Source organism: Canis lupus, chromosome 7 (assembly GCF_011100685.1).
Source record: "Canis lupus familiaris isolate Mischka breed German Shepherd chromosome 7, alternate assembly UU_Cfam_GSD_1.0, whole genome shotgun sequence".
NCBI classification, from domain to species: domain Eukaryota; kingdom Metazoa; phylum Chordata; class Mammalia; order Carnivora; family Canidae; genus Canis; species Canis lupus.
In genome coordinates this window covers 65,040,162-65,253,884 of record NC_049228.1, presented here as the reverse complement: position 1 = coordinate 65,253,884, position 213,723 = coordinate 65,040,162, and the positions used below count along the sequence as shown (strand labels likewise).

The following is a 213,723-nucleotide window of genomic DNA, read 5'->3' as shown; positions in this document are numbered from 1 at the left end:
TTGCATTTGTATCTTTGGGGTAAATCCCCAACAGTGCAATTGCTGGGTCGTAGGGCAGGTATATTTTTAACTGTTTGAGGAACCTCCACACAGTTTTCCAGAGTGGCTGCACCAGTTCACATTCCCACCAACAGTGTATGAGGGTTCCCTTTTCTCCGCATCCTCTCCAACATTTGTGGTTTCCTGCCTTGTTAATTTTCCCCATTCTCACTGGTGTGAGGTGGTATCTCATTGTGGTTTTGATTTGTATTTCCCTGATGGCAAGTGATGCAGAGCATTTTCTCATATGCATGTTGGCTATGTCTATGTCTTCCTCTGTGAGATTTCTGTTCATGTCTTTTGCCCATTTCATGATTGGATTGTTTGTTTCTTTGGTGTTGAGTTTAATAAGTTCTTTATAGATCTTGGAAACTAGCCCTTTATCTGATATGTCATTTGCAAATATCTTCTCCCATTCTGTAGGTTGTCTTTGAGTTTTGTTGACTGTATCCTTTGCTGTGCAAAAGCTTCTTATCTTGATGAAGTCCCAATAGTTCATTTTTGCTTTTGTTTCTTTTGCCTTCGTGGATGTATCTTGCAAGAAGTTACTATGGCCGAGTTCAAAAAGGGTGTTGCCTGTGTTCTTCTCTAGGATTTTGATGGAATCTTGTCTCACATTTAGATCTTTCATCCATTTTGAGTTCATCTTTGTGTATGGTGAAAGAGAGTGGTCTAGTTTCATTCTTCTGCATGTGGATGTCCAATTTTCCCAGCACCATTTATTGAAGAGACTGTCTTTCTTCCAATGGATAGTCTTTCCTCCTTTATCGAATATTAGTTGCCCATAAAGTTCAGGGTCCACTTCTGGATTCTCTATTCTGTTCCATTGATCTATGTGTCTGTTTTTGTGCCAGTACCACACTGTCTTGATGACCACCATCATTTTTCAAAAGTGAATTTAACTCCATAAATTTTATTTCATAGATATTAATTGACCACTACTTATTTACTCACAGTGAATTTAGCAGAGACTAGAGGTAGACATTAAACAGGCTTCCTAGGTCCAGATGAGAACTGAAAGACCAAATCAGTACTTCTAGAATAGTCTAGAACACTCACAAGAGGATTTTCCAAAAAGTGCACAACGTGGTTTCATATTTCAGGACTTGAAAGAGAAGTCAGTTTGGTCATCTACAGATGCAACACACAAAAGGCTGATAGCTGGGAATCCCTGGTGGCTCAGCAGTTTAGCGCCTGCCTTTGGCCCAGAGCCTGATCCTGGAGACCCAGGATCGAGTCCCACATCGGGCTCCCTGCATGGAGCCTGCTTCTCCCTCTGCCTGTGTCTCTGCCTCTCTCTCTCTCTCTCTCCCTCCCTGTGTCTCTCATAAATAAATAAAATCTTAAAAAAAAAACCCTGATTGCTCAGCTGGTGAGTATTTCAGGTACACAGATCTGCTCGGCAGTACTACCCGTCCTCCCAACTTATTTCCTAGACACCCCATTTTTTTCCAGACAAGAGGAAGAAGCCAGGCAAACCTGACACAGCTGCTGAATTATCCAAAGATGTTCCCTGGCACACCCCTTCTTCATTCTCTGCCTAGAAAACTCATGAAAGCCTCCTTAAACCGAACAGTACAGTGGGGAGTCTTGGTGAGACTTGCCCCCTAAAATACCAAAACATTACCTACTTAGTAATGTCCTAACATCAAGGGGAAGCCACATGGAAACATTAGAAATAGAATTATCGCTGAGTGAAGTAAGTCAGTCGGTGAAGGACAAACATTATATGTTCTCATTCATTTGGGGAATATAAATAATAGTGAAAGGGAATATAAGGGAAGGGAGAAGAAATGTGTGGGAAATATCAGAAAGGGAGACAGAACGTAAAGACTGCTAACTCTGGGAAACGAACTAGGGGTGGTGGAAGGGGAGGAGGGCGGGGGGTGGGAGTGAATGGGTGACGGGCACTGGGGGTTATTCTGTATGTTAGTAAATTGAACACCAATAAAAAATAAATTAAAAAAAAAAGAAATAGAATTATCTGTGAAATGAGCTGTATAAACTGAGATGTATATCGTGGCTCTATTTATCCTCTGACAATGTAAACATTGCATATTTTTTACCCATTAGAAACTGAAATAAAAAAAACCATAGCCTTCATCTCTCAAAGAGATAAACCACTGCTATGTGGGTTTTGTCCCCTTCCTCTGATTGTTTAATCATTCGATTCCTCTGACTTTGTCTCAGCTGAGTGGAAAGAGCCTTGATGTAACTTCAGGGGCTCCAGAAATCACCCCATTTACCTATGACCCTAAGCTGAAATGCTCCTCATCACAGAGCTATTTCCTCACGTTAAAGCGTTCTACAGAACTCCAGACCTCTCCTGTTAAAATGTGAGCATGTGGGACCCCTGGGTGGCTCAGCGGTTGAGTGTCTGCCTTTGGCTCTGGGGTTGATCCCGGGGTCCTGGGATCGAGACCCACATCAGACTTCCTGCATGGAGCCTGCTTCTCCCTCTGCCTGTGTCTCTGCCTCTCTCTGTGTGTTTCTCATTAATAAATAAAGTCTTTTAAAAAAATAAAATGTGAACATGCCTACCTGCCACACTGAACAGTGTAAGGGTCATCCTCACCTGGGCAGTGACTCATTTCTCAGGTAATCAATTGCCATGTTGTTAAAGAAGGACAGGGTCTTGGAGAAGGATTTTCTAAAAAGTGAAATGTCCGAGAAAGGAGGGAAGAGTCCAAGACACCACATACTCCCCACGGAGTGGACAGACCAGGCATTGCTCTAAATTTCAACAACTTTTTCATATTCTGCACGGGGATGGTTGTCTTGAGGGAAAGCACTTGTACAGTGGAGTTGCAAGCTGAACTAGCAACTCTGCATGAAGTGGCATTTCAGAAGGACCAAGAGAAATGGTTCTTCAGACTCGACTATTTCACAGTCTCTCTAAAATGAAGTAAGCCTGTGTCCTCAGGGAAAACAACTGCTGGTATGTGTTGCCAATGGTAAAACATGAACTTTCAAGTCAAAATTAGAATCTTGGGAAACTTGTATCTGCTACTTAAAGACTTCTTGATAGACTGGTGATGTGGCATTAATGAATGTGATTTTTCGCCATATACTGAAATGGGTCAACATCGAGATCTGCATACCTCGTGGGACCAATATTCTGATTGAACAATGATTTGTTACAATCAGGTATGGGGAAAAGATTCAAATCGCAAGATAGACCTATGGATTTTAATGCAAATTTTCATTGATATGGTTTCATATGCTACATTGCAAACGACTTTTAAGAAACTACCACTGGGGGGGCACCTTGGGTGGCGGTTAAGCAGCTGCCTTCAGCTCAGGTCATGATCCCAGGACCCTGGAATGGAGCCCAGTGTCAGGCTCCCTGCTCAGAGGGGAGCCTACTTCTCTCTTTCTCTCCCTCTGCGGCTCCCCCTGCTTGTGTGTTCTCCCTCCCTCTTTCCCTGTCAAATAAATAAAATCTCAAAAAAAAAATTATCACTTGTTCAATAGGTTTGTTGGGGTATTAAAGACTAATACCCACAACTATCTGAAAAATCTGTATAAAGACTGTGATTCCTGACTGTGATTTTCTTTCTATATCTCAACCAAAACAACAAATCACAAACCAAATGCAGAAGCAAACATGATAATCCAACTATTTTCTATTAAGCCAGACATTAAACAGATTCGAAATATCTCTTTTAAGTTTATTGTTTGGTGATAATACATAGTTATTTTTCATAAATATTTTCTATTTTGGGGTGCCTGGGTATCTCAGTTGGTTAAGCATCTCTTTATTTTGGCTTGAAATCAAGATGCCAAAAAGTTTGGCAATTGCCAGTATGGTGGAGAGAGAATGCGCTTGGGGTCAAATCAGCCCAGGTGCCAGTACTGACTTATAGTCACTAGCTATGTGACTATAAGCAACTGGCTGGTCCTCAGTTTTTTTATATATATAAGACAGCAAAATTAATTCTTCCTTGTAGGCTTGTTAAGATCATGAAACAAAGCAAAGGAATACCCCTATGGTCTGGCACATGGTAAGAACTAAAAAAAAATTAAGAAAATTTAGTCTCTTTCCTTTTTTTTTTTTTTTTAAAGATTTGTTTATTCATGAGAGACAGAGAGAGAGACAGAGACATAGGTAGAGGGAGAAGCAGGGTCTCTGCAGTGAGTCCAATGTGGGACTTGATCCCAGGGCCCTGGGAACATGACCTGAACCAAAGGTAGATCCTCAATCACTGAGCCACCCAGGTGCCCCTAGTCTCTTTCCTATAAACAGACTTTATTTCCAAGATATGAAACCTCTATTAGATCAAAAATCATAATCTTTTTAATCTTTTAATCATAATCTTTTTAATCCAGGCATCCCTGGATGGCTCAGTCGGTTAAGCATTTGTCTTTGGTGTGGGTCATGATCTTAGAGTCCTGGGATCGAAACCTGCATCCCAGCTCAGAGGGGAGCCTGCTTCTCCCTCTTCCTCTGCTCCCCCACCCCACCCTGTTCATGTTCTCTCTCTCCTGCTTTCTCTCAAATAAATAAAATCTTAAAAAAAAAAAATCGTCTTTTTAATGTTCCATGGATCATCTGTTAGATAATTTCAAGAACTCTAAGAAGGAAATCTCTTTGGAAGAGATTTTAGGAGCCAGAGAGCAGTTGAGGGCTATAAGTCTCAGGGTCATATTCTCTCCTGGTCAATTCATCAGCATGCAGAGTACCTAAAGTCCAGTGTCAGGCTCCCTGCTCAGTGGGGAGCCTACTTCTCTATCTCTCTCCCTCTGCCGCTCCCTCTGCTTGTGTGCTCTCCCTCCTTCTTTCCCTCTCTCTCTCTCTCTGTCAAATAAATAAATAAAATCTTGAAAAAAAAAAAAAAGAATGAAATTACCACTTGTTCAATAGGTTTGTTGGGGCATTGAAGACTAATATCCAGAACTATAATTAGTATGGGGAGGTAGGAGTGAGGACTGTAAAGAAAAAAAGTGTTTTAGGGGGAAAATATGTAAATACATCTGAGCAGTGTAGTGAAAAACACAATCTAAGCAATGTGAAGTTCTGAGAAAGACATGTGGCATCCCATAATAGAACTGAAAGTTGGGGCGGGGGCGGGGGGGCACCTGGCTGGCTCAGTCAGTAGAGCAGGTGACTCTTGATCTTGGGATTGTGAGTCCAAGCTCCATGTTAGGTGTAGAAATTACTTAAAAATAAAATCTGAAAAAAAAGAAAAATAATAATATAAATAAATACATACATACATAAAAGAACTGAGAGTTTGGCCTGGAGTTTTCCCCGACTTAAAGCATTTGAAGGAAAGTGTTGTGCTTGTGATTCACGTTTTTTTTTTTTTTGTTTTTTTTTTGTTTGTTTGTTTGTTTTTTTGTGATTCGTGTTTTTTAATGAAAGAATTATAGATTCACATGCAGGTGTGAGAAATAATACAGAAAGAGCTCCTGGATCCTTCACCCAGTTTCCCCCAATGGTAGGATCTTGCAAAACTGTAGCACAATATCACCACCAGGATATAACTTTGATACCACGCCTCTCTTACTCAGATTTCTCCAGTCTTATCTGTATCCATTTCTGTGTGTGCATTTAATTCTAGACAATTTTATCACGTTTGGGTGTCCACCGCAGTCACCATAACAGCCAACAATCTGTCTTCCATTTCTAAAGTTTTGTCACCTCACAAATGTTAGATAAATGGAAGCGTACAGTATGTAACCTTTGGGATTACCTTTTTTCACTCAGTGTAATTTATCCAAATTGTTGCCCGTCTCAGTACTTCCTTTTTATTGCTACTGGTATAGTATGGATCTACCACAGTTTGTTTAAACTGTTGTAAGACATCTGGGCTGTTCCCAGTTTGGGGGCTATTACAAACAAAGCCGCTGTGAGCATTCGTGTAGTGGTTTTTGTGTGAACACACATTTTCATTTCTCTGGGAAATTGCCCAAGTGTCATTACTGGATCATATGGTAATAGCAGATTTCGTATTTGGAGAAACTGCCAAACCATCTTCCAGAGCGGCTGTACCATTTTACATTTTTCGAAGCCATGTATGAGGGATCAGTTTCTCCACATCCTTGTTGGCACTTAGTATTAGCGACTATTGTAATAACAGTCACTATTTTTTATTTTCACCACTCTGATATGTAGTGATATCTCATTGAGGTTTTCATCTGCATTCCTCTGAAGGCTAATGATGCTGAACATCCTTTCACGTGGTTATTTCCATCTGTATATCCTCTTCAGTGAAATGTCTCTCCATACATTTCGCCCATTTCTAACTGGATTTTTTTAGCTGTCGAAAATGGTTTACATTGAAATGGAAATCTGCTTATTTTTGCCAAGAGGAAGTCCATCTTGCAAAATTTATTTAAATGGAAGTCAGCTTTACCTCATAGCAATTTCAGAGGTGCTAAGGCTGTTTATGGCTACCTGGTGAGTACCAGGGTTTTTTTAAAAAGATTTTATTTATCTATTCACGAGAGACAAGGAGAGAGAGGCAGAGACATAGGCAGAGGGAGAAGCTGGCTCCCTGTGGGGGACTGGATCCCAGGACTCTGGGATCAGGAACTGAGCCAAACGCAGATTCTCAACCACTGAGCCACCCAGGTGCCCCTGAGTACCAGTTTTTAAGATAGGATCAGAAAAAAATAAATTGCGTGCACTCCCTGGATACTTAGGATTTTACTCCCTTCTGGAGCTAATGCTTCACACACACACACACACACACACACACACACACACACACACACACACACTTTCCACAGGTCTGCTTGTTCATATCCATTTTTTCAGCAAACGGGTATCAAGCCTATATGAACCGCTTCAGGTGAAGGCATAGACTGAAGTGGCTTGTCTCAATCCAGAGCATCTATCAGCCCCTGTTCCATGGTGAGGACCTTGAGAATCAATCACCTGGGCACAGTTAGAGGGTGAGTCAGACATGACCACTAGATTTTCTCACTTCCAGAGAGTCACTCACTCTAGCAGCAGGGGCTAGCACTCTGGGGCTAGCAGGTGTGCCCCAGAGTCCAAAAAGGGGAAAACAAATGCCTCCAAACTGGGCGTCTGGGGGGGCGGGTAGGAATCAGAGAGCAGCCGCTGGGGAAGGCCGAGGACTGTCCAGCCTTCGTCAGCAATCGTAAGCTTTCAATGTTCTGCGCCAACCTACCTCATCAAAGCTCTCAACATATCAGCCCAGGCCAGCACTCTACAACTCGCTAAGCTGTTCCAAGCCTGACAAAAGATTTTAAAAATATATCCGAAAGTGCTCATTCCAAGCTTTGATTCCACTGTCTGCACATCCTTTGATGTCACATAAAAACTTTCGTCCCGTTGCCCTTGCCCTTCTGAACACAGTTCTGTTTGCTCAGAGAAACCTAAGATGTCTGTTTTCTCCTTCAAAAAGAAGAAAGAAAGAAAGAAAGAAAGAAAGAAAGAAAGAAAGAAAGAAAGAAAGAAAGAAAGAAAGAAAGAAAGAAAGAAAGAAAGAAAGAAAACTTTTCCCATTTCATTTTATATTTTCAGTTCCTTTTAGTCTATAAGCTGACATTGGAGCACACTAATTGGTTATGTTATTTTTAAATGAATTTTTAATGGCAAATAATTTGTTCCATCTGGAAAGAGGCTGATGGTATTTTCAGCAACCAGGCACAAATCAAGATGGATTATTTCCAGCATTTAAAAAAAAAAAAAAAGTTTATTTAGATCCACATCATCCTGGTCGTTCAGTGTCAGTGGCATTTCCTGATCCTAAAGAGGGCTGAGCCCTTGGCTGCTTCTGTCATCCCTGAGGCCACCTGCCTCTCACAGTATTAAAGACTTTTGCTCACCACACTCTTGCCCTTCCATGGTTTCTGTCAGCCAGTTTCAGGTGGTTGCTGGGGACTCCTGTGGTTCACACTGTGGTGGTAGTTCACACTGAGCTCAACCCAACCATCAGCAAAGGCATTAGGTGGTGTTTTGCATCAGCCACTGAACTTGGCTTCTCCGGGTGCTGTTCCCATAGTACACAACCTCTCCTGTAAGAGGAGGGAACAGAAAGAGCCATCAAGCATTTAGAGAAAGCAAAGGATAAGATAATCCTGGGGTCCTGTTTTGATCCATCCAGCTCTCTCATTTGCTGTCTGGGAGCTCCAGAACTAAAGGCATTCATAAAAGAAAGGAAAGAACAGCTATTTATACACATTCATAGCAGCATTTTTCACAATAGCCAAAAGGGAAACAACTCAAAGGTCCATGGACAGATGAATGGATAAACAAAACGTGATCTATATGTACAATGAATTATCATTCATCCAGAAAAAGGAAGGAAATTCAGACACATGTTACAACCATGGGTGAAGACATCATGCTAAGTGAAATAAGCCAGACACAAAAGAATAAATGTTATTATATGTTTCTTCTTACCTAGGGTACCTAGAGCAGTCAAATTGACAGCAACCGAAAGTAGAACAAAGGTTGCCAGGGGCTGGGAAAGTGGGAAATAGAAAATTGTTTAATGGGTATAGATTTTCACTTTGGGATGATGGAAAGTACGGGAGACAACAATGTGAATGGATTTTATGCCAGTAAACTATACACTTAAAAAATGATTAAAATGGTAAGTTTTGTATGCTTTACCACAATAAAAAAAAGGGGGGAGGGAGGAAAAATGTTTGTGTTCCTCACTGCCCCCAAGTCCTTTCTTAAAGAAAGGCAATGGTTAGCAACCAAACTAGACAGTGGAGTGCTGGTAAGTGTTTATCAACTGGCTTCCCAACAACAAAATATCTGTATGCAAATATGTGTGCAGAAGTTTATTATAAATTTTATTGATATGAAGGATGTCAGTGATTTACAAATGATAAAATATACAAGCTCTTGGAGATCAATTATTTCTCAATAAAACTGAAAAAATATATACAAACTTTTCATTTTAAATTCTTCATAGGCAACTAATTTTCACAAAATGATTTCGTTAACTTTTGCTCAACTCTTGTATCCACAGCCAACAGTGGTTGCAACGGATGAACAAATATAGTTCTGACATGAATATTGGTTGATGTTTAATTTAATAAGACAAAAATGAGACAATAAAGACAGGTGAGAATATCACATCAATGATGAAAGCAATTTTTTTTTAATGAATTGGATGATAGTTTTTGTACTGTGTTGTTTTTTTTTTTAATTTTTAATTTTATTTATTTATGATAGTCACACAGAGAGAGAGAGAGAGAGAGGGAGAGAGAGAGAGGCAGAGACACAGGCAGAGGGAGAAGCAGGCTCCATGCAGCGGGAGCCCGACGTGGGATTTGATCCCAGCTCTCCAGGATCACGCCCCGGGCCAAAGGCAGGCGCCAAACCGCTGCGCCACCCAGGGATCCCAGTACTGTGTTGTTTTTAAGTAGGTTCCATATCCACATGGGGTTTGAACCCAGAGATCAAGAGTTGCATGCTCTATCAACGAAGCCAGCCAGGCATCTCTTCCCTCTCTTCTTGACCTAGCATAACAGGGACTTATGCTTACAAGGGAAATTAGACAATCAGAAAAGAAGGAGAAAATCTACAGGATGTATCTTAGGTGGGAATCTTGGGGTTGCTGCCCATTAAATGGGATTTTTTTTTTAATATTTTTTAAAGATTTTATTTATTTATTCATAGACAGAGAGGGGCAGAGACACAGGCAGAGGGAGAAGCAGGCTCCACACAGGGAGCCCAATGTGGGACTCGATCCCAGGTCTCCAGGATCACACCCCAGGCTGCAGGCGACGCCAAACCGCTGCGCCACCGGGGCTGCCCTTAAATGGGATTTCACTAGTGAGAAAATCATATCACAGAAGGTGGGAAACCTAATAAGCCCAATGATAAAATGAGGCAATAAAAATAGTGCAAATTTCTATTTATTTTTTAAAGATTTTATTTATATTTATAAATATTTTAAATATTTATTCATAAATATGTATTTATTTATTCATTTATTTATTCACAATCACCTTTGGTTATTGTGAATTTACTTATTCAATATTTATTCATATTTATTTAAATATTTCATTTATTTATTCTGTGTCTGTGAGAGACAGAGAGAGAGAGGCACAGACACAGGCAGAGGAAGCAGCAGGTTCCACGCAGGAAGCCCGATGTGGGACTTGATCCCAGGACTCCAGGAACATGCCCTGGGCTGAAGGTGGCGCTAAACCACTGAGCCACCCAGGCGTCCCTATTTATTTATTTTTTAGGTAAACTCTACACCCAACGTGGGGCTGGTACTCAAAACCCTGAGATCAAGAGTCACGTGTTCTACTGACTGAGCCAGCCAGGTGCCCCAGAAAGTATTTAAAAAACAAAACAAAAACAGAAAACTCAGTGACATCTGGTCATCAAATATTATGTAATTCATGGGCCCTTTTAAAGAGGAAAAAAATGTTGCAGACTTAGGTTAAAAGAAAAATAATTCTCATGGACCCTCAATATTGCCTTAAATGATTATTATGTTTTTTAAAGAGTATGAACATAAACTAGGCATAAAGTCCATATGCTTATAACCTTCATATAATTGTAAAAATAAATAAAAAATAATACAAACAAAACCATCCATAATACTTTAATAAACAACATTAATTTGATTAATTTAATGTGATGAATGACATTCTTTTTTTTCTTTTTTTTTCTTTTTTTTTGATGAATGATATTCTTAAAAACAAGTTGCCACTGTTGGGGGTTAATTGGCCTGTTGGAAAAAAAATAATCAGTGAATAAATCTTTTTTTTTTCAGTGAATAAATCTTGACCTAATCAGTGCCAATAGCAGGCAAATTGTGGCACCCCTGATCCTTCCAGCACCCCCAGCTCTTCCCTGCTATATAAATGTCAGGGGTGGAGAGTCCTAGCTCTCCTATAAGGAAGTTTCTTCTCTCTTATGTTTTCTCACATTTGTCACTATTAATAAACAAACAAAAGAAGAAAAAGCAGGGAGATCACATTCACCACTTAGCTCATAAATGTATTTGGAATTTAATTTTACAGTATGAAAGGTTGCCTGGGGAAAAATTTTTCACTTGCTTCATTTTCCTATAACTGATTGTATATTGCTTGAGACCCCACTCCTGTCCAGCAATGAGAAATACCTTACCAATACAGTCCCTCCAAGGGGACAATAGTCTCTGGTGGTCTTCCTGGCAAGTAATCCCTCTCTCATTGCCATTCCCCAGCAAGCAGGTGGCACCATCCAGCATCACCGTAAACAGAATCTGCCCTGGGACTGTGTCTGTAGTAGAGGATGGTGCTAACAACAACTCGCACCCCACTTTCTCTTTTCTACTGGAACTATGATGTGCTTTCCTGCAGGCCCCGGGCTGCCCTGGCACCCTGCACTCCCCCCACCACCACCCCCCTACCGGGGTAGCCCCATCTTGCCCTCAGGTCTTTCCTGCCAGCAGAGCTTTGTGCTCGCACCCAGGTCCCTGACTCCCTACCCCCACTGAACCAGAGCCACTTTCTTAGCTCCAGTCTGAGGGCTTTGTCCTCTGCTGCCTGGGTGGAATCTGGAAAGGCAGGAGGTGGGAGGAGGTGTCATAGTCAATGCCCGACAGAGACTGGGCATGGGCATGACTTTGTGTTAAGTATTAGCACTACAGCAAATTCCAGCAAATTCTGTGGACTTTCAAGGGGAGCAGATTTTGCCCACCGTCCCCCCACCCCAAGATATGCCTCTTTGGCATAATTATCTTAAGCTGATTCTTCTGGTTTTTAAAGATTTACTTATTTATTTGCAAGTGGGCAAGGGGCAGAAAGAGGGAAAGGGAGTCTTTTTTTTTTTTTTTTTTTTTAATTTATTATTTATGATAGTCACAGAGAGAGAGAGAGGCAGAGACACAGGCAGAGGGAGAAGCAGGCTCCATGCACCGGGAGCCCGACGTGGGATTCGATCCCGGGTCTCCAGGATCGTGCCCTGGGCCAAAGGCAGGCGCCAAACCGCTGCGCCACCCAGGGATCCCGGGAAAGGGAGTCTTAAACAGAGCCCGAGGCTGGGCTCGATCTCAACCACACTGAAATCACGACCTGAGCTGAAATCCAGAGTTGATCACTTAACCGACTGCACCACTCAGGCGCCCCTTAGGCTGATTTTTTTTTTTTTTTTTTTTTTTTTTAAGAAACTGCAAACACAGGGTAAGCTATGAAAACTGAGAAATGACCCTTTTGTAGGAAACATTTACAAGAGAAATCTCCATTTGTAAGGGTGTCTCCAACAGGACCCTGGAAGAGGAGGATATCTAAATCTCTAGAACTCTGTTATCAATGGAGAATGCAAGGACTTCAATCTACAGGACTTTACCTCTGCTTCTCCTGGTCCCCTCCCATAACGCACTCTCCACCCCCCAACATCTTTAGTTTTAAGCATATTCGCTTTGGCCCTTTTGGGGGGTTCTGTTTTCTTGGGCCTCTCCCTTTCTATACAGGAGGTATATCTGTTATTAAACTGTCGTTTGTTTTTCTCCAGTTACTCTCTCATGTCACTTTAATTATTAGACCAGCCAAAGTGCCTGGAAGGGAAGAAGTAAAACTTGTCCACCCCTACGTCCCCCATGACAAACCAGCACTGGGAGTACTCCCTGAGCACCAACCATAAATGTTTCCTTGGTGGCAGATGCAGCTCCGGGGAAACTTTCATCTACGGCCACTACTAATCACAATCGAAGCTAATCGAACAAGAATCAACACAGAATGGGTAAGATCAACCATCTGCAGAAGCAAAGCACTTCAGTCGTCAACAGGAGCCAACAGCTCTGCCAAATATAATCAGGAGACAGAGCACCTCTGAAGCCAATCAAGAGACCAGAGGTTCTCTATTGCGTGGGCCACTGCATCCTTACGCCTGGAGTCTTTTTTATTTTATTTTATTTTTAAAGATTTTATTTATTTATTCATGAGAGACACACAGAAAGAGGCAGAGACACAGGCAGAGGGAGAAGCAGGCTCCCTGCAGAAACCCCAATTCGGGACTCGATCCCAGGACCCAGGATCACTCCTGAGCCTCTGGGGATCACGCCCTGAGCCGAAGGTAGATGCTCAACTGTTGAGCCACCCAGGCATCCCAGGAATCTTTTTTAAAGGTGCTTGGATGGTTCAGTCAGTTAAGCATCCAATTCTTGATCTCAGCTCAAGTCTCGATCTCAGTTTCGTGAGTTCAAGCCCTGCTTTGGGCTCCACGTTGGACATGGTGCCTACTTTTAAAAGACTTCAAAAATTAACCTATTTTGGGATGCCTGTGTGGCTCAGTCGGTTGGGCGTCTGCCTCCGGCTCAGGTTAGAGATTCCAGGGTCCTGGGATTGAGCCCTATGTCAGGCTCCCTGCTCAGTAAGAAGTCTGCTTCTCCCTCTGTCCCTCCCCTCCACTTGTGCTCACTCTCTCAAATAAATAAATCTTTAAAATAAAATAAAAATTAACCTTTAAAAAAAATTAACCTATTTTATCACATTGTGACTGATGACCTGATAGAAAGCTGGTGTGCTCTGTATGCTAGAATCTAGGAGAGAGAGCCAAAGAGTAAATATTTATCAGTGTTCATCCTGTGCTGGAAATACTATATGTTTGACATGTCACTGGATAAAATAAAACCCAACATTTGCAGGACACTTGCTATAAATGCCTAGCCACAGGTAAGGAAGCTTAAAATCCACTCTCAGTTAATCCTGACAAACACATAATGAGGTAGGTTTATTCATCAGGCTTTTGTGAGTTTGATTACTGTGAATCAGTCTCCTTTGGGACTGATTTGCTCTGAGGGATCAAATGATACCCAATATCTGAATTTGCAAAGCTAAAAGTTTGGAACATAGTGACCCCGCCAACATTTAACTACCCCGAGGGTGCCAGGCTGAAACAGATGGCTGGACTGTCTTCAATCATCTTGATTACAAAAGAGATCATCTGTTCCAGCCCTTGGTTGACCCAGGCAGCTTATCAAAGTCATGTTTTTATTGCAAGATGCTAGATTCCAAATATGCAAAACCCAGATTGGAACAGAGACGTGACATGGAGTTCAAATGGGCCAGTCCCTGCAGAAACTGGAACTGTTTTCATCATACATGCTTTACTTCAAGGACTCATAAATAGAAACAAGAATGCCTTTCACTAAAGACAGGTGACGTGTCTAGAATGGCTTTTAGGGAACAAGAGTAGGCACAGAGCGGGAATGCATTGTCAAGGATTCTAAGTGCCAAAAAAATTTAAAAAAAAAAAAAAAAAAAAAAGGATTCTAACTGCCAGGAAAGGAGTGGAACCTCTGCTCCCAAAAAGCCATCTTTTTTTTAAAGATAGATTTATTTATTTAAATATTTGACAGAGAGAGAGAGAGCACAAGCAGGGAGCTGCAAGCAGAGGGGGAAGAAGAAGCAGGCTCCCCACTGAGCTGGGAGCCTGATGATCTGGGGCTTGATCCCAGGACCCTGGTTTCATGATGGAAGCCAAAGACATATGCTTAACCATCTGAGCCACCCAGGTGCCCCCCCAAAAGAAGCCATCTTGATAAAAGATTGAAAACTTGAATTGGGCAGCCTGGGTGGCTCAGCAGTTTGGCGCCGCCTTCAGACTGGGGTGTGATCCTGGAGACCCGGGATCGAGTCCCACATCGGGCTCCCTGCATGGAGCCTGCTTCTCCCTCTGCCTGTGTCTCTGCCTCTCTCTCTCTCTCTGTTTCTCATGAATCAATAAATAAAATATTTAAAAAAAAGAATACTTGAATCATCAACATTATAATCTGACTGCAACATGTAAATATCTAAAAGAGGGAATTATAATTATTCTGACACAGCCTAATGTCAGTCTGAGCTGCTGACTCTAAGACAAGTGATTGCCCTGTGGCGTGGGGAACACCCATCCACTGCCCTCACATAATCTAAACCAGCAGGGCTGGGGAGGACTGGCATGCTGTTATTGCACCAGGATGAGAGTGGCTAAGTGTGCCTGGTTTGGTAATTAGACCCTTTACTACAGCTCTCAAAAGTAAAGCCAGATCCAGCAACTTTTTTTTTTCCCCAGCAACTTTCTTTGATAACAAAATATTCCTGCCTTCTTCCAGACATGGAAATATACAAAAGTATAAAATATGCATGTGTACGTTTATAAAATATGTATAAAGTAATGTATTGAAAATCAGAGAAAACTTATATATATCTATGATCTGAAAGACAGTGAGACAGCCTCAAATACGTACATACAGATGAATAAATGGGGATCTATGTTGCATCAATGTGGACGCCATGGAGATGTGGGCAGAAAGGGAAAGGAGGGGCGCCTAGGTGGCTCAGTCAGTTGAGCATCCAACCCTTGGTTTTGGCTCGAGTCAATGATCTCGGGGCTGTGGGACCGAGCCCTGCATGAGGCTCTGCATGCAGTGCAGAGTCTGTTTGAAATTCTCTTCCTCTTCCCCCACCCTCTTTAAAATAAATAAATAAATAAATAAATAAATAAATAAATAAATAAATAAACTTTAAAAAAAAAGAAAAAGGAAATAATTTGTAAATATTAAATATATATTTATATTTTATTTATACCCATTTTTTTAAAACACTGCTTTTACATATTATATATAATATACTCCTCTTATATATTATATATAATATATTCGTATTTTATTTATACATATATATTTTTCAATATTCCTTTTTCTTCCTATCCATGTCTCCTTAAAGTCCATGATGGTGCAGTATCTTGGGTCCCCATTCATTCATGCCTCCTGCTTTCTCCTATTCTTCCATAATCAGATAAGGGAGATAAGATTTCCAACAATGAGCATAGTATTTGCAGTATTTTAGTTTAAGGATGTGGGGAGTAGTACAAAAAGGCAGCTATTTCCAACAGGACACAACAGTTCCAATGAGTCCAACCATCTCTTTCTTCTTCTTTTTTAATTAAAACAAAAAATATTTTTTTTAAGTAAACTCTATCCCCAATGTGGGGCTTGAACTCATGACTTGGACATCAGGAATTGCATGCTCTACAGAGGAAGCCAGCCAGGCGCCCCTTCAACTGTGTCTTTCAATCAAACCAAGCGTGATCTGTCCATACCCCAGTGAAATCAGAACATCTAATCCTCACAGGTCTCCATGGCTGTGTGGACAGAAAACATTGACCAGTCTGACCAAAAGCTAGAGCCAGGATAAATCTCAGAATTTTCCTATTGCAATTTTTTAAAGAGACAGTTTCAGAACAGTGGCAACGATAAATTGAATGAAAGTTTGGGTGAGCCTGTGGACCAGTGAAAATAATGCTTTTTAAAAGATTTTATTTATGTATTCACGAGAGACAGAGAGAGAGAGAGAGGGAGAGACAGAGGCAGAGGGAGACACAGTCTCCCCACAAGGAGCCCAATGAAGGACTCGATCCCAGGCTCCGGGGATCACAACCTGAGCCAAAGGCAGACGCTCATCCACTGAACCACCCAGGTGCCCCCAGTAAAAATAATTTACAGGCTGGAAATGTTTTTTACAATTTGACAATTTTCTTTTTTTTACTGATTAGTAAAGTAATATAGCCCATTATAGAAAATATAGCAAAGCATAAAGAGACAGAAAAGACTCCAATAGCCCTTCTCCCACCGTGGCTGTGAACAACTGTTTGAACCTAAGAGGTGGAACTAAATGAATCTTTCATGATCAACAAATGTCCTCAAGTATTCTGGTGTCTGCCCCTCATTCTAAGAGTTTCTTAACCACACTCTCAAAGTCAATGACACTTCTTAGGCCAGCCTTAGCCTTGGACAGAGTGGGGAACCCCTCTAAAGTGAATGTTCAGGGCCCTCAAGGAGGCTTCTGCCCAGAAATACTCTGTTCCAATCTGCTCCCCAGAACCAGAACTCAGGGAACAGCACCTGTTATTTCATGGTGAAAGTTGGTTAAAAGTAAATACCCATTGCCTTAAACTCATTCATGCTAAAATGTAAATAAGAACTGTTTGATGTTTCTACAAGGCATCTGTGTTAGGAGCAGGGTGCCAGGAAAGACTGCCTTTCAGGAAGGAGCCCTATTTCTTGGTGACTCTTTTAAAGCCTAAGCGGGGCCCTATCATAACTTGAAGCATGGCTGTTCTTTGAGCAAAAGCCACAGAACTGGTGCTTGTTCTACACTGAAATGGCGCTATGGCACCTCTGTCAACTGGGAGAGAGGCTCTTGCGCACAAAGTCAAAACACAGACATCCTTTCACGTCTACCTTCCCCCCCCCTTTTTTTTTAAAGATTTTATTTATTTATTCATGAGAGACAGAGAGAGAGGCAGAGACACAGGCAGAGGGAGAAGCAGGCTCCCCACCAGGAGTCTGATGCAGGACTCGATCCCGGGACCCGAGGATCACGCCCTGGGCCAAAGGCAGGCACTAAACCACTGAGCCACCCAGGGATCCCCACCTTCTTCCCTTTTGAAAATAGCCTCTTACTCTCACATCTCCTAACTGTTAAAATTAATTTAAAATAGCAGTGAGACTATCAGGCCAAGTTGTCCAGTTTCACATGAGAATTTTTCATCAATCCCCAGGACACAATCTTCCACGGTTTGCGTCCATGTCTGAATTAGACATGGTTCTGAGGTCATTGAACCCCAAATGGGTTAAATCCCTTGAATTGGCTTGTAGAAAGAGTTATCCTGTGTATTTATTAAATAAAATTATCTAGTGTCTTTCAGATTCTTTTACAATGAACTAATTCCCTTGCTTCCTGGGAATTCTTTGATATTCCCAAAGCTTCTGGCACATCTTACATGAGACTCTTCTAGGTTCTTCTTCCTTAGAAACAGGAAGTTGACAAAAAGTCCCAAACATTTATTTTAGTTCCCAAAATTGGGATGGATGTGGAGCGAGTTCCAAAAATAGGAATAGCCGTTCAACATTGAATTTTGCCTTTACCAAAATAGATTTAAATTTAGTCTGAAATTTATCCAAGACTCACCTGACTAGGTTTAGAGGCATCTTTACACTCACAAATATTCTCAGCTCTGAAAATATTATCCCCGGAAAATTGCTTTATTTCCATTCTTTGACAGTATAAATGATTATAATAACAACAAACATCACTGATGATGACAGCATGTTTTCATTGAACTATTCTATTCTCTTTCATAACAGGAAGTGCTTGCTATATTATCATCTATGGGTCGTTACACCTTGTTGCCTCTTTGCTTTTAATAATTTGTTGAGACGAGGGATGCCTGGGTGGCTCAGGGCATGATGCTGGGATCTGGATCAAATCCCACATCAGGCTCCTTGGGGAGCATGCTTCTCCCTCTGCCTCTGCCTCTCTCTGTGTCTCTCATTAATAAATAAAATCTTTAAAAACTTTTTAATAAATAAATAACAAAATAATTTGTTGAGGCGAAATTGTTATAAAATTAAAGTGTTTTCAGGGTCTAGGTGGCTCAGTCCATTTCTGCCTTTGGCTCAGGTGATGATCCCAGGAGCCTGAGATCTAGCCCTGAGGAGGTGCTCTGTTCACCTGGGAATCTGCTTCTTCCTCTCTTTCTGCCCCTCCTCCCTGCTCATGCTTGCTCTCTCTCTCTCTCTCTCTCTCGTTCTCAAATAAATAAAATCTTTAAAAAAAAAATTAAAGTGTTTTCAAGGGAACTGTTTCAAAGTGAACAGTTCAGAGGCATTTATTGTAACATTCACAATGTTGTGCAACCACCATCTCCATCCAGTTCCAAAACATTTCCAGCATTCCAAAGTAAAACCCTGGGCACGTGAAGCAATTTCTCCCCATTTGCCCCGCCTCCCCCCAACCTCCCAGCCCCTGGCAACCACCCAGCTGTGTTCTATTGCTCTGGATTTATCTATTCTGGATCTTTCATATAAATAAAACCATACAATATGCAGTCTTTTGTCTGGCAAAAGACTTAGGGTCATGGCAAGAAGTTCATCCACAATGTCAGTACTTCATTCCTTTTTATGGCTAAATAATTTCCTATTGTACATACATATAATAATTTGTTGATCCATTGATGGGTATTTGGTCAGTCCTACCTTTCACCTGTTATGAATAGTCCTGCTATGAACATGTTTGTACATGTGCCTGTTTAAGTTCCTGCTTCAATTATTTTGGGTATGTATCTAAAAGTAAAACCGCTAAGTCATATGCTAATTCTGTTTAACTTTTTGAAGAACTGCCAACTGCCTTCCCCAGTGGCTATACCATTTTATGTTCCTACTAGCAATGTATGAAGGTTCCAATTTTTCAACATCCTTCCCAACGCTTTTTAAGATAGATTTATTTATTTATTTATTTATTTATTTATTTATTTATTTATTTATTTATTTATTCATTCATTCATTCATTCATTCATTCATTCATGAGAGACACAGAGAGAGGCAGAGACACAGGCAGAGGGAGAAGCAGGCTCCATGCAGGGAGCCTGACATAGGACTGGATCCCGGGTGTCCAGAACCATATCCTGGGTTGAAGGTGGCACTAAACCACTGAGCCACCCAGGCTGCCCCGCCTTTTTTTTTTTTTTTTTTTTTTAATAATTGTTACATAGAGTACCTGGCTGGCTCCTTTTTAAAAAATTATTGTTATATGGGGTCAGTGGAGCATACGACCTCTGGCCTTGGGGTTTTGGGTTTGAGCCCCACGTTGGGTGTGGAGAGCACTTAAAAATAAAATATTTTTTAAAATAATTAAGAACAGGGATCCCTGGGTGGCGCAGCGGTTTGGCGCCTGCCTTTGGCCCAGGGCGCGATCCTGGAGACCCGGGATCGAATCCCACGTCGGGCTCCCGGTGCGTGGAGCCTGCTTCTCCCTCTGCCTATGTCTCTGCCTCTCTCTATTTCTCGCTCTGTGACTATGATAAATAAATAAAAAATTTAAAAAAATAAATAAATAAATAAAATAAAATAATTAAGAACAACATTTTTGGGATGCCTGGATGGCTCAGCGGGTTGAGCGTCTGCCTTCGGCTTGTGTCCTGATCCCGGGATCCTGGATCGAGTCCCATATCAGGTTCCTTGCGGGGAGCCTGCTTCCGTCTCTGCCTCTCTCTCTCTCTCTCTGTGTGTCTCTCATGAATAAATAAAATATTTTAAAAATAAATAGATAAAATAAAAATAATAAAATAAAATTATTGTTATAGCCATCCTAGTGTCATCGCCTGTTTTTTCTAAATAAAGTTTTATTGGAACATAGCCATGTCCATTCATTTACACGTCTATGGTACTTTTGATACAATGGCAGAGAGTGTATGACCCATAAACCTAAAATATTTACCATGTGGCCCTTGAGAAAAAGTTTTCTATACTCTGGTTTGGACGATTAGCCCTTCTTTTTAATTTGTCATTTCATTTGACAGCTCCCTCAAATAAGACCAACTAGTATTACGACCTTGGATAAGTTAACTTATTTTTAGTCTTACATTTCCTTATCTGTAAAAGATACAGTAGGAAAAAAAGATACAGTAGGCCTACTTGATTTCTAAGTTCTCTTTTGGAACTTTATAATAATCTGAAAAACTATGGTACTTCCATGATGGGCAATTAATTTGCAGTTTATATTTTTTGTAGTCTGCAACTTGCTCGGCTTTCTTCTGGCTTAAATTAATGGTTTCCTCCATAATTCTCTTTGATCTTTTCATCATGCAAGCATAGGACAGTAGCCAGTTCCCAGCTCAGGCTGTTCCTTCTCTGTACCAAGATGCAATGATTTGGTGGGATTGTCCAGGAAGGTAAGGACAAGCAAGCAAGTGAAAATTCCTGGCTCCTCTAGCAAGGAGAAAAGAAACCCTATCAAAACCAAATGGGGGGGGATCCCTGGGTGGCACAGCAGTTTGGCGCCTGCCTTTGGCCCAGGGCGCGATCCTGGAGACCCGGGATCGAATCCCACGTCGGGCTCCCAGTGCATGGAGCCTGCTTCTCCCTCTGCCTATGTCTCTGCCTCTCTCTCTCTCTCTCTCTCTGTGACTATCATAAATAAATAAAAATTAAAAAAAAAAAAAAACCAAATGGGGGACTCCTGGGCGGCTCAGCAGTTTAGCTCCTGCCTTCAGCTTAGGTTGTGATTTCAGGATCCAGGCTCGAGTCCCACACCGGACTCCCTGCGAGGAGCCTGCTTTTCCCTCTGCCTGTGTCTCTGCCTCCTTCTCTGTGTCTCTCATGAATAAATAAATAAATCTTAAAAAAAAACAAAAACAAAAACAAATGGCATCAGGGGCACCTGGTGGCTCAGTTGGTTAAGCATCTGCCTTCGGCTCAGGTCATGATCTGGGGTCCTGGGACTGAGTCCTGCATCAGGCTCCCTGCTTAGCAGGAAGTCTGCTTCTTCCTCTCCCTCTGCTCCTCCCCCCCCTCTCGTTCTCTCTCTTTCTCAAATAAGTAAACAAAATCTTAAAAAAAAAAAAAAAAGTCTTCATTAATGGTTTCTAAAATACACAGCTGTGCCCAGTTTAAGAGAAAGGGAAGGAGGATAAAGGGAAGGAGGGATCCCTGGGTGGTGCAGTGGTTTAGCGCCTGCCTTTGGCCCAGGGCACGATCCTGGAGACCCAGGATCGAATCCCATGTCGGGCTCCTGCTGCATGGAGCCTGCTTCTCCCTCTGCCTATGTCTCTGCCTCTCTCTCTCTCTGTGACTATCATAAATAAATAAAAATTAAAAAAAAAAAGAGAAGGAGTGAGGGAGAGAGAAAGAACAGACCATTTCATGGTATGTTGCTAAAGGAATGCTTGATGGGATGAGCACTGGGTGTTATTCTGTATGTTGGCAAATTGAACACCAATAAAAAATAAATTTATTATTAGAAAAAGGAATGCTGACATTAGACACCTCATATTAATAACCTATTTACCCCCTTAGAAGGCTGTAAGGAGGAGTGAGATACTTAGCAGGCATCTCAATATGCCAAGAGTTGGGTGTGGATGAGACCCCAGGGAACACTGTAGCCCCGCCCCTCACTTTCAAAATGAAGAAACAGAAGTCAAGTTCCTGGCCCACATTCACTGAGGGACTTGGCTGCAAACCATGGATAAGCCCAGGTGCCCTGACTCCAATCCAGAGAAAGGAGGTACCAGTGTGGACAGAAGAGCGGATGCTTTGTAACTCATCGGATGACATGTATATGGTGGCCAGGAAGTAAGGGGGATGTTCTGCTGGTGTGACCATTCTGACACCAGAATAAGTGTTGCCTGCAGTGGTCAGGAAGGACATACCTGGTCCACGGAGAGCTGTAAAACATACCTGGGCATTTCTTACCCTTGGGTCTCTAAGATGGTTTACATGAAGCCACACCAAGAATTGAGCCCTGTGTTACGGTTTACTCATCAACAAGCTGGAGTGTAATGGGTAAACAGACTATACACACTCCAGAGAGGGCTCAGAAGGTGGGTGTCCAACCTTGCACACACAGAACCAGGTGTTCTTAGCCAAGTACAGTGGGTGTCCCCAGCTTGGCCAGGTGTGACTCAGTTGAACCAACTTCTGTCATCAGCAAGTCCTGCCCAAATGTCCCCTGTGATCCCACCAGCGGCAGCACTGAACTAACTGCTACTTGATATGAAGCTCTTGTTATTATTGTGGAACATCCTCTAGTTCTGAAATTGCTCCAAGTTCATTTTCTCGGGACGCCTGGGAGGCTCAGCGGTTGAGCGTCTGCCTTCGGCTCAGGGCGTGATCCTGCGTGGGGATCCCCACAGGGAGCCCGCTTCTCCCTCTGCCTAGGTCTCTGCCTCTCTCTCTGTGTGTCTTTCATGAATAAATAAGATCTTTCTTAAAAAAGTTCATTTTCTCCCCAGCTCTACTGAGGCATGATTGACAAAAATTTTATCAATTTAGGTTGTATAACATGATCTTTTTTAACGCGTACCATGAATGTGTGGATTGATATATGTGTCCATTGTGAAAGGGTTACCACAATGAAGTTAAGGAACACATCCACACCTCAATTAGCTAACTTTTTTTTTTTCAAACTTCATTTTTAAAATCCAGGGCCACCTGATCCCTATTCAGGTGCCCTGACTCTCTTGCTGGTCCCCCTCCTTCCTCTCCACACTTTTGCACCGTCTCCTCTGCTGGAAGGCACAGGTTCTATATTTCGGCCAACTTCTACAAATCTCCCAGGACTCAAGTCCCATACCACCTCCTCCAGGAAGTCTTCCCTGACCCCATCGCTTTCCCATCTCACATTTACCACAGCATGGATCATACCCTAACATGCTTTCCCGTTTACTTGTCCTCCGTCACAGCGAGTCTGTCTCTGGAGGCCAGACACTGGCTCTTCCACCGCTGCCTCCCTCACATTTAGTTCCCTAGCGACTTGCAGCAGGCACTCCAGGATGGAAGGGATGAAGGAATCAGTGATCACGGGGTACCCGCCTCTCCCTGTGAGCACCTCTCCCTGTGAGCACCCCCCTGATGAGGCTCTGGGAGGGGGCTTCCCTCATGGGTGCTTTTCAGAAGAGGGCAGACTTTTGTCCCCATGACCCTGCTGGGGTGTGAGCCAAAGCTGTCCTCATCTGGCTTTTGTTCAACGGTCACCACCTACGCAGTCCCTCGGCTAGAAACCAGGGCGTGATTCTTGGCTTGAGTTTTCATACTTGCCTCAATAACTTCTCTTCAATTCTCCCACTGTCACCTGCTGCAGAGGGCATGTACCCCCCAGAGATGAGCTGGGGAGCCAGCCTCCTGACTGCGCCTCTTCCATAGCGCCTGAACCTAACTCCGGAGCCAGCGCAGCCACATGGCTCCCCTCCTTAAAGTCTCCCTGGCTCCCCGCCCCAGCGATCTGCAGGCTCCCCCCCACCACCACCACCGAGCCTCCGTTCTCCCCAGGTGCCCACTGATGCCACCTGCCCACTGGAAGTCTCACACTCTCTCCTGACTCTGGGCCTGTATCTGGTTGTCTCAATTTCCCCCCTCCTTGAACCCCTTGGACTCTTCCCCAGCTCAAAAATCGCCTTCTCCGTGAGCTTTCCCAGTCCCCCCACACACTGAGCAGCCCCCTCCCCCTACCGCCAGTCTGGCCCCTCTGGGAGCACCTCCACCTACCAGACTACCTTCTCCCCAGTTACCTGTCCCCAAGGGCTGTCCCTGCTTTACTCACCTCTGCAGCCCTGACAGCAAACACCCTGATGAGCAAGAAAGTTGCCTTTAAATGGGTGTCCAGGCCAACTGGGCCTTGGGGTCCTCCTTAGGCAGGCGGTCCAGGGAGCAGAGGGCAGGACTCCAGCCCGAGGGAGGCGCCCCGGGCTCGCGCTCCTGGTTGGAAGCCAAATACAAACATAGGCAACACCTGCCTTCTACCACCTGAGAGTCAGCTATGGCTCTGCTAATTTTGCATGCAAAACAGCCGCATATCATGCCCGCCCAGACCAGACCAGACCAGGCATTGGTCCTGTTAGCAGAAAAGGGACAGGGCTGAGTGGGGAAGTCTGGGTGACAGCAGCAGCTGGGCAGCAGAGGAGGCCAGTGGCTGGTGATGAAGGGGTCCCAGGCAGCGCTTGGTGGGACTGCTACACTCCTGGCCCCGCTCGGCTGCTATCACCGAGCAGGAGTTCCATCTCATTCTGGCAGGACACATTCGTCTCCCCTTCCCAGCCAGCACCTTCTGGGAAGCATTACGGGTTTCAGGGAAGGCCAGGCCTGGGAGATGCGGAGACCTGGGCCCGGGTCCCAGCTCAGCCACTGCTAGCTGTGTGTTCTCAAGCAAGTTACTTAACCTCTCTGGTCTTCACACTCCTGAAAAAATTAGGAATTAAAAAAAAAAACTTATTTCACAGGATTATTTACTCCTAGAGAAAATATTTTTTGAGTCATTTGTATCATCTCTTATCTAGTCAATGGGAATATATAAGTCTTTAAACATTAGTTCCTTTTCTTTCTTCTATTGATTCCCTAGTCTAAGCCCAGAATCCTTAGAGAAATCCCCTTCATTCCTTCTCTCCTCCAGGGCATGTTATATTTCCCCCAAGGAAAGATCATCTGATAATAATAAAAGATCATCTGATTAGTATTATATATATATTTCTATATTATATATATTAAATATACACTTCTATATTATATATAGAAAACTAAAAAGTGCTCTTATATTATCGCTATTCTGTAATGTTTATAATAAATATAAATATAATAGTAACGCCTAATACTTGTGAGGTATTTCCTATGTGCTAGGCACTATTTGAAGTACTTACATATATTTACTAATTTAGTGCTCTTAACACAAAGAGGTGGAGATTTTACAGGTAAGGGAAAGGAGGCCCAGAGAGCTCAGTAAGGAATTTGTCAAGGTCACGCAGCCAGTAAGTAATGAAGCTGGGATTTGAACCTGAGCAGCCCAGTTCCAGCCCATATGCTAGAGACCATACAGTTTAGCCCCTCTGGACGATAACTGCGTCTGCCTAGCTGTCTCTCTCCCCAACCCCTTCTTTTCTCTTCTCTCTTCTTCTCAGCTGAAGAAACTAAAGGGCAGGCACTTAGGGCAGGGTTAGGCGACATGCTCAACGTTACGCGACTACTATGGCATTTGTCCTGAGCCCCCTCCCTGTGCCCTTCCTATGACATTGGGCAACCCTAGACAATCACTATGAAAGCAAATGGCTGAAATTAGTTACTATATTGAGTAAATCATTTATACGACTTTATAATCATTTGAATGTATCAGATCTGATGGTTAAGAAAAATATATTTCCATTAGATACCACAATGTTTTTGTTTAACACCAATCTGAAATGCATTCTTTGTTTTTGCTAGTGTTTCAATTTCCGCCCCCAGAAATATTTGTGCTGTTGTCTTAGTTTCAATTAGCTTTTGCTGTTTTCCTTGGACTGGGTTGTTTTGATGGGATGGGGGCGGAGTATTTCTAGTCATCTTCGAAGCTCTGCATCCCCAAAACCACAGGAGCCACAGCTCAGAGATGACATCGACTTCAGTCAAAACAAGCCCAGGGTGCTCCGTGAGCTCAGCAGCACTGTGTCTCAGTGGCAGGGTGACCCTAAAGCTGAAGACACCCAGGGGCATCCTGAACACCAGGAACAAACCTTCCCCTGAATCTTCATGAACTTTGCTCTTGAATCGACTGGGGTCCCCACAATCCAGAACCTAAGTCTCCGGACCAATGCTTTCTTGTGTCAAAGGGGTTCATGACCCAGCAGATGAGAGTAAGTGGGTGGCATGGAGAAACTGGGGCTTAAGTTTACAGAGGGCAGGGCAGCTGGTGAGACATGGTGGGAAGAAAACTGCAGATAGAAGAATTTCCCAGCTCACCTGTACAAGTCAATGCATTCTGAGTTTTGATTTCCTCATCTGTGAAATGGGAATAATAATACTTGTCTTGCTTCTTCCCCAGGGACCAAATGAGGAAATTAAGTAAATGGGATCAGTTTGAAAACTATGAAGCGCTCTGGAAATGTGATCAGCTATATTATTGCTCTTCTGTAAGGTTTATAATAAAGGAAGTAGCATTTCCCCAGAATAGCATATATAAGAGTGATTTCCACTAAAATGCACTAGAAAAAAAAATGACACAGCTCATTATGAGAAATATCTATTGCATTTTTAAACCTAGGAAAAGAGGGACAGCTTTGCAAACATAATAACAACACAACAAAACACAACAAGGTAGTGCTGGATGGGGACTTACCCATGGGCACCAGCCCTAAGTGTTCCAGACACCTGGAGGATGGTAAGGCCAGTGACATGCGCGCCATGAAAGAGGCAGCTCCTCTATGCGCACAAGGCTGGACCAGACAGAGTCACTGGGGCTCCTGCCCCAGGGTAAGGGTAACCCAATGTCAAGGCAATGTTAGAGCACACTATGGATATGTTGAAGCCCCAACCCCAAAGTGGCCATATTTGGAAATAAGGTCTTTGAGAGGTAATTAACATTAAATGAGGGCATAAGGATGAAGTCCTAATCCACTAGGACTGGTGGCTTTGTAAAAAGAAGAGCTGTCCCTCTCCTTCCCCCCATTCCCTCTCCCTCAGACAAAAGGCCACATGAGGACAAATCAGCCAAGAGCAAACAAGGAAGAGAGCTGTCACCAGAAACCTAACCCTGCTGGAACTCTGATCTGTACTGCTGGCCTCCAAAACTGGAAGAAAATAAATTTCACCCAGTCTATGATGTTCTATTATGGCAGCCCCAGTAGACGAAGGCAGTGACAATGTCTTCGTTTTGTTTTAAAACTAAAAAGAAAATCAGGTTTTCTTTAAAATACTCTGAAATTGGGGATCCCTGGGTGGCTCAGCGGTTTAGCACCTGCTTTTGGCCCAGGGCGCGATCCTGGAGACCTGGGATCGAGTCCCACGTCAGGCTCCCTGCATGAAGCCTGCTTCTCCCTCCGCCTGTGTCTCTGCCTCTCTCTCTCTCTCTCTCTCTCTCTCTCTCTCTCTCTCTCTGTCTATCATGAATAAATAAATAAAATATTTTTTAAATGGGATCCCTGGGTGGCGCAGCGGTTTGGCGCCTGCCTTTGGCCCAGGGCGTGATCCTGGACACCCGGGATCGAGTCCCACATCAGGCTCCCGGTGCATGGAGCCTGCTTCTCCCTCTGCCTGTGTCTCTGCCTCCCCCTCTCTCTGTGTGTGACTATCATAAATAAATAAAAATTAAAAAAAAATACTCTGAAATTTCTACCCATATGTCAATAAAAATGAGAAAAACACAATTCCAGTGGAAAAGTCTTACTGGGTACACTTTTGTCTCAAGGTGATCGCTTAGAGAAAAAGTGAGATTTCACAGTAGCCTGCCCGCCCTTTCTCCTCAGAATCAGTCTGCTCTCTCTCTTTTTTTAAAAAATATATTTATTCAGAGAGAGAGGCAGAGACACAGGCAGAGGGAAAAACAGGCTCCATGCAGGGAGCCTGACATGGGACTCGATCCTGGGTCTCCAGAATCACACCCCGGGCTGCAGGCAGCACTAAACCACTGCACCACCAGGGCCACCCAGTCTGTTCTTTTAAAAGTTCACAAAATCAGGGGCACCTGGCAGGCTCAGTTGGAGGAGCGTGGGGCTCTTGATCTCGGGGTCAGGAGTTTGATCCTCATGTTGAGGGTAGACTTAAATAAAAATTTCTTAAAAATTCAGAACATTAGGGGGCACCTGGGTGGCTCAGTGGTTAAGCATCTGCGTTTGGCTCAGGAAGTGATTCCGGGATCCGGGATCAAGTCCCCACATTGGGCTTCCTGCATGGAGCCTGCTCCTCCCTCTTTTCTATGTCTCTGCCTCTCTCTCTCTTTGTGTCTCTCATGAATAAATAAACAAAATCTTTAAAGAAAAACATTAAAAAGTTCACAAAATCAAAGTAAATAAATAAATAAATAAATAAATAAATAAATAAATAAAAATAAAAAGTTCACAAAATCAGAGGATACCAGAGTCGCAGAGGATCTTAAGTGTTACTGGTCTAGTCGTGCAGCAAAGCTTTAATTTTCATTCCTACAGTGAACACACTGAAAACTCACATTTTGGATTTTGACCACCTGCCATCATATCCTGGCTCTCTCGCTTCTTGGCTGTGGGACTGAGAAACTTGAAAAATCTCCAAATCCCAGTCTTCTCATCTGTAAAAGGGGAATCATAACAGCATCCAGCTCAGGCCTGTTGTAAAGAAGAAATGAAATAATGTACCCCAGGGGAGCGTCTGGCACCCAGTGAGGGACCAGTTAATGTTAATTTATTACTATCAATCTTAGAAAAGTCAGACCCAGGATACAAAATCCTCTGCGATGAAGCTAAAGCTACAGACCTCCCATTGGAGAGTCAACCCCAGGGCCTCCCCGCCCGCCAATTAGCTATCTATGGCTCACTAAAGCCAATTAACTGAGTTTCTGCGGAAGGGGAGGAAAAGCATTAGAAGTGAATGAATAGAACTAATTTAATGAAATCCAATTCAGGAAATCCTTTCGCCCAAGACAAGTGAAGCCATTGTCTCCATGACACAGAAACGTATTATTTGTGCAAATGGGCCCGCTGCTCCACACAATGAGCACCCCTGCTGGAGTAGTGTGCAAAGGGATGTCAACAGAGAGGCTTGCAGGGTGCAGGCCACTTCCCAACTTGGAGAATGGCTGGCCCTGGAGGATGCAGAGGATGCACCCTAGGCTACGGGGCATGAATATGGCCCAGCTTCCTGGAGCACCAATTTTATGGAGCAAAATGCAAACATTTGCATGAATTTTAAGACAATGTCTTGGGACGCCTGGGTGGCTCAGCAGTTGAGTGCCTGCCTTTGGCTTGGGGTCTGGGGATCAAGTCCCACGTCGGGCTCCCTGCATGGAGCCTGCTTCTCCCTCTGCCTGTGTCTCTGCCTCTGTATCTCTCATGAATAAATAAATAAATTAAAAAAAAAAAAAAGACAAAGTCTAATACCAGAAAGAAGAACTTTCTGGCATGTCATATTCTGTTTCTGGCTGAGCGTCCAGTCCCGCAGTTGCCTGTGAACTAGGCTTCAGTTCAGGGAGCTCTGGGGCAGGGGGAAGAGCCCAGGACCTGGAGGCCAGTGCTTTCTGGACTATCCCAGCAGCCTCCCAGCTGCTTCCTTCTTTCCCACAGAGCGATCTTTGTCAAACTGGACAGGCTCAGCCCCTCCTCCCTGAGGAAACATCTTCCACACCTCCCTCTGGCCTGTGCAATGAAGTCCATGTTTCTTTAACTTGTCACAAGGCCCCACAGCCTCACTCCCCACGGCCTTTCAAACACCTGGCTCCCTCCACACCTCAGCCCCCAGGTCTCCAGCAGGCTTTCCCTGTCCTTCCTGGGCTCCCCTGCAGGCCTGCAAAACCCTGCTGTGGGAGAGTTTGTTAGCAACCCCCTCCCTCCACCCCCTCCTCCGTACCCCCCACTCGTCCCCTACCTCCCCTACCTCTGTCTCCCTCCTGACCCCCCACCCCTGGTGCCCAGAACGCAGAGCGAGGTTTACCACCCTGAATACGGTCAGCACCCAACTCCCAGGATTCAGGGGCAACTCAAATTCCTATTTAACTGGCCAGTCCGTAGGTAGGCGCTATGACTAGGATTCTGTTCTCATTCGCTTTTCCAGTTTGCAGAGAAAGTTTCTTGATGAGGTTTGAATTGCTCTTTTGAAGTGAAATCTCAGCAGATTTCATTTCCAAACAATTAAAACAGGAAGTGAAATTCTAAAGTGCACTCCACTGTGACAAAAGTCACATTACGAAACCCAGATGTCCTTGTCTGGTAAGTGGCTCCAGTGGCAGGGGTGGCATGACTTCCCCGACTGCCCGCAGCTGAGATTCCCTTGAAATTCAACCCAAAGAAGTTCTCAACGCGTTTATTTCACTCGAGACCAGCAAGACGTCTGAGGGTCTTGGATGCCAAAGGAAGCCCCTGCAGCCGAGTCGGATGGCGGGAAGAAGGGGCTGCAGCGAGCCAGGCCCGTGGAAAAAAAACAAAGTTTGGGGGAGGAAGTTTGGTGTCCCCGGGCAAGTTCTGACTTCACTAAAGCAGCTGAGCTAAGCTCTGCCCGCGTGTTCCAGAAAGAGGGACAAGAGAGAAGCCTGCCTGCCCGCACAGCAAGGCGGAGAGAGCTGACACCCTGGGCGCTGTCCCGCTCCTGCAGCAGCCTGGCCACCGGCTGGCCCCGCGCTTTAGCGCCGCCTCGGGCCCAGGCCGTGATCCTGGGGCCCAGGGGTCGAGTCCCGCCTCGGCTCCCCCGCATGAAGCCTGCTTCTCCCTCTGCCTGTGTCTCTGCCCCTCTCTCTCTGTGTCTCTCATTAATAGATAAATAAAACCTTTAAATAAATAAACAACAAACCAACCGCTGCCCACTCTTATCCCAAAGAATCTGGCAAAACCTGACTTGCTGTCAGGACAGCACCAGTTCTCAAATGCTTCTGGTTTTGTCTGATCCTATTCATTTCTTTATTTTGTTGTTGTTTTGCTCTTCCCACAACCGGAAGTGAACAATCATCAACAAACAAATGAACTACAGAAAAAGAAATCAACAGCCACACCGGGGGGTGCGGGGCACAGGCGCCTGTCCCAAATGTTGGGGTTTTTTGCTTTTTTGCTTTTTGTCATCCATCTATTCATCTGACAGTTACTAAGCTTTATTGTATGGAAAGTCACTCACTAACACAATGGTATTTTTTTTTTTAAGATTTTATTTATTTACTCATGAGAGACACACAGAGAGAGGCAGAGACACAGGCAGAGGGAGAAGCAGGCTTCCAGTGGGGAGCCCGATGCAGGGCTTGATCCTGGGACCCTGGGATCAGGGCCTCAGCTGTAGGCAGACGCTCAACCCCTGAGCCACTCAGGTGTCCCAACAGTAATGGTTCTTTTTTTTTTTTTTTAAGATTTATTTATTTATTTATGATAGACAGAGAGAGAGAGAGAGAGGGGCAGAGACACAGGAGGAGGGAGAAGCAGGCTCCATGCAGGGAGCACGATGCAGGACTCGATCCTGGGACTCCAGGATCGCGCCCTGGGCCAAAGGCAGGCGCTAAACCACCGAGCCACCCAGGGATCCCCAACAGTAATGGTTCTTATGCTGTAGTGCTTACATTCACCCCAAGACTTACTAAAATGCAGACACGGGACCAGAATCCCCCGGTTTCTGCTTGTGTAGAGATGGGTTGGGGCACTGCAATTTGCATTTCTTAAAAATTCCCATGTGTTGCAAATATTACCAGCACTAGGAGCACAATGTGAGAAGCCCTGCCTGAATATATCCACATTCAAATCCCTAGAAGGCCCAGAACTTAGGCGATGGTTCAATAATTACTCATTAAACTAAATTGGAGCTACTTTGAAACATTCCTGGACTCTCTGAGATAACAGGTCGGCTTGTGCAAATATTTACACGCGTTTTCGGCTGAGACAGACGCAACCCTGCAAAGAACAACTTAATAGAGCACAGTGCTCTCATTGTGTGTCAAGTATTCAGTTGAGAACAGGGTAATTCGCAGCTGATTTAGTGGTGAGTCGACACAGGTGTGGACATCCTGGGAATTATTGAGAAAAATAGGAAAACTACTTTCTCATTTTTACCACCTGTGCCTGCAGGCTCGTCCTCCTTTACTCTTTTTCATCCTTCCTCTCCACCTTGCCCTTTCCCTACTCTCCCTCTTCCCCACCCTCCCCCCTTTCCTCCATCTCCACAGGGCTATCAGTGAATATTTGTACAAATACTTCGAGTTCTTTGGAAGAGAGAAACTGTATTGTTGCCAAATGAAATAAACAATTCCTCTGTTCTTTAAGAAGGTAGATAGGGCAATAGTATAAAAAAACAAACACCCCAGCCCCCCAAATTGTCTTCCTTCTAACATCTTATGTATCAAACTTCAGGGTAAACAGAAAGGCTCACTTTTTTTATGACTTTGAAGTCTATAGTCAAAGGTGATTTGTAGAGTGGGTTTACCAGTTGGCTATTTTATATAATACTTTTATACTTCTAATGGTGGCTCGTTTTCTATAAATAGTGTCATATCAAATATCTTCTTGTGTTCTTGAGTTCTCTCACTATTTTCAAGTTTTTTTATTGCTACTCACCAAGTGGCAAACCTGGAGAAGTGTAAATTACATAGGCTTATAATTTAGCTTTTGTTCCCTCTTGGTTATCTTGCAAAGAGAGAAAGTAACTTTATAATTCTTACAATTTGAAAAATATTCATCAGCCATTAACTTATTTGTATTTCAGATTACCATTCCAGGTAAAAAGTAAGTGAGCATTTTAAGTGCAATGTGTCTCTTATACTTCAATCTGGTTCTTTTTTTAGTGTTTTGGTAACTTTTTTTTTTGAAGATTGTATGTATTTTAGAGAAAAAATGTGCAAGGGTGGGGAGAGGAGCAGAAGGGAAGAGAAAGAGAATCTCCAGCACACTCCATGGTGAGCATGGAGCCCTACTCAGGGTTTGATCTCATGGCCAAAACCAAGAGCTGGATGCTTAACTGACTGAACTACCCAGGTGCCCCCTTTTTTAAAGCTTTCTTTTCATTAATCTTTAAAAGATGCACCATATATATGTACCCAGTGGGGGAAGCTACAAAGGCACCTAATGAAATGTCTGGTAGCAGATCTTTTTAATATACCTCTGTATCGGAATCACAAATAGCACATTTAACTACAGGAGCTCTAAAGTTTAACCTTAGCTTTAACCTTGTATATAAGGAAAGGTTGACAATATAAACTGAAGCTGTCCTCTCATTAAGCTGCACAAATAATCTAGAGGGTGGCCATCAACCACTCAGAGGCTTAATGGAAAAGAAACAGACCTCCTCTGCTTCCCAATACACAGCATCCAAACCAAAATCAGAATGGTTCATATGAGAGCCAGAGAATATTATTAGCTCTACGGTCCCTACACACTTTCATAATGGTGAATGGGAGATCCTAGAAAAGTGTACAATCTCCCAAAGGTCTTTCTTGTTTTTAAGGATAAAAGATAGGAAGAGATGACAGATGGATAGATGATAGATAGCACCTATCATTTATTGAGCACTTATTGCATGATAGCTGCTGGGCCAATTGCTGAATCTTTTTTTTTTCAATTGTGGTGTAATTCACATGCCATAAAATTGACCCTCTTAAAATTGTACAATTCAGTACGGTTTAGTATATTCACAAGGTTATGTGACTATCACCACTATCTAATTCCAGAACGTTTCCATCACCTCCACAAGATAAAACTATTATAAAATTAATTTTCTATGTAACAAGATAAAGACAATTTTGACCTCTTAGTGGTGGTATAAGAATTCCTTACAGGAAGAACCTTGCTTTTGCTGAGGAGATGTTTTAATAAGGTCAAGTTGCAGAGCAAGCGGAATGTGACTGCATGACAGAGGAAGAACTCACTGTGGCCTCCTGAGAGCAAGGGGCCGAGGGCAGGGAGAAAGGACCATGCTGGAGCAGAGGTTCTATTCAGTTCACTGATATAGCTCCCAAATGTCTGGAACAGTGCCTGGCACATAGCATATGCTCATTACGTGTATGCTGTCTGGTTTCCTTCTACATGTATTAGATTTCAGGCTCTAGTTATATCCATATCTATTAGAGCATGTTTTATTTTATTTTTAAGATTTTATTTTGTTATTATTTTTAAAGATTTTATTTATTTATTCATGAAAGACACATTGAGAGAGAGAGGCAGAGACACAAGCAGAAGGAGAAGCAGGATCCCTGCGGGGAGCCCGACTTGGGACTCGATCCCAGGACCCCGGGATCACACCCTGAGCCAAAGACAGGTGCTCAACCACTGAGCCACCCAGGGATCCCGAGGACAGGTGCTTCTAACAACGAGTGTACAAGCTCTCTTAGGGCCTAAGAGGCAAAGCAGGCCCTAGGGGGTATGTCATTTCTGAGACAAGTAAGCAGAAAAGGGGAAAGGGACTTTGATTTGGCTTGGGTACTTATACCAAGTATAATCCAGGTACATAGATAAAAAAAACTATTACCTACTTAAGACATACAAAAATTTAGAGGAAAATACAGGCGACACTGTATATCCAGTCTCTTAGCTTAAGAAATAAAGCAACTTTAGCCTTCCCAGATCCCACACTTATCTTACTCTAGAAGTTACCACCGAGACACATTTTTTAAATCATTTCTATGTGTGTTTTAAGATTTTCTATGGATGATAGCATGTATATGCATTGTTCTGCAACTTGTTTTTTTACCCAATATTGTATTTGGGGAACTTATCCATGTTGACGAATGTAGCTCTGATTCCTTTATCTTAGTGGCTAAATAGCACTCCTTTGTATAAATATATCACAATTTTAAAAATTCTCCTGTTGATGACCATTTCAGTGGTTTCCAATATTTTGCTATTATACGCCATGCTGTTAAAATAATCTCTTCTCTCTTTCCTTGTGCATATATAGAAAAAAATCCTAGGAAATAAATTACTTGACTTGAGGGTATATACACTTTAATTTTTTTTTTTTAAGTAAGCTCCACACCCAGCATGGAGCCCAATATGGAGTTTGAACTCATGACCCTCAGATCAAGACCTGAGCTGAGACCAAGAGTTGGATGCTTAACCAACTGAACCACCCAGGCACTCCTACACATCTTTAATTTTGCTAGTGATAACTCAGTTGCTTCAGTGGTTATATCAATTTATTTGTTTATTTATAAAAAGTTTTTAAGATTTTATTTATTTACTCATGAGAGACACAGAGAGAGAGAGAGAGAGAGGCAGAGACACAGGCAGAGGGAGAAGCAGGCTCCCTGCAGGGAGCCCGATGTGGGACTCAATCCCGGGACCCCAGGATCACACCCTGAGCCAAAGGCAGACACTCAACCTCTGAGCCACCTAGGTGTCCCAATTTATTTATTTATAAAATTTATTTATTGATTTAAGCAATCTCTGTGTGCAATGTAGGCTAAAACTCATGACCATGATATCAAGAGTCACATGTGATATCAAGGCTGACAACTGAGCCAACCAAGCACCCTAGTTGTACCAATTCCACTTTCATGGTAGTTTGTTCCCAGAGCTCCATATGGTCCCTAACCTTTGTAATTATCAGCCTGCTTTTTTTTTTCCAATTTAGCAAATGTGAAGTGTCATCTCCCTGTGGTTTTAATTTACATTTCTCTGATTACTGGTGAGGTTGAGTATCTCTGCATATATTGGTCATTGTCCTTTTAAAAAATCTTTTAAAGATTCAGGATCACACCGTGAGCCAAAGTCAGATGCTCAACCACTGAACCACCCAGGCATTCCTAAATGGTATTTTTTAGATGTTTATTACTGGCATATAATAATGCAATTGGATTTTTGATATATTGATATTATGTCCAGCAACCCACATATGTTCTTAAAGTTAGAACTTTAACGTGTGATCTTCCTGCCAATTCTTAGTGCTTCTTGGACACAAGGGACTCGTTTCAGTTTTCAAACCTTCCTGTGGATGATTTTTCAAGTCAGTACTTTGCAGAGTGTCAGGCATATTGCAGACACATTCAATAAGTATTTGTTCAATAAATAATGGTCAAAAGAAGATATTTGCATTTGAAGAATTATGCATTTCTCTATGATCTGCAAGTTCTGTATTCAGCTATGTAAGCATTAAGAATATGATATATGCATCCCCTCTCTTCCAATTTTATATAGGTAAGATCTGCTTGAAATAAATATTGAGGGCAGCCCCGGTGGCTCAGCGGTTTAGCACTGCCTTCCGCCCAGGGCGTGATCCTGGAGACCTGGGATCGAGTCCCACGTCGGGCTCCCTGCATGGAGCCTGCTTCTCCCTCTGCCTGTGTGTGTGTGTGTGTGTGTGTGTCTCTCTCTCCCTGTGTCTCTCATGAATAAATGAATAAAATCTTAAAGAAAGAAAGAAAGAAAGAAAGAAAGAAAGAAAGAAAGAAAGAAAGAAAGAAAGAAAGAAAGAAAGAAAGAAAAACATTGAGGGATGCCTGGATGGCTCAGCAGCTGAGCATCTGCCTTCGGCCCAGGGCGTGATCCAGGAGTCCTGGATCAAGTCCCACATCGGGCTCCCTCCCTGTGCCTGTGTCTCTGCTTCTCTCTCTCTCTCTCTCTCTCTGTGTCTCTCATGAAATAAAATCTTAAAATAAGAATAAATAAATAAAATCTTTAAAAAAAAAAAAAAAAAAGAAAAATATTGAGAGCAACCCTGGAAAGAAGAGAAGAATGGAATACCACAAGTTGATATCTAGGGGGAGGTGAGGAGAGAGCACTGTTGCTAGGCAACCGACTTCATTCCAGGCAGTTCTACCAGCAGCATCTCCTTTCCCTCCCTCCTCTTCGTCATCTCCTCCTCTTCTCAGGTTATAGACTGAGATCTACTTTCCCTCTTGGAGAAGGCATGTTGGCACTAAGTTCAGGTTGTGATATAGTGTTCATTCTGTGATTATAGACCTGGATTGTTCAGACCTAAAAGGAACCTTAGAGACACAGTGGCCCTGTCTCTGAAACCAATTATCCCCTGATGAGGAACTCATAACAGAATGTGGAATCAGATGGGAACTTCAGGGTAGGAATTATGGGTTCTGCTTTGGTATTTGAAGTGATTGTGGAATATCCAACATGCATACCGAGAGTGGCAGCAGCTGAACTGTTTGAAGAAACCTACATTTACAGGTCATCAATTCTGTGTGAGTGGAGGTTGATGTCAAGACAGCAGACAAATCACTGCAGAGGGTTTGTAGTGTGAGAAGAGAAGAGGCTGGGCATGGAGCTCCGAATATACCACCTCTTAGAGGAAGGAGGGCATGGCCAGAGGAAGAGATGCCCGTCAAGGACGCCTACGGGAATGAGCTGGAGCAGTAGGAGATGAAGGAGGGCAAGTTTTTGAGAGGAAGTGGGAAAGGGGCAAATGCCAAGGAGAAGTCAAGGACTATCAGAGAATGGACTTAGTGCAAGACGACCACAGGTAAACATGATTGGTGGATGAGTTCTTTGCTTGTGCCCCTTGTCCTTGGAATGATGAGGCCCTGATCTGGCTGGTTTGGTCAAGCCACTTAGCCTCTATGGGTCTCTGTTTGCTCATCTATCAATCTGGACATGCTAACAACCTCCTTCAGGACTGTTCTAAGGATTACTAAAAAGATTCTCAGTGGGATCCCTGGGTGGCGCAGCGGTTTAGCGCCTGCCTTTGGCCCAGGGCGCCATCCTGGAGACCTGGGATCGAATCCCACGTCGGGCTCCCGGTGCATGGAGCCTGCTTCTCCCTCTGCCTGTGTCTCTGCCTCTCTCTCTCTCCCTCTGTGTGACTATCATAAATAAATAAAAATTAAAAAAAAAAAAAAGATGCTCAGTGTGTTGGTGATATCTCTACCCTTCACTCTTATCTTTGTCTTCTCTCACCCAAATCTCACCCTTGGAGCCCATCTGACAGCCTCATATCTCCCAGATCATCTGAGTTTCTCTCTGCAAATTCCTTTCTGCTAATTCCTAAGTGTTTTCTGAAAACCTTATTCTGATTCAAGCATTGCATGGTAGGAGAGGGCTGCACGGCTTCCCTCATCCTGTACTCCCCAACCCTCCTGCAGAAGCACAACCCCACCCCATTCAGACCTCAGCCATCCCTTCTGAGCAACTTGTATTCTCTGGAAGTTGAGGGAACAAATGAGGCAAATGTCTCCTTGAAGATACACTGTCCTTTGAGTGATTCTAAACAAAGATATTATATAAATAAATAAATAAATAAATAAATAAATAAATAAATAAACAGATATTCAATTGACCCTTCTGTTTTCTCCACTGAAAGGATGTATGGTTGCTAGGAAACCAACAATAGGTGTTAACCACACCTGGCAAGAAAATGCTCCGAACCTGAAGAGGAATTATATTCAGAAGAAATATTAGCTGCTGTTTAATGATCATATTTCAGAAATTTAATTTCACGAATACTTATCGAACTTGTATATGCAAGGAACTTGCAAAGCACGGATCTGATCACACCATTCCTCAACTCAAAGCCTTCCATGCCCTTCTATTCACAAAAGGAAGTCAAAACTGCTTGACCTACAAAGCCAGCCTTGCCTTACCACACTCCCTACTCCAGCCTCACCTGGCCACTGCTCACGCTCTTTCCATTCTACCTTATGGGTTTTCCTGAAATCCCATCCTGCTCTTGTCTCCACAATGACTTATCATTGCTTTGAAGATACTATTAAGTCCAAACAGAATGAATTGCTTGTTCCCGTTCACTGATGATTTCAGTGCATGCATTCATTCAAGATTTTCTCTACTATATACTCCGAACCTACTAAGTACTTATTTGCCTTCATTCTTTATAAGACACAGTTGGTTACTGTTCTATTCTTGGCTCTATCATAAGGATTTCCAATTGATGACAAAACTATAGCAACTGGTAATTCTTTGATTTCACAAATTATGGTCCTGACTTAATAAATACAGAGTTGAGAATTTTAAAATTTAAAAAGCAGCTAGTAATTATCCCAGAGTGGTTTTTAAAAAATTAAATACACCCTGTTACCCAATCATGTTTAGTACAGCCATGGGAAATGTCCTCCTATATCAAGGCTTTATTTGGGTTTCATTAAATTTGGATGTCCCCAGAATGTATCTCCTTAAGAGAACAGATATTGTGTGGGTTTTTGGTTTTTTTAAAGATTTATTTATTCATGAGAGACACAGAGACACAGGAAGAGGGAGAAGCAGGCTCCATGCAGGAAGCCCCATGTGGGATTTGATCCCCAGACTCCGGGATCATGCCCTGCGCCAAAGGCAGATTCTCAACCTGCTGAGCCACCCAGGCATCTCTGAGAACAGGTATTGTTTGATGCTCCCTAGCTCATTCCTAAGGAAAGAAACGGCTTCCCCTCATGATACATAAACAATTCACTAGTTATTAGCCATCAAACCAGGATTATTAAGATAGCCAACTTTTGTTTTTCTTTGACACATGCTGAAAATTCTCTCTAAATCTCTTGGCACAAATGAGCCCCATTTCATGCAGCTCTACATTTCACTGGCTGCCACTGTGACAAAATATCTGATGGTACAGTGGGTCTTTGAATGTCTTTACTTTGCCTCCCTTAGTATGTTCCCTTGAGGTGGGGTGCATTTCCCAGCATGATCCTAAATTACAACCAGTTGTATTGCCAGAGTCTAGTGTGAAAAGCAGAAACCAATTTGAGTATTTTGGAGGGAACTTAATAGAAGGAATCCAATATGTAAGTGATGAAAGAGTAGATAAGCCAAACAGAATAGCAACAGCTGGAAGCTGCTAAAGCTGAGAGGGCAGAAAGGGTTCATGGAGCCCAGGACTTGGCATCACCTGGAAGAAGCCTATACCAAAGAGGAGAAAAAGCCATAACCAGAGACAGCCCAAGGTAGACACCAAGGGAAGAAAACACCATGGCTTCTCCCTTTCTCCCAACTCCAATCTTCCAGGAGTTTCCGTTGGTTAAACGGAAGCTACATTAAACCAGAGGGCATGAAACCTGAGAAATGTTGTTCCCTGAAATAGCAGACTTATCTAGAGGCAGGAAAAGAGCAGGGGAGAGGCAGGGAAGGGATCTGACTGCAAACAGGAACACAATCCATGTCTTGAGCCCCAAGGATGCAGCTCTGCTGCACCAAATGTTTTTTCTGATTACGTTAAAAAATCCTTTTTCTAAGGGAGAAATTAATACCTCTGCATTATAATCATGTCCCATATTTACACTTTAAGTGGTTTTCAAGGAGTTTATCTCCAATTAATAAATGTCTTTCTTTTCAATATTTAATATCCAAATACCTGCTCATAAAAATGCATCTTACTCCTATTTTTGCCAGACTTAGTCCCTAGAGGTTTTCTTGGTATGGTTCTATGTTTAGCAGAACTTTCAAGTAGCACGTTGAGAGCTTTAGGCAAATTTAAATAATCTCCTTTAAATTAGAAGGAAACTCTTAATGCACTGCAGGATCCCTTTATCGAGGCTGAGCTCCAGTCATCTGAAAGTCATTTGCCCCAAACATTCAGCATGTACTCCTGCGAAATTCTGTACATGCTGGGAAGGTCAGAACCATGTAGTGCAAGTAGGAATCTGCTAAAAAGCACCTAGAATAAGGGGAAGCAACATAGAAAGATCATATTTCTATTCACAATTAAATAGGAGTATTAAAATCATATACTTACTTTTGGAAACTATAGTCTTCAGAAACTCTTGCCTACATTTAAGGCACAATATATAACCCCTTTACTATCATCATCCATCTTTTTTATTATAAAAATTATAAATGTTCATTATAGCATATTTGAAAAAAGAGGGAAAGTATAATAGTTAAAATTTTTGAAAACTAATAACTTCAACATTGAAAGTTAACCTCTATTCTCATTTGAATGAATGTTGTGTGCGTGGGTGTGTATAAAAAAAACCTGTGGACATACTGTACAAGCAGTTACGTATCCTGATTGTCATCCTTTACCATTTTATTCTGAGGATTTCCTCATACTGTAATTTTTCTCATCGAAAAATTATTTTAATTGGTTCATAATATTCCATTGTATGACTGTACTATAATTTATTAAGGTATTTCCCTTTTGGTAGACATTTAGGAACCACGCTGCCACTTATGTCTTGACAAGCCAACATGAAAAGACGTGGGTTTAGTTTATAAAAAGGAAGTACATCATCTTGAAAGAAGCTGGCATTTCCTCTTCTCAGGCTCTGATTATCCCTCTTAGCTTTGGTTCACATTAACTGCTTCCAAAGGCTTCTCTTTCTGTTATTTTGAAGAATAGGGGTGAGAAAAGAGGCCACCATCCAAGGAACTCAGACCCAAGGGATGGCTGTGGATAATTATCTGAGTGATAATTGTGAGGAAGATAAGCCTTGTTCTTGTTTATAAATTGCAGGTCACTGCTGACATACTTTCGAGTTTATTTATTTATTTTCAGATATATGTGTATTTATATAAAATTTAAATGTTTACATGTAACTTCATGAACTAGTGATATAAACATGGACAAAAATATAGACATAAAATTATTTTTTTAAATTTTATTTATTTATTCATGAGAGACACAGAAAGAAAGAGAGAGAGAGAGAGAGAGAGGGAGGCAGAGACCCAGGGAGAGGGAGAAGCAGGCTCCATGCAGGGAGCCCGATGTAGGACTTGATCCCAGGTCTCCAGGATCATACCCTGGGCTGAGGGAGGCGCTAAACCACTGAGCCACCTAGGCTGCCCTAGACATAAAATTAAAAAATATTTTACAAACAGAAAACCATTGTGCACGGTTCTACAGACATATAGGCATAAATATAAACAAAAATGTAGACTTAGAAACAAGAGCCTAGCCAGGCATATAGATATGGCTTTTTGTTATTGGCCCATCCTCCTTTTTCTCTTCCCTGCTAGTATTTTACCTTTATTAGGAGAACAGGTGAAGTGAAACTGCTCAAATATGACTTAACTGCTGAGATACTTCAGGAAGGTATAATTATGTGCTGCAGATATGCTGCAAAATCCCGCAAGGCAGTACGTAAATCTTCCTGAACCCCTTGTCAAGTGGCTTGCTTTCTGTAGAGATGAGAGTGATACAGAGCTGGGCGAGGTGCCTTTAAACATTCTGCATTTCTTCTCCTTGTGTGCATGCAGGCCAGAGGAACTGCTCACTCAAATGCTCTGCCTTTGCTAACATGACACACAACCAGATTTCTTGCCCAGATGAATAAATGTTGGCCTTTTCACTTGGGCAAACTTTTTAAAACAAATTTATTTTTTACTTTTTTTAAAGACTTTTATTTATTCATGACAGACAGAGAGGCAGAGACACAGACAGAGGGAGACACAGGCTCCCCACGGGAAGCCCGAGGCGGACTCCATCCCTGGATCAGGGATCATGCTCTGAGACATGTGCGTGGGTGTGCATAAAAAACCTGTGAACATACTGTACAAGCAGTTACGTATCCTGACTGCCAACCTTTACCATTTGGAGGATTTCCTCATACTGCAATTTTTCTCATTAAAAAATTATTTTAATTGGTTCATAATATTCCATTGTATGACTGTACTATAATTTGCTATAACTTTCTCTGGCATTTGTAATTCATCACTCACTTCTAAGCATCGAAATATATATATACTCGTATTTGTCCATCGCTTTTATCCATCGCAAAACACCCTGAGACGAAGGCAGATGCTCAACCCCTGAGCCACTCAGGCATCCCTAAAAAAATTTTTTTTCCTAAAATTTTTTTTTAAAACAGAGAATATATGCTTGGGCAGCATGAATATGCGTCTTCTCCTTGGTGTCAGCTTTGTGCTCTGCATTACTTTTCCAGGGCAGTGCTAGAGGTATCCACACTTGCCACTGTCTCCTGCACTGATGGTATGTGTTGGGAGGTAGCTAGCTGGATGAAAGTGTGTCTCAGACTGCAGACCCAATGACGTCATTCCCATCAGTCCTCTAGTCAACTAACTAATCTTCATATATTAAATGAACCTCAGTTTGAACTCAAGACCAGGTCCCTGGAAGAAACACTACGAGGCAAATAATTTTAGCTAAATTGCTGATCCTCTGGGGGCACCTGGATGGTGCAATAGGTTGATCATCCGACTCTTGGTTTCATCTGGGGTGGGGATCTCAGGGTCCTAAGATCAAGCCCCCTGTCCCGCTCCAAGTTCATCGTGGCGTCTGCTTGAGATTCTCTTTCTCCCTCTCCCTCTGCCCCTCCTGCTTGTGCCCTCTCTGTCTCTCTCTAAAATAAATAAATCTAAATCAATCAATCAATCAATCAATCAATCTGATCAGATGGAATTTCCCATCTTGGGAATTCCTAAGACATTCAACCCAGAGATGCCTGAGAGTTGATTGAGGTGTGTGTGTATGTGCAAGAGTGAGACGGAATGGAATGGGAAATGTGTGTTGAAAAGAATCTTGTCATTTGAAGGGTTATATGACAATATTCTCACAGGTAAAGAGCATGCATATCTAAGTGCAAATTAAAAGCGATGGACAAATAAGAGTATATATATATTTCGATGCTTAGAAATCCCCATTGAGTGATGAATTACAAAGGCCAGAGAAAATTTTGGCAAAGTGCCTGATTTGATTTATTTGGGATGTCCATTGGGTTTTTTTGTTCCTTTTGTATTGTTCTAGCAAACATTAATGATTTGGAGTGGGATTGGTCCCGAGTAGTCTTTACAGCACTAAAAAAGAGGAGTAAGTGAGATGATGCATAAGAATTCAGCTCAATGACTGATACACTGAAAATACTCCACAGATGTCAAATGCCATTAGTATCCTCAACAGTATCTTCATTTGAATAGGACCTCATAGCTTACAAAGACCTTTCACATTCATTTACACTTTCAGTTGCGACAACAACAAAGGGAAATAGGCAAGGATGAGGATCCTTTTTATCTGCAGGTACTTCTACACTGTAGTTCATGATGATGACTTGCTTGCTTGCTCATGGCATTTAAATAGTCACTCAGACCTGAATTATTATAGACTTTGATTTTTGGCAAAAGCAGATAGGCTGAGTGGACAAGGGTGGCAAAGTACTCTTTATTCTAGCAGACCTAGGCTCCAGACTCCTTGCTAATGAACTGTTTGATTTTAGGCAAGTTACTTAAATCACTCAGGGTTTGGCCAATGCCAATAATAATGATAATAATAATCCCTCTGTGCCCTCTGCCCTAGGGTTAACGTTAAAGCACAAAGGAAGATAAAGCAGTCAAAATTATGTCTTTTTAGGAGTGGAACATAGGAAAGTGTTTGGACAAGACTATTCTAAATAATAGTGCACTTGCAAATTAAATATAACAATTTAAGCATTCTTACAGGGTGTTTGATATGAACATTTAACATCCCCTTTCTTCTGCTGGATCTGCTTGCAGTCCGGGTATACAGTAATCCTTCAAAGTGTTCCTAACATAGACTTACTCTCTTTTTAGAACTCAACTAGAGGCAAGTACCTCTGGGGGAAAAAAAAACCCCAAGAGGATAGCCATGATTCAGGACAGACTGGCTGAAAAGTTGCATCCAGGTCAAGGTCATGGCTCCCCATATAAGCTGAAGAGCCAGGGGCCTCAGTGTCAATGGTTTGGTACTTATGATTGCTCCAGATTAAGGTTCATCAATTTGTTTTCAAAGAGCTGCCCCCGAAGTCAGCAAGGCTAATCCGTTCTAAGCACTAAGCAATCAAATAGCCAGCAAACACATCCCACAGGGGTATGAAGGAAGAAAGCCGGACGCACTGTCCTAATCATTTAAGAACCAGTCATAACAGAACTAATCATCCCAATGTTCTGTTGAACATTGGCACTCAACCGTGAATGGACTCAGCTTATATTCCCCTCATTTTCTTTCTTTTCTTTTCTTTCTTTCTTTCTTTCTTTCTTTCTTTCTTTCTTTCTTTCTTTCTTTCTTTTTTTTTTTTTTTATTCTGTTTATTCATGAGAGACACAGAAAGAGAGGCAGAGACACAGGCAGAAGGAGAAGCAGCTCCATGCAGGGAGCCTGACGTGGGACTCGATCCCAGGACTCCAGGATCAGGCCCTGGGCTGAAAGCGGGCGCTAAACCGCTGAGCCACCCACGAGCCCCTATTCCTGTCATTTTCAAAATATTTTATAAACACAACTGAAAAGCAATCTTTTTGGTTCCATTAAATGCTAGGATGAGGACTGTAACTTGAGGACTTCAGAAGGACACACCTTTTCCAAATTAGCAGGACAAGCAAGGAACAAAATAAGAGGGTTGGTTAAATCATGGGCTCAGGGTTCCCAGCCTGGCAGAGAGCTTTCCAGGGAATGCAAAGAGAGGCAGAAATAGAAGCAATATTTGGATGGGGTTAAACTGTATTTTTCTTTCCCCAAGAGAAGATGTGGCTATCAACTGCCTACTACAGTTCACCAAACTAGCACGTGTATGATACAAACAGCTGCTAAAACCAGAGCATGTGACAAATTCTTAACTTGGCTTGGCATTCTTGTCTCAGAAAATAGAGGAAGCAAGGAAGGTAAACCCGGGGTAAACCCCGGGTTTATGTTTGGTGAGGCAGAAGTAATGTGTGGGTGATATAGAAGGGTGGATGGGGTCCTGGAGAATAAAGCATATGTTTCACCTTACCCTTGTTGACTCAAAACACCCACAAAATATGTCAAAAAATTTATCAAAAAGATACATACAATGAATGAGGTCTGTGATTTGCTTCAAAATCATCCAATGGCAGCAGGGAATAGGTGGAGAATGGGAGGTGAGGGTATAGAAATTACTGGAATGTCTATAAGCTGGTCATTGTTGATATGAAGTGTTAGATCCATGGGGGTTCATTATGCTACTCTCTCTATTTGTGTATGTTTGACATTTCCCATAATAATAAGTAAAACAAAACAAAATAACATATGACTCATTCCAAGGCTAAAAAAAAAAAAAAAACTTTAAAAGGAAGAATGACTTTAAAATATGACAAACTTTCAGAAAAGAAACAGCTTATTGATAGAGGCACAAACAATCCCATTTAGGGAGAAAATGTGTGTTTTTGGAGTGTGGGGTGAGAAGGCAGCATCTAAAGCAGTGTGACTCAAGTAGGAGCCATTTGGAAATTTGTGGGGACATTTTTACTTATTGTAATCCCTGGCAAGGCTGGCTCTCAGTGCTAGAAGGCCAGGAATGCTAAAACTTTCATCCGAGGAGCCCACAACTGTTTCCTCAATGCCAGTAGTGCCCCCACCGAACAGCACTGATGGAGGAGACCAAGGACCAAAGTGATCATTGAGATGCTCTTCTTATTAATCTGATCTTAAAATCAGACTGTGGTCCATAAAATCATGGTCCATGAATGGGAAGGATAAATAGTAAAGGTGGAATGAGAAAGGCCCACATGGAATTGTAAAAAGTGAGTCAAGAAAGCCAAAGACCGAGTGGTCAGCAGTATCTTTAGGTACAACAAGAATATAACATTTACAGGTTTCAGAAAGAGGGGATAATTTCCTCTAATCTAGAAAAGGTAGCACAACCATAGTTAAAAGAGAATTGGAGAGCAAAATAATAAGAGGATGAAAGCCCCACCAGGAATTTCTACCCATATCCCAACAAGGCTGTATCAGAGTCACCCTGGAAGACTCAACACTCACCTCAGCCTCTGGAAGTAATCCTGTCCTTAGTTTCTGCTTTGTTTTTTAAGATTTAATTTATTTATTCATGAGAGACACACAGAGAGAGAGGCAGAGACACAGGCAGAGGGAGAAGCAGGCTCCATGCAGGGAGCCCGACGTGGGACTCAATCCCATGACTCCAGGATCACGCTCTGGGTGGAAGGCAGACGCTCAACCGCTGAGCCACCCAGGCGTCCCTAATCCTGTCCTTATTAAGGAAAAATCTAATAAACTACGGGCCAATGGCTCCATCGGGGGTTGAGCAGACCTGACCTCTGGAAATAGTATGCCTGGTCTAGCCATGCACACTGTTGATCTGGCCCTAGTTTCAAGGAGCTCTTAGAGCTCACAACACACTGAAACATCAATTCCAAATGTCCAAAGACACCAGAAGATCGAGTCCTAAATGAGTTGCACAGACAGTTAATGGCATAAGTCAAAGAAAGGAACAACAGTGGCTCAAGTTGGTAATGGAGAAAAGGGATATAACCCTAATATTAAAAGAGGAGCAGGTTTTGAAGAACCATAGGGAAAAAAAAAAAGAGGACGCATTTGTGGAAAGTAGAGAACTGGGGAGAGGAAAGACAACGAACAAAGGCCTCATGCTTTGACCATGTCTTAGTTTAGGACTTCATGTCTACGAACTTTCCTAGCTGGCATGTGACCTTCCTGTCTCTCTCAGCCCTTGGTATTTCTGAGCTCTCCACTTCCACAGCACACCTGCCTCTGACTCATCGCTGTTCAGGCCCTCAGGTTTCTGTGTACGCTGGCCTCACATCTCTCACATCTCTTGGCCAAATGCCCTGATATCTCGACCTCCTACAAGGCGGTGTCACTGGCCACCCTTGGACAAACAGCCCAGACATGTTCCCAAGAAAGGGAATGAGCAGTGTTTCACTATGAAGCAAATTCATAATCTTCGGGTGCTCTCATGTATCATGAGAAAATTTGTCTAAAAATGTTCTCTTTTTCTCTCTAGGGATAGATTCCTTTTGATTTAATTCACATTTTTAATTCCTAAAAATTGGTACCAAACCTGACAAAGAGAAATTCACTTAGACGCATCATGAATGATAGACTGGAATGTTTTCAAATAATATTTGGTAAAATTTCTGATAACTGAATTGGTAGCAGGATGATTATCCGGAATCAGCTTAAAAAGCTTTGATCTGGGACGGCTGGGGGGCTCAGTGGTTGAGCGTCTCCCTTTGGCTCAGGTGATCCCGAGGTTCTGGGATCGAGTCCCACAACAGGCTCTCTGCATGGAGTCTGCTTCTCCCTCTGCCTACTTCTCTGCCTCTCTCTGTGTCTCTCATGAATAAATAAATAAAATTAAAAACAAAAAGCTTTGATCCATCGGCTCCACCCAGAGTTGATACATCTATATGAGCTGTGATACAAACTATGCCCAAAATACCTGCTTTGTAATCCATGTGTATGTTGGGGTGTAGTAATCATGATAACCTAAAATAAATCATCATGATCCTTCTCAACGTGATTTTTAAAAACTGGGTATCATACATCTTTAATACCTTAATTAAATTTCTGACATCCACAGTCTTGTAATTAAGGGAAGATTTTTTTTCTTCTAAAAATTAGAAATCATACTTCCTGATAAAATGCCCAAGTACTAATAAAAATGCATTAAATTTTTAAAATACAGTTCTCTTGGAGGCATATGAGGTAAGGGCCAGCAGAACACTGTTTTTCTTTATTTACTGGCTCTGCCAACACCATGTTTGGGTTCTTGGGTTGGTGCTTATCTGAAATCATGTTGACACAGGCATGAATGTTCTGAATTTTTGAAGTGTGTGTGTATGTGTGTGTGTGTGGCTGTTGTTGCTTGCTGGAGCACATTTCTCTTAATGAGGAGCTTTTGAGAAGCTGTAAAAATTTCACAACATATAGACATTTGATAACAACAGCATGTACTCCTTGGGAAAAACAACTGGAGCTTCAAAGCAGTTGATACTGTTCACGTCCTACTGTTTAGTATAAAACACTTGGGAAGGAGGGGATAGTAGAGAGTTTCAATGAAGACAGTTTTGTAGACGGTTTCTAGGAAGATCACAGCTTAGACACATCTTTAGTGTATTGGCAATTGAGTTTTTAATTAATTAATTAATTTATTTATTTTTAAAGAGTTTGTTCCTTTATTCATGAGAGACACAGAGAGAGAGGCAGAGACATAGGCAGCGGGAGAAGCAGGCTCCCTGTAGGGAGCTTGATGTGGGACTTGACCCCAGAACCCCAGCATCATAACCTCAACCTAAAGCCACCCAGGTGCCCTGGCAATTGAGTTTTTAGAAAGATTGTACTTAGCTCTCTATTTCGAACTTTCAGACTTAGTCTGTTCCACATTTTAATAGATTCAAAAATACTAATATCAACATAAACTGATGAAAGGATTTCTTCTGAACTAGAAAGTTCAGAAACTAGAAAGAATACTTTTCTTTCCCATAGAGTCTGAATAGGACATGAGATCATGACTCTAGCACAGCGTATTGTATATAAAGGGTTTTTGAAGTCATCGCTCACATGTCTGTTGATGGATCATTAGCAAAAAGCAGATCAAAGAAAATATTAACATAAACTATGAAGTTCAGACTTCTTCAAACCCCAAACACATGGAGTCTGATTCATTGAAAGCAAGGATGCTTCTTTCTAAATTCTTATTCTGGTCTCTTAAAATTCTTCAACTATGTTTAGAGAATATGTCATCGGCTCATCTTTGCATAGCAAACACACTTAGGTTCTAAGAAACAAATTGTAAATATGATGTTAATTTTATATAACATAAAATATGTGAAGAATGTTGAATGTTATGCACATACCATTGATTTATGGCCTCCATCTCTGCTGGACTCATCTCCTCTGTTGGTTGCAGAAAGCAGGTCAACAAGCCAGGACAGATGTGCAGCCTCCCTGGGCCAGGCTGAGAAAACATTCCTTGAGTGTGTTGTCTCCAGCCCAGCTGTTTGTCCAGCGGTACTGACAGAGCCAGCAGGTCACTTCTGGATCCCGGCCTGCTGAGTCCTTCCTGCTGTTGATGGGCCAGGCACAGCACTGTGAGTTATGGCTCTGCAATTCTAGGTATCAGTTAGCTTTCGTTTATCTTAACAAAACAAAACAAAACATCCCCCAAAACTCAAATAAACAAATGGCTTCATTGAACAGGCTACTTAAAACCATTTTTTAAATCAGCTTGTCCAACAGTGAAAGAACAGAAACAGCCAAAAGTTTATTAAATGCCCCTCCTTTGTTCCATCCTCACCCCTAGTGCTAATTTTTTCAGTGTTCTGGAATTCTCTGTCCTTAAAAAAGAACACTGGTAATGAGTTTTCACTCATGCTCCTTTTGACACCAAGTGAGGATGCTTTTTTCTCCACATCAACCAATTCTGCAGCTCTCTGGACACCTGTGGATGTCACACAACTTAGTTCTGTTCTGATGCTACTCGGAATTGGTACAGACTCCACAGGTTTAAGGGTTCAGTCCCACAAGACTGTTCCCACTTCAGATGCCAGCCACAAATCCCAATTTGTCGCTGGTACTTCCGACCAACTGGCTTTAAATTCAGTGTTCTCACAACCCCCCTCCCTTAGTTTTGATAATTAACCAGAAAGGTTCGCAGAACTCAGAAAAACACTTTACTTGACTATTTCTGGTTTATTATAAAAGATTCAACTCAGGAACAGCCAAATGAAAGGAATGCACAGGGCAAGGTAGAGGGGAAGGCCCTGGACCTCCCATGCGCTCTCCAGGCACGCCAGTCTCCTGGCACCACAGTGTGTTTACCAGCCCAGCCGCTCTCCAAACCCACTGTCAAGGGGTTTTAGGGAGATTTCATTGCACAGGCATGATGGATTAAGCCATTGGCCACTGGTGTTTTTTTTTTTTTTTTTTAAGATTTTATTTATTCATGAGAGACACAGAGAGGCAGAGACACAGGCAGAGACACAGGCAGAGAGAGAAGCAGGCTCCATGCAGAGAGCCCGATGTGGGATTCGATCCCAGGACTCTAGGATCACGCCCTGGACCAAAAGCAGGCGCTCAACTGCTGAGCCACCCAGGTGTCTCCCACCTTCTGGATCCCGGCCTGCTGAGTCCTTCCTGCTGTTGATGGGCCGGGATCCAGATGGTTGAACTCAATCTCTAACCCTTCTCCCTCCATGGAGGTCCAACTCTTTAATCATGGCTTGGTCTTTCTGGAGATAAGCCCCCACCATGAAGCTATCTCAGGGGCAGCCATGAGAAGCCTAATTAGAACAAAAGAGCCTCCTATTACCCAGGATATTCCAAGGGAATTAGGAGCTCTGTGTCAAGAACTGGTGACAAAGACCAAATACATATCTTTATTGTAATCACACAGGTTTGCTACTTCTATTGATTCAGAATACAGGAGAACAAACCCCATTACTCCCATCTTTTTGCTTCAGTGCCACCAATCCCACCTGGGAAGCTTGCCAGCAGATGCTAGCCTTCACAGCCATGAGAGATGGTTTTGGTTTAGGGAGCATTGCTTTCTAGAAGCCTCCTTCAACTTACCTTCCATTCTGGCTCTTGTGAGTCAATTGTCTGTTGATTGGTCACTGTGCTAAAAACAGATCAAAGATGGATACTAAAAATAAGTTAGGAGGTTCAGGCTTATTCAAGCCCCTGGCACACAGAGTTTTACTCATTTAAAGTGACTCTTGGTCCACAGATGAAGACAGCTTTTCTCCTTATCCTTGCTATTTGCCTTGGTCATGAGCTTCCCTGGGGGTTTGGGTAGGAACCTGTGAGGACCTTCGACCATGGGAAAGTGGAGTTCTGACTCTGCTGGGCCCAGCAAAATCGGGGAGACCTAGCCAAGAGGGAGCAAGGGGGGAAGACTCCCATCCCCTCCAACTGTTTCTACAGGAACCCTGAAGTCTCCTTGCTGCTCTGTCCCTCCTCCACTCCACATTCCCTAAGGTGTCTCACAGATTCTCATCTAAAAGTGGCTGTTTTTCCAATTTCATTTAAGAGTAACTTCCCAAATGTGTGGGAAATATCAGAAAGGGAGACAGAACATAAAGACTCCTAACTCTGGGAAACGAACTAGGGGTGGTGGAAGGGGAGGAGGGCGGGGTGTGGGGGTGAATGGGTGACGGGCACTGAGGGGGGCACTTGACGGGATGACCACTGGGTGTTATTCTGTATGTTGGTAAATTGAACACCAATAAAAAATAAATTTATTATACAAAAAAAATAAGAGTAACTTCCCCAGGGCTCCTGGGGGGCTCAGTCAGTTAAGCATCTGCCTTTGGCTCAGTTCATGATCCTGGAGTCTGGAATGGAGCCCCACATCAGGCTCCCTGCCCAGAGGAGAGCCTGCTTCTCCCTCTCCCTCTGCTGCCCCCCCTCCCCATTCATTCTCTCTCTCTCTCTCTCTGTCAAATAAATAAATAAAGTCTTTAAAAAAAAAAAAAAAGAGTAGGGTCACCTGGTGGCTCAGTGGTTGAGTATCTGACTTCGGCTCAGGGCGTGATCCCAGGGTCCTGGGATAGAGTCCTGCATTAGGCTCCCCACAGGGAGCCTGCTTCTCCCTCTGCCTATGTCTCTGCTTCTCACTCTGTGTCTCTCATGAATAAATACATAGAATCTTTAAAAAAAAAAAAAAAAGAGTAGCTTCCTGATATATAACCATGTATTCACAAGTACATTTTGGGATACTCTTTTCTCAGAGGCTCTGAAATATTTCCAGGTGTATAACAACTTGAGTTTTAAGCTTAGGTTGTTGGTCACCTCCTAAAAGCATCAGTGAGAAGTGGCAAGAGGAACCAGAAGCTACAGCCCGGGAACAGATGAGGGCTTTGAACCTCAGCAAGGCTGGGAAACACTCCAAGAGCAGATGTCACAGTTCTTCCCCCCCCCAGACCTCCTAAATAAAAAGCACCATGAGAAATCCAGGAACCTCGTAGCCAGGGCCCCCGCCTTACACAGCTCCAGGGGGAGCCATTCAGAGGCAAATAGAGTGAATGACCCTCCCTTCCCCCCTGGGCTGTGCAGAACCGGCCTCTGAGAATGAGAATGGTGACATTCTCTGGAGACACACACCACAGGGAGCTTCCTGGGAGAAGGGCTGTTTCCTGTCCTGGGCCTGGAAGCCCAACCACCACCCTGAGAGGATGTGGCCCTTGGTACATAGGACGGAATTCTGTTCTTCATCCACCCAGAGTCCTCTCGGAAGGCCTCCCCTCCTACTTTGGGAATAGCTCAAACTTTGGGATGAGGGATTTTGAAGCCTGGTTCCGCTACTTGAGAGTGCTGTGGCTTTGGGGAAGTTAGTTAACTTATTCTCCAGGGTCTCATCTGTCAAGGGAGTTAACTGTGTCTAATACTCTGTTATCACACCCAAGAAGGACAGTTTTCCCTCTCCTGGTAGATTCTGGTCCTTTGTTGTGGGGTTTGGGTAGGGGAGGAAAATGAGAAGGGCCAGGGTAAGCTGATTTGACTTATACAGGAAGAACAGAGAGCAGATATAGGAAGAAGGAAAAATCCTTTGGGAAAGAAGGAGCAAAAGAGGAGAGAGAAATGCCAGAGTCGGCTGAGCTGGGGGAAATCTGGGGGGTGTGAAGAGGAAAAAGAGGACAGAGATTCAGGGGAAGCCGAGGACAGGCAGGACATTTGAGGCATGTTTAGAGAGAGAGAGAGAGACATGGGAGGCTTTGTAGGATTATTAAACTGTCCTTTAGGGACGCCTGGGTGGCTCAGTGGTTGAGCATTGGCTGGGGGCATGATCCCAGAGTCCTGGGATCAAGTTCCTCATTGGGCTCCCCACAGGGAGCCTGCTTCTCCCTCTGCCTACATCTCTGCCTCTCTCTCTCTGTGTCTCTCATGAATAAATAAATAAAACCTTTTAAAAACAAATAAATAAAAATAAAATGCAGCAGGTCAAGGGCTCAAACACACCATGATGGCCCTGGTCCCTAGCAGGCGTGGCTGCAGGGCAGGGAAGCCACCCATTGGATATGTCCCTGAATGTATTGTTCTCTGTGGTGGTTCCAAGTTTCAAGCCTGAACAAGGGTGATAGAGAATTACAGCCTTCTTTGACTTCATGATCAGGGGTCACGGGTCCCATGAGGTACGATACGAAGACGACCACTCTGGGCATCCCTGAGATGGGTCATAAACTTTCTAGACATCCACGCAGAGCTCATTTATGTTATTCAAAGCTTCCTGTATCCAAAAGAAATCTCATAAAAAGTCAACTAAATCACTCATACATTTTAAGACATTTCCTATACTTTTGACACTGGTCAAAATCATACTAAAATGCAAAAAAAAAAACCAAAAAAAAAAAAACAACCAACTTCAAAGTCAAAGGAAATGTCTTTGCTTATATTTATTTATTTTTTTAATTAATTAATTAATTAATTTATGATAGTTACAGAGAGAGAGAGAGGCAGAGACACAGGCAGAGGAAGAAGCAGGCTCCACGCACCGGGAGCCCGATGTGGGACTCGATCCTGGGTCTCCAGGATCGCGCCCTGGGCCAAAGGCAGGCGCCAAACCACTGCGCCACCCAGGGATCCCGTCTTTGCTTATATTTATGGCCAGGTGGGTATTCTCCATTGTGAACTGACAGGCTTTAATATCTGATGCAAGCATCTGAACACCCATATATTTTAAAACTTTTCCTTTTTCTTTGTTTTTGGTCCTGTAATATTCACTGGTTTAAGTGGTCCCCAAAGTGCCATGGGATAGTTTTATATCGGAATTATATTTGGAAATAGAGTCGGAGGAATTCATAAAGCCTGAACCATAGGCTTATGTTACTTTTTAGTTTTAGAGACAATTCCCATCAGATTTCTTTGTCTGATTTTTGTGTATCCTCATAAAGCCAGGAGCTAAATAAAGAAAAAAATAAGTAAACTTTGTTTCCTTCTTGTGCTCCAACCCTCACACCCATCTCATTTTTACTCTGTTGCAGGATGCTGTAATTCCCTAAACCTCCAGCCCCTTGTGCAGTGCACAGAACAAACTGTATTGTCCCCTTCTTTCTGCCGAGACAAAACAAAGCAAATAAAGTGAATCCCTTGCCCATGAAACAAATGCTCCTGACAGGGTTGACATTTAGATGTCGAAGCCCCCCCACTCACAGATCTCTCTGCATGATGCAGACCCAAGGGCAGAGAACCTGAAGTACATTCGCCAGCCCGAGGGCACACAAAGCACCTATTCCCACAGTCTTAAAAGATTTACTGCAGGACGAGTTAGAAGTACAAACATTCACCCAAATTCCTCCCACCCCCACTCTATCCTCAGGAGAGAACAGGCCTTGTAAATGTGTGCCTATGGGGCCCCGAGATGTTTTCAAGGGAAACGGCTAGAACTTGCATTCCCATCTATATTTCAGGGGCAACTTCCACACCACTTACAAGAAATAATTTTTTTTTTTTGCCCTGAATGGAAAAAAATGTTCATGCAGAAAGTTTAAAAATGCAAAAAAAAAAAAAAAAAAAAAAAAGAGATCTGATAAAGGAAAATCACAGAATTCTAAAATTTTTGGTGGTAAATCCTTCTAGGATGCTTTTATGCATGTTTATATTTATGGAATATATATATGATGGGGAAAAAGTGACTCCACGTTTGCTAGATAAATTGATTTTTTTGAATTAACTATATGTCATGGAAATGTTCCCACTTTATTCGATATTATTTCGTATGAGCATTTGAAATGGCGATTTGAAATGGTTGCATTAAAGGGGCACTATGATTTATTTAACCAATTTAAATTAATCCCCATTGCTGGACATTAATCCCAATTTTCTGTAATTAAAATCAATACTTCTGAGGTATCTTTGTATAAACTTCAGTAATATGTTATTTGGCCTAAGTTAGGGGATGTGGAAATGCCAGGTCACAGAGCATGCCCATTTTAGGGATTTTTGACAACTTTAAATGTCAATTTTCAGTGTTCCTAGTCTTGCTAATATTGCAAATTATTTTAATAAAAATACTTTGCCAATGTGATAAAAGAAAACAATGGTTTCACTGTGTTTTTACTATGAATTTATATGATTGCTAATGAGATTGAAGGGCTTTCTTCACTGTTCATTAACCATTTATATTTTTCTTTGCTTTTCTTTTCTTTTTTTTTAAGATTTTATTTATTTATTCATGAGCCTGATGCTGGACTCCTCCAAGGTCCCTGGGACCATGACCTGAGCTGAATGAAGGCAGACTCTCAACCACTGAGCCATCTTGGTACCCTATTTTTCTTTTTGTTTTGACTATATCCTTTCTTTAGTTTTTTTGCAAATACTTGTCTTTTTCTTACAGATACAGAAGACCTCCTCACACGTTCAGGATAGTAATCCCCCGCCCCTTTTTTTTTTTTCTTGATAGTAACTCTTTTGACAGAACATGAGAGACTCCTAACTCTGGGAAACAAACAAGGGGTAGTGGAAGGGGAGGTGGGCGGGGGGATGGGGTGACTGGGTGACGGGCACTGAGGGGGGCACTTGACGGGATGAGCACTGGGTGTTATGCTATATGTTGGCAAATCGAACTCCAATAAAATAATATACAAAAAGAAGGATGGTAACCCTTTGTTAATATATTGGCAAGTTTTTCCAGGCTTGCCATTTGCCTTAATTATATTTATGATTTTTTTTAATGTACAGAAGTGTTTTATTTTTATGTTTTATGCAGTAGAAACTATTAATCTTTATGTTTTCTAGCTTAGCCTGTATAGGCTTACAAAGTCTTCTCTGTAAGTCCCACAGACTTTTGTCAATAAATCATAGCCATGTACTATACTGTCTTGTCAAAGCTCTTCTATTTTTGTGCAAGGTCAATAGAGACTCAAGGCCAGGAAGAGCTCTTATGCTTACTTTCTGCTTACATGTCCTGTGCTTAGTCGATTACAATTCATTCACTAAAAACATATTTTAAGGGATGCCTGGGTGGCTCAGTGATTGAGCATCTGCCTTTGGCTCAGGGCGTGATCCCAAGGTCCTGGAATCGAGTCCCACATCCGGCTCCCTGCATGGAGCCTGCCCCTCTGCTTCTCTCTGTTTCTCATGAATAAATAAATTCTTTAAAAATATATATATTTTAATTGACCACCTCCTGTATTCCAGGATTATCAAATGTAGATGACATAGACACCTGTACACAACTACTTCTTTGTGAATTTTACCAGCATGGACTGAGTAATTTGCGTGAGAACATGCAGCGACAAGGGCGGGAAGGGAAGTGGATGAATTTTTTTAAAGTCCCTGCCCCCTGGAAATTTAAAGTTTAATGCACCCTTGAGGTTTTAAAGAAACGAGATTTAGAAGGCATGTGAATAACTGCAATACAAGGGAGAAAATATAAGTAGCTTGGGAGATGGGTAAAACTTCTCAGCACTCCCACACTGGGGATCATGGAGGGCCTGTAGAGAAAGTTGCCTCTGAAGTAAGCTTTCCAGATGGGAGTTAAGGAGAGAGCACTTTCTTCCTCCTGCCCTCATGGACAAGGAAGCAGGCACAGTTGACCCAACCTCTCCCTGTAGTGCTATAAAAAAAGGTTACCAGTGAAATATGTTTGTATCAACCCACAATGCCCAGAGGAGGAGCTCAGAGAAAAGAGTTAGCACTTCTTGGTACTGCCTTTGGCATTTACAATTGTTTGTGGTATTGTGGGGGGTGTAGATAATTTTCTTTGTTACATAGTTAAATCTTCTCATTTTGTGTTTTCCAAAGATGGCTGCACTAATATATATCCCACCTCACATGCTCTTCTTAGAATGTGACTGTAACAGGTTTCATTGAGAGATGGAGTCTATGTTCCCTCCCACTGAGCCTGGGTGGGCTTCCCTAATTGCTCAACCAGTAGAATGTGTCAGAAGTGCTGCTGCATGATATCCAAGGCTAGGTCCTAAAAAGCACTCCTAGCTGGCTCTCCTCTCTCTTGAGACGCTTGCTCTCTAAACCCAGCCCAACGTTGTGAGGAAGTCCAGGCCACACGAAGGCCACACAGGTCTCATCAACAACCCCTGCCAGGTTCCTGGTCAACAGCAAGACCAGTGAACAGGAGGAGTTGAGGCTCATGATGTGATTTACATCTTGGAACAAGTCTCCTGAAGATTTGGGGTGGGGGTGAGGGGGGTCGGGGGGTGGGCAACAGATCAGGCAGGGAGGCGGGGAGAAAGATGGCAGGCTATAGCCATAACCCAGCACAGAGATGATGTGGTTAGGGTATAGCAGTGGGGTAGTGAGAAGTAGTCCTATCTGGGAAATGCTGTGAAGGTAGAGTTGATGAGATTTGCTGATGGATTGATGGGAGTTGGGAGACAAAGAGAGGAGTCAGTGATAATGCCTGGATTGTTAGCCTGAGCAGTTGAGTATTGGGTAAGTGATGGTGTCATTTATTCAGATGAGAACAGCTGAGGGAAGAGCAGCTTTTCAAGGCAGGATAGTCAATAATTTGATCCTGGGTGTGTTCTAGGAAGAGCCTGTTAGACATCCAAATGGAAAAGCTGACTAAACAGTGGGAATTGTGAGTCTAGGGCTCAGAGTAGTTTAAGCTGGAGATACAAATGTGGGAATCATGGCATACAGATGGCATTCTAGATATTATTGCTGTGTAAGAAATGACCCCAAAACTTGGCTGTTTTAAAATGGGGTCAGGACAGGTTCTTGCATTGACCATTGGCTGGGCCCAGAACCAGGCCTCTCTAAGGGGCACTACCTGGGGGCTCAACTGAGCTCAACTCCTCAGTCCCACAAAGACGATCAGTCAGTACCTCCAGGCTCTCAAGTGCTCAGTCTTCCATAACACAAGGCAGGGGGGATGGTGGTGGCCATAGATGCCTCCTATAGAGAGGGGGTGGCCCCAACCCAGAAAAACCTTCCTTTTAGATTTATTTTATTTTATTTGACAGAGAGCACAAGCAGGGGAAGCAGCAGGCAGAGGGAGAAACAGGCTCTCGGCTGAGCAGGGAGCCCAACTCTGGACTTGATCCCAGGAACTGGGATCATGACCTGAGCTGAGGCAGACAACCGACTGAGCCACCCAAGTGCCCCTAGAAAACGATTTTTGCCCCTTATTCCTTTTTTTTTTTTTTAGATTTTATTTATTTATTCATGAGAGACACACAGAGAGAGAAAGGCAGAGACACCGGCAGAGGGAGAAGCAGACTCCATGCAGGGAGCCCGACAGGGACTCGATCCCAGGTCTCCAGGATCAGGCTCTGGGCCGAAGGCCGTGCTAAACTGCTGGGCCACCCGGGCTGCCCTGCCCCTTATTCAAGAGCTATAGGAGCCTCCATTCTACTCAACTTAAAAGAAAACTTAACATCCAAACAGTAGCATCTCGATTTAAACTTAACCGGACTTCAGTTTCCTTTAAAGGTACTTGGTGAATGTTGTCTTACATCCTGGAGCATTTCCTAAACTAGGAGAATCCAAAGGTAACGATGTTCTCACCTCCAGGAAACGAAACTGCCAGAAGTTCCCTAAATGGCAGGTCCCGGAGAACAGCGCAAAATAGTTAAGTCCCTCTTCACAGAGACCCCACTAGAATAGTTAAACAGTCCGTGTGTTAGAGCTGGAAGGTCCAGGATTGTGTAGCTGCCTCGCTGAAACGGGTTCTAGGCTCTCCGGAGTCCTAAAGAATGAGGCTGTTCCTGTTGCTCCTGCTCATGCAAATGATGCCCCTATTACACCCAGCAGCGCTTAACTACTAAGCTCAAAACAACCACATAGCAATTGGGCCCACTCTAGGGGGTGGAGTAGGTCCCCTCGCTGTTTTGTGGTTTTATGCAATTCGTATGTTGTGTACAAGAAGACTTGACCTGGGGCAGGCAGCAAGAAATGTGTAATTAGAAACACTTCCCAAGGAAATTACGGTGACAAGTGGAGGCTTGAGGATTTGCGCGGGAGCCCGGAGCCGCAGATCCTCATTATAGGTACTTGGGAGGCGCAGCTGCTCTGCTGAAAACCGTGTCTAATTGCTGAGCGGCTGGATGCTGGACGCGGGCGGGGAGGCCAGCCCAGGGCCGGAGCCGGGGCCAGGAGGGGTGGCTATGGCAACACAACGCTCCGTTTTTAAACTTTTCATTGTATAGAAAGGAATTGCTTACGTTTTTCTTTTTCTCCCTTTCTCCCTACCAATTTCAGAGTTTGCACCGGCGGTGAATCCCCTCTAGGTCTAACGTTTCCTGGTAGCTAATGACTTTCTGGGTTAAATGCTTTTGGCTTTACCTCCAACCAGTCATTAATTAGGGCTCCAGGAAGCAGTTTCCAATCAAATTATTGTTTAACCAAAATAAAAGAAAATGGACTTTTACTGCTGTCAACAACAATTATCAACCCTCCCTCTGAGTCGAAATGGGGATGGCAAAGTTTTCAAATTTCAGAAGTGTCCCTCTGGGGCTTTCTCTAAATACGTCGAAGTTGCTCTGAGTGCCCTTGAGACCATTCGCTGTGGGCTGGAAAGATGCTGACCCAGTGGCAGGAAGACTCCAGAAGTTTACACGTTCACCTCCCTGGGTCCCCTGTCATTCTTTGTCAGTGTCCTAACTTTGCTGTTAAGCCAAACGCCCTAAATGCTACCATGGGGGGGCCTGAGGGGGAAAAGACTGCTCCCCTGAGCAGTGGATATGCAAAACCCACAGACGATAATAACCCCAACTCCCTGAGTCCCCACAATGTGCCTGGCAGGTGCTCCGCCGCATGGTTTACGCACACGGTCTCCAGGGAGCTCCATCGGCCCCGTGGGGAGAATTCAATCATTATTCCTGTTTCACAGTTGGGGAAACTGAGATTCAGAGAGGCTAGCTTGGCCAAGATGTACCACATCCTGGTGAGCGGCAGAGCCAGAACTCGATCCCCAGTCTCCCCATCAGAGCCTTCACTTTTTTTTTCTCTAAATGTTATTGTCTACATTTCCTCTGATTTGTTACCTATGTCTTATTTGTGGTAAAATACAGATAACAGAAAATTTACCACCTTCGCCGTTTTGAAGTGTGCCCTTCTGTGGCATTAGGCACCTTTGCACTGGTATGAGGTCATCACCACCATCCATCTGCAGATTTCCATCTTGCAGAACCAAAACTCCGTTCCCCTTGAAATACAGCTCGCCATCCCCTCTTCCTTCACATCAGCCCCCGGCAGCCACCATTCCAATTTCTGTCTCTCTGAATTAGGCTACTCTAGGTCATGGGCTTATACAGTATTTATCCTTTTCGGGCTGGCTTATTTCACCTAGCATACTGTCCTCAAGTTTCACCTACAGGTGTCAGAAGTCCCTTCCTGTCTAAGGCTGAATACATTCCAGTGTGTGTATACAGCACAGGTGTTTGCCATTCACCCCCAGGTGGACACTCAGGTTGCCTCCACCTTTTGGCTGTTGTGAATAATGCTGTTGTGTTTAACTCTTAACCACTAAGATACATTGAGACTTGGAGCGACTCTTAAAGGGGGGCACACAATCCTTGGGTTGCCTAACATCCCAAACTGCCTATCGGCCTGGTAGCATGTGGCCCATCAGCTCATCCAGAAGGCACCACCTTGAGGGAGAAAGGTGCCTGAGGCCAAAACCACTTGCAGTTTGGCTACCTGGAGCTCCACAGCTCCTACTGGCTTCTTCCACCTGGTGGCTCCCAGTGGGGTCAGGGGTGAGCAGTGGTTCCCTTTCCCTACCATAGGGGCTTTGTGGAAGTGTGAGGGGCATTCCGGATCGTTCTATGGCCTGGTTTGGGGGCACTACTGATATCTAATGTGTAAGGCCAGAGACACACATTAGGCTCCCTGCCATGTGTGAGGCAGTAGCCCACAACAAAGAACTGTTCTGCATCCTGAATCACTTGCAAATGTCCCATTAAAATGTATCTTGTAAGTGAAAACCTCATTATAATTATCTGAGCCTGAAACCTAATTATGTTTTACAAATGAACACGCAGTAATTTTGCATGGTTTTTATATGATTTTCCAGGAATGCAACTATTGAGTCAATTGAGAGAGACTGCCTTTTATACTTGTAACTTTACCTAGAGTTGTTCACTATTTTGGAAAATTCACTGCGACACGATTCCCGGTATTTTGGTTGCAAAAAAGTATATACAACTTTATCAGTTACATTCATTTGAGTTTTTTCTTTCAAGTTTCTATTTAAATTCCAGTTAGTTAACATCCATGGTAAAATTGGTTTCAGGTATAGAATTCAGTGATTTATCAGTTACATACAACACCTAGTGCCCATCACAGTAAGTGCCCTCCATAATGCCCATCACCCATCTAACCCATCCCCTACCCCCCTCCCCTCCAGCACCCCTCAGTTTGTTCTCTATAGTCAAAACTCTCTAATGGCTGGGATGCCTGGATGGCTCAGCGGTTGAGCACCTGCCTTTGGCTCAGGTCGTGATCCTGGATTCTTGGGTTCGAGTCCTACATCGGGCTCCCTGCATGGAGTCTGATTCTCTCTCTGCCTGTGTCTCTGCCTCTCTCTCTCTTTGTGTCTCCCATGAATAAATAAATGAGATCTTTTTTTTTTTAATTTTTATTTATTTATGATAGTCACAGAGAGAGAAAGAGAGAGAGGCAGAGACATAGGCAGAGGGAGAAGCAGGCTCCATGCACCGGAAGCCCGATGTGGGATTCGATCCCAGGTCTCCAGGATCACGCCCTGGGCCAAAGGCAGGCGCCAAACCGCTGCGCCACCCAGGGATCCCCAAATAAATGAGATCTTTAAAAAAAAAGTCTCTTATGGCTTACGTCCTGATCAGTTACATTTGAATTGGCACATTCAGGAGAGTCTACCTTCAGGAGTAAGTGCCCAATTCATTTTTTAGGTCTTTCCAGTGTAGTCCTGCCCGAGTATTTACATACTGAAATATACACTGTATTACTAAAAATTTCAAGTTTTAAAAAAAAATTCTAGTCTTTTACTTCTTCATTATACACTCAAGGCCATTATACCACTTTTATTTTTAAACATATGTGTTAGTTGATTATATTTGACTATAACTCCTCATCCAAAATTCTTGAGGCCAGACGTGTTTCAGGATTCAGAATTTTTCAGATTTTAAAAAAGTAGTGTGGTGCACACACGGTATATTATATAACCCCTCAGTGGGGTCTGAAACAGCATCCTATAATCAAGCACACTAATATTTCTACAGTAAAACATAAATAGACAGCGTGGGATGAGTAAAGTCTATATGTAGCTTTGGAGGTGTTCAGGGCAGATTTTGCTGAAAAAAACAAAAACAAAAACAAAAAACTTTGAGGAGGCCTGGGTGGCTCAGCGGTTGAGCATCTGCCTTCAGCTCAGGGCTTGATCCCGGGGTCCTAAGACCGAGTCCCACATCGGACTCCCCAAGAGGAGCCTGCTTCTCTCTCTGCCTGTGTCTCTGCCTCTCTCTTTCCATGTCTCTCATGAATAAATAAATAAATTTTTTTTTTAAATTTCAAAAACTTTGGATTTTCAGCTTTTGGGATTCTGGATTAGGGATAACAACTTCAATTACATGTGGCTCTCACTTGGCCAAATGAAGAGGAATGAAAAGCCTTTGGCACTGAACCATGGCTCCACCCACCACCTGATGTCAGTTTCCCCCAGGGGGAAACTCCTTCCTTCCTTCCCAAAGCCTCTTCTAGGTTCAAGTGAATGCCAACCTAGAACCTTCTTTCCTGTCTGTCAGCTCCTGGATCTTTATCAAATAACTTTGTCAGGTAAGGCATCACAGGTGGTGCTGCTGGGATGTCTGCCCTGAATCCATCACTGCTCCCAGCCCGGCAAGTGGGAGCCCTGTGTACTTCCCAGCCGGCCTCCTTGCCTTCCACTCTCATCCCAAAGGTAAGCTGTTCTCTCTGTCTGAAATGCCTGCTTTATCCCCCTTTCCTCTGGGTGAGGGATTCCTTCTTTAAGTCCCAGGTTCAATGTCACCTATTTAGGTGATTTCCCCAAAGCCTCCAAACAGCTAATGGCATCTCTCAGGCAAGATCTCATAACTCTTGGTATGTTCATTCATTACAAAACATATATATATATATTTTTTAAAACATTTTATTTATTTATTCATAGAAACACACACACACAGAGAGGCAGAGACACAGGCAGAGGGAGAAGCAGGCTCCATGCAGGGAGCCTGACGTGGGACTCGATCCCGGGTCTCCGGGATCACACCCTGGGCTGGAGGTGGCGGTAAACCCACTGAGCCACCAGGGCTGCCCAAAACATATATTTTTGAGTGTCTACTATGTGTCAGGCACTGGACTAGGCTCAAAAATGTGGGCCCTGTATAACCTTGGATTTCACCGGATTGTGTCTCCCAAGGCCTCGCCTCACAGCATAAGACACTCATCAGCCTTCTTTTCTTGGCAATGGAACAGGGGTTCCCTCCAGGGCACCCCTCCCAGGAACAGTTCCGTTCCCACAGAGACAGGAACTCGCATTTGTAGGGCAGTTACTTAATGTGCCAAACACTGCAAAGTTCTCTTCTCTTTAGAAAGGGGACACTTTTCTGGTGTGCCCAGAAGACGGAGTCCCAGAATAAATGTGTCATCTTTCCAGAATGTTAATTTCACTCAAAGATTTGAGAGGGAAAGTTAATCGTGTAAGGTAAGTACTTTAAGACATTTTTTACATGACATCAATTGTTGGAGATATTGTGGAGCAGAGTGCTAAATTAACACATTTTTCTTAATTTAATTTATTAGTGGAAGAGGTAATAATATATGCATGAGACAAAATTTGAAAAACATGAAAAAGAGTTTAGAATGAAACTGTAGCCCTCTGTTCTCCAGCCACCTGGCTTTACTCCCAGGAGGCAACTAGTATTCCCAGGTTCCTGGGAATCCTCCAGGAGATTATCTATAGGTAATACAAGTAAGTGCTTATGTACATGGTTGTCGTTTTGTTTTGTGTAGTACAAATGATAACATAAAACACACACTACTCTGCAACTTGCTCTTTTTAGATAACACTACATCTTGGAGGCCTTTTCATAGCATGTTCATAAAGAATTATGTCATTATTTTAACAGCTGCACAGTATCTCACTGTATGGATGTGCCAGAGTTTCTTAACCAGTTTGATGATGGCTATTTCTAGTAGTTTCCTTGTATAAACAATACCTCAACAAATATGACCCGGAATATTCTTCATCTGTACATATGTTAGCATATCTACAGAAGACTTCCTAAACGTGGATCACAAGGTATGTGGTAGGGTCCAGCTGCCCCCAGAAGAGCTTTTCCAATCTCTACTATATCAGAGTCTCTCTTTCCTCATCCCTTAGCCAATACACAACAGACAATAATGTGTTCTCAAACTTTCTGGCCTTGGCCAGTCTGATGTGTAAAAACTTGTATCTCACTAGAGTTTTTATTTGCTTTTCTTAAATTATGTAGAAACTTGAGTATTTTTTTTTAAGATTTTATTTATTTATTCATGAGAGTTACAGAGAAAGAAAGAGAGAGAGGCAGAGATACAGGCAGAGGGAGAAGCAGGCTCCATGCAGGGAGCCCGACGTGGGACTCGATCCCAGGACCCCAGGACCACGCCCTGGGCTGAAGTCAGGCACTAAACTGCTGAGCTGCCCAGGGATCCCTCTCTCTTTTTTAATATTTGTGATCCATTGGTATTTCTTATTCTAGGAATATTTTTTCATATCATTTGCCTATTTTTCAATTAGATTGTATACTTTTTTGTCAGTATTTAGGAATTTTTTAAAAGATTTTATTCATTTATTCATGAGAGACAGAGAGAGAGACAGAGAGAGAGAGAGAGGCAGAGACACAGGCTCCCCACAAGGAGCCGGATGTGGGACTCAATCCTGTCCCAGGATCATGCCCTGAGCTGAAGGCAGCCGCTCAACTGCTGAGCCACCCAGGCGTCCCAGGAATTTCTTTCAATATTTAGGAAAGGTACCTTTTGTGATTTGAATTACAAATATTTCCCTTCAGTATGTTTGTCTTTTGATTTAGTTTGGCCCTTCCCTAAGGCCCTCCCGCCCATATAGTTACTTGTAATTTTTTTTTTTTTTTTTGGTAGCTGGATTTACCTTTGCTTTTATAGTTTCTGAGTTTTTTCTACCCTCATTCTTTTTTTTTTTTAAGATTATTTATTTATTTATTTATTTATTTATTTATTTATTTATTTATTCATTCATAGAGACACAGAGAGAGAAAGAGAGGCAGAGACACAGGCAGAGGGAGAAGCAGGCTCCATGCGGAGAGCCAGGATCACACCCTAGGCTGCAGGCGGCGCTAAACCGCTGCGCCACTGGGGCTGCCCCGTCTACCCTCATTCTTAGAGAGGCTTCTCTCCTACCTGAGATGATTAAAAAAATATTTGCTCATTAATTCATGCCTCCAACGATGTACTGAGGTCTGACTGTGCCAAGCACTGCTTTAGGTGCTGGAGTTGCCCTGCTGAACCAAGCAAACTGTGAATGTGTGTTCTGAGTTCCTAATACTTTTCTTAAGTACTTTCATGGTTTCTTTTTTTTCTTTTTTTTTGCAGTTAAATCTTTCTTCTGTTGGGAACTGAATCTGGTATAAACTGTGAGGGTTCTTTTCTTTTTTATAGATTTTATTTATTTATTCATGAGAGACACAGAGAGAGGCAGAGAGGGAGAAGCCGACTCCCTGTGGGGAGCTTGATATGGGACTCAATCCCAGGACCCTGGGATCATGACCTAAGCCAAAGGCAGTTGCTCAACCACTGAGCCACCAGGTGCCCTGGATCTTTTTTTTTTCCTTCCCAGCTAGCAACCCAGTTGTCCCACCATCACTGACTAAACAATTTAATTTTCTTTACTGATTTGAGATGTCAGTTTTATCACATGCTAAATTCCCATAGTTCGTATATTTTTAAGTTAAAAAGAGGACGTCAAAGAAATGTCCTGCTTTGGAGCACCTGCTTCTCTCTTGCCCATGGAGGGAGGCAGAAGAACCTAATCTGTAGAGGGAAATGAGCGGGAATCAGGCACTGGAGGTTACCGAGCAGGAGAGGGTAAGTCCCCAGGCATTCATGTCCAAGCTTCTCTGTGTGTCTGGCTGGGCTTTAGCTCCTACCCTATTTCCTTGAGACTTTCCTATATCTTTAGAACAAATTCTCCTTAAGCTGTGTTGATAGGGTTTCTGTCATCTGCAATCAAAGGGATCCTAGGAAATGGCTGAACTAGGCCTGATCCTGGAAAGGTTTGTTTCCCAAGTGTTCACTTGGGTGTATCACAAATAGGAGCCAGAAAGCTATTTCAGCTTTGAATTATGCCTCAAAGGGCAAATAGAGTGCGTGATCTTGGCTGGCCTAGGGGCTCCAGTGGTGAGTGTTGCCAGCCATGCACCCTGTGAGCCCATCTGTAACCACATGACTGTGCCCATACCAACTCAATGCCTACTTCCCTTTCAGTGGGATAAAGACAAAAAAAAAAAAAAAAACCTTGTGATTTAGAAAAATAAGATCTTAGGGCACCTGGGTAGCTCAGTCAGTTAAGCATCTGCCTTTGGCTCAGGTCATGGTCCCAGGGTCCTGGGATTGAGTCTCCTGTTGGGCTTCCTGCTTAGTGGGGAGTCTGCTTCTCCCTCCCTCTCTGCCCCTCCCCACCGCTTGTACTCTCTCTCTCTCAAATAAATAAATAATCTTTTTAAAAAAATAGAAAGAAAAATAAGACCTTAGCCTTTCCATGAGGCCACTGTGTGATGGTGTAGGACAAGGACTCATGCCAAAATTTAGCCTGCATTTTCCCCTCTCACGTGTTCTCTTCTCCCTAGAGTACTCTTGGTTCTTTCAGGAATTACAGCTGCACCCCATCCCCCTGCTGTTGGAAATCTGGAAGCCAGTTTCTCCTTAATGTCTCTTGCACTTGACCCTACTTTTCCATTGTCTCTGCCAATCCCAAGTCTTACTGCCTGTTGTAATAGTCCTACATTATTGCCCCCGTGCCTTTGCATGACCCAAAATGTTCCTTCTCACATGTACACTAGAGTCCAAGTTCAAATATCACCTTCTCTGTGGGGCTTCCTTGACCTCTAGGATTTGGCTGTTCCCTGCTGACGCAGACCTCCACCCTGAGATATTAGAGAAGGAACTATGCAGGGATCAGCTGTGTGACCAGAGGCACGTCACCATGCTTAACTTTTCTGAGCCTGTGTCTTTATCCATCAGGCAGGATAAACAGCAGGGCTGTGCTGAGAATTCAATAAACTAGCATGTAGAAATGACTATTTCAGGACTTGCACGTAAAAGGGAACCCACTCTTGTTCCTTTTGCTCTATCTCCCCAATTTTCTCAGCAGGTTGTTAACTCTTTAAGGCCTGGGACTTTGCCTCACTTTGAGTGCCTAGCAGAAAGCATGGCATAGAGCAGCTCAATAAACATATAAATGGAAGAATGAATAAATATCCCTCTTCACTCCTTTAGACTCTCTGTTCAACCCCAAATGCACATTTGCCAAATTAATGCTCTGTCCATTTGGCTCTTGACAGGTTACTTCTTGTTTAAAAATCATCTATGGGGGCGTCTGGGTGGCTCAGTCAGTTAAGCGTCTGTTTTTGGGTCAGGTCTTGATCCTGGTCCTGGGATGGAGCCCAGCAACAGGCTCTCTGCCGGGGTGGGGGTCGTGGGGGTGGGAGGTGCTTGCTTCTCCCTCTCCTTCTTCCTATTGCTTCCCCTGCTTGTGCTCTGTCTCTGTCAAATAAATAAATAAATTTTTAAGAAAATCATCTATGGCTCTCTACTACCTATAGGCTCAAATTCCTTATTTTATCTTATTTATTTATTTTTAAGATTTTATTTTTAGAACACCTGGGTGGCTCAGTGATTGAACATCTGCCTTCAGCTCAGGGTGTGATCCCGGGATCCGGGATTGAGTCCCACATTGGGCTCCTTGCACAGAGCCTACTTCTCCCTCTGCCTGTGTCTCTGCTTCTCTCTGTGTGTGTCTTTCATGAATGAATAAATAAAATCTTAAAGAAAGAAGATTTTATTTTTAAGTAATCTCTATACCCAACTTGGGGCTGAGACTCACAACTCTGAAATCAAGAGTCACATGCTCTGCTCACTGAACCAGCCAGGCGCCCCTCAAATTCCTTATTTTAGATTCAAGGGTTTCATGATGTGGCCCCTATATTCTGTTTTTCAATTTTATATCCCACTATTCACTGCTACAATTCTTTCAATGTAACCGTTCTGGCCAGTGTACTCATTCCCAGTCACATCCAAAAAGTCCTTTCCTTTCTTATCCTTCATTCATTCTCAACCCCCTTACCAAAAGGCATTTCCTTCATCTGCATCCTACTCAACAACAGCAGAGAAAGCTAGATGCCACTTAATATCCATAAAGAAACAGAAAAAAGTCCCCAATAATTCCACCATTTCTTTGGGCACATTTTATTCCAGAATTTATTTCCATGCATTTAAAAATATTTTTAAAAATTGTTAATTGAGAGGCACAGTTCCTATAATGACCACACGCTTATTTATACTTAGATAAACAAAACAAGCAAATAAAAATCACCATAATCCTGCTGGCCAGTGATTTAACTCTGGTCACAATGTAGCCTTTAGATACATATTAGTATTTAAAACAATAATTCCATTCATTGTTTACAAAGTTGAGATACTGTGATCTCTCTAGTTTCTATTCTGCTTTATTTGGTTAGCATTATTTAAAAAAAAAAAAAAAACATTGTTCATGTCATTAAGAAAGCTCAGTAAAGATAATCTTTTCAAAAATAGAGGCACAGTATCCCATTGTTTGAGTAAACCATAATTTACTTAGTGTTTCCAATGTTCACATTTAGGGCTACTTTTTTCAAGTTTCCTTTATGTAAAATAATGCTGCAATGAATATTTTTGTGCATAAATCTTTGACCTTGTTTCTCAATAGCTTCTGAGGATTATTACATTAACTACATTACTGGGAGCCTGGCTGGCTTAGTTGGAAGAGCATGCAATTCTTCATCTCAGGGTCCTGAGATCAAGCCCCACATTGGGTGTGGAGCCTACCTAAAAGAAAAAAAAACAAAAAAAACAAAAAGCAACAACACATTTCTGGAGTGCTTACCACGTACCAAGCATTTACTGTACTGTTAGTGCACTGAATCCTCATAACAATGCTAAAAAGTAGATATTATTCCCATTTCACATATGACAACACTGAAGTACAAATCAGTTACATGCTCTATATACTCAAAGCATAATAGTGGGGGCAAAATATAACCTAGCCAGTATGACCCCAAAGCTCATGCTCTCTATCATGAACCTTTTTTTTTTTTTTTAAGATTTTATTTATTTATTCGTGATAGACATAGGAGAGAGAGGCAGAGACACAGGCAGAGGGAGAAGCAGGCTCCACACAGGGAGCCCGACGCGGGAATCGATCCTGGGACTCCAGGATCACGCCCTGGGCCAAAGGCAGGCACTAAACCACTGAGCCACCCAGGGATCCCCTATCATGAACTTTTTAAAGCTCTTCATACATATTGCTACCGGACTTTTCAGAAAGGTTGTTCCAATCAACACCACCAGCAGTATGAGTGTCTATTACTCTTAATCATCTGTCTTTCTTCCTTCCTTGCTTCCGTGCTCTTTCCTTCTTTCTTTTTCTTTTTGAAAGATTTTATTAATTTATTTGAGAGAAAGAGAGAGTACACGCAGAGGGGAGGACCAGAGGAGAAAGAAGGAGAAGGAGATAATCTCCAGCAGACACCCTGCTGAGTGCAGAGCCCAGACAACAACCGACTTGGGTCTTTATCCCAGGACTTTGAGATCCTGACCTGAGCCAAAACCAAGAGTTAGATGCTAAATGGACTAAGCCACCCAGGTGCACCATTAATCGTCCTTCTTTCGAGGGATTGCCAGGCATTAGCATTTCACCTTCTGTGAGTCCTCTCTTCATGTCATTTGCGCACTTACCAGTCAAGGTTACCATGGATCACCAATCGGCCCAGCTGAACTTCCCAGTGGCAGGCAAAGTGGTGCTGTTTCTCCCAGAATCTGGGCACATCCAACCCAGTCTGATGTGACAATGACCTAAGGAAATGCAAACACTATAAAATAATGCTGTTATGGGGGTTTGGGGGGGACAGAGAGCCCTGTAGGCCTGCCTGTTTATTCAGAGTTTAGAGGAGCCTTCATCCGAGGCCTGTGCTCCCAGGCCGTATGTCTGTTGCATGTTTAGCAGCTGTGATTACAGGAGAAGTGCTTTCTTCTCTGTTCATGAGCTAGCTGTGCATGCATACCAGTATAATTTTTTTCAAAATGGTTTAATTTCAAAGAAAATGAAATGAAGAGTTTGCTATGATTTAAGTATAAAGGTACTACAACAAAGATAATACATTGATTTTTTTTTTCTTTAAAATACTAATACCATAAGAACTGCTCAGTTGGATGAGGGGTGGCATTATGGGCATGAACAATGCCCTGCTGGAAGACTGAGGACATCTTATGGAAGCATCTGAAATGTATTTACCTAACACAGTCTGATGCCAGATTTCTATCATGTCCTCTGCCCACTTGCTCAATAGCATGCCTCTCTGGGGTTCCGTGTAGAAAGACACACACAGCCACCACTCACAATCATCCACTATGTGCTAGACACTTGGGAAATGTTTTACACATGCCCTGGCTCTAACCCGCACATGTAAGGTAGGTAGGACTTGCTTTTGCCTTGAGATGGAGAAGCTGAGGCCCAGGGGTCATGGGGTTAGAGAGAGAGTTGGGATCTACAAATTCAAGCCTGTGTCCTTTGGCTGTGGCCTCCTCCTGTTATGTTTGTGGGATCGGCCACTTCACCCTAGATGGCTCTCTCTTCTCCTTAGCTTCATTTCTGATGGATTCCTGATGGATTCCTGATGGATCAGAGGAATTTGAAGAGTAAAGACATTTGCACTATTGTCTTTGGATATCTACCCTAAAAACATTGTGGATATGAGGAAGGGTTTTACTGAAACACATCTCTCCAGATTCATGAGATACCTAAATCCATCCTTGGCTTGAACTATTGCCCTTAATAAATTAGTAACACAGGCTTATGTGACTATTCATACAGTCTAAGGACGTGCCCCATCACCTATGTTTCTCAGCTTCTCATATAAGTTATAAAAGCCTGGAGGCCCTACATCATCCGAGGCAGGGACTGTAGTAAAATACCATTCTCCCTCTGTCCTCCGCATAGTGTGAGGGGTCTGGAGGCAAAATGCTCCTATGTGGGCCTAGGTGTGGACAGTGGCAGGGTCTGCAGGTACCAACCACGGAGGGAAGGGCAGGACTTCATGCACGACAAGGAGACTTGGAGGATCGCACTATGGCAGGAAGTCGCAGGAATGCATCTTCCCTGGGCATCTCCTGTGTAGGAAGAGGAGGGTGTCTTAAGTGGCTGGTGGTAGGGGCAAAGGCTGAAATAACCTCTGTTTTAGGAGGTATGCTGGGGTTTAGCTGAACCCCATGCCTACACTCTTTCTTTCAAATACTGATGCATTTTCGGTGACAATATGGACGTAGCTTTCTTTGCCATTAGTTTGAGGGCTCCAGGACAGGATCACACTCCGTTCTCCTTGGTATTCACAGAGCCTAACACAGAACCTAGCATGGGATTGGCATTTAGTAAATACTGAGATGAGGACCATGAGTAAGTCACCTTTTATGATCTGCTATATGTGACTCTATGTACTCACTGACTTCAATTCTTCTTTAAATATCTGAGCTTCTAGTCAAGTCGAATTTAGATGTTGCATTTGGTCTCAGATGTCCTGGAGAAATTAAGGAAGGAAATTAAAGTATCTGTGCCAAATTGTAAAGGGAAAACAGTGACACCCCTCGTAACTCACTGCCTGTCTCCCTGACCAAGAGAAGCGAGAGAAACCATCAAAAATCCCCATGGGAAAGGTAATTGCAGGGAGAAGAGCCGGGGTGTTGAGGGCCATGTCTTGGGCATTCTCCACTTTTACTCTTGGCAACGGAACTTTCATTTGACGAAGGGAAGCAGCAGTTTCCCACAGGCACTCTGCCTGTATTTTAGACCTACTAGCCTGGTGTGAGTTCTCGCCGTGCGCAGCAGCCTGGGCTTTTACGGAACATGCAGTAATAGAATCTGATCCAAACTGAAGGTGGCATCTGAAGTTTCTCGTGGTCTTGCCTCTCTGGCAGGACTAGTGAAAACAACAAAAACGTGGAACCTAAGATACTCTGGTCTTTGTTGTGTGTACCTTTTTTTATTTTGCGTTTTTCTAATAATAGCTGCCTACTTAAGATCCTCTGCTAGTTACATAATTTATATGATCACGAACCCCCACAACTCTGCAAGGTAAAATATTATGAAACCTACCTTTACAGATGGAGCAATCCATGCAAAAGGTTTATAATCTTCCCAAGCTGGGGCCCCCAAAGATCACAAGTCTGAAAGAACCTGAGCTGGCAGCAGAGCCCCTTGTTTCCACAGTGTCAGATGGCTTTTGTTCTGAGCGCCATCCACAGTCATCTCTAAGCTAATCTTCAGACCTCTTGTTCTGCAGAATTATTTTTTTTAAAGGGTCAGTGATTATTTGTAGGTTCTTTTTCTAATTGACTCCCATCCATGTCAATCAAAACCGTTGATGCATGCAGAAAAAGTTTTCAGAATGGGTACTGAAAAGGGGCAATATGAAACAGGGTGGGGGTGGGGGGATCCAAAACACAAAAAACCTTGGCAGATCAAGAATTACATTTCAAGTTCCAGTCCTTTTTGCTTGAAATCCAGGGAGGAATTTGCATGCAGAACTTCCTCTCTCTGAGGTGTCCTTTCCCTTTGCTCCTTAGCATCCAGGTCAGTTGAAATTCTGGCTCTTGGGCAGCCCCGGTGGCCCAGCGGTTTAGCGCCCCCTTCAGACCGGGGCGTGATCCTGGGGACCCAGGATCGAGTCCCACATGGGTCTCCCTGCATGGAGCCTGCTTCTCCCTCTGCCTGTGTCTGTCTCTCTTTCTGTGTCTCCCATGAATAAATAAAATCTTAAAAAAAAAAATTATGGCTCTTACCTCAGGCCTCCCCCGCAGGACCTCACTTCAAATAAAAGGGTCCTGCCTCATATTTTGATAACCTTCACAGTATTAGTGGGATTGCTCATTTGAGCACTTAATCAGAGTCTGCCTCCCATTTTTATTTAAATGTGCCCTGAGCTTTGGCTTTGTTTTCCACTATTTTTGCTCTAGGGGGCACAAGGGCAAAGGACTGCGCTTTTTTTTTTTTTTTCCTAGAGCGGTGGTGCTATGTTTCACTGTTCCTCAATAATATTTAATTAGTGATTAAGTAGTTGAAAAATAAGTGAATTTGGAATAAACCCGGGAGTAGGCAGATTGTGCTGGTAGAAATAATAACTGACTTTGTTAGAAAAGATTTTATTTATTTATTTATTTAAGGGGGTGTGGAGAGAGAGAGAGCTCAAGCACATGTATAGCAGGGATGAGGGGCAGAGGGAGAGGGAGATGCACACTCCCCACTAAGCAGGGAGTGGGACTCTGGGGTCCACCCCAGGACCCTGAGATCAAGACCTGAACCGAAGGCAGATGCTTAACCGACTGAATCATCCAAGTGCCCCAACAATTTACATTTTTAAAAGTACTTTAAGGTTTACAAATACGTCTGAATCGGTCTCATTTGTACCTCGGGATAACCTGCAAAGGGAACTGGCTTGGAGAAGTTGCTCTTGAAACTCAGATCCTCTTCCTCCAAAGTTTGTACTGCTTCCATGACAGTTGACTTTGAAGTTCAAATATAAGATTAAATCTGGAGATGGACCTCCCCATAAAACATCCTCACCAGCAGAGGGCGCAGGACCACGTATGGGTCTTTGGATATGACAGGTTTGTGTACTGGCTCAGCTATGAGCTAGATGTCATTGGGCAAATTATTTAATTTTACTGAGCCTCATCCGTAAAACATTGAGAATAACACACCACCGCCCCTCCTTGCAGGGTGCAAAGGGTTGGACGTGGAAATATTCTGTGGCTGGCACACAGTAGGTAAACAATAAACCGTATCTCTCATGATCCCTATATAAGAGAATCGATCACAGGAACAGTGTGGAGGTTAAATAAGATATTGATTCTTATTTGATGCTTTAATAAATATTTGAGATTAGTTTGCATGTTTGACACTTAAAATAGGCAAAGAGTTATATGAGATGGAGAAAGAAATGAAGATGGAAGAAAAAAATGACATTGCTGGCAGGAGTGTGAAGAAGCAAATTGGAACCACCTTTGGATGGGAAGCCTTGAAAACATGATGCTCCATTTGCCCCAGCATCTATTTAACCTAAGAAAATATTAGTGGATGGCAGCAAGATTTAGAAAAAGGAAGTCATCACCACTTTCTTTATAACAGCAAAAATGGAAACAACCTAAATATTTATTATAGGGTACAGGTTTAATAATTATAATCTCTCCATCGAACTGAACATCATGCAGTCATTAAAATGATTCTATAAAAGAAAATTCTAAATGAAAAGATGATCACAACATAACAAGCAAAAATCACAAGACGCGAACAGGATGCTTTGACTTGTTTAAAAATACAGGAGAAGTAAAAAGTTGAAGTTATCTCCACAGCAGATGAGATTGTTAGTGATGGGCAGCCTGGGTGGCTCAGCGGCTTAGCGCCGCCTTCAGCCCAGGGCCTGATCCTGGAGTCCCAGGATTGAGTCCCACAATGGGCTACCTGCATGGAGCCTGCTTCTCCCTCTGCCCCCCTCTCTCTCTCCTCTTTCTCGGTCTCTCATGAATCAAATAAATGAAATCTTTAAAAAAAAAAAAGATTGTTAGTGATGCTTTTTTATTAAAGCTCCTCTTTACCTACCTTATTCTCAAAATGTTGTACAATTAACATTTATCATTTTTGTAATAAAAAACGGGTATTTAACATGAACAGAGTTGGTGTCTTTCATTTAATACTGCCTGCCAGCACAGCCAGGCCAGTGGTCACACAAATTAAATTAATTGTAAGAAAGCCACTTGGAAGTTTCAAGGTAGTTAAACAAAACAACTAAACTCCTAATGAAATTTCACAGAGCTGGTCACCGAGTTTTGACTTAGCTGCTATATAAGGCTGCTATAAATAGATTCCCATTCTCCACTTTTTCAAAAAGGCCTAAAAATGGCATGAAATGCCTAAAAATGCCTAAAAATAAAGAGCCACACGCTATGTTTGTCCTAAGCAAATGTAACCTGAAACTCACCCATATCTCATATACTCCAGGTTGGCTGCACATCTCTGGACAGGGTGTATTTGCTCTACATTACTCAATTTACTTTCCTGAACTTGAAGTGGAGTGGAATTTCAATGTAGTGTTACCCATTAGTTCCAGGGCTAAATTTAAACCTTTAATTAAATTAATCCCTTGATCTTAAACACATTGCTTCTCCCTCTGAAAAGTGTAGAGAGGTGTCTTAGATGTCGCACAGCTTAATAAAGTGCATTTGGTAAGTCATCTCAAACACATAGGGAAACAGGTACTCGTTTTCAGATCGCTCCCGGTGCCCCCCCACCCCCATCCCGCCCCAACATACTCCTCTGCCAACACAGGCATTTGTTGGGGGTTGGGGCCGAGGTCCAGCATTCTCTGCCTCCTCCCAGTCTGCTGCTCTGGAACATCACCGAATCCTTGGGCAGGTACACATCTTAAGATATGGTAGGTGACAAAGGGATGTTTATTTTAAAAAATGACAGAAAGTAGCGGTCCATATCTTCCCCAGTTTATATGGGATAAAAAGAGATCAAAATCCACTAAATATGCAGGGTGACAGGGGGAAAAGGGTGTGAGGCCATCATAGCTTATCTCGGTCTTCACAGTAAAAATTGATGTTGGCCTTTGCTAAGAGATGAAAAGTGACAGCACCATCGAGTGGGGATGTGTAAATCAGCCCGCCCATACGGGAGATGTTCAGATGCGCCTGGGCTCTTATGCACCGAGGTGTGTGTGTGTGTGTGTGTGTGTGTGTGTGTGTGTGCGCGCATTGATCCCCGGGGCTGTACCCTCGGCCCCTCGGCCTGGGAATGAACGAGACACAACCGTAATAGTTCAGCGACCGCTTGGAGGTGGGGCTGTCCACGTAAAGGGCTGTGGATCCCCGCGCCTAACTATTAATAAGGACCTACTTCTCAGCGCCCAGGGGCAGCGCGGGGTCCAGTTAACAAGCTCGTGGGCCAAATCCCAGCGTCCCTCCAAGCACCCACCCTGCGCACCCACAGCTCTCCCGGACCGCATGCTCAAGCCCCGACCCCGGGCTCCGCTCGCACCACCAGCGCCCCCAATTCCCAGGGCGGGCGCGGCGGCAGAACGTGCTCGCCTCCCTCCGCCGGCCCCCGCGCGCCCCTGGAGCCACGCGCTCCCCCGCGCCGCCGCCGGACCCCCGGCCCCGCCACGCGTTCGGCTTTCCCTTCCTCCTCCTCCCGCCGCCTGCCTCCGCGGCCGCCGCCTGCGGCTTTGTTTTCCTCCCAGGTTCCATTCCCCACACGTGATACCGTGTTATTGCAAGGAGCGCTTCGGAGCGCGAGCGCAGGGCGCGCGCACCTATAAATACGGGCTCCCGGGCCGCGCCGCCAGAGCCCGCGAGGCGGCCGCGGAGGCGGGGAGGGCTCGCACCGGGTGGCCGGCCGGCGGCGAGCTAGCGCGCGACTCAGCCGGGAGCCGGCGGCCGGGAGCCGGGGGCCGGGAGCCGGGAGCCGGGACCCAGCCGCGCGCGTGGCCCGGGGCGGCCGCGTCCCCCGCCGCAGCACCGAGGGCCCAGCATGGCCCGCCCGCGGGGGGGCCGGGCCGCCGCGCACGCCGCCCGCGCCCCGCGCCCTGCCCAGCCCGGGTCACCGGCGCTCGCGCTCGCCGCTTAGCACTCGGGCGCCGCTCGCTTCTCCGGGCATCGCGGAAATATCGCCGCAGACGGACACAATGGCGGCGACTGCCGCCACCACGGCCGCCACCGCCGGCACGGCCGCCTGCAGCAGCGCCAGCAGCAGGGGCAGCAGCAGCAGCGCGGGCACCGACGCCGCGGGCACCAGCGGATTGCAGCCGCCGCCGCCGCAGCCCCAGCCCCAGCCGCAGCCCCAGCCCCAGCCCGCGGCTGCCGCGCCGGCCCCGCCGCCGCCCGAGCCCCCCAGGAAGCCGCGCATGGACCCGCGGCGCCGCCAGGCTGCCCTCTCCTTCCTCACCAACATCTCGCTGGACGGCCGGCCGCCGCTGCAGGACGAGGAGTGGGGCGGCGGCGAGGACAGCGGCGCGGCCAAGCCCGGCGCCGGCAGCGCCTGCGGCGCGAGGACTCGGCTCAGCCTGCTCGCCGCCGCCGAGCGGGGCGGCTGCAACGCGCTCACGGCGGCGGGCACGGCGGCGGGCACGGCGGCGGCGGCGGCGGCGGGATGGGGCCCCTGCCCCCCGCAGTCCGCGCCGCTGCCCGCCCTGGCCCCCGGCGGCCACGCTGCGGGGCTCGCGCCCGGGGCGCCCCGGGGCTTCCTGAGCCCCCTGGGCGCGGGCCGGGCGTCGGGGGAGCAGCCCCAGCCGCCCCGGCCGGCGCCTCCCGCCTCCTGCGCCCCGCCGCAGCTGCCCGACGCGCCCGGGAACGCCGGGCAGGAGGAGTTGGAGGAGGACGATGCCTTTTGCAGCGTGCAGGTGCCGGCGGCCGCCTTCCTGGGCTCCGGGACCCCCGGCAGCGGCAGCGGCAGCCGGGGTCGCCTCAACTCGTTCACTCAGGGAATCCTGCCCATCGCCTTCGCCAGGCCGACTTCGCAGAACTACTGCGCCCTGGAGCAGCCGGCCCAGGGGGCCAGCGCCAGCGCCTTGGAGCAGCTGCAGAGGTCCCGGTGAGTTGCAGGACGCGACGCGCACCCCCCCCCCCCCCGCGGCCCTCCGGCGGGCCCTCGGCGGCGGGACACGGGCCGCCCCCGCCTTCCCCGCGCCCTGCGGGATCCGGGGGCTTCGGGCCGGGACCCCGAACCGGGAGGGCGCGCGAAAGAGGCCGAGTCCGCAGGGCGTGTGCGGTCGCAGGTGTGTGCGCGAGTCCCCCTCGCGGGGCGGCGGCGTCACGCTCGGGCTGGAAGGTGCGGGAGTCGGTTCCAAAGCCGCACCCGGACCTCCCATTTGCAAGAGAGAGATCCCGAACTTCCAGAAACCCGGTCGGGATCCGGAGGCGCGCCCTCCCCGCGCCAGGCAAGACTTGGCGGGGCGCAGAGCCCGGCGGAGGGTCCGGCTGGTGGCGGCGCGGCGCGGCGCGTAGGAGCCCGAACTCCTGGAAGACACGCGGTGAACCCCTCCAGAGGGGAGTTCCTGCCTGCGCTCAGAGTTGTCCCGTGTCCCAGGAAAACGTGGGACTTTTCCTCTTGCTTTCCTGAGAACTAGAAAAGCCTTACATTTCCTAGCACCGGGCGGGCCTTCCGAGTTTGGGGACTGGGAATAATTGGGCTTGAAGGTGTTTTTTTTTTTTTTTTTTTTTTTCCCCCATCCAAGATGAATTTGCTAGAGCTCGTTTAAAGCTCGTATTTGCCAGTTTAAGTCATCTGCAGGTTTTAGGCATCTCAGCAAAACTATGAACATTTGCTTATTTTGAAGGAAATAGCTGGAGTTTGTCAACACATGTTCAGAGGACAGTTGGGAATTAGGTCTGTGTAAGGAGCGGGACCGAGTTGGGAAAAGAAGCGAGTGGGGAGCAGTGGAGAAATGCAGGCCTGTTTCCTGGGAGGGAGTATCCTCTCGTTAGTTAATAAGGCCTCCTGTGAAGTCACTTCTAGCCTGGGCTCCACCTTGGCTCAGTTATTTTAACCTCTGGGGGCCTTAATTTCCCCTTCTAAAATGGAAACATTTTGCAGGCTTGGAGGGAGGAGAACATTTTCTGTTACAGCCTCTCTCCTGTACTGCTCTCCCCAAAAGCTCAGGCTTTTTCTGGCCTAAGTAAGAAGGTGGCCTATTGGAAAACTTAACTTCCTCCCCCAACGGACAAATGGGGAAAAACAAGACAGGCTCATCCAGAAATTTGCTCTTGAGTTTCCTTCTTCCACACGGTGAAATCTTGACCCTGCCTGGTGTGTAGCCTCACGGTGTGATTGCTCATGGTTGCAGGGAGGCGCGTGGAATGGAGAGGCAGCGTGGTGATTGCATGGATGAATTAGCGATGCTGGCCACAGGTGACAGTCTGGCCCTGGCATTTCTTGTCAGAGCACGCATCTCCCCGCTAGTGGGCAAGTGCACAAGAGGGGAATCCCTTCTGGGTGATTGGTGCACACTCAGCAGCTTCTGGGCAGTTTGCTGTTACCGCTTGATACCACACACTGGTTCATAATGACTCTGTAGTTCGAGCGTAAGCCCAGCCGGGCCAGGGGGTCATGACAAGAATTGTACTAAACATACATGTTATTCTAAGCCAGTATGCAAGGCTGGCCTGTGTCTCATGGTTAGACAGATGTGTTCCTGCACTAGAAGCAGCTGGAGATCAGATTACCTCACACTTTGTCTCCAAGAATCTCATTTCTGGGGGATATGGAAGATTTTGTGTTGCTTTTTTTTTTTTCAAGATTATATTTTTAAGTAATCTCTACACCCAACATGGGGCTGGAATTTAGAACCCTGAAGTGGAGAGTTGCATGGTCCACCAGCTGAGCCAGCCAGGCGCCCCAGTGTTAGTATTTCTGATCAAAATAATAGCCAGAATTCAATCTCCAGTCTCATAAATATGAACTCCTTGGATGTTGTAGTGATCTCCTCACCCTCCCAGCACACACATTACGATGAGTCAGTCAGTATAAGGTGCTTCCTGACAGTCACATTCGTCCTACTACTTAGGAATTATCCGTATCTGGCAACTTGATAAGAGGCTTCTTTTTTTTTTTTTTTTTTTTTTTTATTACAGCTGTCAACAGAAACAGCATGAAATTTAATGTACAGAGAGGTGGTAAATGGGTAAAACAGGGATTTAAGAAAGGCCTTGAAGAGCCTTGCTTGGCCACAGCTGTTGGAGTGGTCATGAACTTAATCTTCTAGGATGCTTTGTTTCCTACACCATGCTGCTTTTGAGACTTTTGTCAGAAGCGTGCTGCTTTTATGATCACTACAGCCTACTTCCACCTGCCTAGGCTGTGTGATATAGGGTACAAACTCCTTGAATAGGGCCCAGGGCCAATTTACAAGAAAGCCATTGGCTTTTCCTGGTGGTCCTCCTTCAAGAAACCCTGCTAGGGTGGTTCCATATACTACTTCATGGGTGTTCTCTTGGGATGTCCTTTTTAAATCAAATTAAACCTTCCTTGGATGTGTCTCTTACTATTTAAGGAATTCCGTAGAACCTTGCTGCTCAAAAGCGTGGGCTCTGGAACTTGAGCTTCACCAGAGTTCTTAGAAATGCAAACTTCTCAGGCCCCACTCCAGATTACTTGAGTGCAAATCTGCATTTTCACAAGATCCCCAGATGATTCATATACAAATGAAAGTTTGGAAAGCATTGCCATAGTTAACCTGAAATCTGCCTTTTAGAATGAACTTGAGATGTCCTCTATTGGGTGTGTTATGATTATATAAAAATCAGAATTTCTCAGTCTAAAATCGTGAAACACTTTGTGTTCTTTCTGCCTGGACACTTGTAAAAACCAATCATTGCTTGTACTTGCAGACTTTAAAATATGACAGAGGAAAATTTCTGTGCCTAGGCCTGGGGACTATTTCTGTGCTTAGGGCTGGAAATTTGACATACATGTCATTGACTCTGCACAGCCACCCTATGTGTAGATTGTGCCACAGACCCAGTGTTGGCCGAGAGAGGAACCCGAATCTTTGACATCCAAGTCTGGATGGTGATACCTTCCATGTGGAAGGCCCTAGAACAGTTTTGGAGCTGTTGACTGTAAATGTTTGGAATACAGCAGGTCAGTCATTCTAGTGTGATTCTCTATTCTTTAGCCATCCCTCCCCACCCCCCACATATTTAATCTTTGTTTGGGCCCCTACCTTTTGCTCCTGTCTCCGTTGGACCGTCTGGGGAACTGTGTCCTGCGGGCCTGGGCATCTTCCAGCCTGGTGGACAGGGCTCCAACCCTGGGAAGCCAACATGCTGGGGTTTGCTCTCTGGCTAGGTGTCAGAGGTGGGAAGCCAAAAAGATGCCTTCTAGCTTGACATCCCGTTGTGTTCTCTGTTTGGGTGGTGCCAGCTGCATGGGGAAGGTGTTAATAGGTGAAAGGGAGTGTAAATTTATAAGGTGTGTTTTAAGGCTTCCTTTCACTTTAGAAATTTCATCTCTGGCAGCAGTCCTGGGTTGCTCCACCTCCTTGATCTTCTGAATGGCAGACAGCCTCCCAGAAGCACAGAGTCGAGCCTAGGTGAGCCAGCGGTGTGCCACCGGGCCTGACAGAGGACCCTGCACAGTGATCTGGGAATTAATTTAGAAAAACATGAGGGTTTTGCTTCTTCCAGCACCTGTGTTAGCATCGTGCCTTATGGGTGGAGAGTTAGCTCTTACGTGGGAAAGAGGGTGCGTGGTACAAAAGAACTCCCAAGTCTTGGGTTCAAATTCTGAAGTTACTGCGTGATCCTGGGCAAGTAATCAACCTTTCTGGGTCTGATTCCTCTAGAAAGCCTTGGCCTGGTCTTGGGCCCTTTCATGTGTGAATTGGGCTTACATAATTGCTGAGGGCTGACTCCGTGTGGGCGTGTCCCAAATGCTTGATATCCAGGCTTCTCAAATGTAAATATTTTTAGAATCATCTGGGACCTTGAAAAAAAAAATAGGGAAGATTCTGATCCTGCAGGTCTGGGAGAGCCTCAGTTCTGTATTTCTGACAGCTTCGTGGGATGCAAATGAGCACAGATTTTGAAAAGGAAGGCTTTACTGGGTACTGTGATTGTCCCGGTTGGTTGTAAGAGCAAGGAAACCAGGTGTCAGAAATATTAAGTAACATACTCAAGGTCACTCAGACCAGTTGGGGCAGAGCTCAGGCTGCTTTGGATCTTCTAACCGCCCCTCCCTCTCCTTTGCCCCATTGGGGTGAAGGTCCATGTGCTGTAACTGTAGTCCTTGTCTTCACTGAAAAGAAAAACACATGTGGGCTCACCAGGGGATGGACGTTTCCCCTCAACTTTGTCACCTCCCTGCTTTGTGACATGAGGCACATCACCACTCCATGTTCCTGTTGTAAGCCACCTGACCTGTCTGGATTTTAGAAATCCGTACAGGACTTTGGTCTCCTCCGGCAATAAGCAAACCCAGGTTATTAAGCCATCTTTCCAGCAACATGAACTGTAGAGGCCAGAGCTGCAGTCCCAGGCAGGCCAGGCCCTGGTCTGGACGCTTACCCAAGACTCTGCGGAGGCTGTGCCCTGTCGGGGTCTGAGGTCAGTGGCCCGAGGTTCACCCGCTGCCCTCCCTCGTGCACTCACAAAGCCTGTAATGTTGTGGGTGAACTCAGAAGGGGAAATAAATCGGAAGCCTGCTCACCGCTGGCAAATACCCAGAAAGGGCAGCTAGTTCAAGTGTGACCTTTTGCCCTTTGGAAGGGGGCTGGGCAGCGGCAGCATGGCTCTGTCTCATGTCCCTACAGCTGTCCTGGGGAGCTCCGCCTGCATGGACTTTTTCCCATAGGAAGGAGAGCTGTTAGGTGGGGAGAGGGGCCCAGGGCAGGTCGCCTCTAAAGCACCCTGGGAAGGAATGGTGGGTGAGGCCAGGTGAGGTGACCTGTTGAGCATCAGGAATGCCAGTCCGCCCTTGGCAGCTCTGGATTCTGGGTCAGCCCTGGCTGTGCCCAGTAACCCTGGATGGGGTCACTTTACACCTTTAGCCTCAGTTTCCTCATGGACTTAGAGGGCTGGGTTAGATGAGCTGCCGCCCTTCCTGGCCTGGGGCTCTGAGTGGTTCAGCCCTGGGCCTGCCACCGCCGAGGCCGGGGTATAGGTATGTGTTTAGCTCGGGATGTGTAGGTAACCTAACCTTAGAATCGGCTGCAGAAGTGGCATCCACTTTGTCCCACGTGGGCGCCAGTTGGCGGGACGTGTGCTGACGAATGAGGGAATGAGTGGATTCCCCCCAGTGTAAGGGAGAGCTTTACAAACCCCTTCAGCTATACTCCCTCTGGCAGTGAAGGTGTCATAACTGGACTGGTCACTTGAAGAGGCCAGCCAAGCTGGAAGCCACTGCCTCATGAGTTGGTCAGTCTGCAACTGACACCACCCCATTGAGAAAGAGATCTGTACTAATGTCCTCTCTTGCTCAGGGGGGGTCATCAGGTTTGCAAAGCACTTTGTAGACCTTGATTCCAGCCTAACGACATGAAGGGGCAGGAATCCATGGTCACAGAGTGGGCAAAGGGTGACTTTGCAGGTGCTCTTGTCAGGTATGTAGTAGAGGAAAATTCTAGGTTGGATACTTACTGCCTTGTGTCATTTATTCAACAAACATTGAACAGCTCTCACTTATGAGCTGCCAGTGTGCTAATCATGGGAGATAGAGACCTGAAAGGTGGTCCCTGTCTGTTGGGAGACGTAAATAACCTAAGTGGGCCAATGAGCACTTGGTGAGAGCTGAACTTGTTATTCACTAAACGCCCTCTCCCCTGGGACCTGGCTCTGGGCCTTGACACAGTATTTTTATTTACCAAACATGTCCCAGGTGTTCTCCTAAGCGCTTGATGAGGATTAAGCAGGTTGGTGTGTATAACCATCCGCCAGCACTCCTGCCTCACCTCCATTGTGAGGCGGAGGGTCCCTGGAGCCCGGACACGCGGGCCAGGGGGCCAGGTTCAGAGGCAGGCGGCCTGGCCCCGGGGTCTGTGCCTTCACTGTGGCTTGACGCAGACTCATGAGCGCTTGTTCACCTGGGCTCAGCCAAACTGGGCAGGAGGTGTGTGTGCAGAGGGCACTGCTAGCGCCCTGTGGCTTCCTCACTTAGGTTTTTGGCTTTCTGGCCTTTTGGGGGGCTTCTGTGGGTGAGGGCCCAGAGGATGGGCCCGGGTGGACACAGATTCCTGAGACCCCAGCAGCCCAGTCCGGCCCAGAGCTTGCCCTGCCTCCCAAACTCTTCTCAGCCACATCTGGATTTCTCTCACTTCTGTTGCTGTTTTGATGTATCTGCTGCTTTACCAGATGCCTTACGTTGTTTACAGCGTGGAGGGAATAGGAGTGAGCCTGGCACTCCGGCACTGTTTGTGGCCCCAGGGCCCTGATGTGTCCTTTGTGACCATGACCACCAGGCTCCCACCTGCGAGATGGGAATAATACTACCTCCGTCTCGGTGTGTTTCCTTTGTTTGGACCCTCTGTATCTTCTCCCTCTGTATCTCTTTCCCCTAACTCAGGGGTCCCCTGACTGTGGCCCAGGGGCTGTTTATAAATAACATCTTCTGGGAAGCAGCCACACCCATTCATTTTTGTATTGTCTTTGGCTGCCCTGTTGCTACCAGGCAGCACTGAGTCCTTGTGGCAGAGACCACATGGTCCACAAGCCTAAACCATTTATTCTCTGGCTCCTTACAGAAGAAGTGTGCGGACCCCTGGCCCTCGCCCAGCACTCTGGACCTCGGAGGTGTGCATTGGTCCCTTGGCCCCTCCCTGGCCGCCCTCACTGCCCTTGCCTTCTGGAGGCTCCTGGCTTCTGTTTGGACTCACCCACTCCTCGTCCCTAGGCTGCTAGAGGGAACTTTCTGAAACCCATGTCTGACCCTGTCAGGTTTAAATTCCTTGTATTTCATGTGTGGCCACCTTCTGGCAGCCACCACAACCCCCCTGAACCAACCCCACCCCCATGCTGCCTGTCATGTCCATGCTGTGCTGGCTTTCCTCAGGACACCCCAGGCTCTGACTCTTCTCCATGGGAAGAGTCCCCACTCTCCACCCCACCCCCCCAGAGGCCCCTTCATTTCTGACCCATCACCCTGCAGAGCCCTCATGTTTGGCACCAAGGGCATTGTCTCAGAATTGACTTTCTGTCTTCCCTGTGGGTCTGTACCTGCTTGGCTGAACCCCTTTCTGGGTGTTGGTGCCTGGGGGGCGGGGCGGGGGGGGGGGCTTGTTGGTGATGACCTGGAGCTGGCTCTCAGCAAGGTGGAGGAGCTCCCTCTATAGAGCAACCACAGAACCAAACAAAACCCACATTCCCTGATTGTTGGTAAGGCAATTTGATCCCAAGACACTGACAGACCCTCTTAAAATTCTATGGGGCACTTTTTTTTTTTAATAATAAATTTATTTTTTATTGGTGTTCAGTTTGCCAACATACAGAATAACACCCAGTGCTCATCCTGTCAAGTGCCTCTATAGGGCACTTTTATCCTCAAAGCCTCCCCCTTTCCCCAGCAATCCTGGTGACTCCTCCCCCCAACAGCTTTTTTAGGTCTTTTTATTTTAATAGCAGTGGTCACCCCCAACCCTTTATTTGGTAAAACCGCCTCCCCCACCCCCTCCTTTCTCAGTTCTGCAATAAGTAACCTCAGCACGTGAATGTTGTGGGCGTGAGTCAGGTGATGTAAGCTGTACCCCCATCCCACCCACCCCACCCCTGCCCCGGGGGAGGGGAGGGAACAGGCATGGAGTTCTCAGTGCCTTTCAAAATCCTGTGCACTTCGCAGGCATCATTTTGTTTCATTTATGTAGCTATCCTGTGGAATAGGGATGCTGTGTCTTAGAGCTATGGAGGCTGAGGTTTGGAGAGGGTAAAGGAAACTTGCCCAAGGCCTAATTGGGGTCTAGAGTTGGGACTTCGACTCTGGTTTCTCTGGCTCCTAAGCGGGTTTCTGCTATAGACCCAGTGTGTGATAGCTGGCTCCTATACCGTGGTAGGACAACCAACTGGGGGATCTGAGCTGGTCAATACCCTGAATCAGTCCTGCTGGGATTATTTCCACCCTGGGAATCCATCAACTTTACAAGTCAGGGATTTCCCCCACCCCCAAGCTGGTTTACTAGCACGTGTATCAAGGCCACACCACCACACCACACATCGTTTCGTTCCATTCTCCCCCTGGGGGCTGTGCAGAATGTCACCAGCAGAGAAAGTGTTGAAAACCAGAGGTTTTTTTGTTTTTTGTTTTTTTGTTTTTTTTTTTTTAAATAAGAATCTGTTCCTTCATACGATTTTGTGAATTTCCCCAAAGGCCACCCCCCCACCTACTTTCCACCTCAAACACTGGACCCCCCTCAAGTTTCAGCCTACTTGCAATTTAAAAACCAAGCCTTATCACAGACACAGTGGAGCTCAAACAGACCATTTAGCATTACGTGTAGGAGTCACAAAAGTATCAGGCATTCTTCCCTTTTACAAACTTTGTGATGCTGTATTTTTGTTTTTGTTTGGTTTTTAAAAGCTTCCAAGAACACATAACTAATCAGTTTCCTGGGGTTTTTTTCCCCCCTTTTTGTTTGTACTAGCATTTTGGATAATTGCATACTAGTTTATATTTAACAGGGTTATCATTAATGTGGTTTGGAGTTTATTGCTGCACATTTAGTTACAAAGGCAAAAGCTTGTAAAGCAGCACATGCAAATACTGGAAGTTTAGGACTTGGACTATTATGATATGTGTATGTGTGAAAGGGCCTGGTCTTATGCTTGATGATTAAGATCTTATTTATTTATTCATGAGAGACACACAGAGGCAGGGACACTCCCTGTGGGGAGCCTGATGCGAGATTTGATCCCAGGACCCCAGGATCACGACCTGATGCTCAACCACTCAGCCACCTTGATATAAGGCCAGGGTGTACTATCATGGAATTGAACCTAAGTTCAACCTAAGATTGAACTTAGGTTCAATTCCATGATAGATGACAAACCAGGAAGAAAATAGTAAAATATCGAGAATGCCAAAGATGCATAGCACATTGGCTTTTATTTTAAAGCACTTTACTCATTAACCCGGTGATTTATAAAACCAATGTTTATTACCTGGTGTCTCCTTTGATTGTCTTAGGAAGGGGGTAGGGAAGGTCAGGAACTGGAGGTCAGGCAAAGTCTCTAGTTTTGCTTAAGGACAAACGGCATGCCAGAGGACAAATGGTTGGTCTGATGTTGAAAGTAAGTATTACATTTAATGAGTTGAATAAGGTTTGCTTTTGGAGGGAGAATAAATAATGAAGAAGGAAGATTACTGATGTCCAAGGTCATGTGGGGGTAATTGGGGGACTCGATTTTATCCATCACAAAACAAAACCTCTGATGATATAAGTTCTGTTTGCTTGTTCAGGGCTCTACAGTTTACAGAATGTTTTCATATATAATATTTTCATCCAGTTTAAAAAGGCAATGTGGTAGCCGCTTTTATAAAATAGGAAGTCAAGCCTATTAAGAACGAAGAGGTCCATGGTCATGAACTGTGTGTGTGGCAGAGCTGGAATTTTGTGTTCAGTGTGCTGAAGTACAAAGAAATATTGTGCCATAGTTTTGGCTAGCCAGTGCCTCTCAGCAGGCGGGGGTGCTGATTTTCACGTGATAACCTCTGGGGCAGGCCCAAGAAGCCTGGTTGTGGAATATTTCCCCAGTAACAACCTCTTGCTCCAACTCCTAGTTTGGTGGTATTCCTGCTTCCTTGCCCCTTGCTGCTGGGCCTCCTCCTAGCTCACTGGGTGAACGGAGTCCAGACTGGAAAGACCAGCTTTGGAGTTGGACGGCTCTGCAACGTACAATACTTTGAGGCACCTCATTTCACCCCTCTGAACCTCAACATCCTCATCTGTAGAATGGAGATAATGCCTTTGAGATATTGCAAGCACTAAACTAAGAATGCAACATGAAGCACCTCACAGAGGTTTGGCTCTTGGTAGTCGATCAGTGAAAATAAGAGCTGGTAATTCCACTCAGAATTGCCCTGTGCCTTTTCTGGTCTGTTGAGAAGTAGTTGAGCCACTTGACAGGGTCTGCTAAGATCATCTGGAACACAGTTGTTTGCCTTGGTGGAGCTCATGCTATGGTACACTGAACAGATAATTTGCGGCGTTGTTTTAATTTCATAAATAGTAGTAAAGTAAAATCAGAGCGATGAAGGAAAACAATACCCTTTCCATTAGGGCCTGCATTTTGCCTCTGTTTACACTGGAGTCTTGACAGTTTCCATTGCCAAAATGTCTCAGGGACAGGGAAGCAAGGAGGGCTGAATTCACATATTCAGTGTTGTACCCTTGGAGCAGCAAAGTGGCGAGGTTAAGGGCGACAGCTGATCTGGCCTGCACGCAGGAAGATGCTGCCCGGGACACACACGGGACTGCTACCTCCAAAGACAATTCTAGAAGATGCACCTTTGCTTGCTCCCTTTGCAGAAGCCATAGCCTCATTCTGTGGTCTGTGTGTTGCCTGCCCAGCCTCCTTTTCTAAGCAGGATATCCTCTTGAGTGTGAGGGACCTTGGGGCACCCCTGGGGCCCATGTGGTCATGACCATGGAGTCAGTTGGGTGCTTCTCTGGTGGTTTGGCCTCCTCCCCTTCCCCTCACTGTTCATAGGTCCCTTTGCATGTGGCCTCAGCTCCTTTCTTTGAATAGAGTTAGAGTTGAGCCTTTGTCTATGGCTCCCAGTGTGGCTTGGCATTGGGTTGGCAGCAACCCACACCCGTCTTTGTGCTAGGTTGTTCGCACGCCTCTGTGTGGACAATCAAGTGGGTTCACTGTTCATAGATCAGTGGGGCCAGTGCCTGCCTTCTAGGAGAGAACTATAGCCCAAGGCAGCTGGGCTCCCGGGTAGCAAGAGAGGTCAGAGTCCGGCAGCTGTTCCTACAGGGGGAGCAGAGGACCCTGAAGCTGGGGCTGCAGGCAGTGTGATGGCACAGCTCACTAGTACTTAGTTGTGGACATGAGCTTTATTTCAGAGGAAGGAGGGAGGCTTTTGAATAGGGGCAGTGTGAGCAGAGCTGGATTTTTGACAGCCGGAGGCAGGTCAGGAGGAGGAGGATGGATACAGAAGTACCTTATGTTTTTAGCCCTTTTTAGAAAATGTTATTTATTTGACAGAGCACAATTAGGGGGAGCAACAGGCCGAGGGAGAGGGAGAAGCAGGCGTCCTGCTGAGCAGGGAGGCCGATGTGGGGCTTGATCTCAGGACCCTGAGATTATGACCTGAGGTGAAGGCAGATGCTTAACCTACTGAGCCACCTAGCTGCCCCGTCTTTAACCCTTTTGGCATCCTAGTTGTCACTTCAGAAAGACCTAAGGTGTGTGTGTCCCAAAATTTTCGTCTTTAGGGAGTTCATCTGCTTTTTACACTTGCAGAATTTTAGGAAGAGTATCAGGAGGTTCATGGAAGCTTGAAAATTTCTCCCTAAGGGAGGGGGGTGAGATCAGTGATGAAACTGTTGGAGGGGTCCCAGAGGACAGTGGGGGCCTCTGACCATCACAGATACGTGATGCTAGCCTGTCATCGTGACATGGATGGAGGGCATGCCCCTCAGTGGCAGCATTACCGGTAATCTCTGAGGTCCCTTGGGTCACCTGCCTCTGCAACCTTTGAAATGTGTACTGGGTTGAATAATGTCCCCAGCATTCATGTCCACCTGGAGCCTCAGAATGTTGACCTTGTTTGGAAGTAGGGTCTTTTCGGCTGTAATTGGTTAAAGGCCTACTGGAGTAGGGGAGGCCTCGAAGCGGGGGGCTGGTGTCTTCATAAGAAGGCAAACATGAACACAAGAGACAGAGAGGAGAACACCAGGGAGGATGGAGACAGAGACTGAGCAAGGCATCTATATGCCAAACAACTGCCAGCAAGCACTAGAAGTGGGAAGGAGCAAGGAAGGACTCTTCTCAAGAGCCTTCAGGGGTAACCAGCCCTGCCGATACCCGGATTTTGGATATCTAGTCTCCTGAACTGTGAGGAAATCAATTTCTGTTTTTCGAAGCTGCCCAGCTTGTGTTACTTTGTGATGGCAACCCTGGGAAACACCAGAATGGCGGTGTCTCAGAGTCAGACTTGGATCCGGTTCTCTGCATGTGTGGACCAGCCTTCCTCTTCCTGGCCAGTGGGAAAGGACAAAAGTCCCAGTGCACAGCCCGAAGGCATGTCTCTATGTGGCTGGGGCACTGTGGAATTTGGGGAGGAAAACCTAAACTCTGTGGTGAACAGTTCTAGTTTTTTTTTTTTTGTTTTTTGTTTTTTTTTTTAAAGATTTATTCATTCATGAGAGACACAGAGAGGCAGGCTCCATGCAGGGAGCCCGATGCGGGACCCGATCCTAGGACTCCAGCATCATGCCCTGGGCTGAAGGCAGACGCCCAACTGCTGAGCGATCCAAGTGTCCCAACGGTTCTAGTTTTGATCAGTTCTTTTGTCATAGCGGCGGACCAGTCGTTCTCAGAATGTGGTCCCTGGGCATCACCTAGGATCTCATTCGAAGCGCAGCTTCCCAGGCCACACCCCAGCCATCCTGAATCGGACATTCTGGAGCTGAGGACCAGCCGTTGCTGTGGAGAAAGCCTCTTGTGTCTCGAGCTTTATTGTACCTCCTGGAAGGTGTAAACAGTGTCTGGTGTAATGGGACCTCTTTTTATTTTGCTTCAACACAGTTATCCTAGTGTGAATCAGTGGAAGTTCTCTCCTGGTGCCAGACTCTGTTGAGAGCCCAGGTAATTCGGGTTTGAAGCTCCACACAAACTGCTTTAGCCTCTGCCCCACCCCCCCATCTGTCTGGTGAATTCTACACCTGGCTCTTTCGCATTAGTTTTCCCTGCCTCCTCTGGCATCTCATTTTGGAGGTCTTAGCATTTTTATTTATTCATGAGAGACAGACACACAGAGGCAGAGACACTGGCAGAGGGAGAAGCAGGCTCCATGCAGGGAGCCTGACGTGAGACTTGATTCCAGATCCCGGGATCATGCCCTGAGCCGAAGGCAGACCCTCAACCACTGAGCCACTCAGGCGTCCCCATCAAGCAATTCTGAAGAATGCTATGGAGGGAGTTGTTGTGAGTCTGTCTGCATCTCTTAAATCTAGTGGCCGGGAAAGGTTTTTCTAAGATAACAAAGCAGTTAGCCAGTCAAGATGGGACATAGGGGTTTCAGGCATCGAGAACCATGTGTCCTGGGGCCCATAGATGGAAACATGATTGATGTGTTTAAGGGATAAGGCGGCCAGGGTAGTTGGACCATGGTGGATGTGGGGCCAAGGGAGCTCAGGCCCCAGAGTTGGGCAGGGATTGTAATCCGCCAAACCTTGTAGAACATGGTGGGGAGTTCCCACTGCCCCCCCCTTTTTTTTTTTTTTTTTTTTTTTCATGAGAGGGAGAGAGGGGCAGAGGGAGAAGCAGGCTTCGTGCAGGGAGCCCAATGTGGGACTTGATCCCGAGTCTCCAGGATCAGGCCCTGGGCTGAAGGCGGCGCTAAACTGCTGCGCCACCCGGGCTGCCCAGTTACCACTGTCTTACAGCTGCAGTTGAAAGCTGTTGGAGAACCAGATAGGGGAGTGGTGCTCTCTGGCTTCTATTTCAAGGGCCCACTGACACCTGTGTGGCAAATGGATTGAAGGAGGTCAGGCTTGGATGTGGGGAGACATTTGGGAGCCTCTTGCCTTCAGGTGAGTATCCTGCCAAGAGACACGGTGGCCTGGCCGAGGGTGGAGATGGCAGGGGTAACGGACTCCAGATGGAATAGAATGGACAGAACTTGCAGGTGACTTGCTGGTCCCTGGTGTCATAGAGCTTACGTCCAGTTGGAGAGAGATGTGGATAATCTCCCAGCAAGTGTAAGACGGCCGCCGTGGTTGCATGTTAAAGCAGGGAGGTCCCTGGTCCTGTCACAGCCTGCCATCAGTGCCACGGTGTGTCTGACCCAGCTGTGGTGGGGAAGGCTGGCTTGTGGGCGTGCCTGCTGAGCTAAGGTCTGGAGGGTGAGCAGACATTGGGGCCGGTGAGCAGTTGGCGGGGCGTGGAGGACTGCGCAGGCCCCAAGACCAGCCTGGGAGCCCCAGAGGAAGCCGACCAAGGGCCAGTCTAGAGCACAGAGAGTAAGAAGGGCGAGTGAACTCAGGGCCGCGCTGGGGATGTTGATTGTCACCGTGACACTGGTCGGGAAGCCATCAGAGGGTTTCCATCAGGGTGGAATCATTTCCAAAACCTTGGTTTGGAAATGATTATGCCGCTGCAGTGTGGAGGAGGATGAGATGAGGGGAGCCTCAGGTGGGAAGGAGGAAACCAGGGTCCACCGCTGGGTTTGATCGAGGAAGGAAAGGAAGTGGTGGCCACTTTCGTGAGGGTGGTGGTGATGGGGCGGGGTGGAGAGGTGGGCGGGTTCCACAGGGGTTTAGGACTTGGAGGTGGTTTGGCTGTGGAGGGTGGGAGAGAGGGGGGCATCCAGGGCCACGCCCAGGCTTCTAGTGGCATCCCTTCCGTCTCTGGGACGGGGTAGGGCACAGACACGACCCAGTGCTGTGAGATTAAAGGGAAAACCTGTAGACCTGAAGAGGACCTTCTTTCTTCTTCTTTTTTTTTTTTTTTTTTTTAAGATTTTATTTATTCGTGAGAGACACACAGAGTGAGAGAGAGAGGCAGAGACACAGGCAGAGGGGGAGAGAGAGAGAGGAGGGAGGGAGGGAGGGAGGGGCAGAGACACAGGTAGAGGGAGAAGCAGGCTCCATGCAGGGAGCCCGACATGGGACTCGATCCCGGGTCTCCAGGATCACACTGCGCGGGCTGCAGGCGGCACTAAACCGCTGAGCCACCGGGGCTGCCCAGCCTTCTTTCTTCTTACTGTCTCTGTGCTACCCTCTCCCTCACCACCCCAGCTATGCTTTTACTCTCCAGAGTTTGAAGTGACCTATCTGTAGGATCATAAATAACTCTTTGAGTGAAGATGCATACATTTCCTTGTTCTTCTGACATGGAGAAGGATAGTCTGCTTAGGCAGAGATGATCTCAGGTTTAATGCTCATTCCCAAGTTTTTTGACCTAAAAATTCTAATCCTCTTTTAAGGTAAATGATGAACATATCAACTTAAAAAAATACCCTAAAGCAGATTGTATTCATTTAATTTCAGTTAAAGACTTGAGTTAAAAAATTTTTTTTGAGATTATATTTATTCATTAGAGATACAGAGAGGTAGGGACGTAGGCAGAGAGAGAAGCAGGCTCTCTGTGGGGAAGCCCTAGGTGGGACTTGATCCCAGGACCCCGGGGTCAAGACTTGAGCCAAAGGTAGATGCTCAACCCCTGAGCCCTTCAGGCGTCCCTAATTGCTTTTTATTAGAGAAGAAAATATCCTTGGGTGAGATAAGATTTTCCAAACAATTCCTAGTTCAGCTTGTGCCTATTGCAGTTTGTTACCAGGTGCTGAAATCCAGATGATCTGAACGTGGGGGATGGGGATAAAGATACATTCTTCAGGACTAAAAGAGCCACCACTTGAGAATCTGCATGATGGCTGGCTGCAGGGATTCAGTGTCGGGGTGACTTCGTACTTGCTCCGTGATTCAGTGTAAGGCCAGGATGCTGTGTTAATATTTCAGCACAATTGTGTCTCTTTCTTGTTTTATTGGTGGTTTTTCATCATAATGGCATGTTTACTGAACACTGACATTCTGAGCTGAACATTGACATATGGAAAGCACTTCACATCCCAGATCTGCCGTTTCCTGGGTGTGACCTTGGGCAGATTCTGTAATCCCTGTGGAACCCAGTTCTTATCTGTAAAGATGAGGAAATAGTATTTAATAATCAGACACCTCACGGTATGACTGCCAAGATTAAATCCAGTGATTTCTGTAGAGCACTTAGCACAGCGCCTGGCATGTAGTTAGTTCTCAGTAAATATCCAATGTGATTATTGTATCCCATATACTCTGCTGGTGCTCTGCATATCTTGTAGGGGCTGACATCACCCTGTAAATGAGGGAACTGAACTCTAGGGAGCTTGCTTTTCCCGCCAAGTCACGTAGAGCTCGGCAGAGCAGGGATCCTGTCTAACCTATGAGTCCATACTCCTGCCACTGTGCATTATTGGCTGTGACACGTGCATACTTTTATCCAAACACGTTTTGTGACCTTCCTGACCAAAATGGGTTCTGTTTGAGAATTCAGGTGGTGTTTCTTGACGCTCATACTGCTCGACACTTTCACTGTCTAAGAATATATGCTGATGTTTGAGTCATTTACCGATTCAGCCCATGTTTGACTATGGATGTGTCAGTAGGGAGCAACTATGAGTAGATAGTGACGAAACCAGATTGTTTTAATTCAGCCCTGTTTGCATCGAATGCAAGTGAATAACTGAGGCCAGGCAGATTGGAAAAGATGGAAATGATATATTTCAATCCAGTCTCCCAATCTAGATACACCCTCTCTGCAAGCTGCATTTCACAGAGCTGGAAAGAATTTAGCCTGTAGAGCTTATTAAGAGGTGTGACATTCGTTATGTGTGACTCTAGTTCTTTCGGAGCCAGGAAAATAAAAGTCAAGATTGGAATATTAAGGAAATGGATAAGATACGTGCAGACTGGTGAAATCTGGGCAAAAAAAAAAAAAAATATTTACACGGGAGTTCAGCTTTGATTTTATATTGTCACAAATTGTTACCAGATGCCTGCATTTCAGACAGACTCCCGAGCTGATCTGAGAGTGTGAGTTGGAAAACAAATCGCTTTGCCATTTGGAATGCTGATTGATATTTTAGAAGTTTCTTTTTGTTTTCAAAGGGAAAATAATGCATATTCCAGGCCTAGCAAACAGAACTTTTATAAATGGCAATTAACAGAAGATGCCCAAGGGAGGAAGTCTCCAGTTTCTTTTTATAACCCTGGCAAAAGTAATTGAGGTGACATTTTATTAACATTGGCATCTCCCACTTGCGCTGGGAGCTAGCTCAGCCTTGTATAACCATGTCTAGAGCTAGTAGTTTCATTTCCATTCCCTTCAACCTCAGGTCAGAGTTGAAGCACAAGAGAACTTCTGTCTGGGGCAGCTAGCCTCATGTGGTCCCCATGTGGCAGGACCCCAGGCTCGTGGGGTGGCCTGTACATTTTCCCCTATGTGTTTTTTTTTTTTTTTTTTTTAAATAGCTTTTAGTTTTGGGTCTTAGGTTTGGACTCAACAGTGTTCCCTTATCCTACAGCCCGTTTTTCCTGCTGGCATTTGAATGACTCATAAGATGAATTTTGAATGGCCTGACACCTCTCCCGTGTTCCCTGAATGCTTTCTAAAAGGTTCTGCTGTGTAAGAATATATGCTGATTTTCTCATTTTGAGTTGTTGGAGAGTTGCCGGGATGACTGAGAGAGCCGAGTCTGAATTCTGGCTACACACCTTGGATGCTGTCAGACTCTGGTGAGAATCACTCTCTGAGGCTCAGTCTGGAAAAGGGAATATCAGATCCGGGTAGTTAGAGGACTATAGGGGTGGAGTAGAGTGAGGTCACTCCATGGCTTCCAGATGAGCCTTGGTATTTCCTATAGGGGCCAAGCTGTAGACTTTGAGATGGACAAGAAGGGACCTTGAAGAGGCCCAGAGGGGTGAGGCTGCCATGCAGTCCTGAGCATCATGTATGTTGGAACAAAAGGATGGCACCCCGTGCCCTTGCACCCTGGGGCTAATGTTGGTCAAGGACTTCTGAGCTATGGACAGAGACCTAGAGTGTGCCTAGACTGGGTGAGCCAAGTACTTTGACATTTCTTCAGAGTTCAGCCTCCCATCTTTGTCTTCCTATGTTAATGCCTCTACTCTAAGGGAATGAATTTTTAATGTAACATTTTTGGCTTATACATTGACCCTTGAACAACATGGGGTTTAAGGGTGTGGATTCCCCACATAGTCAAAATCTATGTATACTTTGACTCCCTAGAATCTTTTTTTTTTTTTTTTTTTAAAGATTTTATTTATTCATTCATGAGAGACACAGAGAGGGAGGCAGAGACACAGAGGGAGAAGCAGGCTCCCTTCAGGAAGCCCGATGTGGGACTCGATCCTGGGACTCTGGGATCACGTCCTGAGCCAAAGGCAGACGCTCAACCCCTGAGCCACCCAGGCATCTTGACTTCCTAAAATCTTAACTAATAATAGTCCTCCATTGACTGGAAGCCTTACTGATAACATAAATAGTCAACTACCACGTATTTTGTATGTTATATGTATTATATACCAAATTTTTTTTTTACTTTTTTTATATACCAAATTTTTAAAATAAAGTAAGCAAGAGGAAAGAAAATGTTATTAGGAAAATCATAAGAGAAAATAAGTTTATAGCACAGTAATGTAAAAAAAAAAATCATGTATAAACAGACACCCCCCTCCCCCCATTCAAACCTGTGTTGTTCAGGGGTCATGTGTATAGTCACTCCCATTACCCACAGTAGTTGCGTTGGGTCAAGTCATCAAGTCTCCCGTGAGCTCTGAGTTGGCTGCAGACACAGTGCTGGACCATCGCTCTGAGGGGACGGACAGAGTTGGGCTCCCGTGAGCCTCTGGTCATCAGTCAGTTGATACATAACCTTGTTTTATTTGTGTTTCTGTTGGAAGATACTCATTGACATTGAACTCACAACCAACAATAACTCAGGCCTGAACAAAGCTTCTCTCATACGCGTCTCTCCCGTGGGTACATTGCAGCCTACTTGCACTTAACACCGAAGAGCACTTCAGTTCTTTGCCTGAGGGGCATTTTAAACAGCCAAATCAACAAAAATGCAAAAAATGTGGCACCAAAAGTACATTGAGAAAGACCCTTGTGTACAGTAGGAGAGCAGACAGGAAGGCAGAGCCTCGCCCTGTCACCTCAGCTGTTTAGAATTTTCCCTGCTCTGCATGTGCACAGGGCTGTGAGTGACTGCAGAAGCATTGGAAGTATTGATTTGGGGGGTTACAAATACATCTTATTCTAGCAAGTAAGTGAATTCATGGCTACGGAATCTGCCAATAAGGACAATCAACTAGTCTTTTTTTTTTTTTTTTTTTACAGGTGTTTATTAAGTGCGTGCTGTGTGCTGGAGGCTCCCCAAGACTGGGATGTCTTGGAAGGCTGTGTTTTCTGTTTTACAGAGGCCTGCCCCGTGTGTTCTCATATTTATTCCTGATAACCCCCTTGATAGGAGAAGGGCTGGCTTTACTATCTTCCCTTTATTGACCAGAAAGCCAGAACCAGAGAGCTGACCTGACTCTGGGTCACAGCATCCCCACTAAATCTGAGTTTCTGGCTCTGAACCCTATTTTCTTTCCACTGTGCTGTGCAGGGAGATATAAGTACAAGATAGGATGAGTGCTTCAGAGTTTGAATGCTGACATTTTTTAAAAAGTATTTGAGACAGCATGAGCAGGGGTGGGGGTAGAGGGAGACAGAGAAGCAGGCTCCTGCTGAGCAGGGAGCCCAGTGCAGGACTTGATCCCGAGATCCTAGGATCATGACCTGAGCCAAAGGCAGATGCTTAACTGACTAAGCCACCCTGACGCACCTGCTGACATCATATTTTAATACTGTTTAAAAAATTCTCTTTCTAATAATTTCTCTATGATCTCATTAGATAAAGGTGGCAGACAGGATGCCTGGGTGGCTCAGAGGTTGAGCGTTGGCCTTTGGCTCGGGTCATGATCCCGGGGTCTTGGGATTGAGTCCCGTATCAGGCCCCCCACAGGGAGCCTGCTTCTCCTTCTGCCTGTGTCTCTGCCTCTCCAATGAATAAATAAATGAATCTTTAAAAAAAAAAAAAAAAAGGTGACAGCATAAATTCTGAGGCCAGACTCTGTTTGAATCCTGGCTTTGCTACTTACTCCCTGACTTTGAGTGACTTAGAGTACTTTATAAGTAAAGGAAAACCTTTCTGACTCTTGGTTTCCTCATTTGTAAAATAAAGATAGTATTAACACCTGCTGTGTGGGGTTAAGGTGAGAATTATGGGAATTAATTCATATTTAGTGCTTAGATCTGGGCCTGGCATATTGTAAGCCGCTGTGTGTTAGCCATGATTATTATTTAGCGTGATGGGTACTCAGGAAATCCGTGTGGAGTCAGTCAACGATGACTCTAAAAATTAGGCAAATGGTAACGTATGGTTGCAATTGCACGGCCCAGAGCCAGGAGGAAATTTTGCAATTTTCCAGTCCTTTTGATCCATTTGGGTAACATAGTTCAGACCTGGAAAATCTGTTTTAGAGCTTTATTTATCCAGTGTTTGTCAGCAGATTAAACGGACTTTTGTCAAGTCTATGTCATTTTTGGTGAGTGGACAGCTAATCAGATGAACAAATATTAGTGGGCACCTGCTGGGTGCCAGGCAACCTGCTGGGTTTAATCGTCCCTGCCTGTGAATATTCAAGCAATAGAAGACAAGAATATAAGATGTCATATGGTTAAGGCATATAAAGAGCACATTTCCATGTTACCCTAAAATCTCCATCTTTATAGCTACCAAAGTGTATTTAATTTTTTTTTTTTAAGATTTTATTTATTCATGAGAGACACAGAGAGAGGCAGAAACACAGGCAGACGGAGAAGCAGGCTCCCCACAAGGAGCCGGATGTGGAACTCAATCCCGGACCCCAGGATCATGCTTGAGTCAAAGGCAGATGCTCAACCTCTGAGCCACCCAGGCATCCCACCAAAGTGTATTTAAAACTGCCAGTTTCTCTTTGCTTCCTTCTGCTACTCAGCATCTGGTAGAGACCTTAGCAAAAAGTAGTTGTGTGCCCCATACAGATGGCGATACCACATCATGTGGAGGGTCCCCAAATGGAAGCCATCCCTGGACCCTTCAGACCTATACCTTTCTAAACAGACATCAGGCAGCCAACCCATTTCCTTGTTTTAGTACCTTTTGTGCCACCAGCAGAAGGTAACTGCAAAGGACGCAGCATCATTTCCACATCTGTGCAATTACAATATGGTAGTCATTTGGAAAATTGATTATTTTTCTTTTTCTCTGGAAGGCCCAATTTGGGGCATTCAGATTACTTTCTGCATTTCTCTGTCCCCCCTCCATGGACCCAGGTCTCACAAAATTAAATCTTTTCCGAGAGATGCTTTAGTCAGGAGCAAGGGCATAGGGCAGTAGACACTGAGAGCAACACAGTAGATTCCTGTTTGCTCTCTGGAAATAGGGTTTGGAAGTTTGCATCCCTGGAGGGTGGTGGTGGGGCCTTTCTGATTTTCCTTACCAAAAAATTGCAGACCCTGAAGTCCTATTTGTCCTACTATCTAATAGTAAATGTAAACTTTGCTTTGCCTAAACTGCTTGCATTCATGATAGAAGCTCATAACATAGAGTTCTCTTGTTTGAAAATTCCTATTAAAAGGGTACCTTTCCTATAAGCAAGTGTTTTGTGACATGTTTTAAGTAGACCTTTTACCCTAGTATAGTTTCTTCTACTGTATACTTTTTTTTTAATCAGCGAACAAATGATTCTTTCTTCGGAGTCTGTGTTTACTCAGCCTGAGGCGACGGTGTGAGATAACACTGCTAAATAGATTCTAGTCAGATGATCCTGGCTGTGCGAGTTTATAAAAGACATCTGTTTAAGTTCAAAAATAAATAATTAAAACACATGCACAGACAAAAGGTTGTTGCTCCTAGCAAGATTAAAATAAGTCTGCTGTGTTACAGAGGTTCTTTATATTTTTCTCGAAAGAACTTGATTTTCTTCATTTCATTGAAAGAGCTGGGTAAAGAAAATGATAAAGGTTTAACTTTTTGTTTAAACTCATTGTCAAGTTAAAATATCTTCAAGTGGCAGTAGGATACTTTCGTGTCTCTGGAGAATTGGAGGGTAATTCTTAGCTATGGCCCTTTTGAAATGACCTAAATAAGAGAAGATTCTCCCAAGCAAGGACTTTCAAAAAGATGTGTTGATTTTTAAATAGGTATTTTGGTGATGGATTACTAGAGCCTTTAATTGAGACATGGGAAAAGACTCAGGCAAAGGCCTCTCCTAGTTTTCTTTTGCCAGCCCTCTGCCCGGGGTGCGGGGCCAGGTACATGGTGTGTGGTGCAGGGGATGCCACGCTGCTGTGTGCTGCCCTGGGCTGCTGCGGTGGTCACCCCGTCTGTCCAGCTGGCCCTTCGTGGAGGACCTCCACCCATCTGTTGTTCTACAGTCAGCAGAGGGCCCAGTGTTGGGGGGAGGTGGTCCCAGGTGTTCCCCCCAGATGGTTCCGAACATGCTTTGCAGGGACCGTATGTCCTGTCTGGTCTTCATCCTGACATCCTTGTCAGTAAAGGCCTCTTCTTCTAATTTTTTTTTTTTAAGATTTTATTTTTAGGGGCGCCTGGGTGGCTCAGTTGGTAAAGTGTCTGCCTATGCTCGGGTCATGATCTCCAAGGGTCCGGGGATCGAGGGCTCCTTGCCCAGAGGAGAGTCTGCTTCTCTCTCACTCCCTCTGCCCCTCCCCCTGCTTATTTTCTCTGTTTCTCTCAAATAAATAAATAAAAACCTTTAAAAAAAAAAAAGATTTTAAAGTGATCTCTACACCAACTGGAACTTACAACCCTGAGATCAAGAGTCGCATGCTCTACCGACTGAGCTAGCCAGCCAGCCCGGTGAAGGGCCCCCCCACCCCTTTTTTTAAAGATTGATTTATTTATTTATTCATGATACACACAGAGAGAAAGAGGCAGAGACACAGGAGGAGGGAGAAGCAGGCTCCATGTCCGGAGCCTGACGTGGGACTCGATCCCGGGACTCCAGGATCGCGCCCTGGGCCAAAGGTAGCCACTAAACCGCTGAGCCTTGGATCCCAAGGGCCCCCTTCTTAACACCAACTGGCCTGGGGACTGTGATAAAAATTTTGCTTTGAAAAATGGGAAAAAAAAAACCAATCCTCACTTTATCTGTTATGTTTTGCCTACATACTTTCTGATAAAACACTTTACTGATGCTTTTTGGGAATCTTCTGTGTCAGAAAAGTTGTATCTAAATGATATAAATAAAAACACCTGTGATCCCATTACTGCTAACACTTTGGTCTTACTCCTGGGGTAGGGTTCCAACTTTCTTCCATTCTCCATCCCCTGTTCCTCAGGCCTGAGCTCTGGTGACAGGGATTAGAGCAGGCATAGCATGTGGACACAGACTCTGCTCTCAGAGTTTGAGGATGTGTGCGTGTGCCACACTTTTGTTAAGTGGTAGCATGCTTTACATGTTGAATTGCCTTTTTCCTTTTCACTTAAAGCAAAAATGAACCACATTTGTATCAAGAAGACTCAAAAGAAATAGTTGTGATAAATCCTTTGCGAGCCAATTTTTATTACTTAGATAATCACTTCTAATGATCGCTGGGTATGTTACGTTCTTTTTAAGCAGGATGCTGTTAGATAGCCAGCTGCTTAAAGTCCTGTTGTCCTTCCAGAAACTTAGGTGGCATAAGGGAGGCATGTACTTGACGTTTGTTTTCCTTAGGCTCATTCTTCCCACAAGTGTCTATGGAGTAAACATATTTGCTGGGGGCTGGGCATAGAACATTGAACAAATTGTCATTGGTTCTCACCCTCAGGGAACTTAGAGTTCTAGACAGGATGCAGACAATTAGAGAAGTAAATAAGTACAAATTTGGGTAAAGATGTGATAAGTGCCCTGGAAAAAGAGAATGTGGGCTGTGGAAGAGATTAATGGAGGAGGGAGAGCAGCTTCCACTGGGTGGAGTCAAGGAAGGCTTCTTGAAGGAGGTGTCTTCAGCAGTTGGAATAGAAGCCTCAGGTATACAGGGAATGTGTGGGAAAGAGTTGAGGACAACAGCAGGAACGATGACCTGTTCCAAGGCCACGTGGCTGAGAAGATCCCATTTGGGGGAAGAAATGAAAGATGGCCATTGTGCCTGAGAATTATAGGGTCAACGGGGAGAGATAGGCAAGACTTTTTGTGCCTTGTGGCACTTCCTGAAGGGTTTGTAGTTTCCCTTAGTGCACTCAGTGGGTTTGAAGCCCAGAACAACAAGATCCAGCTAGTTCACGCTGGCTACCCAGGAGATGAGATGAGCCCTGATGACGAGGGTTCAAAGCTAAGTTCAGAAGTGTACTGGGCAGTACTTAACGGCTGCTGAATGTGGATGTGTTGGGGACGGGAGTCAGAGATGAGTCCTGGCTTTGTGACTTGGCTTCCTGCTACCACAGACTGAGCAGGGGCAGCCCAAGGAGAACTGGTCTAATAGGGGAGGAGGAGGACGCTGATATTGGTGCTGCCCTGGAGAATGCCGCGTGGAGGCTTAAGGAAGGCAGATGGGCACACGCGGGCCTGGAACTCCAGAGTGAGGCAGGTTGGTGAAACAGATTTCTGCATCATCAGCATGCAGATGGTGTTCAAGGCCAAGGCAGAGAGGGTGGACTTGCCTGGGGAGGAGGTGCAGAGAGATGACAGAGTGATTATTTAGCTCATCTAAGATCCCAGGGCTGAGAAATTGTAGAGCTGGCAATTGAACCCAGGCGGTCAGGTTATTGAGTCTGGGGTTCTTATCTGGTATGCCATGCTGCCCTCAGGGCTCTGCAGCACCCCTCCCCAGGGAGGTCTTTTGCTGCACTTCTTTGGAGGGGCCAGGGCTATAATAAGGAAGTGGAATCGGTTGAGAAACTTCTGTAGTCTGGAATACCACTTTCCCTGGAAGTATCTAATGGCTCTTTTAGTTTGGATATGAATATGAATTTGGTTATGAATGGCCAATTTCACCTTGCAAGTTAGGGCGAGACTGTCTCCCTTTTGTTGTTGGCTAGCCCCTCTAGCCCCAGGATCATCATCACCAGCCTACCACAAGTGTGCCGCCTGACCTCCCAGGGTCCCCACATCAGCCAGCAGTGCAGGCCAGTGCATGGGCCACTGGTGGGCTCTGTGTTTTTCCAGGGTATTTTTTTAAGCATCTATACCTGAGTGGCGGGTTGCAGAAGCAGGAATGAGCTTGTTTTTTGTTTGTTTTTTTTTTTCCCCATGTTGGGTTTAACTACAGGCCCAGCCTCTGCTGAAAGACAGGTATGATGTTGGGAAAAGATGGGTTTCTCTGCATCAGAAATTGCTCCCTCCATCCGTAAATCAAACTTAACAGAGTGTACCATCATGCTTAAGCCTCACATAACATAGCATTCACCATCTTAGCCATTTGCAAGCGTACAAGCCAGTGATAGTACACACATTGTTTTGTGATTAGTCACTAGAATTTTCATCTTGTGAGACTCTAACTCTGTACCCATTAAATAACTTTGCCTTGTCCCTTCTCCCCAGCACTAGAAAATAAACCACTATTCTGCTTTCCGTCTCTGAATTTGTCTATTCTAGGTGTCCCGTATAAGTGGAATAATACAGTATTTGGTGGGTTTTTTTTTCTTTGATTTTTTAAGTGAGAATGAGAGCAGGTGGAGGTGCAGAGGGAGAGGGAAAGAGAGAATCTCACATCCCAGTGCAGAGCCTGACTCGAGGCTTCATCTCAGGATCGTGAGATCATGTCCTGAGCCGATATCAATGAGTTGGATGCTTTAAAAAAAAAAAAAAGAGTTGGATGCTTAACTGAGCCACCCAGGAGCCCCTAGTAGTTGCCCTTTTATAACTGGTTTATTTCACTCAGCATCAAGTCCATGTTGTATATGTGTTAGAATCTCCTTCCTTTTTAGGACTGATTAATATTTCATTGTGTATATCCATATTTTGCTTATCCATTCATCCATTGATGGACATTCAGGTTGTTTTTACTTTTCCACTATTGTGAATATGGCTATGAATGTGGGCATAATAAATCACACTAAAGATTTTACTCCCCCCCCCCCCCCCCCACACACACACACCCATCTAGAAGCAGGCTCTCAGGTGATTTACAAAGGAGAGGGGAAGGTTGGTTTGAAGGCAATGATTTCTTATCAGACTTGATGCTTGAAAGTTCACATTTTAAGGGAAATGACTGATTTCCTGTCTACTGGAAAGAAGCAATTCTAGGGATTTTTTTTTGTTCATATGTGTGCAAGCAGTTGGTGAAGAAATTAATCATGATGGGCTCTTTTATCAACCTTTTGTTTTATTTCTTGCCCTCCCGCCCTATTTTTTTTTCAGTAATGATGCCAGTTGATACTTTAATACTACCCAGAATACCATAACAGTAAAAATTTAAATCTCTGTATATAATATGAATACATCTTTTTCCAAAACTATTTTTTTTCTGATAAGAAAGAGGAATAGCTGTGTGAGACGTTTAGAAGAAACAAATTCAAATTACCCCTAAAACTATCACCCAGAAATGACCGAGATGATGAGATGACGTTATTGTTTTGGTGTAGGACATGCACGCCTATGGACAGGTTATTATCTGTCAATTGTTTGTTACAGTGTATGGTAAATGTTCTCTCTTTTTAAATACTAGAGTCCAAATTGCACATACTGTTCTGTAAGTTTACTTTTTTCACTAAGATGTTGTGAACACACATACACACCCCGCCCCCCTCCCCTTGTCTTTAAATCATATCCTGCATGTGACTGTTGCTGCCTGGGTAGCACTCTGTTCTCAGAAATGGACTGAGTTCTCTCCCTGGTGCCACCTCTGGAGCCAGGTGTCCCCCAGGTTCTGTGTCAGGCCTGATTTCTCTGCTGAAGATCTTAATGGCGGAGGAAGGGTGGCATTTCCCTCAATTTACAGTAGGAAAACAAGGAGAAGTTAGCTCTGAATGACCTAACCAGAACTGGGGGGAAGCTACAAATAGAAACCAGAGCGCTCATTCACTGCCTGGTGCTCCAGTAACTCTATAAAACTAATCTCAAGATCGCTATCTGCGGAAATTATTTTCCCTAATCTCCTGGGAGTATGCTTTTAATATTTATGTTTGCTTAATGGTAATTTCAATTCCACGTCTAATTTTTTTTTTCTTCACTTAAAAAAACCCGAAAACTTTCCAGGCTTCTTTGGGAGACTTGGGGATGTTTCCTCTCACATGGCTGGGAACCTGTGTGTGCCTGGGACCGGCCTCCCTCCACCCCCACTGAGAATTCTCAGGCCAGCAGCAGGCCAATTTTTTCAAAAGCTCTTTGGAAATTTGGGGTCTGTTTTATTTACCAGATGCCTCCGTTTTTGCGATTTTATTAGCTCTCTCAAATACTAGCCCTTAAAAGGGCTAGCAAGGTGCCATCCTTAGGGAAATCATATTGGTTAGATTCCATCGGTTGTCATTTGTATAGTGCTAATTTGGTGCTAATTGTTTTTGGGGGGGGGGGGTTTGAGGTGCTGATTATTTTGTTCATTTAATGGGTGTTTATTGTGCACCTAATGTGAGTTAGTCCTGGACATTAGGGACCTCTGAATTACTTAAGAGAGCCAGACCAGGAAATCCACCAGAACAGTGCAGGGCTGCAGTGACAGCAGTGCTTGGGATGCCATGGGAGCAAGCAGGGGCTGTGCAGAGAGGGGCTAGAGGGAGGAAGGAAGGGGCCATTCCAAGCCACAGTGCCCTTGCAGCCTAAGGTATGCCCTGGCTGGGGGCCTCTGCCTCCTTGGAGGGAAGGGGGTGGAAGGATACTGGGGCCTGTAAGGGCTTGTGCCCTTCCGTCCTTTCCCCTGCTTAGAAGCAACAGGCAGTTTCTCATAAAACACCATAGGGCAGCTCTCTGGGTGACCCCCATGGCTGTGTGCTCAGGACAGACCTTGGCAGCTCTGGGAACTCCTTCTGCTTCTTCATACCTGAGACTCCTCAGGATCACCCAGAGGCAACCCCTGAAGCATCTAATGGAACTGATACTAGTTTGCCTTTTAGGAGTAAAAACAAAACAGAGGTGGAACTCAAACAGGTATTTGCCTACTCGTGTTTATTGCAGCATTATTCATGAGAGCCAAAAAGTGGATGCAGTCTACATATCCATCAACAGATGACTGTCTCAACCAAATAGTGGTATATTTTATATTCAGCCTTAGGGATGCCTGGGTGGCTCAGTGGTTGAGCATCTGCCTTTGGCTCAGGTTGTGGTCCTGGGATCGAGTCCCACATCAGGCTCCCCGCAGGGAGCTGGCTTCTCCCTCTGCTTGTGTCTTTGCCTCTCTCTCTGTGTCTCTCGTGAATAAATAAAATCTTAAAAAAAAAAAATTTGACACACATACAACACGGATGAACTTTGGGGACATTGTGCTTAGTGAACAGGCCAGGCATAGAAGTACAAATGTTGAATGATTCCAGTTACGTGAAGTACCTAAAGTAACCAAAATCACAGAGACAATAATAGGGTGGTGGTTGCCTGCGGGGAGGAGTAGTAGGAAGTTAACGTTTCATAAAAGCATAGAGTTTCAGCGTGGGATGAAACATTGGAGATGGATAGTGCTAATGGTGGCGCAACAATTTGAATGTACTGAATGCCACCAAATTGTGCCTTTAAAAATGACTAAAATGGCCATTTTATGTTACGCATATTTTATCGCAATAAAAAAAGTGTTAATGGCAGAAAAAAGCAAGGCATAAGGACGCCTGGGTGGTGCATCAGTTGAGCGGTTGACTCTTGGTTTTGACGGGGGTCTTGATCTTAGGGTCATGGATCGAGCCCGGTGTTGGGCTCCAGGCTCAGCGTGACACGGAGTCTGCTTGAGATTCTCTCTCCTTCTGCCCCTCCCCCTGCTCGCCCACTCTCTCAAATAAATCTGAAAGGAAAGAAAGGCATAGAGCAAAGCTGAGCTCTGGGCTAGGGCTGAGTGTTGAGCCTGCAGGAAGAGTGCCTGGCCCCTCTGCTTCCTTCCTCAGGAGGAGCTCCCCCTCCACATTGCCTCCCGTGATGAGGACAAAGACAAGGCCCTCCATGCAGCAGAAGAGCAGTCAGATGTTTGCACATGTCCATCCGTGCTGGAGGGTTCCCCCCATGGGTACCCAGGTTGCAGGGTCTCCACTAGGCTCTGGTCACCTAAAGACCTGGTCTGGTGGCTAAATACATTAAGCCTGTAATTAATGTTGGACCTTTTACAAAAAAGCGTCCTAGTCTTGTTAGGAAAAAGTTATTCTGTTAATGGAGTCTTAGAGGTCCGAGAGCAAAGCTTGCTGTGGCCCAGTCCAAGGTTCCAATTTTTTTTTTTGTAATGTACAACATTTAATTTTAAAATGTTGATACTACGATATATAAAAATAACTATTATAAATGCACATAGTGTATTCTATAGCTGCCAGGTTTACTTTTTTTTTTTTTTTTAAGGAAACTAAGTTACACTGTGGTTAAGACTTGTTATCTTCACCCTTGAAAAAGCCCACATTCTATCATAATGATGTATGGTCAGACTTAACAGCTCCAATTGTTAAACACTTGGATCAAGTCATAACCAGTTTTATTGCAAAAGAACTCTGCACATTGATCAGTTCTAGTATGTGAATCTCTACCCATCAAGTCATTAACATCCAGAAACACGCATCATGAGAAGCAAGAAGTATCCCCCGTTCTTCTGCATATTAACAACTTGTTACCCCTGAGCGACTGATCACATCACTGAGGCCTGTGACAGTCACTTTTTGCATTCATCCTGAGGGAAAGATGGGATGATTTCAGTACAAAGGCAACACATTCTAAGCAATTGCTTACCAAAAAAGTCACAAATTAAATCAAAATATTTCATAGAATTTACTACAAAACACCAAAAAAAAAGTGCCTTCACTTAAGTTCTCCCTCCCTGTATCCAGCGAGCCAACTGGATATCTTTGGGCATGAAGGGGACTCTTATAGTGTATGGCACCCACGTTAGTCTCTTCAGATGAGCCTATCAGGTGCGCTTCCCTGGCCTCCTAAAGCATACCACTCAAAACCTAGAGTAGGTTTTGAAATCCTGGACAGTCTCCCTCATCAACCTATAGAAAGGGAGCTTCCAGGTGGATTTCTGGTAACCACAGACCTTGTGAAGCTCAAGGGTCCTGGGCCTGTGGCCTTGATTTTTTTCACCCCACCAGCAGAGGGGGCGCTTCTCCCGGGGGCTTTGGTGGCCAGCTATTTGCAGGGTACCATTCCAACCATGGGTTTACAGGCTGTCTGCTTGGCTTGGAACATTTTTTTTTTTTAAAGATTTAATTTATGAAAGAGAGTGGAAGGAGGAGCAGAGGGAAAGAGACAAGCAGATTCTGCACTAAGCGTGGAGGCTGATGCGGGGCTTAATCCCTTGATGCTGAGATCATGACCTGAGCAGAAACCAAGAGTTGGATGCTCGGCTGGCTGGGCCACCTAGGTGGCCCAGGACCATTTTCTTTTACCCCAATGTCTGAGATGGCTTCTCTATACTGAGCTGCTCTTGCTGCCCAGTGAAGAGCTGCAGTCACCAAGCAAAGACAAGACCTCCAACAAACAGCCTAACTCCTCTGTGCTCCAAAGCTAATTTTTTAAAAGCCCATCATACCTCCCCAGTTGGGTAAAACTTTCTTTGGTAAAATAGCTCTCATTGGAAAATAAACTTTGAAGTTGTTTGAAGCTTCCTTTCAAAGGTAGCAGAAACAGAAAGAACTTCATTTCATTTGAAACAAACTTGGAGAACTCTTCAGAATTTGAAAGGACTGTGGGACAGATGTGTTGCTTGCATAAATAGTGAGGGGGGTTGAAGTGGTTGGTGCAGAGGCTCTCCAGAGACTCCTTGGAAATCCCAGTTGGGTTTCCCTTAATTGGAGCCAGCCGCTGGTGGGGTCACAGGTGGCCTCAGGGTAGTGTGGCTCCTTCCTGGGCGTGGGGGTGGCCCTGAGTGGGTCAGCTAGCCCTGTGGGAAGGAGGGATCTCTGGGCAGCCCTCTGTCCTTCCCAGTTCTCCTCTGGAAGACAGCCCCATTCCTTCTTCTGTAAGAGACACTTGTTGTGAGCTGTCATTCTGGAAAAGACGAGACAAAAGAATGCATCTTCCTTTTCAAAGTGCCACCTCAGACTGTCATATAGACACTGCCCGGTTCTTTCTCTACCACCTCCTGGCTCTGTGACCTTGGGCAGGTTACAGAACATGTCAGGACCTCGGTTTCTCTATCTGTGAAATGAAAGAGTAGCACCCACCTTACAGGGATATTGTGAGAAGTAAACACAAAGATGTCTATAAAGCTTTTAGCAGAGTTCTTAGTATGTAATGTTCACAAAATGAAATATAAATGTGTGGCCAGGACCTGCCGGGTTTTTGATCTGGTATGACGTCCCTCCTGAGAGCCTTAGTGCAGTTGGAAGGAATGTCTGAGCATACACAGAATGACTGTCCCCTTTCTCCCACACCTTTGCCCTGGGCCTCTGGAGGGTTGGGTGGCAAGGATACTTCTGACCTTTATGTTCAGTGTTTGTGGCTTCCAAGACCACACACCCACGGCTCCTCAGGCAGCATGTTGGTGGGCTTTGCATCCCCTTATGCCCTCATGCTTTTTTATTAGTCTAAAACCAGAAGCCAGACTGCTGGGGTTTTTTATGAAGCTGAGAAAATGGGCACTTGATGATTATGAGGCATTAAATCTTGGAGCCACTTTAATAGGCACAGGCCAGCCTCAGAGTGAGTCTCATTTGTCCTGATGCTTGACAAGCTTCAGTTTCGAAGAACACACATGTCAGAATCCAGGAAAAGAATGTCTCAGAAGGGGGGGTGGGGGATGTATGTCTCAGACTGAGCAGGGAACAAGGACAAATTGGAGGGGCGTTTCAAGTTGGAAAGGTTAAAATCTTTTTTTTTTCCCCATAAATGTCAGCTGCAAAGAAGGCAAGAGTTTACTCCAGATGAGCAGATAGTGTTGTGAATGATTGGAGTCTCGTGGGCTTTGGTAGCACGTGACTTATGCAGCTGGGCGGTGCATGGTTCCCTCCCCTGGATCAGTGATCTCCTGGGTCCCTCCCAGCGCTGACACCCAGGAAGCCTTCCCTGGTTTGCTTCTCCTTGGCGCCACCTGGCCAGAGCTGGAATCCTCCCTCCTCCTTGCTGCCATTAACACCTTGAACACACCTGTTGGTGCACCCTCTACTTTTACCATTCTCTCTTAATGGGTCTGCCCACCGATTTTTCCTTTTTTTTTTTTCTTTAAGATTTTACCTATTTTTTTTTAAAGCTTTTATGTATTCATGAGACACACATGGGGGGGTGGGGGCGTGGGGGGGGGGCAGAGACACAGGCAGAGGGAGAAGCAGGTTCCATGCAGGAGGGTGCCTGATGTGGGACCTGATCCCAGGATTCCAGGATCATACCCTGAGCCGAAGGCAGATGCTCAACTGCTGAATCACCCAGGGGTCCCAAGATTTTATTTATTTCAGAGATTGAGTGAGTGTATGCATGAGCGAGGGGAGGGGCAGAGGGAGAAGCGGACTCCCTACTGAACAAGGAGCACCCCCCCCTTGGCTCCATCCCAGGGCCCTGGGATCGTGATCTGAGCTGAAGGCAGACACTTAACTGACTGAACTACCCAGGCACCCCGAACCAGATTATTCTTGAAGGCAAACACCATGCTCTTTTCATCCTCGATTGCCTAGCACCTTGTCATGGGTGCATAATGAGGGATGCATGATTGGTTGAATGCACATAGTTTATAATTCTGGTGAGCTTTGTCCCAGGTGGTGAGGGGAAGTTTTCTGTGCATTGAACCTTCCCGTCATATATCCTCCTCTTTTCAGCCCTGCATACCTTTGTTTATGCTTCTATTTCATGGTAAAGCTTTACAACGACTTTGTTTTGTTGCTATTTAACTTTTGACAGATCAAAGTGTTATCATTTTTCCTTGCGATTTTTAGGAATCTACTCAGTTTTCAGAGAGGTCTCTGACTTCTGTCCTAGTGTTACTTTGGTCATCCCTCAGTTTCTCCCTAGATAGTTGCCATACCATGGAATCCCAGCTGCCTGGGACTGATCCCCATCAGGCACCCAACCACCACGTGTGCCTTCACTGAAGTTCTGGTTCCCCGTGATTGCATTGGCCTTGTGTCTATGCCAAGCAGGCACAGCTCAGAGCTCACCTGCATCCCAAGCTCTGTCACGTGAGAATCTTTTTTTTTTTAAACCTTTTAAATCTTTTTTTTTTTTTAAAGGTAGCTCTTTATTTTTTTAAAAAATATTTTATTTATTTATTCATGAGAGACAAACAGAGAGAGAGGCAGTGACATAGGCAGAGGGAGAAGCAGGCTCCATGCAGGGAGCCCAATGCAGGGCTTGATCCTGGGACTCCGGGATTACGACCAGAGTCAAAGGCAGACACTCAACCGCTGAGCCACCCAGGTGTCCCTAGCCCATGAGAACCTGACTAAAGTCTGGAAGTTTTTTTTTTTTTTTTTTTGTTATTGTTCCCAAGACTTTATTTATGTATCAGAGAAAGAGAGAGAACATGCACAGCAGAGGGAGGAGGAGAGAGAAAATCTTAAGCGGGCTCCATGCCCAACAGAGCCGGATGTGGGGCTCCTCTCACTATCCTGAGTTCATGACCTGAGCTGAAATCAAGAGTCGGACTCTTAACTGACTGTGCCACCCTGGTGCCCCCAAATCTTGGAAGTTTTATTAGAGTTGTGTTTGCCCTGTCTCCATACTAGGTCTTGAGCCACCCAGAAGGAGGGCCACATCTTAGTGTTTCTTTGCTCTTCTTTGTATCCCTGATGCCTAGGACCATGAGTACTTGTGTGCATTTGGTGGTGACAATAATATGACAATGCCATCTTGCTTAGGGTCACATAATAGTGACAGTTGAATCTGGAACCTTGCCTGTTACTCCTGCCACCCTGTTAGCACTATCCTTTGCTTGGTAGCAGTGGTTTTAGTCTTTTCTTGGGATCACATAGACTCTTTCAGGAAAGAAGTGGATGTATACACATATACATGCTTTACATCTGGTTTTAAAACTGCATAGAACCCCTGTGCTGGGAAGTCAGGCACCCCAGTTTAAGGATCCTGTACTAAAGAATGACACCATTGAACATCCTAAGGGAAGGGGCACCTGGAGTGCTCAGTCGGTTAAGCGCCTGGCTTTGGCTCAGGTCATGATCTCAGGGTCCTTGGATCAAACCCCACATTGGGCTCTGTGCTCAGGAGGGAGTCTGCTTTTCTCTCCCTCTGCTCCTCCCCCTGCTCTTGTTCTCCTTTCATATAAAAATAAATCCTTAGGGAAATAAAAAGGCGGCTGATTGCATTTATTTAGCCCATTGCTTTCCGAAAACACTGGTTGAAAACCATGTATTCCCCACCCCCCCAGGTTGTTAAGAATATATTATTTTCCACAATAACCATGTGGTATCCTACGGAAGCCCTGGCATAAAGAGGCCATTCAGACCTTTGGGATAGGCTTTTGCAAAGAATCTAATAAACAGTTGAATCCACATTACATCTAAGTGAATATTCATGTGGTTTTAGGCAGAGCTCTTATGCCGCAAATTTGCTTTGGAAACCTTTCCTGAACAGCCTGGTAATTAGAACTGTGGTTGCTAATTATGTATACGGTGAGGCAGATGCGCTAATAGTATATTTTCAAAGGGCTCGAAAGAGCTGTTAAAAAATTAAACTCCCTCCCCAGACGCTGACAGGAGCACAGAAGCACCTCAGAGGGGGGATGGTCTTCCGCCTTGCTTCTTGGATGCCTGAAGGTGCTCTGGATTGTCTCCTAGAAAACAGGATCAGCCTTTAATAAAAAGGGAGTCCTTTGCCAGGGCAGCTTACACTAGAGGCTAGGGAAATGAGGAGTTATGGAAATTGAAGTCTCAGAGCTCCAAACAAACAACACTTTGATGTGTGCATCAAGGAGGTTGCCTGTTTGCCCTGCAGGGAGAATAGGGGGGGGCTGCGGGGGGGGGCGGAGAGCTGGAGGGGGGCAGCAGGTGTTGGGTGATGTAGTGCTTGAGGCTGGGTGAAGGTGATGAGCCGGTTTCGCTTGGCCTTTCCGGGGTTTGCCCCATTCACCTTCGCTTCGTACCTGCTGCTCTGGGCTGGAAACAAACCCCAAAAGACCAGTTCAACCCACCTTCTAAAGGAAAAGAAGTCGCTCTGCAGTGAGGCAGCCTTGCCCTCCTGATGTCTGGCTCGGGCCTGGGCGGTTGCCCAAGCTCTCAGTCTCTATAGTGCTGGTCGAGGAAAATTGAACCAGATTTCTAGTTTGAAAAATTGTGTGATCTAGAGCTCTGAGGATCTCAGCGGGAGCTTTAGCAGTTCCACAAACACTTGACTTATTTTTCACTATGTGTTTTTCCTCAATTTTTCTCTCTCTATAGCATATATAGTTTAGCATTTATATATCATATGTAAGTATTTTAACAGCTTGATTGAGATATGATTCTCACCACCATCCATTTAAAGTGTACTATTCAATGGGTTTAGTATATTCACAAAGTTGGGCAACCATCACCACTGTGTAATTTTAGGACATTTTCGTCACCCAGAAAAGAAGCCCTGTGGCCATTAGCAGCCATTCCCTATTCTCTCCACTTCTCACGCCCAGCACTGGACAACCACTAATGCACTGTCTCTATAGATTTGCCTGTTCTGGGCGGTTCCTATCATTGGAATCCCATAATATGTGGTCTTTTGTGACTGGCTTCTTTCACCGAGCGTCATGTTTTCAAGGTTCATCTATAATATAGTTGGATATAAATATTTTTAAAACTGCAGTTAAGATATAAGCCCATTAGTATTCTATAGCAAACCCTATCACATGGGTGACCATGTATGCATTAATTAATTTGTGCTGCCAGAGTAAGTTGGTTTTGTGCAATCAAGCTTCACCTGCCACATCTACTTAATTGAACTGGGTCCTGAGATATTTAAAACCAATTACCATAGGCACCTCCTTATCTGTATCAATTGAAATTGTACTGTACAACCAAGATCAAAAGAAACAAATTAGATGCTGAGATTGATCTTAGACTAGAAATGTCATCCATAATTCCTGGTTTTGTATTGTCTGTCCATCAAAATGGCTTCACTGCTGTGGTTGAGTTATAAGTAGACATCTAATTTGTAAAATTTATGATTAATCTGTTTTGCATTTTGGGATATGATATAAAATTGGTTTGAAAAAAACATTTTGCTGCTCAGAATAATCAGAAATCTGACCATCTCCATAGTGTTACTTTGGTTTGGGACCTTGTTCTCAGTATGGCTTTGGCTCCTATTGGCTTGCCTGAGGGTCTCTCGGAAGCAGGTAATATCCATCCTTGCCCTCTATGGGCTTATGGTAGCTGCAGACAGTCATCTGTGCTGCTGTACTTTAGGATTTTTTGAGCACTTACTATGACAAGATAATGTCGGTATTGAAGGGGTTTCAAAGAAGGGAAGACTTACCTGGTCAGGGTACTTGCAGTCTGGCTGGAGATACAGAGTACAAAATAAGAATAAAACCAATCATTCTACAAGCATCTAGATATGAATATTTCCTAATACAGTAGATACCAAACGTAGGACTTCAGAAATAGTCAGGGACAGCTTCACAGAGCAAGTGGCTCCACACGGTGCCTTAGGAGGAGAGGGTAGGATTTGGATGGCTGAAGAGCAGGTGAAGCAGATTCTGAGTTCTCTTTTGAACTAAGATGTGATCACCCTTGGGGGCATTCCTTGCCCCATAGACCCTGTATGAAGCCAGTGATTCGGAAGTCCTCGTCCTCCATTCAGCTTCAGTAAAGGGACTTAACTGTGGGGCAGGAGAAACAAGGCATTTTGAAAAGGTCTTCTGGAAAAGAATGAGATCACCTGGGTCCCTCCTTAGGAGAAAGGATGCTGTTGCTTGAAGCCAGATGGACAAGGAAGCATCAATCTTTGTTTCCATAAGCTGCTATTGAGCGTGGGCTGAGGTTAATCTGAAAAACTAGAAAATAAAGATTGATGGAACCCCGTCAATCCTGAATTTGCTATAAATAATTGCCTGCTGTTTCTGAGCTGTCAAAATCCATTTCTGCTAAAGGCCCTTTAGAACAGAGAAAGGTCAAGCTGAGAACCAAGGGAGAAACTCAGGGGAGCGATTATGCTGGAAGGGCAGCCTCCCAGAGGCCCCTCTAAATACTGATGTGGAAGTAACCAGCCTGCCTGACTCCCTGCTGGTCCTAATTAAATTAGCTCCCGTTGACCTCTCACCTTTCCAGGACTGGGGATCCAGGGAGAGGAGCACACCTCCTGTCAGAGTTGGGCTTTTTGCTGGGGCTGGTGCACCTCGGCCTTTGGGTGGCAAACCCCATAGAGCTGGGCATAGAGAGCCCTCATCTTGCTTTTGAACTGAAAGTAAGTGTGTATGTGGCAAAGGCCTTGCAAAGCACCAGTAAGTCCTCCTAGTAATGGGGAAGGGAAGTGCGGTCATCCACGCTCAGGCCCTTGTCAGGATGGGGTAGTTAAGAGAAGGCCCCGTTGTGAGGACAGAGAAGAGGGTCCAGGATGAAACACGCTTCCTGAAAGGCTTGAGATCAATGGAAACCACGCATCCATCAGGTACAACTCAGTGCTCGTCAGCCTTCACCAGGCTCAGGAACTGGGTGCAGTCAGCCTCTTTATAAGGAAGCATTCCAGCCTACTGCGCCTGTACCCTCATTCCCCGACAGAAGCCCCTCAGGTGTTCTGCACCCCTTTTGTTCTTCTGCTGTCAGACCAACAGGACACGCTGCAGGAAGGTGCACACACGCACCTCCTCCTGGAACCAACCCTGTCCGTTTTATTGGAGGCCTGACTCCTTTTAGACTCTTCCCTGACTTTGCTTCAGAGGATTCCTCTGTGTCTGAGACCTGCCTGGTGTTCCATCCTGTTCAGCTCTGGTAAGGCAGGTGTAGGAGAAATCCACCCCGCGTTTTACCTTTTGAACCTCCCACGCTAGCCTGGTTGCTCCTTCTCCTTGCCTCTTCCCAATTAAATTGTGTTTCTCCTCTGAGCTCACTCATGCCCTCCTCCCCTGCCTCCCACACACTCTGTACCTGGTCGGTCCTGGCCTTAAACTCTGGGTCCAGGTCTGAGATTCCCAGTTGCCCTCCCCCACCTGGCTCAGGGAATCCTGAGCAGAGAACACCTGGATTTGATTGCTTGAATTCTGATGCCCATCCAGAACATACATGAGCTGGCTCCATACTTCTTGCACTGGTTCTGTTAGATTGACCGAGCTCTTTTGTCTCCAGGGTGAAGCCAACCCTTTTATTTTTGAGTTGTTTTCCATTGTTCATGTCTCTTTCCCATTCTCGCTCTGTCCTGGCTTGGTACCCACTCCCACCCACCCCCAGCCCCCTGGTTGGTATCTGGCATGTTTTGTAGCAAGGATGACATCATTTATCTCTTAGCTACACAGAACCAACCTTTCTGGATCCTGATTTTTTTTTTTTTTAAACCATTATACCTGCTTTCGTTTTTGCTTTTCTGTATATTTGGTCAACTTGGTTCTCAGCTCCAGGGCAAGGCCCTTCCCTCCAAGGTGAGGCTGAGCAGGTCTTGGGATGCAGCACTGTCCCCCAGCCTGTGGCGCTGGCTGGCCCCTTTACTTCCTGATACCCTGTGGATGTCCCAGGACCTGAGCAAGGGCCTTTGCAGTGGCCAAGTGTGCTGTGTGACACTGCTGTCTTCTGGCCATTCCATCTAGTCCCTTTGTCAGAGGAGTTTGAACTTGTTTCCACAGGGAATCCTTGTGGCTCTTCATGCTGGGGAATGATATGATGGAAAAGGTATTTTGTAAGATTAGCGGGGTGGTGGTAGGCAGGATGGCTCCAGGCACCTGAGGGGTGAATATCTGGTCGGTTACTAAATCCTGCCAACAAGTCCATTTCTGAACAGCCTAAATACCGAGATGACCTCACACCTTAGTTTTCCAGGATTTGGTGAGTCTGATGAGAACTTTGAAACGAAAGTACACTCAGGCAAGCCAAGTGCCTTTGTATTCTCTGTAAACATTTAAAGTTGCATTCTTGACCTGCATATAAAATTGTAGGAACAGAGGCATCTCGGTGGCTCATCTGTTAACCGTCCATCTTTGACTCTGGTCATGATCCTGAGGTCCTGGGATCAAGCCCCACATGGGGGTCCTTGCTCAGCTGGGAGCTGCTGCTTCTGCCTGCTGTGTGTGTGCGCATGCGCTCTCTCTCTCTCTCTCTCAAATAAATAAAATCTTTTAAAAAAATGTAGAAACATCTTATTTGAACAAGCTGATTGGCAACTCTTAGTGTATTGATTTTTATTTTTTATTTTTTTTAAGGTTTTATTTAATCGAGAGAGAGAGACAGAGACAGAAGCAGAGACACAGGCAGAGGGAGAAGCAGGCTCCATGCAGGGAGCCTGACGTGGGACTCGATCCCGGGTCTCCAGGATCACACCCTGGGCTGTAGGCGGCGCTAAACCGCTGAGCCACCTGGGCTGCCCTGATTTTTAAATTTTATTTCTGCCTGACCCATCAGTTAAACTTTTTAAAAAAATTTATTTAAATTCAATGTGCCAACATATAGTACAACACCCAGTGCTCATCCCATCAAGTGTCCTCCTTAGTGCCCATCACCCAGTCACCTCATCCCCCCACCCACCTCCCCTTCCGCAACCCTTTGTTTCCTAGAGTTAGAAGTCTCTTATGGTTTGTCTCCCTCTAATTTTTCCCACTTAGTTCCCCTCCTTTCCCTTATAATCCCTTTCACTATTTCTCATATTCCACATGTGAGTGAAACCATGTGATGATTGTCCTTCTCCGATTAACTTACTTCACCACGGATAATACCCTCCAGTTCCATCCACATCGAAGCAAATGGTGGGTGTTCGTTAGAAACGTTAAAACATAGCCACTTTCACAATCCGTTTCCATCCCTCCTTTTTTTCAAAATTTAAAAAAGATTTTTATTTGAGAGAACGAGCAAGTATGAGCTGGAGGGTGGGGCAGAGGGGGAGAGAGAATCTCAAGCTGAGTCTGCACTGAGCATGGAGCCCAATACAGGGCTCAATCTCAAGGCCCGGAGATCATGACCTGAGCAGAAATCCAGTCAACTGACTGAGCTACCCAGGTGACTCCCTCCTTTTCTTAAAGATGTTCTCTCCTCCTCCTCCTCCTCCTCCTCCTCTTCCTCCTCCAGATTTTATTTATTTATTTGACAGCACAAGCAGGGGGAGGGAGGGGGAGACGGAGAAGCAGGCTCCCCACTGATCAGGGAGTCCAATCTGGGATTCCATCCCAGGACCTTGGGATTATAACCTGAGCCGAAGGCAGATGCTTAACCAACAGAGCCACCCAGGCACCTCTATTTTCCTTCTTTTACAAGGAAGATTTCCATGACCCGCTGGGGGGTTTGAATTGTTTCCATCTGCGAACTGGGTATGGAGCTGGCTTTAGACATATAAGCTGCTCTGGGTAGTGGAAGTTTTTCCTTGCACAGGCAAGCCAGCTGTGTGTCCTTTGCTCAGAGGCCTAGCAAGGGCTGACTGGTCCTGTAGGGAGGGCATTGACTGATTGCCCCAGCCTCGTGGCCTTGCCCAGCTGGTCTGCCACTGCAGTGTTAGATGCCACGGCTCTCCTCTGGGATTTCTTCCGCAGTCTGACAGGCAGCCGCTGCCAGGTGAGCAAGTAAGGACTGTGCTCCGATGCAGCATCACCTTTGCTGCTAGACAAAGGTTTAGATCCGTGCAAAGAAGAATTAAGCATGAATTCTTTTTTTTTTTTTTTTTTAAGATTTTATTTATTTATTCATGAGAGAGAGCGAGGCAGAGAGAGAAGCAGGCCTGAGGCAGGAAGCCCGATGTGGGACCCAATCCCAGGTCTCCAGGATCACGCCCTGGGCTGAAGGCAGACACTTAACCGCTGAACCACCCGAGCATCCCTTAAGCACGGATTCTAATACACACATCTTCATGCTGAAGCTAAGGTTGATTTTGCTTTAAGACTGACTGCCTATGTATGTAGCTTCTGTTGAGAGGTGACAGCTGACTTCTTTCTTTGTCTGTGATCACCTGTGCTTTGGTGCAAAAACCGTCGTTGTCTTCACTGGGCACAGTCTAATTTGACTTCTGCTAAAGGAGCATCTGGAATCTTGGCTTTAACTTTTGCCAAATCATGAACAAAGTTATCAAAACTTAGTTGCTGCATCTGTAGAGTAAGCTTATGATGCTGTGGTGCCAATGACTCGGAGCTATGTTGGAGAAATGAAGGAAGTAAAAATGCACATTAGATGTGCACTTGGCCTTCAGAGAACCTGGGATTTGAAAACTGGCATTTTCACAAAAGGCATATCAATAAAGGTATACTTCTTGTATATATGGAGGTTCTTCTCTTTAGGGTTCCTTTAACTAGTAGACTTCTGGGATGCCTGGTTGGCTTGGTGGTTGAGCATCTGCCTTTGGCTCAGATTGTGATCCCAGGGCCCTAGGATGGAGTCCTGTATCAGGCTCCCTGCAAGGAACCTGCTTCTCCCTCTACCTACGTCTCTGCCTCTCTCTCCTTGTGTGTCTCATTAATAAATAAATAAAAATAAAAAAAATAGGTTCCCATAGTAAATAAGTTTACCAATTATAGATTTCTACTCTGCTTTCCAGGAACACCTTTTGTGCATGAGTTGAATGCTGTTTTTAGAACAAAAGAATAGGTCTGTGATGTGGAAATGCAAGAGATGCAGGCTGGGACCTCAGGACATTTCACAAAGAGATTTTCTACTAAAAAGGCCAGCCCTGCTAGTTTCTAGGTTAGTGGCCTCCGTGTCTTTTCTTGGAAGCTGTGAACTCTTAAGTCAGAAAAGGACTCTTAAGAGATGAGGCTCCTCCCTTATTCTCTTGGCTGAAGTGGGACTTCTTTGTGGCCAGCCCTGTCTCCTTGCCCACAGCTCCATAGCACCAGCGTTACCTGGGGAAGGGAGTCAGCACCCTGATCATCCTCAGAGTTTTCTGAGACCCCAGCAAGGTCTCGGACCACTGCTCCCACACTTGCAGGTTGACGTTGTGAACCTGCAGGCATTGGACCCAGGCCTCATGGTGAGGTTGGTGCCCTACTCCTCTTGGTGGTCCCCCTCCTCCCCGCTCTGCTGACCTTCTTCCTCACTCGCTGGTTCACAGCCAGAGAACAGGGTACCTGGGAGAGAATCCTGGATTCTCTGTTGGGCCCATTCTAAATACCCTGCTGAGGTGCTGTGAGTGTCTCCAGTGGTGGAGACAGGTTGCAGCTTTATCCCAAGGTAGGGTGCTGTTCCCAATGCCCCTTGCTTTTATAAAGTCAGCTCTTTTTTCTTTTCAGTCTCAATCACAGACAAATATATATATATATATTTACATTCATAAGTAGATATGGAACTAGGAAAGGGTCTGAGAGGACAAATACCAAACTCTTAAAGGGTGCCCCTGGCCACTGGGTTTGTAGGTCATTTCTCAGTTTCTGCTGCGTATGTGTCCTGATTTGAAATTCTTTTATGGTGAGATTTATTACTTTAATAGTCACAAAAGCAGTAAAGATTGCACTTGAAAAAATGAATGTGTAATAAACTCAGAAGAAAGCCATTTTTTAAAAAGATTTTATTTATTTGACAGCGCGTGCAAGCATACAAGCACAGGGAAGCGGCAGGCAGAGGCAGAGGGGGAGAAGCAGGCTCCCTGAACAGCAGGGAACCCAAAGTGGGGCTCTATCCCAGGACCTGGGGATCATGACCTGAGCTGAAGGCAGACAGACACTTGACTGACTGAGCCACACAGGCACCCTAGAGGAAACTCATTTTAAACATCATGTCTTATACCTGTGACTACTCAGCTGTCCCTCCCTTTTCGCCCTCCCTCTACTCCTTGCTGTAGTGTGGCACTGGGGAGCTTTCTGAGGATGATTTTGGGGCTTCTAGTGGACCAGACTGGGAACTCGTATACTGAATAGAGAGAGCCCACTCACTGATAATTGTGTATAGAAAAGCACTGAGTGAAAGGTCAGGTGCTTCCTGGGAAAAGTCCACGAGAACCCACCTGCCTGATGATGGAGTTCATCATTTTATTCAGCCAGACTTAATTGTACACCTGCTGTTTGCTAAAACATGCTCTATTCTTAGGCCACACAAGTGAGGAAGGCATGGAACCTCACTTGAGCCAGCCCACTGTCTAGCGTGGTTTACTTTTATTTGGGGAAGAGAGATGGTTCAGTGGGTGAAAGACAGATACAAAAGCGAATAAACTGCAAGTATGTGTATGTCTTATGACTATATTAATGGGCTATTTTTGTGGTTGTATTTTTCTTTTTTTGGGTCATAATAACTGAGCAGATTTAAGCCATGACCTCAGCTCATCCATCACTGGTGTAACTGAGGAATCCGTGATGCCCTCACACCCTCTGCACCTGTGAGGACATAACTGTGCCCTCCAGTAGCCTGGCTTGTAGGGGGCTTCGTACATGGGGAGAGCTGGAGCCACAGAGGAAATTGCCTTTTTGTGAGGATAGTGATGGCTGGCTCAGATGGTCCAGGTTCTTCCTTGCTGAAAGCTTGTGTTTTGCTCTGAGACTTTTTTTTAAAGATTTTATTTATTCATGAGAGACACACAGAGAGAGGTAGAGACCTAGGCAGAGGGAGAAGCAGGCTCCATGCAGGGAGCCCGATGTGGGACTTGATCCCAGGACCCAGGATCAAGACCTGAGCCAAAGGCAGACGCTTAACCATTGAACCACTCAGGTGCCCCCGCAGAGATTTTTAACGGGCCCCAGGGGTTCCATTGGGCAGCCAAGGGAGAGAGTGTTGATCCAGCCTTACTTTCTTGTTTGACACTGAGGCTAAGGCCAGGGGCCGCTTTTCTCAGCGCTTGCTGGTCCTGTCAGTGTCACATGCTGTCCCCAGTAGTACCCACCGCCTAACATTGGCTTTCAAGTCAAGCTGCTGCTTTAGGTCACCCCTTAAGGGGACTGGCCTTGGCCAGCTGGCCCAACTGGACCCAGGATGATGCCACCTGGCCTCACTGATCAGTAGGGGCAGCAGTGAGCTTAGAGTCCAGCTCTGGCAGTTACACCCCTGTCCACACCAGCGCTCTCTCTCTGAGACACTCTGCTTTCTGCGCTGAGAAGAGACAGCCCCTTTTCAGAACCTCTGATGAAGAAGCCCTGGGCACAGCTCCCACCTTGCCCCTCACGTTCCTGGGATCCCCAGAATCTCTGGCATCTGGGCTCACAGCGGCTGTGGCCAGGCCTTTCGGGGTGGCCACCCTCAGTTTGTGTGGATAGTTAGTTGTTATTCCTTCCCTGCAAATGGAGCCAGTGACACTTTGTGCCTTAAAGACACTTTCAAAATACTGGCCCCAGGTCTTACCTTGTCCAGTCCTGTTACCCACTCACATGTTTTTCTGTGTGATTTTCTTCTCCCTTCTCCCAGTGACCTTTCCTTAGGTGTTCAATGTAAATGGGTTCATTATAACCAGCCCTGAGTCTCAGGAGCACACAGTGACTTGCTCTGCAATGAACCATCAGCTGTAATGATAAGTGGCTTAATTTGGTCCAGGTAGGTATATCCAGATAAGCAGTCTTGTCATAGATTTGCACCTTCCTTGTCTAGACAGAGTCCAGCATTCAAAAGATAATGTTCTCAAATGAGTCTGGGTGCTTTGAGGAAGCTGATGTGTACAGTCGTTGAATGTGAGCCACACTGGCCTCAAAAGCATCAAGGGACAGTGTGGAAGGGCCCAAATTGTAACTGTCAGACAAGGCAGGGAACCCTGACGACTTGATCTGAGAAACCAGTCGCGGCCTCTTCCCACTTAATGATGTGGACACATAATGCTTGGGCTTACTTAATGTCTGCTTGCTTAATAAGAAGGCTATGTATTCTTTGTCAGTCATTAAAACATGCAAAGACCTCTGCTTGGTAACTGCCGCATGATGAGGACTTTGCATAGTAATGGAATTAGTTTATGAGGTAGACTGCAGGGTGAAAGTGCCAGGTGAGGGTTGGCCACCTGCCCTGAGCCTTCTCTTCCATTTTGGGCTTTCTGAGGCTAGAAAGCAAAAGAAGAGGTTATTATACACCTCAGAAGGATCTAGCAAGTGGCAAGGAGCAGAGATGAGCACCACTGGGATCACACCACAGGGTGTACCCTTGTGGCAGTGAACAAAGTTTATCCTATGTGGGAAGGGTAGGCACCACATCTTTGTTTTCATGGTGCTTTTTGACTGAAATGTTCTTTGCCAAGCGCTGCATGTCCATCTTGAAGAATACAGTTGACCCTAAACAACATGAAGGTTGACCCCCCACCCCCACCCTGTGTGCAGTGGAAAATCTGCACGTAATTTCTTACTCCCCCACAACTACTAAGTAGCCTGCTGTTGACTGGAAGCCTTACCAATAACAAATAGTCGATTAACACATATTTTGTACATTATATGTGTTATATACTGTATTCTTACAATAAAGGAAGCTAGAGAAAAGAAAGTGTTAAGAAAGCCATAAGGAAGAGAGAACAGACTTGTAGTACTGTTCTGTATTTATCAAAGAAGTTCACATATAAGTGGACCTGTGCAGTCAATCCCACGGTGTTCAAGGGTCAAATGTATATTGCTTGGTTCCATCCATGAAAGAGGGAAGCACATCCACTGACTTTAAAGGAATAAGTGGGTATTTGGGGTTTGGGTTTTCTTTCCTTTAAGGATTCCAGCCTTAAATCCATGTAGGTGTGTATGAATCTATAGCTGTTCAGCTCATGAAGAAAGTATCAAATATACTGGCCTTTTTTTTTTTTTTTTAAAGGTTTTATCTGGGGAATCCCTGGATGGCTCAGCAGTTTCGCGCCTGCCTTTGGGCCCAGGACGCGATCCTGGGGTCCTGGGATGGAGTCCCGCGTCGGGCTCCCGGCATGGAGCCTGCTTCTCCCTCTGCCTGTGTTTCTGCCCCTCTCTCTCTATGTCTATCATAAATAAATAAAAATAAATCTTAAAAAAAATAAAGGTTTTATTTATTTATTCATGAGAGACAGAGAAGAGAGAGAGGGAGGAGGGAGAGAGAGGCAGAGACATAGGCAGAGGGAGAAGCAGGCCCCCCGCAAGGAGCCCGATGTGGAACTTGATCCTGAATCCCGGGATCACACCCTGGGCCAAAGGCAGACGCTCAAACCACTGAGCCACCCAGGTATCCCTGCACTGGCTTTTAGAAAACAAACCCTGGGCACCGGGCTGTGACTCTTGAACTTGGGGTTGTGAGTTCAAGTCCTACCGTGGGCATGCAGATTACCTTTCTTTTTTAAGATTTTATTTAAATGAGAGAGAGCACTGTGCAAGTGAGTGGGGAGAAGTAGAGGGAGGACAAGTAGACTCCGTGTTGAGCACTGAGCCCGATGTGGGGATTTGATCCTACGACTCCGGAACACAACCTGAGCCAAAAGAGTCGAAACCCAACCGACTGAGCCATTTAGGCTCCCCCATACAGATTACTTCTTAAAAGTCCTTATAAAGGTACAGAAAAATACATTCAAATTTGGTTCTCTTTTAAAAGATACTTATTTTTAAGATTTATTTACCTTTAGAGAGACAGAGTGAGCACGGGGAGGGGCAGAGAGAGAAGGAGAGAGAGAATCCCAACCAGACTCCCCACTGAGTGTGGAGCTGGAAGCAGGGCTTGATCCTGAGACCCTGGGACCATGGCCTAAGATGAAACCAAGAGTCATTTGCCCAACCAACTGAGCCACTCAGGTGCCCTGTAAGATTTTAAATAATCTTTCTACACAGTATGGGGCTTGAACTCACAACCTTGAGTTACATGCTCTACTGACTGAGTGATCCAGGCACTTCTCAAATTTGGTTATTTTCCAAATAAGCACCTTTCTTTTCCGGTGTGGGAAAAGCTGGATACAGCTTTTTCAGAGGGAAATTATCAGATTATGTGCTTTTGTGAATAGACCTATTTTTCCAGGGTGGGCACCCTGGTCTGAATGTTAGATGAGAGCCTATGGGGTCCCAGCCTATGCACCAGGGCCTTGTCTGTTTACCATGGGATTCACTTGGCATTTGCAGCTGGAGTGCCAGCCCTGCCGTCCTTGGAGGGGATGAGAGGCAGCCTGAAATGCTAGAGGAGTTTGAGGGATTATTAACGAGATTCCTTGGAGATTGTCTCATGGACTCCCCCTGGAATATGAGCTCCTCAAAGACAGGAGTCAAGCCTGGGTTGGCTTTATGTTCCCCACGGGTGAGGCTCATAGTTCGTATGGTTGAGTGTGTTGGCACAGGGTATGTTAAGAAAATGCACATGCCTGGTCTTTGCTGGGGCCTTCGGTTGTATCCTTGCTCCCCAAGGACCCAACCCCAGAACTTCTCGGTGGATCTCTGTTAGGATCATTGAAGGAGGGAGGCTTTGAAGTTGGTCTGTCACCCACCCTGGTGGCAGATTGAATAGAAGATTAAAATGTTATCTGAGAAATGCTCTTCCACAAAAGAAGGCTCAAAGTTTGACAGAATTTTTGAGATTTTCAGGATCTGAAACCTATACTTTATGTCTGCCTATGGCTAAAAGTTACGTCTAATGACAATTTAGACTGTGTACTTAAATTAATATTTGACTTTAAAAAAATGGACTTTTAAGAATTCAGAACACTATCCAGAGATAAACAGACTAAATATTTTAATGATTACCTTCTAGCTCTTGAGGAGACAGTGGTATTAAGTGAGAACAGTGCACAGAGGCCTGAGGGGACTAATTGTCTAGGTGGCCAGTGCATCAGCAAAGGTGGCATGCAGTTCTTAAGAGGGTGTAGGTGTCAAAGGAGCATGTGCCTCAGGTGGGCTCAGGCACAGGGCATTTCGGGGTGACCTTGCTTGCTATTGGCTGGGTTTGGAGGAAGGGCCAGAGCTAGGACAGCCAGGCTGATCCCAGTCAGTTGACCCGGGATGAGGGAATGGTGGGGGAGGTGTCAGGTCAGGAGGCAGCCCCAGTTGGGGGAATTAGAGTGTTGTCCAAAACCCAGTAGCTACCAATCATTTTTTGCCCTGTGAGGAAATTGAAGCTCAAAGATTAAGGGGTTTTCTAAGATTCCAAAGCAATGCATGGCCCTTATGGAATTCACCTGCCTCTGGATGGGGAACATGGGGGCCCTGGTCCTGGAGAGCTATGATAGATGAGAATGTGACTGACGGGGTGTTTGCCCTGTCCCAGCCTGAGTACATGGAAGGGCTATGTTTCAACTGATGGCCCAGACACTTCAAAGCCACAGCTGCAAGGTGTTCTCATGGGGGTCCTGGTGTAGCTGAGTCCCTGGAGTTATGGGGCTGCACAGGACAGTATTACTTACTAATGAATTGGCCACCTATAAAATTAACACCTATAAAATCAGTTCCCGAGAGAGAGAGATGTGTGTGATGACTGTTGTGGAAAGGATTTGATATCAGAAGATTAAGAAAGGCTCTTAGAAATTGATGAAGCCAAAAAAAAAAAAAAATTGATGAAGCCCTTGAATCATTTGCAAAAATGACCTTTCTGATGGTCTTATTGAAAGTAACAAAAGGTTCAGGGTAGTTGGTCAGGAAAAGGTACACACAAAAGGAAAGAACACTTGTTTCATTTTGTTGTTCTTTGGGGACAAATTAGAACATGGTTACAATTGCATGTTCTTAACCTACTTTTTTTTTTTTTAAGATTTTATTTATTCATGAGAGACACGGGGGGGAGGGGCAGAGAGAGAAGCAGGCTCAATATAGGGAGCCCGATGTGGGACTAGATCCCAGGTCTCCAGGATCAGGCCCAGGGCGGAAGGTGGTGCTAAGTCGCTGAGCCACCCAGGCTGCCTCTTAACCTACTTTTATTGAATGTAATATAAAAGACTTATCTTTCTCATTATAGTGTCCTTTTTTCAAGATAAAAACCCAGTCATATTTTTTTCTATCTACCTCCCTCAACCAAACCATTTACTATGAAATGATATTCTTTGTACAAATGGATTGATTGTAAAGTTACCAGCCTCTCCATGCCACCCTGGTCCCTATACCAGATATTCTTAGTTAACTAGGACCTGTTCTTATTTTATTTTATTTTATTTTATTTTTTATTTATTTTATTTTATTTTATTTTATTTTATTTTATTTTATTTTATTTTATTTTATTATTTTATCTTATTATTTTTTAATTTGGCAAAAGGAACTTGATTAAGGAGATTTTAGCTGGTGGTTTGAGATTCTTTAGCAGCCCGGAAAAAGAGTCCCATGTCTTGTCTAATCATGCTCTGAGTGAGGTCTATTCTTACTGGTCTCTGAGAAACTTTCCCAAAGGAGTCCTGTCTTACTTGTTCATAGTTGCTGTTGAAATCGTGGCCATCAAGAGACTATAACTTTTTTATTGCATCCTAATGATTTTGAGATTTTATTTAATATGATTTTAAAATTTAATATTTATCAGTTAACCTGGTTCAGACCACAGGGTAGTGGAATACTTAATAGTATTATCTAATGCTTTAGAAAAACTCCACACAGTATCCAAGTGCCCAAGGGGCACCTTGTCTTTTTTGAGGAAATTGCAGCATAAAAGGATCACTTAATTCCCTGATCACCGTAAAGAGGTCTTATTGACTGGAGAGAATGCTCAGGATTCAGCAAGGCAAGATGGGCCTGGCATTCAGGGTGCATGCAGGCTGGGAGCATGGTAGCTTTTAGAGACAGCTTTTGTCCAATCTTTTTTTCCCCTCTTGATATACTTTATTTTTTCGAACAGTTTTAGATTTACAGAAATGCCTGCTCCATTATACGATGTGGTTTTAACTACTAAAAAGGATTTTTCCTCCCTCTTTCTGCAGACGTCGCCTCATCTCCCAGAGATCATCCTTGGAGACCCTGGAAGATATTGAGGAAAATGCCCCTCTACGGAGGTAAGTTTTTACTGTTGCACTTATGTGTATGTAAATAGCCTGCAGTGCAATATGACAGCCAAAGGTGGTGGTGGTTTTTTAAGTCCTTGATCCACAGAATTAAATTGTTTTAAATGATGGCCTGATCCCCGGACCCATCGTTTGGAAACCCCAAGCCTGAGGACCGTGAGAGCAGTATTAAACTTCAGTTATGTGTTTGGAAAGCCCCAATTTGCATGGTGGCTTTGGGTGCTGTCTTCCTCTCCAGTGTGAAAGCTGCTGCTTGTTGGAGACGAGCCAGCCCATCGTTGTCCCAGTTTTCTTAGGTGCAGTGACACAGTCATGATCCTGAGTTGCATTAGCAGGTGCCCGCCACGTGACTGCATCACCGGTTGCTGGGGAGAGTCGATGAGGATAGCTGTGAGGGCCTCCCAGGAGCCGAAAGGGATTTCTCCGTTGGGGTCAGAAAGCCACCTGTGTTTGGGTGACAGCAGCTGCGGAGCTGTGCCCTTCCTCATCCGCCGCCCCCCATCTGTACCCACCCCCCACCCTCCACCCCCCCTTTAGTGGAGGAGACCGTATTCACACAGCACACCTCTGCTAGCCCTCGCGGTGGCTCAGCCGGGTTGGTGGCGGAGTGTTCCTTCTGCAGAAGGAGCTGAGGCAGGGTGGGACCCAGACGCTTCACGGGGCATGCGCGGCGGCTTCACGGGGCATGCGCGGCGGCTTCACGGGGGGGGGGGGGCATGCGCGGCGGCTTCACGGGTGGGGGCATGCGCGGCGGCTTCACGGGGCATGCGCGGCAGCTTCACGGGGGGGGCATGCGCGGCGGCTTCACGGGGGGGGCATGCGCGGCGGCTTCACGGGGGGGGGGCATGCGCGGCGGCTTCACGGGGGGCATGCGCTGCGGCTTCACGGGGCATGCGCCGCGGCTTCACGGGGCATGCGCGGCGGGTGACGCAGAGGGAGCCTGGAACCCAGGTCTGCGCACCTCGTGCTTTGGCCCCTGGAGCGGACTCAGGGGCGCAGGTGCCTGGTTTGATCCTGGGAGGGTGTTGCTGTGGACCGAAGCCTCTCACCCTGGAACCTGCCTGCCCCTTCCCCGGCTGGGGCTTTGCTCCCTGGTTAGTCCTGTCCACAGACCAGCTGGATGGAAGATGCAGCATAGACAGGTGATAGATCTGATCGAAAGTATTGGGTGGGGGATCCCTGAGTGGCGCAGCGGTTTAGCGTCGCTGTCAGCCCAGGGCGTGATCCTGGGGTCCCGGGATCGAGTCCCACGTCGGTCACCCTGCATGGAGCCTGCTTCTCCCTCTGCCTGTGTCTCTGCCTCTCTCTCTCTCTCTCTCTCTCTCTCTCATGAAATCTTTAAAAAAAAAATTGGGTGTATCAAGCCTCGCTGCTGATGTCTTTCCAAAGACAAAGTCAGCGCCAGCCTGTATTTCCACCTTTGAAGTCGTTTTTGGAAACGTACGTAATCTCCGGGACCAACTTCGGGTGAATGGCGTCTGGCTGTAATGTAGCTTGGGTGTTGGGAGAGGGCTGTTTCCTTAGATAGGCCTACAAAAAGCGGAGCAAAATGTCCACTTAGCTGCCTCTGGTCCAGAATCATCCTGAGAAGGGAGGAAAAACGAAAAACGTTCTCAGGTGGCACTGAGCGGCTTTGGCATCGGAGCAGGTAAGGTCACCCTTGCCACACATGGGGAAATCAGTGACTAGAATTCAAAGAGCTTCTGGTATTTGAGATGCCTCAGTTAAGGCAGCGCGGTAGCTGCAAGTCAAGGGAAAAAACCAGGTAAAAGAATGTCATTCTGTCCTCAGGGATTCCAGGTGGTTAACCGAGAAAGGGTGAGGAGCTACGTGCAGGGTTTCTGATCGCCTGCGGCCTGGTCACCTCTGTCCTCTCCTCCCAGAATCCACCCAGGCTGGTCTTCTGACCTCTACCCCTCAGTCGTAGGATACCACAAATGAGCACAGTAAAAAGGGCTTCAGCCACTACTGAGCTACTACTTATCCAGCTCTTACTTACAGAACAATATACTTAATTTCCAAGAAATCTTGTATAAATGTAAAATTTTAAAAACAAGTCTGAAACCGAGGAAATTAAGCCAATTTGGCCAGTTTGAGAAGGCTTTATTTTCCCTAATAGACTTTTTTTTTTTTTTTTAAGATTATTTATTTATCCATGAGAGACAGAGAGGGACAGAGACACCGGCAGAGGGAGAAGCAGGCTCCACGCAGGGAGCCCGATGTGGGACTCCATCCCGGGACTCCAGGATCACGCCCTGGGCGGAAGGCAGGCGCTAAACCGCTGAGCCACCCAGGCTGCCCTAGACTTTGTTTTTTTTTGTTTTTGTTTTTTTTAAATTTTTTATTCATTTATGATAGTCACAGAGAGAGAGAGAGAGAGGCAGAGACACAGGCAGAGGGAGAAGCAGGCTCCATGCACCAGGAGCCTGATGTGGGTTTCGATCCCGGATCTCCAGGATCGCGCCCTGGGCCAAAGGCAGGCGCCAAACCGCTGCGCCACCCAGGGATCCCTAGACTTTGTTTTTAATTTAGAAAAAGTTCTAATATTTATTTAGGCAGAGCACTGGGTACTTTACAGAATTGTTAAATGACTGTATTGTACACCTAAAACTAATAAAAGGCTGCATGGAGCTATCCTAGAATTAAAAATAACAGCTAATTAAGACATGTACTTATTCCTAGGAAATAAAAGTAGCATGGGCACACCAGAACAGATATTCATTTCGGAGTCTAGGGGCCTGAATCCTTGGCTTGGTTCTTTTACTAACTGGTTACATGGCCTTAGACATTTTATGTAGCTTCTCATTTTTCCCATCTGTAAAATGGGAGAGCAAACTGTGACTGCCCTCTGAGGTCTTTTCCAGCTCCCAATTTTGTGAAATGAATGTACCAGTAATGACACTGAAGTGTTTTGGGAACTGTGGGGGCGGAAGGGTATTAGCCCAACTTGCTTTTAAACTCAGCACGGTGACTAAATGGCTGCAAGGCATCTATTAAAAACCTTTTGCATAATTAAGTGTATCCTGTAATCAGTGCTAACAAGAAAGAGCTAATCTTTCATTAAATTAGTTTTTAATTTAATTCTATCCTAATTTAATTTTGCATCACTTAAGACGTATGTTTTTAAATGGATACTGAAATTAGTTCTTTGCTTAACCTGCCACAAGCTGAGTGCTCAGTCTTCCAGTTTCCTTGGCAATTGTTGCTAATGCCACAGTTCTCTTTTAAAACATTTCTTAGATTCCCTGGTGGTTTAGTTGAAAGCTTTAAAAAATGCAGGACAACAAACAACTGTCTGAAGGAGGGGCTAGATTAGTAGCATATGCCCTTACAATTGGGTGCTGCTCCATTCTTTTTTTAAAGTCTTGCCTTTTTCCTGCATCTCAGTTTACTGGTGAGTTAGTGTCCTGCACCTACCTACAACTCCTGGAGTTAAGCATTCATAATGAGAGGCTTTAGATTAAGGAGTTTTCCATCTGCCTGGTGGTTATCTGGTATCCTAATATTAAGGACCTGAGACATTGCTACGAGGTGTCCAGAAGAACCTCGGTTTGGTGGTGGCAGATGTGCCAGCCATCTCCACCTGCCCCTCTTTTCCAGCCTGTCTGGGTTGGTGGGTGCTGGCTGCTGCACCATTCAGTGATTACTGGCTCCTCTTCCTTTCCATGTGAGTGCCAACAACCACCTGTGGCCCTTTTGCAGCCTTCCAGTTGTAGCAGAAGGCCAGGGAATTTTGTGCTCACACCCGAAGGGTAACAGCTCTTCTTTTTGCAGGCATGGGAAGCAGAGAGCAGCTCAGGTCTTCCCTTTTCTGGGCTGGGATCGGTACCAGCTTCCTGCTAGTGGGGGCAGGCATACCTACCCTCTATCCTCATAGTCCATTTCTTGGCCCACTAGCTCAGGAAACTACTGTTTGGGGGGAAACAGGGTAAGAGTATGAGGACACTTCTGGACACTTGGCCCTATCCAGAAACCAGTGGAAGCATAGCCTTAAATCAGAGATTCTCTTCTCTCCAGTGGCTGCATGTGTCTAGAACCTTCTGCAGTGTGTCTGAGAAACATTTGGGGACCTTGGGTGGCCTGCAGACTCCAGTCATTTTGGAGGTAGAACTGCGGCAGTTTGGGGTCTTGGATCTGCTTCCAGAGAGCTACCCAAAGAAAGCAGAGTGAGGCTCCCATCCCCTTGAACCTCAGTAAGACTAAATCTGGGTTTGGAAGCTTGGAGTGGAAAAGGGGGATTGATGGGTGCCTTCTGCTCAAATCCTGCCTGAAGGCCACAGGAAACATTGACTAAATACAAGTCTTTCTTTAAAAGACTCTAAAACCAAGAATTCAGGCTCCTTAGTGACAGTTAAAATTTTAAGAAGATAGGAAGCAAATAGTAACAAAATCTGCATGCATTGTAGCTGATGGGCCGTTAATAATCACAACAGTGAGATTTGTATACAAATATTTACATGTGTATATACCTGTGTGAATGTGAATGCTTGTATTTGATTGTGTCACTTGACAGTTTATGAATTTCTTGTGTATATCATTAAGTTTAATCCTGATAGCAACACTAGGAGGGATCTGAAATAATTACTAGTGATAAGTCGGGGTATCAGTTGTAGTGAGTTTGAGGCTGGAGGCAGGGAGGATGGTGGTTTCTGCTGAAGTGTCTTTCAGGGCCACGTGGGCCCAGAGCATGGTCTGTGGACCCTGCCCTGATGTGGAGGACCTGACTTGAAGTGGGGGGCTTTCCCTCCTCTAGACCCAAGGACTGGGGAACCCTGTTTTCCTGATGAAAGCTGCGAAATGTTTGCTACTATGTCTTTGATTTAGCCTGCGCTCAATTGAATTCAGTAAGGGTTTTTTTTCCCAGCTGGAGAAAAAAAAAAACATTCTCAGCACTCTTAGGGAATGGCTTTTGGGAAGACTGGTCCTTACTGGGGGAGGGGTACGGGGGTTTGAAGGGATGTACCACCTGACATCTGCCAGGGACATCACCTGGTTTCCCTCAAGCTGGGCCCTTGGAGTTGCTGTGCAGGCCTGTGACCTTGCCCATTCCCTAGTCCTGAACCCAAAAATGCTCCCAAGCCCACTTGCCCTCAACTGAACCTCCTTGTTGGGTCATCTTGTTAGTCTTCCCTGAAGCCTCCAAGTTCAGAACTGACTGAATTCGGGTGGTGGCTTCAGCCCAGAACTCAGTATAGCAGGCACTGCTGCTCCAAAACTCACTCTTTGAAGCCTAAGAGTACGAAGGTACCCACGCCCCATGGCAGGAGCCAGCCCTTGGGGCCAATGGTCAGAAAAGTTTAAGTAGACCAAAAAATTGGTAACAAAAACACAAATAGAAACATCCCAGCTCTCTTTCTCAAGACAAGACCAAACTTCAGACTCTTATTTGATTTTTTTTTTTTTCTTGCCCTTTCTCTTATTCTTACGGTTGTAAAACTTTAGAATTTGCCAGGTAACTTTGGAGAAAAAAAAAGAAAGAGACAAACAAGATCTTTTTAGCCTTATGGTGTATTCTGTTTGCCCTGTAGTACAAGTGGTGTCCTATATTCCAGGAAAAAAAATAATTTGAATCCAAGTCATTTTGTTCGACAAATATTCACTTAAAAATACATCTTGGGGGGAAAAAAAGAAAGAGAACCAGCCGCTCCTTCAAAGTAAAGCCGTGACTTCCAGGCGTAGTCAAGTTAAGCATTGAAGCAGCTGTCCAAGTTGTTCAGGCCAGAGTCCTGCTATGGAAGAAAAATGATTTGGCATTGCTCTTAAACTGAATTTTCCAGTGTTTTTCTTCCCTCTGTAAATTCTTTAAATTTACAGTTTTCTGTTCCCGTTACCGGTGTTGATACAGGAGGATTCTTTTTAAGATGACAAGAAAGAATAATGTCTTTGGAATCTATGCAGGTTCTGTTATTGTAACTGAGGACAATAGTTTTCATTAGCTGGCTTTCCAGAGACCCATATAAATGATTATCAGGATTATCAAGGAAGTTGTCTTTCGTTGGAGGTTTTTTTTTTTTAAAGCTTCCTTGCTTCCAGCCGTATTGTCCTCATTATCCTCAGGGTGATTCAAACCATTTGTCTGGTCTTCCTTCCTGTCTTTGTGTGGAGATGTCTCAGCTGTCTTGTGGGCAACTGACCCATGTTTTTGAAATGACTTTATTTTTCAGATGTCGAACTCTCTCAGGTTCGCCCAGACCAAAGAACTTTAAGAAGATTCATTTTATCAAGAACATGCGGCAACACGATACCAGGAATGGCAGGTACCACACTAACTGAAGCCTCCCCGCCAGCCTCCCTGCTGTAGGAGGGGGGTGGTCCAGTGAGGATGGGAGGATGGGGCTGTTTGTGTGGCCAGATCTCTGCACAGCGAAGCCCACACTGTTCAGATGAACAGGACCTCATTTAACCTTTCCAAACAGATTGTTTCCACCCCACTCCCACTAGCACCATCCAGAGAAGTCTACAGAAAATAATGCTCCCTGATAGCGACCAAAGGCTTGGTGAGATTTCCAGGCTAACTACAAATGGAATATTTAATAGCACTCAAATATATTTTTATAGAAAACCAAGCAAAAGTGCATTTTTAAAAAATTGCTTTGTTGGGTTTTATCTTCTTTTTTTTCACTAGGGTTATATGCTCTGGTCAGTAAAGATCCCACCAGGTCTGTGCTCACACTTGGCTTTGTTGCTAGCTTTGACGACCCGGCAGGTTCTTTTTGGGCACCGATTCAGATTCCTGGGCCTGCTGACAGCTAGAGCACGTGTTTCTCCAGCTCTTCCATTGCTTTTTTGGAAAATGCTATTCAATGAAAATTAGTGTAACTGAAATTTTTATATAACCATGATAATAAAACTCCTGGCAACAAATAGATCAGGGTTGTTTGGCATGCATACATTTGTCCAAAGGGCTAAGTCTGTTCATGGCAACCTCATGGCAGCACAGGAACAGAGCTCCAAGACCTCTTCTTGGTCCCTGGTGCTCTGTACCCGTTGCTTCCTCCCCACTGACCTGTGACCTGCAGGGTGGTTTCCCCATGATGCCACCCTGGAGCAGAGGTCCTGTGACAAAGACCATTTTGTTTTATTCCCTCCAGATGCACAGAAAACTCTATAGACCCTACTAACAATCTCTGTTCCATACCAAATGAAGATTGCCAGAAAGTGTGTTCTTTGTTTTTTTTGTTTGTTTGTTTTAAAGATTTTATTTATTCATGAGAGAGACAGAGACACAGGCAGAGGGACGAACAGGCTCCATGCAGGGAGCCTGACATGGGACTCCTGGGTCCCCAGGATCATGCCTTGGACTGAAGGCGGCGCTGAACCACTGAGCCACCCAGGCTGCCCTGCCAGAAAACCTTGAGTTAGGTGCACAGACTAAGGCCTAGCGTACCTGTCTGTAATTTGGTAGGAAATACACTGTACAACCCTAAAGATAACACTAGTGATTACAGTTTTTGAGGACTTGTTTTCTTGAAGCTAATGCCTATTTTTTAAACTGACTTAAACAGGGAACATAATTTTATAGCTGTTCAGTGGTTTCAGAATAGGAGAACCGAGCTCCCTCATCAACCAGTGTTTATGTAGTTGGTGTATATTCCTAAATACAGAGCTTTTAGTTAAAATGTACCCAGCTGTCATCTGTTAAAGAGAATATTCTGAATTTCTCTCACTTAATCTTACTCTCACAGTTATTGTGCCTTATTCCCTTAGCCATCCTGTTTTATTTTTCTTTTGAGGCTCATACTGAACTTAACCTTCACTCAGAAGCCATTTTTAGTATAATTACTCATCGTTTATTTACATTCGTGTCCTTTTAATCTCCTTAACCATAAAATAAACCTAGATAGCCTTTAATACCTAAATCAAATCAAGACAAAGCCAGAGGGAGTGGGCCAGACTAGTAGCACTCCCCACCTCTGGTGGTACTGATGCTGTGGAGGATGCAGAGGCAGCTAACTACCTGGCCTGGTGTGGTAGTGAGAGGATGTAGCTAATAAAACATTTGGGCTGATGGGATTGCCAGCATACAGGACAGAGTCCGCCTTCCCGGCACACCCTTGACCCAGGGACAACACAAACAGTCCTGAAAGCATGCAGTTGCTAGCAGTTTTGCTGGGGAATTTTCAGAGGGAGCCAGGAAGGATTATTAGCTTATCTGAAGATCTGAGAATTGGAATTTAGGGCAGGAAAGCAAGCTAAGAGCTGTTGTGGGAACCACAGGCTGTGGGTTGTGCCATAGCCAGTTGTGTCTGCCCCAGTGAGAGCTGCTTCTCCGGTGCCAGAGGAAAGATAAAAGGGCTGGAGGTACTCTCCCTTCTTCCTCTGGGTTAGTAGCAAGGATGGGTTGTCCTTAGGTAGATGAAAAGAAAGAACTTGAGAGGACACCAAGAAGAAAGTATGGTTTCTGAGGCAACAGAAGGAAATTGTGGTCAAGAGCTGATGAATGGGAGGATGTGACCCAGCCTTTTGAGAAAAGAAAGAATTGGCCTCATCATAGCCAGGCAGCATTAGGTTGTCCTGACAGAGGGACATGTGGATGATCTATAGTCCAGCAGTGGTGGGGAGGAGGGATCTTGATCATGCTCGGAAGGGAGGGTGGCTGGTGCATCGGCAGGGGTGTCCAATTCTCCCACCTGTGGTGTACCGAGGTGTATGTGTACCACTATACCAGATGGTGCATTCTTGTGGCGAGGATCGAACTCAGGTTTGCCTGCGGGTTCTGGGAAGGAAGGAGGCTTTACAGAGAAGGCTGAAGATGTTCATTGAAGAGCTTGAAAGTCTGTACTGAAAATGGAATGGTTGGAGTACTGATATCCTGCCTTTTCTTGTACCTGGGGAAGGGGACCGAGAAGGGGCCGGAAGAGTCCCCCAGGTCCAGTCCCACAGTGGCTCCCACTCATGGCTGTGCCAGCTTCCAAGTGTCCTTGTGATCTGTGACTAGCACACACCAGGCTCTCAAGACTGCAGGCCCACTCTGGGGCCCACTTGCTGCTCTGGAACTGAAGACCTCAGTGTCGAGGCAGCTCCATGCCCAAGCCTGCTGACTGGGTGACAGAAGCACCACCGTAGAAGGGGATTTGGGCTCCAGGCTCAGCGAGAACTAAGTGCAGCTGACACCAGGACAGGGGAGCAACTGTTCTGGGACTCAGTGCCCAACCTGTGAGTATGAGAAACAGTTTAAAATAAGGAGAAAACTCCAAAAAACTGAGAACCAAATATGGTAAAAAGACAACACTTGCATCAAATTCAAGTGGACATAACAATCAGGAATCTCAGGGTAACTGCTTAGAAACAAACATTGGGGTCTTCAGCAGCTTCATGTTCTCCCACTTCTCTCTGTGACATTAGACGAATCTCAACTACCGTGAAGTAGAGATGAGTACCTTCCATAAAAGGTGTGGTTCTGTTGGAGAATGGAATCTACTTGAAGGAAAACCTGTCTTCACCTTCTTCAAAATCAGTGAATTCTGTGTGATTGGCCTTGAGGACCTGCTGGAAGGCTTTGGGTGTAGGTAAAATACAGAACACCAAGCTCAGGGTGTTTTGGGGTCATTTTGCAGACCCTCGAGCCAGTTGGGTGTAAAAGAAGTCTACAGCCTGGACACAGGTTACAGATCCAGTGATGGAAGCTTCCACTACACTGTTGGGACCAGATGGGCATCGTGTTCTTTTTTTCTTAAGATTCTATTTATTTATTCATGAGAGACACAGAAGCAGAGACATAGGCAGAGGGAGAAGCAGGCTCCCTGCAAGGACTCTGATGTAGGACTCGATCCCGGGCCCTGGGATCATGCCCTGGGCCAAAGGCAGATGCTCTGCTGAGCCACCCAGGTGTCCTGGCATCATGTGTTCTTGACCAGCCCTGAGTAGTGCTTCATCTCCTCACAGGTTGGGGAAGTGGTGAGGGGTGCTGCAGTGCTCTGGTCCCACTTCTGTTGTAACAAAGACAGGTAGGTGATGGGGAAGTTATGTTGGACTTGATGGTTGTGAAAGGAAGCAGTACTTGGCTGGGTTTTAGGAAGACATCTCAAAACGTCAGACTACAAAATGGATTCTTGTGGCTGCAACCACATTGGCAAAGTGGATTATAAAATATAAGTATCATAAAGTGATAATGGATAACATGTATTGAGTACTTACTGGGTACTAGGTTCTAAATACTTTATATGCTTTGTTTCATTAACTCCACTCAGTGGGTATTTGTTGAGTAAGCGAGTGGGGAGATCTTTTAAATGACTTCTGGTCTTCAGAACTATGTATCTTGAGGAATGGAAAAAATTTAGAAACAACCTTGTGAGGAATGTTTTGCTGTTGTTGTGGTAGGTAGAATGACGGCCCCGAGAGATGTGCATGTCATATCCCTTGGACCTGTGAATATGTTGGTTCCATGGCAAGGGGGAGTTGAGGTTGCTGACCAGTTGGCCTTGGAGTAGCAGGATTATACTGGATTATCTGGGTTTGCCCAGGTAATCACCAGGATTCTTACAGATGTAAGAGGGAGGCAGAACAGTCAGTGTCACTGTGATACAGCATGAGAAAGACTCCACTCCATGCTGACTTTGAAGGTGGAGAAAGGGGCTGTGAGCCAAAGAATATGATGGCCCCTAGAAGCTAGAAAGGGCAAGAAAACAGACACTTTATTCAAGCCTTCAGTGGGAACTGGCTCTAACCCCTTGATGTTAGCCCCATGAGACCCATTTCAGAGTTCTGACCACCATAGTTATAAGATAATAACTCTGTTGTTTTAAGCCATGGACTGTGGTAATTTGTTACCGCAGCCATAGGAAATGAAAACACTCATCATCCCAATTTACAAAGGAGGAAGCTGGGGCACATGGCTGGAAAGCAGGGGGTGGAATCCAGATCCAGGCATCAGATTCAAGAGCTCGTTCTCATAATCAAAAAGGAAGGTGGGTGGTAAAAATCCAAATATTCTAAGACAGCATATCATGGTAGGTTTTGAGAAAACCATTGAATTCTGATTTTAAAATCCATTAGACAAAGGGCAAAGACTAATAAAAGAATGGTTTAAGTAAACCTATAAAAATAGTTTGAGGAGCTCTAAAATCCAGTGTGAAGTAAAGAGTGAAGAGAAAGAAAAATTGACACCCTCATACGTGGCTGTGGGAATATAAAATGGTACAGCCATTACGGAAAACAGTTTGGCAGTTCCTCACAAAGTTAAATATAAAATTACCCTGTGACCTGCAATTCCATTATTAGGTATATACCTAAAATAATTGAAAAGAGGAATTCAAACAGATAGGTGTATGTCAGTGTTCATAGTAATGTCATTTACAATAGCTAAAAGGTGGAAACAGCCCAAGTGTCCGTCAGCAGATGAATGGATACACAAAATATGGTATATCCAAACAAAGGAATATGATTCGGCCACAATAAGGAATGAAGTGCTAATATATGCTCCAGGATGTATGATGCTAAAAACATCATGCTGGCTGAAATAAACCAGACACAAAAGGTCACATGGTGTATGATTCCATCTGTACAAAATAGCTGAACTAGATAAATCTATAGAGACAGTAGTAGATTAGCAATTCCCCGGGGGATAGAGTTTCTGTTTGGGCAGTGGAAAAGATCTGGGAATGGTGATGATTGCACAGTGTCATGCATGTACTTGATGATGACAAATCATAACACCTAAAAATGGTTGTCAGTTTTATATTCTGTTTTATATATATTTTGTGACAATAAAATGCCAGCAATAGCCAGGGGGCTTTTAAAACCATCGTCAGAAGAGGGAGAGAAGGGATAGTAAACTTCTTGGTGTTGATGATACAAGGACGAAGCAAATGTTAGCTGCTGGCCCCGTTTTCACTTCTTCAACAAGCAGAACTGTGAAACGTAAGACTCTAAACAAGGTAATGTGCTCTGCACGCCGTAGGCACCCAGGAAATAGATACCATTTCGTGTGGAATAAGTGAAGACAGAAGCCTTACGTTTTGAAATAATTGTTAGTCTTTAGGATTAGATCCCAGGAAATGGAAGGAATTGAGAAACACAAATGGTTTTTTAAAATGCCACAGAGAATGAAAGAAGTTCTAAGTTGACTGCCAGGCAGATATTGCCTTTAAAAAGCCAAAGAGACCAAGGTGGTAGCAGAGGGGGAGTTCTAACAATCATAGCAGCCTCGAGCAGATTGCTGGGAGAGCCCCAGAAAGGACTGTTCAACAGATGGTTTGTGTGCTTTCAGAAAAGAGTGGAGGTTGCTAGCCGTCACGTTAGGTTAGCTTCGTCTCTGTACTGATGGAATGACTAGGTTAGGAAGTTAAAGGAGTCATGACATTTCTTGATCTCAGCGAAATGTTAGACTGTTCCTCATTATCACACAGCCCAGCGTTCACTTGGTAATGTGAAGCTAGAGCACCTGCCAGCAGCTGAAAGCTGTGAGCCAACCACAGTCCACCCAAAGGGGACTCGAAGAAGCATGGCACATGGTATTCTCTTGAGCATGTTGCCCCCTCTGCACCCCTCTGCAGAGCCAATGCCAGTAAGCCTCACTTGGGCAATACAGGAGACCAAAGGCAGGAGAGGGGCAATGTGTTAGAGATAAGAACCATGTACCTCGGTTCCCCAGTGGCTGGAAATGGTAGGCCTAGCTCAATGAGGTTAAACTCAGCAGGCATAAATGCAATGAAGGTCGATGGGCATTCGCTGTACAGGATAAAGGCTTTTCAGAAGTTCGTGGGAAACATATCTTGGAATTTAGATGGTGTTTTCCAGAAAGGCAGTGTGTCATAACTACAAAGTAAGCTATTTTAGCTTGTCCTAGTGGAGGGAAACGTATCCCTTTCATACCTAGCCAGGGTCAGTCCCATCTGCCCTGTAGTGATCAGCAGGACTGTCGTGTTTTAGAACACCGGATTTGTATTGGGAAGGCCTCATTGCAGGGGCCTAGGATTTTCCAAGCCCCTTTCCCACGGAAGGATGGATGACATGTAGTGAGTGAATAGGAACTGCCAGAGTGTCCATTTCATTGAACTCCCTGTATATAAACAGCCCCTTTTGGGGGAAGGAGATGTGCATCCAGACAGTAATGCCCAGCAAAGTAGTTCCATACCTACATAGAATGCAGAATGATAGGTGTAGTGGTACTGGCACCTGCCCTGTGCCCGGGACCGTTTTAAGTGATCCTGCTTCAAGGACTTATAGGCTAGCTGCGGAGGCAGACAAATAAATACATCCTGTCAGATGGGAATAGGTGTGCTATGGAGGAAAACTGAAGCAGCTGAGGGGTTTGGGGTTTGGAGGTGGGGGTTGGGGCAAGGCCTCAATGATGGGGGACTTTTTTTTTTTTTTTAAATTAAGTGGGCTCTACACCCAGCTCGGAGCCTAGTGCAGTGTTTGTTTGAACTCATGACCCAGAGATCATGACCTAAGCTTAGATCAAGAGTCGGTCACTTAATGGACTGACGCACCTAGATGGGGAGACTTTTAAGCAGAGATCTGAAGGAAGTGAGAGAGCCAGCTCTGTGCTGTCCCAGCAGGGAAGCGCATTCAGAGTGGGTGGAATAGCACTGCAGAGTCACTAATGCTGGAATGTGGCTGAGGGGTGTGCCTGAGGAACTGTAGAAAAGCTGGCATGGGAGGAGTAGAGAGAGGGTGAGAGGAGGAGATGAGCCCTGAGAAGTCCTGGAGGATGGATTGTGATGATGTCTGTTTTTATTGTGAGCAAGTTGAGAGCTGTGGCGGGTGCCAGGCAGAGGACCAGTGTGGTCTGGCCTGCATTTGAACAGGAGCACTCTGGCTAACCAAAAATCAAGGGCAGGCATTGCAGGACTTTCTGGTAACGTTTTCCTTATAGGAAATTAGGGGATGTGTATATTGTGTATCACCTTTAAAAATGAGTTTGTTTTGATAACGAAGTTTTAAAATGACTTGAAGTCTTTAAAAAACAATTACAAATGTATGAGCAAACCCTCTGTCATGAGAGAGAGATGGCCAGTGATCCCATGCCAGAGCATCTGGCACAAGGCCCCTGGACATCCTGTGAGGAGGGTGGTTGGCAAGTGGGAGCTGTGGGCAGCTTAGTCAGTAGAGAAAAGCCAGTCACCGTTCGCTCTAATATGCATCTGTGCCAAGAGCCCCCGCTGTCTGCTGAGGAGGAGAGGCTCAGCAGAAGTGAAGACAAATCTCAGTCTCAGGGATAAGATACACCCTTGGAAATGACCCATCATCGCCAGGCCAGCTGGTGCCGGGGAGAGCCAATTGCTGGCCAGGTAGAACAGGGCCATCAGAATGAAAGGTGGCACTTTTGAGCATGAAGATTGAAGACTAGCAGGTAGCCTAGTGACCTTTCGGGACATCTCAGTCTAGTGACCGTCATGGTCCTATTAGGAAAGGACCTTTTTTCTTGGTACTTCCAGTTCATGAGCCACAAACGTTTGTCTTTGAGAATAAGAGGAGATAAGAGCCCTGACTTCCGGTGGGTGATGCCCTGCCTCGGGCATAGAGCTGTGGGCATCCATTTGGAAATCATCTGGTTTTCAAACATCTGCCTGGTACACAAGTGATAGCTGTCAAGTACCCTGGAAGTAAGTGCCCACCGCTTGGGTCTGCTTTGAGAATCATTTCACTCTGCACAGGCAGAGAAGTGTTCTTTTCAGTGACTGACTGGGCCGTCTCATCCTTTGGGAGGAATTTTCAGAGACGTTTAAAGGGGTTTGAGATGGAGGTGGACAAAGAAGTGAGCTAGAGTGTTGTTTCTTTCAATTGTGGACTCACTCAGCAGGAAAGAAAAGATGTAAAAGATTTCCACTTCCTTTATCTGCTTTCCAAAGTCAGGTGGTAAAAGTATGGTAACTGAAGTCAAGTTGTAGCCTTTCCTTTTTATACTGAAAATTTTGGAGGGAAGGCAGGGGAATGGGTAATAACTAAATTAAGACCTTGCCTGTGATCTCATCAGTCCCAATCTGTCAGCCTAGTTTAGTTTGAAAAATGAGTTGGAGGAAATGGCACATCTCAAAAAAATAAAATGAAACCACTAGTTAAGTTCTGGACTGACCTTCTTGAGAGAAGAAAAATGTCATTGCCTTTCTCCCTGAATTGAATACATCTGATGTGATAGATGTCAAGCATCTTCTGTGAGGCTCCGTGCAACATCTGCCTCTCCCAAGCATGCTTTTCCCATCAAGGAACTTTTCGTCCTTGTCAGAAGACCAGAACCCGCCATCCCATGTAGCACAGGCTGGCAGGGAAGCATCTTCATTTGCATCCACTAATGTCTGTAACCAGCGGTCAGGAAAGCTCGGGCCTAGGGGTCAAGAAGCCTTCAGCAATCCCCAGACCTCACTTAGACTACTGGCCCCAAACGGCCCTGGACCTGCCCTTCGCATGCTCACCCAGCGACTTTCCTTCCCATCTTCCCTGGTAGTGGGAGGAGCCAAGTGTGTCTACCACCTACTAGGGATGCTTGTGCCTTGGGGCCAGCACCCCATACTAGGTTTTATTTTTATTTTTATTTTTTTTTAAAGATTTTATGTATGTATTCATGAGCAACACAGAAGGAGAGGCAGAGACACAGGCAGAGGGAGAGGCAGGCTCCATGCAGGGAGCCTGACGTGGGACTCGATCCCAGGACTCCAGGATCAGGCCCTGGGCCGAAGGTGGCGCTAAACCGCTGAGCCACCAAGGCTGCCCCTATGCTAGGTTTTATTATTCGCACCTTTTTAAGAAGCCTGGAGGTTAAACGGGGACTCTGCACCTTTGGAGCTTTGGAGAGAGATGATTTTCTGTGTTTCACATGTGCAGACATATTTGAAGTGTGTAAGCACTTGTTGCTTCTTTTCAACTAGTTTGATTTACAGAAAGTAAAATGAGTCATAGAGAAATGGTTCGAAAGTTAGAACCATCTCTTCTTGGTGGTTCTCCCTCAATTCTCTGCTTGGTGAGAGGGCCTGGGAGCCCCGAGGTGGACCAGGTCATGGTGCCCACCAGTGCTGACTTGCGCAGCAGTCAGAGGAGAAGACTGATGCAGACGGCTTCAGTCTGGGGTCCAGGACACAGCTACCAGTGCTGCCCTGGAAGCACATGAGACCAGGTAGCAGGGGCTCCATGGCTCCAGGGGAGACTTCCTAACTCTGCTTTTCTTCCTACCTCCGTTGCTGACTGCTTTGTGTACTTCCTGCCCGCCCCCCCCCCCCAATCTTTTGCTGAGTCCCAACCCCAATACTTGAGGATGTGATCTTATTTGACTAGAGTCATTGCAGGTGTAATTAGTTGAGATTAGTTGAGGGGGTGAGGTGAGCCTCTAATGTGACTGGCGTCTTAGTTAAAAGGGGAAAATTTGGAGACAGACCTGCTGCGCACAGGAAGAATGCCATGTGGCCGCAAGAAGGTTGGTGTGATGTTGGCACCTGCCAAGGTGCTACCAGAAGCTGGGAGAGAGGCCTGGAGCAGACCCTTCCCTAGCTCCTTCATCAGAGGGAGCATGGCCCTGTGGACATGGTGGGCTCAGACTTCTGGCCTCCCAGATGAAGAGACAAGCAGTTCTAGGTGTAAGGCATTCAGCAGGCGGCCCCTCGTGCCGGCAGCCCCCACAAATGCATTCCCTTTCTAGCTCACAACTGTTAGGAGCTCCGATGCCTGTCCTGTTTTAGGGCCTGTTTTAGGGAGCTCGTCTAGCCACCGCTTTGGTGACTGTCACCGTTCCTCTAAACGGCTCCCAGGCTTCCTGAGCCCCAGGACCCACTCCCTCCCCAGCTCAGGAGGCCTTTCAGGAGCAGGCCTGCAACCTCACTAGTTTCTACTGCTCTTCTGCCACCAAGCCACCATCCAGCTATGCAGAATTATCTATAGTAATTGTGTGGTTGGAGGAAGAGTTTAGTAACCCGTGGAAGAAACATCCGTAGAAATTATGTGTGTAGCTTAAGCATTGTGCTTTAATTTAAGGCATATTTGTGGTCATCTGTTCAGTTTGTTTTTTGATGCCAGGCCTTTTCTTTGCATCTGGGCCTGTGGATCGGACTCTGTCTCTGGCATCAAAACCACATACCATTATTCCCACCTATTGCTGCTATGTCTGGATTGGGCTTCTTTATTTATTTTTTAAGATTTTATTTTTACATAATCTTTGCACCCAACGTGAGGTTTGAACTTCATGACCCTGAGATCAGGTGTCATCTGCTCTTCTGACTGAGTTGGCCAAGTGCCCTAAGATTTTAATTTTTTTTTTTAATTTTTATTTATTTATGATAGAGAGAGAGAGAGAGAGGCAGAGACATAGGCAGAGGGAGAAGCAGGCTCCATGCACCGGGAGCCCGATGTGGGATTCGATCCCGGGTCTCCAGGATCGTGCCCTGGGCCAAAGGCAGGCGCCAAACCGCTGCACCACCCAGGGATCCCAGATTCTAATTTTTTTAAAGTAATTCCTCTACCCAGCATGGGACTCAAACTCACAACCCTGAGATGAAGAGTCATGTTCTCTACTGACTGAGCCAGCCAGGCATCTCCGGATTGGACCTCATTAAAGTGACCCAAGGATTTTAAGTGCAAAATTCTATTGGGTTTTCATAGTGTTTTCCTAATCTTTTAAAGTTGTTTCTAGCACCCAACCCCTTTTTTAGTGATTTGCCTTGCTTGAATACTTTTTAAAGCATTTGGTGCTTTTTGTAGCATTTCTCCTCGTTTCCTTCACATTTCATCAGTTTGTGCAGTCTTTATTGAACAAGTACAAGCAAAAAGTGCCGCTGGCATAAACAGGTTGTGGATTCCATAAGTAACTCTTAGTAAGTGTACAGTCTAGTGTGGGTATTCTAGCCTGAGCTTTAAGTATGCTGTGGGTGTTGGACAAACTGCCTCACAGAGGGGTGGGGAGATCCTGGTGGATCAGGTACGTGAGGTCAGCGAAGAGTTTTCTTGCATAATCAGAAGAGTTTTCTTGCGTACTCAGTTCCTCCAATAGGCCTCTCTCTCTGCTCTTTCTCCTCTCGGCCTTGACTCATGCAGTCCCTCCACCAGCTTATCTTCTCCTTGCCTGTTATCTCTCAGGTCTTAGGCGTCACTTCCTCCAGGAAGCTCACTTTGCCTCTCAGGCCGGGTTAGCTGTCCCTTGGATAGCAACCTCTATTTCTCAATCTGGGCACTCCCACCCCTGTGTAAGTGTATTTTCTACCCAACCATAAGCTTTGTGAGGATGGAACTCCTGTCTTTGTTTTTCATCATCAGATCCCCAAGGTCTGGCATAGAGTAAGTGCTCAAAGTATTTGTGGGAGGCAGAAAGGAGAGGCAGATCACACACAGCTGTTTCTCAAAGGTCCTCCACCATTCCTTCTGCTGTAGGATAAGGTCCGTGCCCTTACATGGCAGTGAAGTCCTTTGCTATGGTGGTAGCAGTGCTGGCAGTCACAGGTGGCAGTGCAGATTGGGGTGGTGTGAGTAGTTGTGACAAGTAGATGAACACAGCTACTGATGATGATACCACCATCTTGTATTTGTGGGCTACTTAGCACAGCCCTTCAGATGCTTTCTCTCATCTAACTCCTGCCCACTCTGTGTCCCCCAGTTGTTTTCACTCACTACCTGGGAGCCTGACACATCATGGCAACTGTCATGTTTCCCTTCATCCCAGCCTCTGCGTTGCCTGTTCTTGCCTGTTGGACTCCCACTCCTCCACTAGGACCAAGCCCAGAATCCAAACATCTGCCCCTGGCTTCAGCCCTGCCTCTTGCTCAGGCTTCTAGGTCCCTGTTCCCCACGGGTTCCTTCCTTTTTCCTACTCTCAGAATTAGGAGATTGTCTTTTTTAAAGATTTTATTCATTTATTCATGAGAGACACAGGCAGAGGGAGAAGCAGACCCCGTGCAAGGAGCCCGATGTGGGACTCATCCTGGCACCCCAGGATCACGCCCAGGGCTGAAGGCAGGTGCTAAACCGCTGGGCCACCCAGGGATCCCAGGAGATTGTCTTTATCCCACTCCAGGAGGGAAGAGACAGAGCTCTTTGGGGGAGAGTGGGCTTGGAATGCCCTCAGGTTGTCTGCTCTTGCCCTCCGCCCAAATACAGCACAGGCAGGGGCGGGTGTTGTGTGTGTGTGTGTGTTTTTTTTTTTTTTTTTTGAAAGATTTTATTTATTTACTCATAAGAGACAGAGAGAGAGAGAGGCGCGGAGACACAGGCAGAGGGAGAAGCAGGCTCCATGCAGGGAGCCTGACATGGGACTCAGTCCCGGGTCTCCAGGATCACGCCCCCTGGACTGAAGGCAGTGCTAAATTGCTAAGCCCCCCTGGGCTGAGGGGTGGGTGTTTCTAAGGAGGAAAAGTATCTCCACCCCCACGACTAATAAGAGTTTAAATAGAGGAAACAAGAACATCTTGATTTTGGTTTAATTTTCATTCATCTGCTGTATAATTGTCAGCCCTTCAGAAAGCAAGGAAGAAAAAAAGAGAAAGCAAGGGAGGGGGGTATCAAGGCTCCCCACCTTCCCCAGCTGCCTAGCTTATAACAAAGTACTGTGGGAGGAGGAAGCAGTTGTGGGGGTCCAGGGGCTAGGGAGAGAAAGCGCCCGTCTGGCTCTGGTCCTGAGAGTTCATAATATTGGTTTGTTTTCTGGCATCAGTCTTAACAGCTTTACCTTCTCCATGCACCAGCGACTGGCCTGCCGAGCAGGGAGGTTTGTGTGTAGCCGTGGGAACAAAGTGACTGAGCTGGATTCACTTTCTAGGGCCACCCTACAAATCATCATGGACTAGGTGGCTTAAAACAATAAAAATGTGAGCTCTCACAGTTCCAGGGGCTGTAAGTCAGCAGTCAAGGTGTCAGCAGGGCTTGTGCCTTCTGAAGGCTTTGGGGAAGGATCATCTGTCACTTCTCCCAGCTTCTGGGGGTGGCTGGTGGTCCCGGGCGTATTTGGCTTTTGGCTGTACTCCCTCTATGGTCACATGGCTTTTCCTCTCTGTGTATCTGGGTGTCTCCAAATATCTGTCCTTACTAAATCCAGCCACTGGGTGTAAGGCCCATCCAAATTCGGTGTGAATGCATCCCAACTTGATTACATCCGCAGAGGCCTTGTTTCTGGCCACATTCATGGGTGACATGGACTTGAACGTGTCTGTTTGGGGAACACAATTCAACCCAAACCCCAACATTTGGAAGTGTGTTTTTTTCTTTCTTCCTGGTCATGTAGGAAATGAACTACAGAATTGGGGAATGTCACATACAGGCTCCTGGACTGTGTTCATGCTCACCCATCATTGTTGCGAATGTGATTTTCTTTGTTCTAACTTCAGATGTTAGTAGCTTGGTTTTTGTGTCCTTAGGAACATATTTCTGCTCTCAGGAAATATTCCACCTGGGAGGGATTAAACTTTCTCACAGCCAACAGAAGCGTCCCAGGGTTCTGGAAATAGAACAAAAAAACAGTTTTCGGCGTTAGAGGGAACACATGAGAGTCCAAGATGGCATGAGCTACTGCCTGGTCAGACATTGCTGCCTCTGGGCTAAGGAGTTGAGAGCAGATTGAATGACTGTGGGCAGCAGTGCTCTGTCAGCCATCTCCTGGCTACTGGGAGCACTCCATATCTCAGAGGCAGGGTGTGCCTTTGGAAGCTTTGTGGCCTGAAGCCCTAGCTCCCTCCTACCAGAACTTTCCTAAGCAACTAAGCAAGGAAATGAAGCTATGTGAAGAAGAAAGATGGTACTCTTAATGCGTCCTGGAGAGGTTTGGAAAACATTGTGTATCCAGAAGCCACTCTGCCCAAGTGGGCTGCAGCCATGGGAGCTTTTTCCTTTATTTTGTTTTGTTGTGTTCTCCTTCTCTGGCAGATGTTTGTATGGAAATGTGATCTTTAGTTCCCTAAAGACCTACTTCTCTGGAGTTAATTCTTTTGAAGTTACGATCTTTTGTGTAATGCTTTCTGGTCACCTTGATTCCAAGTCGAGTGTTAAGCATCACAGAAAGGAAAATTCTGCGGGCTCTGCATGCAGTTTGAGCACACAAGAAATAACTACAGCGAATGTGGCTGTCTTGTGTTCTTGAAAACTACCGTCCAATTTAATTCTTTCACAAATACAGAAGCACTTGAAGAAGGCAAACGAATCTGGTTTCCTTGGGCATCATGATGATGGATATTTATTTCCCCAGTACTGACAAAGAGGAAAGCTGCAAATTCACAGAATCCTCCAGGTTTGGGATACAGCAGTTGGTCATGACAGGCCTGTCTTGAGGTTCCCATTGCTCAGCCTTCCTTGTAGATGAGATAGAACGTGAGAGCTTGCCACTTGTTGCCTGCTCTGGCTAAAGCCTGAAGCCCCTCCTGGATTCAGAGCTACTTCAGGAAACATGTTGGATGCGTTCTTGGGAGCTCTTAATGGCTATTTCCAGTTCCCCAGGGCTTGAACAGCCACAAACCTCTGGAACTGCTGTCTGGGTCTCCACTCTGGAATCCTCTGAACCCTGCATATGCATAATGTGGGAATCAACAGGATGGTTCCACCCAGAAATGGAGGGGAAGTACCTAAAGCTGCTGTATTCCTTTCTTACCTCCTCCCTACTCCAGCTGCTTGAGAATGACCAACCAAAAAAAAAAAAGGACCACCTTACTGGATTGTTGGAAAACATTCTGCATTCATAATTGCTAAACTTGACCTATATGCATTAGAATCACACGCTTTTCTGAATGAGACTCAGGCTCAGCCTCTTCTAGACCTAAATGGTGAGGACCACACCGATGAGCACTCAATTAGAGAATAGTGCAACCCATTTGCTAATAGGCATGTTGTGGTTGGGAATTTGGAAAGAATATTTAATTTCACATGCATTTATGTTCTATTAAAAATGTCCAAACAAACTCAGTGTGTGGGAAAGAAGCACATATTAGCACTCAATAATGAAGAAAATGCTCAAACACTAAGCCAGTTGAGTTTGTTTGATACATTCCTTCCTCTGTGTTGCAGAAGACATGGATGTTGAATGCTACATGGAATGAGTAGTTCCAGGTTTTTCTCCTGGGTGGATGGTAGGGGTTGTTTAGAGAACCTCTACCCTTCTATCTAGAAAGTTGCTCAGACTTTCTAGACTCTCTAGAAGAGCAGAGCAAGAGAGTGAGGCACCATTGGTACCAACAGCCCTGATGTTAGGGCTCTTATGATGAGTCACCCACTGGCCCTGCCCATTCCCAACCTGGTCACCTGCAGGCCAGGCTGGAAAGCCACTCTAGAAACTGTGGATGAAGGCAGATTTGGTGTCCAGGGGGTCCATGGACACCCAGTAAATCCCTAGGAGCAGACTTCTCCTCCTCCCTCCTCCTTCCTCCTTTCTTCTTTCTTCTTCTCCTCCCTTCCTCCTCCCTTCCTCTTTCTTCTTCTTCTTCTTCTTCTTCTTCTTCTTCTTCTTCTTCTTCGAGAGAGAGAGAGAGAGAGAGAGAGGCAGGCGCAGAGACATAGGCAGAGGGAGAAGCAGGCTCCATGCAGGGAGCCTGATGCGGAACTCGATCCTGGGACTGTGGAATCACGCCCCGAACCAAAGGCAAATGCTCAACTGCTGAGCCACCCAGGCATCACCAGCAGACTCTTCTAGTAAGTCTTAGAGAAGGCAAAGCATCAAGGCACATAGTGGTAAAGAGCATGGCTTTAGATCCCCAACTGGTTTCATCTGCTAGTTTGTCACCTTTGGCATGTCACTTACTTGCTTTCATCATTTGAAGCATTTAGAATTGAGCATCTGATGGGTACCTAGTAAGTAGTAATAATGTCCACTTACGTAAATGTACAGTCACTATACTGTCAAGATCTGTCACTGGTCACCCTGAGTGTGAGAGCCCAAGGAGGCTGGCTGGGTATGTTCAGCAAAGTGGTATGCTTGTGATTTATTTAGCTCTTAGCCCTTGAGGCCTGGTGGCCCACTCTGGATGTGGCAGTATCATTCTTGGAGCAGTGACAAGGTTTAGGTGTGTGGTATCTCATGAGAAACCTCTCCCTCGAGAGAAGAGAGACACCTCTGTATGAGTAATCCACATCTGTAGGTTACGTGTGTCATCCTTCAGTTGCCCTTGGACCACACCTTTGATATCTTAGCAGGCCTTTGTATTTTAGCACAGAGGTCTGAAGGGGTTCAGAATCCAGGTACCATGCAGGTAAAACTTCCCTCAACCCAAAAAGGCAATCCCCAGTAAAACTAGTTAAATTTATTGAGTGTTGTTATTTGCCAGGCATTGTTCCGAGCAATGTTAGTTAAACTGAGGCTCAGAAGGGTTAGTAAGAGGTCCAAGGTCATACAAAGGTGATACAACCGATATTGGAACCTGTGATTATAGGTTTAGTCCTATTAACCACTGTTGACATGAATCACTGTGGGGTGAACAGACAGCCCTGGTCCTGCCTTCCCAATGACGGGGATTGAGGTGCTGCTCTGAAGCATGGCAGCATCCTCACTGTTTATGGAGGGCTGCCATGTGCTCAACCCTTAGACTCACCTTCTAGAAGAGGAGGGAGGCAGTGGTGAGCAGCCCTTTGTGATTGGTGTCTTCCAGAAGTGAAAATAAGGAGCCATTGACAGCACCAAAAAGGGAACGAGTAACTCGGTGAAGGAGAAGGAAGTGCTTCTCAGGGCAGTGACATCTGAACCAGGTTTCTTTTTTTTTTTTTTTTTTTTTTTTTTTTAATTTTTTATTTATGATAGTCACACACAGAGAGAGAGAGAGGCAGAGACATAGGCAGAGGGAGGAGCAGGCTCCATGCACCAGGAGCCCGACGTGGGATTCGATCCTGGGTCTCCAGGATCGCGCCCTGGGCCAAAGGCAGGCGCTAAACCGCTGCGCCACCCAGGGTTCCCTGAACCAGGTTTCAAAGAATAAATAGCTCACTAAGCACACTAAGTTGGGCATAGCAGGCAGAAGAAATAGCATGCAAAGGACAGGGATATGAAACGGCAGGGATCTTTTAAAGGTGGAGGACAGCAAGTCCCTTAGCATGGATGGATGATCAAGTGCAGGGGTGAGGGGATAAGGGGATGTCCTGTTTGTTGAGCCTGGAGAAGCAGAGAGAGCCAGAAGACAGGAGTATGCTTTGCCATGCCAGGGAACCCAACTTTATCCTGGGCAGGTGGATAATTTAATATTACAGTTCTAAAACAAGGTCATAATCTCCCAACCTTGATGCAGTTAGTAGTATTTTTTTCCTCTGCTTTTATCATAATTATTGAAGAAAAAGATTACAAGTCCGTAAGTTCCATATCTGATGTGTGTTGCTACTGTGTTTAAAAAAATGTTAGTTTTTAAATCTCCTCCACTTGTTTCTCTTTTTTTTTTTTCATCAGCAATTCTCTTTGGCAAAAGTTATTTTCATATGCCAGGATAAGTACTTTTGAGTTTTTTAAACTGTTTTCTTAAGTGGACTTTGATTGCATAAGAGCATCATGCAGAACTGTTTCCAGTAGTATCTTTATAGCAGGAATGGAGGCTAAGACTGATTATGTAATTGTTCCCTTAATTTATTCTCAGAACCTAACATGCTGCCAGCATATAAAAAAAAACAACCTAATGATCACAATGCTATCTGAGTGTCTCTTGCTCACGGTTTCTGGCACTATTGCTCTTGCATTGTTCACTGCAGAGTAGAAATGGATGGTTTCAGTGCAACATGACTGTTTGCAGCACTGGGCACCCCAGACTCATGACTCTGTCTGTCCATCTTGCTGTGCAGCCCACAGCCAACCACTCTCACTAGAGAGGATTCATGTATACTCCTTAGAGACCTTCACCAGTGTCTCACATGTTAACCTTTGGATAAGGAGAGGCAGCATACTTCTGCTGTGCTGAGGTTGCATTTTGCAAGGAGCACAGAATACCATCTGTCAGAGGAGGCGGCGGCGGGAGTGTGCAAATATTGCTGTGAATTCCATGAATGCTTAATTGCTACGGTTGGGTGTTTTGTTTTGTTTTGTTTTGTTTTTTTTGGTTGTTTTTTTTTTTTTTGGTTTTTTTTAATTTAAGAGTCTTTGCATTTAGTTTGTTGTTTGTTCTTTTTTTTATTTATTTTTTATTTTTTAGAATAGTCCTTATCAGTGGCAGAAGATCCTTCTGTAGTATATTTTCCGTGCTGCCCTATCGTGACAGTGCCCAAGTTGGGTATGTATATGCATGCTTGCTTTATAGTTCTCTGGGTGAAAAGCTGTGACACTGTGTGCATAAGGTGGCTACCCTTTCCATTTCAAAGAACTTGCCTTGCTTTGACACTGCAAATTCAATACTTGTAAATATGGGGGGGGGGGGGAAGCTCCACTTTCTTTTCAGCCAGAAAGCTTCCTTGTTACTTTGTGTGTGTGTGTGTGTGTGTGCATGTGTGTGTGTGTCCCCTCACCTTATTACCTCCTGTTTCCAAATGTACATTTTATTACCTCTTTCTGTAAAGCAAGAGCAATCCAGGGACCCATCCCATTCCTCAGGGCCATGTCAACTTTTTGGAGAAAGGTAGGTGAAGAAAGGAATCAAGATAAACCATATGAACACCCTGCCTCTTTGCGTCTTGGGCTTGGGGCTGGAAACTGATGAGCAAGCTGGAGCAAATATCAAAGCAAAATGGTACCAGGAACAGACCTATGTGATTTGCACAGGCCAAAGGAACACTTACTTCTCTAGATCAAGAAGCCCCTCCTTTTGCTCTGAAGAAAAGTAGGTAAGTGAGGCTCTGTCTTTATGTCCTTGCAGAGCCTTCCCTCTTCATTTTCCATGCCAAACTCTGCTCTTGTCCACTGAGTCTTGACTGCCTTGCCCCTCACCTGTCACTGCGTCTGGGATTTGTCATCAGGGAGCTGCTGGTATTTAGAGTAGGGATAGCTCACGGAATAGGATGCCAAGAAACTTGCAGGATGTTGGCTGTGACCTCTACAAACTAAATGCTGGACTTGCCCTCTAGACACTGTCATAATGACACACTACCCATTCATGACCACTGTCCCGGGGGAGGGCATTGTGGCACCTGGTGCTGATTGACCATTTATTCTTCTTTCACCATACTCCACGAGCTCTCCCTGGTCCTCCCTGGTCATGGACCAGCTCTCCCTGGTCCTCCCTGGTCCCACCCTAATCCCCCAAGACCTGTCAGACTTCCACCTGTTCAGTTCACTGTGGTCCTTATTGTACTCTATGCCATAAGTGTCATGGGACAGAGAGTCTTATTCATGAAATTCTGATTCCATCATTTATTTGATGTATGCCTTAAAGAGTAGCAGTAGTCTTACTGTTTACTGAGCACTTAACTTTGTGCCGGTCCTTTTCACTCCTTGCATCCTTACAACAACCTTGCAAAGTAGGTGTTCTTGAGAAAGTAACAGCAAATCCTTCAGCTCAGAGGTTCAAGAATCACCTAGGTGTGGCCAGCAGAGTTGCCAGGAGACCTCAGGAAAAGGTGTGCTTTACCAGCCTGCTGTGGTCCCAGGTTTGGCTGCACCTGAGAGCAGGCTTACCTCCCTGTGGACACTAGGTTGTACCAGCTCACAGACCTATGCGTGACCCAGAAGGCCAGTCCTTTCATCTTATTATGCAATTCATGGCCCCAGGGCCCAGATTATTTCAGTGTGACCAGCCTGTGAGCCCATTTCCAGGGAGTTCTAGAATCAGTGGAAGGCTGTCTGCAAGTATGTCCTCTCATGGCCAGCTTGATGGTCACTCTGGGGTTGTCCTTATTTTAATATTTTCCTGGGCTTCCATTGCTAACCTTTTTGATTGATGTATTCTTCCATTGGCTATGTCCCATTTATTCATTTACTGAGTGCTTATTATGTGACTAGATACTGGGATAAAGATAGTGAAAGATCTTGGACCTAGTTCCTGCCTCCTGGAACTTACAACCAAGAAGGGGTGGGAGACACATTAAGATTTCACACACGAGGGATCCCTGGGTGGCGCAGCGGTTTGGCGCCTGCCTTTGGCCCAGGGCGTGATCCTGGAGACCCGGGATCGAATCCCACGTCGGGCTCCCAGTGCGTGGAGCCTGCTTCTCTCTCTGCCTCTCTCTCTCTCCATGTCTATCATAAATAAATAAATCTTTAAAAAAAAAAAAAAAAGATTTCACACACGATTAATTACCACTTTTAATTAAGGCTAAGGATATTCAATCAGGTGACTGCCAAATCTTCCTGGTTCAGAACTCATTCGGTTTCTTTAACATAATCTGACTTCTCTGTGCTTTTGTTTTAGAACTGTTCATGTTTATTTCATTCTGGAACGGTGATCTTATTTCCCAGTTCTGGGACTCCTTCGTATAGTAGCCAAGTACTTACCCTGTTTTGTAGATAGGACCACTGATCCTCAAGAATTTTTTTTTAAGATTTTATTTATTGACAAAGAGAGAACACAAGCAGGGGGAGGGGCGGGCAGAGGGAAAGGGAGAAGCAGACTCCCCTCTGAGCAGGGAGCCTGATGCAGAGCTGGATCCCAGGACCCTGAGAATATGACCTGAGCCAAAGGTAGACAGTCAACCATCTGAGCCACCCAGGAACTCTGTCTGATCCTCAAGAATTATGGTCTCAAACAGCAACTTTGGGCCAGAATGGGAATTTGAACCTAAGTCTGTCCATCTGTCCAACTCCAGAACTTTTGTGAGTCACCGTGGCCCACAGGCAAAACAAGTTCCATATTCACAGAAGGCCGTCTGTGAAGTGGAGCTTCTATGAAAACTGCCTCACAGAGATTAATAACTAAGACTCCTAGGGCAACTGACTATGCAAGGTCCAGCACGGCACCTCACACAAGGTGGTAGATGGGGCCAACTTGTCAAGGACCCCACATTTCATAAAAGTGTTGGGGGTCAATGAGAATTTGAGAGACTTGTAGTTTTTTGCGGGCGGAACACTTGCCTCTGAGCCTCTGCTTGTTCCTCTATACAATGGGCATCTCACATTACTACCTACCCATGTCGTTACTTTGAAGATCACTGTGTTGTATGCAAAGCTCGTGGGAGCACATTTTACCTTAAAACTACCTAGGAAGAGAGGACCCAGACTATGACTATGGCGTCCTTAGTAGACATATATGGCCCTCCACATCTTTGACATGTGGAGGAAATACTAGCTGGCAGCCAGGGTGCTGGGAGGAGGGCATCCATGACTGCCTAGGTCTCCTCGACTCCTGCTGGGAAGGCCCCGTGGGTTACAGGAGGGTATGTCACAGGGTTGGCATCACATCTAGCTGTTCTGCTGGCTGCCCCAGGGGAAGCAGCAGAGTGTTTGTGGGATCATAGGATGTAACGTTTTACAGCTTTGACATGAATAAACTCTCCTCCTTCAAACTTTATGAATAGGGAAACCAAGGTGCAATAAGGTTAATTTTCTATAACAAAAAATTATCAAGTCCATTGCAATGCCTGATAGAGAAAAGAACATATTTCTGTAGCATATTTTACTTACGTGCTCACATAAGAAATTATGAACACCATTTAGAATACTGTAATTTTAGCAGCAGGATGAAGCAGCACTTCTGTTTTTTAAATTTTTTGATGAGCAGACATTCTGTTAATGAATAACTGCCATTTAAAATTAGGATTATTTTTACTAATTATTGGGAAACTGCTATGCTCAAATAATAAAAGTATTTATACTAGTAAATTATATACCTCTATATTTTATAGTTCATGCCTGTATTAACTAATAGCTTTCTGCTGGAGTTCTCTGATTGGGACCAAATCATAAAATTTCAGGGGTGGAAAGGACTTCAGAGATGGCATGGCCTGGTCTCCTTGCTTCATAGCTCGGGCCCCTCAGGTATACGGGTGGACACTTAGCAGCACCAGAATCCGGTACCCCAAGCCACCTTAGCCTGCAGATTTTGTTCTTTCTGGTCACCATTTTTCTGTTGCTTATGCATGTGGACTGAGCCACAGGCGCCTGTTTATTCCAGACAAGTGTAAACTGTCCCCCCTACCCCTCTAAAAGGGGTGATATACAGCTCCAAGTCCACCACAAGGAAGTTTTAAAAACAGGAAACTCAGAAGTTCATCCAGTGTGTACTTGAACCTCTTTTACAAGGAAAGCATCTATCAGGATGGCCTTATCTCTTTCCGGTTCTGTTTTCTGGCTTCTCATGCTGCACTGGAGCTTCCCAGTTCTGGCTCCCACATCTGGGCTGGTCCTGCCTCCCACCCTGACCCCAAAGCTTTGTTCTTGGTTTTAAACTGAACTGAGCACTTACTTTGGCTCCTGACATCAGTTGACCAAAGCAGACAGACCAGTCTCACGAGAGGTTTTACCATTTATTTGTTCAGTTACTTAATCACTCATACATTTCTTCTGCCCGAGTCCCTAAGCAGTGTGCAGCTGTGGCACAGAGGAAGGTAGGTGTTCAGTGAATTCAGACGGAGGGATCAGGGAGTGCTCCCCAGAGACAACAGGTCTTCATTGAGATGTAGAAGTGTGAGGTCTTGGAGAAGTGGAAGAGGGTATTCCAGCCTCACGGTTGCCTTCTGAGGATGTAGAAGGTGGTCCGGCCCCTTGTGAACTTCTTGGGAGGCAGGATGGGGAAGATTCTCTATAATGCCTGGAACATTAAGAAAATTGGGTAAATTGCCATCCAGGGAGGGGCTCCCATTGCTAACCCACACTGCAGCAATGAGCCCTAGGTAGTGAGGGGAGTGGGTAGAGACAAGTGAGCTGTCCTGGGACACCAGGTCCTGAGATGTCACTGCCACAGGCCCATCACTCAGCTTGCCCCAGGTCGGTTTCATACAACGTGGAGCTTTGACTAGACCCTCTAAAGATCTGCACACTCTGTTCTCATCCCTGTCAATTTTGCTAATGTGGAAGCTGTAAGTCTGGTTGAACGAGGAGTTTATGAATGAGGCATGCTGTTCACACTTTCCATCCACCAACGATCAGCTGCTTCTAGAGCTCCTATCTGAATAATTATTCTCCATTCAATTTTTTAAAATTTGAGGGTTTTTTTTTTTTTTTAAAGTGCAGGTCTGATGACTGCAGTTTTATTTGATACATGGTTTCCTGGTGTGGGCTTAATCACCCCAGGGTTGACATGCAGTGTCTGGAGTCCTTTTACATGCCATCAGGTTTAGACTTCTAACAGTAGAATCATTCACCGTGATTTCTGGAGCTTCCACTTGAAGCAGACTGCCCTGGTTATTTAGCAAGTACCGTACTCTTCAAACTATTCTTTCCTGCCTTGATTCATAGGTAAAGATATTTGAGAAGAGAGCATATTTCCTTAAGGTTAGCTGATTAGATAGACCCACATGTGTGTGAACATGATAGTGGAAGGAATGCAAGCTGAAGCGTAAATGCTTATAGTATGCTGGGTGCTGTGCTAAGGGCCCTTATACATTTGCTCATAGAATCTTCTCAAGAGCCTCATAAAGTAGGTTCTGGGATTATCAGTTTGGATACGAGGTTGGGGCAGAGACTGGTGTAGCAGTAGTGGCTGAGTTAGAAGGGAGGGTGGGAGGGCGGGCAGGCCAACTCCAGGCTCTGTGAGGTGCTGTGTTCTCTGCTTTGGGGCAAACAGACCCCACAGGAGCAATTCCCAAAGCACTAATGCACAGCTGAGAGCCTAGTGTATTTTTTTTTTCACCATCATGCCCTGGGGCTCCACCTGCTAGCTCGGGACCAATGACCATTGGGTAACACTGCCTGGCAGTGGGCATCTGGGTATTGGTGGAGCTCTGTGTACGTGCAATAGGAGGGCTACCTCCTGGGGACCTAGTGGGTTTGGTGCTAGGTGGTGACTTTCCAAAGGCTTTGGAGGTTGTCAGTTTACACTGCAGGCTGGGCTCCTCCAAGGGTAAACCCCAGGCATCTTTGGGTGGAGTCTTGTGTGAAAGTAATCTGTCTTAATTCCCCCGGAACTATTTGTTGACTACAGAATAAGAGGGTCTATAGAGAGTGGGGAGGTGGTCACACAGTGCAGGTATCAACATGGTGGAGGCACCCTGATTCATGGTCCTGAAGTGCTGCTGCTCATGTCTCCCCAGCGCCTACCCAGCCATAGCCGGGTCACCTTTATACCTTCCTTCTCATTACACCACAGATGGAAAATGCTTCTCTTTGAGAAAGTGTGTCAAATAGTTACATTAGCACCAAACATGTCTTCACTTCACAAAAGCATTCGTGACAGGGCTTTTTTTTTTTTTTTTTTTAAATGCTTTCTTGCTTGCTAAAAATGTCATTTGACTTACAGAGTTCTCTCACATATAACACTTCAAGAAATCATCCGTTAGATAAAACAAGATGCGTCTAATAACTGTTCTTTGTTTCTGCTCTTCCAATTTAAGAATTCAGACTCTTGGCCTGTCTCATGAACCCACAGTGGCTCTGATGGGCATGGGGTGGGGGAAGGTGGAGTGCAGGGTGGGATACACTCAGACAATAGGATGCTCACTGACTGTTGCGGGGAGGCTGTAGATTTGGGGTGGTTCACAGAATGTCTAGGGAAGACAGAAAGCAGGATAGACAATGCAGCTGGAATAAACATGTGGCTGTGTTGGCTGTTGATGCCTCCACCCCACAATTGGCCATAGCTCAGTCCCTCGGGAAGTGTGGATCCCTTTCTTACCGCTGGCCCCCACAAACATGCTTTCTTGAATGAAGAAACTTTGTGTTTTCAAACAAGCCTGTAGTTTGTAAAGAAATAGAGGAAAATGGCAAAAAGAACAAAAAGACCTTGCATTTACCCAGATAAATAACCCATTCCAGCATTCATTCTTTCCTGAAGTTCTAAATTTTCCATTGGCTATCTTTCGGTTTCATCTTGAAGAACTTTATCTTCTTCCTTTACTATTTCTTGGAATATGGATCCATTGCTTCAAGTTTTTTTTATCTGAAAATGTCTTTGTTTCACTTTCATTTTGTATTTATTGGTTTTTTGTTTTTTGTTTTCAATTTTATCAAGAAGACAGTATCCATACATACCCAAATCCAGGTGAAAGCAGCCCCACCAGCCCTGCAGCCTCCCAGCCCTGTGCTTGAGACTGGTGCTGCTGGCACCCCTCGTTCCTGGCCCAGCCCCTTTGGCTCTCTCCAATGCTGGCTCCTCTGTGACTCATCCATGACTAGTGAGTGCTGAGTTGAGGAAAACAGGACCGAAGTCAGATGTGTGGGAGCCCTCACACCCTGAATGTCATTTTTCTTACTCTAGGTGTCTGACCTCTGCTGAAAGCCCCTTCATGCTTTTCTAGACTAATGAACCCAGAGACTAGGGCTTGGGCTCTACCCTCAGTTCTCCTCAAACCCATCTTGTGGCCTGTCTTGTTGGCCTTATTAGCAAAATGCCTGGCTTCTTCTTGCCTTTGGGACTTCTAGACTTGGTGTAGAGTTTGAAAAACTGGTCTTGCCCCTCATCCCATTGGAGCTTCTTATGGATGGAACTCAGACCTCCCCTCCAAGTCCCTTTCTCAGGCCACTTTCACAGTCCCTCTAATGCCCCACTTCAAGGTTCTACTAAGAGTCCACTTGTATTTCATGGTACCCTTAGACCTGTCATCGATAGCACCTAACAAACATTTTAACATCTCTGTTAAATTTGTCCTTAACCCTCCTTGAGGGTGTGGATTGTGTCTTAGTTCTCAAGGCATCACTTGCATTGCAGTGTGCATAGTAGACACTATTTGTTGAATGAATGAGTACAAACAGTATTTTTGAGGATCGTGTCTCTAGACCTTGGAGAATGGCTAATTTTATGCATATGTCACTCCCCCCCCCCCCCCGCCCCGAATGATGGCCAAACCCTTAACTTCAACAGGAGCAAGTACTCTCTTGAGTCCTCAGCCTGGCACCTCATACTTGTGGGCATCTTGATAGGAATGGCAGCATTGGATGGGTGGTCATGAGGAGGGGTCTGGATGGTACCAAGAGGATGATCTGTCATGGACCTCTGTACCCTGTTTTTCTGTAAATGACTGTCACATCCACAATGAAGGTTGTTAAGCCCCCCTGCGGGGGGCGGAGGGGTGTCAGGCTGCACGTAGGTGCAGGTGCTAAGCTTTAATTAGGTTCCCTCACCTGACCTACCCAGCCAGGTGACTCCCCAACATGTTAACTTCACCAGCACAAAGAATCACTCCTGCTGTGCTCCTTGAGTTGCTTATAAATACTAACGCCCTGAATGTTAAGAATGCCAAGGGCCTTTTTGCTGATGTCACACCTGGTGTGCCCAAGCTCCATCAGAATTTCCTGGCTTTCAGCTGGCTTGGTTTTCTAGCCTTTGATCAACATGTGATTTTTCCCTTTTGTGTATACTGCTTTTGCTTAAAGCAAGGGACATCTTTGAATTGATTTTTGCATGGAGTTCGAAGGGGTTGATTTTCCCAGAGCCAGTATTCCCCAAGCAGTGGGGAACTTTATTTTGTCACTGGTGCCCTTTTTGTGTTGGGTGAAGTGAAGCTCTTGCCTTGGTCTTTCTCACCACTCACTCATACTTTCACACACTCATGTGTGTTCTGGTCCTCGCTGTCTGGTCTTTCCTGGGGCCCAGTGTTGCCATGTCTAATGAGGTGCGTGTGTTGGGAAGATGTCAGGATTTACCAGCATGCTTAGATTGAAGGCTGGCTCCTACTAAGCATTAACAGAGGTGAGTTGTCATTCATAATGGCAAGCCTGTGGGCTGTGCTCAATGAGCGAGGGTGTAGAAGCTCCTCCTGGACATAAGGGCATTGCCACTTCTCAGTGTATCCCCAGGCTGGCTCAGTAAGGACACTAGACACAGAAGATTTGCCATGTGACGTCACACTGTTTCACGTGAGTTCAGTGGTAAGGAGCACACTTCAGCTCCAAAGATAGACCTTTAGAGCCAGAAGAAATTTGGAGATTATTCAGTCCTGTGGTTTTCAGACTTTTTTTTTGCTGAAGAAACCATTCCTCCAATACAAATTTACACAGAATGCCATAAATAAAATGGCTAACTGCAGAGTTATTCCAGAAAAGTGGGTGGGAATGAGAAGCCCACTCATTTTCACTCCATCCTTCATGGTCCCAGTAGGAAAACCACAGTCCTCCATCCCTGCCTTTGGTGCTTGTGGGCATCTGAAGCCAAGGACGTAGGTTGCGTGGGATAGAGCTGGTGCTCAGGCCGAACCCTCAGTCTTAGCAAATTAATTAGCTTTGCTGGTTCCAGGCCTACTCGTCTATAAAACTGGCTGTGATGTCAGCCTCAAGAGTTTTGAGAGTATTAAGTGAAGTGTCATGTATGAAAGCTCTGAGCACTCTGCCAGGCTGTACATAGTAGGTATTCCTCAAACGTTCCCTTTGGTTCCATTTTTGTCCAGTCACAGAGCTATTTCATTGTTCTTTCTAAGTTTGCCCCAACACAGCAAATCAGTCCGATTCATAATGAGTTAGCCAGCATGGTGTTTCTGCAGACACGAGAGATTCATCTTCAGATCTGCTTTTATCTGGTCTTTATTTTCCTCAGTGGTATGTGCATATTTTAAAAAATCTAGGATGTATGTAAAAATGAAGGTCATTTCTCGAGCCTTACCTCCTGAACAAAACCTTCATTAACACTTTGGTCTATTTCCTTCCAGTCTTTTTTTGCCCCCTTACCCCTAGTGCATGTGCTTGTATGGAATATGAAGAGATGATTGTTTTGTTTTGATCTTTCTTGCTGGTGGGAAGAAGCTTTGCCAAATCCCACCTTTCAAAACAAGCTATTGGAAGCTGGTCACTGAAAAGAGGAACAGATGTTGCCCGTCTTTTTCACTATAACTGTAACATCAAACCTTCCCATAGCTGTAAACACTCTTCTCAGATTAAGCTTGTAAATTATACTATTTTCTGGGAAGAGTCCCAGCCTTAAACCAGCTCCTCTTCTCTCAACCAGCAGTTTGCCAAGGCTCAACTGAGTCTCTTTGCCTTTTATCCACATGAGTCACTGCCTTCTCTTTTCTAGTGTGGATCTGTGGTTTGGCTTGGCAACCCTTTGCTTACAAAATACATTGCAAGCAAGTTTCCCGACTCTCTTAAGTAGGCAGACCCCGTTTGCTAAACAGCTCTTCCGCACCTCTACCTAAGACCACTGCCCCCTCCTCTTGCACTCAGCCTTGTCCTCTGGGACAAGGAGCTGTGCCGTCACCGTGGGACCAGGAGCTGCAAAGCAATTTATGGGTTCAGAAGTAGAGGGCGGGGAGAAGTTGTAAAAGGAACATCTTAGGAGTGAGAATCTTAGGGTCCTGAGAAGGAAAAAGAGGTTCAGAGAGGGAGGTAGAAATAATGCAAACCTGACCCTCCTTAAAATGTTGCTGAAGGTCAGCCCCAAACCAGGAAACTCAGAGTCCACTTTTTTCCTATTTCTTTGCCCTCTTACGCCCTCTGACCTGTTATTCCTACAACCATGGCTCTTGCTTTATTGTGGGGCTAGTTTAGTGATATTATAGGCTAAAAGAGCATTGTGTGGGCCTAATCTCCATTTGTAACATCGTGTCAGTAGGAAAATGCATTTTGAGTTACAGACGGCCAACTCAAAAGCTTTGGAACATAACCCACTGGAGTGAGAGACTGCCCACATTGTATTGAGGTCAGTCCTAGGGCTGTCTCTGCATACGGGGACTAACCCGTGCCCAGATGCACTTTATTTCTTGAAACATACAGACATCAGTGGGTATTTCTTTATATAGGGATCCAACCAGAAGAAAGTAGCAGTTAACCCAGTTAACTTGTGACTCAGGGTTAATGTAAAATAACCAGGCTGTATGATTCCAGCTTGATGATGTGTGTGTAGAAAAGGACCCATTCAGATAACCAGACCTGAGTGATAGTGACTGAGTTCACTTACTACGGATGTATCCACGACTGTGTCATGAAGAAAATGGCCTCTCAGTACAGCACGAAGTAGGAGCATGTTTTAAAATAGCAGTGTCCAGGGGCGCCTGAGTGGCTCATTCAGTTAAGTGTTGGACTCTTGATTTCGGCTCAGGTCATGATCTCAGAGTTGTGAGCTCAAGCCCCTCATTGGCTCCTTGCTCAGCAAGGAGTCTGCTTGATGTCCTCTCACTCTCCCTCTGCCCTGCTCCCCACTCACGTGCATGCTCTTTCAAATAAATATCAAAAAAATAAAATAGCAGTGCCCACATGGTATTTGTTGATGTCCTTCTTAGCTTTCAGCATGGGGGCATTTCAGATGAGGTCATCCTCTTGGGTCCATTTCCCAAGTGTTGATCATTTTGTGACACAGAAAATGGCTTTTTCTGAGAGGGGGCCTCAAAGCCTAAATACCCCCTGCCACCCCCTCTTCTTCCCTTCCCACTATCCCCCAGAACATCTCTTCGTGGTGGGAAATTATGCATTCGCAAGTTGTGTTTCTTTCCTCACACCAACCATGTTCCCACACAAAGACAGACTCTGTAATGATCTCATGGATGAATCATCCCGTTATCCGGCTGTTGATAGGAGCTGCCTTTAGACAAAGATTTTGGTGTAAGCTATATTAAGGCCCCTTCATTGTCTGCCAGTTACCCTTGGGGGGATGGCTTATCGATGGAGTGCTGTAGACTAAAAGCTGCTTTGATGTCACTTTTTCCTGTCAGCCCTGAGCTTTGTTCCACTGACTGAACTGTGTAACGTTCTGCTCTGGTACAAGTAAGCAGCCCCAATCCAAGATGGCAGCTGTGTTGTATCTGAAGAGGCGAGAAATAGGACTTCATAAACTATGATAAATGCTTGCTTATATCACTGAGTTCCAGTAGATGCATAATCTCTTAATTAAAATTAGCTCACAAGTGGTATTTCCTAATCCAGCTTGCAAGCTTTGCTCTCTGCAGCAAATCTGTTTTTTGAAAGATCTGGAAATCCTATTAATATTTAACTGGCTTTAAATTATTTATGTATCAAAGCGTTTGACCTATTGTTGTCCCTTAAAGAGCAAGAGCCCAGTGGTGCTTCCGGCTGGCATTACGAGGTCTCAAGTTTACAGCACCATTAAATGATCTCAGGTGGAAGGCAGGCCATCTTGGAAGCTGAAAGCCCTGGAAACTAGTTAATGGATTATGCACACACAGGTCCATCTACTTACCAGGTGTTAAGTATTTAAATGTTACCTTTTTTTTATTAGTAATATTGGTTCGCTAATTACGTGCTCCTTTAGGAAAAGATCTTACCTTGAACTTCTTGTTATCTAATACAGCATCTTGTTTAATCAATTCCATGCATTATAGCTCTGTGAGCAGAAAAGGTAATGAAAGATCATTCTGCCTGTTACATGGGATGAAATCAGGATTTGGTGGTTGTGTGGTTAACAGCGACCTAGGTAATCCCCTTTGGGCACCAGGATATCTAGATTGGCCATCTGCTCTGACCAGATGATTCCACAACTTCAAAATCATGTGTATTTGCTCTTTGCTGTGGGAGCCGAAACTAAGACAGGTCCAGGGAGTTTCCGACCACCAAGTCACAGGCTTTCAAGGAGAGCTATATTCAGTGAATTGTGGGGCAGTCCTATGAAGAATAGAGTTCCACTCCACAAAGAACCAGCCTGTGTTTCTGCCCCTTTAAATAAGGGTATAATTGCTGCTTGGCTATCTCCCCAAATGCATTCTCATCCCCTCCTCCATCTTCTGTGAGCCCCTGCACTGTCCCCCCCCCTTAAACATCTCATATCCACCCCCATTGGCCAGACTTTGTAAGAAAACCTTTGTGCTGGGTTTTCAAAGTGTGTCTGTTGCTTACAGCTTCTGCAAGAGAACCTTGAATAGATGAGAAATGAACTCTTGGAGCTAAGTAGGTCTGAGCTATAGCGTCACCCGGGCCTGTGGAAGAGAAGAAAACAGACCCTTGCATTGTCCGTGGTTCCTGACCACTGGTTCTCTTAGTGCCTCTGTCCAAATGAGATCCTTCCCTGTGACGCGGCTAACCATGTTCATCTCTGAGTGCAAGCTACAGCGTGTAAACCGCAATGCACACAAGTTTGGACAGTATCCACATATGGTATTTGAACTTGCCTCCATTCCATTTTTAGGAGGAGGTGGAACTTAAATAAATTAATATTTGGATGCTACATGTATCTGGGGAAAAAAAAATCTTCCAGGCTTTTCAAAGAAACTGGAAAGTCCAATTTCTGTCTGCTTTCAATTACTTACAGCTGCAGTTCCACAGTACCCAGTTCTGTCTCCTGGTCTCGAAGGGTTAATGTTGGCTTTGGTGCCAAGCAGATATTTCTGTTTTCATACACCATTTTAATGAGAATTCAGAACAATGATGTTAGAAAGAAAACATCAAGATTTTATCAGTACTCCCCAGGGACGACTTCTTATGATCCTTTTTCACTGGAGTTTTTAAAAGATTATTTCTGGGTGAACCAGCAATATCATTCAGAGGTCCTCTCTGTAGGCAGCTCTTCCTGGCTCCCCAAACGCGGGGGCATCCTGGGCCATAGGTCTCTCTTGCTTGCTATACACTCACATGTAAGTCCTGAGCAATTAACGTATCTATAAATTAGGTGGTGCGATGTGAAACCACTGTGGGCACCTTAACAGCATGTTCCATTATGGCTTGTGTTAACACAAGGTTTCAGCAACTCTTATGAGAGCACTTAGCTAAGGAACCTAGAGAAGTTTGTCAGCCTCTTTGTGAAAGATTGCCTTTTTCAGATGCCTAGAGTCTTAATATAGAGAAATTAAAAACCTAAGAAACTAACACACTGACCTAGCTTAGACAAGATCTGTGTCATGTTGCTTGGACATGTGGCTATGCAAGCAGATGTGTATGCAAGTGTCCTCTTAATTCAGTGCCACCAAAATGACAGCCACGAAGTTAGTGACAACCTCTTCTTGAATCTAAGGCAGAAAAAAAGGAAAGTGTGCCCTTAGCTGTTGCCACAAACCTGTCAATTTTCTGGAGCAACTGTGCTATTACTGTGTAGATGACGTTTTGAAGTTCAAATGGAGCAGATAGGAGTACACCAGATGTGGAGTGCAGGAAATGTCTCATTTCTTCTTTTAAAAGAACCCTCTAAACATGAACTGTTAGCCCCTACCCCCAACCCCACCCCAAGGCTGAAGGGAAATTAAAACGTAATCATCACTGGGTATTCTCCTTTCTCCCCAAGATGTGCAAAGGACCTGGAGTCTTCCATAATGCCTTGAGTTTGAAGAGCTGTGCTGCTCTGTGCCTCATGTAGGCACATCCTGTTCCCAGAATGCTAAAGGGATGCAGGGCATGAGTCCTCTTTGAACCTGAGTCCCACAGTGATCCTCTTCCTCCCCAGTGAGGATAATCCTCTGCTGGTTCCATCTGTAGGGTCCTGCCTCTCTCCCACCTCCTCTAGGACACCTGACACAGTCTCTTCTCCAGTGAGCTGGGGCTTGGGAGGTAAACATCCCAAGGTAGTGGCCAGGCCACTTGGGGGAAGGCTTGCTTGGTCCATTACAGTAGCTGCTAGCTGTGTTACTAGCTTGCTAGCTAGCTATTTGAGTTAACTAAAATGAGGGAAGCCTGGCTGGCTCAATCAGTAGAGCATGGGACTCTTGATCTTGGGGTTGTGAGTTCAGGCCCCATGTTGGCTATAGAGCTTACTTAAAAATAAGATCTTTAAAAAACATATATAAAAAATAAATTAACTGAAATGAACAATTTATTTCTTCAGTCAACTCATCACACTTCAAGTGCCCAGTTGCCACACAGCTAGTGGCTGCTCCATCAGACAGTTCAGATGGAGGAAAGTTTCCATAGGAAATGGTGTTGAATAGTGTGGGTCTCTAATGAGCAATTACGTGTGTTTTCTAGAAGCGGTTGAGCGGGGGACCCACTGCTCTTCTAGCTTGTTCTCTGACTCAGCTTGGCCTTAGTTTACTGAGAAAGGAGAGTGATACAAGTGAAGGGCCGCGGGAAGTGATGGCTGCAGTGAGCCGACCCACACAGTCATTCTGGAGAGATGGGTTCCTGTGGTTAGGTGTGGTGGAGCTTAGCCCGTCGCCCTTTGTCTTCCATGTGGTCCAGTCCTGAAGGACTGGAATAATCACTGGAGCTAAGAATTCCTGTTTCTTTAAATGTATTTTGAGATTTATCTGTTAAGCGGAATCTTGGGCTTTATGTGAACGCATAAAGTTTAATGCATGTTATGGCTCCATTTCCCTTGGGTCAGGCATCAGGAAGCAGAGGGGATTGTGGTTTGAGCGTGGCTGGTTTGGTTCTGTGGATGGGGTGGGTACATCCAGCAGGGAGGGTCCCCCTGGCCAAGACAAGCCTTCCCAGGGAATCAGGAGCCTGTGAGCCCATGGAGTCTGATGGGACGGTGCATGCTGGAAAAATACCCACGTCCCCTGCCGTCGGTATAAACCAGCACTGGTGAGACAGCGAAGAGCCAGACTCCCTGGCTTCTTCCAGTAAATACTACACAGCAGACATTGTGTAGATGGGATACAAATGTGGAATGAGCCTCCGTCCCTGCCTGCAGCCAGTAGTTCATTCAAGAGCACTCTTAAAATGGGCATATTTTAATATCCTTATTTCTTTCGATTTTCTCACCCCATGAAGATAGGCTGTGCTTTTAAATTAGTTTCAGCCCTAAGTCACATTCTGTGTCTGGCAAAATGGAAACAAGGAGACGGTTGTTTGGGAGTTGGGAATTTGAGGCACGTGCTTGCTGGGGTGCGCATTAGGCGAGGAGGAAGTCCCGGAAGTGCACCGAAGATCCTTTAATGAAATGCAGGCACTGCAGCCTTTATATCTGCTCCCCTCCTGGGCTGCCATGGCCATCCCCTTATTCGTTGCCTGGTTCAGGTTCTTGCTCTGTTGGCATTGCCCTTTGTGAGTGCAGGCATCCTCTCTGCCCTCCGTTGCTTGAGGAAGCCTTTTAAGAGGCAGGCAGCGGGGTGGGTGGTCTCTGGCATGTGTCACCCTCAGGTTCCGGTGGCCTTGCTGAGCCCCACTCTGCTCCCAGCTGCAGGTTTGAGGTCACTAACGAATGCAGGTCTCTGTTCACATGTTTTATAAAGTGACGTGACTTAAATCATCCTGGATCTCACGGTGCCTCGCAGAGGAGGTGCCCCTGGGAGAACGCACGAATGGCCTGAAAGTACCCCATTGCTCAGAATGTTTGGAGCTCTGGAGGGGATGGTGTGCACCTTCTACCAGAGTGCTTACAGTTCTGAGCTACTGTCCTATTCTGCACCATCCCTTAGGGTGAGCTTGATGTCTGGAATTACCTGAAGTCTTTTACAGTCAGATCTGGTCAGTAGGATATGGTAGTGGGTGGGAGGAACACTGATTCTAGTAATAGCTTTCAGAGCAAATAAATACATATAAATACAAAGCTTGCAGACTGGGATGGGTTGATTGCTTGCTGCTTTTGTGTGACTGGACTGTTGATTGCGGAAGGGACTCCACAGAGAGTTTTGAGCATGACCATAGATAGGATGGTGTCCCAAGGAGACTACTTTAAACAAACAAAAGTAATACTAGATGCAAATTTTGGCCTTTTTTTTTTTTTTAAGATTTACATATTTTAGAAGAGTGCGTGCATGCACAACCCTGGGTGGGGGGCTGGGCAGCTGGGCACAGGGAGAGGGACAAGCCGACTCTCCCATGAGTGCAGAGCCCATGCGGGGGGGGGCTCGATTCTAGGACCCTGAGATCACGACCTGAGCTGAAATCAAGAGTCAGATGCCTGACTGAGCCGCCCAGGTGCCCCTTGGCTGTTTCTTTTAAAACTGTCACACTTCTGCATTATAAATAGGATTATAGGGCCAGTGATTGCTCAACTAAATCAGAGAATCCCTGTTTTTTCCTTCCTAGGTGGAGAGGCTTCTTGTCTCTTTTCCCCTCACTCACCTTGCTCCCTCTCTTTATCTTGGGCCTGGAGAGTCCTGCCTGTGCATTTTGTTTGTTCCTGCTTAGGTTGTGGGAGCCAGCCCCTGAATTGAATATGGTGCCTCCCTCCAGGCCATCCAGCAAGGCCACTGCCAGTCTGAGATGACTTTTTGACTAACAAGCACCACGTTACAGAGAAAGAAACTGGAAGACAGTCCTTCCCAAACGTGGCAAGGGTTAAAAACTGACAACCCAGGTTACGCTGCATATCAACTGAAACAATGTCTATGGATGGGGTCCAGGCCGTGGTAGTTTGTCAGAGACCCCCAGGTGATTCTGATCAGCAGCCAAGTCTGAGGACTACTGTAAGGAGGGGGATTGTCCTTGACAATGTGAGCAATTACACCTGAGCTTAAACACAGCCAGCTCAGTCTTCCATCTCTCAGGCAACAGGATGTGCTAGAAACGGTACTGGATGCGATAACAGTCTATAGCCTACTATTCTGGTGACTTTGGCAAGCTACTTAGCCTCCTATGGGGTTTTTCATCTATAAATAAGATAATAATCACAATACCTGTCTAATAGGGTCCTATTAAGAAATCAGAGAGACAATGTGTGGAAGGCTTTGTAAATCGTGAAGTGCTGTATAAATGCTTGTTAATACTGGAGATCATTCTTTTGTAGAAATATACTCATTTTCTAGGTCCCCTGGCGAGATAGCTGGGATGACTCTGGCGGCAGTAATTCCTTTGTTACCAGCAGTAATGCTGGAAACTGTTTAGGACCAGAATTCCATTCTCTCAGCTAATAAAGGGGGCAGCGAGGAGAAGTGGTCTCCCTTAGCTTTAAAATGAAACCAATGGCCAGAGCCTAAGAGCCATTGCCCCATAATGCCCCGGGAATGCTTCCTGCCCTCCTGTTGGCTGACTAGGAGCTGAGGGGCCTGGCGGAGAGGAACATCAGTATTCCATGGGCTTCTGAGCCTGACTTTCATCTGCAGGCTTTCTGTTTCACTGGATTTCATCTATATCAGAGTGGATGAAACAAAGTAGAATTGCCCTCAGAGTGTTACTGATGGGCCGCAAAGGAAGCTCAAAGGGCTGTTCTGTTGGCCAGGGCCCGCCCCTTCAGTCATTTTCATCAGTATGACTGTGGTGTCTTTTGTGGGAAACGTCATCATGGCTCTTTTGAGTACAGACTGAAGTGTTTTTTCTTGGGCCTGTCCTCCCCAGGGATTTGAAGTTGGATGGAGGGAAGCAGTCATCAGGTGCTGTGAGCTTGAAAGAGATCATTGGTCTTGAAGGCGTGGAGCTGGGAGCCGACGGGAAGGTAAGGCTTCCTGGCTTCCAATCGGCAGGTTCGTGCCCACACCACCGTGTCAGGATGCCGAGGCAGCATGACACACTGTGACCCTGGCTCTTGGTACAGGAACCAGGTCTGCAGCCCATCCCTGCTCCCCTAGCATGCACCCAGAGATCCACCAAGCCAGTGAGGAAATAGCACGAGTATTTCTCTACCAGTGCTACTCATAATGGAACGCAGGATGCTGATGAGTATCTCACACCCACATGTGCATGCTCTGGAATCAGAGGACCGGTGGTTTGAATGCACATTGATTCATGGTGTCAGCAAACAATGTTCCCGCCACTAGAAAGTCTGTTTTGAGTGGGAGGAGGTTGGGGAGAGAGGCTTCCCACGGTCCTAAAAAGCTGAGTCTCAGCCTTAGTGAGCACCTCACAGGAAGGCTGTCACAGTTCTCCTTATCCACAATCCAGTGAGCTGCTGGGTGGAAGTCCAGCGAGTGAGGTTGAAAGATGAACTTTCTGTGCTGGATCCAGTCAGTCTTTGCAAACCCTTCAAAAGCCTGTTTATGGAGATGATGCAGGTATTTGGAGAAGCCATCCCACTGTAGTTTGCTTCCAGCTGAGGCTGCTGGGGCAGCATATGACCTCCTCACCTCCCCTCTCCCAGAACAGCTGGTCACCACTGTGTCTGGGTGACATCAGCCCCGAGCTCACAAGCAGGGGTGCATGAGTGTGCTTCTCCAAGCAGGTGAAAAGAAAAACTTGTTCTGTGTCCATTGCCGAAGGTTGAGCGTTCACCTAACAATGAGGGAGGTGAGCTAGAGATCACATCTGCCAATGAAACATACAGGAGGCCCCAACCCCTCATCAGACACTCTTGGGGCCTGATGTATTCTGGGATTCTGCACTTGGTGGATTATAAGGCTTGTTCGGTGTTTTAAAAAAAAAATGTAGTCTGTGTGTCATGTATTACACAACATCCCAGCAGCTTCTGGGATAGTTCTCAAACACACTAACATTTCTACCACATAACATGAGTATTCACATGAAGTGCAATATTAAAACTATATATAGCTTCAAGTCAGTTGAATTTAGGTTTTGGCACAAATAAATACCAAAATTAGTTTCATTTCTGATCTCACTGGATTTTAGAAGTACAGATGTAAGAATACGGACATGAACTTGGTGTGGTAACATAGCTTGGTTGGTCAGGATGCATAGCTAACATTGCCTGGGAATAATCTATTTTGCTCATTTTTGTTTTCACCTTTTAGACTGTTTCTTACACCCAATTTCTGCTACCCACAAATGCCTTTGGAGCCCGGAGAAATACCATAGACTCCACCTCCTCCTTCTCCCAGTTCCGTAACCTGAGCCACCGCAGCCTTTCCATAGGACGTGCAAGCAGCACCCAGGGGAGCCTGGACACAGGTAACCTTGGGTGGGGGCTAAGGCCAGGCAGTGCATGGCAGAAGGTGCCTTGGTGCACAGCATGTGTTGGGTCTTCCTGTGTGCAGACTGGAGGATGGGTGCCTCTGGATGGCGTGTGAGCCCATCCCACGGGGGGACATGACTTTTGGGCAAATCTAATTTCAGGCCATACAGGTTCACAGCCAGGCTACAGGGGGACCTACCTCATCAGTGAGATGTTTCAGCCACCAACACCCAAGCACCCTCAAGGAGAAATGCTAAGGCCATCTGTACTGTGCAGATATGGTGGGACCACCTCCCCTACCCCCCAGCCTCTCTGCACCACTCGGCTCCTTATCTCAGCCTGGGTCTTGCCTGTATTTTCATAGTGTTCAGATTTGGATTAGGTGTGGGAACGTTTTGTGACTCTCATAGCAGGTGAGCTAACATGGCCAACAAACACGAAGGAAGGCTTGCTTGCTTTCAGCCTTGCCTCATCAAACCTTTGTAAACCTGAATAAGGGAGAAAACTATACAAAGCAGTATTATTTTTATTCTCAGAAAAATTCCAGGGGCACAGGAAGTTCCTCATACCTGTCCAGGTGCTGAGTCTGGATGCACTGTCCTTATGTTCCCGCCATCTCTGGTCACTTACAGCTGTTTGCCCTGGTGCCTGCTCTGATCTGTGTTTGTACAAGACACGGTAGCCAGCCCAGAAGCATTCACTCTAGAAACCTGCAGCTCACATGGCCGAACTTGAGTTGCTAATTGGATCTACAGGTTTAACGAATGCACATTTTTGGTGCTACATTTTGTAATCCCGGTGCTCGCTGCATCTTTTGTGCTCTGGGAGGTTTTGTGCTCTCCCAGGTCAGAGGGAGTGATAAATAATTTTCCAAAGTGGAAAAACTGTCCGAATGTTAAGTATTTGGTGATCCCTTGTGCAGGGGAGATGCTTCATCAACAAGTAGAGCTATCTCCTGCAGTGTGACTTTTTCGGCTCAATTCCCTGGGGCCCCTATTGATTATTTTGTGTATGACCCTCAGGTAGCGACCTGGGAGACTTTATGGACTATGACCCAAATCTCCTGGATGACCCCCAGTGGCCTTGTGGCAAACACAAGCGAGTTCTCATCTTTCCTTCGTACATGGTGAGTAGCGGAGGAGAGATGGTCTGTTTGCTCACTCCCTCAGCCTCACCCCTCAGGCCCCTCAGGCATGCCCATCCTAACAGGTGGCTGCTCTATGGAGTCTAGGGGGCTTGTTCACACACTGCTCAACCTAGGGAGCTTCTGGAGGCTCCCCAGTGTGGGTTGCTCACAGAGTAACCAGCATGGGCTGGTCCTGGGTTCTTCTGGGCACCTGACCTGCATCAACCACTTTGCCTACCAGACTAGCTCAGGGACCCTCACCTGAGCTTACACACATCTGTAGATGCCCCCACCTCCACCCCAGGGGAGAACCAGTTCCATCAGATTCAGCTCTGTCTGGAGTTCCCTGGTGACTGTAGGCTTCCACGTGCACTCCAAACAAACAATTGGCACTGGGCTCCGAATGACAGAATTATCTTCTGGGAGAGTGAAGGTAGGCCACTGTGGGCGTTAAATGCAAAACCTTTCCTTGCCATTTTTACTTCATGGACTCTTCCTGTTTTTCCCTTTGTGGTAATCTTGGTTTCTGCTTTTGGCTGACCACCATTTCCCACCACTAGGTCTGCCATTTCTCCAGACCCCAGCGGGGCCTGGCTGGGTCCTTGTACTTTCTTGGGGCAGACTTGCCCGGACTGAGCGGCTCGCAGATCTCGGGCAGCTGTGGAGGGTGGGGAGCGCTGGGCTTGTGGGAAACCTGCCTGGCCAGGCCTGCCCCACACGGCATCAGGCAGGAGAGCACTGACCCGGAATGCTCCCACCGCCTCCCTGACTGGCCCTGGGGGGGGAGGGGCGGGCACAACTCAGAACATCCCGCTCCAGTTCCCTTGCTCCTGCCCAGCCCGTGCTGTTCTCAGCAGCCCTGGCCTTGGGAATGAGCACACGGTCCCTTTTTCTCTTCTGGGTTCTTGTGTCTGCAGAGGCCAGAGTGGGATTCTATTTACTCAAAGGGCCCCTGAAAGTTCACCCTGAGCTGAGAGTTCTCAGCCCTGGGGATCCACCCTCCAGCCTCTCTTTTTCTTCCCTGAACATTTGGCGAGTGGCTGACACCAAAGAAACACCAGGAGGGACTCAGGTCCTCGCTACTTGCTCCCAGCATATATCCTATTCTCCCATGGCATGCTGAGTCAGAATGAATTACCAAAGGCACTGAGTTTAAAATTGCCCCTGCTTCTCATTCTCCCGTCCTCATTCTGTACCTCTTAACTCAGAAAGAACCAGAGCCATTTATAATTTTTTGTCCTGCTCTGTGACCTGTAAAGATTATTTACTTTTACAAAACCAGGGCTTATTCATGTAAGCTAGCACGTAATAAGTATTTAATAAATGACCAGAATCACCACCCTAATGGAAAGGGAGCAACTGAAACGTCATGCCTTGTGTAGGAATAGGATTCTTTATGTTGTTCATTGCTTTATTTACTAAGTAACGGGCAGGAAACTGTGGCTGGGGGAGTCTGAGTGAGGCTGTCACCGTTGACAGACAGGAAGTGGGGGCCAAGGCTAGAGCTCCTTCCCTGGTGCTCTTCTCACTTGGCCTGTGACTCCCATATCCCTCAGCAGTCAGCGGCAGAACTGCCAATCTCAGGGTAGGACGTGACAATGACTCTTTAGGGCCAACAGTTTAAAACTCCTGTGTGACCAAGAGAATAAGAGAGGGCACTCTTTTTGATCGACTGGGATTTGGCCGGGAGCTCTTCTGTAGCTCATGTTGTGTCTGGTGATAACATTGACTCTCCTTCTGAGGCCTTGTGTCAGGCTGGTGCCAGATCTTATTTTTTTCTTTAAATGGTTTCACTGTGAGCTTTGAGGTTCTGGGCTGCAGTTTTCGTGTGCATGCCTGTGCACACAGGTAATTTTTCCTCCTTGGACAGTGTGCTAGATGATTTGCCAAGTCAGCATATATGTCCTCTCCTCCTTGCTTTATGTTCCCAACTGGCTCATTTTTCATTTTACCATGTTGAATCTGCAGCCCCTGCTTCCTGTAGTAGTACATGTTTTAAAGAATGAAATGGCTTGTGAACTGCATTTTCTGGTCAGCCCCATATGATGGACATCTATTCTGGCTGCAGAGATTGGTACTTTGATCAAATATGGGATGTCCACTTTTCATCATTGTTCTCTGTCACTGATATGCATGTCCTGTGTTATTAAGAGCCTCAAACTGGCCCCCGGGAGACTTCTTCTCTAGAAGCAGGCATGGAGTTTAGGGCTGTTTCACATGCAGCTGACTTGCACGAGTAAGTGTGTGGGTTTGGGTTTTGGTTGGTTTGCTTGAAGATACACAGTTTGCCCATTCAGCCAGTGTTGACTGAGGCCCTACTATGTGCCAGACCAAGTGCTTCCTTATATGGTGGAAAACAAACCAGCTGCTATCCCCATTTTCCTCAACCTTACAGTGGGTAGAGAAGTCAGACAGTGAACAAGCAGATAAGTCACTATAGTCGTTAGGAGAGGGAAGAAAAGTGGTAGGAGGTTATGGGGGCAGGGTAGGGGGGTGGAGGTGGGAGGTCAGCCTCAAGGAAGGTTTCCCTGAAGAAATAACATTGAAGGTGAGTGTGAGTGGTAAGAAGGAGTAGCCATGCCAGGCCCCAGTGGGAAAGGCCCATGTGCAAGACTCTGTCTTGTGAAGGGATGAAAGAGGGTGAGTGTATAAAATCAGTATTTTTAACAAAGTCACTGTCCTTCCCTCTACACATGTGCACACACACGTGCACAAGTGGAAAAGGCAAGCTCATAGACTGATGATCCTGACAGATCTTCCATCCTTGACCACAGGCACACAGAGCTGTGCTAGTTATAGTTACTAACTACAAGGTAGACAGAGCTACAGGGTTACTTGATTTAAGCTATTGAAAACCTTTGAAGATCTGGGGCCATCTTGGTCTGTGGGTGGGTGGGAGATGAGCCCTCATCATTGGCAGGGTGCCCCTTGCAGACAGATGTCAGGCCTCTGTGAAGTCTGTGCACCCCCAGCTCATCTGTCCCCCTTCCTGGGGGCTTCCTTTCATGGTCTTTGCTGGAAGATTGGGAGGGAGGCCAGCCAGGAGCCAGGTTTGACTGTATGTGCAGTACTGCCTGCGTCCCTTCATACTGGCTGCCAAGGCCTGTGGGGTCCTGCTGCCTATGCCTCTTCTCCTTAGGTCACCAGTGCAGCTCGAAGGAGGCCAGTTCAGTGGTGGCCTCAAGCCTGAGAACCAGGGGCTATTGTCCAGGGTTTTGGGGTGTTTTGCTCCTGTGGAATTACAGGGCCTGAGATGTTCATGTTGCCTCTGCAGAATCAAACAACTCAGAAAGTGATGAGCTAAACCTATCATATCTCCCAGCTACCATTTTTTTTTCTTTTCATATTAAGGTGTAATTTATGTATGGCCAAACGTACATGTTTTAAGTGTAGAGCTCCATGAATTTTGTCATCTCTGCTTTAATCAAGATAGAACATTTCTTTCCCCTTAGTTCCCTCCTGTTCACCCTGTCCTGCCTCCTACCTGCAGAGGCAGCTGCTGTTCTGACTCTATCACCGTAAACTTATTTTGTGTATTTTGGTGCTGGTGCTTTATAAACATAGTGTATGTGTTCCCCCCCCCGCCGGTGGTCCTCCTTTCATAGAATCTAATATGTGAGACTCGCTTATGTTGCATGTGTCGGTAGTTTTTTTTTTTTTTTTTTTTTTTTTTAAGAGCTTCCCCATTCCTTGTATGGATACGCCCCAGTTTGTCTATCTACGGTCCTGTTGATTGACATTTGGGTTTCTAGTGTAGGGATACCATGAATATTGCTGCCATGGGCATTCTTCTACAAGTCTTTTGTGAACATGTATTTTCATTTCTCCTGGGTAGATACACCTAGGAGTGGGCTTTCTGAGTCCTAGTGTTGGCAATATTAATCTGCTAGGATGTAGTTGGATGTGTATTTTCGTTCACATGTGTTCTAAGTATGAGATAAATGGGCCACTCATGGCCACAGTTGCCTTGCCTTCAGAAACGGGAGAGTTCTAGAGGTGAATGTTTCCTTGAGGCCTAGAAAGAAGCCTGTTATGTACAAAGTTCAAGCGGCAGCCCTTTACAACTGGCCTTGCATTCATTCAGAGTTAACACTGGTTTTTAACTTTGATCTCTGAGAGTCACTCCCACTATGAGCCACCGTGAAAGGGCAAAGGGGAAATTTTGAAGTTAAAAAAAAAAACAACTTCTGGGTCGGTCTGGAAAGCCAAGTCGCAGCTGCCTCTGTGGTTTTGGCCCTGAAATTTTTAGACGGTGACCACAGAGTAGGAAAGTCTGGTGAGCCTGCTGGCTACACTCAGGTTCTCAGAGGGCCAGCGCTTAATGACGGTGTTTCTCGGTGTGGCGAGGGCGGGCCCGAGGCCTCAACTCAGAGCCCGCTGTTTCCTGCCCCATGGGCCGCCTGGCTTGTAATTAAAGTTTCACCAGAAAGTGGTTGTTTATCATTAGAACCTGGCAGCTGAAGTCAGTAGTGGTTTTGTTTGTTCTTCCCCTTTATGGGTGTGGAGAGCAATTAAGAGGAGAAAGTAAGCAAAAGAGCTGACTGAGATAATGCCAACACAGTCAACGTTATTTGAATGCATATCTGGATCCTTTTCCTATCCCTCTTGAACCATTTTGACATCAGAAGGAAAACTGACTATACTAATCTTTATGACGTCTATAGATATATAAACCTGGAGAGGACATCTCTTGGATTGATCTTGATAAAGTGTCTATTCGTGTATTAGTATTACGATCTAACTACTCATAGAAAAGCCCCTCCTGGGGTGCCCAGGTGGCTCAGCAGTTTGGCACCTCCCTTCCTCCCAGTGTTGTGATCCTGGGGACCTGGGATCGAGTCCCACGTCCAGCTCCCTGCATGGAGCCTGCTTCTCCCTCTGCCTGTGTCTCTGCCTGCCCCCCCCCCCCCCCCGTGTGTCTCTCATGAATAAATAAATCTTTAAAAAAAAAAAAAAAAAAACCCTCCTTCCTATCCCAGACCTCCCCAGTCTTGTGGGAATATGTCTTAGAACTTTCTCGGCACGATATGGGATTCTGAGCTGTGAGAAATTGGAGACTCGGTTAAAGGAAGACTAAGTCAACCTTCTGTATGGTAGGCAGTTGGGCTCTGGTTTCCCTCACCATACTTCTCTTCCACTGAAAGCTCTCTTGATGACAGAGGTATTTACCAATCTGCAGGGTGGATTTATACAGAGCCCTGGGGCTCTGCCTTGTAAGGCTCCTTCCAGGGCCCTCAGGTTTCAAGGTGCTTGAAACTCCTTCAATTCAGGAGACCCTCCTTAGGAAAAGGAAAAGTAAGGAGTCATTATGCTAACACCTTTGCTAGGCCTCCTGAGACCTGCTTGAGGGGAAAATCTGCCGGGTACCTGCACAGGAGCTGAGCAGTGGGGTCTTTGAGACCCGTCAGCTTTTGGTGCAACTGTTAAGAATGCCTTTGTAATTGCCCTGTTCCATTGTGGTAGGTTTCGTTTTCTGGCTTTTAGGGTTTTTTGGATTGAGTGTATGTGACAGCTTTATTAGCTGTAATTCACATATCATACAGTTCACTTCTTTAAAGTATATTGGGGTGCCTGGCTGGCTCAATCGGTGGAACGTGCTACTCTTGGTCTAGGGGTTGTGAGTCCAAGCCCCACATTGGGCGTGAGCCTACTAAAAATAAGAAATGATAAAGTGTATAATTAAGTGGTTTGTAGAACATTTACAAATTTGTGCAGCCATCACCATAATCAAATTCAGGACATTTTCGTCATCCCAAAGAGAAGTCCCTATGCCCTCAACCCTCCACCCCCTCACCCCATGGCAACTACTCACCTACTTGTCTGTCTCGGTAGACTTGCCCGTTCTGGACATTTCATACAAATGGAATCCTACACTATGTGGTCTTTTGTGTCTGGCTTTTACTTACATAATGTTTTCAGGGTTCATCCACATTGTAGCATGCATCAGTATGGTGGTTTTCTTTTAATCTTTTTTTCTTACAAAAATAATACAAAATCAAATATTCTACATTTTACCCAACATGCTGTTGCATCTGCTCCCTTTCTATTTATTTGTTTCAGATTTTCAATGACCATTTTGTGGTCTTTAACATGATACTCCATTCACAGTTCATCAGCTCCTGCTCTGAGGCAACTGCTGAAGAAGCATGTATTTGGAAGTGTATCCGAATATGTGTGTGTGTGTGAGAGAGAGAGAGAGAGAGAGACTGAATTCCAGGCCACATCCACCCAATGTCCTCTTCAGTGAGTTGAAGACACCTTTCAAAAAGTTTTTCTGTATTACCAGATAAGCATTTGACAAGTATCTGAAACTGGACCTGCTTTGTGCCTTCTGGCAAATCCACATGGCAGCTTAAACCTGGAGCCAAAGTTGTTTTTCCTGTGTTTCTCTCGATGCTTTGTAAACAATTTCATTTTGGTGAGGAGCTGTTCCCCTCAGGGCAAGGGAGGGAGAATAAATCTAGGGTTATGGATGTGGAATCTAGTGGGTAGAAATAGCAATAAATGCTGCCCCGGGCTACAGAGGCCCTCCACTCACTCCCACAGTTTTCCTTGTGATTTACTGGCCTCTTGAGGGGAAGGGAAAAATTCATAGAAGAGCTGAGATGCCCATTTGTTTGTGGTTAGCTAGATCCAGTGAAGGCCACTGGTCTACCTTAGCGGGCATAGAATATCTGCTTCCCAGTGTCCGGCGGAGCTTGGGGTGCCCACAGATGCGGGCATGTGCAGTCAGGCAGGCTAGGTCCCGTGATGCAATGGCCTTTGGAACTGGAAGGAGCTGCAGAGAGCAGGGCCCATCAGCCCTCCTTCCTTTGGAATGTTCTGCCCCCAGGGGCTCCTGTGACCCAGAGGGGAGCTTTAGCAGTGTCTAGGGCAGAGCCACATCTGTTCAGAGCTGCCTGGGGAGATGTGGAGGGCAGGAGAATAGGGAACAAGGAGGGACTTATCAGGCCCTGAAGCAAAAACACTTCTCTGTTTCTGTGGAAACCAGACCAGCAGCGAGCCCCCCTTCACTCTCTAGCATTGTTATCGGGGTATCTGTACACCCCACCCCCCACCCCCCAGACCTGCCTCCACTCCCTGCCTCACCTACCCCCAGCTGAGGCCCTCACTACACAGCACCATGACTGTGATGTGAGCCAGGTAAGCCCAAGGGCATTTCCCTCGCTGCTATCCTGATAAGTCAATCTTTGTTTTTTTAAAGCAAAAGATACCAGTGTGTCCACAATAGACGGTAGACTCTTCCAGATAGATGACTAAGTTCTGGTCTTACCTTCTCTTCCTGTCATCTCGGAAGGTAGTTATGGTGTCAGCCCCAGGTGGGCCCTCCTGACCTGGCCTCCCATCTCTGACTGGCAGGCCCCTATCCAAATTGCACCTCTGGACATTCTGCATTCTGGATGGTCTCCCCACAGCCGACCTTCCTCTCTTCCCTTCTATGCAGCTGTGTATACACAGCTTCCTTGTAGGCAGGCAGCTGCAAGAATGTGCACTCAAGCTCCCTCTCGTTCCAAGAGTGGAATGGCCGTTCTGCAAAATCACAAGCACCACAGAGAACTGGAGCTAACTGCCTGCCACACTGCCTGGCCCAGCTGTCAGCCTCTGCTGTGGGCCACAAGGAGCTCTACATCTGGCCAATCCCATGGCCTGGAATTAGGTGGCATTGAAAGCATTGGTCACTCAGTCTGTCCCAGGCCAGGAAGGAACCACAGCCTGTTTATTAGCACTTTGATTGATTGTAATGCACGCTGACAAAACCTGCGCATTGAGTCTATATATTAGACTAGTACATAGGAAAGTACATAGGAAATGTAGCACCTTTAATTCATTTTCTAGTACATAGGAAAGTATAGCACCTTTAATTCATTTTTCTCTCAAGCCAGAAGGACTGAGTAACTGGGGGCCCGTAGTAACCCTGTGCATGCATCTCAGCCTCCAGTGCTACCTCCTTGGCTCATCTCTATCACTGAAAAGAGGGTTGCTGCCTTCCAGCTGGTCGAGAAGTCCCACCTCTCAAGACGTTGTAAGGTACCTCAAGACAGGACCACACAGGAGAATCATGGCTGCTTATCTTCCAGAGAATAATTGTGAACAGGAACCGGAACAGAGGACAGCAAAGACGATCATCCCCTCTGGAAACTGCCTAATGTGGCGGCCCTGGGCTCAGGGTGATTCAGCCAATACCCAGAGTCTGGGCTGTGCGGGGTCAATATGGAGCGGTGGGCTCAAGATGCAGTGGGTGAACAAGGGTCTGGGAGCAGATGGCCCTGACTGGACTCCGAGCAGGTTTTTGTTTTTTTGTTTTTTAATTTTATTTATTTATTCATGAGGGAGACAGAGAGGCAGAGACACAGGCCCCTTGCAGGGAGCCCGATGTGGGACTTGATCCCGGGTCTCCAGGATCACGCCCTGGGCTGAAGCCGATGCCAAACTGCTAGGCCACCGGGGCTGCCCCAAGCAGCTGAGTTTAAGTAGGACCTGAAACAGCCCCACAAATCTCGGGGTGCCTTGCCGCAGGTGATGGGGAAGCCAGATGGAGACACCGAAACAACAGAATCCTGAGTGGTTTCCCTAAGCACCCCTGCGTGGTGGAGCTGGGGTCCGACCTGGGGGTTCTGGCTCCAGAGTTTGTGATTTCCTCCTGCAGACCACAGCTCAGAGAAGCAGAGACAGAAGGAAGACTGAAGAGAGAGCCTTATCCCAGCAAGCACAGGAGGTGGGAAGAGAAGAAAGTGGGAAGTGCTCCCATACACTGTGGCCAAGGCCAGCAGCACCTGCTGTTTGGGTCAGAGCTGAGGCCAGTGGAGACAGCTGGGATCAGCACAGCAAGGCTGTGTAGTAGCATCATTATGAGCAAGCACCACTGCCCTGGGATGAATGGTGCCCCTGAAAAACAGGTTGACGTCCTAAGCCCTAGTACCTCGGGTGGCCCTAAACCTGTAGGACTTGATGTCATTACAAACAGAGACCCAGAGAGAAGACGGCCATGTGAACAGACACATGGGGAGAACACCAGGTGATGAATGGCAGAGACCGCAGTAATGTGTCTACAAGCCAGGGGATGCCTGGGACCAGAAGCAAGGAGAAAGCAAGGAAGGATTCAGGCCATAATTATAGAGAGAACAGAACCCATCTGACACCTTGATCTCGGACTCCTGGCCTCCAGAGCTGAAACACTGTAAATTCCTGTTGTTAAAGCCCCGTGGCCTCTGGTACTTGGTTATGGCAGCCACAGGAAACTGATGTGACCACTTTGGCATTATCTCCCTGCCCAAGGTGCTCAGCCTGACCTTTACAGTTTACTACCATCCTCCTCCTGTCTTGAGTCTGGAAGGCCTTTCATCGCCCCAGAAGCCAGCCTGCCTCACCGACATTGATGTCAGCAAACCCACTGAGATGATGGCATTGTTGGGCCCCTGCCTCACACACAGTGGCCACAAATTTCCAGTAGTCCGTGTTCTCTCCTTCCCAAGGTGCCTCTGGACTTCCCGAAGTAGCCACCCGGGAAGCGCTGGGCCCAGCTCTCCCACGTCCCTCCTGTGCCTTCCTCCAACAGAGCCCCTCCCTCTGCCACACTGCCCTGAAGGCTGCCCACCCCCTGGGGGTCAGGAAATGGGCCTTGACAGAGATGGAGATCTGCAGAGATTCCCCCACCCAAAAATGTACCATATCTATTTTAGAAAAGACCCAAAGAGTAGCCCAGTGAAAGCCAAATAAGTGGAGGATGCCAGCAGGCTTTCTACTCCATGCTGGGAGCAGTGGCAAGGAAAGGCTGGAAAGTCCACATAGGGAGAGTGATGCAATGTAACCCTGGAAGGCAGGGCTCTGCCCCCGAGAAGATGAATTCGAGGGCTTGGCTCTCCCTGTAGCTGGCGTGTGCTGTCCTCACGGGGGCCAGGTGCTCAGTGTCTGCTTTCTGGCCCCCTTCTGCCCCCCCTCTCCAGGACCAGCCTGGAAATAAATGTATGTGTCCACTGCTCTCAGGAAAAGTAGGCCCCAGCTCTTAACCCAAGAGCTAGGACAGGGTTGCTTGTGAAAACAAGAGTCTCTCCTTCAAGGCCTGAGTCCAGGGTTGCAGGCTAAGCAGGATTTAGTGTTTGTGAAGTCATTCTGAAATTCGAACTAGTCAGGAAGTGGTGTGTGAGGTTCCTCTGGGGTAAGACTTGGTGCCCTGATAGGCCTTCTTGCCCACAGACCCTCCCCATGGGCTCTGCCCTTACCCTATGTCTTCCCAGGTGAGATTTGCTTATGACGGCAATCCGCGCCATCAGGGAAAGGAGTGAGTGCCTCCTCAGTTATGGTTCCATGGTGGAAGAATGGCATCCATGCAAGCTAGTTTACAGAGGAAGGGGTTTAGCATGGGATACTCAACAACTTATGGAGGCACTGGAGAGGCTGACCACACAGCCTAAGTTGGGGTTTCACGGATGATCCCAGACCCACACTGCAGAGCCAGGCCACCCCTCACCTCTTCCTTAATCAGGGCCCGCGTTGCTGGTTGAGAACTCAGAGCGGCTGCCAGTGTCAGACCTGGTGCTGCCACTGCCACCCTCGAATGCCTCTACTGGTGAAATGGGCACCCAGGCAGGACTCCTGGACTCCTGCCGACACTTGGCAGAACAGAAGCATGGCTTCCGCGTCATGGTGCCCTCTTGGGCCGGTGCATTGATGGAAGGAATTGGAATCGTATTTGGAATCCTAGCTGCAAAGGAGTCAAGAAGTACAGCCAAGTGGGTCCTGTTTGGGGGGGAGGGGGTGTCGGATATCCGGACCACTGCGTATAATGCAGCTGAATCGCTGAGGAGTGCCCCGACAGCCAGGGCTTTAGGGAAGCCGGTCCAGCAGGAGGTGGCTCCAAGCCCAAGTGTGGATGGGTGCTGCCTGGTGAGGAGACCCAGGTGCGGGGAAAGTCTCCTGGGAAACATCACGATGTGGATCCAGGGCCCCACCCTTGCATGCTGACTCGCCGCGCCTGGAGCAGAGCCCGGATTTCTGCCGTCTCCCATTTCCATGCTCTTGATAAAATTCTCCAGTGTCCTTTAGGTACATCATGTTCTTGTTCAAGCTTCAGGAAAATCCCCTGAAGCAGCCTCGCCAGGTGTTCTTCCTAGTTTCAGGGAGGGGAAGCTGAAGCCTCAGGAGGTTGAGTATCTTTCCTGGAGTTGCCACGTGGCTGGAGGCAGAGCCGCTGACAGCAGTCAGCCCTTCCTACCTGCTGCCGGTCTCGAGTTGTCTCCACTGCTCATTTTAGCCTGATGAATGGAACTGCACTGAGACAGTACATGTGGCGAGCTGGGAGACCCGGCTCCAGTGCCGGCCCCGCCCCATCACCCCTCTGAGCCTCTGCTTCCATACCCGTGAGACGAGGTGGCTAGCACACACCTGCAGGCTGCTCTTCTGGCAGTGGGAAAGCAGAGCTGCTGTGGTTGCCACAGGGAAGGCTCCAGACCACCCTTCCCAGTCCAGGATATCCTTGCTTGGGGCTCACAGGGCTTCAGTCTCCAACAAGAGCTGGTGAGGGTTTGCTTGAGACTTTGATCCACCAAGGAAGAGCAGGAGAGGCTGGCTCTGGGAGTTAGGGATGCCTGGTGTGGGGCAGAAGAGAGAGGGAGGGAGGGCTGGGTATTTAGGAAACAGAAGTAGTAGCTGATGGGCCAGTGGGCCCAGCATGAGGTAACGGTGTTAGATGTAGTTCCCCATTCTGCTGCCTGTTTCCTAAATGAAAAATCTTACATCCTGTTCAACCCGGAGGAGACGTCTGTTTGGGATGATAAACGCATCTTGGAGGGCTGCCACAGGGGAAGCATCCACTCTGCCAGACATTGAGTGGCCTCCATAAGGTCTCATACTTCCCTCCTCTTGCTGCCCAGCAAAACGTCACTGCACACAAGTGTGTGCCTGAATCTGTTTGCACCCTGGTGCCACACTGCCACTTACTTGTTCCTTGCCAGCACTTCACAGGTGCATAGAGTGGCTACCAGAACCAGCATGTCCTGGACCACCTAAGGGAGAGCCTTCTTGATTGGGCCAGAAAGACAAGCTACCACAGAACTCTTGGCATTGCACTGAGTCTGTTTTCACCCAGAATTTGAGAAAGTTCCGTAGGAGTTTGGTGGAACCATTTGAGTTCATCTTGCTATGGTTTGCTTTTACTTGCCAAGCTGTTACAAAGGTGCTAATATCAATGTGAATTTGGATGTGCTGGCTCTTTGTCTCCTCTCCGTTATTAACGGACACCAGAGGCCTTCCACATGCCTGTACAGCCAAGCATCTTCTGAATGGAGGTGTTTACAGATAGCTACCCACTTGTGCAGGAGCCCTGGAGGAAAGCTGTGATGCCTCCACTAGAAGAGGCCAGGCCACAGCAGCCGTCCACGGGACTGTTCCCTACCCAGCAGAATCCAAACTTGCTCTTTTCTCGGGCTCTGCCTGGTGAATATTACTGCCTACAGTCAGCCAGAGAGGCATCAGGCATCCTTGTTGCTCTTCGAAAGTAGGATCCTGAGGAGGAGAAGTGAGGCTAACCTGGTGAGACCCAGCCAGAGACTGTTACGTTCAGAGTTAATAGCATACGGCACAGACCAACCAGGAAGACCCAGGTCCTCAGAAGGACCTCGAATGAACCAGTCTTTAAGGATGGATAGGATTAGAAAGGGGGAGGGGGAGGGCATCTGACTGGCTCAGGCTGTGGAGCCTGCAACTCTTGATCTTGGGGTTGTGAGTTCGAGCCCCGCATTGGGTGAAAAGCCTACTAAAAAAAGGAGAGGGGAAGAGGAAGAACCCCAAGGTTTCCAGGATTGTTAACAGTAGCTGACACCATGTACACATGATGGAAGATTATCTAGCCATTAGAAGGAAGGGAATTCTGGGCAGCCTGGGTGGCTCAGTGGTTTAGTGCTGCCTTCAGCCCAGAGCCTGATCCCGGGGATCAGGGATTGAGTCCCACGTCAAGCTCCCTGCATGGAGCCTGCTTCTGCCTCTGCCTCTGCCTCTCTGTCTCTCAAATAAATAAAATCTTAAAAAAAAAAATCTGACACCTGCTACACTGTGGTTGAACGTGGAGAAACATTGTGCTGAGTGAAACAAGCCAGCCACAAAAGGACATACTGTATGATTCCACTTGGATGAGAGACCTAGAGAAGTCAGAGACTGCAAGCAGAATGGTGTTTGCGAGTGAGAGCTGGGGTGGGGGGAACAGGGAGCTGTTGAGTGGGGATAGAGTGATGAAAGTTCTGCAGATGGATGATGGTGATGGCCACACAGCATGAATCGACTTAATGCCACTGAACTGGATACTTTAAATGGTAAATTTTATGTGGTGTATATTTTCCCACAACTAGGAAAATAATAGCTAACATTTATCAAGTGCTTGCTCTATGCCAAGTGCTGCTCAGAGCACTTCTGTAGTTCTCAAAATAGCCACGTGAAGGTAGACACTGTTAGCTGTTCTCATTTTACAGATGGGGAGCCTGATGTGTGGGGTCATTAAGTAAGTGTCCCAGGGTCAGATGACTCGCGATGGTCACATGTGGATTGAACCCTCAAGTGTGCAGGTGCACACCCCATGCCCTCACCCCTGTGCTCAGTAACAGGCTGAGGCACAGGACCTGCAGGAGGGACTGGAGGCTGCTGTTTCCAGATGTCACCCAGTCCTGCCGTAGCAGGGATTCGTGTTCTCTCTGCCTCCAGAAGCCATGTGCTGTTCAGACGCTCAGGCTCAGCGGGGCCCTTGATGTGGCTCTCTTCCGGGCTCCCCATTGCTCGGTGGTGTCCAAGATTGTCGTTGGCCATAATATGCATGTAACCGTTCACCCAAGACCCCTATATATTAAAGAGTGACCCAGGGTATACCTGGGTGGCTCAGTCAGTTCAACGTTTGGCTTGGGTCTACCCTGAGATCATGACCCACGTCCAGCTCCCTGCTCAGCGGAGTCTCTACTTCTCCCTCTCCCTCTGCCCTCCCCACCCCAGGCTTGTGTTTTTGTCTCTTTCAATTAAATAAAATCTTTAAAAACTTTAAGAGTGACCCGAGTTGTCCAATCTGTTACAGACCACAGTAATAGACTATGTGAAGCCCTCAGATCTCAAGAAGGACATGAATGAGACCTTCAAGGAGAAGTTTCCCCACATTAAGTTAACACTCAGCAAGATAAGAAGGTAGGTGAGGATCAACATCCACTTGAACTTCCCATTCAAACCCTTTCCTGGTGTGCATTAAGCTCATGCTTTGTATGGCTGGTTCCTCCTGTAGTTCCAGGAAAATCATTTACACAGGTGCATGCAGCAAGGTGAGGCTCATCCGATGCTGGTGGATGCTTGCTTGCATGAGTGAGAGCCAAGGAAGAAGGACAGAAGACCGAGCTCTTGACATGAGTTAGTTGACAGGGGTCTGGGGGGAGCTTCCTTAAGTGAAAGAATAATTACTTCATACTGTCTGAGGCTTAACAGTTCAGTAAGGGTTATGATACAGAAAACTCATTCTCTGCTTTCTCAAATGTAGACAAAACAGAAAACGGTTGGATAACATTTGAGATAATTCTTCACCCACAGTCATTCACCCAAGAGTTGACAGCCACACCTTACCTTTAAGCATTTGGCAAAACAAAGCAAGATCAGACCCATCTTTTCCCTGCAGCTGATTGGATTGACTTCGTGGTGACCCACATGTGCCAGCCTGGAGAGAAGTGCCTGGGGTTGTGTGTGTACACCAGGACAGATTTTCAGTGCATGTAGTGATGGAGGCTAGACTATGCGCCAACACGGCGTTGGAGTAGGTGCCAATATTTACATGCTGTGTATTCCAATTCTGACTTGATTCTGGCATGTTCCAAGCCAGAGAAGTGTGAGAAAAGTGATGTATTCACACTTTGTCCATTTGCTGGGTAGCATTCCTAAGTACACTGGCTGTTTTGCTGTTAGCCTAACCCCTCTTCTGCCACAGTTTCTGAACATGACTGATACTCAGCAGAGTTGATACCAAGCACCTAATTTAAATCTATAGGTGTCTCTCTGGAATGATCATAATTCCCCTCTGCAATTTACCTCTTTTCCCTTGGACAGCTTTACTTCTAGTTTCTAGAGACCCTCAGACACCACCTGGATTCAGTGTGGTCTTCTGTGTCCTTGTTGACATGGTCAGTACAGTTTCACCAACAGAGAAGAGCCCTAGCAGCTTAAGTCTGTTGCCCACGTATAAAGGAAATTTACCCTTTGGGATTTAGTCCCATTCCACGTCACCCTTCTGGGAATGAGAAAAAGGAAATGCTTTGGGATGCACTAGTCTTTTTTTTCTTTGGGGTCCTCTGAAACTCCCGAGTTCTAATAATGTTCCTTTCTTCCTGTCTTTCTATAGTCTGAAGCGAGAGATGCGGAAGCTTGCCCAGGAGGACTGTGGCTTTGAGGAGCCCACAGTGGCCATGGCCTTTGTCTATTTTGAGAAGCTCGCCCTCAAGGGAAAGCTAAACAAACAGAACCGGAAGCTTTGTGCCGGAGCATGTGTACTATTAGCAGCCAAAATCGGAAGTGACCTCAAAAAACATGAAGTCAAGCATTTAATTGACGTAAGTGACCTGAGTCCTGTTGCCTGAGGAAGCATGTGGGAAGAGCCTGGTTGGTGATCCTGCCCAGGAGAATTGCTGGTACCCACTGAGAGACCAGGGCTGTGAGGTCATCCTGCAGTGGAGGTCAGGCCCCGCATCTCAGGCTGCTCTAGAACAGAGGGATGATCCACTTTGACAAGACCAAAGATCCCCAGTATTGGGTCAGGCCATAAAAATCCATTTTCAGACACCCTGAGGGGTGAAATTACTCTCAAGCCACAGAAGCCACTGCAGTGGGAAGGGGACAGGGGCTTGTGGGCAGTGTGACCACAGAATGTCCGTCAGACACATTGACTCAACAGACCTTGGCTTCCTGTGGCCTTAGTTGTCTCTTCTTTAAGGAAGGGCATGGGTTTGATTGAGTGGTACCTCTTCCTTCTAAAGGAGAGCCCCATCAAAGCAAGGAAACCCAGATCTTGGGTGCAAAATGCCTGTTTTGAAATATACTGTATTCGTAGAAGACTTGAGATGCAATAAAACCAACAGATCAGGAGACAGTTGCCATTGAAAAGATAGCTTCCTATCACGGTTCCCAAGAGAAGTGGCTTAGCTCAGTCTGCTGAGCAAAATCACATTGACAGGGTGGCTTCAACAGCAGGCATTGACTTCTCACAGTTCTGGAGGCCGGGAGTCCAGGATCAGGGTGCTGGTGGCTTCAGGTCCTGGCAAGAGTGCTCTCCTTGGCTTGTAGATGGCCTCCTTTCATTGTGTCCTCACGTAGCAGGGAAAGAGGTAGGCTCTCTGCTCTCCTCTAATGGCACTCATCACATTGTGAGGACTGCACTCATCAGCTCCTCAACCTGACCACATCCCGGAGCCCCCCAGTTAATATCTTGCTGGAGGATAGGATTGGTGGGGACACCAAACCATGGGGAGCCACGTGGGGAAGTACTGTGGTTGGTCGTGAGGCAGAGGAAGAAGGGGGAACTGTGGGCTGGATGGAGCCTCCTGTTTCCATTAGAAGGAACAGGCAAGGCAGGGTAAGTGGGCTTCAGACTGGCTAGCTAGAATCATTCCAGTTGACTCTGGGGCAGAGGAGAGCTGTCCTTACTGGTTCCCCTGGCCCTGTGTGAAACATTTGGGCAGGTGGAGAGTGGTCTGGAGTGTGAGAAGGGGATTGAGGAGATGGTTGAGGTACGTCTGGGCCTTGGATGGGTTGGTTTTGCATACAAAAGATGTACCCACGAGTAGTTGGCTAGCCCTAGAAGGGGGGTGGGCGCGCCCTCTTGGGTCTGCGAGGCTCCAGATGGCCAAGCGTCAGAATACAGAAACTACAGAAACTACAAGTTGTGGTCACTACGATACCCTGTGGGCTAGTTGTGCGGCTGGCTCAGGGGCACAGGAGGAAAAGCAGAAAGGGAGCTAATGTAGGTACTTCCCACCTAAGAGCATTCTTTTTGCTTTATCATTTTTATTTAATGTTTACAGTTCAGGGGATCCCTGGGTGGCTCAGTGGTTGAGCGTCTGCCTTCGGTTCAGGGTGTGATCCTGGGGTCCCGGGATCGAGTTCCGCATCGGGCTCCCTGCATGGAGCCTGCTTCTCCCTCTGCCTGTGTCTCTGCCCACCCCCACCCCCACCCATCTCTCATGAATAAATAAATAAAATCTTTAAAAAAAAAATAAAGTTTACAGTTCACTGGTATTAAGTGCATTTATATTGTTGTGTGGCCATCACCATGTCTGTCTCCAGAACTTTTTCATCTTGCCAAACTGAAACTCTGACCCCCTTCACCACTAATACTCCTTTCCCTCTCACCTCCCAGGCCTTGGCCACCATTCCTTCCATCTCTGAGTATGACTTCAGCTGTCTTGCATAAGTGGAATCATAAACTATTTGTCTTTTGTGACTGGCTTGTTTTTCTTAGCATTATGTCTTCAACATGTGTCAGAATTTCCTTTTTAAGGCTGACTGTATGTATAGTCCACAGTCCACATTTTGTTTATCCATTCATCCATCGATGGAAGAAAGTGTTAAGTCAGTGCTTTACTGTTTCTTTTCTTTTTCTTTTCTTTTCTTTTCTTTTCTCTTTTTCTTTACTGTTTCTAAGAACTGGTGCATAATTGTCTAGCTTGTAGAGTATATACTTCTAGGAACATGGAGGGCATCTTTGGTTATCAGATCTGAGCGGAGAATCAACAGGTTTACATAGATACTCCCTGAACTAATCTTTACAAGCACGGTGTTAACACACATGTAATTGTAGTTGAGTAACTTACCGTCCAGCAAAAGCTGATAGTGTCCATGCAGAACGTACAGTTCCAGGCAATGGTTTGACATTTGCAGTAGCAATTAACCTGACTCGCGGTCCCATCCTAGTTAAACAGTCTGAACATGGCCACTAATGTCTCTGCTGGGGAGTTGTTTTTATTAAGCCAAAGCAGAACGTGCCCTGGCGAAAACAAGGCCTTTCCTACCCACCTTCCCGCCAGGTTCTTCGTCTCTACCTCTGCAGCCCTCACAGCTGGGTGGAGTGAGAGGCAGTGCCCGAGGCGAGCCTCAGGCATGAGCTGAACACAGCTGTGTGCTCAGGCCGTCCACACCCACACGCCCCAGCTGTGCGACGCCCTGAACATGAGGTGATCTCAGCAGGCCTTGGGTCCTCGTGTGAAATGAAAGGACCAAACTACACAGTCAGCTCCCCTAATCCTGAGCTTATCACATGGTCACTACTGTCATAGGCGATTTGCTCTCTTTTTAGTCTTCTCTCCAAGCCTCTACTTGAAACAGGTGTTGAGTTTGGAGCTCAGCATTGCAGTTTACACCCCATGTTTTCTCTCATCTGTGAAGTGGGCATAAAAGTAGCATTGACCTTGCAGGATTATTGAGAGTAGTAAATGGAGTGATGGGATGGATATTGGGCTCCAGGCAGACCGTGGGTCTTGGGGGCGGTTGGATTCCTTCTCCACTAGGTCTGAGAGCAGGAAGTACAGCTGATGGGCCGCTCCCCCCCCCGCCCCGCCCCTTCGGCTGCATTCCTGCCCATAATGGGTTTCTCTGTAAACACTCCTTGGTGGGTGGATAGAGAGCTTACACGAGCAGAAGCCTAGGATTTTGATTTCAATGCTAAAATGCTCTCGGTTTCCTTTCATTCTGTTGCAGAAACTGGAAGAGAAGTTCCGGCTGAATAGGCGAGAACTGATTGCCTTTGAATTCCCAGTGTTAGTGGCCTTGGAGTTTGCTCTTCATCTGCCAGAGCATGAAGTCATGCCCCATTACAGACGCCTGATCCAGAGCTCCTAGCACAGGCCCCAAGGACGGGTAGGGACCGCTTCCTCTGAGCTTGTGGAGCAGCACTTACTACTGGAAATGCAGAAACAGAACTCGACATACCAACCTGTTTTCCTCTCAACATGTTTTTGTGGAGAAGCAGTACCGGAAACTTTTCAGGAAGTCCCGGTCTGGCTAGCCCGGCATGAGCCGTGAGCGGGTGATTACGCGGCAGCTGAAGGGGAGACCCGTGCAGGAGGTGGCCAAGGGCCTTTCAGCTTTCACCTGGCTGGCATTCCCAGCTGTCCCCGCCCTGCTGTTCTTCTGGGCACAAACAGACCTCGCAAGCATGGTCCATGGTCTCCCCTGCAGACCTGGCCCCACTCAAGAGAGCAGAGTTCTAAAGCAGAAGGGAATTTACAGTGGCTGGGGGAAGCTTTTAAAGGATACCCTTACTGTGTCAAAACAGTTTGCCAATCTGTTTTTGTCTCCGCTCTTAGAGGTGTGCGCACACACCCAGGGGGGAGGGGGACGTGAGAGTGTGAGAATGTGTGTGTCAGAGCTGCCACCTGCCAGAGCACGGACCTCTGCCTGGGGGTGAGAACCAGCCCGACCTTCAGCAGTTCTAGACCATCTCTGGGCAACTGCCCCTCTCTCTCTACCAGATTGTCTGACATCCTCTGCCCTTAGGAAATGCCATAGTTTCTGTTACTGCTCCTACCACCAATGGGACAAAGAGGACGAGTCCTCGATGCTGGACAGGCCACGTGGAAAGGCATGAAGTGTGGCGCTCTATGCCTTTCTGAGGCCGCACCGCGTGCTTATGGTTGACCTTCGCACTTTCCCGCTGCGGAGACGGCTGGGGCTGCTCCGCGGTGTGTATTCTGTGCTCTATGTTAGAGTGCATAATAAGCACATTGATTGTGCTCACTCTATATACATGTTTTCTAGAAATCCAGAGTAGGTGGGAGACACATGATTGGTGTTTGGAGGCGTCTGACCGCTGGGACAGACTGCATCTGAAGCTGAGGTTCGGTGGACGGGAGAGGCAGCAACTTCTCATCGCCCCATCCACTGTCTGTGCAGAACTTCCGCTGTAACTCGTCCTGCCTGGCTGGCACGTCAGGGGTCCCGGGGCACGTCACAGCCACAAGAGCTGTGCCTGCTGGACTTCACTGGACAGGAGGCGGTCCGGGGCCCCGTAGAAAGAAAATTAAAATATTTTGTTTCTATATACATGTATGTGTATGTGTAGACACACATGTCACTGGTCACCCCTTGCCCAGGATTACTGATCGCTGTGCCACCATCCCCACTTGCACACAGATGGGAGCTCCTCACATCAGCTCAGAGAGCAGGTGACAGGGAAGCCGAGCACACGGCTTTAGTTAGCGGAGCCGGAAAGAATCCCGACAGTGGCACAGGATGGAGGGATTTAAGGAACAGCTGGGGAGGGAACAGATTACTCCCCTTCCCCAGACTCCTAGATTTCAACCAAATTCAGTACTAAATATTTTGCTAACAAGTATCCTGGGCTGGATTCAGTTTTAAGACCATGATTTTGTTGGGGGCCATGATGAACACGACCTCTAAGTCAACTGACATTTAAGGGGTGCCAACTGTTGGAGAGGCGTAGTGTTCAGAGCGTCTCTACCGCCTGAACTAAACATGCCATTGACCTTCCTGTCCTGTGGCTGGCACGTGCTGCCCTGATGAGCCACCCCAGGGTCGCAGCCTGCTCAGCTCCCCGGGGAGTGCCTGGCAGATGGGAAGCCTTTACAAGGAGCAAGGCCACTGGCATCTAGGAACTGCCCACAGAGCTCCCCACTGTCCATCTGTCTTGAATCTCCTGCCAAGCTCAGGGGGACATCGGGTGGGTGACCCGTGCCACCAGGGTCCTTCCTGTGTTTCAGAAATCAAGCTAATATTCTTGAATTTGGGGCTGTTTGGTTTTTAGCATTTATCAAGATGAACTTAAGTTGTTGGTCCATTATTTAAAAAAAAAAAAAACTAATTTTAAACTATTTTGGCCTGTGGATTTGTTGAGTTGGGGAATTTTATTGGTTTTAACTTAGTTGGGAGAGGGCTCAGAATGAAAGATTTTGTCAAGAGGCTGCTTTTGCTTGTCCTTAACGTGGGCTTTCTAAAGGAGGGGGGAGGATGAGACGGAGGGTCGGGGACGAAGACCACTGCCAGGGCCACCCCTGTGAAGTGCGCCCCACACACTGCTCCAGCCTTGGGCCTTGACAAGGAGTCAAGGAGCCTGAGCTTGTGTGGAGAGGAGGCGTGCCACTTGGCAGACTGTTCTAGAAGACCTTGAGGCTCTGCCCTTTTCACCCTCCACCACAAGGGGCAGCTTCAGCCCCCCTGCCAGTCCCACTTCCTCAGACCCGCCCTGAAGCCTCCCCAGCTCTCCCTGTGCACACACGTCTGTGGGGAAGCCCTGCCTGGCCGCGTGCCCCACAGGATGGCACTAGCGGCTCTGCCTGACTCGGTTTCCCCACATTGGACTTGTCAGGCGTGACTTGTCAGACAGATACCAACCAAGCAGACAGGCTAGTGCAGCCCCCTGGGGAGGAAGTGGCCGCTGCTGCCCTGTCCCAGTGTAGCTGCCCCGGGGCCGGGGCCGGGGCCTGGGCCTGCGCAGGCACAACAGAGGTCACCACTTTCCCTCCATCCCCCCGCTTCCTGCCCCCCGTCAAACCTACACAACGGGAACATACCAACTGCAAAGCTCTTCATTTTTGTGTCTTTTTCCTTGTTTTTAACTAAGAATTCCCCTACTGCAGCTGGCGTGGTCTTCACCCAGTGGGCCCATTTTGGGGTGGCCCCTTACTGCACATGAGCCCCTCCGTACTAGAGGCCCTGCCCTGCGGCTGCGGCAGCAGGTGACGCTGGAGACCCCTGCCCTCCTCCTCAGTCTGTCCCCTCATTCTCCCAACAGCAAGAAATAAAACTGTTTACAGCCCCTGCTGCCGGATTGTTCTTTCTCAGACATTTCCAGCTCCGGCCTCTCCCTCCAGCCTCCCCCTCCGCTGCCTCCACAACCCATCCGAGCCTGAGGCCGCCTTGGCCCCCTTGCAATCTGCCTCTTTACAGTCCTGTTGTGGGTGCATTGACGGGGAAGGCTTCGAAGACAGCTTGTGAGGGGGCGGCCTGAGGGCCTCCTGGGGGCCGTGCGGTCTGGGACAGCAGGGCCAGGTAGGAGAGCGCTGGCAGCCGGAGAAGGGAGGAAACCTCACGACTATAGACCCGGAGTCCTGTGTCCTCAACACCAACTTAAAAGGTGGCCTCCGGGAGTGCAACTGTGAGGCACAACTGAAGTAAAAAGCTATTATAAAAGAAATAATCGGTGAAAGGAGTGGTCTTCTTGCTGCCAGGGGAACTCCCCGCAGAAGGCACAAGTGCTGGCTCAGAGCCCCCGCCCCATAAAGGACCATTCAGACTCCTAAATAGATATTCCAGAAATTCTGCAAACAAGCCTGGTTGCGGCAGGAAAGCAGGCCTGGCGAGGATGGCGCTTCCTCTCTGCCCTCGCCCGCTGCCGTCTTTCTACTCCAGGTGTGGTCCAGGCACCAGCAGCACCCGGGGGCTTGTTACAGATGCGGAATTCGCATCCTAAGATCTCATGAAGATTTGTGTACACTAAGATCTCAGAGGGACTGTTCCTCTGATAAGCACAGGAAATAAAGTTCTTGGTCTACAAAGACTAACCACTCATAGAGTTGTCTAAAATAGAAAAAAAAAAAAAAAAAGCAGAGATACTGTAGATGGTTTTTAATACCAAAAACAAAACAAAAGAACAGCACCAGGCTCTCACCGAAAGGTAGTTTCGACTGTCAGATCATGTAGCCACTGCCCCTAACATTTTCCGGATGCACGTGGTCAGATTGAAACCGGACTGCGCTACAGCTCAGGTGCTGCAAATCCCAGCGGGCTCCCTGTGGATGGCCTCATCCAGGTTGGCCAGGGTCGCCGTTCAGGTGAGGCCTGTGTCCCAGGTTGTCGGGCCCAGGGTGGAGGGTCAGGGCTGCTGAGGGCGCTGGAGCAGGGGTCCCCTCTAGTATGACTGCGGGCTGCACGCACACAACCTTGGCGACCTCCTGGAGGAGCAGACTTCTCAGTTTGCTTTTTCACTGGGGTCCACCTACCATATTAGGATTTTATTTGAGGGCAGCCCAGGGGGGCTCAGCAGTTTAGCGCCGCCTTCGGCCCTGAAGTCCCAGGATGGAGTCCCACATCGGTCTCCCTGCATGGAGTCTGCTTCTCCCTCTGCCTGTGTCTCTGCCTGCCTCTCTGTCTCTGTCTCTCTGTCTCTCTCTCTCTCTGTCTCTCATGAATAAATAAAAATTTAAAAAATTAAATTAAAAAAAAGGATTTTATTTGAGAGAGGGAGCACACAAAATGCGGGGAAGGGCAGATGGAGAAGCGGACTCCACGGAGCAGGGAGCCCCACGGGGCTTGATCCCAGGACCCTGGGGTCAGGACCCGAGCCAACACACCGACTGAGCCACCCAGGCACCCCTACCTACCATTTAAAAATATATCTTATATTGGATTCTGTGTGTGTCAACAGGGACTCCCAGGCCTGCCCGGGAGGGGCTTCCAGAGCTTGAGGAAGGAGCCCTGGGGGTGGGCAGAAATCATCTTTGCCAGGTGCCAGGATCCTCGTCTCCAAGGGAGCTCTGAGTGCAGAAGCTAGAAAGGGCAGTGCCAGGGGTGGGCCAGATTCCCCCGCATGGGCCAAGGCAACGGGCTGGCAGTTGCTACTCAGGTCAGCCGGGTGCACAGGGGCAGGCCAGGTTAGAGCCATCGTTTGGTCCTAGGAGTAAAGGCCAAGAAGACCAAGAAGATGGACAGACAACTCCAGGCCACTGGACCAGGGCGTCTGGCCAGGTTGGGGAGAAGCCAGAGCCGTGACCTGTGGTAGGAAGGCCACCCCTTGGACGGGAGGGCTGGTGGGCAGCCCGGGGGGCCGCGTGTTCACCGAGGAGATAGCACGCGCCCCAGCTGTGCTGCACACTCCGAGCGCGAGTTCTCCCGGGACCCTTACACGAAGTGCACAGTTAGGGATCACGGCTCGCATTTCAGAGCCCAAGATGCAGCCTCTGAGAATCACCTCCCGGAGCTCACAGTTACACAGTGGTAAAGGCAGGATGCAAGTCCAGATGGCTGAGGCCAAAGCCCAACCGGCTCTCCCGCCTCAAGCCGGGTCAGCAACGAGACGCTGAGAACGCGGGAGCCAACGTGGCCCAGCAGTTTAGCGCCGCCTTCGGCCCCGGGCCTGATCCTGGAGTCCCGGGATCGAGTCCCGCGTCGGGCTCCGCCTGGAGCCTGCTTCTCCCTCTGCCTGTGTCTCTGCCTTTCTCTGTGTCTCTCATGAATAAATAAAATCTTTAAAAACAAACAAACAAACAAACAAACAAACAAACAAACAAACGTGGGCGCCCGAGCCGGGCTGACCTCAGTTGGCCCCGACCTGCCGCCCCAGGCCCCCGCGCCAGGCGGGGCCTTCCCCAGCTCACGGCGGGGTGGGGGGGGCGAGGCCGTGTCACGACGGGGCCCAGAGAACGGCCGGGGGTTTTCGAGCCGCTTGAGACTTCACACCCCCGACCCCAAATGTCGCTGGCAGGACACAGGCCCCCCCAGGTGCTCCCGGAGACCCTTTCAGGCTCTCGGCCACAGGCTTCCGGCCTGGAACACTCCACCACCCGCAAGCGCTCACCAGGTCGGTGTTGCTCAAGTCTAACGGGCGTCATCACGAGGCAATCCCCCGTGGGCACATGACCCCGGTCCTCTGCTCAGGCCTTGCTCAGCTCTGACCCCGCAGACCCCCCCATCTCCCCTGCCCTCCGGCCGCTGCTTCGGTTCTGCCACCGGTGAACAAGAGCAGCAGGAGGAGGCCAGCTCGGGGGCTCCAGGGCCCACCCCGCCCCACCCCGCCCAAGGGACCCTGCTAGTCCTGGGGTCTCTCGGCCTCCTAGGTCCCCTAACCTGTCCACACCTCCACAGTTTCCGCACTGAACTCACTTTCATTGCCCCCCGTTGCCAGGGCCCACCCCACCTGGCACAGCCAGCTGGCGGTCTAGAACAGCGTTTCATCAAGCATGAGCAATCGGGAAAACGAGCATTCTATATTTCCAAATCATTCTGGAAGCAAACAGTGGAAATCGTCCCACAAAACCATCAAGAATGAGTGAGAACAGGCGAGAAGATCATGTGCCTTTAAAAAAAGAAAAACAACTGACAAAAGGCAGCTTGGCTACAATGAAGCTGACCCTAAAATCAGCCCTCCTTGGGGTGCCGGCGGTATCCAGGCCTCCTCCCCACCAAATGGTCATTCCTTTGGAACCTTAAAGTTCTTCGTCATTCCCCTCTGAGGGGAACAGGAGGGGCTTTGAACAGGATTTGAACAGGAGCTGGTCATGGAAGTTGACCAAAAAAGAAAAAAAAAATTCATTGCATCCAATGGGGAGGCTGCTGACATCTTCTGCTAGAACTACTCACTCTAAATTAGTTTTTAAAGACCCTGAGTTCCCGGGACCCCTGAGTGACTCAGCGGTTGAGCGTCTGCCTTCAGCTCAGGTCGTGATCCTGGGGTCCTGGGATCGAGTTCCACAGCGGGCTCCCTGCAGGGAGCCTGTTTCTCCCTCTGCCCGTGTCTCTGCCTCTCTCTGTGTCTCTCACGAATAAATAGAATCTTTTTTTTAATTTTTATGATAGTCACAGAGAGAGAGAGAGAGAGAGAGAGAGAGAGAGAGAGGCAGAGACATAGGCAGAGGGAGAAGCAGGCTCCATGCACCGGGAGCCCGACGTGGGATTCGATCCCAGATCTCCAGGATCGCACCCTGGGCCAAAGGCAGGCGCCAAACCGCTGTGCCACCCAGGGACCCCAAATAGATAGAATCTTAAAAAAAAAAAAAAATCTGCATTCCAGGCCCCACCCACCATCTCAGCCCCAGTCCTACTGGGGTGCAGTGGGGTGAGGCAGGGAGCACTGAGTTGGTCCTCCCAAGGGTACACCTCGGGGACGATGGGACACTGATGCTGCTCAGGCCACTGGGGATTCCAGCGCAAACAGGACATCCTAAGTTTTTAGAGTAAAACTCCAGGAGGCCCAAGGGGCCAGGCAAGTGTATAAAGATAGAAAGAGAAGAGAAATAACTGTTGGTGAGAAGCCTATGACCCCCGAGCCCAAGGACAGCTGGGACGAAGAGCAGTGGGGAGCCACATGGTCAACAATGGAGCAGGGTCCCCACGATGCTCTCCTGGCTGAGTGGGAGCCCCAGTCATCTCACTCCGGAGGACAGACACTGAGCATGGCCCCATGAGGGTGGCCCGGGCCTTCTGCTCGCTCACCCAAGGCCGGCAGCTGAGCCCACTCATCCGGCTGGCCAGGCCAGACGGGTCCTCCACTGGGACCAGAGGCTCTTCCTGCCTCCACACACTGAGATACACACACAGTCACATTACACACATGCTCACACACACATGCTCACACACACACACACACACACACACACACACACACACACAGCATTTGCTGTCATTTTCTCCTGACTCAAACCATCCACTTGCACAGTCAGGTGGGGCAGGTGCCAGCAGTGGGGGCGGGGGGAGCAGGAGACCGTGTGTGCCCTCCCTGTTCCCCCAGCTGTCAGCCGGAGCTAACCCCCAGGACGTTCGTGTTCCCCTTCCACCTCTCCCGAGGGAGGCCGTGATGTGTGGCAGTGCGCAGGCCGTTTCACTCAGTGACTTGAACCCCGCCCCCAGAGGCACCCCCCATTCTTGCCCCCGCAGCTGGGTGGATGGAGGTGCTGGGTCCAGCGCGGGGACCCAGGAGCCGGGCGGGGCACGGTGACAGCCTCCATGACGAGGTAGCTCCTGCACCTGTTGGCCCGCTAAGGGGCCCTGGGTGCCTCGCTGCTGCCTTAAGTCCAAATTACACTCTGCCCCCCACCCATGCTGACTGTAGGGTGGTCCTGGGGAGACTATGAGGCCCCTGTGGCATCAGTGCTTCCTCCCGGGGCCCCCACCACCAAAGGGGTTCCACAGCCCCAGCTGGGCTCACCTGGACAGCTGTCCTGGCAGGTGTCACCCCACCAGCTGGGGCGGCCTAGGGGCTTCTCTCGGCCAGTCTCCTCCCTTCCAGAGGCTTCCCACATGCAGGACCAGGGAGTCTTGGGCAGGTGGGCCGGGCTGCCTGGCCTGCTAGCCCGGGTCCCCCACTGAGCCTGCCCCCCCACTCTGGTGGAGGGCGTTGTGACAAAAGGCCTAGAGAGTGGGGGGCCCGCTGACCCTCAGCCCTGCGGCGGGCCTCCCGCTCTCTCCCCGCTCACCCTGCGGAAGGTGAGAGCAGCTCGGTAACTGCGACCAGCCAGGGCTCAGCACAGCACCCCAGCACCCCGGGTGGGAAGACGGGCTGCTCTCTCACCCTTCCCTGCCGTCCCTGCTCCTGCCTCCCCGCCGCCCTGCGGCCCAGCAGGCCGCCCAGGGCACACGGAATGTCACAGGTGCGGTCCCACATGGCCAAAGCCCCGCAGCCCCACAGCCCCAGAAATTCAGGTTCTCACAGTTCTTGAGGCTGGAAGTTCAAGGCTGAGGTGCCATCAGGGTTGGCTTCCTCCAGGGTCTCTCCTGCTGCCTCTTCTTCTTGTCTCTGTGCCTGAACATCCCTAGTGTCTCTTTGCGGGTCTGAATTTCCTCTTCTCAGAAGGACAACTGTCAGACAGGTGAGATCTCTCCCACATGGGCCTCATTACCCTCACCTCCCTCTTTTAAAGGCCCTGTCTCCAAAGAGCATCACATTCTGACCTCTGGGGGGTTGGGCTTCAACACAGGACTTTAGGGGACACATAGTTCAGCCCATCTCGCTCTCAGTGGGCATTCCACGCCACCAAGTCAAGGCCGTTCACGTGTCCACTCGGGTTCTGCATACATGTCAGATCAAAGTCTAAGCAGCCTCTTCTGGATGGGATGGTTCCTGTCCTCTACCCAGCCCTGCTGCCAGCATCCAGGTGGGTCTCCTGAGGCCCTGGATTGTTCTGTGGTCTTTCTATCTCAGCCCACCACCAGCCCCTAATCTTCTGCTCTCAGAAAGGGTTTGCTTTCCAGGCTGCACATATACTATAAAGGGGAGGGGAGGGGAGAGGAGGAAAGGAGAAAGGGAGGGAGGGAGGAGTTGCCTTCCTCTTCCCTACCAGGACACTCTGCTTCCCAGTCTTTGCAATGCATTCACTTTCCTCACTGGCTCATCTCCCAATTGCCTTTGTCACAAGCTCTCCAGGCTGTCCTACCCCTTGCAGTCAACCCAGAGCCTCCTGCATTTCCTCCTTCCTGTCTGGCTGACACCCCTCTGCACCTCTCCTTCACATCTGGGATCTCCTGCCCCATCCGAACCTCAAAGCCCCCTCTGGTCCTTGGCTGCCACCTGTCCTCCTGGCCCAGTGAAGGGCCTCCTGCTGCCCAACTTTGTACACAGTCCCTCTCCCCCTTGCCAGGCTTCCTCAGCATCTTCGTACACATTCCTGCCTCACAGCCACTGAACACAGGTAATCTCTCCAAGCACATTGAACATCCCACAGTCTCAATTTCGCCGAAACCTCTGTGGCCATCCCAAGTTTGGGAAGTCCCTTTAATTCCCAATCACCTTTTGGGGATGAGGATTTTCTGTAGCTATCTGATCATCAAAGTCCCTGAGGTCTCACTTTCGAGAGAGCTTATTTGCTCTGCAGGATTCCGAGAGCCCACAGGCCACAGCAATTTGGTCTCACCAAGTGATCCAAAAAGGTGCGCTAACTCAACCATCCCGAAAGAGCACAAGCTTTTTATTTTTGCAGAGTAAGTAAAATGACTCTCAGGAAGTCTCTAGCCTAGTTCTAAACCAAAGCATGAGTCTCAGCTGCTGAGAACTGAATAGGAATCAGACCTGTAAGGGGAGGCAGAGAAGGAGAATTAGATATTTATTATATAGACTTTCCCAAACTGAAACAGTTCTCTTGATTCCATTTAAGACAAGATCTGGGCTTTTGTTGTTGCCCAGGGAAGTTTCCAGAGCCCAGTTACTATTAAGGACAAATTTTCTCCTGGAAAACTAGAGATCTGATGAGTGCTTGTCAAAGTACAGTGTCCCAGTAGGACCAGATGCATCAGAATCACCTGACATGACTTTTAGAAATGAAAAAGCCTGGGAATTCTAGAATCTCTGGGAGTGATAGCAGGAATCCATATTGGCAACAAGTTCCCCAGTGAATTTTCTACATTGAGAAGTTTGAGAGTCATAGCTGTTAGTGAGAGGGGCTGTGGCAAGTAACAGATGGAAGGCAAAGACCGATCTGCAGGGCTTCTCAAACTTTAACAAGCATGTGAGGTTGTTAGCAGGTGCTGCTCTAGATCTAGGAAGGAACTCGAGATTTTAGGGAGCTGGGGTTGCTGGGCCAGAAATCACATTTTTTTTTTGTAATTTTAGTAGTAAGGATCTGGAAGGCATGTTTCCTTCCCATTATCTCTATGTGTTTTTGTGTGTGTACAGCAATTAATAGCATAGCATATTCACATGGTTTATCTCCCCTAGTGAAAGAGGCTATTGGTTTTTTGTTTTTCTTTAACAAATGTATTTTTTAAAGATTTTATTTATTTATTTGAGAGAGAGAGTGTGAGCTTGAAAGCACAAACAGGGGGAGCAGGAGAGGGAGAAGCAGGCTTCCCCATGAGCAAGGAGCCCGGTGTGGGGCTCAATCTGAGGACTCCAAGATCATCATGACCTGAGCCGAAGGCAGGCACTTAACTGACTGAGCAACCCAGGTGCCCCGATCTAAAACAATTAAATCCTTGTTTTAATAATGATTCTAAGCCTTATTTAAACAACCACTGCCCTCTCAAGCAGCCACTGGGGACACAGCACACAAGAGTGGTTTAAAGAAAGGCTCTGGTGTCAGAGGTGCAAGTTCTCATAACAGGTTCTCTCTGCCCCTCACTCCCTGAGTGAGCTGGGGACAATTATGAAACCTCCCCAAGCTTCAGAGCCTACCTATAAAATGGGGTTGACTCTGGCTTTTTCTCTCAGGAGGTGGTGAGGGGTAAAGAAGATCATGAATATAAAGTATACAGGTAGCACCTGACACATAGCATGTATTCACACATCACCCATTAGCAGTAGGGCCTAGTAGAACCACGTGGGGGATTCCTCTTCTGGGTCTGGCTTTGAGGGCCAATTCATAAGTAGGGTAAGAAATTAGTCTCTTAAGATACCTTCACCTCTGGTTTGACCTGAGACACTATGATTCTGAGCCATCACCTGTTCTAGTCACTTTTGGCATCAAATGACTTCTGATATGTTCAAGAAATAAAATCCAGCTTTGTCTAAGTCTGCTTGGGCTGCAATAACCAAAATACCATAGAGTGAGCAGCTTAAATAATAAATGTTTATTTCTCAGTTCTGGAAGCCCAAGATCAAGGCAGCTGCAGACCTGGTGTCTGGTGAGGGACCTCTTCTCTGGTTTACAGATGGCCATCTTCTCATTGTATTCTCACATGGCAAAGAGAGGGGCAAGTTCTCTTGTGGTTTTGTTTTTGCTTTTTTTGCAAGAGTGTGTGTATGCATGAGCTGGGGGTGGGGTGCTCAGGGGGAGAGGAGGAAAAAGAATCTCAAGCAGACCCCACATTCAGTGTGGAACCCAAACCGGGGCTCGATTTCACGACCCTGAAATCATGAACTGAGCTAAAATCAAGAGTTGGGAGACTAAGCACCCAGGTGCCCCTCTTGTGTTTCTAATCCTCTCATGGAGGCTCCACCTTCATGACCCAATTACTCTCAAAGGTTCCATCTCCAAATGCCATTGCTTTGGGGGATAGGGTTTCAATTTTGGGGGGACACAACAGTCCATACAAGCCTTAAAGAAAGAAAATGGGTAATTAATTTCAGAAGATTTATTCCAGTGATGCTCTGAATGATGTTGGTGTCCTTGGAGCAATTGTGTGGCATCTGTCCTGACTTGCCCCCAGCCTTCCTTCTGCCTTCATTCTGATTGGCTGCCCTTGCTGTGGAGGTGACAGGTCCCCATAAAAGAACCCCTGCATGGAGGCCACTTATTCTTCGCCTGTCTCTTCCCCCTTCCCCAATCCAGCCTGTCTATCACAGCTCTGGATCATGCCTGGCATGTGTTCCAAATAGATGTTCCCCCTACATGGTAGCAAAATTCAATCCACATATTTTTTGGCCCAGCACTGTGCCAGGTACTGGGGCCCAGTAGTGAGTAGTAGTTACTACATACATGATAACTATCTTGGTGAAGTTCACAGGCTATAGAGAAGACAGACAGTCAAATGGCTGCATAACTTTGACAAGCCCTACAGTAGAAAGGTTCATGATGTGTTAATGAGCATCTAGTTTGGAGCTTTGACCTGATCAAGGAAAAAATGGGAAGAAGTGATGCTTGAACTGAGATAGGAAAAATGAATAGCAGTAAAATGGGCAAGATGAGAAGGAAGACATTTTCTAGGTAGACAGCACGTGGAAAGCCCCAACATCAGGAGGGATTGTGGTGTGTAGTTCTCAACAAGACCACAGAGATATATAGGGTCAGTGTATTAGTCAGGGTTCTCCAGAGCAACAGAACCAAGAGCAAGGAAAGATGGATGGTTGGATAGATGGATGGATGGATGGATGGATGGATGGACAGATAGATGGATGAAGAGAGGGAGAGAGAGATTGAGATAGAGTTAGATAGGCTTATATGACTATGGAGGCTAAGAAGTCCCCAGATATACAATCAACAAACTTGAGTCCCAGGAGAGTTGATGGTGTATTTCCAGTCCAAGTCCAAAAGCCTAAGAGCCAGGAGAGCCAAAGGTGTAAGCTCCAGCCTGAGAGCCAGCAGGCTCAAGACCCAAGAAGAGTGGATCTTTCCATTTGAATCTGAAGGCAGGAAAGACCAATGTCCTAGCTCAGATAATCAGGCAGGAGGATTTCCCTCTTACTCAACCTTTGTGTTCTGTTCAGGTCTTCAAATGATTGGATGAGACCCAGCAACATTAGAAAGGGCAACCTGCCTTAGTCTACCAATTCAAATGTTGATCTCATCTAGAAACATGGCCACATGTCTGGGCACCTCATGGCCCTGTCAAGTTGACACATCAAGTGAACCTTCACAGACTATCAAGGGCCTTGTTGACCACAAGGAATTTATCTTTATCCTCTGGACAATAGAACATCATTAGCACATTGAAACAGGGTGATAAAACAAGCAGATTTGTGATTTAGAAACTGAATTTGGGCAGGAGTCTTGGGGGAAGCTCAACAAGGAACAAGCAGAAGCAAGGGCAGACCAATCAGGAGGCTTCTGTAATGATCAGAACATGGGGTGTCAGCTTGGGGGTGGGTGGTGATTGACACAGAGAGAAGTAATAGACCTCAGACATATTTAGGACTTGGTAATGGATATGGGAGGCAAGGAATAAAGAGAGGTCACAGATGAACCCCACTTTCTAGCCTGGACAATTACAAGGAGGCCAGTGCCCACACGAAGGTGAGAAGCACCCGAAGAGGTCCAGGATTGGGAGGGAAGAGGGTGAGTTCAGGCGTCCACATTGTGACAGAAGCCCTTCAGCAGGATAGAGTTTTCACTGAAATGTGGGACTACATTTCCTCTTGTATCAGGGTGTGGCCAAGTGTATTGTTTTTCTGAGTTTGTAGTAACAAAGTACCACAAACTGAATAACTTAACCTACATGTGTTGTCTCATAGTGATGGAGGCTGGGAGTCCAAAGTGGAGGTGGTGGTTGGGTCAGTTCTTTCCAAAGGCTCTGAGAGAGAATTTGTTCCCTAGTTCTCTCTCGGCATCTGATGGTTGCTGGCAATTCTTGGTGTCCCTTGGTTTGTAGACGGACCCCTCCAATCTCTGCCTCTGTCTTCACAGAGCATCCCCCGACCCCCGTGTCTCAGTGTCTTCACAGAGATCACCTTCCCCTCTGTGTCCATCTGCATGCTCAACTTTCTAACATCTTGTAAGGACACCAGTCATGTGATTAGGGCTTGCCCTAAACCAATATGATCTTATCTTAACCTGATTACGTCTATAGAGACTCTATTCCCAAATAAGGTCACATTTACAGGTACTTGTTAGGATTTGAACCTATCTTCTGGGAAGGATGGTAGGCAATAATTGAACCCATAATACCACGTGACTGTTTGTTTGTTTGTTTTGTCAATGGAACATTAGTAGAAGGAATATGATTTCCCAGGCCAAAGCTTTTAAAACTCAGATGTGGCTTTTACACTCCCCTTTTTCCTACAGAAGGACTTTGGGACATGCCACCCTAATATGTGCCCTTTGGCATACTGGTTATTTTGAGCTGAAGGCACTTGAAAAACAGTAGGTGCAGTGGGAGGCTTTCTCTGCACTCTCCTTACCTGCCTAAAGTCAGATCCTCCAAAAGAAACTTGGTTGTCATAGGTTCCCTCTCTAGGGAGTTTCATCAACCAGGGAAGATCAATTCTTATTATAGGAGAAAAGATTAGAAGCCAGCACCACAGCCTGACAAACTGTCACATACTGTCCTCCCTCCTGTCTGTTCTTTCATTCTTCCTAAAAATCATTTCCTCTTTCTGGGGTTGCTTTACCTCTCTTTCCCTTCCCCTATAAGACAGTATATAAGCTCTCAATTCTCATCATATGTTTTTTTTTTTTGGGGGGGGGGGCGGATATTCACTTTGTTTTTTTCTGTGATGCCCCCAAGCACATAATAGTAAAAATGAATGAATTTTCTATTCTCCTGTTAATCTGCCTGTTGTCAGTTTATTTCACAGACCCAGCTATTAAAACTAGAAGGATAGAGGGAAAGCATTTCGTTCCTCCCCTACACTACCCGCTGGATAAGTGCAGAGGACTCTGAAGATACTGCAGGTGGCACAGCCATCAGATGGAAGAAACCCAGATCTTTGATTCACCATGTGGGAGAAACAACCAGGAACTCCACTCTGGACCAGTGTATCGGGGAGGAGTAAGCTCTTACTATGCTAAGCCCCTGAAATTCGGGAGTTTGTCACAGTGCTAACTTTACTTTCCAGAGATCTTGTCTTGCAAAGGCTTGCAGACATTCAGAGGAGATGCCATGCAGACATCTAGCCCCAAAGGCAGGTCGGGCTGGAGATGTACGTTTATAAATGATGTGTGCGTAGCTGGTAGCTGGGCTACATGAATGCATGGCATTGCCACAGGAGCAAGCCTAGAGGGAGGAGGGAAGCCCCAGGCTCAGGCCTGGTGGGGTGATAATGTTTAATACCTGGATAGACTAGAATGAGTCTGCAAAGAAGAGAAAGAGTGGTGTGTGAGAGAGGTGGCAGGCCCTGGGGTGTGTAAGGTCACGGGCACCAAGGAGCCGCAGACCCAGACCTTGGGAGGCCATGTGTGAGGAAGCTTGCAAAATATCAACCGGATTGAAAGACAGGAGGGTCACTGAGGGTGAGCATTGTTTTAGAAGGTGCCTGAGATCAGGTTGGAGGGCTGAGGAGTGAGAAGGAAGCGAGAAGCAAGCAGAGAACATTTTTGATGAGTTGAGATGTGAATGTGAGGAAGTCGCTGGGGCTGAAGCTCGAAGCTGGGAGCCAAAACCTCCTCGCCCACACTCGGCCTGGACACAGAGAAGTGAAACCACCCCTTACTGCCCAGTTAGCGCAAGGTCGCTGTTCCACTGGCTTCATTAGCATTTCTTTACTCTTTGGGGACTGTCCTCCCAAGCGAATGGTGCAACTGTTTACTACAGAAACTTCCCGCAAGAGCCATCAACTCTTCAATGAGAAGCAAGCCTGGAGATGCTTTGAATCCCTCCCCTGCCAGCCCCACCGATCCTGGGCTGTGGGATGGGGCCTGTTACTCACTCCTTGATCCCCCTTGAAAGACTCACCACCAATTCTTGATGCATGCCCAGCTTGTCGCCCCCCTCTGAAAACCAAGCTTCTCTGGCTCCCCGATGGCCCTCCGCAGCAAGGCGCAGTGGCTCCCTCTCATCGGTGGCTGTGTTGGCCGTATTTGGGGAGCCAGCTCCTGATGATGGGATGAAGAAAGAAGTCAAGTTCGGCGTTTTCTGTTTCTGTTTTGTTGTTGTTAAGGAAGACTCAAGGGTGTTTAAAGCCAGTTGAAAAAGAGGGGTCTAATAACCCAAAGAGAGTCGTGGTCAGGTTCCTGAGGTCGCAGGAGAAGCCAAAATCAAAATGAGCTGAGAAAGAGGGATTCATGCTAAGCTGGACAGGAGGCACTCAAAGTAAAAGCAAGGGGAGCCCAGTGCCAATGGAAGCTGGCTCGTATGGATGAGATGGAGGGTGAAGTTCACATCATCGGACAGCTTCTATTTTCCCTTTCAGTAAGAGCTGGGGGCCATCAACCCGGGAGAGGGGAGGGCAGACAAGGAGAAAGGGGTTTGGGGAGAGTGAGAGTGTTTGGAACAGTTGTGGAGATCCAGGAGACTGAACCAGCCTGAGAAAAGGACCAGTTGGTTCTGTGAGTACAGAGCTGCCGTTTGAGATTGGTGCTGGGGCGTCTGGAGGATGTAATGTGCCCTCCTGTTCTATGACCCCTGAATGAGCACTTCGGGGGTGACTGCATGTTTCATGCTCACCTGGATATGTAAGTGCTAAGAGACCTAAAAGTCACTTTACTTCATTGCCACATTCCATTTATTCCAAGTCTACTGTCACCTAAAGCCAACCACTGCAGAAAGCCATCGTGGATGAGGATAAAGATATTGATAGTAATATCTACTACTTATTATGTGCTGGGCACTGTGCTAAGTGCCATGCATACATACATACAGTATATGGACACGAACATATGTATAGACACATATGGTGAATGTACACAGTCTCACACACACACATATATATACATACACACCCAGTTTGCCCATTTAATTATTTCAACAAAACTATGAAGGGATTATTGTCCATTTTATTTCATTTTTTAAAGATTTTATTTATTTATTTATTTGAGAGACAATGAGAGAGAGAGAGAGAGAGCATGGGTGGGGTGAGGGGCAGAGGGAGAAGCAGACACCCCACTCAGCAGGGAGCCTGATGCAGGGCTCCATCCCAGGACCTACTTCCCCTGCCCTCTTGGGTACCCAAAGTCTCTCAAGGCAGCCTTCCCACCTCCAGTACTGCCCTTGCCCTGCCTGCTGGCCCCCAGGTGCTGTCCCTAGATCGCCAAGGGGCCAGAGCAGTGCAAAGTTCCCAAAAAAGGAAGAGAAAAGTCCCCCTCTCTGCTTCAGTTTCACTTTGATCCCACTGCTCATGGCCCCCAGGGTCTTCTGGAAAATACTTGTGACTTATGCCTGGAGCAGCCTTCACATCTTGAGCTTAAAAAACGAGTCCCTGAGGCAGGGGTGTGTGTGTGTGTGTGGGGGGGGGCGAATATGTCAGTGTGTGAAAGAGTGCGTGTGAACAAGCGTGCATGTGCATATGTGTGTGCGTGTGTATATGCCTGTGTATGAGCATGTGCATGGTGGGGTTGGGGCAGTAGTGGGTAGAAACTTAGCAATATTCTGCATGTCCCTCCTCATCTGTACCTCACCAACTTGTGTAAACAGGCTGCCCGCAGACGTCAGGCTCCACCACGTTGCTCTGGCCCCATTGGGTGGTCTGATTCCAATTTACCTCAAGCCAGGGCCTCTGCTATTGAATTGTTGAGCTTTTGACCTAAAACTAAAGGTGGGGAGCCTTGGGGCCACTCCCGGAATACGGACCTTGTCCTCTGGGGGTTGCTGAGGCAAACCTGAGGCCCATAGCTCCCTCAGGGCACCATGGCTTCCCCATCTGACTGGAGGGGGAGCAATCTGGAAGCTCAGAGTGTGTAGGGAGACAGGCTGGATTCACAAGGCCAAAAGGAAAATTCAGGGTGGGGGTTCCTCCTGGCCCCCATTCAGGAGCTTGGTCAGCAAGAGTGATTTGTTTTGTTTGGGGAGGAGATTTGATGAGGACACGGATACCCATACCCCAAGGTCATGGTCAGGGAGCCCAGCTCTTACACGGGGTCGGAGAAGGGGGCATGGGTGTTAAAGAAAGTGCCTATCCCAGGGAAGCTGCTTTTAGATGTCTGAAAACAAAATTTTTGGTGTTGATGGGGTGCCTGGCTGGCTCTGTCAGAAGAGCATGCGACTCTTGATCTTGGGGTCGGGAGTTCAAGCCACACGTTAGGTGTAGAGATTACTTAAATGAATACATACATAAAAACTTAAAAGAAAGAAAGTGCATATTCCTGGGGAGCTGCTTTTCAGATGTCTAAAAAACAAAACTTTTGGTTTTGAGAATAAAGAGCTGAGAGATGCTAAAGAGAGACACAATGTGAGAGACACAAATGTAGGATTCCACTTAGATGACGTGCCTAGCAGAGGCGAATTCATACACGCAGAAAGTAGAATGGAGGTTTCCAGGGGCTGGAGGAAAGAAGGAACCAGGAGTCATTGTTTGATGGGTCCTGAATTTCCATCTGCGGTGAAGGTTGTACAGCAGCGCAAATGCACTTAATGCTGCTGAAATAGATGCTGAAAATGGTCAAAATAGTAAATTTTATGATAGAGGTATTTTACAATTCTTTTTTTTTTAATTTTATTTTATTATTTTATTTTTAATTTTTTTTTTATTTATTTATGATAGTCACAGAGAGAGAGAGAGAGAGAGAGAGGCAGAGACACAGGCAGAGGGAGAAGCAGGCTCCATGCACCGGGAGCCCGACGTGGGATTCGATCCCGGGTCTCCGGGATCACGCCCTGGGCCAAAGGCAGGCGCCAAACCGCTGCGCCACCCAGGGATCCCGTATTTTATAATTCTTAAAGAAAATAGAGAAATGGCCCAGGAGGCGAGACGCCGTGTGGGAAAACAAAAGGCCCAGGGCAGGGTGGGCCCAGACCAGGAGAAGAATGTTCCAGAAGGGGACTCCAGCGTGCCGTGTGTTGGGTGCCCACAGTTCAGAGTTCTTCAGCCCGCTATTAATAGCATGGTCCCGCTGCGTTCACTTGAAGTGATGTGGAATATAATATAGGACCCAGTTGTTCCCTTGCGGGCTCAGGGCTCAGGCTGGCTAAGGCACCCCAGCACCAGCCGGTCCCTTCCTGCCCGGGCTCCACCCTCCCTGGCCTCTCTGCAGTTGCCTCCTGGGTGATGGCAAGACCCACACAGTCAGCAGCAGCCACCTCCTTCAGGGGGTGGTAGCCAAAGAGATAGTGCTGTCCCTCCCCCCTGCCGTGGGACCACAAGAGAGGAGCTCTGCGTGACCCAAGGGGCTCAGGGCAGGGTTTCTTTCAAAAAGTCCTGCTCCGCTTCCCTTATCTTTTCCTTCTCCGCTGCACCTGACCACACTTTGGCTGCAAATCGCACCTCCCCAAGTGTGGGGGATAAACCAACAGACATTTGTGATTTCTCTGCCTCGGGACAGGTTGGACACTTCCGCTTACCTAAGCCGAGCTCAGCTGATCTCAGCCGGGCACACTGATCCCAACCAGTCTGCAGTCGGCTAAGGGCAGGCTGGTCTAGGATGGCCTTGGCGGGGGCACTTGGCTCTGCTCCACATGGTCTCTCATCTTCCAGCAGGCAAGGCTGGACTTGTGCTGGTGGTGGAAGCTGTCAAAGAAAACACGCACTGGACGGAGTTAAGCGGGCAAGGGAAACTACCCTAGACTGTTGCAGGAGAGGTCAAGACTATGGCTACAGGGCAGACACTGCACTCAACTCTGAGTCCAACAGAGAGCTGGGGACCTATAGCCAATGGGCAGGCTAAGGGAGTCAGTGGATGGAAAAATACTGAAAGGAACTTAGTTAGGGATGGGGGAAGGGTGGGGGGAGGGATGCTTGCTAAACTGGCTTGGCAGGAATCTTGCTGAGCTGAACCCAGCAGCCAAGGAAAAGGCCTCGTGGAGAAGAGGCCTCAGAGAGGAGTCCAGGAGAGCAAGTGGAAGAGTACAAGGCTTCTTAAGGCCTTAGCTCAAAGTTGGGAGTGTCCCTTCCACTGCTTTTACGGCCAAAACAAGTCGCAAGGCTGGCCCAGACCCAAGCAGTGGTGAAACAGCTCCATCGTGCTGCAAATGGCTGGGGCACCAGCCCGGTGGAACCCCGGGGTCATCTTTGCGATGCTTCCCTACTCTTTTCACCGGAAGACCCTCTTCACCCACCAAGACCCTGGGGCAGAATGAAGCCCCCACCGCTAAACCCCAGCGCTATGCCACATCCTGTGCTCTGACTTAGCCCGTAGCCTGGCTGGGCATGGAAGGCTTGCCTGCCCTGGAGCCTACAGACTGGAAAGTGCCAGAATCGGAACCGAGGCAATCTAGGGGCTCGGACTGGTGAGGTAGGTTCTTGAGACCAAAAGGAGAAAGAATAAGATGGGAAACTCACGAACACAATGAATATAAATCAGAGGCTTGGCCTTAGGGAAAAGTAAGCTCTGGTTTGTCAGAAATACGTGGAGCCTCACACGGGGACTCGAACAAGACTTTTTACAGAAAATTGTAATACTAATAATGGCCACCATTCCTTGGCCATCCAACACGGCACTAGGCATTGTGCTAATGCTATACATTTAATTGTGCTTCGTTTTTATTTTATTTTTTAAAAAGATTTTATTTGAGAAAGAGAGAGAGAGAGGATGAGCTGCGGTGGGGAGGAGGGAGAGGGAGAAGCAGACTCCCCGCTGAGCAGGGAGCCCCCCACGTGGGGCTCAATCCCAGGACCCTGGGATCATGACCTGAGCTGAAGGCAGGATGCTTAACCGACTGAGCCACCCAGATGCCCCTGTGCTTAATTTTTAAAACAGTCCAGGTATTATACATTTTTATTGTTATGCAAATGAAGACTCCCAGTCCGAGACCCAGTCTCACCCAGTTAAGTGAGAGGTGTAAGACCCATCCGGGCCACCACGCACAGAGCACCCCAGTGGGCACGGTCTGCGCGACGCTCCGAGGAAACACTGATAACCAGACGTGGGCCCCGCCTCCGAGGAGCTTACCTAGAGGGCAGAGCAGACAGCGGGGTGGGGGGAGAACTTAATTATTTTCTCCAAATTAAAATGGTTGCAGGTGGAGGGCACCTAGCTGGCTCAGGGGTTGAGCATCTGCCTTCAGCTCAGGAAATGATCCTGGGGCCCTGGGATCGAGTCCTGCATCGGGCTCCCTGCATGGAGCCTGCTTCTCCTTTTGCCTGTGTCTCTGCCTCTCTCTGTGTCTCTCATGAATACATAAATAAATAAAATCTTAAGAGAAAAAAGTTTGGAGGTGGGCAGCCCATGGCTGCCATGGTGGCTCCACTGTCTCGTCAGCAACTCAGGCTCCTTCCAGCTTCTGCTCCACTGCCCTTAGGACAGTTTCCAACCTGAAGGTTGTCTCAGGGCCCAAGAGAGACGCTGAACTCCAGCTATCATGTCTTCCATCCAAGAAAG

The 213,723-nt window shown here is 46.5% G+C and overlaps 2 protein-coding genes and 1 long non-coding RNA gene across 7 annotated transcripts; 2 read left to right on the top strand and 1 right to left on the bottom strand.

Annotated features, from left to right (window-relative positions):
* Positions 1–7,535: 7,535 nt before the first annotated feature.
* On the bottom strand, positions 7,536–77,736 carry LOC111096796. 3 transcript variants are annotated; one of them, XR_005362568.1, is made up of 7 exons: positions 77,644–77,736; positions 71,721–71,816; positions 70,386–70,502; positions 51,051–51,099; positions 49,337–49,545; positions 28,414–28,512; positions 7,536–8,028 (listed from the first exon to the last, which is right to left on the bottom strand). It is a non-coding gene; the product is annotated as an uncharacterized LOC111096796 (long non-coding RNA). The 3 variants fall into 3 exon arrangements; XR_005362569.1 differs by lacking the exon at positions 77,644–77,736 and adding an exon at positions 72,146–73,413; XR_005362570.1 differs by lacking the exon at positions 51,051–51,099.
* Positions 77,737–77,847: 111 nt separating this feature from the next.
* Positions 77,848–128,615, top strand: LOC119872644 (CDK5 and ABL1 enzyme substrate 1-like). The gene is made up of 4 exons (XM_038541814.1): positions 77,848–77,913; positions 78,029–78,288; positions 127,868–127,939; positions 128,284–128,615. The coding sequence occupies exons 1-4, from the start codon at positions 77,848–77,850 to the stop codon at positions 128,483–128,485; spliced, it is 600 nt and encodes a 199-aa protein (XP_038397742.1). The 3' UTR covers positions 128,486–128,615.
* Positions 128,616–128,824: 209 nt separating this feature from the next.
* CABLES1 (Cdk5 and Abl enzyme substrate 1) lies at positions 128,825–194,328 on the top strand. Of its 3 annotated transcripts, none has more exons than XM_038543664.1 (9): positions 128,825–129,090; positions 134,113–134,205; positions 152,947–153,024; positions 170,865–170,961; positions 172,211–172,367; positions 173,394–173,497; positions 187,548–187,654; positions 188,850–189,057; positions 192,197–194,328. In XM_038543664.1, exons 1-9 carry the CDS (start codon positions 128,840–128,842, stop codon positions 192,335–192,337), a joined length of 1,236 nt encoding a protein of 411 aa, XP_038399592.1. In that variant the 5' UTR covers positions 128,825–128,839; the 3' UTR covers positions 192,338–194,328. The 3 variants fall into 3 exon arrangements, with proteins under 3 accessions (XP_038399592.1, XP_038399593.1, XP_038399594.1); XM_038543666.1 differs by lacking the exon at positions 128,825–129,090 and adding an exon at positions 129,320–129,596; XM_038543665.1 differs by lacking the exon at positions 152,947–153,024.
* The last annotated feature ends 19,395 nt before the right edge of the window (positions 194,329–213,723 follow it).

Coding starts and splice junctions, on each gene's coding strand:
- LOC119872644 (XM_038541814.1), top strand. CDS start 77,848: ATGGGGCCCCTGCCCCCCGCAGTCCGCGCCGCTGCCCGCCCTGGCCCC. Junction 78,289..127,867: donor GAGCAGCTGCAGAGGTCCCG/GTGAGTTGCAGG, acceptor CTCTTTCTGCAG/ACGTCGCCTCATCTCCCAGA. Junction 127,940..128,283: donor GAAAATGCCCCTCTACGGAG/GTAAGTTTTTAC, acceptor TTGCATTAGCAG/GTGCCCGCCACGTGACTGCA.
- CABLES1 (XM_038543664.1), top strand. CDS start 128,840: ATGCGCCGCGGCTTCACGGGGCATGCGCGGCGGGTGACGCAGAGGGAG. Junction 129,091..134,112: donor GGAAGATGCAGCATAGACAG/GTGATAGATCTG, acceptor TTTATTTTTCAG/ATGTCGAACTCTCTCAGGTT. Junction 170,962..172,210: donor AGCTGGGAGCCGACGGGAAG/GTAAGGCTTCCT, acceptor TTCACCTTTTAG/ACTGTTTCTTACACCCAATT.